The 288,358-nt window shown below is 41.1% G+C and overlaps 7 protein-coding genes across 10 annotated transcripts in view; 2 read left to right on the top strand and 5 right to left on the bottom strand.

Annotated features, from left to right (window-relative positions):
- Positions 1-92,190: 92,190 nt before the first annotated feature.
- Positions 92,191-100,440, bottom strand: TOMM20 (translocase of outer mitochondrial membrane 20). The gene is made up of 5 exons (XM_084202154.1): positions 100,224-100,440; positions 94,926-94,972; positions 94,134-94,215; positions 93,728-93,870; positions 92,191-92,599 (listed from the first exon to the last, which is right to left on the bottom strand). The coding sequence occupies exons 1-5, from the start codon at positions 100,345-100,347 to the stop codon at positions 92,555-92,557; spliced, it is 441 nt and encodes a 146-aa protein (XP_084058280.1). The 5' UTR covers positions 100,348-100,440; the 3' UTR covers positions 92,191-92,554.
- Positions 100,441-101,239: 799 nt separating this feature from the next.
- On the bottom strand, positions 101,240-107,699 carry RBM34 (RNA binding motif protein 34). Its single transcript, XM_084202863.1, has 10 exons — positions 107,500-107,699; positions 107,176-107,318; positions 105,933-106,152; positions 105,311-105,370; positions 104,708-104,751; positions 104,116-104,199; positions 103,836-103,899; positions 103,689-103,731; positions 102,355-102,473; positions 101,240-101,621 (listed from the first exon to the last, which is right to left on the bottom strand). Exons 1-10 carry the CDS (start codon positions 107,674-107,676, stop codon positions 101,310-101,312), a joined length of 1,266 nt encoding a protein of 421 aa, XP_084058989.1. The 5' UTR covers positions 107,677-107,699; the 3' UTR covers positions 101,240-101,309.
- Positions 107,700-109,953: 2,254 nt separating this feature from the next.
- On the bottom strand, positions 109,954-196,850 carry ARID4B (AT-rich interaction domain 4B). Of its 2 annotated transcripts, XM_084202085.1 has the most exons (24): positions 196,648-196,850; positions 195,472-195,533; positions 166,513-166,623; positions 161,731-161,796; positions 161,044-161,134; positions 156,881-156,960; positions 154,463-154,554; positions 151,877-152,015; positions 148,101-148,180; positions 146,723-146,796; positions 145,762-145,907; positions 142,662-142,734; positions 141,515-141,609; positions 140,305-140,402; positions 139,829-140,096; positions 138,678-138,850; positions 128,644-128,889; positions 122,223-122,307; positions 121,323-121,515; positions 118,726-119,934; positions 116,787-116,897; positions 113,882-114,097; positions 112,342-112,488; positions 109,954-111,727 (listed from the first exon to the last, which is right to left on the bottom strand). In XM_084202085.1, the coding sequence occupies exons 2-24, from the start codon at positions 195,475-195,477 to the stop codon at positions 111,597-111,599; spliced, it is 3,930 nt and encodes a 1,309-aa protein (XP_084058211.1). In that variant the 5' UTR covers positions 195,478-195,533; positions 196,648-196,850; the 3' UTR covers positions 109,954-111,596. The 2 variants fall into 2 exon arrangements, with proteins under 2 accessions (XP_084058211.1, XP_084058212.1); XM_084202086.1 differs by lacking the exon at positions 128,644-128,889.
- Positions 196,851-197,352: 502 nt separating this feature from the next.
- On the top strand, positions 197,353-219,772 carry GGPS1 (geranylgeranyl diphosphate synthase 1). 2 transcript variants are annotated; one of them, XM_084203236.1, is made up of 4 exons: positions 197,353-197,414; positions 201,826-201,918; positions 210,909-210,979; positions 214,656-219,772. In XM_084203236.1, the coding sequence occupies exons 2-4, from the start codon at positions 201,852-201,854 to the stop codon at positions 215,415-215,417; spliced, it is 900 nt and encodes a 299-aa protein (XP_084059362.1). In that variant the 5' UTR covers positions 197,353-197,414; positions 201,826-201,851; the 3' UTR covers positions 215,418-219,772. The 2 variants fall into 2 exon arrangements, with proteins under 2 accessions (XP_084059362.1, XP_084059361.1); XM_084203235.1 differs by lacking the exon at positions 197,353-197,414 and adding an exon at positions 197,610-198,095.
- A 3,085-nt stretch (positions 219,773-222,857) lies between these two features.
- TBCE (tubulin folding cofactor E) lies at positions 222,858-247,189 on the top strand. Its single transcript, XM_084203232.1, has 17 exons — positions 222,858-222,912; positions 223,121-223,253; positions 226,040-226,124; positions 233,051-233,239; positions 234,261-234,349; positions 235,016-235,115; positions 236,952-237,054; positions 241,006-241,082; positions 241,333-241,428; positions 242,044-242,108; positions 242,193-242,257; positions 242,711-242,863; positions 243,613-243,766; positions 244,228-244,296; positions 245,329-245,388; positions 246,712-246,803; positions 247,051-247,189. Exons 2-17 carry the CDS (start codon positions 223,154-223,156, stop codon positions 247,141-247,143), a joined length of 1,590 nt encoding a protein of 529 aa, XP_084059358.1. The 5' UTR covers positions 222,858-222,912; positions 223,121-223,153; the 3' UTR covers positions 247,144-247,189.
- Positions 247,190-248,357: 1,168 nt separating this feature from the next.
- On the bottom strand, positions 248,358-275,776 carry B3GALNT2 (beta-1,3-N-acetylgalactosaminyltransferase 2; the record flags this gene model as incomplete). 2 transcript variants are annotated; one of them, XM_084203233.1, is made up of 12 exons in its annotated part: positions 275,618-275,776; positions 263,680-263,827; positions 262,309-262,409; positions 261,029-261,222; positions 259,933-260,028; positions 255,397-255,507; positions 254,559-254,637; positions 253,177-253,360; positions 251,523-251,648; positions 249,325-249,484; positions 248,858-248,914; positions 248,358-248,492 (listed from the first exon to the last, which is right to left on the bottom strand). In XM_084203233.1, exons 1-12 carry the CDS (start codon positions 275,709-275,711, stop codon positions 248,358-248,360), a joined length of 1,485 nt encoding a protein of 494 aa, XP_084059359.1. In that variant the 5' UTR covers positions 275,712-275,776. The 2 variants fall into 2 exon arrangements, with proteins under 2 accessions (XP_084059359.1, XP_084059360.1); XM_084203234.1 differs by lacking the exon at positions 259,933-260,028.
- Positions 275,777-287,135: 11,359 nt separating this feature from the next.
- The window catches only part of GNG4 (G protein subunit gamma 4), a gene marked incomplete at its 3' end in the record, with an annotated part of 6,534 nt that continues 5,311 nt past the window's right edge, over positions 287,136-288,358 (bottom strand). Inside the window, exon 2 of the mRNA XM_084202562.1 lies at positions 287,136-287,264. Within this exon, the coding sequence (XP_084058688.1) occupies positions 287,136-287,264 (129 nt within the window). The remainder of the gene's footprint in view (positions 287,265-288,358) is intronic.

The following is a 288,358-nucleotide window of genomic DNA, read 5'->3' as shown; positions in this document are numbered from 1 at the left end:
TTTCTTCTCATTCCCTGCTACTGCGTTTATTTCCCTTGTGGCTCCCTTTTTTCTAGGAGTTTTCTTTTGCAAGCTTAAAGTCAGCCTTTTCCTCTTGCCTCAGTCTAGATCCACTACCTTTTTCTTAAAAAAACAAAAAATCATCTTGCCTTGGGTATTGTCTTTTTTGCAAACGACTTAACAAAACCAGTGCAGCTGCCCTGATGTTGTCTCCACACCATCTGGGAGAGCCCTGCCAGTGCTGTCTGCCCCGGCTTACAGAAATCCATCCTGGTTTGGTGGCTAAGACAGGGCCTAGGTGTGACCAGTGAGCCCTTTGGGTCACAAGGACCACGAGCTGTCAGTCCTGCCACCATTGGATCAGCTCTGCAGGGCCTGGTGTTGCTCCTTCCAAGTGGGTGTCGTTTGTTTCCTCTCTGTATCACATTTAAAGGCAGTATTCATCTTGTCATATCTTGCAGCAGTTTCTCCGTGGCACGTTGCCGAGGATGATGCTGGGATGTTTATTTCACCCTTTTGTTAAAAAGGATGACAGCTTTTTGGATGAGCTTGCTGCGGTTTATAGAAGCAGAAAGGGAAAAACAAGTTGGTCCAAGGTGGAGGAAAAGAGGTATAGGCTGAGAACATTTCTGAGGCACCTGGACTTGCACTAGGAAGGATTTGCTCCCTTGTGTGAGCACAGCTCCTGTCATCAATAGTTTTGACACCATTGCCTCCCATTTTGACAGCACTGGCTCGCTCACCAAATCACTCTGCAATCCCTGTGCACACAACCTTCTGGAAATCTGTCTTCATATCTTGATGCAAACTGACATAAATGGGCTTTTCTTCACCTTAGTTTGTTTTCTTTTAATATGATACCATTGCTCAATGGAAGTTCTGGGAATTTGGGTTCACTTGGGTGTCTTCTCTTGAAAGAGAAAAGAGGCATCCAGTGGCACTGATGAAATCTGCTCTGGAACAAAGAGAGTATTAACAGTGAAGGGCTGATATCTCCTGGCACTGCATGGGTCTAAAAGGATGCAGTAGCTTATTTACAGTGTGATGGCTCCCCCTGCTCTGAGGAAGCAATTTATGCTGCCTGAACAGGCCCCAAAATGGATGGGACCTCCCATCCTCTTCCTCCTCCTCCCCACAAGCATGAAGCTCATGTTAACCTAGTGCAACCAGCACTTGTCATCCCCACGTTTCCTGGAATGAAGGGTGTGTTGGCAACCCAACACAGACCTAATACAGCATCACTGCTGCAAGCTTACAGTCTTATCCTGCCTCTCACCCCTGTTCCTACCTTTCTGCCACCTGCCTGGTGTCAGACTGAGGGCTCCTCAAGCTGTGGGGTGAATTGCCTACTCATCCACCCTGCGGAGACTGAGCACTGCCGCACTAAGTCACACACTTCCACCTGGAACAACAAACTATTCCTGAACACAGTGTGGCTGCAGTGCTCACATCACACTCTGTGGCACATGAACCAGGGAAAAAGCAGAAAGATCCTCTGGTGATGGCAGTGTGGTTTTAAGTGAGCCCAATGGTAGCCCAGCGCTGCAGCCTGAGTTCTGCACATGGCAAAGGATGCCCTGCCCTGCTGCAGTGGTGCAGCTCCAGATCTGGGTGGTGCATGGCCTTGCAAAGACTTATGAAGTGTGCTTAGTTTCCAGTAAAATCCACACTGCCACAGTTGCAGAAAATGTAAAAATATAATTTTGATCCTGTCAAAGTGCTTAACCTTGATCTGCTTTTCAGACAGGTTTCTCAGGGGAATAGGTCAAGAAGAGGTGCCAGGGGATGTTGAGAACAGGGACATGGGAGCATGGAAAAGAGCTGAGTGACAGCAGTTATAAGGTAGATGACAACCAAAAGTTAGAGGGATACAAAGACATGGGAAGGAGCTGACAATACTAAATGGTGGAGAAAGCAATGGGGGATATGGTAGAGCAAATATATTTCAGTGGGGGTGCAGAACACCAAGGACACAAACATATAACAAAAAGGGAGTTTTAAATTTCTTAGCTCATGGAACAAAGGACTTCTGAAATCTAGGTATTTTATACACAAATGCACTGGATGAATCCAGCTACTGCCCAAAACTGCAGGAACCAGATTTATCATGTGAAGTCAGCTCTCCACTTAAAACAACTGGTCACTGCCTCTCAACAAGAGTCCAAACCAAACCCACAGATCTAAAATACCCTGAATCTTGGGAAACTGTAGTCTGCAGCTGGGGCCTCCTGTAAACAATGCAAACATCAGCATTTCAGACCAGCCAGCCAGCTGCATGAGCCAAATGAAGGCTATTTCCCAAGACATCAGACTATTTGTCTGGCAGTGGGCTACACTCTCACACAGCTCATGTGAAGCAGGGAGTGTTGCACTGTTCACCCCAGATCAGCCTACCAATACCTCAGCATAAGGAGCAGCAGCAATAAATTATTTATTCCCACCATCCCTGGAGAAGACGGGAACCAGCCACCAGCTGGTCCAGCAGCCTGAGCAGGGACGTGGACCCAGTGAGCACTGTTCAGAACTGAGCATTCACTGCTCCCACAGTTGTTAGTGTTGGTATTTGCAAGCTGGACAGTTTACAAGACTGGGGCTGCATGCACACTGTGGGAAACAGCAACAGCTTTGGAGAGCCCAAGCAAGCAGCAAGATGCAGGTGGGAGGAAATCCCATATCTTGATGGGGGTACACATGATTAGCAGTTGCCACTGACGCAGCTCTCCTTGCTGCTGAACTCATTGGCAGCGCAGGATAGGCATCGCTGATGCCCTGTGTGTCGGTCTCCCGCTGATCTCAGTAAAACCGAGAAAAAGTTCAGCTTCTTTTAACTCCCAGGGAAGCAGTGGAGAGCTGCGTGGTTTGCAATGCTCCATCAGTGGGAGGAACGCTCCAACACCCGCACCAACAGCCACACGGAGCCAGTTTCCTGGTTTCTGCAGTGCGAGGAGGGTGGAAGCGGGGATGGACCACTGCAGGCACTGGGGCGCATCACACTGGCTGCGGCAAACAGCTGCCAGCGTGCAGAGCCAGTGACACCCTGCCTCAAACCCTTCAGCCCAACTCTGCCTCTTCTGCCCGCTGCTGCCGTGCTGCCCCTGCGTCCCCAGGCAGGCCGGGATGAATTGCTCATCGCCAGGGGTGAGGCACCCGGGACAGAGAAGACGGGGAACCTGGGCCATCCTGAATGTTGTCAGCTGGGAACACAGCCTGGCGGTCAGCACACGCCTCAGCGGGATCCCTCATCGTGGAAAGGCAACCTGAGCGTTCGTGTGCCTTTACTGCCCCTTACTAAGCACTCGCCCAGCTCTTCCAAACGCAGGGAGAGGGGGTGGAGCAGCGCACTAAAGCAAATGTGGGGCTAGGACCTCTCGCTCTGCATGAGTGAATTGCATCATAACAGGACAGTCTCGGTGCTCCTTCTAAGACACCTTTCCAAGAGATCCGAGAGTGCACGGCTCCAGTTGCCCTTTTGATCCCATCCGAGAGCTATAAGCCTTGTCAGGGTTGTAGCTCCTCTGGACAAGCACACTGAATTCCTATCGTGCCTGAAAAAGGGTGGTTTGCTATCATTTTCACAAGGTGCTGACTTAGCAACAGAGCCTTTGAGCAGATTACAGCAAACTCACTGCACTCCTCAAAGACTATTTTCTTTAGTGCAGAGAGCTGTCTGCAGAGAGATATTGACAGTTCCTGTGCCTTTTCTCCTCTCTACCAGCCAATTTGCATTGTGAGAAAGATGAGATCTTAAAAACGGACAATTAGCACCCTTACTAATTACCCATACTAAGCATCTCAATTAGAGGAGTGCCCGAGGGGGCCTTAACCAAACTGGAGCTCTGCCCTGCCAAGCCTCATGTGGTGCTGTTCCTGCCCCCAGGAGCACCCGTGTGCTGCGAGGGGTTACCTGAGACATGCAGTGCTAACCTGACCCGGTTTGGCTTTCAAAAGGGAAAATTGAAGAACCATGACCATCAGCTATCACCTGGGAAGCAGAGCCAGTGTCATTGCAACTCTTCTAGGAATTTACTTTCCACGTGCTCATCAGGTTCATTTTGGGTGTGCCCTGCATGGGGCTTTGCTGCTAAATGCCTTGGGAAATTACTCTGTATTATGTAAAGGGCACTTCCCCCAGGTTTGGTCCCACTTTGCCCCAAATCTTTCCTTCTCCCTCACTGGGCAAAACTGAGATTCCTGGGTTTTGTATGGAGATGATGAAAATGAAGAGGAGATTCTCTGAGTCTGAACACATGAGCAGAGAAACAATCATCCCATTCTTCACGAGCAAAAGAACAAAAGCTAAGATAGGATGATGTCACAGCACACATCAGTGGAGGACCTACAGTTAAAGTGAATGGCATTATGGAAAACCTGGAAGCAGCATCTGAGAAAAGGGCTAGGAACCAAGCAAAGGACCAGGCTTTGGTGCAAGTGGAAAGACACTAAGTGTGTTTGAAACTAAAGAAGGTAACAAAATATTAATGAATTGGCACCAACCAGCAACAAAGAAATCCATTATTTATAGGCAAGACAAATAATTATACATGCAAGGTCAAAGAAGACATTCACACTGAAGTTTCTTAAGAGACATGGGACCAGAGAGTAATTGACTGTCTAGACACAGCCACTGCTGGAACACTGAAATCCTATGATTTGGATGAGTAGGAACAAATGGGCCATATTAGTCAAACACAGCTGGTTCATGCAGGGAACTCCAAAAGCACATCCACAGAGGAGATGGGTCTTGGTGGCACCAGGGTCCATACTGTGGACACCAGGCTGAGAAGTCCTGAAACCAAGTCCTGAAACTTTTCTGAGAGGACCAGGGAGACTCTCACATCAAAGGCTGACAACTTAAGGAAAGCTACATCTGCTGTATGGATCCACACTGATTCTCCAGTAAACTCTGCTTTATCAGATAGATTATTGGGACCATAGCATACTGTGGTCCCAAACAGCAGAGGCAGCCTTGAACATCCAAGGACACCAAAAGGAGGCAACTCCATAGCCAGGCTCTCTGGGCACAGGCCCCTTTCTCACCAGGCCCAGGAGCTCAGGAGGAGCAGAGCACATTGGATCTGGGGATCAGAGGGAGCTAGGGAAGTGCCAGAGTCCGAGGATGCATGTAGAGCTTGCATGAAGCAGCACAATCCCTCTGGCTCATCTGACAAAAGATGACACCACCGCCCTCCTTCTGAATTGGACGTATTTAGGGGCCACCAGTGCAAATATACTTAATAAGCACTCAGAAGAAAAACAGAGGCACAAGGATGGGCCACAGTCCCTTACATAGCAAAAGAGCTGCATTTGCTCCAACAAACTTCTTGCTGAGTTTGTTTAAAGCCACTTTGCTTGCCACTGCACCAGCTAGCCTGCTGCTGTCGCTGGAGGCGGTGGCACTGCACCCTGCTCTGTTCCCACCCCCACCTCAAATGGTGCAGGGTGAGGTCAGGCTTGGTGTTTGTGCCTGGAGACTCTCCCTTCCTCTTCTCACACCCTCCTGCAGGCACCCTGAGCAAACAGCAAAAATCCCTCACACTGGCCATTTTCCTCTCTGCTAAACCTAGTCTTTAAAAAGAGACACACACCCACAAATATGAGAACCCAAGTTCCCAAATTTCTGCAGGAAGATCTGATGAGTGTTTGTTTTGGTTTTCATTGTGGTATGCATGCTCTTTGTGGAACCAGAGGGCATTTTCCCACTGAGGAAAGCATTTACTTTAAAGCCAGAAGGGCCCACAGTTACAACGGCTCCCACAGTTATGAAATACTTCCACATTGGAGAGGAGAGAGAAAAAATTACACTCAAGAATGAAAATCAAGTACAGATTGACAGTTTAGGTAAAAGTCTGTTATTAATGATGCTGTACCAGTATATTACCTTCATAAGGACTGCGAGGATTTCCTTCACTTAACGCTGGTTTGAAACACTGGAGGTGATTTGCATGACATCTAAAAGTGGGTCAAAGACTCATCTCTAGTCTAAATTAGATACACAAGGACAGACCTTACAGTATTCCCTCACTGGGAACTGAGAGCTAGTGGGCAACCACACGATATTTCCAAAAACTCCAGCCCCTCTGGCAGCGCTGAATGAACTGCTCCATGAATAAAAGGCTCATGATGGCACACCCCTCCCTGTAAAAATGCGGGATAGGGAAAGGAAACCATATGGGAAAAACTACACGCTGAAAGAAAATGGATCTGAGTATACTGTGAGCACTTGTATATCACATAAAGCAATTTGTAGCTGCAAGAATGATTGCAGTTAAAGGACTCGGCACAGAGTGGATGCCATGCTGGAAATGGATGGAGAAATCAGGACTAGTGAGCTCTTGCTGTGACCCCCACTGTGAAACAGCATAGGAGATGCTGTTATGACAAGTGCAGTCTATTGGCCATCACTACCAACCTTTCACACAGCTCATTAGGGAAAGGTCACGGGTTATTTTTATTTTAATTCCCAAGGACATACTTGGTTTGCTTCACACACTTCCACACAGGATTTCAATCTACACACCCAGATCTCTCCACTCTTATAAACACAGCCATACATAGTGTGTATTCCTTCCTGCTCTTTACTTATAAAGCAAAACACAAAGCCATAAAAAGCTTTCTCAAACTCCAGCTGTGCCACTTTATGGAAGCATTTGAAAACTATTACTTTTAGTGAATACACTAAAGGTCTCTGGCATATTATCCCTGTTTTGAAGATTGATTTAGGAGGACATTCTGACCACCCAGTACATCTGGAGTGGTGCTGTGCCCCAGGGGCAGCAGCAGTGCCCATGGGATTACTTGTGGAGGACAGATCAATAGCACAGGGAGACTCAAACTGTGATTAGGAAGCCCACCAGGATGCTGAACCAGTGGACTTCATCTTCAAACCAGTCTTAGTTGACAGCTGCCCATGCAAATTCACAGAGAGTGTCCTTGGTAAGGCTTTGGTCTCTGTCTTTTTATTATTTCACCTCCTCTTTATTACACAGACCATCACTGTAATGCTTCTGTCCTGGAGGAGGTCACCCTCTTGCAATAACAGGGTATTTTAGTTGTTGTAGCCAATTCAGGATCCTGGTTTTAACATACTGTCTAACATCTGCTTCAGGATACTTTATCCCTTCTGCAGAGAGGATAAAAGGACAGCGTTGGCAAGTGACTTGTTCAAGGTGGTGCAGTAAAGCAGTGGCAGACCTGTGGTGAGGCACTGGGACATTCTGGATTCTTCCACATGGCTCATCAGGACTTTGCGTAGAAGAAAAGTTTCCTTGTTTTTCTTTTTTTTTTTTAGTTAATTCTACATGAAGAGAAGAAAGGACTTGAATAATTTAAAAAATATGAATGTCTCATTGCCTATCCCTCCCATAATGTAAGAATTATTCCTTTTATGACAAAAAAAGCCTATAGCTTGCCAAAGCAGACTCCCTAACAATTGTCCTAGCATTATAGTAAGTGGCAGCACTTTGGACCATTGCTGGAGATAAATTCACATTGTTCAGAAAGATAATGGTTGTTTGAGTCTGTTTACAATTAATTCCAGCACTGGTTTCCTCCTAGGCAACTTTCTTTCCTATTTAATGTTTGTTTAAACCTTCATTCTGTGGATGAAGTGGTTTCTTGTTAATATGATACTAATTTATTGATTTCATCACTTTTGTCATGTCTGTGTTTTTCCTTCAAAACACTTCACATGTATTGTTATAAGGAAGAAAATACATTGGTCAGGAAATTTCTGTCTGTACGTTTTCTTAATGTTCTCTGAGCTATGGCCTTAGAGGGTCACAGACAGAGATTCTTTCAGCTCAAATAATGTCCTTCTCAATCTTCCCAACCTCCACAGATAGCTAGGACAACACTAAATACCATTTGACACCACTAAACCCCAAAGACCCCATAAACAGAAACACACAGCAATGAAAAAACTCTCCCAGGTATCTCAGACCCTTCTCCAAAGGCAAAGAGACTCCTCATTTCACAGAAGGGAAGATGACGGGCAGAGGCGCTGGGCGGGAGGGCACAGCCCGAATCATGCTCGGTGAGAGCTGCAGGGTAGCACACCCTGCTGCTGCTGCTCAACACACTCATGGGGTCTTGCACTCACCCTTCTCTATGCCCAGGAAGGTCCCAGTGATATCAGGGTGTATCAAGGCCTGAAAACCAGCACAGGATGGGTGAAAGAGATCCATTGCCTAAAGAATGTTCCGTGTGTTCTGCCACTCCTACATCCAAGATGAAGCAGGAGGGAATGATTTTATGCATTAAAAGCTACAAAATAGTGGAGACCACTCCAATATTTCAAGGAGCAGAGAAATATGGCCTGTAAGGGTTTCTCTGAAGTGCAATCAGCTGCAGCACATAGCCACTTCCTGTGCACAAGTGTCCAAAATTCCTAGGATAATATTGACCTGGAGCCCAGCTGGCAAGGCAGTGAGGGGAGGCCACATCCTCGGAGAGTGTGAATCAGCAGAGCAATGCAGACTTTCACAAGCTTTGCCTCAGCTGATGCTGTGGCTGCTTGCAGAGAGGGAGGGGGGGAGGTGAAGGATGCTGCCCTGGGCAGATGCTGCATGTGGGTCCCCTGTCCACAGTGCTTCGTAACAACACCATGGGTGGGACCCCAGTGGTGCTGGGTATCTTTTGGGTGCAAGCTCCTTAAAAGTGACCCTCAAGCCCAAGTGCTGCTTTGCTCCTTTGTTATTTGTTTGGATGGGCACATTGCAGTAATGTTTATGATGTGAAGCCTGTTGAGAAGCGTGCCTCAGATGAAAGGAAACTTGTGAGCTTATGCCTTGCTAACTTTGATGTGCACAGTTCACACAGGCCTTGGTTTCCTTTTCTGTGCATTTTAACTGGTCTCCCCAGCTGTCTGGTTACACTTTCCCCTTCCCTCCAGCCTGCCTTGCAGGCAGAAGCCAGGGAGAGATTTCTCATTCCCAGTGAGCCTGGATATTTCAGATCCCACAGCAAAGACCTGGGCTAGCCCCTGTCAGCCTTTGTTTCCAGGGGAAAGAAGTGGCATTTTCCACCCCAAGAGCTTGCATTAGGGAACCTGTAAGATGAGCATAGCAATCAAAACCAGGCAGTCAAACAACTGGCCCTAAGCTTGGGCCATTGCCGTGGGACCACGACACCTTGCATGGCTTGGAGAGGAATGGGGCCATAAGAGTGGCCAAGGCCATGTGTTTATATAATGTCTGTTCCTTTAATTTGTGGATGGAAATTTGCCTGTAGAGGTATGTAAGTATGCAAGTAAGGCGTGATGGGCTCACAGTTTTCACCAACTGTTCAGACATTTAGGGCTTTTTTAAATCTATCATCTCTATCCCTTGAAGAGAGACACAAGCCTCTCTCTTCCTACTGTTTTCTATTCCACTCCTTCCCTAGGCACTCCCTCGAGGCCCTGTGTCTCAGATTTATTTCATCTATTTTTGAAGAAGAACAAGGGGCAGGTGGTGCCTGCAAAAGCTGAAAGAGGAAAGATGGACATATCTAGCACATGCCAAGAAAACAAACATGAAATCTCTGGAGCCACCCAATCCTCTGGAACACTGAGCAACTTGCCACTTTTTTCTTCTTGATGCGCTTATTTTTATGAGCTCAAAGAATAAAGTATTGGATGTTACACAGCAGCTGCCCCAGGAAATAATTCACTCATTCCATTGCTGCAGACTTCAAGGAAAAAAAAGAGCAGTGAAGTGGGGGAAAAAGCCAGTTCCTTTGCAAAATATCCAGTTTCCCAGCAGCTCTAACAGCGTAAATGAGAAGAATGTTTGGGTTTGGTGTCCCTCCAATTCTCATGGCTTCACTGAGGATTTTGGAGAATGCATTTACTCCTTTGCTAACTGCAAGAACAGATTTATCCTGCAGCCATGTGCTGAATGAGTACACAGGCCTAAAAGGAGTCTGAAAGCATAAACATTTACTTCATAAAAGAGATTCTGCAGACAGGAGGCCAGAGACAGTTGACTCTGGGTAAGCATTTGTGCTCCATTGTAAAAAAGTCCAGCAGCCAGAAGGAGACGTGAACACATTTCACAGGCTGGCCTTTGCCACAGTGGACAGTGATCCAAAGGGGCCCGGGAATAGGCTGGCTCTTGACTATCTCTTGCCTGGCTGTCTCCCACTGAAGTGCAGAGGTTCCAGCATTTCCATCTTTACTGCAGACAGGAAACCAGCCCCGGCTCCTCCTCTTGCTGTGCAGTGCTTCACCTGGACTTGTGTGGGGAAATGAAAAAATAGCTCCATAACAAGGGAAAACCCTGGAGCTTTGTGTCTCCCATCCAGATGCTGTAAGGAGATACAAGCTCATACTTTAGCCTTTCCCACAATAGGAATATCAATGAGGACTTGTCTCCTCTTTACCTGGCTGTTTATTTTCATAAAATTTGTTAAGAGAGCATAAAGTTGCTGAGATCTCCACCCTCCTGATGAATTTGATTGAAATCTGCCAAATGTTGAGAGATGTATTCAGGGACTTTCTTTCACATATGCAAAGCACGACCCCACGAGCCTTGCTGTCTTCTCAAAGCCAGGCTGCAAGTGCAAAGCCAGGCTGCAAGTGCAGCAGAAGGGAAGCACTATTCCAAGGGGAATGCTGTTGCACTGAGAGAGGTTCTCCAGCCACCCAGCAACCTGTAAGCATTCATGGAATTTTAGGAGTAACCTGCACCCCACTGGCTTTGACTGACCTGCATTCCAAAAAAGTGGCAGCACATTGTGATTTTTCATTTCAAATCCCAACACGGAGCAAAGGACCAAAGTAAGAGTTGCACACAAAATGAAACATTCTCCACACTATTTATATTTTTCCTTCAAAATGAATAGTCAGGAGGTTCAGCCCTATCTGCCAGGAAAACTGAGCACAGATGAAATTTTAAGAGGATATAGCAAATACTTCTGCAACATCCTCCCAGCCAGGAGCTTGCCCAGGATGGAGGGGTCTGAACCACAGCTGGGCAGCACACCACCAGATCACTGCACCACACAGCTCCTTAGTCAGTGATGACCCTCAAGCAGAGCATTATGCCTGCATATGAAAATAAAATTCTGAGAAAGCTTCTGGCATGTTTTTTCAAGTCATGGTATAGAATTGATGGAGTTGTACTTGTTCTACACAATTGTAATGTTTTTGGTTTTCTCTATCTAATGTCAATGCTGCTTGGCTGCTCAGACTACAGCTCCTGGCACTGAGGAAGAGAGCTTAGGAGCCCACCTACCAAGAATGCTTTTCCTCTGCTACCTGCCAGGGTCTGACTATTTGGGGGCTGGGGGCACAGAGTAGCAAGTCTTTTAACTGATCAGCAGTCTGCTTTTCCCTAAATGTGTGGATGCATTTGGTGGGCTGTTTTGAGACCTTAAGCACCAATACATTTGTATTTGTAGAGGAAAGCCCCCAGGTTTTAAGACAGTAGATTTGGTTTGGGACTTGGACCATGAGATCCTTTAAAAGACCCAGACTTTCCAGCTCCCAGGTAATGAAAAGCAGTGGCTGATCTCAAACGCTGCTCTATCTCAACAAATTCCCAAGTCATTTGAAGGACAGTCACAACCTATGCACAGGATAAGGAGCTGAAGGGCAGATGAATCATCAGGATTATCATTACTTGTATACCAAGCTTCAACCAAGCTGTTGAATCAGTGCCCTTCAGCATCACCTCTCTCCCCTTTGCCTTTTCTGAGCTCCTCAGTTTTCCATCTGGATGAAGAAAAAAGGGTGCAAATTCCGGGCTTGATGGTAGAAAAGCTGGTGCATAGCCAGATGCACATAGGAAGCAAGGGGGAAACTAATCTTCCTACATCTCTGCCCTTATCAGTGAAGATAGGCAGCACTTCTTGAGGGCATTTCAAAAGAGAAGCTTCACAGAGGTGCTCTGAACTATTCCCTGAAGGATCCTCTTTCTCTCTGCCAGGTAGCCTGAGGCTTGCCTTTGTGGAAACCTCTTTAGATCCAGTTTCTTGGGGCTGATACTGAGGTTTGCTGTCAAGCCAAGAAAATCTGCCTTCATCTGCTTCTACTCAAGCAGCCCAAGCCCGCCCCAAAGGCAATGCATAGCAGCATCCTCTGTTGTAAGGCCTAAAACCTGGATCAGCACCAATCACTTAAAGTCATAAAGAAGGATCATCCTACTTGATGAAGCAGGCCTGCAGCCCAAGGAAGTTGTGAAATCTCCATCCTTGGAGACATGCAGAATGCGCCTGAGCAAGGCCCTGAAAAACCTGATCTCCCTGTAAAGCCCTGAGCAGGAGTTTGGACAAGAGACCTCCAGAGTTTCCAGGTATTCCACAGTGCAGACTTAAGTGAGAAGCTCTAAGGAAGCAGAGCACATATGGTGCACCCTCCTCCCCATGGAGAGAGGACTAGAAGAGAACAGCACAGGACAGATAGTGGTGGTATACACACACCTAAGGAAGGCATCACTCAGCTACTGCAGAGATGTGTGCAATGTGAAACCTGCCCAAAGCAGAGCCCTTAACCAAACAGCTCGCTGCCCTCAGCACTTTCTGCAGCCTCTGTGGCTGCTTTTGAAATGAAGGCTGCTATCACAGCTAACTACTGCTTCACAAGCTGTCATGTGGCCAGCAGTGAGTCTGGGGACTTAAAATAGGCAGGAATATGCAAGACCTGAAAAGAAAACGGTCCTAGTGGGGCTGTCACTCTCCAACAGTTAACTCTGAAAATTATTAATTTCAGGATTCCCAGGTTTACAAGCGCCAGGCTTCATGGTTATTTTCAGTCACTGCCAAAATAAAATTCAGTTTCCACATGCATACATTTTCCTCATACTCTCCCCTCTACTGGCCTCATCAACATTTTTTATCAGGAAACTCATTATTTATACTCTTCTGGCAAGGACATTATATTTCATCAGTGTTGCCAGCAATGCCAATTTCCCTCCTTACAGTTCTATCTTAAACTGCTTTCATTTATCTCACCTTGTATTTCTCGGTAAACCAATAAAGCACAAATTCTAAGCCTTCTAGTTTCCCTCTTTTCCCTCCCACAATAGTCATTGATGTCTAACCACAGACGTCTGTGCTTCTTTTCAATAACTGCATGCAGTTGCCTATAAAATATGTACATGATAGCGCAGGGAAATTCCACACACGTTTTCTCCATCTGAAGATATACTGGTTCATATGTTACATTTATATTGGGTCTGGATCATGTCCTGCCATCATTCTGCAGGGAGAAATCCCAAGGCAGTCAACAGAGGCTTTTCAAGCAGATAAATGACAGAACTTGGCCCTACAAGCGGAATATTGTATGATATATTTCCTTTTCTGTTTGCCAAATTGATGTTAAGAAGGGGTTATGCACTTAGACAGTCATCATAAGTTTCAGAAATAATCAGCAGACATTTTTACTGAAACCCCAGAAAACAGAGCAATTAATCAGAATATCACTGCTTTTTTCTAAGAAGTTGCAGTTGCTTTTATTTTACTGGCATTGCATCACATAGCAGTTTTTCCACCATGGGAGCTTTGAGGTCACTATTAATTTATGGGGGAAAACCTTTTTTACTCTGGGTTTTCTGAAAATACACAAACAAGCACCACTCAGACATGACATAACTGAAGCACAGATCCAAGCCCCTCTCAGGTTCCAGTGTCCCCTGTGGTCCCCGCCAGATGTGCTGCACCCATGGAGAATGACCAGGGACGATGCAAGTACATTGGACAAGCTGTTCCATGAGGGTAGGTGAGCTGAAACAAAAGGCAGATAAGATTGACACTTCAATGTGTGCATGCTCTGTGGAGGAGCAAAGTCAAATTAACAGCCTGAGCTCCCCAACAGCAACGGCATTGAAGGGGAATATTAATGCAGTTGCCACATCTGCATCTCATTTTCCTTCAGTGTTTCCTAGTCATACTGAGCTCACCCACTGGAGAGTGACATAACAGCATGAGATGATGGGAAAGTGTCTTGAGATGTATTATGAGGAAAAAATATGCAGAATACACAAATACAGCAGGGACAGAGGGGAGTGAGCTGACCAAACCCTGCATTTTCCATTTATGAAAGATGAGCGGAGGCATTTTTAGGACATCTCCTGTCTCACACACGCCTGAAACAGCAGCATTGCCAGGCCCACTCCTTAGCCATGCTCCTCTGTTACAGTTCAGCATTGTTTCTCTGGGCTTGCTGTGGCACAGAGATCCACACATACACCTCCTGCTGAGGTGTTAAAGCACTAAAGGACACCATTAGCCCCTGTGGAGGATCCCAAAGCGGGCACTGCACACACGTCTGCACAGCACCCAGCGAGCGTCCCTGCATGGTCCCTCACCAGCACAGCACTTCTCCAGCTCCTTTGGGCATCTCCTGGAAGATATCCACATAGACAAGTTCTGTGCCTCCAGGTAGGATTGAATGGAGAGGATTGAAGGCACCTTATTCTCAGTGACTGGAGTTCAGTGCTCCTTAGATTCATGGTGATAGGTGAATTGCCTTCACTTGCTTGAGGGCATCCATGCTATCAGGCCCTAAGTCTGTGTGTGTCAAAAGTTCACAAGTGGTGACCCAATTACCTGTCTGTAGCAGTGGGGCTGTGGTATCTGGCAGGCAGATCATGCAATACCTTAGCACTTAGGTCAAGGCACTAAGCCTTCTTGAATTGCATGAGATGTATCTGGTTTCCTAGAGAAGTCACGGACAAAAAATTAACTGCAGCACTGGAGGTAATCTGGGGAGTTTTATGGATTTCTGTTGGATTTTATCACATTCAACATTGTGTCTGCTTGAGTTGCAATTAAAAGCAAAGCTGCCACTGAGTTTGATAGGGCAGGCCCATGGAAATGTGAAAAAAGCATCAAGTCTTATTTACTAGCCTACTTCCCCTCCCACTTAGAAGCACATCAAAAGAAATGCTGCTGGATCTGAGGAAATGACAAGCTTGTGGTCCCAGTGCAAGTGAAAGGGGTATTGTCTTTTCCGTCCCCAGGGGAGCACCTTAACAGCCCATCAGAGCTACCTGGCCATGCTGGGAATGAGCCCCAACAGGAACCCCAAATCCTACTCCACCTCAGCAATTCCCCTGAGCTGTGGGAAATCTCACAGTCAGATCTAATCGGGGCTTGAGCATGCTGGCATGGATCCACCTACACTGGGAAGCAGTGTTGCTTTCAGAAAGTGACACTTCACTCCATCCTCCACTACTGGCATCCTTCATCTGGCAGCTCTGGCTCCCCCCAGGAAAGAAGACCACCAAGGATTTCAAGAGCAGACACACCCAGGGCTGATTTGCAGCCTGCCTGTGTCACCAGCCTGCAAGTGCCGCTGGCACATTTGTTCAAATTGTGGCTGCAGACCTGCCTGCCCCCTGCATTTTGCCCTCAAGAAGCAAAGTGCAGCTCTCACAGGTGGGTGGGGGCCACACTCAGAAGTGGTGCCTGGGGCTGCATCTGATTGTGAGGTCAGGTACAGTTTCCACTGCAGCAGGAGTCAAAGAAGATGCCAGTGTAAAATTCAGTCTAAAATTTCTTTGTTGGTAGTTAAACAAAATTGGTAGCTCTGCAGCATGCTTTTTTTTCCTTTCATGCTTTTCTAGCTCAGTAGAGGGAGAGAGAGGTGCCACACAAAGATTATGAGTGACAGGTTGATACTATGACTAAACATCTTTGGTTTATTTTCATTATTAGACCAACTAAGCATAGCTAGCACATAATAAATCTGAGCTGCAATTAAAGGTCTGCAGCATTTTTACTAGATGGAAGTTCAAATTCCCAAACCTCATTCCTGTTCCTAGGCTTTGGTATCATTTTAGCAGTGTGACATTTTATTCTTCCCTTTTTCATCACAGATGACAGGAGCTGCACTGGAGGCAGTGATCAGATGGCTCTCCTGCCACACGGCAGCATGAACCTCAATAGCAGCAGCAGCAGCTCTGCCACATAAGGGGTCTGTAGGTTTTGATCCTGTGGCTCCAAACACAGACTTTATCCTAAGCCTGAAGGCTGGTCTAAGCTCTGTCTAGAGCTCAGAAAGTTGGTCTGTCAAATGACAAAGTACCCCTTAGCTCCCTTCCTGGTGATTTCTTCAAAGGTGCAAGAGTAGCTTTTTATAAGTTTTAAATCCTGATGCAAGGGATATTAGCCATTGTTTTCCTTCAGGGTCCCAGATTCACAACTATTAGCATTCAAAAATAAAATAAAGTTATGGCCAGATGTAAAAATACTAGCTAAAGAAGTTGCAGGTGTTCCTAGGGGAGCTACTGAAATATTTTGGCACCTTTGCTGTGTCATTAAAAACAAAATGCAATCGTCGGTTAGGGCTGCAGCGAGAGTTCAAGTGGACAGAGAAAAACAGGAAAGCATTTCACAGTGCTTGTGAGTGTGGGTTCAGCCCTGCAAAACGTTCACAAAAGCACTGGCAGGACTCCAGCTCCCAAACCCCACGCTTTGCCCTGCCTGTGGCATTTAGGTCCTTGAGCATCAGCGGGTGGCTGCAGAGAAGTCAGGATTGCAGCTTTGCTGCACGGATGGTCCCGAGCCAGCTTAAAACAGGGCTTGGCACAGCATAAGGGATCACAGCAGGCAGGTATAATAGTCTGACAAATACACTGCTGTGGGTAAACTACTTCTAACAGCTAAACTTCTTCAACCTAGCTCAACTATCTCCACAAGGCACTAGTCCACTTCAAGTTTGCTCCAATATTGACAATGGGGATATAGCCTGAAACTCAAAAAAACCAAATACTTTATAAAAATACAAATAGGGGCCCCCTCAGGCACCCTTGAAATGTTTACTCCTAAGAGCACAGCCTATGCCATTGTGTATTTTGCAGAAAATCGTAAATTGCTCTGCCTTAGGCCAGCCAGGAGGAAGCTTCATTTCAAGAGTGTATAGTTCCTGCCTCCAAATTCCTACATCTTTGTCTGCATGACTCTTTCTGGCTCATCTCTGGTTTTCCTCTTCTTTCCAGATGCTGTGGGGAAACTCGAAGGATTGCAGGATTCTGCCCTAATTCACCCTGGGGGAAAGAAACATGATACATAGCCAAGCTGGTGAGGAAGATGCAATCAAAGCAAGTGGGATGGCCCAGAGATAAGGAGGTGAGTGAATCAGTCACTGTGTGACATGGTAGCACTGGGAAAAAAAATGGGATTTACCCATTCATAAAAGCCTGCCTTGGAAAAGGAGGCAGAACCAAGAAGCAGCAACTGGTCCGGTGCACACTATCACCTTGCTGGGAAAGGGGAACTCAGGCAATGCTTTGTGAAGAAGGTCCAGGTAGCAATATACACATGAACTGTGACCACAGAAATATCTGTAGGAGCTGTCTTGTGCTACCACTCACTGGTATTCCCCAAGTTAACAGCTGGGCTGACATTAATTAGAAACATTTTTCCCCTTTTCTAATCTCTAATAGGTCATCTAATCCATGCCAACTGAATTGCAGGGTTTTTCAGAAAAACAGATTGTCAAAAGCTCTTTCGTCTACTGGAGAGGTTTGAATAATTGGACATTTCTACTGGAAAATTAATCTCTGATCTAATAGACAGCACATAGCTGAGATTTTCCTCAGTGTTCATTTCTGCCCAGACAACTGAGAACCATGCTGTATTCTCCACAAACAAAATGTCCATCCAAGAAAAAGAGGTTACTGCACTCAGTACAGTACTCAGAATCTTGATATGCCACCAACTATGCATGACAAATGCTGGAGAGGAGCAAAGCCTACAGGAAGAAAAGAGTGTGCATGCTCTGGAGAGGCAGAAGGGTCCCAGCCCACAATATTTAAACCCAGATCCAAATTTTCTCAGCATTTCTGCCTTTTTGGATGGGAGTTTGTGTCTGTGTGCATTTCTGTGAAGGAGACAAGGAGGAAGGGAGGGAGCCTTTTCTTTGTTCCCAAACAACATCTCAGCCTGTCTCAGGCTCACACACGAACATCTAACAAGGAAAGACAAACAACATCACAGCTCCACAATGCTTAAGCTTGATTGAATGACGACAATTCCACGTTAAAATAAAAAAGAACATCAGAGCTTTCCACAGCTGCATCAACATTATCTATTAAAAAAAGCATGACACTACATGAAGCTTTGGCTGTGCAAGCCAAGAACCTAAATCAGCCATGGTTTGGAACGAGGCCATTGCTGAATTCTCGTGTAAAGTGATGCTGCCATATTGCTTACTTTCCACTGAGGTTTTCCACAAATTAACAGCTGTAGCAGACTCCCAGAAAACAGCAACTCTTTCCAAGTCTTTCTTCTCTGAAAATGTTGTTTCTTCACTTTATTCTTCCCCATATGGAAGGGGAGAGGAGGGTAAAAAAAACTCACCAGCCCTATGAAACAAACCCAAAAAAACTCCAGACAGACTGTGAGAAAAATTAATCACAAAGATTGCCTGGAAAGAAAGTGTAAAATTAAACCTGTAAAATTAAACCAGTGGTGGGCCCAATTTTTCTTTTTATTATACCAGCATGGTGGGATTGAGAATCAAACCCAGGAAAAATATTTCTGGCGCAGCCCTTCTGATTTATGACCATCTCAGCCACTCTGACAAGATCAGAAAACTGCTGGATTCTTTCCAGTTGAGCACCACCAAAGGCCAAATCATTCCTATTTAGGGAAAAACAAAACTTCCCTCTGGTTCAGCGAGAATAGTGTTTGGCACCAAGCACAGAGAAAACCGCCTCGTTTCAGCTGGCTTGCTGAAGTGCAGCTGAGATGGAAAGGTGATACCAGGCTGGTGTGGGTGGCTTCAGATCATACTCTTTCCTCCTGATTGCATCTTGGACATCACCAGGTCCCACACAGGGTGATGCAGAGGGATTCATTATAAGTGACAAAAAAACCTCTTAAAGCAAAAGTTATTTGATTTCTAGCATGCACAGATGGCCGTTGACTCACTTGTGAGAAGAGTGATGGAACTAACAGTCTGGCAGAAGCACCGGGCCTCGCAGCATTAGAGAATATGGATTCACAGAGCCGGTCGACTTCTGAAGATCTGGGAGCTATGGTGTAGTAAAAGGCAATCCTTGTGCCTAGAGAAGGGGCTTTCCAGCTGGTGGGAGTCCTGGGTTTTGCCTCCTTGTGCCTACCAGCATGATGCAAAGATGCCATGGTTTCTTGGGTGAGCCCACTGACAGCAACACAGGATGCTTTTCATGAACAGTAATATAAGGCATCCAGGGCACCTGGCACTGTGGCCTTCAGAACCTCCTGACCCCAGGGTCACCTTTGTGCAGCTATGCTACAGACACTTCAAAACCTCTGCCAAAGTCCTTTTTGGGGAGGGCTGGGAGGGTGATAGCACTGTGAACTATCATGGAGAGAAGCTTAGAACCTTGTAAAACCAACTGAGATGAGCCAGGACCACTGGTTGATGCTGCTACTGACTCCTAGGTGGCTTACCCTGTGTGTCAGAGGCAGTAGCAGCCCCAAGCCCAAGGGCCATCACGGGGCTGTGCTGGCTCCTCTTCCCCATGTGCTGCTGGCATGCTCTGCTAGTCGCAGAGTCACTCATCGCAGGCAGGAAACAGCTACCACAAAGCCAAACTTCCTAATTCCAGCCAGAGCAGGATGTGATGGCTTGGGGTCAAATGGCAAACTGCACCACATGGCGACTCTCCCAAGTGCACAGCTATCTGGGAGGGACCTCATCTTGCTGCCAGTCCCCTGCCCTGAGAAGTCTTTCTTGTCCCTGTTTTGCTCAGCTTAGCATCTGAAGGCTTGCATATTATAGTGCTGATGCAGACCAAGTACAAAAGGAGCTATCAACAGCCGGTTCTCTATTCAGGGAAATCTCTCTCCAGATAAATTTTTTCCAAAGTATGAAATTAATCAGCCCTCTGGAGCACAGGATGCTGCTTCAGCTTCAAGTCCAGAAGCCTCTGCAGTCCAGGTTGCTACTGACACAGTTCCTTAGATTTTCATGTCCATCTCACACCTCTGTGATCCCACTGTATTAGCCATGTCTCATGTGATCAGCGCTCACTTCACACAACAAGCTCAAAAAATAAACATACCTATCTTATCTTTCAAGTATAGCCACTGCCGGCTAAAAACACCCCAAAACCGAAAACCAGCACAAACCTACAAGTAATGTTGGAGAACAAAGGACCTGATAATTTCTCCTGACCCAGATTTAAAAAAAAACCATTAAAATATCCATTTACTAGTGAGGGGTTCTGTCCTCAGTGCACTCCCAAGCCTCAGAGATGTTCTGTCATGCTGTTCACTAATTGTTTTCAGTGTTTGATGTGAGTATTTTTGGCAGTCAGTTTGTCATGAATTGACACTTATTTTGTCAACCTATCTTCAGCAAAACTGCACACCCTCCCTCCTCGTAGACCTGTCAGAAACATAAAGATTACTCATTGCATATTTCTAAGAAGCTCCTGAAGCCAGCACTTGGAGTTTGCATAACAACCATTGTCGACAATCCACCTACAGCAGCTTAAAAATACAGATTTGAATGGGTGAAGAGAGGCTGGGAGTTCTCAGAAGGACAAGTCAGATTCAGAATTTTATTAATAGAACTGGAGGTGTTCTCATGAAGGCAAAAAAAAACCCCCAAAACCCACTCTCTTGTTATCTTAGCTGTCATCACCAGTCACCTTTTCAAAAACAGGCAGGCGAGATGCAGAGTATTCCTGTAGATGAGCAAACAGAAAGCTGCTGCAGAAAAACATTGAGAGCAAGATGGAGAGCAGCAAGCACCACAGATCCTCTCCCAGGTCCTCCCTGGGAGGTGCTCAGTGTCCACTGGCCTTGCTGATGGGACTTAATTTATTTTCTTTTTTAGTCTAGTGCCACACATGGAGGGTTAAATGCCAAACAAAGGGAACCCACCAGAAGAACACTCACAAAGCTGTTTGTGGCATGGGCTGCAGCGCTCTCTCCAGCAAAATAAAGCAATTCTATTAATTGGAGCGCACGGTAGGCGCTCACCAAAACAGCAGATGGATTGATGCAGATCAGCAGTGGCTGTTGGTGAGGGCAGGGCACAGGACAGGGAGGACATGGGTAGCTGGCTGTGTTTCTGCCTCACTGCCACAGCAGCACCCTGGCCAGCCCTGCCTCCAGAGCTCAGCAAAGGCAGTGCGGAAACCTGGCCAGCTCCTAACCCGGGGCTTGCTCCTGGAGGATGGCAGGCTATGGCACAGCTGCCGTGCCTGAAGGGTTTCCCATGCACTTGTGCCACCTTCTCTCAGGTCTTGGAGGAAAGGAGGGACATTGGGGGTGGCCACAAGAGTGAGAGACACGGGCAGGAGAGCCCAGGGAACAACAGCGACATCGGAGGCATCATCCAGCCGTGTTAAAAACCTCAGCTCCAAAAAAAGTCAACACTCACAGTCTTTTCCAAGCCAAACCCCCAGCCTCTTAGGTTCACCATTAACAATAATCCCTGCAACTTTCTCAGCCTCGCTGTTTACACAAGCTAGAGCTTTCATACATAAAACTCTTAAATGAAAACATTAAAGAGCAGCTGGCGCCTCTTGGAAAACTCATAAAAAGTCTGTTTCCAAACAGTGTTGCTTCTATACCATAAATTTCTATATTTCTCACTCCCCTCATTCCTTATTTCTAAAGACATTTGCATGAAAACAGGAACTTTGTTTATTAAAGAGTTCATCTGCTCCTGCTGTTAATTTTCCACCTGAAGCCAGAATCCCCCGGGTATGACATCATTAGCACAGCTCTGGAAATGATCATGAAGTCACAAACAGAGGGTTAGGGCTCCTCTCTGAGAATAAACAGTGAGAAGACAGAACCTCTGTCACTGCCAAACCCCAGATCCTTATCCAGTTTTTCCTGGAGCAACATCCCATTGACTTCAGTGGGATATTGACCAAAATAAGGCTGTCAGCAATTCCTGTTTCAACCATTCCTCCCTTCCTGTTCCTGCCTCCAGGGCATGAGGGATTTGCCCTGTACAGCAGGTCTGGGTCAGGAGAAGCCCTGCCCTGGCATGATGCTGGTCTTCCCAGTACCACATCCTCCTCACATGGCTCCCTGCAGGCAGGGGCAGTCCCAGGGGGGCACCGCCTCATCCCTGTATCAGTTTCTGTGAGCGTTCCCCTTTCCAGCTGTGCACCATGACACGTCCTGCTTGCATGAAACCCATCATGTGGGGATCTCATGCAGTCCAGGAGAGCAGCTGCTGGGATGCTGGAGACCAGAAGGGAGCCCTGCTGCAGCTGCACATGGGGCTGGCTGTGGGGGACAGGGGCTGCCCCATGCACAGCCATGGACAGGAACAGCTGTCTAACAGTGCTGGAGTCTGGGGATGACTAAGGGCGACTGCAGATCAAGAATAAATACCTTTACAGGGAGACCTATAGGAGGGAGGGACATGGTTCGTGTGCAGAGGCAGAAAAAAGAAACACAGGAGCTAATATGTCTCCTTGTGTGAGGATGGGAAGACAAAGTAAGGATGTCTTTTATTAGAGCAGATCCAGCAATACTAATCAAATCTACATTTTCACCTCCTGCTCCATGAAAAGCACAAGAAAATGACCGTGAGCTTAGAGAGCTTCATTAAATCTCTTTTCACATACAAAATCTCTGACACAGTTGAAGCCCTACCCTCCCATCAGCAGGCAAGCACAGCTCGTATGCAATTGCTCAGGCCCCAAACACTGCTCGTTTTTAATCTGACACCTATGCATGCAAGTGGCGCATTTGTCATGTGATGGCTCTCTGCAGGAAGCGTGACATACTCGTGATGGGTCTGCATGAGTGCCACAGTGCTGGGTTGCTGCAGCAGCAAATAGAATCTGGCTGCACACGGCCAGCACTCTCCATCCAGCAGCCTGTGGTGAGCAGGCTGCTTGTCTCCCTGCCTCCCCACCCTGGGCCACATCAGCAGCTGGTCTGGCTGCTCAATACCGCTGTTATGGAGCAGACACCTGAGCAGAGAGGTCTGAAAATCTGCATACCTGTGAGAATGGGATGTGGCTGAATGGGACAGAGACAGTCTGGTTTGAAACAAGGTTATTAATATTGCATGGGGAAGGTGGAAGCAGAATATCAGTTTGATCAGATACAGTTCTTAAAGGATTTCTTCAGTTTATCCTTGTACTCTAAGCTTTAAAACTTTTGCATACATATTGCTGCATCTTTATTCAGTGCTGGTGCTGGGATCCTGAACAGTGTTTCAGAAATATTGGCTATTTGTTGAATATGAGCAGGTAATATTCAGTATAGCAGAGGCGAAAGAAAAAAAATATATACCTATTTACTCTTGCAAATAAAGCCTAAGTTTTTCACTCAGTGAAATCATTGTGATTTGATTGATCACCACAAAATTGCTGCATGGTGGCAGCGCTCTGTTTTCATGACCTGATTTGGGCTTGGCTGCTGGGAGACGCTGTCTGGGGGAGAGCGAGCCAACGAGCGCTCCAGATGCATGGCACTGCACGACCACCACGTGCCTCTCCTCCCTCGGCTCTGCCACCAGGTCCCACTCCCCCCAGCTCCCTCCAGAACAGCCCACAGGCAGCACAGCCTCCCATTTCCTTCAGTTTGGGCCATTGTTATAGCAAGTCCAAGTGTTTTCCTTGGCATGGGCCAGTAGTCCCATAGCACTGTACTTCCTCCACACAGAATAAGTGTTATTTAACAGCTCTGATTATTTTGGAGAGCTGTTCAGCCTCTTTTTTTGAAAAAAAGGGAGAATACATTGAAACTGATTGTATTGGCTGCTTGTGCCTATTTTTTCTGGACGGCCCTCACTCTCTTTGTATAAAATGTGGGATGCAGACCCAGGCAACTTTTCAAGAAGGCACACTGCCACTGTCATGTGTGCCTTGTTTAAAGGAGTTGTCACCTCTGTCAAGATAAGCATGCAAAAAAGGGAAACGCAGGCATACTGGGAAAAGGTGTCCAGCCCCTGCTCCTGGTCACCCCAGTACGCACCCAACTGAGTCAATAAGAATTTGGTCCAAAGCAAGTACCAACAGGAAGAGCTGATAAAGCTCCTCTGGGTGCTGTTATTTGTCCCCTTAGCACACCTCCTGATAGCATAACTCTAACCTGTCAAAGAAGGGTTGCCCTCATTTCTTGATGTGGATACAGGCAGACAAAGAGTAAATATTTCAGTGCAACAGAAAGTGTCTCTGACTCATCATATCATCATCATTTTTCTGGAAGCCACTGGCTTCATTCTCTTTCCCCAGCCCTTCCCTTAGGACAGTTTACTCCAGGACTTCTGCATTTTCTCAGAAACTCCCCAATGTTCTCTTTGAGAGTCAGCATTGTTAATTTTAAAGAGCAATCAGGAGACGAGCCCTCCCTTGCTCTGCCTTCCAACCCTTGTTTTACCATTTCCTTACTTTCAAGTCCCAGTGTAATAAATGTTCAAGGTCTTCCTCCCACCTGCTTCTCCAAGGCAGTTTTAAATTAGCCATGATTTCCTTCTCTCCTCAACTTCTCATTTTTTCCGAAGTCTGTACTATCAAATCCTAACGCCCTCCTTTCCTCTTTGTTATTTGAGGCAGCCCTGCTTCGTGCTGCTCATTCATGAGGACACTTCCACCCACTCCACTGAGCCAATATTCCCCACCTCTGCCCTGCATAAATGCTTTCATCCCCACATTAGTCTAGTTCTCACTTCCAGCAGCTGCTTTTTATTTCAGAGAGGGGGGTGTGGGTGGTTTTTTGTTGATGTTGTTGTTCCTTGTTTGTGCATTTTGCTTTGTTGGGTTTTTTTTGTTTGCGTGTGTGTGTGTTTGTGTCTGTTTTATGGGTAGCCCTTCACACTCTGCAGGGCTGCAGAGTCTTTCTGAAGTGAGTACTTTCTTGGGAGGAGGGCAGATCATGGCCACAGAAGTGAAGGTTGCTTGCTGGAAAGATCATTTGTTCTCTTGAGTATGAAAAAACCCTATTGCTGCTAACTTCAAGTGAGCCCACCCTCTGCTCTAGGCATCTTTACAGCCATGAAAATTACAATGTCATTGGTATTAACAGCATGAAATGGCAACAGCTCACTCCACTACAACTCCCTGCTCCTGCAGGGATAACTACTGAAACTTCAAATTAAATTGAGAAGCTGCCCCTCCAGCCAATGCCTCCAGCAATCTTCCCAGAGGAAAGTGGGGCCACAGGGCTTGAGTGGAGAGATAGTGAGCCTCCAGTCTGCTGGAGTCCATGGGGGAGTTAGTCCCAGACCAGCATTATTTTTTTTGCAATGAGAATGGTGAAACACTGCAATGTGTTGCCCAGAGTAGTTGTGGATGCCCCATCTCTGGAAACATTCAAGGTCAGGTTGGACTGGATTCTGCACAACCTGATCTAGTTGAAGATACCACTGCTCATATCAGAGGGTTGAACTAGATGACCCTTGAATGTCCTTTCCAACCCAAACTATTCCATGATTCTATGAAATCTGGCAAGCATCCCCCTGGGCAGAGCAGGCTGTGGCCCCAGTGCACAAGGAGAGTGACCCACGGAGAGCTGGCACCGGCCAAACAAACTCCCATCAGCTGAGTGGGAGGGCTGGTCAGCCGGGCCATGGGCACACCCCACCACAGCTCTGCCGGTGTGACACGGCAAAGCTGCCTCCAGAAAGCAGCCTGGGCTGGAACTGGGCTGGGGCTTTTCTCCTCCTGGCCTGGAGGTGGTCTCATCAGTTTGACAATGTCATCTCACCCCACTTCCCTGAACTGCTCTGCACCACCACCACCACCACAGAGGCCCGCAGATGCGTTCCGCCTCCTGCTCCCTCTCACTTCTCTGGGCTTTCATTCTCCAGACTCTTCTCAAGTTCTCATTTTATTTCTTCTGTTCCCACACAAGGATCCAGGAGCCATAAATGGATCAAGCTGTGGCAAGATCTAAAACTGTCCCATCTTTTAAAAGCCAGAAATTCCCTGCAATCTGTGAGAACTAGCCAGTTCAGCCACAGCAGTGACTTATCCAGGCCTGGGATAAAACGGTTAAACTTGCCTGGCTTCTAAAATCCCATAATACTTGTGTGCACAGAGCTGTTACACTGCAATTTACTCTAAATTGATACCTCATTTATCTGTCCATAGCTTTGGCATCTTGCTGCCCCTGCACTCCTAAATCACCCTTCTTAGACTCTCCTTATTCAATTTTCCAGCTCTCCAAGCGAACCCTTCCACTAACGGTCCCTGCATACCTCTGCATCCTCACCTTTGAAAATGCTGCCCCTGTCTCACTTTCCATGCAAACATGTTAAGGCATGGAGCTGAAATGCCATGCCAGAAAAAGCAACCCAGGTTGTTTTGGTACATGCAGTGGTCAGCATGCCCTGCTGGAGAGCCTACCAACATGTAACTAATATCCTGAGTTCTGGAGCCAGACGAGTCCTATTCATTCTATTGCCCAAACCACAGAGACAAGAACATCCAGCCTCTCCAACATCTCACAAATTCTGGGATCGACGTGGATGTGCAGAGAGGGAAAAGCAGAAAAGCCACCAAGCTGCCCAGCGATGCCAGCATTATGACCTGGGACCTTCTCATGCTTGTAGAAGCAGTCATGCCCCTTACAGTGGGGAGGCTGTGACATTTGACTGAAAGTATCTTATCCAGATGCAGTAGTTGAGACCTCCCTCTTGAACATACAGATGAGTTTGACCCACTTCTGCTGAGATAAAGAAATCAGAGGAAAGCCTGGGGAAAATGGAATCTGAACAGAGTAAAAAGAGACATTTACATACAAGAAATAGCTGTAGCACCACACACCCATTTTTTTTTTTCTGCTAGCCTGCCACACCACGTTGAAAAATCCTTCTCCTGCAGGCTTTAGTCCTGTGGTCAGGGGAGCAAAGCCACGCAGCACTGCATGTTAAATATCCCCTGATGCTCCACTGGTGACAGCACATTTCAAACCTATGAGTTTTGAAAACCCCACTCAGACACCAAGGCAACCCCTGCGTTGCTGTGCTTCTTCACAGGCACCAGAATCAGCACAGAAACCCATCTGCCCAGGGCTGGCATCTTTGATTTATTGATTTATTTTGAATATGTTGCTCCTCTTGCACATCTAACTCCCCCCTCCAAGGGCACGAGACCTTTGCACTTTTCTGATGATTTCATCCTTTGTACTCCGCTCCCACAAGCTATAGGTCAGGGATCAGATGACGGACTTGACCCAAACTGGCTGACAAAGGCTTCTCATCTGCTTGGCATGGCATTCAGAGAGATCGATTCACTGAGGTGTCAGTGCTGCATTGCATTCAGCAGCAGTTTCTAGGCATGCCATGAAAGGCACCAGCACATCAGTGGGCTTATTGACCCATTCAGTAGAAACTCCAGTGCTGAGCATCCTTCTCAGTTCCCCATAGTCTGAGGGCAAACCTTCCTCCAACCACGTGTGTTATACTGAGTATAAAGAATAAAAGTTTCAATTTTGCAGAGTTGCCTTCCCAACACTTGTCACAGGCACTCCTGAAATTCCTTCTGAATGAGAGGAATGCCACGTCTTCCCAATATCAATGGATATTTCATCATTTCTGAGGTGCAAGTTAGTGTTCAAGGAGATACTGGCCAGCGTGGAGACAGGAGCAGGTACAAGGAGAAATGTGCCACTGCTATTCTTAAAAGACAAAGCACAAGGGAAAAGCATCTTCAGATGAAGTCACCTTTCCCTCCAGGCTGTGTCATCTTCAGGCACACAGAACTTTCTTTCTAATCTTGCTCCATCTTGCCACTGAACCACATTGCCACCCTCCACAAAGTCCATCCACATCATCTGTACTTCCCTGAGCATCTGTGCTCTCTATTTCCCTTCTCAACTCCTTATGAACTCATTTAGCACTTTTGCTGGTTTGCCTTGTTAATAGTTGTCAATTCCTCTATTCTCTCTCACTTTTTTCCAGGCAGAAGGAGGGAACATGCCTTCCCAGAATTAGCAGCACTGTCCAGGAGTGTCTGATCAGTGGGCAAATGTCAATACCCTGCTGGTGTCCTTACCCCTGTGCCCTCAAACACCACCCACTGGCCTTCTTTATAAGACCACCTCACAGTGGAAGCCAGGTGCCACAACAGTAACATAAATTTTCTCAATTCCAAAAATTTGCAAAGGATTATGCTCCAGTTTTGGGTTTTTTTCATTACCTGCCTGGTGTAGTAAAATTAAAGACCCACTTATGATAGATGACAGTAGATCAACAGCGTTCAAATGGAAGTCTACAGATGTTTTTGCCAATGGTTTCTGAATAAAACAGGGACTCCAACAAGGCTATAGTTTGGCTAAGGATCAGCCGAAGATATCAGAACTTCTTGAGTGCTTTGAATGTTTTAAGGTACATCCATCACTAACTGAAGACAGAGTTTGTTCATTTCTTGAGATATATTTGAAGTAATTTGCAAAAGCAAGCATGAAAACTGAAAGCACCATGGAAATGTGCTCTGAATGGTTACACTACGCTGACTGTGGAAGGAATTCAGCACAGATGAGGGAATATATATATTATTTGTGTATATATATACACACACTCACATAAAATTCAGTATGGAGCTGGCTGGCTGGTTCCAGCTCAGTTGTGGTACCCCAAAATGCCCCATTCTGCAGCCTTCTGAAATGACAGGCTGTCTGTTATGAAAATCACTTTGAACTTTCGTATTTCTGGTCCAGAGTCTCCCTCTAGAATTCTCCTAAGTATTAACTGCTTTTGCATATGATAACTGTTTTCAAAGCCGAGTCACACATTCAGCATATCTTCACATTGTGGTTTCACTATGCAAAGTGTCTATGCTCCTCTCTTCTAGGTACTGTATTTGATGCATCCCCCTGCCTTTTTGCCTCATGGGGGGCCCTGGCAGAGCTTGCCTCCCAGCTCCAAGAGCATAACTGAACATCAGCCCACCCAACTAAACAGGCTGCTTGCATGGAGAAATGCCTCCCAGTTTGAGATGGAGCCTTGTCAGGTTACTGGATATAAAAAGCCCTACATTCATTTCTCTCGCTCACAGCCTCGCTGCTTAGTCAGCTGTTACACCGCCGCATAAAACCTTTGCTAAAAGAGCTGTGGTAGAAAATAGCTGATCAGTAAGTCTGAAGTGTCATAGCTGTCTGGGTAGGTGGAGGCACTAACAGGAAAGCAGGAAACCCAGTCTGTAAGCTTAGGGCTGGGAGAGAGGAAACCGTTTCCATTCAGTACAGAGATTGCAGGGCAGCACTGATGGGAGGGCTCAGGCCCAGCCAAAAAGCCATTTTTTTTCTCCTCTGTTTTAATAATTCCTGGTTGCTGGAACTCAGCACCCCAGGGAGGAAGCGTGGGCCAGCCTACACTGAATGCTGCTCCTTGCTCCTACCCTTGCAGCCACGGGGAGGGGAGGCAGAGGATCTATAAATGTATTTCACACAAGTGTGTGTGAAATAACCCACATAAATCACCCTGCGAGACTTTTTTAAAATGCCTGCTACCTGTAACACCAGCCACAATTAGCACACCAACTTATTTACATGTCATAAATCTGTGGCTCACAAAGACCTGTTGTACTGACTTTTCACCACAAACCTGTGAGCTTTGGTAAATTTGTTAAATCAGACTCACCCCTTTCTTATAAAGGGTTTCAAGCAGCTCACAGCAACATAAAGGTAAATCACACAAGGGCTCCTTGTCCTCCCAGACTCCGATCACAGCTCTAGCATTCACCCCTTTGCAATTCCAAATCCTGATTAGATCTGGGAATAGATCCTGCACATGGATCTAAGTGTGGGGAAAACAATGCACCAAAGATCTGGAGTTCACTAAACCCTTCAGAGCCCCCACCGACATCTCTGAGCCTGGCAGCTGTTCCAAGGCAGCTTTCAGTTTTAATCACAAATTATTCTCCTGACAGCCCACAGTAAAATTAAAGCAAGCATCACAAGACAAAGAGGCTTGACTTTGGTTTACAAATTTCACGCAGCACCCCCTTTGGGGGTTCTAGCTTGATTCCAGTAAGGGCAAACCAGCCCCCCAGAAGCAGCAGCTGGGCCCAGAGTGCCCCAAGGCAGTGGCACTGATGGGTCCTCACACGCTGTGGTATCTGACAGCGGGTCCTGCACGTGTCAGCACCTCTGGCCAGCCCCACTGGTGGGTTACACTTTGCTGTGCCCTAATACACACTGCCACGGATGTCACCGCAGGAGGTTCACTCCTTCTCCTCCTCACTGACTAAGCCCAGGAGGAAAATACATCTCTTACAAGCAGCGGGAACCAGAATCTCTCATACCAGGTGTGTGTTGTGTGAGGGAAACCAAAAGCAAGTTATGTTTGAACCTGCAGTGCCCACACAGCTTGACCAAGCCATAAAAAGGCAGCTGTGTCAATGCAGAGACACCCAGAAGTGTCCATTTGCTCCTGTGTGTGCAGGCATGTGCTCGCAGCGTGGTCTGAGCACTGCCTGGCACGTTGAACCCTCACTGCAAATTGGGGATGAGGGATTATTTTTCAGTTTCCCAATTGCAAACTAAGGATTTACCCATCCCTCCTACAGAGGTCTTGTGAGGATAAACGGAGTTATTTGAACATTTTGAAGGCTGGAAGTGCTAAGAGCCAGACGGGAGGGAGTGATCCAGAGAAGCAAGGAAGCAGAGCGTACATTCAGTGGAGGAGGCGTTCCAGCTAGCGCACAGAGAGCTCCCTTGCTCTCTGAAAAGCCACTCCAGACAACGCCTAACAGAGTGCACATATTGCAGAGCCTCATGTATTCCTCTTTCCTGGAAAAGCACAGAGCAGCCGTGGTTTCGGCTCTGCCTGGGCTCTGACCGCTCGGAGCACCACACCACCCCCAACACGTGCCCATTGGCAGAATTAGGTCCCATTTTGCTCATTCCTTTTCCTGCTCCATTCGTGGTGGCTTCCAAGGGCAGATGTTTCCACATCTCTCTTCCCCAAAATAAGGCAAAATTGTTCCTTGTCCTTCATTGGACTTACTGTACATCACAATTTATCATCTTTAGTCAGTGGAGCACCCAACCCAACTGGCACCATCCTACCAGCAGGCAAAACCCCCTAGGAAGTGCAGCAATTCATTTATGTCGCCAGCACCAAACTGCCAGTGGGGATGGTAGGAAGAAAATGATCCGTGGGGTCTCACAGCACCCACCAAACCCAACAACAGGTGGAGATGCAAATACAGGGCACCCCAGCATGGCAGGCCAGTGGCTGGGAGCAGCAAAAGGGATGGATTTTCACACCCCCATTCACTGCTGGCTGAATGATCCCCCGTCACACATGGCCACGATCTCCACACAAGCAAGAGAAGGGAAAAATCTATGTGCTGCAGCCAGAAAATACTCTGCAGTTGAAATCATGCTACCTTCTAGCTAAGGAAGGTGCTAATAACAAGAAGGATTGAATGGAAGAAGCAAAAATGGAGTGTTCTGGACACTCCAGTAAGATTTCCATCTCTTCCCTAAGCACAGCAGGGCAGAAAGGCTGCAGAGTGGACCACCAGTATATTGGCATTTTCCCCACTAATTGAAGTTTCCACTCACATAAAACTATCCAGTGCTAATACAATTGCACTTTCATTAAAATCACATCACTTCAGATCTTTATATTTTTATTGTGGCATATAAATTACACTGTCCAAACAAACAAACAAACAAAAAAAAAAAGAAGAAGAAGAAAGAAAAGCCATTATAAAATGAAATTCTGAAATTAAGTGCTCCATTCTAACCAGAGAAAAAAGAAATGTTTTGAACAAAATAATTTGGCCCGTATATTTTTCTAAACTAAACTGTATCACAACAAATGCAATCCTACAAAGACCATTTGTATTAATAAAATGGTATTTTTGCAATAAAAAAAAAATTGCTGGCAAAGCGTTCAGCTGGGTTTATTAGTGTCATTAAGAATCCTCCCACATTCTCTTATTTTTCAGCAGCTAGCAAAGAGGTACATTCAGAATTTCATTATTTGAGAATGAGGCAATAGATAAAATAAAAAATAAAGAGCAATTTGTACTCCTATAATGGCTTCCTCTCCAAAGCTTCACAGCAGTTTACAAAAAACTCCATGATTTAACCTCCTCTCTTGCAATGTAGCTATTCCTCCTTTTTATGGCTGGGAAAAATATCTCTTAAGAGAGCCTCTGTTCATTTTAAACATCTGTATTCTGAGTGCCAAGAGCATGAATTACCACAGTTTATTGTGCTCCAAATCAGTGTCCAGGATAGGTACTCAGTATTTCTAGCAAAAAAGACCACAGGCATCTCGCATCAGCTATCCCAGACTCCTGGAATCTGCTACGGAGCTGGAGTGAATTTGGGACAGCAGGAAGCTCAACCTCTGTTCCTTAGCTCTGGGCTTCTTCTCAATTTCCATGCTCCAGGGCACAAGAGGCAGAGCCTTTCACCTTGTTCTAGCCTTCTCCAAAAACACACGGGATATTTCAAATGTTTTGTTAGGCAGGAATAAGCTCTCTGCAGAAACATTGACTGACTCAATTCTCTTTTGTCCGTTTTACAGCCTCTGCATTCCTGTTGGGCGACACTTAAAGACGCGAAAGAATTCCCAGTATTTAAAAAACTTCTTGTTTTTAATGTTTTCTGGTGCCAAGACTGACAGACGTCTGTGCACGTATGGAAAAGGCAGGAAAGCAGGGCTGTTTCTGGGGAAGAAATGCTTCTTTCATTTCCTTCCTTCTTCAACATTGGTTGATATTAATTTTAAACCTGGCTGGCACTCCACAGTAAGGAGAGTGAAAGATCTTGTTATTTCATCCAAAAAAGTATCAAATAGGTGTAGCTGCAATTTTAAAGCAACCCTGCCAAGCCATAAAGTTCCCAAAAGGACGATGGCTTTCCTGGCAGCACGGGGTTTACCGTATCAGATGCAGCAGACTACCAGATCACAAAGCCTTACTGCTTCGTTCTAGCCATGATCCATATTTCATCCTGTGCTTCAGAAGAAGATGAAAGGCCCTCATAATGCATCCTAAACATTACCATATGGAAAAATCTTGCAGCATTTAAAAAGGATAAGCAAGTAGGGTCCTATAGAAACACTAGGACATTATAGCACTCATTTCTAAAACCCTAGTGGGACAATTATAATGTCTCTAATTTTCTGTGGAGGGAAAGTATATTCCTGATATATTCTGTAGGCAATGGTGATGAGATATTTTCATCACAATAAGCACAGGACAGAATGCAAAAATATCCAGATGACCAAACCTGTGAAAAATCTAATTTCTGAACTCTACAATTTTTAATGCAGGTAGGCCAGGATTCAATCTCTCCCTTAAAAATTGTATAATGACAATAACTATAAAGACTCGGAACCAGAACAAGGACCAATGAGGCTATTAATAATAGTAATAAAATGTGGCTCTGCATGAGGAAAACAGTCAAGGAATAAAAAACCTGTAATTTTAGAATATGTTATGTACTCTGTAAAATTCCCACTGCATTTGTACAATGCAGTAGCAATGAAGAAGCAAATTCCTGTCTCGGAAAAGAAGCTTCAATCCACCTTGTGTTATCAGATGCTGCCTAGGAGGTCAGGAATGCTCCAAATGGCCGATGCTTCTCCCTGGCTCTCCTTGCCCTTGGGGCACGGGCACCAGCCGGCGTCAGGACCCGCTCTCTGCCTCGCAGCCGCGGGGCAGGGACTGCCTGAGCATCCCTTGCTCCGGGAAGGACAAGGAAAGTCCATGTCTATGCCAGGCTGCGCAGGAAGAGCAAGATGAATAAAAACAGGACCTGTCTTGGAGGAGTGTGCTTGGCGTTATCTGCAGCATGATAGCTTTCCCTGGAGAAATGGTCTGCATGGGAATGGGCGACATGCAGCTGGCACAGGGTCCCTCTCCTAGGCTTCAGTGCCATGAATCCTGCCTCACTGAGCACCTCTGAGAGCCAGCAACCTTCCAGACTCCCTCCTTCCCATGTGCCTCCAGCTGCCACAGGTCTGCAGACGCACAGCTGCTTTTTGAACAAATACATCTCCTTTCCTCGTACAATATTTTCTTGGGCAACTCTGGAGAGCAAGTTGCACATTTTGGTCCTTGGTTGCACAGCTTCAATGCCCAAATCTTCCCCTCCTCAGGCAGTAAATGCAGCTATTGTTTTGCCAGTTGGTCGAGTTACTCTTTTTTTCACTGGTGTTGCTGCCAAGGTAATGCACAATGTTACACGCTTTAGAAACCAGCCCGGGTTGTGTAACGCTACCCTACCACCACCAAACAGCTTAGGACTGTGTCAGCCCAGGGAAAAAACAAGCCTGGAAGCTAGAGGAGAGAAGATTAAAGCAAAGCAGCAGCATGGTTTTTAATTGTGCCTTAGAATTTCTAATCTAGTTAATGGTCCTTCCAGCCCATCCTGTGTAAAGACACGAGCATGTGGCATGTACTGAAGGAGGATCAACACTGACACACTGACAGATGCGCTTATTGGCACAAGAGACTAGATTAGGTTTTGGACTGGATTTTTTAACTTGTTAGTTAGCCAGCAGCAACTTGCTTTTTTGGAGGGGAAGGGAGGGATCAAACAATTGCTGCAGAGGGATATTAGTTCCCTGGCACTTCATCTTCTTCCATTACAGATTCTCTGCTTAAACATGAGACAATGCTGCCATTCCTTCCCCCTGACTCACTGGCAATTCTTTATCCATCTCTGGTTTTTTGCTTTGGAGATTTTTTTGGCTGGAATTTGATCACCCCCACCTGCCCTTTTATTCTCTCTCCATATTTTTCAACATTTCTGTCTCCTTCATCACATCCCAAAGCTCTGTGAAAGCCTGTAAGTTAACCAGAAGTTCAATACATTCACCTCGATCTCATGCAATTCTGCTTGCCCTTTTGAGGAAGATGAGGAGCGAGTGCCTCGTACCGCAGGCACGCCGGCATGCGTGGCAAAGAGCGCAGCACAGAAGGTGGAAAGTGGCTGCCTGCCGAGAGGGACGCAGCTAATGTTTAACAGCACACGTATGAAAGCCAGCTCTGTTCACATTCCTCAGGAGTGCTGTCCCACGGCTTGACAGAGGGCTGTTCACACAAGAGGGCAGGAGTAATTAAAGGGAACCAAATTCTAGCTGGTGGGAGAGGTGGGAGATTGCAAAAGTCCCTGGAGCCCGGCCAGGATACGGGTTAGAGGTTAGAGGTGCCATGGGTGCTCTTGTTCTGACAGAAGAGTGCTGCCAGAGGTGTCATGCCCTCCTGACAGACTCACAGCTTCTCGGAATCTGAGCAGCAGCTGAGCAGCTGTGTACACAAACATCTCCCATCCAGGCCATGAGTTCCCAGACCAGCCCCCTTTGCCATCTTGCCATATTCCAACAACACAGGCAAGTGCAAGGGGGTAGAAGTTTGGGACAATGGTGACACTGTAACCGGACTGCACTTTTTGATAAACCTTCTGTGTTCTTTCACTCTTCCCTGCTTTCCCTTCTGCTGAGTCCTGTGTTCCATGTGCGTGGTCCCCAGCCCATGAGACCCTTGGTCCCACAGGGAGAAGGCACTGCTTGGACACCACATCAGTGCTTCAAGGGTGGTGGGAGCAGGGGCTGTGACTTTCATGCAGCACAGCAGAGGGGCTACCTGCAGAGGGGTGCTCGTGCCTGGCTGGGTCTGTGGCTCTCCTGCAGCCACCCAGCCCCAAGGCTGAGCCTCTCAGGGAAGCTTTTCATGGAGCAAAGGGTAGGGCTGGGACACCATCCCTGCTTGTGGCGGCGATGCCAGGGGACATGCTTCCAGAAGCCAGCAGCAGTCTGAGGAGCCCTTGCAAACACCTGGCTCCAAAAGAGGCACGCTGGCTGCTGAGCCTGCACCCTCCCATGGAAGGTGAATGCACTCCGCTTCCCTAGAGCAAACAAACAGAAGTACACCAGCCAACTCCCTCCTAGCCAGGTGAGGAAGAGAACAATTCACCCACCCACAGATGAGACTGCAGCACAAACAACCACATAGGAAAGAGGTGAACCACTTGAAGGGGCCAGTTAGGCAGGCAAGAACAAGGCCTGCCCTGCTTTCGCCCTCCAGAGAGTCACCAGCCCTCAGCCTGGGGGGCTTATGTGTCCCAGGAAGGAGCCAGAGTAGCTGCTGGGAGCCTCACCATTTTCTCTGAGGGCTTAAATAGCTAGCATGCCTCTAGCATGTCCACACAGAGGAGTCCTGCTGCTTCACTCGGCCAAGCTGCTCCTTCAGTGGTTTTCCAAACACAGTGTACTTACTTTTTAATTGGGTGAGCAGAAACAACTGACCCCAAAGCTAGTGAAGAGCAGGAAGGGGCTCATCAAGTTATATGGCCCCCTTGGGCTAGCATTAGCACTGCTGCACCCAGCTGTGCTCTGGCTCCATTTTCCATGGGAGGGTTCAGGGTCCCAGCTGCCCCCAGGGCACAGCAGGCATGTGATGGAAATCTGGCCTGTGCCCACGGAAACTACAGCCTCCAGTCAGGTTTGTGCTGCAGGCTGTTGCTGGCAGAACAGCGCCCTTGAGGAGTGTGCAGGGATGCAGCCATGCAGCGTGCCAAAGCAGGATGCACCTGCAGCCCTGGGAGCAGTGCAGCTCCCCAGGGAGGATCAGCAGGCATTTCTCAGTCCGAAGTCCCAAATGCCATCACATGGGTTTTGCTGAGCACGGAGGTCTGAGCAGAGAGCTGGCTGGCCCCTGGAATAGGTGGTGAATCCTCTATCCAAAACTGCAGGTGGTTGGCCCAGGGCACAAATGGCAGCAAAAGCATTGATCCTTCTGCAGTGAGAGCAGAGGGATGCCAGCTCTCCACCTGACCTGCAGTTCTGAACCGTGGGATCAGCTCCCTGTTCAGAGGCAGGACAACCTGTCCTCAGTCACAGCCCTGCTCGAATCTGTGCTCTTCAAATCCAAAACAAACAACTACGAGTTCCTGGTAGGGCTGGGGAGCAAACAGCAGGGCCATCAGTAAGAGCCAGGTGGGAGCTTCTGGCTCTAAGCCTGAGAGAACTGGGGAGGAGGAGGAGGAGAAAGCAACACAGTGATGGGAACATTGCTCTCCAGAGAAGGGGGGCAGCAGGGGTGGCAGAGAGTGCACAAGTGAGTTCATAACTGCCTGTCAGGGACCCAGCTCCACACGTAGGAGATGTTTTCTTGTGCCAGCTATAGCTCAGCACCTACAGGATCACCAGCAGGACAGCAGGGGCAGTCAGCTGCCATTTTCTCCTGGTGACCCAGGGTGTTCACCCATCAGTACACTTGCACTCACACACATGTAAAAGCCCCAGGCCATCTGCTCTTCTTCAGACTGAAGGATTGAATTATGTACTTTGAAAAGCCCTAAAATGCGGATTCCTCCCTCAGCAGGGACACAGTTCTCCAGAAATACAAAAGCATGAGTCCACTGGGGAAAAAGGATATACTGGAGAGTAAAACACTGTAACCGTCTATCAATGCCATGTGGGATGCTGCTGAAAGAATTTTGGAACAACTGTGAGACTTTTTGGATGCTCAAACACTGAATGAGTCAAAAAATCATCTGTGTCCTGCAGAGAAACATTTTAGAAAACAAAGCAATTGGCTTCTGGCAACATGATGTAACCTTGGTTTTTCCTCCCCTTATTGTAAGTGCATCTCTGGGTGTTTGCTTTTAAAGCTGTATCCATTAATAATGTGCCTCTATATTTATTTAGAGATATGTCAAACAAGGAGCGCTTATCCGTAGCTCCAGGCAACCCAACAATTTTAATACATAAACAGCTATATAAATGAGTCTCATAATCGTCCAACAAAAGCTTCAGCAACAAAGAACCCCATAAGCATACCATCTCTGCTCAGGATGCTCAAAATTCGGCATCCACTTCAGCAGCCAAGGAGAATAAATAAGCTTTCCAAGGGAACCAGTTCGGGTTATTACAGATCAAACGGAGGAACAAGTTGTTTGCCTTTCCTTACCTTAAAAAAAAAAACAACCCACAAATGGAAAAACATGGGCCAGTTTTTCAAGCAAGCTCGGCACGTTGCCTGCCTAAATTACACTTACATGCAAGTGCATGCAAATGTGTTGTTTCCCTGGTCATATGCCTGAACTGCATCCACATTTTCCTCAAATGCCTTCTGGAACGTGACAGGACACGCACGAGCAACCTCCCCAGTCCTTCAGAAACCACAGCATGGGCATGCTGGTGGGAACAGAGGAAACACCTGCATTCCTCCACAGCACAAATGCAGCCAAAATAATGATGAGTCTGAAAAAAGCCCGACCAAAGGCAAAGGTCAGGTTGCTGGGACTTGGTGGAGCGGAGGGGGCTCGGCTCGGTGCTTGGCAGGAGGGAGCCTTATGCTCTTGTGCTTTTAAATGTATTTTCCTGCAGGAGATGGGGAAAAAAGCCAAATAAAAATAAGCAAAAATTTCAGTTTCTGCTGCAGTTCTGTAGAGGGGTGACTAAACACTGCTGGCAATAGCTCAGCCCCCACCAGAGCATGCTGCTGCTGGCTGTATCCCTTCCAGAGAGATGGAGTCTGCCTGCCACTGAGACAAAGGAGGTGCACAGTGGGGCATAATATGGCACCTTTGTGCCAAAGGCAAGTAACTGTGCACCTGTGCAGTGCTAGCCACTGCTTTGGTCCAAGCCCTGCTCCAGCAAAAACCCAACCAATGCACTTACTGAAACCTTGCAGGACCTATTGTGCACATTCCCCAGCAGGAAAAACCAACAGTGATGTTTTGGCTGGCCTCGTGGGGAGGTCCTGCTTTTTCCCTGGGGAGGTGCTGCTGATTTCTCAGCTGGGCATCACTCATCACACACAGGGACTGAGGGAAGGCACCAAAGGCATCATGGAGGTTCAGCTTCCAAACTTGCTTTTCTCTTCCTGGGTGAGAGTTACATGCAAAATATATGAGAGACCCACAAGAGAGAAGGGTAAGAAAACCTTCAGTGGTTCAGCTTGGACATCAGAGGTTTTTAATCCACCTCCCTCTGATGCCCAAAGGAAAAAATAAAGTGCTTGGACTGGCCAGTTTGGTGTGAGTCCCTGTCCCTCCCTTCCTGCTCCCCCTCACTGCAGCACTAGAGGAAAAACACTTGAAAGGCTAGGGGATGGCCTCAAGGATGTCTGCTTTGCCTCCACTCATGCCACTCTTCCTTTTGTATCTTTTCTAACATGCAAAGAGGAAAAAGGCAGGACCATCTCCTGTACCCAGGTGCCTTTCTCACACACACACAGACAAGCACATTCCCATTCAAAACAAGACTGCAGTGCATTGAACTTGTCCCTGAATGTAACCCTTCTGGCTTGAACAGCCCTGCTGGCTCCTGCCTTGGGCAAGGTTTCAGTTTCCCTGTGGCTTGATGACGTGATTTGGGCAGGATTTATGAGGCTTACAAAAAAACACAATTAAATCTAAGGGGCAATGAAGGGAATTTTTTTCTTTTTTTTTTTTTCCTGCCTTTTCATTGCTTGCTTCTAGGACTAAGGCAAAAGTTGAATTGGCAGAAGTCCGCTGTGTTGGCTGGAGCCTGAATTTCTAGCCAAAGATGTTTTCTCCAAGTCTAGTTAAATTAATTTCCTTGAGTTTTTCAAACATTTCCTTTGCTCTTAGTGACTGAGAAGCCATTGACATTTCAGTTGAGGAGCAATCAAAATACAGGACCCGAAGGGCCAAAGCCATCTCTGCTGTAACTGCTGTGGCTGGCACTGCAGCTGCCAGCACTGAGGGAAACAGCTGAGGTGGGCATCCTGGAAGATAAGGCTGGTAGGGAGGAGAAGCCGTGTTGGGGCTGAAATATCCCCTCTGCTTCCAGCAGAAGAAGAGCTATCCCTTTGGGAAGAGACCCAGCCAGGTCCCTGTCTGACCCTGAAAGCTCGAAGAATGGATGTACCCAACAGAAAGAAGCAGGACCTCCACTGGAAACTACACATGCTGGAAAGGAAAAAGCCTGTGTCCCAACTTTGTGCTTCGAGTCCTGTTCAATAAATAATAACAGAGTACGCTGGAACTGTGTCAGCCATGTCATTTCAGGTGAGAAAGGCTGTAAACCCAGCTCTGTAAACCCCCGAGGAGCAGGGTGCCAGGGCAAGCAAGGATCACACACAAGGTGCTCAGCGAAGCACGTGCACACCCAGAGCCACGTGTGCCCTGGCAAATGCACTTCTCTCTCCTGCAGAAACTAAACTTCAGATCTTGTGGGCTGATTTTCTTAATCCAAAAGCAAAGGTCAAACAGAAAGTACGTGGCTTTGGTTTATTTATGGAGAACCTTAGCCATCAGACTTTGCAAAAGCATCAGCAAATTCTGCACATCCATGTTTAAGCCCCTCAGAAAGGTGTTGTGCCCTGCCCTTCCAAAGGCGTCCCTGTTCAGGTGCTGTGCTGGCGGTGTCAGGAGCCAGGAGTCTGGCACAGCACCAGCCAGCCTGGCACATCCCACAGCAGGGCCACGTCCACCGGGAGAGGGGACATGCTGAACTCAGACACAGTGCATCTTCTGAGGATGTCAGCTCTCTTGAATTATTTACTTATTTCTTATTACATTACTGAAAAGGAGAGTGAGAAAAAGAACCCTCCCAACTCGCCTGAAGAGGAAACGAATAGGGAAACGTCAAGATTTCTCATTCCTCCAAAAAGCCCCTTGGTGAGCATGGCTGCTGCAGCTGCCCCCAAGAGGCCTTGCAGCACCTCAATCCCGACAAGGAAGTACCAACAAGGCACTTAACCACACAGCCAGTTTCTTCTCTGAGCCTTCGGGTTGCCTCAGAAGTTTTTTAAACAAGACGCTTTCCTGTTTTTGAAACCTGTGCATCCGTATGGTTTGCAGGTTACTCAAATAACCTTATCACTTGGAGCAACGCTGGCATGAATTTCAAAACTGCTTACTGCAGTGCTCCCCTCCCCTCTCCACACATATCTATTTACTCATAGGGAGCCTTATTTACAGTATCTTCCTGCCAACTGCTGACACAGAAGAAAAAAAAGCCCTGGGTTACACATTAAGCTTTATCGTTGAAGTATTCATGCCAGACGGTGTCCAAACAGAGTTAACTGACTGACCTTAGCTCAGGGTAAGCCACACAAGGGGGAAATTTCTATCGCAATCTGCTTGCACGGGCAGAGCTCGTTTCGCACCACCAGCTTTTTCATCTCCTCCCCCCCTTCATCTGGGCTGAAAAGGCTTTTCAAAGAAAACACGGTTTTGTTTTCAGAAAGCCAAGTAGAGCTGGTTCCTTGTAAGTTAAGTAAAGGAGGAATTGCCAGAAGGAGACGTTTGCAGGTAAACGCTAAGGCATGGAGAGGGCAGCCTGTGCACAAATCCTGATCTAAAATCCAAACAGCCCGCGAGTCAAATTCAATTCTTCTGTCAAAACTGGGAAAATGAAGAGGACTGCCATGCAAGAATATGCTGTCCAGAGGGTCTGGAAAATCCAGAAATCAGCTTCACTATGCCTGTTTTGCACAGCAGCTTTGGAAAGATCTGCCAAACGTAACAGTTTCATTTGACAGTCATCTTTTGGCTTAACTTCTGAGCTGGCTGGTGGCCATCTCCCATTGCACAATGAATGCCTGCAAAATTAATCATAAACTCCCTGCCTGGAACTCCCAGTGCTGCTCTCCTGAAGGGTACCTGCAGTCTGCTCCAAAACCCTGAGAGTACCTCATACCCTGTGTTCATTAATGGCCCAGCCAGCGAGGGAGGACAAACCACCACAAAACAATCCATGAACTTTATTCTTCCACTCCCACTTCTGCAATCTGCTGGCCGAGTCATTTACCCCTGTGTACACTTCATGACAGCCACACCACAGCCAGGCACAAAGGCGCTTATCTCGACCTCACACTTCACATCCTTTCTTCTCACAGCTAACACTTGGCTGGTGAGGAAAGCTGTACGACCTGTCTTGGGAGAAAGAAGAAGCAAAAGCTGCTCTTAGATTAATCAGTCCTGATCCTCTCTCCAGTAAATTCTCTGCTACCAATTCGGCAGGGGTGCGGTAAGGTTCCCTTGCTGCAATACTGTCTGCATGTGTTGGTTTTGTCAGCAGGGACTCATGGGAATGCAGGCAGAGTGGGCTTCTTGTCTGTGAGAAGTGCTGGCTGGCCAGTCCTGCCACGGGAGCATGGGGCATGAGGCGTGGGTGGGACATCACTGCACTGGCTCCCTGAATAAACCACACCCCACTTCACTGCTCCCGTGTCGCCTTCTGTACAATTACTTTCACCTGCCAAGCAAGCTGCTCTGCACTGGGGAGGGAAAGCCTCTGCTCCCCACTTCCTACCCTCAGCAGGCAGTGCTAGCACTTGGGGAATGCCTTTCCCCGGAGTTCCTGTCCCACCACAGGGGTGCAGCCCTGGCTCTGACAACTGGCTTTGCGCCTCTGTTTTGCAAGAGAGGTCTCTCCCTCCCGTGTACTCACTGGGGTGCTCAGGCCCCCAGGCCCTCTGAGCACACACGGCTCTTGCCCAGATTGCACTGGGCAGCTGCTGTCACACTCCCAGACCTGGGCTTTCCAGCAAGGATGCGGCCATCAAATCCAGGGTGCCATCTTCTCTTTTCCCTGCCACTCTAATTAAATTGCTCATTCTAAAAAGTAAGTGAATTGCATTCCTGCTAAGTTAATTAGTTCCTCCTATGTAGTTTTCTTCTCCCAATACACTAAATTGAATTGAGCATACAAACACCCCGGGAAAATAACAAAAAAAAATCCAAACCCCAAGCAGGATTTAAACAGCTCCAGAAGGGAGCAAGAATGTATTCCCTAACATGTCTAATAACAAAACATAAAGGTATAAAACAAATGTGATTAAAACCAGAGGAGCAAGCAGCACACATTTTATTGCCATGTTTTCACTTTTTATTTCTTTATAACAAGGATAAAAAATAACTTGTGCAACCTCTGCCAGGAAGTGAGTGGATCTTTGAACTCTGCCATCTGGCTAGTGGAATCTGTATTTTTGTTGCCTCAGGTTACAGGTTAATCCTGCCAGTTTTTATTATTTGTAGAAGTAGTTGGCCTCTTGGAAGCTTTTATGGTCTCTGTCACAGAGAAGATTGCCGCTGAGCAAAATACACACACAAAATACCGGGGTCAGTGTGGTGAGGACATTGAGCAGGGAGGGAAAGGGGGGTTGGGGGGAAGGCAGTTCTGGCTAATCTAAAATTATCCTTTTTATTACAAGAGAAGACGTTGCAACATGTGCTGGCGAATTAGCCTCACACTGCAAGTCAGCGCAGACAGGAAGGCTGAGCCTCCCTGCTTATGGTGGAAGTCAAGCCCGAGCATGCCCAGCAGCTGGGGAGACCCATGTGATGACAACAGCATCCAGCTCCATCTGGTGATGTGCTCCCAGCCCCCCCGGGCACTTTTCCATCTAGGCTTGCAAGCAGCTGGATCAATTTACTCTAGCCTACGGTGCACTGCACAGGCACAGACTGAAGTTATTACTCATGGAAATCCCCTCTGCCTCAGTGCTTTGAACAAGGAATCAGGTAGCTTTCAACCTCCTGACAATTAATAGCCTTTGGTCGAGGGAGAACAGTGCAAAAACGCTGGAAGGGATGGGTTTCAAAACAGCTTGCTTAGTTTCTAGTAAATTAAAGGGAGTGGGCGGTTGAGGTACACAGTAATATTATCCAGCCCAGTGTGGTCTTCACTGACGTCAGCAGGACATTTTTTTCCCTTCTTTTTCCCTCTGTCTGCCTGCCTCCTGAAAAGAGACACATGGAGGCTAACGCTGTGACAGAAGCATGGCTCGCATACCCGGAGAACCTCCAGCTTTCCATCAACAAAGCCAGAGCGCAGATGCTACTATGTTGCAAATGAGCAGCACCAAAATATATGCAAGTCATTTCAGAGGAGGAAAAAAGCTGTTGGAAACAGAAATCATGAGGACTTGCAGTATGTATTTCTCTTCGTGTTGCATGATTAACTGTTCTGACTAAGACAACGCTCTTCCTGCGGCTAAGAACACATCCTCATCTCAGATTTTACTCAAAATAGCACATTTGACCGTGACCCCTCCCCACAACTGCCGTGCCCATGCCAGCTGAGCTCTGTGGTGTTTGCAACTCTGTTTTCTCAGTCTCACTGAACACATCATTTTCTCTGAGGCCCCGGTACTGTAGGCTGGAGGCATTATACAAGAGCTGCCAGGTTTGCATTGAAAATATGCCAATAAGTTCAGCAGAAAAATTCCACTATGCATTCAGCAAATGTGATTTCTGTGCACCATCATGCACTTGCAGCCTTTTCATGCACTGGTATTTGCTATGGAATAAAAGGTGGTTGGACAGTACATAAAAAGATGTACAACATTGAGATGCTGCAGGTAGGAAAAATGGACCCTAGGCTTGTAGGCATCACCTTCCAGGTGAAACATAACACTGGGCCCACATTTACTGGGTCAAAAACGTGAAACACAGAAAGTGTCCAGGCCAGGATTTTTTAAGGTTGCAAGAGACAAAGGGGACTTTTTTATAACAAAAATGTGTACTGAAGCTGCTGTGCCAGGTTCTGACTCAACAAAGACACATGCATACTGCTCAAAGTGGAAGATTTTTCCAGTAATTGAGTGGACTGAATGAGCTCATCATGACCCACTGAGCAAGTTTTCTTAGTATTCTTTTTGGGCAAGAGAACAGCTTTGATCAGTGTTTGCACTCATTTGACTTTTCCCCTGTTCCCAAACTTTTGTTCCTTTCATTAAACACCCGTTCCATTCGGCTCCTCTTGGTGAAAGGAGCAATTTTTTCCTAAGTGTAGCCACGGGACTTAAGTAAATATCACTGAAGCATTAAAAATCCAATGTATTAATGAAATTATACTGCAGGCATTGTCAAGTTGCAGGATCACCAGAGCGAGAGCAGGAGAAGAGTACTGTCCATAAAAGCCAAAAGACACGGTCGTTCCACAGAACGCGGCAGACACAGACAGGGCATCCTTGTGCAGGAGGCTGAAAGGGATGCGTGAAAGAGGAAGACCATGAATCACTGCAAACAAATTATGTGATCACCAACTGGCACATTCTTCTTGTCCTTCCATATCCTGATCTCCTGCTTTTCATGATGGTCACCCATGCAAATTGATGGCATTCTGCCTGCTGTCCTGAAGAGCATTTTTGCTGCTTGTTATTAAGGTATGAAACTTTACATGGTGTGAAGGTTGAGGTCTTGAAGGTCTTGAACCAAGTCATTTTTGGCAGGAGTAAGCTACAATTCCCTCAGGGCCACAGCTATAGACTGGGCTTTGCTGCAAACACCCCACATCTTTGTGTGCCTGCCTTCGGAGAACAAGTCAGAGATTTTTACAAGGAAATATCGCCCGTTTGCCTTTTCTGCAAGTTGCCTGCTGCGGTCCCTTTGACAACAGCGTCTTTTAGGATTTATTTGCAACTTTTGTTAGGGCATTTTGGAGAAAAAATAAAGAAGGAATTAATAGCTATCCGTAATTACAACTCAGCGTGGCAGTGCCTGTGGGTTAATGGAGCTCATATCTCCAAGTTGCCACTCCTGAGTTTTAGCCACCAACCTCTGCTCCCTTCTTCCTGCAAATGGAAAGTCCCTGTTGCTTTACACAGTAGGCAAAGACAATTACCCTCTGGACTTTGAAAGAAAAGGAACTTTGATGAATACGTGACTCGGCTGAGCAGCACTTTTCATTTAAAAGAAAACACTCTTCCATTTTCATACTCAACAGGTGCAGCCCAGGTGGTAGCCTGCTTTCTTCCAAGGTCTCACCGAAGAGTAGGAACAGCAACCCAGAGCCCTACCTACACAGCTTCAGGCTCTCTGACTGAGTATTTCAATAGTTCAGCTGTGGCCACAACAGCCTGCAGCCCAGTGTGCCTGGCCATGGCAGGTGAGGTTGAAAGGAAATCCACAGGCTTCTCCAGTTCTCTTTTTCAGTTATTTTTGGAGATGTAGTCGAGTCCAGGCCACATTGATCTCACAGCTATCTTCAGACAGCCTTTGGCCACCCTGCCGTGCGAGAGCAGAGCTTAAGCCTAGGTTTTAAGTCCCAAGCAAGGTGGCTCTGATGGTGAGAAACATAGCCCAGACTGCTCAGATTCATGGACTGAGGCTGTCAATGTACACTGGTTTTGTAGCAAAGGATTGATGGCAGCTGTCAACCTGTGTCACCCTGGCCACCAACCAGCCATGGGCTGGTCATGGGTCTGAGCCACTCATGCTGCAGGCAAGGCTGAATGTGGACCTGAAGGCGCACTTGCCTGAAGCTGGAAACAAGACCACCATGCAGAGCAATGCCCCATCAGCCCCAGACAAATGTAAGCAAAAATATTAACCATCCCATGAGATAGATCCCTGGAAAATATCTTATGTGATTGCTTCTCACTAGCCCTGGTGAAAAGCATGGAAAGAGGGCTGCACATCTCAGCTGGCAGGCAAGGCAGGCAAAGACTCCTTTACAGGGACACCTGAGAATTATTATTACCACCACTGTCCTTTACAAAGCCTTCAGAAATCTTTTCGAGATGGTATTTTTGTGACCAGACAAAGGTCAGAGTCCCTGCTATGATAAATCAGGCCTGATTCGGAGGCAGGTTCAGCTGACAGAGTCATCTGACCAGGGCAGCTGTGCACAGACCCTGAACCAGTTCCCTTCTTGTGTCTCTGTCAGGCTGGGCATGAAGCTCAGACATCTGCTAGTTCCTGAATTACAGCGTGCACGCAATAACGGACGTGCCCCGCTCGGGGAAGCTTGTGTTTATTATTTTCCAAGCTTTGCATCAACTACACACACAACCAGACCGCAGTGTCCGGTCACCAAATCTGCTGTGTGCAGCTGCATTGGCTGCTAAAATGAATGGTGACTTCGTAAGGCTGTGGCTTCCCTAGGAAAAAAAAAGAAAAAAAAACAAAACTAAAGGAAAAAATTTGCATTTCCTCTTTTCTGTCTTGCCAAATCCTTCTCTTCGAGAAACTACGCAAAGTCCCCCTAGGTAGCATCGTACTTGTAAGGAGGGCAGCAGGCCCGGCCATATCGCCCACAGCTTTGTTCATGTCCAGCAAAAATGTTTGGGGATAGTTCACAGCCACCCACTGGGGGCCGGCACACCCACGTATTCCCTGGGGTTTGGGGAGGATCGATGTCAACCCCGAGCCAGCGCAAGGACAAGTGGCCCCACAGGACTCCCCAGCACGTCCCGGGTGTCCTGCTGAGCACCACCACAATCAGCTCTTGCTATCATGCCAGCCTGGGCCCCAGTGCATTCCCTGCCCTGTTCCCAGTCTGTGCCTGCCCTCTGAGGTGCTGTTTGTGCTCCCCATGAAAAAATGCTGCCCCGCTGAGTGGCCCCGGGTCATTCCCTGTGCCGCCGCCTGCCCCAGCAGGAAACTGCAGCGGCCAGGCCCCCAGCAACCTGTGCAGAATGCTGGGACACCCCTCCAGACCCATAAGTGCCCACATTGGGGTAGGTGGCAGCTGGGGTCCCCCCACTGCCATCGTCAGTGTTCAGGGTGAGCTCCCAGCCCACAGCTGTTGTCCACAAAGGACGCTGAAATCCCCTTCCTCCATTCCCCTGCCAGCACCACTGAGCTGCACTGCTTTGACCTTTTCAGGGAAATCTGCCTGGATGTTTTGGCTCTGACCCCTGGCAGCTGCATCAGAGGGGGAGCTGAGCCCACTGTAAAGGTCAGAGAGGCACAGCCTGCCCCTCAGGGCTGCTGGGCCTGCCAACTCAGCTGTTGTCTTCCCATGACTACGGCTGCCATCGCTGCCTGGAAAGGGCATGAGCGCGATCCTGTTCTTACAGTCTGGAAATCGTAAGGCCGTGGTCTCAGATGGGCTCTCAGAAACAGGAGAGGCAGGGTGTTCTGCGCTGGCTCCCTGTCAGGGAAAACTGAGAAGGGTCCTCACAAGAAGCTGCTTTTAGGGTTGATCAGTTCTCAGAGCTACTTAGTTGAGCACTTAAAGGGCCAAGCCATGTGCTTCACATAAGGCATTTGTGTCTGCTTGAAAAAAACCGTAAAAAGCCCCTGAGGCTGAGAAATTTTAAAGACACAGCAAAAAACCCCAAAGCTTCAAGCCTGCAAGCACCTCTTCTAACCATACACAAATCGCTTCCATATTTTACAAGTTTTGAAGAGTGTGTGTATGTGCTTTGTAAAGCAGCAAGCCTGACCCTGAAGCCATCCAAAACTCATGATCAAAAACTTCTGAGTATTTGAGGTGTAGGTGACATCATTCTCCAAAGAGTTCCTTCATCTAAGAAAAAAAAAAAGGAATTTTTGAAGCAAAACAACAGAAGCTCTGAAAACTTGCTTTCTGTGCCAGGAAACATGATGCATAATGGGGATACACAGAGTCCCATCGTTACTAGTGAGAAGCAAACAGGACCTATTTTCTGTACTTATGGGACTAAAATGACCTCCAGACAAGTACCCCACCATCTATGACATTTGAGTGTTCAGAAACAAAAAACTGTCCTATGGCCTCTGTGCCTTCTGTCTACCCTCCTGCATCTCTACATCCAGTCTGGGGAGCACAGGTGGGGCATGGGGACATGGCTGAGGGGTGCTCCCACCCATATGCTTCTGTAGTGCCCTCACTGTAGTGCTCCTGCGTTTCTGCCAGCACTGTTGAATGGCTACAGATCACACATTGCTGTGTTAAAGTTTCTTGGCACCAATTTCAGGGTAGCATGACATCCCAGAAGTATGGGCTGTGGCCACTACTAAAATAGCTCAGGTTTGCTCCCTTATCCCAGCAGCAGTCCCAAGGGCTGTGACTGTGAGACCACGTCATGCAGTCCAACAGGAGCATAGTATATCTGCAGGGCAATGCACTGGGGATTAAGGATATTTCATCCATGTAGCGCACGTTTTAGAAGGGTTGCAGTAGACTAGCTGCAGTCTGGCTCTATGAACTCAACTAGGAAACAGACAGGGGGCTCCCAGAGAGCACTTTCCAGTTTAGTTTCTTCCACCAGAAACCCAGCCTATGTATTGCAAGGTGACCCCACAAGGGGGAAAGTTGTGTGGGAGTAACAAGGCTGTTGGTCCAAAAGTCATCCCCAGCCTGAGCTGAGCCAGTAATGCAGGAACTTCCAGCTCATCTGCCTGCCCTGCGCGCAGAAATGGAAGAGTCCCAGCGCCACTGCCCACCAGATGCTAAGTGATTTGTATGAGCAACCTAGGTAGACCCAGGCAACCTGACACAAAGCACAAGCACAAAGGACACTGGCTGAGAAGGTGAAGGAGAGGAGAGCTGTTTAGGAAAACAATGCTGCAGAGGAGGATGGATGCAGTTACAGCCCCTGCCTGTGTATACTGGGATCCAGCGAGACAGGACAAGGTTTTTTGGGCCATCTCATCTCCATTTCCATCCTCAGCCCACACTGTGTTCCTGCAAGCTGTGGTGAGAGAGGAAGGTGCTCCTCAGTGTCCTCGATGCACATCTGAGTGAAGGCCTGGACCTGGGGTGGAGGCTGTGGGGCAGGGGCATCCAGCTCAGCCCAGCCTCCTCCAGGAAAAGGCAGTTGGGCAGGCTGGCCTGCAGCCCAGGCAGCTTCAGAAAGGATACGAAAGCTCATCATTGTGAAAGCAGGAGGTGACAGTTCATGCTAAGGCAAGGGGCTCCAGGGTGATTTCACTGCCGGCATGAGGTACAGCCTCTGTGCTGTGTGCCACCACTCTGCAGCTCCTCAGAACTCCCCTCCAACACAGCAGCCTCAGCAAGCCCCCAGGAGCATTTTCCCTTTTTCACCAGCCAGGGCAGCTCACAGCGTGGCCAAGGACAACTCTTCTGCTTTGAGATACCTACAGGAGTTGTCATATCTTTATAGGCAAGAACAAGGACAGGAAGATAAAGGCAAACATTTGTGACAAAAAAGAGGCATCAAATCACAAAGGTGCCAGGTAGTTTGGAGTTCCATGGCCAGGCAGGGCCATCTCAAACAGCCAGATGCCCATGAAATGTTATTTCTGGGCACCACTTCAGAACTGACTTGGAGGGAAGTGTGACATTTACTGAGTCACCTCCACCACTTCCTGCAGCACCTGGCGCTTACTTCAAGGGCTCTCATTTAGATACTGAGAACTTGCTTGCTGTTCAGGCTGAAAATAACACCATTTACTTTCATTTTTTTTTCTGAAAAGCTTTGCTGAAATCATGATCTGTAATGCAACAGCCTCCAGTGTAGCCCCATGTGCAGTTCACAAGCAGGATGAAAGAGCAGCTTAAAAGCTGTCAGTCACCCGGTACTTCTCCCAGGAGGCAGTCAGCAACACATAGCTGCTTTCTCCTTGAATCCAGTAACCAGCAACAAGACTTCTGTTTTCCAAGCCACCCAAACCATGCAGCATCCTGAACACTGATGGAGGTTTTTGCCACTTCCCCTGACTGCCCCAGTAAGCTGTGGCCTCCCCAGCCTCAAACATGGGCTGCAGCGGCCGCACCATAAACAGAAATAATTTTGAAGGACAGCTCTGAATCTCTGCCTTTATGAAGAGTCATTCAGGGCTCCTGTGCCCCTGCTTGTTCCTGTCAGAGCCCTCCAGGGCTCAGGATGCACAGTCTCAAAGTGCAAGCAATTTCTGAGAAGAGGAATTGAAAAGAAAAGCTAAATCTAATTTAAAAAAAAACAAACCACAAAACCAACAACCAAACACAGACAAGTATTTCTTTAGTTTCATATCTAAATTATTTTTACACATTTCTTCTGCTTTTAAGTACTCCCCTTGCTGAGGATCTAAAACTCTGATTAATTAATTGTGTATACACATTAAGCCTCCCTGTTTTGATATCCCATTTGTTAATAAGAAGACAGATTTTCCACCGTGGTATTACAGAATTTACACAACATTTCACATTCAATCCAAAAACATTTGTGGTGTTTCTTTCAAAAGTTGAAGCTGGATGAAGAACATTTTGTCCTTATGAAGACAAAACCTTTCATTAAAGGCCATTACAATCACAAAGGATCAGCCACCTAAACCCAAGTGTCTTTGTTGGCAGCACATCCATTAAAACAACTACTCGAACAGGATATGACATGTGAATGTTTAGTCTGTGGAAAAAAAAAAAAAAAAGCAAAAAAAAAGTATCAAATGTAGAAATGTCAAGGGTGAAAGAGGAACTGGGGTTGTTTGCTGTTAGAAATGTCGCCACTTGCATCACACTGGCCTGTGAAAGCCATGCATGCAGAAGCACCATGGAAGTTCTAGGAAAGGATGAAAAACCTCCCTTTCTTGTGAAATACACTGTTTTCCCAGAGACCATTCCAATTCAGAGTCAGACAAGAGTAAATGTGCAAAGCTGTCTGAGAAGGGCTGCAAACCCATGTTGTTCTGCCCATGCATTTGGATGTCACAGCCCCTGGGACGCGCTGTACAGTGGCTCTGCAGTGCCAGGGAGTACAGTGCTCGCCCAGCAAAGAGCAAACCCACCCACTCTGCTTGCTCCCTTGCTTTGGGCAGACTCTAAGGGAATAGTTCATTTGTTTTCAGCCTCTCCTTGGTTTCTCTGGTCTGGAATATCAACCAAAAGGCACAGAAAAATGCCATGTGGGCAATAAACTCCCTATATAAAAGAATTAATATTGCTGCATTAAGCCTCCAGGGTCTGGGAGGATTCATACAGGTACACAAATGGACATTCAGCTCTGAAAAATGAGGCTGGACAGAGTAAGACAAAATTATGTTCTCTCCAGCTGGACAAATTTATAGTCTGTCAGTCTGCCACATTAAATGGAAGAGACGAAAGACCAGTTGGGACGTGCACCCAAGCTGAGATCTTCTGATCATTCCTCTTTCTTCCCTCTTTTTGCTCATATACCTGGAGACTTTGAAAACTAGGTGCAGGCTGGGGCTGGTTATGAACCAAAACAAGGAGAGGGCTGTTGTGGACATCTGTGCTTGCTTTCTTGTGGGACTTGTCAGAAAAAGAGGCAGGCTGCATTTTTACTGGAAGAGGAGATTAATCATCTAGGAGATGCAAACACAAGAGAAAAGAAATAGAGTCTGTTGAGACACTTCCAGCTACATCGTGTCCCTTGCCCAGCATGTTCCTGGCCTTGAGGGCAGGCTCAGCACCCAAATCTCTCCAGGGCTCTGAAAGAGTAGAGCTGCAGGGGAATGGCTGTGTGCCAGAGACAGGCACTGCCTGTGCCACTGCCAAAGAAGCAAGATCCTGCACACAGCCACATTCTTCATAAAATTACAGAAAATGTTAATTTATGGCAAATCCTTCCCAATTAAAGACCATAAAGCTCCACAGTTAATCAAGCTGATTAAACGAATTAAACTTGTTAAGAACAGTTTTATCAAAACATTTACATTTATGCTGAGCAGAGATTCATGTGACTTTGAGCTGCAAAGTACACAGCTGCCATGAGAAGACTGAAAAGAGGATTTGGAACATTAACCGTGTAAAAAATCAACCCTACCACTGCTTCTCCTAGCATTCATTTAAACAAAGGAGTTCCCTGCTCCATTAATTTCATAACCATGTCAAGTATCTCCTACTTTCTGGAAAGAGAGGCATTGTTTACCCACAGTGGTAGAAAACATATGGGCCCAAAGGTGGGGAATTCATCCCCCCCTTAAGAAACATCTCCAAGCCAAAGTGCTGCCAGAGGTCCTGGAAGAGCAGCACCCCTCACCCAACCCATGGTGCACACCCCTGGCACTTGTCCAGGTAAAATGACGGCCTGGGTCCGAGAGCACCTATAAAGAAACGTGTCCATAAGAGTACACAACACACACATGTCCACAGCTGTCTGAAAGATTAAAGTAACTGAGCAGGGGATTTTTTCCTTGTATATATGTCTGCTCAGCTTCAGGCCCCACAGACATGGGTCCAATAAAAGTCTTATATGTCTAACTTCTTAATTTAGGCACTCGTCTTCAGTGTCACCCATCCGAGGAGCAGTGTACTGCTGAGAGGAACTGGACATTCAACCAGCATCCTTCCTTCAGAAGAGGCCAGAGCAGGTTGGTGGTGACATCCCATTTACCTGTGCCACACCATGACCCAACAGCCCCATGTCTTCCCAGAGTCTCACTTGATGGGGCTGAGCTGGGAGCAGACAGACCTGTAATGGCTGGACACAGGCTGAGCTGGTATTGAGGGTTTTCTCTGCTTATGCAGAGAGAGAGGCACCCTCTTACAACACTCCACACCTCTTTTAGGATAAATAACATGTGGGGTTTGCTGTCTATCTGCTCACTGTAGAGCAAGTCATGCAGATATGACTTACACTGAATGCCTCGCTCCTGCACAGCTCAAACACAATAAACCATGGCCAGGAGCAGGGTATCTAACCACACAGCAGCAGACATGTCTGTCACAAATGGGTAGCCCATGTGCATGCAGAAGGCAGGTTAGTGTGCACTTCAGATCCTTCTCAAATATTTAGCCCACCTCATTGATTGGTTTTCTTTGCTGCTGCAACATGCACTACTCTCCACAGCAGGCAGTTTGAATGTAGCACTGTGTGTCTGCCAGATCTGCATCCACAATAATGTCCTGCCAACTGAGGACTTAAACAGTGAGACTGCACAATTCTAGCTAAGAAGGCAGTGAAGTGGGAAAAGCATGTTTAGAAGATCTGCAGGTTCAGCATTTTGCAGTGAGTTCTGCTAAGGCAAAGACAAACTTGGCATTGGTACTTCATCTTCTGTGCCATATGCTTTATTCATCTGAGAGTTGTTTTTTCCTGCAGGGCAGGGTGGATTGGCAGGTATGGAAAGAAATTCATTAAAATTACTTTGGTCGGTTCTTTGTGCTGGCCACCATCTCCATTTTGGTTTTTATTTCTCATGCCCAGAACAATCCTGAAACAAAGACATCCTCTCCTGGAGCACAATAAATATTCTCAAAAGGAGTGCCTGAAAGGCCATGCTCCTTGGATGAGCCTGTAAAGGCTACAAGTTGTGGCTGGAGTATTTATAAAGAGTGGTAGAAACCAAGAGACTGATAATAAAAGTAGCACATGTTAAGAACCCAAATATACTTACATTCCATGCAAGAACTGGGTATTGGCAAAGGTACCATCTGCTGATGTGCAAGCCACTTGCCTGGTTTTACAACAACAGGTTTCTCAGATGATGCTTGACCTGAGCTACCTATTCAGTTTTGCACTACTTGTCTGATAAATGGCAGCCTTTTTAGTGGAAAAACAGACATTTGATTATTTTAGGTTCAGGGATTCTGGCCAATTCCTTCCCAAAAGTGGCTGGGGTTGAATAGGCAAAGAAAATTTATGCATTTAAACTTGATGATGCTTAAACACTGCAAGTAAGAAAATAGAAATTGACAGAAGCCTAAGGGTACCAGAAATCTCCAGGAAAATGACTTTTCTGTTCAGAGAAACTGCCAGCAGCTCCTGATAGTGGCCATTACAAATGTATTTCCATGTTCTACCGTTTTAAAGTATATATTATTTTCAGTTCATTCTTGAAGTCTTGTGATGTTTCTGCACCTAATAGTTTCCAAGTCTGTCCATAGGCTGTAGCAAGTTTTTATTTATCCATATAGACAAAGCTTTGAAGGATTCAGATCACAAAAGCAGAAATCAACTAACTCATGCGCCACAGGCACACAGGGTGGGACATTTGGCTCCCATAGCTTTGGAGAAGATTCCACTTCACTGCCAGTTTGACGCAATGATACTGAGTAGCCACACAGACAAACCCTTTGCCTCTCTCCTTAAAATTGTGAGGTTAGGTACAAACCCCTTCCTATTTCCACCTCTAATGTCTACAGGAAAGAAATAGTCAAAAAAGTTTCTTAAGAAAGTTGAAAACTGCATAGACATCCTAGTAAATGCTCTTCAGGTAGTGCCTGTTTCACAGGTTGGGCTTAGGTGTCATTTACAGATTTGGTTGAAATTGAGTCCTTTCATATTCTAATCCACACTGAATATAAAAATGTAGTGTCTCCTGCACATACAAAGTGCATATTCCATTCCAAAGCTTTTACATGTCCAAACAATCAGCTCTGAAAACCTCTGCCTGAGTTTCAGCAGAATGTGTTAGTGCTGAGAATAACCAAGGGCTGGATTTCTCCAGAAGGGCCTTGCTCACCACTTTAATGCCCTTCCCTTTCCATATATCCAGACTGTCAGCCTGCCTAGATGCCAGGGAGTGCCCAGTGCGACTATTAATGGAGATGAATTGTTTCCCAAGCTGGGGGCTTATGAACCTGTAAAGCATTTCTTTCTCTTTCTGTTAAAGGATCATTTTGGATGTAGGAGGGGGAGCATGAGGAGGAACATGACAGGTTGGTTTGGTTTCTAGTTATGATCTCAACAAAAAAACGTTTCTGAAACGGGGGATTGGGAAGGAAAATATGTCCTGGTGGGACATAGGCAATGCAAGGAAACATTTGGAAAAATAATCTATACCAGTTGCTGAAAAGGCCTTAAGAAATGGAAAAGAAGAAGTATCAAACGAAATGCCAGTTTATAAAATAAGTGGGCCTCATTTGGACCTGTAGAGAGGTGAAAAACATTGTGTCATTGAGCAGAAGAGAGGTGGCTTTTCTCTGCAGTGTGCTGTTGAGTCTGAGCCGTCCTCAAAACAGATAAAGCAACTGCAGGCACTTGTGTGTCAAAGAGATGTTGGTATATTGGAAAGAATTCAACAATGAACAACAATCAAATAACTAAAGGGAAGATTAAATAACTAAATAGTACAGTTTGGATAAGTAAATCCCTAAGAGGAAGATAAAATCATTTGAAGGTATCAACAACGTCAAGGAGAGAGTGCTGTTTACAGAGCTCCAGATGAGGTGTAACAAGAAAGGAAAATACATCTTCCTGCAGGAAGGGAAAATGTAGACTGGAAGTTTGAGCTGCTAACCCCCTGCTGGTGACCTTCACAGCCCTCTCAACACCCTGCCAAAACCTCAGTTGGTGCAGAGGTTGCCGAGTGAGTCCCATGGGCCACTCACAGCCACGATGGCATCACCCTTCTGCAAAGCAAGCTGCTACACATGCCATGCGTGCTGCACACCAACAGGCTCCTGTCCCCCTGTGCTTGCACCTCCCACATGGAAAGAGAAAGCCAAAGTTTCCAAAGCCATTTTCCCATCACTAAAATACAATTTCTTCCCAGCACTTGATTCAACAGCAAAGCAAAAAGCACCTGGTAGGTGTGCAAATCAGCAAGTCCACCTCTGGGGCCTGCAAATGCCACACTACAAGCACAGGTCAGTACTTGCCTGTAGCAACTGAATAACTGGATGCGTAGCAGCAGGATTTCACACACACCCCTACATGTTTTCTGGTGGGGCCATCCACAGAGCCAGCTTCTAATTTCCCCCTGTGAGCTCTGTCTGGAGTTAAAGTTGCTTAACTCTTCCCATTAGTGATGCCTTGCTCGAGCTCAAATACACCATGCTGGATGTCTGCCTCAGGCAGACTCTTCTGGTAATTTTTAGCTAAAATAATTCAACTGTCTCCTAGAATGAGATTAGAAAGATATATGTTGGCTTGCTCTGTTCAAATCAACAGATCAAGCGTGTCTGGCTTCAGAGGCTGGTACTGATACTCAGTCAGGGAAGGGGGATGTGCCTTTGCGGGGGTCCTAAATTCCCCCCACCCGTGGTCAAGTTACAAGTTATACAAAGCCTCAATCTCTATGTGCCTCATGGGGGCTTGTTTGAGTTTGGTAGATAATTTATCTGAGGCCCCCATCTGTTTTGGTCTTGCTGCAGGCCAGGGACACAGGTGCTGCCTACCATCACCAATGCTGAGGGCTGCCGTCAGCTGTGGCCTTGAAGGTGAAGCAGGGATCCTCTCATCCTGCACAGCTGCAATTAAGCAGGACAAGGACCCTTCCCCTGGGAGCTGTCTGCCCTGGGCATCAAAAGATATAGAGTTGTTGTTGGGGAAAAAAAAAAGTATTTACATATGGATTTTAATCCTGTAGCTAAAAGCAACACTATCATGGCTTCTCTGCAGATGGGACTCAGTCAGCAAGTGTTACATCAATCATTTCTAACTGCTGAGTGCTTGACCCCACAAGCTTCCCATACTTTCAGTCTGTGTTGGGTTTGTGTAATTTCCTTGATTTACACATGGCAAACTGAAACAAAAATGCAGGAATCCCATCATGTGACATCACACTGGCTACCGCATGACTCACTGGCAGGGCTGGCTCTATTCTCAGAGGTTAATTCCATCATGCTTGAAAAAAAGCAGAATAACTGGGAATACTGATAGCCCAACAACCTCCGCTGAGGGAGCAGGCAGAAATGACTCACAGCCTGTGCCAACCACTTCCCCAGGTATTTGATGACAACAATTACTGCACAGCAGAAATCCCTGGGTTTGCTGTACGCCAGGTTCTGCAGGAGGTATGATCAGGTGAGAATACTCCCAAATCTGACCTCTTCTGCTCCTCCTGGTGCTTCCAGCCTGTCTTGTGCCTTGGTCCTGCTCCCATATCCACCTCCACATCTGACATCAGTTCTCCTCTCCAGGCAGGGGGCCCCAGCCTTTGCACTGCAGTAGGGTTCCCTCCCTCCCCCAGCCAGGTCCTAGCCCTAGTCAGCATCAGCCTTCCTGCATGTTCACCTCAATATCAGCAAAGGAGCACATCTGGGAGCACCTCCAGGCTCCGATGCACAGCACTGCAGTGACCCTGTCAGCACAGAAAAACAATGTCCAAGAGCTGCTGCACTTGCAGCACGAGGCTGCCATATCATCATCTGATTTAGCTGCCAGACTTGAACAAGTTTCCACTGAGCAAGTGTCTTCAGAGAATTTAGATTCTAACTCTTGAGAAGTTTCTGTTGAGTGGCTGATATCTGAGGCCTTCTTTTCCCTGTGGATTCTTAGTTCATCTGATTTCTTTTTTTCCCCATGAAAAACAACCAAAGGTGCATTCCTGATATTTGCCAAATTTCAAGCCTCTCCTGTAGAAGCAAAAATTTCTAGAGTTCATCAACATATCACTTCAAGAACATGTCTGAATATGAAGGAAAAAATATTGTTTCTCTCATCTCTTTCTTGTAAGGAAACAAAAACATTTTTTGCTGAAGGTTCCCAGATGCATTCAGCCTGAGACAGATACCTAGAACAGCTAAGTGGTAGATAGATAAAGTTTTCAGGGTTTTACAAGCAACTGCACACTTGGTCTTATAAGAAACATTAGACAGTTTTAAAAACAGACAGAGTCCACATCAAAGTCATCAAGTACATGTAATTTAAACTGAGCTTTTGCTGAGTCATCTTTTCAAGATGAACAGAAAATGCATGGATTTGATGGTAAATTCCCCAAATTTGTAACTGCTTTTGTACTTTCTAAGAGGACCATGGTGAAGAGACTTGTTCCCTTCCAAAGTGCCTGTGTTCGGCCACAAGCTGCCTGAGCAGAGACTGTCTGGGGTCCAAATGAGCTTGATGAGGGATTCTCCCCAGACTTCCACTGGCTCTCCAGGAGCACACTCTAGGACCTGGAGGTGTATCTTCGCATTTTCCCAGCACTCACAAACCTCCAGGGCAGGCTACTCATTCTGGGGGGCACCACGAGGAAGCAGGTGCCAAGCACATGTGTTGCATTCCTCAGTGCTTGATTGGGAGCTAGACACAGGGAGCTGCTGAGCTGGGCAGGAGAGCAAGGGCCTGGGCTTTTTGGATTTACTGTGTAAGTGTGGATTATTTAGAGCCTGGAGTAATGGGCACCCTCAGTGAAGGATGCTGCTAAACAGAGGGAAAGCTATGGGTTGTTGTCTTGGATCAGGCCAGGAAGGTCGCATCATTTTGCAATCATGTTATGGCAGAAATTAACAAAAGCCTCGGCCCATCTCCCGGTCTGTCACTGCTGAGCATTTCCATCTCTACATCATACACACACACACACAAACACACACTCTCCCTGCACAGAGCCATCCCATCAATACCCATCATGACACCCTACCCTACACCAGGCTACTCTTGCTCATGAAGCATGTGTGCAGAATGTGCAATCCTCTGCCACCTCATTTTCAAAGTACAGAGAAAGCCTACTCCCCATTTGTTTATGCAGACATGAGTAGGAGGGAGGTAGCAGGTCTGCAGACAGATGGGCTCAACCTGTCCTTCCTTCCTTCCTCTTGCCTCCCACCTTTTCCCAAGAATGCCCACTGCATGCTTGCACCTGCAGTGGTGCCACAGCACTTGCTGAAACATCTCTCCCCGTTTCAGGGATGGTTTCACTTGTGACTGACAAGCTAGTGCTGCTGTTTCACAGTGCTGCTCTTCAAGCCCCTCTTTCAGAGCCAAACCATGATTCCTCATCCTTGCAACTGGGAACCTGCTTATTTATTAATCTTTGCTGACAGAAACAGAAAGGAGTGGAGGTGGGGGACAGGAGGCAAGAGAGAAGTGTGTTTTTGTTATTGTGCTTTTGACTTTTTCCGGGCAATATAGAAAAGCTGCCCTTACATCAATGGTGTGGCCACTGCTGGGGCAGCAAGGGCATGAACAAGAGAGCCCGTGAGCCCTGCAGTGCTGCATGAGGTGTAGTGGTAACGCTCAATAAAGGGAAACCCATGCACAAGTTTTCATGTGAATAATGAAAACCCAAGCCTCCTCACTCTTCTCCACATTCCAATCCCTCCTTCTGTTTTCTCTATAATTCCATTTTCATCCCTCTCACTTCTTTGTACCACAGTTTTACAGATATTGCTCCTTTGGCGAAGAGCATCCCTGTGCTGAGAGGAGGAGTTTATAAGGCAGAGGGCTGCAACAAATGCCTCATGAAGCCCAGCCAGCAGCCCCCAGCCCCCTTCTTCCCCTCCTCAAAGTTCACACGGTTTAGTATGTAAGCTTCCTGCTGCCTGCCCAGCCAGCTCACTATTCACAGGCAAACTGCGCTCCTCCGCTTGGCTCCCGAAGAAGAATAAGTATCAAAAGCCCTGAAAGTCTTGCTGCTGAGCCAGCAGGAAACTCAAACTGCTCTGAGCATGGGAACCAAGAGAAATGCTGTGGCCAGCACAACAGGTATTGTTTGGGAGGAAATCCCAGCAGCAGACACAACTGCCTATGCACACACAGATATATATGTATATGTTTAGTGAGGGTTTGGAAAAAGGGAGGGTTGGGGAAGTGTACAAGGAGAGAAGAATAGATTAGCAGATATATCCAAGAAAGAATAAGAAAGCTGCTCAGCCAAGATAAACAGCTATATCACTAGCCAAAGAACCAACCCATTTGCCACGCATTTGAACTATATGAGACCTCAAGGTAAAGTAACAAGTCTTGGCCTTGGTCTCTTGACCTTGAGTTTTTGACAAATCTTTCTATGTCCTGGATTTTGTTCACGTCATGAGTGAGTTTATGAGGCAACTAGCATGTTTCTCCTACTTGCTGTTTTAATTTATGTCAGGGAATATTTTTTATCTGGATTCCCTTTGAGTGAAAGGAAATGAGGAGCACAGCTCCTGCACTCCAACCTCTAATGAGCATCCAGTCCCTGGGAACCAGAGCTGAGGCAGTCTGATGTAAATCCCCTGACACAGCAAGTGCTCAGCACCAAACAGCCACCTCTGTGAATCTGCTTCCTGAGGCACCACACCAGCTGCTAACCATTGGCACAGTCTATCTGCAAATACGGTAAATTTAAGTGCAAAAGGAGAAGGGAAAAGGAAAAACTTCAATTACATAACTTCTTTTTTTCAGTGAATAAAAAAAAGCGAACAAAAGCTGTGGTAAATGAGCTCACAAATGTCACATTCACAGAGATCACAATAAAAAGTTTGACAAGATTATGGTAATCTGAAAGTATTTTAATTATTATGTCTTACAGTCTTTCTTGACAGAGATGCTCCAAAGAAATAAACCTGAGAGCAACAGGCTACCCACTCAACTCAGCACCCGTTGCAATCATTCCAAGGAGAAGCAGCTGTGAAAAGCCCCCATAAGAGAACGTGTGGCCCCAAGCCTTTGGATAAACACCAAGAAGCAGTTTGGAAACCTGGCCGAAACAAGCTGATTTTCCAGAGTCTGTAACACCAGTGGACAATGTGGCTAAGAGCTTACTTCTGCTATTAGCAGCTTTCCCATAATAGGTTTTTCCTGTGCTATCTGGGAGTTCCAGGCTACTCAAGACTTCTGCAGTGCTCCTATCCCTCAAAGTCCACTGCATGGCTGAAGGAGAGAGATCTGAACTCTTACCTCCTGGGCTCCCAAATAAAAAGTCCTCTGAAAATAGAGGTATCTTAAAACTCAGCTAACTGTCTTAGTGACCCTGGTGCTGAGCAGAGATGAAGGCCTGGTGAACTAAGCAGTAGGAAAGGCAGCTGGTTGGTGCAGAGATAACCTGGGATGTCCAGAGCAGCCACATGGAGCCAAGAATGGAAAGCGTGACCAGTCCTTTGTGGTGGAAGGGACAAGATTCACATGCAGATTTTAGTCAGCATTGCAAAGCTCAGAGATTCCAACCAGCACTTCTCCCTCCTCCCTCCTCCGACCACCTGGAAGAAAACAAAGGAGTACCCTGGGGAGAAACAGCCCCTCAGCCCCTGGAGCTGTCCGGTTTCCATCCTGCAGGGTGGTGACATGATGCGGAGGCACTCACTCCTCTCCTCACCTGTCCCCACTCAGAGAGTACATTGAGGAAAGGGAATTAAACTGCAGTACATTCCTGCACAGCAGTTGGGCTGCATTGTGGATCACTCCTGCCCCAGGGAGTGTTGTATGTACACTGCACCCACAGGCACAGCTGCATGGCTTCCTCGTGCCCTTGCACATTTGTAAATTCAGTGCTGTTTGCGGGGAGCAAACGAGCAGCCCAGAGCCTGCCAGGTCTCTGCAGGATGAGCAGAGAACAGTCTGTGCCACTGCAAGTGCAAAGGTCACTGAGTCATCCATGTCCTCCCCCATGAAGCACAGGGACTGAGGGTGCAGGATAAGATAGGAAAGATAACCCACCTCCCCAGGGCTTGGGAGCAGAGGCAAAGAGGTGAAACCCTCCCAGCAGCAGTCTCTCACACACAGCCTTGGCACTGCGCCTCCCTGCCGACCAGGAGAATTGGCTGCCATTACGCAGAGCCCCATTCAGGCTCCCAGGCCCATTGAGCGCTGTGCTGGGGTGGACTGCCAGCGAGGGGGACACCCATTGACAGACTCGGTGAGCACTGCACAGACAGTCCCTGCCCGCTGGGTGCGACATCCGCCAGTGGCTTCACGGAGAAAGGCCCTGTGCGTTTGCTGGTGTTTGTTATGGGAGTCCAAAGAGGAGAATGAAACTGTAAAGCAAGACAATACTTCTAAGTTGAAGGGGAACATTTCTTCCTGCATTAATTATTTCCCATGCTATTCCTGGCAGTGACCTTCACCAGGAAGGAAAAAAAAAATCAGATTTGTTTTTATATCTTTTATCCGACTTCCTATACTAAAGCCTCTGGCTAGAATGACTCACATTTATATCAACCATCACATTATATTACGCTGTATCAGTGCTGTGACCTGTCTTGTACTCCTCAGCATTAGGGTTTGTTAGCATTGAACCTGGCAATTTGCAGCTGTATTTAAAGACTACCTGTCTCAGTGGCAGTGTCCATAATGCCTTTGTTTCATCTTTGGAAGTAATACCATGGGCGTTACATTCAAGACTGCTGGCAATTTGCCCCAGATTGAAGGGAAATTTTTCTGGTTCTGTGCAGAGAAATGTTTGCCTGTAGCAGAGAAGGCATTCTTCCCCAACCACTTATGATGAAATCACCTTTGTGCATCACTGGCCTGTTACATACCACTTCCTCTGTTAGAGATTCCTAGCATTATCTCTGCTCCCTGTGTGCAACAGAGCTGCATGCTGAAACCACAGCCCCGTGGGGGGAATGACCCTCATGATTCCTCATCAGTCATTGGCCCAGCTTCCCCTGCCCACAATTTGAAGGGTTGAGTAGAAACTCCGCTAGAGGAGTTTCAGAGACTTACTTCCCTTGCATAGAACCTCCCAGAGACATCAGGCAGTGGGCTGGTCCTTGTTCTCTCATTCCAGTCACACTTGGTTTCTTCCTCTGCTTTACAAACCCTGTGCTCACAAAGCATCACCTTTGTCATGAAAGGTGCATATGCAAGCAGGTTACCTTCCAGATGTTTCATTGTTTTTGAAAAAAAGGTGTTTAGATTGTAGCAATGGCCTATCTGCTGCCAGAACTGAAGCTGTGCCATGGCAGGAGCTTTGTGAGTGCACAGGGAGCATCCTAGCCCTCAGCTGCTTCCAGCCTAAAAGTGAAGCAGTCTAAAGGCTAAAAGAAAAAGGTCATACTAGAGGTTTTAACATAATAATATACCTGAAAATGAGTTTAATATTTATCCTACAGAATTCCAAGGAAACCCAGTGAAAATGTAACCATCCCACAGAGTCTGGACACTTTTCCCTGCCACAGAAATGCTGTTAAGAGTCCACCATTGCTGAAAAACCCCTGACCTGCAGTGTGAGGATGGAACAAATGCTGGCTGCTGGCTGTGCTGTTCCATCTCTGAGCTGCGCCTCATGGCATGTTGGCAGGGCCAGTGCAGAATGTACCAACCTCTTTTATAAACAAAACAGCACCATGAATCTTGGTGTGAAATCAACTAATTTAAGGCAAATTGCAGCAAGTGTGACAAACAGCAGGAGGTAAGGAAGGCTTAAGGGTACTTCTAAAAGTGTTTATTTCACTGACAGCCCCAGAAGAGGTCATAGTCTGGAACTGGCAGAATGTTTTCAGCAGCCATTGTTCTTTCTAGTGCAGGTCTATCTGATTTTCCGTGACACAAGATCTAACCACTGGGCTCAAGGCTGTACCACAGAATTTTAGTTAAAAAAACTGAAGAGAGAGACTTTAAATATACATATATTCAGGTCACTAAATAAATAAATAAACCTGACACATGAAAATAAATACAATTTTTCTTTAAATTTACTGTTGCTTTCATTCATTTACTGCCGTGTGGAATATATTCAATGGCTTATTGTCATCCTGAAATAATAGGTATGCATAAATATCCATTGCAAAACTCTCTTCATTTTTGTAGTGTTTGCTGAAAGAGGAGAGGAAGCACACAGGCCCTCCCAGGCAAGCTCTTATTCACAGGTACAAACCTTTTTTTCAGTGATGAATGAATCCTTTTAGAAATGCTAATATCAGCATTTATATAAGGTGGCCAATGTAAACAGTAACTGCTGGTTCATTATTCTTTTTGTATCCTTTGCCAATTTACAAATCTTCAGAGTTACTGTTGAAACAGGCACTGTTTTTTGTTGGAAAAGAGCAAAAATGTATTTAGTAACCAAAATCTACTGATGGGAATAAATGATATAACCTCAAGGAAGGGCTTTCCTGTAAACCCCAACAGTGTGAGAGAGGAGGAGAGAGAGTAACAAGATGGGGATTTTGATACTTGGATCATATCTCACTGTTTGCATTCCCCCAGGAGATTTAGTACTACTTCTGAAAGCAGCAGCCAAAAATATGCTTTGATGTATCTTTCATCTAAAGCTATCTGTATTGATAAACTATGTTCGTGCGGGTGAAGCACTGAATCAGATAGGACTTTGTTCCCACTTCTACCACAAGTTCTTGGTGTGTCCTTGGAAAAGCAAAGAGAGTTTGTGTACCTGACCCCAGACTCTCTCAAGCAAGCAGAGGAGGGACCACTTCCCCACACGGCAGCATGGAAAAAAGTTCTGTGCATCATGAGATGGACAGGTCCCACTGTACTGAGTCCTCCTGAAAGAAAAGAAAACAAATTGACACTGGTCAGATTCAGGCTGCTCTAAAATTAATCATATGATTCATTAGGAAACAAATTCTTCAGTTCAGAAATTACCAGTAACAATTTTTTCTTCTGGGATTATTGCTCACACAGATGAGCCAAATAAAGGACCATTTCAAAGGTTGTGATTAATTTCAGTGCAAAGACACTGGCGTTGCTTTGATTGCAGGGGAATGTGACTTAAATTAGGCCAGCTGACTTTGTCCAGAAGAGGACTACAGTTTCTCACATGATCTGTACCATAGCTCAACTGTGGATGTTGACCTCTCTGGCCAAAGCCACAGGGCATTCAACTCTGCCCTAGGACATTTGCCCCAATAAAGAGAAAGTAGACTGGATGGAAATGGAGTTGTCAGAAACTGTTGAGGGCAGATACAGATTCCAGAAAAAAAGCACTTCCTCAGATCACATGGGATGACCATTTCTCCTACTTGAACTCTGCTCTCCCAAGTAACTGAGCACTCCTGGATTAAGCTGGGGAGACAGGGGGATGGAAGAGCAAGAAGCAATCTTTTTTGGTAAGGGAACATGTGTAGTAAATAACAGCTGCAAAGGCTCCCTCATGTATTGAAGTCATTATGATTCAGTGTTTTCCTTCCCAAAATCAGGCTTTAATGGGAAGCAAGTTTCAACCTTTCTAAAGGAGTACTCTACAATAAGCTTGTTAAGCTTGGAAAGTACTTTGGGAGCCCCTGGGATGAAAGGCGCTCTAGGAATGAAAGCTGATATTTACGATTATTGCTTGAAAGGAACAGAGAGGAACAGTAATGTAAAATATGAATGGCTGCTGGTGCTAAAAAACATGTAATTGACTTGGTGCCAAAGAAGATAGTCCTAGCTCTCAAGCCTGGATGACAAGGATTTAAGAGATGCAAAAAGTGGAAGAGACTTCTGCAAATAACAGCAAAAGCCAACCTGATTGCAGGACAAATAGGTGTCTTGTGGGCTTTTCTTTTCTTCCTCCTAAATTGCAGGCCATATGATCTGATCTCTCTCATCCCAGCTCTGCCACCCCAAACAGATGCCTGTTAACCACAGTAAGTACTGCTGGTTTGTACTCAACAGAGGAACCTACAGATCCCTTTGGACATCAGGGGAGAAAAATATCCTTGGTAAGTGATCATATGTTATGAAGTGGCCTAAGTAGATTCATATCTTATCTCACTCAAAGGACTCAGCAGAAGCACTTCAGGCTAATGCAAATTAAACTTCTCTATTTTAGAAAGCTGTAAGAGAAGAGAATCAGGCTAACAGGCTCTGCTCCTGCAAACACCTACCTGCATACTTTCAGCTTCTAAAATGCCCGCTATTGATTTTACACCGGGCATCTGGCCCCCTAATGTGGCACTCCACAGCTCCTAGAGATGTTTCTCTATCCAGACCTGCTATTGAGACATCTTTATGTTGGTCTTCTGCTTTTCCACTTCTCCCTGAGAAGAGCTAAAAGAAAATCCATTGAGAGAAAGAATTATGAATCTTGACTACTTCAAAAACAAGCTTGAAAGTAACTCTAGCGCATAAGAAATCTTCCCTATAAAAACCCACAGGGTCTCAGGAAGTGATTTTTTTTTTAATATAGCAGAGAATAACACAGCATGTAGCACAGGCTGAATGCTAATATCATACACATTTAAATTAGATATAAGGTTATTATTTTTTTAATGAGCTACTGCAATGAATTAACAAAAAAGGCTGTGCACTCCAATTCACAGACTCCAAATCAAGACAGGATACCTTTCACAGGCGTGCATCAAGCAGATGTGGGTTAGTGGGCTAGAAGAATTGGAGTGGCTCTAGGGACAAGGATTTTGCTAATGAACACCCCACCCAGGTTAGCAGCCCTCTGTGTCTCGGAGCAAGCCTTGAAACCTCTCTGCAGGCCAGTCTCCCACATTTCAAATGTGGCTGTGCCCCACATCAGCCAGGAGAGCAGTATGATTGTGCTCTATGGGTCGCTGAAGGCTGAAGCCTTCAGCAGAAGGCAGAGCCCTGGCCTCACCTCTGGAGAAGCATCATTTCATTGAAACGACACTGACAGGGCTGCTTGGCACTGCAGCTGCAGCACTGGCACACTGGAAGGGAAGAAGGTCCCCTGGCAGCTTGTGCTGCCGGGGCTGGGCTGTAGAGCGTGCAGAATGTACCAACCTCTTTTATCAGCCCTGCATTCTCTTCCTGGCAGAGTCTAATGCTGATGGATCTGCATTGGAAATAACAGAAAGTCCTTGGCCTTTTTTTTCCCCTTTATTTCTTTTTTCCTTCCCTTTAGCTATTTAGGCCAACTCAGGCTAATCACACTCTAACTTATACTCAGTCACTGCCATGGCAACCATTTCAACATGCAGTTCATAGACTGCCTCTGAAACACACACACCTTGATGCTTCAGGAGAGGCATTAGGAGAGGAGAACTATCATCTGCTACACTGACACATTTTTCTACAGTATTACCTCTGGCAGCATGAATCTCTTCTTTTAGCTCTGAATAGCTCATCACTTGTTCTGTCCCCTTTTCCTCCCACCAAAATAGGTTCTTTAAAAACTGACACAGATTTATGGAGATGAAAAAGAAACAGTGTAGGAAGAGAAATGCATTTAGAAATTCCACTCTCTGGCATCTGAATTCACTCTTGTAAGAATCTTGAAAGCCAGTGCTGTTACTGCTGCACAGGAAATCATGAGACCGGGTTATAACATGGTGCTAATAATGCCAAGGTTGTGGGTTCAATCCTCTATATGGGCCATTCATTAATGAGTTAAACTCAATGATTCCTGTGGGTCCCTTCCAACTCAGAACTTCTGTTTTGTTCTGTTGTGCCTCAACAGAAAAAGAGAAAGCTTTGGGGCCTTGCTTTCTGGTGTTCTTGGACCCCAGGAGAGAGGCAGCAGCTCAGGAATAGGGTGGGCGCTTCTCCTTTCTCCTTTGCAAAATGGCTGCTCTTCAGAAGTGCAGCTGTCCTGCAATGTGCAAAACCAGGTCTGCCTTTGTCCAGGTATAGAGAGTAAGATTTGAACAGCAGTGAAAAAAGATCTACCTGGAACATGTAGGTGCATTTTTCCAACAGCCACCTCTGAGGATCTTGCTCAAAATCTGCTGTAATTAGGTTTGCTTTTGTCTAGTCATGATGCCTGGCACCCGGGCAGCAGTGAGGTGCTGCACAGGTGTCTGCCATGCTGCCTACAAAAGGACCATTTATTCTGCTCACACTTAACACAGTCTGCTCCCAGACAGTCAGAGGGGAGGCTCTGACTGCCAGCACCACAGGACTAAAAAGATCCTATTTCGTTTCTTTATGCAATTATAGCTGCTGTGTGGAAGAACCTGATTCTATGTCTTGAATGTTTTATGCATTTATGTGTGTAGGTTTCTAATGTGTATATATCACATGTAGCGTCATGTTGATCCTTATCAGGTGTAATTACACTATCCATTCCTTTCTTCCCATCTTCTGTGTTTTTATCATTGTCAGCTGGCCACTAGCCACAAACAACGTCTGCCCTCAACACAACCACCTACTTGACATCAATAAGAAAAATGTTTCTGCTGCTGACCAAGGGAGAAGAGAAATTCAGATGCACCCACAAGCAAACAAATATTGGCACACCTAAAGCAACCTGTGTGGAACATTTGATTTCAGTTTAAATGGTTTCAGTTTAAACTCAGCTCTCCTAGCCATAGTAGAGCACCCTCAAACACAGTTCTTCAAACTGAACTGTTTCCTAGGAACAAAATCTGAGACAAGAGGCAGGAGTCCCTAAGGCAGGCGGATATATCTCAGCCAGCAGATAAATAATATACAGCAGTCACCTTTGCCCTGTTATTTTAGTAGAGGCACATGCAGACATGCTTTATAAGAACTGCACATGTACTTTCCAGCAAGCATCATTTATGCAAACTATCTGCCACTGAAATCAAGACTCTGAGACTGCTGAAGTCAGGAAACATTGTGTGTTCAGAAAGAAACATCATGTACAGTCTATCAAATCTCTAGGACTCCTTGACTATGTATAGCATGCTTAGGGAGACCCAGATCCTCAGCTGTCCTTTTTAATCTGCAACCTGAAGTCAAGACAACGGCTAGCAAGAGGAGAATATAGGACACAGCTGACTGCTTTTAGGCCAGATACTTTAATGCTAATGCATTTCTGTAACTGTATAATAATCATGGACAAAATTACAATACATCTGTGAATGGGGAATACCATCCTCATGGCGTACCTACAACAACTCTTTGGTAAATCAAATTTCTGTAAACCATCATCCTGAATTTAAACTGTCACCACACCTCCCTTTCCCAATGTATCCTAATGCGTCAGTCTCCCTTGGCCTGTATGTAAGGATGCACTCTTACCCCCATGTGAGAGGAGGCATGGAGTGACAAAGGCTAGAAATTAAACTGGAAGTCTTTTCCTTCTGATGTCAAGCATTAGGTAACTTGCCTGACACATCTGGCAGCATCTAGAACAGAAAATCAAGCCAGTGAATCAGGGCATGAGTAGGGGAGCTCAACCATCCACCCCCAAGCTCTTGGTGTGGTCCTGGGTACAGTTTTGGCCCAGGCCAAACAGTGCTCTACCAAACTATTCCCAAACATAGTCCAGGAGTTAGCATGGCCCAGGATTGTTCCCAATAAGTAGTCTATATGTGACCAGTTGGTTTTGGAGCGCAAGAGGGTTTAAACATATGTCACACCAGGGCCAGACTGTCACCCAGCCACAGAGCAAAACACAGCTGCTGCCTGGTTTATTAGAACAGACACGGCCCATGCCACAGAAGCCTGTGCCTTGGGCTTTTGCCAGAGTCCCTGCCTTTGCTGATCAGGACACACCTCTGAGCCAGCTGTGCTGGTCCCTTCCCCCACTTTTTTCCAGGGCAGTGTCAAAATAACTTTGGCTACAGCTGCTTTAAACCATCACATCTGACACTGAAGAGTCTGAGCAGAGCAGAATTGATGCAGCCACTGCCATGTCCCAGCTGGGAGCTGAGCCTGTCCCCAGGAGCATCTCACCCTGCTACATTCCACCCTACCAAATCCCACTAGGTGAGCACCTGGGCACGCCTGACTTGTAGTCAGGGGGAAAGATGATGCCATGGTTGCTTGTTTCTCCACTGGAAGGGCTTCATTTTGACTTCACACCACAGGCAAGCAGAAAAGTTGCCTCACTGGCTGGCATCATAATGGCAGCAGCAGCAACCCAACCCCTGGCATGTGGCCTCTGCAAGGCTCCCCTGCCCCATTCCCAGCCCCAGTCCCAGCCTGATGTGTCTTCCCCCACTGCTCCAGCCAAGGAGGGCCTTGGACTTGACCAAGGGGGTGCAGCAGACCAGCCAAGGACTTTAATTGCCCAAACAGGCAATGCATGAACATAGACTGGGCTCAAACCTGGGCTAAGAATTTGCTACAGACATACTCTCAGCAAGCCTGGTGCAACCATGTAATGAAGCTGGATGTCCTGAGGCCACCAGTCCTCCCTTCCTTAGCATTGCATTCCTGGGAATATAAACCAAACCTTGCAGGGGCAGGAGAGCAGCAGCAGCAGTCAGTGATTCTGTTTTCGTTTGATAAAAATGAAAATACGAAGGTGCCTGCATAGCTGATTGCCTGCATTTTCTCTCCTGCATTTTCCAGCAGAGAAACATGACCTCTTGGGAGGTTGCATTAGCAAGCACCTCTCACTCCTCCACCCCTGCCTGGGTGGCACAATATCTCTTCACAGAACTGAGCTGAGGAAAGCTGACAGTTTACAGGCAGTGCAGAAACCTGTACTCTGCACTCTCATCTCCTTTGGAATCCAGTGTTAGGCGCTGCCTTGCTTTCCAAAGAGATGTGAAAGAGATTAGGAAGAAAGTAAAAATATGTTTTTTATATTTTCTTAAGAAACATTCAGGTCTTGTTGTGTTCCAAGGGAGGGTGCTGGCATAGGACAGAGATCAAGACTGGCCTAATTTGTATGTTCCCAGGCAGGTCAGGAGAGATTGCAGAGAAAAGCAAACATTGCAAAAACCTTTTGCAATGCAAAACTCTACAAACAATTGCAAATTGTTTGAGTTAAAGCAGAGAAATTGCTCGATTGGGTTTTGAACCCTTTTCCTCCTTCCTAATAATGAGCATTTTCTTTTTTGCAAGCATGATCCTGGAATGAGAAGTCTCATAGTTTGGGGATATGTTCACACTGGGAACATTCACGTGACCTTTCAGATCACATTCCTCCTATTTATAAGGGTATTAGTCATCCACTTAGAGAGCAGAACTAATACCATGTTTGTTAAATGACTAAATGTGTGCTATGAATAACCAGCGGAGGGTACTTAAAACCACAGTTACATCCAAGAGCACACAGAGAAGCCCTGGCCAGCTAACACTTAGATGGGACACAAATAATACTATTGCATGTAAAATACATTGGAAAAACAACTTGAAGACAGTTCATTCACAGGAAGGAAGGACTAAATTAATTGCATAGATTCTTTTCCAGAGAGAGTTCACCTAGTTATTTAGACATATAGGAGAGCTGACAAGAATGCATGACAGCTGAAGACTAAAATTTGACAAAAGTCCAGGCAGAACTAACTGTAAGATTGAGAGGGCGGATCACAACTCTGCTGGACCTTGGCCTTTACGCTACAGAAAAAACGTCAGTGCCGTTGTCGTACTGTTTGCAACTTTGTCACTGGCAAAACACGAGGTTTAGGAGCTCTGAGTAATGCCTTGTATATTGCTTAACTTAGCTTCAGGGAAAGCACAATACAAACCATGCACGTTATTAGCCCCAACACGTTTGTGAGTCTCAGCCAACATGAACAAACTTTCTGTGCCTCAGATCTTACCAGTGGCCAACAAACTGTCACAAGCAGTATCAGTTCCTGGGTCAGGAAAAAATTGTGCTTCCCAGGCTCTGAGGACTTCCCTGCTGTGCATGCAGTAGTATCAGCACTTTTGGAAGCATTTAGCAGAACGAGATAGACTAGTCAGTACACTCAGACCATTTTTGTAAAACCATATGAGTGCACGCATCTGTCAGGAGAGGATCTGGAGGAGAGGAGAGGAAGAGTGAAAGACAAAAAGGTGGGTGGAACAGGAAGAAGGGAAGTGTAGACAGCAGACTATGTGCCCCTCTATAAAGGAAACACAGAAGCAGTCTGGGCTGTGTGAGGTGCACATTTCTGACAGCAGGGAAAATAGAAATGGGAACGGCTCTGCAAAGAATTTGCGAGTTTTGAATAATGATGTGCAAATTATGGGCTGGAATGCCAAGTGTTAAAGGGCTTTGAGTTCCCACCTGCCCCTCATTTTAGCATTAAAGTCCAGTGATGTGCTTTCACACTGCAGAGGATGGTGTTGGGGGGACACTGGGATGCCTGGCTGCACTACACTTTGGCCAAACCTTCTGAGGGTGAGGTTGGGCATTACTGGAAGGAAGTGCCCAGCTGTAGACACCTGGCACATCAGGGAGCTGCCTCTGCCAGCACACCTTCCCAGTGCCAGCCTGCCCAGAGGGAGACCAGCACCACACCGCAGGCAGCTGCTGAAAGGTTCAGTGAGAAGGTGGCAGCTAAAGGTGCAAACATCACTTCCTCATTGCAGCCTCTGTGAATGGCCCTGCCTGTGCAACACAGAGGATGTTTTGAATGGCAGAGCACAGGCAGTGAATCATCATATAATCACTGCTGGTGTGTCCCAGCCACAGTGTATCATCAAGCCTTCCTTTGGGTCAAGTAACCATCTGAGTCTGACTCACCGCCACCGCACAGGTTTCTCCTGGCGCAGGCTGGCGTGGTCAGTGAACAGAGCTAATTGAATGTGCTCTCACTGTTCCAGCCGTGGCCCGGGCTGGGTGCAGCTTTCCGTGCCGACCCTGCTAGCACAGAGGGTTCCCACAGATCACATAGTCTGTTGGGCACAAAAGTCAGGTAGCTAATCGTTAACCATGTAAGTTATCCCTGTTTCCTTAAAAACTCCTCAAGGGTCAAAGGGTTAGCACTTTCATGGGCTAAAGCAATGTCAGTAGCAAGACAAGTCCTCTAAAACACAGAATAATTGAAGCTAACAGGGACCTCAGGAGGTCATCTGGTCTGACATCCTGACAAAGCCAGATTTGAATACCCTCTCCTAGTCCTCAGAGACTGAACTGCTGACATAGAGGAAGGAGAAATCCCCATATAAGCCAAGGAGCACTTGTGCTGCTGAAGCCACACCCAGACCACAGTTAAGAAATAAAAACAATGGAAAAATCCAGCAACATCAGGTAGTAGCAGAGGGCCACTGGAAAGACAGAGTAAACTGAGGGAAAGACCAGCAAAACTAGTGTAGGAGAGAGAGAAGGCATGTTGGCTTCCTTTGCTGACAAGATGCTGACAGTTTGCTGACCATGGAAAGAAGCCACCTCCTGACACCATGATGGCAAAGTAAGAGTCAAGGTGGCTGCAGCTGGAAGAGGGAGCAGAGTCCTGGCTCCACCCTGCTTGCACAGTTCTTCCTTTGCAGGCCTTGAGAGGGGTGGAGGGAAGGGGCAACCCCCATTCCTCTCTAGGCCAGATGGGAGCAGGGTTCACCAGGTCTCACCTCCACCCTGTCACTAATATCAAATAATAATAGTATTTAGCACTTCCATAATTACCTTTGCACTCTGATATCACAGACACAGCTGAATTGGAAGTCATTAAGATCATTATAATGAGCTTCAGTGGATCCTTTCAGTCAGAGGCATTATTTAGCCAGCCCTCATTTTGGTGGTTACATCTGAATAAGCACTCTGCATTGAGGTGAGGTTTGCCGATGAGACACTTTGGCTTAAAGGCAGTCTCCTACTTGCAAAGGCAGAATAAGTGTCATTATGCATCATGCTTCACCAGACTTCAAAATGCCAGGGAAGGTAAGTCAGCTTACAGCTGACTCCACCTTCAACTTGTAAGAGCTGCGAAACTCTCCCATGGACTGGCACGTGGGGAAGGTCTGCCATGACCCCCAGTTATGGAAGCTGCCATTCTGGAGGCCTTCAATGCTCAGTACAAGCAGCTACTACAACCTCTTGCTGCAGGAGTCAGTTCAGCAAGAATTGTTACTAAAGCAGAGAGGGCAGAAGGCCAGAAGCTCTGGGAGCACCTTGCACTGGGAACAGGAGCACTGTGCTGACCTAGTGAAGGGCTGGGCTTCTGTCCAGAGCTCAGGCAGGCGAGCACGTGGACATATGGCTGTTGCTTGACTGAGCATTGTTGGGACCTGTGAGCGGAGTCCAGAGCCATCTGCAGAACAGAGATCTGCTGATTCTGGGTCTACTTACAGCTTCACTGAAGATTTCTTCTTTGGCCTTTCACTAAGAAAGAATTAAGTGCCCCTTTAATTGTGGTTACTTCAGTTCCCTATTCATAAATGCAAATAAAGGCACTTATTTCTCCCATTTTTGTTCACCCTTTGTGTTTGAGCTGTGAATCCCTTGGGAATCCACAGCCCACATATCAAGGCCCTCTAGGTGTACCTGTCTTTTTAATAGCAAAAGTAATGTGCTGCTTCTGTTACTGAAGTAGGAGGAAATGTAGGCACATGGAACAAACCCTTGCAATGCTATTTCTTATGTTTAAAAAAAAAGAACAAAAAGGCAATAGAGTGTATACTTTGACCAAGAGCAAAGGTACAATCACATCAGCTGACTCAGTGTAACAGAAAGAACAGATAGAGTTGGCAATGTTTCAGCCTGCCTTCTCAGGAACATGAACATGGGAATGTGTTAAGAGTAGCATAACATATCCAGAACAGCATCTGAATGAAAGAAAAGAGTTAGTGTTGGGCAAAAGTATTATTTTCAACAGGAAGAGAGTTATGCTGGCAAAGCGTGAGCACAAACTTGTGTTTATTTCTTGGTGCTCAGTTACTGTAAACATTACAAATAAACCCAATCAAGGTGGAGAATCTAAGCCTGCACTACTGGCCCCAAATACAGCTGAAACACTCTCCTAAATTGTTTGTGACCTAGCCATTCAATCCATCCTCCAGAAGCAGGTTAAAACAGAAGACTTGGGCAAGAACCAAACAAGCTTCAGTGCAGCTTAGAAATACAGTTAAGACACAAACCTGTTTCCCTACTTCAAGACAAACTGGCTGTTACAAAAAATATTGAGGAGCAATGACACTTCCTGAGCTCTGGCTGCATCTGCAGTGGAAAGGAGTTTCCCATGCCATTTCCTTAATTAGCACAAATATGCTGACAACCTTTCCCATGCTGAAATCAAGCCATAGGTCACTAAAAAGTTGATCTATCTACGCATCCAAATTCACCACATGCTGAGCCAACATGTTGCAAAGCCATAATCAGTACCCAGATTATAACATGGCTTTGTCATGCATCCAGCTGCTGAAACAAACTTGGATGTCCCAATATGAAACCTATTTGTCCTTCAGTCAGCAAACAAGAAAAGTGCCAATATACACATTCAATGTTTTGCAGGTGCTATGATTGTGTGCTGGCATTTATTGGATCATTTTGACCATTACACGAATTTATAAATATGACCAGTTGAATTAGAGAAATAACATGATCTGAAGATCAGATTCTAAACTTCCTTAAACTGAAATAAACAGGGAATAACTCATCCAGCATCCAGTAATTTACTCTGGTTTCATCATGCAGAGATCAAGGCCACAGTTACCTCTTTACACAGCTTGATCTGAGCTTTAGTCCTTGTCAACAGCACGTGCTATAGTGCAATCATGCAGCAGTTGAACAGAAAAGACAGCATGCCAATACAGTAAATAGTGTAGTACCAGCCCTAGGGAAAAGTTTAGCAACCTCTACGACAGGTATGGTTTAAGCATGTGAACCTGAGCCTTGTTCCTCAGACAGTTTTTGCCCAGCTGGCAGAACAAACCCCAACACAATTTATGCCTGGCCAGCTCCTGGCCAGCTCACAGCCAATTCTGAATGAAAGCTGTGATGTCTAAGCTGTTTCCTCCTGGCCAAGCAGCCCATTTTCCGTGACCGGTTCAGTAAGGTTGCTGCCTGCTGTGCGGATAGGACACTGCAGCGTGCCAGTGGGACTGTGACCCCTTCTCCCACTTTTCAGTTGTCCCTAAAGTAGTGCATCCCACAGTATGCTGCACTAGGGGCTGCTGCTCTCAGAAGGCTTCTTCCAGGAATCCACCTCCATCGTTACTGGTCTATGGCGTCATTGCCCACATTTTCCCAGAATCACTTGGCACCAGTGTGGCTGGACGGCATGGCAGGTAGCCCTGCCAGCATAGCTGCTGCTTGGAAAATCTGCCCTGTGGATGTAAGCTGAGCATTTCACTGGTTACCCGCTATAACTCTTTTAGCTGGATACAAGGTCACATTTGTGAGTAACAAGAATGTCTCTTTGATGACATTGACATAAATTACCTGTACTTTCTTGCCAAATAAAAATAATAAAAAAAGAACACCAGAAAGTGATGCCCCATGAAGAACAAATTAGATCCCATTTTGTGTCCCTTCACCTGTAGAGACAGGTTTGAATGTCACTGAATTCTGAACTTGTGACTGTCACCCAGCCCAAAATGAATGAAACCAGGCTGATGGCTGAGTCTGTAACTTTCCTCTTGAGCTGTTTTCTTTCCTGAATTTTATTTTGCTATATTTATTTATTCATTTCAGTAATTGTCCTTTTCTACCACATCTTTAGACCCAAATGCACTGTCATCTGCCACAACAAATTTTCCTTAGGCACTGTCAGTAAAAGCACATCCTTCAAATTAATCATGACCCGATGGGACTCCTCCTGAGCTGGTGAGGCCAGAGGGAAAACTATGCCAAGGGCCAGAGCTGGGAGATTGCAAGCACTCACAGTGGGCCTTGGCTTCCATTTGAGATACATGCAGCTGAGCCCTCATAGGGGCAGCTGGACACTTCGTGGGGAAAGCAGACAGATGTCCCTGCCTGCTTGCAGAAGGACAAGAAACTGACAGGAAGCAAGAGTGCTTCCTACTGCTCAGACTGCACCCTGAACCCTTGTTGCTGTTAAACAACCTTAGTCTCCCAGGGAGAAGGAGAGGGATGGATTGAAAGTAACTCTGACCTTCCTGGAAGAATGGACTTACTGATGCTGTGCTGGGCTGAAATATCAAACCACTGAAATTCTAGGCCTAAAGAGTGGGAATTACCAAACCGAGACTAGCCCTATTCAATATAGCAAACTAAGTCTCACACAGCAGCTTCCTCTTCCTATTCCTTCTCTCTGAAGGACACTCTGCATATTTTAACCACATGGCAGCAGTGATCTAGATGACAATATCCAGCTGTGCGTCAGAACAAGCCAGAGGGACATAAATCAGGCAAGGTGCAGGTAGTCAACTGACTCATAAATGCTTCCCCCAAGAATCTCCATTGTACTCAACCAGTGGCAAAAATCCCCATCCACACAAAGATTGACACACCTGTGCCTCCCACTGACCTCAATATAAAATTCATATTTGGAGAACAGAAGCCCATGATCCTGGCCTCATTTACACCAGTTTCACACAGTGATGTCCTTGGGAATACCCCATCTTTGCACAAGTGTTCCCAAGACTAAACCTGTCTCACTCAGCATCTCTGAGAACCACTAATATCTAGGTTTTTCTTCACTGAAGGAAAAGAAAAACAAACAAAAGCTTGACATGGCTGGAAAGCTGCTTTTAATCTCCCCCAGTTACCACTGAAGACAGATTAAGGAGCTCACAAACAGGAGGGCAGCTTGGAGCCTGCAGATCCTTCACTGAATACATGAGCAAGCACCACACAAACCTTCCCTGCAGTCCCACAGCTGCTGGGCCCTGGCCAGGAGGCACCAAACACAAGGCAAATTTCCACAGTAATCTTTCTCTGGAGAGTTTCTGCTGCACTGCTATGGCTGAGCTGCTGGTTTAGAATGTCAAAGTCTTCCGTGCTGGAAATGAGAGCACCACTTGCAGCATATGCTTCACTTGAGTTGGCATTGGTTTCTTCCCATTTTCTAGCCTTTGCCATAATAGCCTAAAAGTTTGGGTCTATGCCTTGTTTACAAACTCAGCTCAGGACAAAAACCCCAGGTTTTAGTTTGCTGACCAAAGGCTAACAGGCCTGACCTCAGTCATTAGGTGATCAGGGGACTTAATGAAGAATTAGGAAGTGCTAAACCAGAAAATACCCAATATTGATGGCCCAAGAGGAGTCTTGCCCCTTTTCTCACCTCACAGACAGCACTGTGCCCAATGAACATACCACATCACACTACACAGAAGAAACAATTTCTGTCCCAGACATTGTAAAATACTGTACTGAGTTACAAGCTGGAGCAAGGATGTGGTGCAGAAGTCCCAGACAGCCTTGGAGGCAGGATTACTCATGTATCACAAAACTCAGATGAAGTTGTGCTACTTACATTGCTATAGGGCAAGGAGGGGGGAAGAGACATGCTTTAGCATTTCCAGAAGACTTGTTTTGGCAACTGATGACATATGGGGACAGGATTCACCAAACTTCCCTTGGCTCAAGACTAGAAAATCCTATTTCCACATATACCATTTGCTAGCCACCTAGTCAAGTGCTGTTTTAAAGCCCTAGGCCTTAAATTCTTCTTGGCTAATTCATTGTCTTGACCTCTGCCCTGTCATAGAGGCAAAGACCCTTGCTTTGGGAAACCATTTTCCATGCAAGTTGTCTGAGCTGGCTCTGCCCTTCCCCCAGAGGTCAGGTGTGTCTACAACCAGCATCTTGAATTGATGAGATCCCAAAGAAATAAGTGGCTTACCCAGGTGGAATTCAGTAGAGATAATGGAAGTAAACACCAGCTTGATATTGAGGAGTTTCTGTGCACAGTTTCATTTGTGCCTACTAGCCTACAGGTGTCCTACAAGCTCAGGATGCTTCAGCTGACTCGTTTTTTCACACCACCCTCGCCTGTTTCTAAATGCATCTCTCCTTTTGATCACATGGCAGCAGGTACTCACTTGCTTACACACACAGCAGAGTTACAAGTGACTGTGCTGAACACATGCTGCACTGGTGAGCTCTGCAATATTATCTGTGGCTATAGGGCCACCACCCCTCCCACACTGTCTCATTTTTCTCAGTGTAACCCCAGGTTTGGCCCTACTCAATCCTTGGCCACTTTACAGAGGGAAGCTTGCTCTTCCTCTCCTCCACCCCTCCGAGCTCAGCAAGCAGGAATACAGAGGAAAACTTCTGCTCATTTGCACTTGGGATGAGCAAACAGCCAGCCCACACTCTGTCCAGCAGCGTGAATGCCAGGTTATGTGAGGACATGCCAGCAGAGCCCACATACCACTGCTGGGCCATGAGCACTTCAGATATGACTCTGCTCAGGAGACTGAAATATAAACAGCAATTTCTGGGAGGAGTGGCTCCATACAAATACTCCCCCATCTTAGTCACAGGCTGAAATAAATAAATCAATAATCAAGCCATATAATCTCCCAGTTGGCAGGCTCAGAGTCATGTGACTGGAGCCAGCCCTCACCCCGAGGTGAAACATGGATCCAAAGACCGGGTCCCGGCTTTGCGGTGCTCCAATGGCACAAACGGGACAGGCAGCAGCCCCTAACTGGGAAGGTACAGACTTCACCCACCTGGCAGACAGCAGAGCCCAGCTGTGTGCCACCTGCTCCCAGCTCCATCTTGCTTACATAAGGGAAATACTGAGGGGGCGAGGACACATTTAACCCAGAAATCTGCACGTGACCAACCGGATCCAAAGAGAATCCATCCCACCCAAAACCACATCTGGGAGGCAAAACAAACAAGGGCCACTGCACAGCAGGGACCTGAAAAGGCTGGGGAACAGGCCTAAGGAAGCAGTTTTCTCTTTCCCCGTGCTCTGGTGAATGGGAATAGTTATGCAGGGAGCCAAGAGGGCACACTGGGGCAGAATCAGTCTAGACTTGCTCTGCTTCTTGTCCTCCTTCCTGCAGCATCTGCTGCTGGCCCCTGTCAGAGGTAGGATAAAGAGCCAAGCAGACCTCACATCCGGCACAGCACAGCCATTTGTGGCTGCCTTGTGAGCCTGGCCGAAGCTCCTGTGTGTGCATGAAAGATGATCCCAGCGTTAAATATATTCCTCCTCTTTGACCAAACTAGAAATGGCTCCTCAGCCTACAACATCACCAGGCTATGTTAAAACATCTAAGTATAATCAGGAATGCAGATGGAGGTCCAAGCACGGGTAAGCAACGATGAGACTACTTTAACAGGAACTATCCCAATGGGCTCTGAAAGCTACCTGAAGTGTAGCATGTTGCTAATTATATTTACTGGTGGTGGCTGGCATTTTTTTTCAAGCTGAAGATGAGTCAGAAAAAGAAAAAAAAAGTCCTTTATGTTGTGGTAGCAGAAGGATGTCTCCTGAGGGTGTATGTAATGCACTACTGTCACGGCATGACAATGGAAAAACTGACTGCTGAGCCAACCAAACCCCCATAAATACCTAATGATATCTCTCTTGGCCCAGATTTTCTACAAGTCGGAGCCTGAACTGCATACAAAATGACAATCGATATGAACGGATCTCTTTTCTCAACAGAGCCAGAATTTAAGAGCCCAGCTGAGCATTATATTCCAGTTCATACAAAGACATCCTTTTAAAGGTCTGTCACAATAACTTAAAGGTGGTGATCCAGCAGAAAAACTGCTAGGCCTCTCCTCACGATCTCCCCCACGCTCCAGCCATGAGCACAAAGAACAGCTGGCCTCAGCGAACAGACAGTGTTATTAATTACAACATGGTGACACAAACAATGAGTGCCTAGGTATGTTATTGGGCCTGCATTCATGTGGGAAAAGAACAACATTTTCTTCCTTTTTTCCTCCTTCTCCTCCTCCTGGCTTGAGTAGCTCTGCCACCTCGTGTACTGGGCTGGGGAGGCAGCCGTGCCAAGCACCTGGCCCAGTTACAGGTATGTGGTGCACAGACACAGGGAGCCCGTTGTGAGAAAACCCAGCCTTTGCAAATTTCTCTGGCCACCGTCCAGCCTCTGCACATTGGGCAAGAGACTCTCCCTGGCCGCGGTTACATCAGTCACCACCACCTCCCTCCATGTCACGGCACGGGAAGCGGCTGCCGGGGGTGTTGGGGGGGGTGGGGGGGCGGTGGAGAGAGGGAGAGAGAGTGAGAGAGGCAGTCGCTGTTTTTTGAAATAAGCTGTCCAAAACACATTACAACACCCTTGCCGGTTTCCAGTGGGTTTGCTCAGTTCCTCCCTTCCCGCGAAGACCACACAGGCTTCGCGAGGGCGTTCCGCCCTGCCGCAGAAAGGCGGTCTCTGGGGCCCACCGCTCCCGGCAGCCGCTGCGCAGCAGCGTGATTCCCCCCACTTCCTCCAGACGCTCTCCCAGTTTCCATCGAGGGCCAGAACCAAACTCAAAAGCTGATATTTAGAGAGGAAAACATAAGCATTTTCCTTCTTTTTTCTTTTTTTGTTTTTTTTCCTCCAGAGGGAGATTTTTCATGCTGCTCCAGCAGAAGGGGGGGGCAGGGCTGGAGCTCGGAGCATTTGAAGCCCCTCTCAGTTCCACTCGCCCCTCTCACCTGCCTCTCCTCTGCCCGCTCCAGTCCCTCGCACCCTGCCGGCCATGCTCCCTCTGGGCACAGAGGCTGCCCAAGGCAGCCCTGGGGATACCGGGACTCCCCGCCTTCCCAAGCCAGCAGCAGGTCACAGGGGCCCAGCCTGGGACTGCCAGCGCGGGCGGGATGGAGCACCACTGCCGGCACGGCCATCAGCCAGATCCCACCCTTGGATCTGCCAAGGGTAAATTTAGAATGATCCTCCCAGCAGTGACTGGGAATCTAGGCTTTGCAATTGCTCAGAGCAGACCCTGGACAAAGCATGGCACTTCAAAACAGTCATCTGGGGCGTGGTGTAAGCAAAATCACCCTATAAAACAGAGCAAAACTGGCAAACGTATTGCTCCTGGCATGAATGTACTTCCATATTGATTCAACACTTTAAAAGGCAGTGAATGAGAATGAGGATGTCCTTTCTTCAAACTCTCCAGCAAATTCACTTTCGCTTTTGGCAACCTGCTGTTTTCTCACCCCTCAGCTCCTTCACCCCGACCGCAGCAGCACCTTCCTCCACCGCCAAACCCTCTGTGCTGCCTCCCCCCCCCGCTGCCTCCTCTGCTCAGCCTCTTGCCTGAAGTCCTCCTAGAGGAGGAGCTGAAATTTTTGCCTGACCGCCCTGGCAAAGCAGGGAGACATTGCTGAAGTCCGCGGGGAAGCCATCACCCATGCGGGCAGCACAGCTGAGCCCCGGGCTGTGAACCTGCCCCTCAGGCCTGCCTCTCCTGGGACAGGAGCCCGCGCGGGTTTGCGAGCTGGCCAGATCGGGGGAGCTTTTCTCCAGTCAGAGGCTCTGGAAGGATTATTTGGCTGCAACATATCATATGACTTTGTTCTTAGAGTTACATTTTAACTGAGAAAGTTTAACAAGTATGACTTATGGGCTTCTAAAATTGGCAGCAGAAAAATGAGCTGAGGAAGTCATGGAAAAAAACCACAAGCGAGGCCATTCCATGTTATGCACAATTTCTGGGCTCTTTTTCCAATCTTCTGGTTTTTTTGGATGGTGGAAAATATTTTCCAGCTACACAGGCCTGGCTTCACTGAGTATGTATTTATGCCAAGTTTATAAAAAGCAGCTGCAGACATGGTTGAATGAAAGGATTACACTGCTGTCTGTCTTCCAGAAGGTGCTTCAGTTCACACCCTGTCCCATGGAGCAAGGCTCGCTTCTCAAATCTCCATGAATTTATGTAAGGAAGGGCAAAATTTGAACCACACAATACAAACAGCTATGGCTGTGCATGCCAGTGGGCACGCATATATGTACACACAGCTCTCTGGATAGCTACTAGCAGTTCCTAGCCACTGCTAACGCTGGCTTTTAGCACTTCAAGTTTACCACCATTCCTACAACCTCTCCCCACCCTACAGCTTGGTCCATCTTCCATGAATACAAAAATGGGGAGAGGGCTTTCAGGGTCGAGACCCCGGTCTCAGTGTATTTCTGCTCCCTTCTTCATGCATACCTGCTCCCCAGCTGCTCCCACTGAAATTCAGGCTTCATCAACCTCACGTATTCTCAGACTGCCAGGCTTTAAGGCTAGGAGGGATTGCTGTAATCGTGCAGCCTGATCCCCTCCACAGCACACAACACTGAATTTCAATCAGGAACCCAGGCAGCAGAGGCATAACCTTAATTTTCAGCCATGCCTTGTCACAGTCTTGGCCTGATACACTAGTCACAAGAGGAGAGTCACAAATAATTCTTCACTCTCCAAAACAGAATAGCTCCAGGGGGTGGGGGGAGGATACAAACTGAAAGCAAATGTATGTAAAAAGGTAAGGTAGGTGGTAAGCTGCAGATCATGCATTACAGATCTGCATCCTGCTGTTTTTTCAGTCGAGTATGTTAGAATAACAGTACTGAGAACGACAGTGTTACATCGGGAATATCGGTCAAGACAATATTTCCTGGCAATTGTTTGAGAAATGCTTTTCTCACAGCTAATTTCTCCCAAGAGGCTGTGTTTTCTCTGTTTTTAGAAGGAGAGTGATTAAGAAAGAAGGTTTTTAAACCTCTGCACCCTGCTGTGGGACAAAGAACTGTGGGGGAAAGAAAGGAAAAAAGAAAGAAAAGAAAAAGGCACAACAGCTGTAATGTTCTATGAAATGATTTTGTTCTGTTCTCTTGCCGAGGTGGTGGGTGCAATCATCAGTTTGGCAGAGATAAATACAGGAAAAGCAAGCCCTTTTTCAGGAGCCGCAGCTGCAGGAGTGCCACATTGCCATCTAGCGACACGGGCTCTGGAAGCCGAAGCAGCAGGGCTCCGCCGGCTCCCGAGCCTCCTGCACGGGTGCCCACCGCTGGCCAGCACACCTGGACATGGGACCCCCCTTTCCTTCTCGTGATTTACAGCCAAGTTGAAAACTGAAAAACTGCTTGGTCTATAAAAGACATGTGTAGGAAGGCAAGGCAAAAAAGGGAAAAATTCCTCCATAAAGAAGTTTAAGATGAACTTGGCTTTGCTAGGAAAAGCTGATTTTTACACTGAGGCCCAAACAGATTCTCATCTTCCTTTGCTGCTGCTACTGCTGCTGCACACAAAGCTACCACAGCTTCGTCATCTTTTGCAGTTATCACATGGATGTCTGTGGCAAAATTATGGGCTGGCAGAAACAGTGTGCACTACCTTGTCCCATGGAGACAAGTCTGAATCTAGACCTGATGCCCTGTTCCCAGTCCTCTTGGACCAAACAGCTGTGTGCCCTGATGCTATCTGCAGTGCCAACCCTGACAATTTGACTCCACTATGTACATCTGCAATGTACCTCTGCATTTGTATTCTGAAAAGAACACAAATGTTAACCTTTCAACACTTTAAAAAAAAAAAGCCCAAGTGCTAAGCCCTTTAGACAGCAAAAGGCAGGCACTCAGTCTTCAGAAGATGCCCAGCAAAGGGCAGTGTACAAGTTCTTTTGTATGATCTTCACACAGCAAGTTAAAAAGTAGTAAGAGCTTTGGTGTATGAGAATTCTGACACTCACTGAAAGCTGTTAAATTGAAAGATACTGGCTACAGCAGACTTACATTTACCCAGAAAACAAAAATACTCCCAGTGCCTAAACTCTGCCAGAAGACACCATCATTTTGGGAAGCAATGAAAGAAGCCTTGCATCAGGCATCCAAGACTGCCCACAAAGCTCTGCTTCATGGCACATGCCCTTCCCACTGAAATAAATGAGCAGTCTCACACCTTATAGGCATTGAAAGGTGATTAGCAGCAGACTGTATTGGCTCTGGGGCAAAGGATGATGTGTCTAGCTAATCATTAACTCTGTGTCTTTAGTCCCTGATTCTGGTGAAACTTCACAAGAGCACAGCTACACCGCATCTGCAGGCATGTCACAAATGGTGATATTCTTTGATATTGGCAAAAAATAATGTGATCTTCCAAGAAAAAAGGGAAATGCACTTAAGTTCCCCCAAATGAAGATAATCCAATGCTGCTCCAGAGAACTACTCTTTCAGCAGCATGTCTTCAAAAACCCAGTGATCTCTACAAATTCTTTGGTGAATACATATACTATGAGTACCTGTAAATACTTTGAATTTACAAAACCACTCCTGCATCAATTAATAACAAAGTTTGCGATGTCACCCCCTGAGACCCACATGGCCCGCAACATTATCAGGAGCTGGGCAGGCAGAATTTGAACACTTAGATTTTGAAAAAGGGAAGGCCATGAAGATTCCTGAGTCTGAGCTATTGCTGGTTCTGTCAGACTGCAATCTGTTTCTTTTTTTCTTTAAAATCAGGGTGAGATCACTGTTTTTCTTGAAAATGTGCTGCCCAAGGTAGGAGATACTTATCTTTGAAAAGATCTAAAGTCTAATGACAAATATTGTCAGGCCTGCTGAAGATCTTCAAGGGCAATGCAGCAGAGAAAACACTGCTCCCAACTGACAAGGTCCTAACACCATTCTAGAAACAACCAAAATAAGAGAGGGATTCTACAAAGGAGTCAATTTTCTTTCATTGCTTCACATTTTACGGCCAAAAGCATGGGGAGAGCAGTGCCCCAGTATCAATACATTCCATCTCAGGGGATGTGTTCCCTTTAGAAAATCAACGTAATTATGAGGACTTACTTTCATAGTTGCCCAGAGAAGCCAAGGTGCCCAAGTGGTGCTCAAGCTCCCACTAAGAACCAGACAGTCCATTGGTTCTTGAGCGTGGCAGGGCACACCAGTCTCATCTGACTTCCTGAACATATGGCTACCACATAACCTGCCAGGCACGTCCTCCTCTGCTTTCTGGAAACCAGCTCCAAATTAGAAAAAGGAGGATAGAGCCAACAGAACTGTTCTAACCACCAAGATTTGGAGGGACAAAAGCATGCTTTAGAAGGTTGCATTGTTTTTATGGATGGGGCAGCTGTCCAAAACTGGGCAACAACTTTCTCTCTGTAAAGTACCTCTCCAATTTGCAACTGTTTTATCAGGTTGTCAAGCATTCATAGTTTGCCATCTAACATCTAAGATGGACACTGACTCACTGCATTGCCTTCTAGGCTGTTTCCCTTATTTATGCCTGCTTTAATACCTATGACCCAGCTTTCCTGTTTGCATCATGGTATCACTGAATTTCAGGCATTACAGTTTGGGCTGATTACAAAGTTTTGACAGAACAGAGTTCCTTTTAAAGTTCCTATCCAACAGCAATCTAGATTTCTGAAAGATGGCTTCTTAAATTTTCAATGCAGGAGGTATTTACAAACTGTAGAACTGCCAGCAGAGCAATTAACCCAGAGCTTGACAGCTCATGTTATTGCTTTCATTTGGTGGGGGGAAGTTGTGCCTCAAATCTATTCAGTTATAGAGCCTTTAATACTTCTTTCTTTTGGTAGATTTAATTATTTATAAGCAGATCTATGGTTGGTTGAAGTCTGATTTTTCTGATTACACTAGTAACTAGCACTGATTAGCCAACTAGTCTAAAATTAATGTGATGTAGAAAAGAAGCAAGCTTCAGAGCTTCAAACAAAATTCAGATGAAACACCCACCCAATTACTACCAAAACAATCATACTATCCTAAACCTTGCCTTCTCCCTTCTTGTGTCACTGTCCCAATGTCCTGCTCTTGGACTGCTTAGGTTTCCATGAGGAAAGGACCATGATGAGTAAATTATGGGATCAGGACCGCAGGCTGTGAGTTTGCAGAAGCAGAGACTTCATCCTGACAGATTCTTCAAAGTGCCACACACATCTCTGCTGATACAGAAGTAGTAATAATTTCATGCTAAGAATTCTGCCAGTGCCAATGGCCAGTAAATAATATCCCTACAAAGAAGTAAAAAAGTGCCCTTAATTGTGTCAGACGACTTCTAACAAGCCAAGGAACCTGATGTTAAAGCTCAAACCTTTAAATGGAGAGATAAATGAAACATAAACCAAATAGCAACCCCTCATGGTTATGCAAATTCAGGTGTCATTATAGCAAACACTCTGACTAGAACTCAATAAATATGGAGGCTGTAACCTGGGGTCAGATGGGGCTTCCCTTCTTTATGTAGGCAAAAACTTTGATCTCCTCAGTGCTAGGAGCTGGCAGTCTTCCTCATGGTAACTTACAGGGCCAGGCTGTATTATAACAGGTCAATGGGTGGTGAAAGTAAATCTTCAACAAAACCAGACTGTTCCCACCAGTAATGAAATACTGCTATGAATTGATCAGGTGTGTAATATCAATTAAAAACAACAAGGGAGAGTTTCTCAAAGAACATGCTTGCTCAAGAATCCCTTTTCTTCATTTCTCCATTTAATTAGTCATTGCATTATAATTCACAAATTCATGCAATAATCATTGTCATTTTAATCATCCAAGCTAAATGTACATTCTTTCTCATTAAATAATATTAAATACAACAAGAGATGCTAACCAGCTAATGTTTCAGAGCTCCAGGGAAATGCTCTTTTACATACATGCCAAAACAGGCAAATACTGTTTTTTTACAGCAAATTTCTGTATCTTCCAGGCTATATTACAGGGTGTAACATGGCCAGAGTGACCTAAGGAAAGAGAAGCAGCATGGTTTTCACACAGTATCTTTTATTATATAGTTTTCTCTAGATGTTGTCATGTGTTGAGCAGACTGAAGAATTTCTTACTAACAAGTTGAATGTTTGGAAAAAAGCTGATTGATGCCTACAAGGGTGGAAAATTTCCATTTACTTGTATAGCATACATACACTTTACCCCCCCACAAAGAAAGACCAAGAAGCAGAGAAGAAACACTTGTGAGATGTAGGAGTAAAGATTCGGTTTTGAGCCAGGGTGCCACTACAATGGGAACAGCTGCCTCCAAGGCATGAGAGAGACAAAGTACGAGATCAGCTCACTTCATGTTAGCTGCAGGATCACAACAGGGTGAGTAGATTTTGTCAACATCAGCTGAAATTCAACCAGCATTGAAAATGCATCCTGTCACCAGCGTATAGTATCTTGCTTCTTTATTTTTTTGGTTGGCTCTCCTCACATGGCCCATCACAGGCAGAGTCCAACTCCAGGTAAAATCTCAAGATGCAAATTTCACTTCCATCCTTCCTGCAGTTAACCGTGAAAGGTGCATTCCTTTCCCTCCAGCTAGCAAAGCTCACCCAGAATAATCACAGCTGGGCAGGGGAAAACTTCTCTTGCAAGCCTGGCAATCAGATGTGGTGCATTTTGTTGCAGAGTTTAAGTTGTACAATGCAGCTGGCTTATCTATTTACCTAGTTGGTATTGAGGGATGAAGAGGGAAATCCTCCTAATCATGACATCACAACAATTTACACACACAGGATTTTAAAAAGACAAAATTAGTTATTATCAGTGGAAACACATTCCACTGCTGCTCCACTGAGCCTGTGTTATACACTGTACCAAATCTGTCTGGACAAAATGCTGCATTGCATCACCTCACCAGACAGCAAGATTCTAAAAATTAGGATTTTGCAGGGTGAGCTTGCACAAAATGTCTGTGCAAAACTGCCCTCTGCTGTTTAGATTAAGACCTGCTCAAGTAAATGATAGTGTGACCAAATCAGTTTTTAGCTATAAGGGTCCAACGTGCAAAGAGGCAGAAGCATCTGACTTCATCTGTTTTCTGCCTCCATGCACACTAGAAATTTCATATACAAAAGCCACTCACAACTGCCTTGCAGCATGGACCATCCCAAGAGATCCGCAGGCTGCAGCAACATTGTGCCAGCTGCAACACTCACTCTGTTAAGCAATTCTCCCACCATGGGTGAGCACCACCAGACATCCTCTTATTCCAAAGACGAGTCAAGAACATCTCAAGGTGCAAGGGAAATGATGAGATGGTGAGTGAGCACTGCAGGACATCCATCAGTCAACCTGCTAAAGACAGACCTGACCTGTCTGAAGCAGGAACAGGAACTGTATGCCTGGAGTCAAAAGCTTATAGCTCAGAGGCCTGTAAGAGTTAAGGATTATAAAGTTACAGGAATGACTGGAAAGCAGGGTGATAAGCTCATCAAAAGATGTCCAGTAAATATTCTTTAAAACTAGCCCCTACTGCAGGAAGAGAGAACCTGGATTTTCTTTCAAGAACACATGGAAACCATTGTACTTCAAAAAAGCTGCCCGTTATCTAGTGCCAGCATACTGGACAATTTGGTACAAAAAATAACACAGAAGGGCCAGCTGTTTTCTGCAGCTTCACCCACACATTCATACACTGGATGTAGCAAACTCTGCTCTGTGAGAACAGCATTAGACATCCACATTTTCTTTGGGAAGTTTGAGTTTGGTAAAAATGCAGTAAACAAGTACTGTTACTCAGACTAGTTCAGTTTCTGGAGCACCTCTGATGAAAGCCGGCTCAGTCCTCATGAATTAAGCACAAGTTTCAGCTCTTTGCAACAGGCTTTTGGTCAGTGCACAGAGAATACTGTCAGCTATGCTGGTCAGTGTAAACACGCTAACTAAAAACCAACCCAAAACTTGGGTACAACAGAAACCTTGAAGAATTTTTTTTTCTCTTTTCACATCAGCCCTTTTTATGTCCATACATTCAAAAACACAGAAGCATGGGTGTGCAGCACAACATGCCTTTGAAACAATCACTAAAAGCACTTAGTGACCACTTCAAAGATTCCCTTGATGTTTAACTCATGTTAACTGTAACACAACAGTCATGTAGGGCCACTGTTAAGCCTAAAGGACTTTAAACACACCATCAACAGATGTACAAATGAAACTTTAGAAAGATTCTTCTGAGTGCATAAATAGCTGGAGCTTTACTTTGATGATGGCTGGCTGGCCTCCTACACAGCAGGGCTGGGACTTCTCCATTTTTCATGTTAAGGGCAACAATAATATTGTGTCAGCCCTCAGGGAAAGGAAATTAGTGCCAGATGATTCAGTGTGTGCCTGACCACTCTGGTTTTGGATTTGATTCCATTATCTAGAAAACCTAAATGTGAGACATCAAAGGTAGTCCTGCATGATAATGAAACTAGCTGGGTGGGGTTTTTTCTATAAAAGCTGCCTAAGAAGCTTGTAACTTTGAGGACAGAAGACTTCCCAACATAAAACTAACAGACCTCCCAGTTTCTTTATAAGAAATCCTTTTCATGCTGAAAACAAGTGCCTTTTTCTTGGAGAAGCACAGAAGGGAAGATGGTTCTTTCTGGGAGAAGGACTAGTAGTTTAACTTGCAGTAAAGTAAGATTACCGATTTATTCTCCAGCAGCTGTGAGCTCCATAGCAGCAATTCCACACGTTTTTCATTTGCACAAGTGAAATAAATGTAAAGCACTATGCACAGCTAATGCAAAGGCATTACTACTGCTGATGCAGAAACATCCACCATTACCACCACGTTTCTGATGACCTGCACTTTGCTGGTGTCTGAAAGTAGTGTCTTTGCTTGAGTCTGAAACATCTGTGGACTGTGTGTGCTTAGCTACACCTCTGTCAGCCTGCTGCTCTTGGAGCAATAGCAAATTTGCATTCTAGACAATATCTTCCAAGTCTTCACAATTGTACAGTTAGCTTCACTGGGACATTTGGGGAGAAGAAAAAATTCAAGTCTTGTTAAAAGGATTCAGCATTCCACTCTATTAGTCCAAGGCACCCAAAACAGGTATCAGAGCTTACTCTAACTAGGTACTTCTGGGTTATCGGATATGAGAATAAATTTGCATTTAAGGCTACATTTAAACCTATGCTGTCTTAAATTTTGTTTGCATCTAACTTTGCAGGCTCAAGACAATGAAAAATGTTAGAGCAATATGTGTCTATGATGCTTATTACAGCAAATACCATTTATATATATAATCAGACTGTCACCAAACTTTCTATCAAAATCAGAATTGACACACAGGTTTGCTGAAACACAGTTCAAGAGAGCTTTGCTGTAAGCTAAAATGCGAATTCAAATTTTTGTCATCATTATAACAAAGAGTGTACAAAAATGCTCAGGTTTGACAGAAGGGTGCTACTTTGTCTTGTGCTATTTGGGTTTGTTTTTCAAGGCAGGATGAAAGATTTATTCACCTTAAAACAATGTTAAAACCTGAACTAAAAGATAGGTTGAGGTTACCAGCAAAACAGAAGGTAATTATGCTATCAGTTCTGTCAGCATGACCTATGAATTCCTACTTTTTACTTTTAAGGTTTAGAAGGGAAAAGAAAAACTCCTTCAAAAAGCCTCATTAAAATCAGAACCTTCTGTAATTTCACAGTATTTTTATTAAGTGCAAAATAACTTTGTCCCTGTAAAATAAATTAAAAGGAAAATAGCACGCTGGCCACTGTCCCTGAAGAATATGGTTGCTATGTTTTAATTTTACCTTATGCTACCTGAACAATTCAATCACAACGATTCAAGTACATCCAGCTGTTTAAAACATGTTTGTTGATACCAGCCACTAACTTCAGCATTTATCACATTACAGAAAATTTCAATAGCACCTCAAATCTTTGGAAATAATGTTTTCAAGTGCTTAAGGGGAAAATACCTATTCCATAGCAAACGATCTCAGCAGAATGACTCAGTAAGAGCCATTTCTATTCCCAAACCTGGGAATTGACTGCTAGGTCACCATCAACTATACACTTAACCTCTCAAAAATCCTGTGTGAGGCAATTCCTGAACCACTGAGGAGAATCTGCCTTTGAAGAAACTTGCACCAAGCTGAAATGAGACAGAGTTGGCTAGAGTGTTCCCAGTGTATCTCACTTCTACAAGATTATGCCACCTAATACCTTACTCTAGCAGTATCATTAATACTGTCAGCTGGTCTGAAAGACACCTCAAAGCATTCTCCTAAAGTTAAAAATGAGTCACTGTGCCAAAAAGATAAAGCTATGTCTTTAATTGTTTCTTCTGCTGCCTGAGTGCTGATAGCACAAACTCAGAGAATAGCAGAAACCAGTCTGTTTTGAAATTTAGAAGATCCTACCCATTAAAAACTTGCTTTCATAAGTACACTTCTCCTACTCACTTGAGCCTGCTGTATATTATTTGTCTTCTTTTCATTGGCAAAGGAAAATATTGAAATTGTACAACATCTAATTACATTAGCTTTTGCTATTTACCCATGGGATATAATTGTCTTACCTTATCAGTGTAATTTTTTCCTAAGCCAAATGCTTTTAAAAGACTGTTAACAACCATTTGCTGTGGTCTTGAAGACTACAGACTGAAAGGTCAACTGTCTCTCTTGCAACGTTTCAAGCTTTCCAAGAAACCCCAACTTCAGCACTCTTAAAATGTGCCCAGGTTCTATTCCAAACAGCTTTGTTTCAGACACCTGTATTAATAGAGCTTTCAAGTTTGCAGTAATTTTGAATTGACCACTTTACATGTTTTTGTTCCTGACAGAAATGGATTCGTCATTCTTTCTGCAGTCAGTCATCTCTTACCATTGTGATCTGTATCCCCTTCTAAGGTGATCTGTTACTGTTAAAATGACCATATATTTATTTTCTCAGGAAATTACACAAAGTTTTAAACTTAATTAAAAGTATTGGAAGACCAGCCATAACATTAAAAATAAATTTTAATGTTGTCATTTTTAGATCATTTGCTCTGACACCCAAATATTCTGAATGTTAAAGTAGTACTATAGGGACACACAAGTGCAGATAAATCTTTATTGCCATAACTTCGTTTTTTCAAAAATGAGCATTGGGTTTTTAATAGGTCGTAGTTTTATGTCTGTATATGTACAACATTACAACTGCGTATTTTAATAATAATGAAGTTAGTGATACTTTGATAACTCAACACAGTGTATTTATAAAATGAATTCTTATCAAAATACACTTTTCACTGGGATAATAAATAAAATCCTGCGAAACCCACCTACACAAAGTTAATTTTAACTCTGGTAGAACCCGATGTGGTACACAGTCCATTAACTACTATGTTTGCCCCTTTATCCCCCTACTGATGCTCATCTTCTGGGGTAAGAAAACTTTTTTCCCCCTGTTGTGGTGTGACCTCATTCAACATCATCTTCAGCCAAGCACTGTGCATTTACAATTCTCTGTAAGAAGGAGAAAAACTCATTCACAATTACATAAAATTGACAGTAGGCAACTGATTATCAAGCAATGTAATTTTACACTGAACATTAAGCAGTGTAATTACTGAACAAACTGATTAAAGTTAAAAATGGCAATCTATTTGAATAAAGTTTTGAAGTCAGTGCCACAGAAATTACAAACAGTGCAATACCTAATAAAGCCAAAGTCAGATAAACAATATTCTATCAACCTCAAGTGATGACCTCTGTGTGGTTTCCAGCACTGTTCTCTTAGGAAACATTTTTGTTCAATCATTTTCCCAACTCTTATATCTTGCATATCTGACACTTTCCAGTGTCACCACTGAGTATATGGACCTTTACCTGAAATGTAACCATGCCTGAGCTGTAAAAGGGCCAACTGATACCCAGCACTGAGTCTCTGCTTTATGTCAGGTAACACTGTTAGGGGGTCCCCTTGTACTTCCAAGAACATAAAACATATAATTTATTTCACAACAGACTCACCTGCGAGCACATTAACAACATTACCCACTCTGTACTCAGACTGAAACAGGAGAGTATTTTATACACAGAGCTACTAATGCTTTTATCATCAGGGAAACTCCCAAGCTTCCAAAATTGTCACGGGTTCTGGTGCTAGTTAACATCTTGGGTCTAAAGCTGTCCCCAGAAGCAACAGGGTAGCAAAACCAATGGATTCATTTTGATGAACTTCCATAGCATTTACACACACTTGTAGAAACATAAATTTAAAAAAACCCTCTCAAGACCCAGTGCAATTAATTACTGTTTTTCCAATCCCCCCAACTTGTATTTGGGAAACACTGGATTCACTTATAGTACCAGAGCTGTGGTCAGATGCCTCTACTTCAAGAGCTTAGCATACCCTATACACAAGAGAAGTTTTGCATTTCTATTTTATCCGAGTTGCTACTAATGTTACATGATGATTTTCATATTCACTTTTTAACATCTTAGGTGGAAAAAAAAAAGCTTCTTCTAATCTAACTGAACATATTAAAAAACCAACAGATTACAAAACCTGATACTCAAGACTGGTGCAGTGAATAAAGTAAGGATTTAAATGTTTTTCCAAACCAGACCAACAGGGAATGCTTCACATACCTGGCTTATTGTAGGGAGCTTAGTTAGAAGCATTTGAAACACTGGTGGTGGAAGAGTCTGCTGTAGAACTTGTAGTAGCTGCTGCGGCTGCCCACACACAGCAATGGCATTGGTCAAGTGATCAACACCTTTTTCATATTCACCTGTATGACAAATTACAATGTTTTGAAAGCAACCATCTTCCACACTGTAACACATAAAATATCCACTAAGAGTGAATCAATTCACATGAAGCTCTTCTCCCTCCTTGATGTACTTTCTGAACACATACAGTTAGAAACAAATAAGCAGATTTTCTTAAATGAATTTAACTCCCCAGAATTTCTTGGTGTATAAAAATCATCTTCTAACAAAGGTAGAAAAAAATTATTTTACAACTTACCCTTTGGAAAAAAAATATTATTACCTTGAGCTAGTAATTCCTCTCCAAGCTGAATCTCCTCAAGGAAAAACTTCTGAACTGCTTCAGCATCTTTCAGATCAGGCAACTATAAACACATAGTAAAAGTTAAATCAGCCCTTAAACACCAGCTAATAAAAAGTTAGCAGAAAACATTCTCAATTGAAATTAAACATGCACACAAGCCTATTGTTACACTGACACTGGCAAAAAAACAAGTGTCACCACTAAGTTAAACATACTCAGAATGTTTTTGAAAATCAGACTCAGGTCTTATAACACTACATCACAAATCTGTGGAGAGACAGCCTGAAATACCTCTACTCAGTTTATTAAGTACATCATTTAGGAGCAAATATAAATTCTAAGGTGTATCATGTTTATAACAACTGTATTTCCGAAAATTGTTTAAGAGAAATCTTTTCTTTCTGGATCCACTGGTAATAATGAAAAAGAGATAAAATACTTATTGCAAAACAACCTATCAAGTTCAGTTGTAAGTGTATCCCATCGATAATTTTAAGTCTGAAAAGTCCTTGTTCATATTACAAAGAGGGAAAACACCATCAAATCACACAGTTAATGTTGTACTTTCTTATATAACTCCTCTATCTGACACAAAAAAGAAATAACCCCACAATTATTTCTGAGCATTAAAAAAACCTAAAGACTGCATATTTGCAGGACTGTTTGTAATCCTGCAAATTTGTTTGTAAAACAAATCTTTAAGTAAATCTTAAAAATAATACAAGTGAAATATCTTTCAAAAGGGCACTGCATTATTGAACACAATATTACCTTGGAAAGTCCTGCTCTCTCTTTGGCAAGCTTCTGTTTCTTCCTTCCTGTAAGAATAAAAACATCTTTTATTTTCAATTTGCAATTAAAAAGTCCTTCAACTTATAATCTGAAACCATGAACAAATCAAAGTCCTTTTCCAAAGAAGAAACTGGTAATGGATTCCAAATATTGAGGATTGAGCAGAAGCCTGCAACCCACTCAGTACAACAGAGCATCATTTAGAGGTCTAATGAGGGCTGGCAGTAGCACCAGCCCAAAATGGCAATTCTTCTCCTGAGGGCAACAGCAAACACCAGCTGTGCAGGGCAGCACAGCACACCTCCTGAACTGCAGGCACACAGAAGCAAAGAGAATTAGAGTAATAGAGGAATTATCCACATGACTTCTAACAATAAGCCACAGAAGAATTGTCTGTAAGTCAAGCTATCTAGTTTTGAACTGCATGGTGCACCACTGAGGAAGGGGAACTTTAGCAGGCCACAGCAGATACACTCAGTGCACTTTCTAAGCTACTTTATAGCAAAGCCTTGGGAACTAGTTAATAAGTGGCAGCATCTCATCATCCCTCAGCAAGAGCAATACTAAAGCATACATTTCTGAAACCTGAGGAAAGCAAACATTTACATATGGAACAAACATTTACAGATTTAACTGCCTACCTAAAGGCAAAAAGTTGGTCCGCTACATGAAGTTGTACCACTTCAGCAAAACTAATGTAACTAAAATTAAAGTTGCTTTTAATGCAGCTAGGCAGGTATAAAGGTATCTTTAAAGTAGCAGTTCTTCATACAAGAAAGAATAATTATACTAATTATACTGCCAATTTCCTTGGAATAATCATTTATGTAAATCTTCAGTTCATCAACTGAAATAGTTACACCACTAAAACCTCTGAATACAGCCTATGGTTAAGCTGTCCTTCCACTCTTTGTCCTCAGTGTCTGCTCCAAAACTCCTATACAGGCAAAGAACAACTGTTAGACAGCACTGATTTTTCTTTTGATACAATTTTACAAGCTGGAAACACTTCAAAATATGATCAGCAGTTTTTCATGGTAATTAAAAATTTTCACTTGTCCACATGATGAAGACAGTCAGGAATACTATTCCCTAGTATAGTGATAATCTAACAGGTGGCATTTACTGACAAGTTGTGTTCTTTATAGCAAGGGAGTTCACATTCTAACTAGATGGAACACCCTTTAACCTTAATACACCATCTTAATAACACTTAGCACCTAGATTTCTACAACTAACTGACCTGTGTATGTTAATTTCTACTATACATGGAAAAACATGTTGGATAGAACTGCAGTCTACTACAATTTTATGATTTTGGAGGGTTTCAATAGCAAAAAATTTCTCTTGAAAGTTAGTGCTTCAATTAGCTCACTCCAACTTTTCAGAAGCATTAATTTGCACAAAACTTTAACTTGCACTACTAGGCAAACAAGTTTTGATAAGATATAAAACTGTAAAGATTAAATTTTTAAAATTTCATATTTGAAAGTATTTACTATCAAAACAAGCCACATTGCAGCTGTAGTGCATTCAGCAAAAACACTAAAAAAAATACAGAGAGTAACAGCTTAACATTTGTACATCATTTTGAAGAGAAAATTGTGCTTTCTTGGCATGACTATGATACCGTCTTCTTAAAATATGATAAAAGGGATCATTCACCAGGTTAAGCATTCTGAAATAAAGAACAAAACAAAAGACATGCTGGTCACTGGAACTAATGAAAGCTTTTGACCACTGATCACACAGATTTGAAATCATATACTTTAACCTGAAAATAGTGAAGGAATACAAAGAATCACCAAGATTTTAAAACTGAAAAATGATCTACCAAATCCTTCAAGCCTGACTACTACAGAACTTTGTTTTCCTCTTCTTAATACTTTTTTACAGGCTCTTTAAAAGTTCACTAGCTAAAACAATTTAAAAACCCAAGTAACTCTAAAGGATATTTATGAATTCTTCCCATACTGGTTGAGATGAAATACTAGTTTCAAAGTATCTTTGAAATAACAACCAAAAGTTACATTTGTAGTATGACAAGCAAAAAAGCAATGTCCTTGAGGGGTAAAAAACCTCAAAAACCAAATAAACAAAAAAACCCCACCCCACGCCTAAAAACCACCCTGAATTTGTTTTCCCTCAGGGGCTTCCACAAAAATGAAACACCTTCCTCTATTCTAAAGAGTTAATCACGTTTTGAAAAGGGAAAGACAATCTTTTTGATTCAGTGAATCTTTATTGCCACAGAAATGCAGTGCGTGCATCCAAAGCACAAAGCTAAACTGCAGCTGTCACAGCGCAGGTCCTCCAGGCACAGCTCTTGTACAAGGGTACAAGTTCCAAAAGAGAACCAATGGATGACCTGTCCTTCTGGCACGGGTGGCAAAGGCCCCTGAGTAGCCCCAGCAGCTTCCCAACCAGTCCCACAAAGGAGCAGAAAACCCAAAAAGCCATCTGCATTTTCAGCTCCTATCAGTGAAGTCTGCCTACTGCCTTCCTCTCACCCTGCTGTCCAGGGCAGAAGGTGCTCTTGGGCAAAATTCAGCATGGTCAGAAATTCTGGCTGTCTCTGAACAAAGACATGTGTGTCTATATTTTAAAGCAGAGCACTTCTGTTTTATTCATCCAAGAAGGCAAACAGTAAACATACCTGAACTATTTTATTAATAAAATACAGCCTAGGAAGCTCAGCACCTACAGATGTTTATAGCTTTGCTATCTTTTGGTCCCAAGACTAAATAGGGTAATGCCCCCTAAGCTAGCAACAAGACCTTAAAAAAAAAAAAAAAAACCAACAAAAAAGTCCACGCACAAAACCTACTAAGCAAGATTAAAACATGTGGAAAATCGAAGTCAGGTAGTTCCATAAGCCTTCCAGAAACTTCCAAGAAATCTCTTCCCCAGAAACTTAAATCTGGCCGCTTCATTTTTATTACAGGCCTTTGCAGTGTAAACTTTGGCCCAAACACAGCACACAGAGATGGCAAAAAAACCCAACTGGTTCTTCATTTGTCAGCATATACTTGACAAAATACAACAGGCAATCCACTGACACGTTAGGTTTCTTGTCCTTCCCAAATTCTGGTGACACTGCATCACAGAGGCTGAAAAAGCATCTTACCCTAAGAAGGTAACTGGAAAAGATGTGCTGCAAAGGTGGTTTCTCCAAGCTTTCCATCCCATACCCCCACTATTGCAAAACACATGGAGCATCTTTACATAAAGGACTGCAGCTGGCTGCTGCACTGAACCTTTCCTGGCCAAGTATTTTACAGCCCAAGCCTTCCTGTCTACCCAAGAGTAAAAATGCTGTAATACCCAGATCCCTGGCACCACTGCTGAAGCATCCATACTAAATAATCTGTTACACTACCAAAACCAACCAAAACAAATTAACCAAAGCCTTACAACTAAATGCAGACCAGTGCATCACATGCAAGGACTGCAAGTCCTACAGTATGAAGTCCCCCAAATGACAACTACCTCCTACCAAACCAAAATGCATTTGTTCTCCACTTCAAAGTTAATGTCAACTCTTAATCAAGAGCAGTTCTAAGGTTTATTCAGAACATGACTGGATAGAGGCTCAGATTATGGAAACCTGGAAGCACCAAATAATATTTGGTGCTTCTGCAAAAACCTTACATAATTTGGTGCTGCTCCTACTGCACATTTGGCATCATAAAAAAAACCCATGGCTGATTATGTTGCTAAAAATTGAGTTTGCTTGTGCAAACCAAGCACATACCAGTTAACTGCACTCAAATTTCCTAATTAATGACTTGCACTGCAGGAAAAAAAGGACTTGGAACACACACACACACAAGAGGTATGTGCCCAAAATCCCACACACAGGAGCAAGGGCTTGAAGCTGAAATATCTGACAGACATAATTTGCTGTGGAGGAAATTTTAGAAAGCGGAATTAATGCACCACTAAGTGACAACGGTGGCCAGGCAAATTCAATCCATGAAGGCAGAACCAAAGCTGTTAAACTACATTTTAATGCCATCGGGTAAATACTCATTTTTAACCAGTCTGGTTATTGACTTTTCCATCCATGAAACTGCTGATCACATCATGTTTACTTGCCAGGAAAATTTACCTTAATGATAACTTCTTATCTTCTGATTGGTTACCAAAGGAATAATATACATATTATCCTGACAGAAATAACTCAGTATAAAAAGTATCACCTTACTGCTCATGATTCATTCGTGTTCCTTCAGTACTCATGCCTACAATTGCATTTAAATCCCTCACTGATTATTAAAACGTTTAAATAAATGTTGAAGACGTGAAAAAATGAAGAGCCATGGGACAAGAGCTCTACATCTTGGATTAATCAACAGTTTTCTCTGGCATCCATTCTTATCCTGGAAGCCAATGGCAGGGCTGCCAGGAGGGTTTAGAATGCAGCTGATGAAATACCTGAGAGCTGCCACCGACCCCCGCCTCACCACAGCAGCAACTTCACTGTAAGAGATCACACTGTTTTACCTGCTTGTGTTCCAAACACAAAAAAGATTTTAAAGAGTGTCACCCCGTAAATGTGGTGGCTACAATAGCACTGCTGTGCCTTTCGGAGAGCAAGACTGGACAAGAAAAAGTGGGGGGGGGGGGGTGGTGAATTTGAACCAAGCATGTAGGGAAACCACAGGCTCCCCAACAGCCACAGCAGGCACTCCCCAATGGGATGGCCCTGTCTGGAACCATCTGAGCGGAGGCTGTAGTGAGGTGGGGTCAGTCTCTTCTGCCATGCCTGCAGTGGGAGGAGCAGAGAAAATGGCCTTAAGCTGAGGCATGGAAGATTCAGAGACAATAGAAAAAACCTCTCCCACCGTGAGGGTGGGCAGGCATTGCTGCCCAGGGAGGTGCTGGAGCCACGATCCCTGCGGGTGCTCGAGAGGGAGCTGACTGTGTGGCGCCGGGCGGGGTTGCAGTGGCAGTGCTGGGCGGATGGCTGCTCGGGTCTCGAAGGCATCTCCCAGTTTTGGCGGTTCCGTGACCCTGTGTCCCGGCCCCCGGTTTCGGTGAGGGGACGGCGAGAGGCCGCGAAGCCGCAGGGGCCGCCGGGGCCTGGGGCAGAGGGGGCGGGGGTCCCGGCCGGGCCCGGGGGCGGCGCTGCGGCGACAGCACGTGCTGCCTTCCTAAGCCCCGGCCGGGCGGGTGAGCGACGGGGAGAAACGGGGGGGATCGCGGAGGGAAGCGCGCGGCGACGGGAACGGACGGGACGGGAGGAAAGGGGAGGGGGCGCCCCGGGACACTTACGCTCCCGCAGCCGGTTCTTGAAATTGGGGTCGCTCCGCCTCTTGCGGTCGAAGTAGATGCAGTATCCGATGAAGAGCGCCCCGCAGAGCCCCGCGGCGATGGCGCTGGTCCTGCCCACCATCATGGCGCTGCCGCCGCCCCCGCGCCGCTCCCGCCGCGCGGCCCGCGCCGAGCTCCGCAGGCACCTTGGGGCGAGCGGGCACAGCGAAAGGACCCCTCCTCGCTTCCGCTCACGTCATCAGCCCGCGGCGGCACAGGGCGCCTCCCGCAGTGCCTGCGCCGAGGCCGGGGCGCATGCGCGGGCGGAGGGGCGTGGCCGAGCGTCGGCGTTTGCCCGCCTGGCGCCGTGAGGGGCCGGGGACACGGGATAGAGCCCTGGGATCATCCCGTTCAGCCTCCGACCCAACACCACCCGCTCAACTAGACCATGGCACTCAGTGCCACCTCCAGGCTTCCCTTAAACGCCTCCAGGAATGGTGACCCAACCACCGCCCTTCCCTGGGCAGCCCATCCCGATGTCTCATCACTCTTTCTGGGAAGAAATTTCTCCTGGAACAGCTCGAGGCTACGTCCTGTCATCCTGTCCCCTGCTGCCTGGGAGAAGAGACCGGCCCCCACCTGGCTCCTTCCAGGTGGCGGCAGAGTGATAAGGTCACCCCTGAGCTTCCTTCTCTCCAGGCTAAAAGTCCCCAGCTCCCCCAGCCGCTCCTCACAGGACTTGTGCTCCCAGGCCCTTCACCAGCTCCACTACCCTTCTCTGCACAACAAAAAGCCCCCCAAATCAAGGTAACGATTTCTATTTCATCACAGACCCAGTCTGAATGAGTCACATTTTTCTATAGCCATTGTGGGTAATCCTACACAACTCCAACAAAAAGAATTCAGTTAGCCTCTGCAGCAAGACCTCAGCGGGAGACAGATTCCTGGAACACAGGGATAAAATCAAGCAGCACCTCCTGCTGCCTTCTAGGAGAAGCCAAATGCCCCAGAGCAAACATCATGAAGGACAACAGCTGTATTAGCAAACAAAATTTATGACACTCTCACATATAAAAAACACTCAAATATACATCCATCTTCATAACACTAATCAGCATTTTTGCTGGATTTTTTTTTATCAAAGGACTGTTTGTTTTTCCCAGCTTTACTCCTAGGAGTAGTTTTTAGTCTTTTTGGTTTTGTGCTCTTCTTTAATGGGTTTGCTTTTTCACCAACAAAAGAATCGTTAGAGAAGCTCTTTTCTTTTTTCTTCTTCTTATCAACTCTGTTCTTGGGAGCACGAGACTGGTCTGGACCTTTCTGTTCTTTCTTCTTGTCCGTCACACGCTGCACTCGTATCTTTCTTCCCATCAGAACAGAGTTGTTGAGTTTCAGAGCAAGATGTACAGCATCTGTGTTCTACAAAACCAGACAACCACTTTAAATGCAGCTTTACTTCCAGCTGAGTGCTTTCAAACTAAGAGTTACCTGTCTTTAAAACTGATAAGCAGGATTTTACAATGCAGAGCACTCAAACCACTCTATTTAGGCAATGACACAACATCTCCGCTCGGGAACACCAGCACCCCCACACAGCCCACACACTGAGGCACAGACACTTGAAAACAGGCTATGAAACAGCTTACAATGAGACACCAAAGTCTGAGGCAGAGACAGGGAAAAATCGGGAAAAAAGGCACTGGGCTGCAGGAAATGAACTAAGGGAAAATGAGGCTGGGAGACTGGCATGAGAAAGGAAGTTGCACTGAATCAAAAGGGGAGAACTGTACACAAACCAGCTGCAGGAAAGAATTCCACTCACATTTGAACACATAAGAAATTGGAGAACATTGAAGTTGTACCAAACTAACTCATCTGTCCCTCTGTCAAGCCTTTACCTTAAAGTCACTTCTTTCACCCCAGTCTGTACAAAACATAAAATACTGTATTTTGTATCTGCTTCCACGGAACCGGTCTTCCAAACTGCTTCCACCTTACACAACAATGCTACCATTTCACTTCCTACCTACACACACAGACCTCAAAAACTGACTGAAATGAAAATAAAAATGCTCTAATGGCAGACCCCAATGCAGGTTTTGAAGAGCTCCTCGTGCCCTGGAGCACGTACCCCAGTCGGGCTCACACGCACCTCAAAGAGGACGTAGCCGAAGCCTTTCCCCAAGCCCGTGTTCCTGTCTCGCACCACTCGCACTCCCACGACGTCTCCGCAGTCATGGAAGTGCTCCCGCACGGCGTCATCGCGGATGTCTGCGGGCAACACAACGGAACAGATGCCTCTTCAGAGGGACACACAGCCTTGAAAGCCTGGCCCACATCCAGTTATTTCCCATTTACCCATTCAGGGACACAAACAATATGGAATAAGGAGAGGTAGACAAATATCAGTGGTTCAGAAAAATCCCAGCAAGCCGACAATGCAGACTTTATGAAGGGCTATTTGCTCTGACAGGTACTGCTTCTCCAGCTCTGAAGAGTACGACATAAATCACAAAGAAATAAGGCAAAGACTGAAATAGATTTTTCAAATTATTTCATTTATGCTTGGAACACAGCAGAAATTAAGAATTCAGTTTTGTATATATACAGTTTTGTAGCTCCTCCTTATGCCTGAATTTCTTTCTAAGAATTAATGCTGATGATAATGAGCTTGAGCTGGCAGTTCTTCAATCATCCATTGACTGAGCCATGAGTTTAAACTGAATGGAGGAGAAGGGATTTACAGTTTCCAACCACAGCTGCTATGCAAATTATTCTGATAATGGTTGGGTGTATGGGCCTTTCTCCATCTCATGGCTAGGCTGACAAATGTGATGTGCCATCACAAAAATGCAGATTTTATTTTTTTGTATAGGTATCCTTAATGGAATCCCCTGATGTAGACATAAACATCTCTCTGCTGAGGTTAAACCTGAACTCAACAGTACAGGTTTAACTACAGCAATGGGATCTCGACATGCTGAGAAAGGTCCAAGCTGCTGAAGTAATTTCAGAGCATAGCAAATCACAGAATCACAGAATATTCTGAGTTGAAACTGCCCCACAAGGATCATCAAATCTCACTTTTAGCCCTGCCTGGACAGAGTCACTCAGCCTGCAGTTCACAGAAGGCACCAGAAGGAGAAGCCATCATTGTCCATCACTTGGAATTGGTTCACCAACAGGTACTGGTAACCCTTGGACAGTTGAGAAAGCCATGGCCTAGGCAACTTAGTCATATTTATTTAAAAAACATGAAGCAACAACAAGAACTAAAAGTACTTGCAGTGCTGCCTACAATAAAGGAAACAATCAAGGTGCAGAACTGGACAGAAACTTAAAACCTCTTTAGGTGTTCCAATTAACATACAGAAATTACTTCCAGTGAAAGGTATTTATCCACCTAAATCCAAGAAATAAAAAGCCTCATGTCAACCATTCCATAAATGCAAATTAATGATGCATAACAATCCATTCCAGACTTACCATATGAAAGATTTCCCAAGAATACAGATCGTTTATGGTCGTGCTAAAGGAAACGAGAGACAGGACAGTAACTATTTGTTACAGAAAACAATAAAACGCCCACAACCAAACCAGAAGAGGGAATTTCTAGCCACACACGTTACTTACCGAACTGGTCTTAGATGCAGTGTCAACTCTGATGTGAAATCCACTAGCAATTTCTGTTCCATTCCTTTTGTGGTCAAAAACAAAAGGTTTTAAAAATGAAATAAGCATTACATAACTGACAATGTCACTGCATAGCAGTATTCTAAGAGTAAAGTTACTTTTAAGTTTGAACAACATTTTATTCTGATTCGAGCAAAAGAGGGGAGGTTGTTTAAATTTAGCTATAAATCGATGTGAACTACCTCTTCAACAGGGTATGAGGAACAAAACTGAGACTTACTCCTTCAGAGCCTCCTGAGCATCACGTTCTTCCTTAAAGACCACGTAAGCATTGACAGACTTTGCATTCGGGTGCACCTTATGCCTGGAACGGGAAAAGAACCCGTTACTGCTTAAATCCTGCTGATGCTGAGCAGTGCACAGACACTTCTTGCTGAACACATTCATGCCTCTGCTTGCTCTGTGCACACTAACAACTTCATTTCCCTTGCAGGTCAAGCTACCCCAGTACAGGCAAGGGAGTCCCTCTGTTGTTTAGCTGCTATATGCACCCCACATCTTGTTTAGCTCTTATATGCATCCTGAGCAAGCTTCCTCAACTCATAAACATATCTGAAGAAATTAAAGACTTTTAGCATCTTCCTCCTTCCTAAAATATAAGAAACACAACTTCAGGTAACAAATTACAAGTATACATGGCATATAATTCTTTATTACTTGTTGAGAAAACTTAATACACACAAAGGTAGTGACAAAAGACAAAGAAACACAAAATACATAAAGAAGACCTAATACAGACAAACTTTTAATTACCAACATTTAAGCATTGTTTAGGCCTTGAAAAATACACAAAATATACAAGGGGAACCTACTTGATTGCTGCTACCTTTTTGGATACAGTATCTTCGGCAGGAATCTTAAAGATAAAAAGAGCTTGAGTTAGGTGGGCCTAGTGTTAACTTATCACAAAGAGTTTTCCCTAAGACAAAGATGAATTCAAGCAGGGGCCACCCAAAGCAACACAGCCAGTACAGTGAGCAAATGACAGAAGTGGCTGGACCTAGAGATGGTCAAAAATCCCCTCAGAGTTAAAGAGCTTGCCTTGACTTCGTCTGAGATGTTTCTTGAGTTCCGAGAGAGTTATCGTCAACTATTTTAGTGAGTACCCTGATTTACAATTATGTGTCCTTGCTACTATGATTTAAAAACAGGCGAGCAATGCCTCAGCCAAACCAGCAATAACAAAGGCATTCCACTTTCAGAGAACATAAAGCTCTAATCCTGGATCAGCTGCTGCTACAGGAAAAATGCATCTGTGGTGCTCCTGGGGTAACATCTCCAAGGCTTCTTGTAATAGCAAAACCCACATACCCCAAATCACTTCTGATCTAATAAAGGTACAAGACTTACAAATGCTACTGCCCTTCAATATCAACAAATAATTTTGTTATGCAACATTAAAGGGAAAAACATACCAGAGACCGGAAGCGAATGGATTGGATTTGTCCATACTTCTTAAAGAGAGATGTCAGTACCTAAACAGATGATATTGCAAACACTCAGTACACTTTTCAACCTGGTAATGAGAATTATTTTTTAGTATTTATAAGTAATACTGCTCTTACACTGTTTTCCTTTTACTTATAGGAGGTCCCTTAATGAGCTACTAAAAATAATGCAAGCAATTTGTAACTATTTCTGTGTTTTTTGTGGTAGCTTCTTCTACAGATTGCCAGAACTGAAGTCTCTTACTATGGAAATATAAATTTAACATGTTTTATGTAACAATCTGAAGTACTGTTTGCATATAAAATTAGAAGCAGAGTAACTTTGTAAATGTCAATATTCAGTCATTTTTTCATTGACAAGGAACTGACCAATTCTACTCAAGAAAGTGTTGCTGCATCCACTGCTGCAGGAACTCCAGGTAACCAGAGATTGTCTCCAATGATTTCTGACAACAAGCACCATTTCCTACGTTCCCAAAAGCAGTTCCAATCACAAGTGTGTGTGACTTCCCAGCTGGAAATATCCCCTCAAACTGACAACTGCTGCAACTCCTTTCATTCCTTTAGCAGACAGAACCCACCCACGTACCTGAACAGTGCAGCTGACGGGCAAGTTTCCAACAAACACCGTTCTTCTGTCTGCTGCATTATCAGCCACCCTTTTTCTTTTTTGCTGTTTTGCAGTAGCACCTGTAGCTGAATTAACAACACTTTTTGTGATGGCTTGAGAAGCCTTTTTCTTTTGCTTCACTTTGCTTTGAAACAATTTTTGATCCTCCTCTTCATCTGCCTGCTCCAAAGCGTTCTCCCTGACCAGAAATGAACAGGCAGGTTACAATTGATGGGAAAAAAACAGGGGATTTGGGGTCAAAGTACTGAAGCCTCCAAGTTACTTTAACTTACATTTGAAATTATTATATTCTACTCTAAAATTTTAAACATTATTTTGTTTATTCTGCATTAAAAAATGTATCTATTCAGTAACATGAAAAACTATTTGCTGTCCCCAGAACACTGCATTCACTATTGACCAGTAGTAATACAGAAATACTTCACAATAAACAATTTGATAGCCTCTAAAATTGAAGGGGGAAAAATCATCTTTGTGTTATGATGGAACTTAGAACAGATTTAATCCTTCTCAGTATGCAGGAGACTCAGAACAAACCTCTGGAATACTGCCATGCACTAACAAGTCTCGCTCTATCCAAACCTGCTGGAAGAACATGAACAATGAGCAGGTCTGAAGGAGCCTCTGGAAGGCTACAGACACAAACAAGGCAAACAGGTTCCATGGGCCCAGGGACAGGATGAGGGGTTAGCTTTGTGCTACAATCAAGTTCCCTTTATTATCCAAAGTGAACCGTAGAGCAAGCAACATCCAGCCTGCTCTGAAACATCTCGCTTCAAGTATTTAAGAGAATAGACAGAGTCACAGAGAGATTCTGTGTCACTGCAGAGGCCCAGCAGGACATATACAGCTCTGTGCCTGGCACCTCGCTCCTGCTGAAACCACCTCTGCTGGATAAAGCCAAGACAGCTAGAGAGCATCTTCCCGAGCCAGACAGAACTAGATCCATGTGTCTTCATCTCCAACCGCTGGACCTGATGGCTCTCGTAACAGGGCATTTGCACTTCACAGACTTAGCATTTCAAAAAGCTGCACTACCTTCCTCCTTCAGGGGAAAACTACAGAAAATTTGCACAATCTTAAAAATAATCTTAAACACCAAGCTGAAGATAAGTAGTAGACGAGAACTTCATTGTTTCATCGAACTCCTATTACAATTAATGTGGATGCTTTAATTTTACTATAAAATGGTGTCACTCACCTCTGTGACAGTTTTTTCTCTGCTTCTGAACGTTCCTTTTTTCTGGCCTTCTTTGCTTTTACCGGAGGTTCTTCTATGTTGGATAAGCTCTGGTCTTCTGACACTTTCTCCCCTTCTTCTGCACGCTTCCTTTTCTTCTTTCCCTTTTAAAAAAAATGGTAAGAGAAACAGACTTCAAGGACAAAATTCCAGGAACGCCTTCAAGCTACTTCGCACACTACAACTTATTTGGAGCGCCACTGCCCGAAGCCCACCGCTGCGGGCAGCGCTGCTGCCGGCAGCCGCCCTGCTGGGCTCGCACAGCCCCGGCACTCGCTCACTCACCGCCGGCACAGCCACCAGCACCGGCGGGGCGACGGCGCGGAAGAGGCGAGCGAGGGGCGCGGCGGGCGCGGCGGCCGCCCCGAGGCTGCCCGACACCTGCCCCACCACGTAGGGCTCCTCCTGCCCCTCGGCCGCCGCCCGCTGCCGCGGCCCCGCGCCGCCCCGGCGGACGCGCATGGCGGGCACCGAGCGCGGCGGGAACGGGCTCGGCCGCGTCACTTCCGATGGGCGGGGCCGGGAGGCGCTCCCGGGCCGCCCCCGCTCCCTCCGCCGCCGCCCCCTGCAGCCGCGGGCTGGGAGCTGCTCCCGGCCACGACGGGACCGTGCCGCGCGTAGGCGCAGGGGCACCCTGGAAACATCCAGCATCAGGGCCGGATGGACACAGTCTGAAGCTGGGCCAGGGGAGGTTGAGGTTGAACATGAGGAGGAATCTCTTCGCAGAAAGGATGATTAGATAGTGGAACGGATTGCCAGGGAGTCACTATGCCTGGGTTTAAGGAAAGACTGGACATGGTCCTTAATACCATGTCTAGTTGACGTGGTGGTGTTTGGTCATAGATTGGACTTGATCTCAGAAGTCTTTTCCAAGCTAATTGATTCAGTGAGGAGAGGCTGTCTCACCTCCCTCAGAGGCTGCTTTCCCACCACCCTCAGTTCCAAGGGGAGCTGAAGCAAACCTGACAGCATTTTGGCTGTCTTGTTCCATGTTTGATGCACGTTTTGAGCTGCCACTGTAAGCAGCTCTGTTGGCACTAGCATCCAACCAAAGGCTAAACAAGCAGCCCAGCTGCTGAATAGAAGAAAAGTCTTAGTGTTGACACGTGCACCAGGTAGCACCACCCCTGCCTTGCCTGCTGGATGCCAGGAAAAATAGTGACCCTCATGGATGGGGTCAGCCCAAGAGAATACACAAATCCTTGAAAAGGGGCAGGTGGCTTTTCCAATCTGCCTTCACACAGAAGAGCAGCACTGTAGTGACACAGGAGGGGCAGAACAGGCTCAACCATCATCCAGCACATTTCAGAGACTCATGGCCACTGAAACTCATCAAAAGTGATAAAGCCTCCAGGAACTCTGACTGAGAGTTCCATCCCTGTGCCAACAGGAGAATTCCAGTGTGATGGGAACTACCCAATCATAAGTATGGACAGGTGTCAGTGGAAACTGCCAATAAGGGGAGGTGGGAGCACTGCAGAGCCTTCAAAAGAGGCGTGTTTTCCCTCAGCATACGCTCATCTCAGCTATTCCCAACGCAATCAATTGTGGGACACCCAACCTGAGTCTGTCCCTCAGCCAAGGTGTGGAGAACACAGCAGGGGGTGTCTGCCTTGCTTTGCCTTGGGGATCTTGGTCCAAGCAGGAGCTCAGGAGTACAGACTCAGCCCAGCAGGCACTGCTAGTGGCAAACTGCCTCAGCTGCAAGCACAGTGCACGTGCCAGGCAGGGAATGCACCCATGTGTAAAGCTGCGTACAGCACGTACCCTGAAAAGCAGCTCAGATTTGACCCACTGGAACATGGGATAAAACTGCCTGGCTAACAGTTTGCCAAAGCTACCTTCCTTTGTTACTTACTGGGAGACAAGTGGTTCCATGAATCTGGAGAGCACCACTTACAGACAAGCTTCACAGAAGAGGTGCAATGTAACATGTTCAGACAAATGTTTGAGTAGCCACTAAACTGCATCAGAAATATTATGAAAATTAAATAATCTCTGTATCACAGAAAATCAAAAATCCTATTTATGCAAAAACTTGTCTTACGAGCAGGGAGCTGACTAATGATCCCTGTTTTAAAAAGTTAAACAAATCCCCCCACCAGATCATAGAGTCAGTAATTGTCACATTAAAGCAAATATGCTGGCACTAAAGCTGAGAGCTGATCAAGAACTAGCAGTGAGTGAAGAGCTGAATTTGAATCTTGCTCACCCAGATGTAGTTCCCAGTTACATCCATTCCCCTTATGCCTACTGAAACGGAAAAGCAGAACTGAACTACCATGACTCTGATTCCACTAAACAGGTGAAAATATCCTCTTAGTAGCCTCACTGAAAATATTAAAATTACCCCTGTAGTCTTGGATCATCGTAATTTTTAATACAGTCAACGTTTCCAAAGCGTATTTATCATGGGTTGTTACTGTCAGTCTCATCAGTAATTTGTCACTTTGCAGGTGTAACAGTATTTTGGTTGCCTGAACTACAGCCAGTAGCTTGTTTCAACTGGCTCTGCCTAATTATGGGCCATGCTTTTGCCTTCTGCTGAAAAAGAGGATGGATTTGAATTAATCACTAAGAAGAAAATTAGGCAAATGCACATGCTCTATCTTACCTTTCTATGTCCATTACAGCACACCAAAGATCATTTGCTAAATTGATTCTGCAGCTTGATGTAACTTTCACGAACATGCTACAGTTGCTTAATTAAACTGTTAGAAACAAAATCAGGGATTCACAAACTATGGCATTTTATTTCAGAGGCCTTTGCTTACATTTGTACAATATATTACATAACTCTCCATTTTCTGCAGAACCTAATATATATTTTATAGCTTTTTTCTATAAGCTTTTCCTTCAATGTCTGTCAACAAATTTTTACAGTCCTGTACAATTCTGAATACTTTGAAACCATTTTCAATAAAATCAGTTATAACCTTAAGCGCACACTACGAAGACTGAAAATGCTTTTCTTAGAAAAGTCAAATGAAAAGGATTCTGACACTCTAGCATCTACAAACAAAATGCTTCAAATTCTTACATGTTGTATTGCCAGAAAACAAAGAAAAACATGCCAGCCCCTATTTCCCCAGGCAAAAGAAGTACACAGAACTACAATTAAAACAGTAAAACAATCTGTACAATAAAGTACTGTGTATTAACAGTGCCAGGTATTAAATAGCTTGAATGAACACTTCCGCAATATACAAATGTCTTACAAAGGTATAGAATTGACAGGAGAGAGCTTGGGATCCATTCAACATAAAATCAATACAAGTGAAAACATTTTGAAGTTGGTTTTGGAATTTGTACAAGGCATTTAAAAAATTAAACATCTACCACTCAGCTAGCTAGTTATTTTAAAAACAACTACCCTTTTGTGGCAGTGTTGGTATCAGCAACCACAAATTATAACCTCACACCTTGCTCCCTCTTGAAGTCCTCTCCTAGAAGCTCGTAATAAAATAAGCATTACAAATGAAATATTTGTTGCTTTAAGGGGAAAAGAAACATTTACAAGAAAACACAAAAATATACCTGTTATAATCCATTATGAATAAATATACACTTTAAACTGGCTGAATACAATCTTTATACATTAAGATTTAATACAGTTTGTTAGCCATTTTCTTTCTTTTTCATAATGTATTTTATCAAAATTAAAAAAAAATACTGTTTTATAGAAAAATGGCAAAGTACAGTAGTTTCATTCCAATTAACGGGTTCTTAAAACCCAGAGTAACCTACTTAAGCCTAATTCAAACCTGTAAACATTAGTCAGTCTTTTTTTTTTTTTTTTTTTCTTTTAAAAGGAATCCTCATATTTGGTTATCAGGACTGATGTCAGACATCCTACTAACTGCAGGTTTTGAATAGATGTGCTTGACGTATACAATTAAAGCCACTATAAGGTGACTTAGCAGTTAAAAAACAATTAGCTTGTACAAATGAAAATATTTTCAATATTTGTCATAAATAAATGGAAAAATATCAAATGTTCCAGCTTTAACAAAATACCAGGGAATACAGTAAGCCTTACCACATTGATTTAGATCATCCCAACAACTATATACTTATTGTCCTGTCTCTACAGGCAGTGAACAGCCTCCATTTGCCACAGTGGAAGGCCTTCGAGTCACTAGACTTACAATTCCCAGACAAGTTGGAAACAATTATTGCTTGAGGAAAAGCAGTTTGTTGTACTTTTTCTTCATAAAAGTGCACTTAAGTGCAAAGTTAGCTTGTCAAGAAACAACTTTAAATACAAAATAGTGCTTGTCTGAATTTTGTGCCACTGTGCAGTATAAAAAAAAAAAAAAAGGAAAAAAAAAGAGTGGCCCTCAGCAGCCATTAAGTGCAAAGTGCTTTGGCAAGTCCTGCTGTCACCTGCACTCAACTGACATTCCATTCTGTGATGAACTTGACATAGATGGTTCTGCTAACGTTAACATAACTGCAGCCGTAATGGAACTAGAGGAAGGTGATGAGGAGGAAGATGATGTAGTAGCAGCACCTGCACAGGAAAAGGAAAACACAGGTTATAGAGATTCATAAATCAAGCAATAAACATGTTTATTGCTTTATTCATAAATCAAGCAATAAACATGTTTTCCAGCAGCAAGCACTGGTACATACTGACTCCAGCAACCAATGCCTTGCAATGGGAAAGGAACCAGTCTCCACTGCCTGTTTGTGTAGCAAACACTCAAGTGAACTGGTCTCCCTTAAAGTCATGGAATAAATCCCTTATCTCAAGGGGAAAGCACTAACTAGGTCCACAAGCAACACTACAGTAAATTTATCTGTAATGGGAAGAAAAATTAGAAGTTATTAATACCCTTTGTTCACTGCTCAGAAAAGTTTATTTTCTGTATATTTTTTCCTGTATGAAGTGGTTATGCCTTAAGAACATTAAACAGATTGCACACCTTGGTAACGCTCTTCCCTCTCCAGAGTCACTGGGCATCTGATCCTTCTAATGGTCATAAAATACCTGCACACAGCATCTCCCAAAACCCAAACAAAACCACACTCCTGATGACACACATCTCCCAGCAAATTATTCAGTCCCTTAACATCACATGCAACTAAGCCCTCTAAACGCAGAATTTAGTTTCCAGCACTCACTTTCCCGCTCTTTTTTCTTTAAGCGCTTTCTTCTTCGGTCAATGGAAGCCACCTCAGATTTCAAGGACAGGTAATGTTTCCTGATTTCTTGTAATTTTTCTTGGAGAACTGTTATGCGCTCAGCACTAGTCAGATTTTCCAAGTCAGCTGCAAGTTAAACAATCTCTATTAATTATTGTATTGAAGCATTTCCAAACACTTCTGGATGTTAGTGAAGTGGAAGGTACTCTAACCATAGTGATGTGCTTTGAGCTAGCAGACAGCACAGCTAAGAAACAGCAGCAGCAACTGCTCTTTATCACCCCAAATCTGTTCACTTTTTATTATTCTTTAAAAGATACTGCCATACACTTTTTGGGGACTTTTTAAGGAACTGGGAGAAGAAAAAAGATGCATTCCCTTCCCCATCAGGAAGAAAAGGATAAAAAAATTAAGACAAGGGATGAAAACATCAGGGCCAAAACTAGCTTTGAGCCTGCTGCTTTCAGTCCTTGCTGGATTCCCAGACAGCAGGGAAGGTCAGCCTTGCTTGACTTGTCTTGGTACAAAACAAGCAGGTTACAACAGCAATGTGCACAGCTGTGGGGTGGTTCTGGTGGAGTCCCTGGTATATGTGCCATAAGGAAAAACCATACAGGACAACCATGCTGGACATGGCCAGCGCAGGAGCTGCCCCTCTGGCTGTTTCCAGCTGGGAGCTCTCCACAGCATGGCACACACAGTGGGTAGCACGGGCAGGAGAAACTCTTGGTTCAGTCCAAAGGAGCCACACAGGAGACACTCAATTCAAAAGCATTTAAGAATCACTTAAACTGTTGTGAGGTGCAAAATGCACTACACATCAACCTGTAATGAGGGCAGCACTAAAGGACCAAAAGTCACAACTGTATTAGGCTGTGGGAAAATGAGGAAAGCTCAAGTGTCTGATTCAGCTACAGCAGGAAATATGTCAAAGAGCACTCCATAGAGCCAACTTCTGCCGAGCAACTTTAGCATGTGGAGTGTAGCCAAGGTAAAAAGAAAGGAAGGAGCAAAAGCCCCTCACATGTGTTGCACCAGGAAAGTGTTCAATGAATCTCAACAGGGAAGTAAGTGACAATAAAGACCTTTTACATTACGTACTCCTGAAGAGCACCAAAATGTAACTTGATTGTGAAGAACTACTGGGAAAAAATACATTTAAAAGTAGACTAATGCTGACATTCAGGGCTGGGGAGGAAATTAAAAATAAAAAAAAAAAGCCAGCAAAGTCAGATTCAATTGGTAAGTTTCACTAATATGAGGGAATTGATAAGCCACTGATCTGTTTTTCAGACGGGAAGACAGATAGGGTCAGACAGGGTTAGGCAGGATTCTTTCCACACTGCTCACCCCTAGCTGGACCAGTAGCTGGACTGAAACAAACAGAGTGGAAGTTCTTAGTCCTAGAAATAGCAAACATGTGCTGGTTCAATAATGCAAAATGGATGGGGAAAAAATTACGAATCGATCACCCAAGCGTCTCAACAAGAGCTAGGTATGTTTTTGAGAAAATACTTACACATCTGAAAGCTCCACTTGTAAACTTTGGGCAAACGATTATTCTGCTCTTTGAGATCAGACTCCTTCTCTCCATTTTTACCACATTTTCCTGGAGACTGTGTTCTTGTGAGTGATTTGGTTTGGTGAGATTTCATACCAGTAGAAACCGATTTTGCTGACTGGGACTTGGACACACTTTCACCAGCAGATAGTTCATCACTGTCGCTGCTGTTTGCTGAAGAAACAAAAAGATATTGTTACAAAACAAAGCCCACACTAAAGCTTGTCACAAGCAATCTCCGTGCTGATTTTCATACAATGGGAATTTATTCGACCTAAATCCTTTACTTTAAAACAGAATCCGTCCTGGTGTGGCAGCTTGGCTTGATGCTCTTTGCATCACTGAAGCACAACCAGGTATATAATGGGGACAAAATGAACCACATCTGCCTGCTCACAGGGCTGTACTTTTTCTAAGAGTTCACAAGACTGATTATTATGGCCCATCTCCTGTTTACCTCTTTCTGATGTAAACATCAATTTCTAATGCAGTATTCAATATATAAACCTCTATCCCATTTTAGAGCTAACAGTTACAGACAGACCTTTGATTGTATTTTTAGGACACGTGCAGCAGAAATCAGAGCAAACACGGCCTTTTCTTAGCCTTATGTCACCTTTATTTTAATTTTCCTTTACTAGAATCACTATCAATAATATGAACATCTGTGACATACTCTACAAATTTCTCAGACATGATGATACAATTTTTAAATTTTGGATAAAGATCTTTTGCTGACCCATAACAGAAGAACTTTACCTCATGCTGAAAAAACTTTAAAGCAACAGGCTGAACTGAACACATGTTTTTAATCAAACCATTCAAAGGATAGTAACAAAATAACCTATCTAAAAGACAAGACTTATGAATAATGATTGAAAGGCTGAAGTTTTTTAGCATTACTAAAATACAACTGACGTGAAAGCAGGCACAAGCAACTGTCATTTAACAGAATTCTAGCAAAGCAGTGGAATAAAATGCCTAGAAAATCTGCAGAACCTCAATTGTTAGAGTTGTTTTTAAAAACACATTGAATTTATATTTATTAAGAAAAATGTATGCCTCAGTTGTACCTGCCCCACGTGATGACAAAATAAGCCCTGAACCTTTTAGCCTTTATGATCTGGTGATATACAGAGGCGAAACTCAACACCCAAGACATGTAGTATGAAAGAGCTTGGCCAGCTGCATGTTGGTATTGGTTTAATGTGGTATTAACATTCTCTGAACAGGGACAGAGATAATTCTCTCTCTCAGGTTTATTCCTGGAGAAGCAAAGAGAGGAGAAGAGAAAACTATTCTTAGGTCTTCTTGCTGTGCCTGTTGTTTTGCACATGTGGAATGTGTTAGGAAGATTGTTTACCTGAAGTGATTTGTCAATTGGATTCTGCTGAGGATTGTTTTGTTTCCTTGGCCAATCACTCAAAGCTGTGTCCTGGCTGTCCTGAGACAGTCACAGGTTTTCTTTAGTATTCTTTGTTGTATAGTATCCCTTTAATATAGTATAGTATTAATGTCATATGATATAGCTTTAATAAAGCAATTGTTCAGCATTTGAATCAATGGAGTCAGATGCCAATCATTCCCTACGTTGGGGGAACCCTGAATTCGATAGTTTAATGCAAAGGCAAGAGCTGAAGCTACCACAGAAGCAGGTTAACAGATACACAGGAATTTGGAATTTTGTCAAAAGCTTTTTTTTTTCTTGCTTTCAGCTGAATCACATTTTATCTATTAATTTTCCTTATTACATCCAGTAGTGCCTGAAGTCTAACAAAAAAAGCACACACCAAAGACTACGTGGTAGTAGCTTTGAAGTATTACATCTTGATGAAGACAGAGATTGAGAAAAAGGGGTAAATGCACCAAATCCAGGGGAATAAAGCAAGGCTTAAAATGGTGTGTCTGTTCTGCAAATTCAGTTTGTTTGGTTACTTTAATTTCTGGAGTGAGGGTAAGAATAAGGGTTATGAAAGGAGGAGACCAGTAAAATGAAATTTAAAAGGATGAAAAAATATGAAGAGGAGATCAATGACCATGAAAGACAGGTGGGGTGAAAGCAAATACTAGACTAGCAAGACTTTTTGTAAAAGTTGTTAACAGAAAGAGGGAAGGGAAGCTGGGGGAGAGATAGGAAAAAAGGCATGTCATATGCTTTTTATCCTTGCTTTAATTCCATTTTTTACAGTTATCCTCCAGGCTTCAGTCTCTAGCTGTTTCCTGGTATTTTTTTATTAACAGTGAAGCTGTAATTGATCTCATTGTCTCCCAAACTCCTGTGCATACCCTAACAAACCTAACACACCTCTGCTTTTATTAAGCTTCCCTTACCCAGTACTGTAGTTTCTATTCCAATTAGCTACTACAACTACAAAAAACTGCAAAAACTGCATTTTTTACTCTAGATGTAACAGCACAGGAAGAAAACAAGAATCTATATTCTTCTGGAACTATATCTCATATTTGCTACAGGGTAGAGATATTAACCTCCAAAAACCCATCTTGCAGAAAATAGAGAATATAATTTCCTTCAGGGCCCAGTCTCTCCTCTAAAGCAGGCAGCTATCATGATACAGAGATACCTGTCCCAATTCTGCCATGTGTGAAATACTCACTCTTCTTGGTTTTCCTGAATTACAAAATATTAAGGAGCTCTTAGAAATAGGCCCAGAAATAGTACAAGACATTTAAAAACCCTCTGGTGTTTAGGTAGAGCAGTTTCTTCATCTAAACAGTTAAGAATTCCCTGATGAGAATGTTTTGTCCTAATGCATTTTTTATTAACTGACTTCATCTCCTACAATCAGCTGAACAAATGACATGCTACTTTCACACCTTTTATTTCACACGAAGCTGTACTTACTAGTTTTACTCTTCTTTTTGCTGTTCACAGATGTTTTGTGGCTTCTTTTCTGCTTTTTTGAAGAGCTGCCTCCTCCCTGAGCATCTTTAAGTCTTTTTTGGCCTGTACAGACTACAATTGGGAAAATAAAAAAAAAATAAAGAAATCGAAATTAAATAAATGCTTCCACTCCTCCCACAAAACACTTCAAAGCTTAAGTTTGTAGACAACAATGCAACTGTTCCTGCCTATCCTTAATGCAGCTCAGTTTTCTAATTATATTGACAAGAGGAGGTGAAAGACAATGGAAGGCAGACAAAGTTTCTTTGCACAGAGTGCACATGTATGATGCTTCCAAATTACTTTCCCATATGCATCACCAGAATTTCTCTTGAACCACAAGGGTTTACTATTTTTTAATACTGTAAATTAAATAAGAATACATTTATTTTAAAAGTTATCAAGACCTACTAGGACTAAAAAAATGTTTTTAAAAGTTTGCTGTACTTGGAAGCTGTGAGAAAAAAACAAAGCCATAATCTGTAATCAGTAATTACATTGCTTGAAGGTCTTAAAAAGGATCCTAGATAATGTTAAAAGAAACTAAAAAACAACAAGAAAAGAAAGATAAACAAGGGAAAAATTCTATTGGTATTTGTGACTACCAGGGGAAAAAGAAAAGGAACATGGAAGGATTCTAGTACACCTGCTAAAAGAGTGTTTTAGAACTTCTTCAAAGTTTCACAACCCTGTGACTTACAGATTAAGAATGACCCCTTGAATAAAACAACTTAAATTAAGGAACCTAATTTTCTGAAACAGGCAACATGCTGACAAAATCAGAGAGGAACTTAAAGTTTAATGCATTTAAAAATTCTCTTTTACAATCGTGTAATTGGTCTTTCAAGTGGCAATATAAAAAACCCCAAGGAACTTAAGTTCTAAACCTACACAGCTTTAATCAGCAAAGCAATACAGGTGTATTTATTAAGAGGGATACAGTGACATCTTCCAAACTCTCTAAGGAAACACATTTTGTTGCATACTATCAGAAGATCATTTCCAACACAACACTGAAGGTAACACACCTTTAAGGGCATTTGGAAAAAAATAGCTAATTGCTAGCCAAAATTCACTGAGCTAAGAAAACCCACTTCTGTCTCAGGTTTGTATACAAAATGTATTTTCTTCCTTTGTGTCCATAATTTTTAGCCACTACAACACAGTGAAAGTAGCTGTACTTTTGATGAACTGCAAAACAGCTAGGCACTTTCAGGAAAAAGCTTTTGGATCTTGTCTTGCCAGCAGTTAAAAAGCAGGCAGCAGTACAGCGACATCATGTGCACAAGTGTTTATTATCCCCCACTCTCTAGTGGGTTCAGGAAAGGAACTTCAATCCAAAAAAATCACATATGAAAGTGAAACATAGCTGAAAAGGTCAATGCTTTTATCAGCTTGACTTGAATCTTATGAAGTTAATGTTCTGGAAATATACAAATTAGAAATGACTGCCTAAGCACCCTAGCGGTAAGAGGACTTTCTCCCCCAAAACAACCAACTTACAGAGAATCACATTTTATGCAAGAAAAGCATCTCCTGCTTCTAAGGGCAGTGCTGAAAATGCTTCCATCTTGCTACAGTAAGTGTTCCTCACACAAGCTATTACAGTTTGCTTTGGGCTTTTTTGCCATATCCAGTATAAGCTTCATTCTTTTATCCTTTGTCCCTCGGTGAAACCACCACAATTTCAAATGAAAAGCCAATAAACTTGCTGGCAGATTACATTTTACTCACGAGATGATTATGCCATTTCCACACATCTGAAATGGACAGCAGGCTACTACTTCCTGCAACAACTAACTTCCCTGCACCATAATCAAAACGGAATGAAAACACATCAGCAATGTTAGAAATAAGAGCTGGTTAGGTTGGAGACAGCTCTCTTTACCCTTTCCTTTACCTTTTTCAGCATGCTCTGGCTCTGGTTGATTACTACTACTGGAGCTGACGCTGGCATCAAAACCTGTTGGAGAAATATTTCCCTCAGACTGGAGGTCTTGCAGCTCCCCTGCCACACTGTCCACCTCTATTGTGCTATCCGTTTCACTTTTGATGCTTCGTATCTCTTCTTGATTTGGTGGCAGCGTCTCAGAGACAGTGACACTGGACTGATGTCTGCTGGACTCCGTCACAGTTACAGAGGAAGGCGACTCAGGAGTTGTCGGAGGCGTATTTAGCACTGAATTGCTGCCGCTGCTTGGAAATTCAACCTTCTTCTCACCCACTTCAGTCGGTTTTTCCTCAACAGGTTTAACATCCACACTTGCTGGCAAAGATTTTTCAAGTTCACAGTTAGGCAAAGAAATGCCTTCTTCTGCAAGAGTCTGAAGCTGCCCCTCTGCCACAGCATCCTCAGGAGCAGTGTGTGGAGGAGAAGCAGCAGCCTCAGTATCAGAGTCTGAGAACAGCTCCTTCAGCGTTTTCTTTGGCCACTGGCCTTGGATACTTGACCACACATCTTTTCGATCCTTTGCTCTGGTGTTCTGAAGTCTTTCATCAGAGTTATTTAGAAGCTTTATTCTTTTCTCTCCCACTTCAGAAAATCCAGAGTAGAAAGTACTTGTCCGTAAAGATTTCCTTTTCTCCTCCAGTCCGTTGTACTTTTTCGTTGGAGTGATTTTCAGTTTAGATTTGTCTTCCTCATCTTCATCCGAGGAGCTGTTACTGCTGTTTTCTAAACTAAGGGAGTCTTTGTTTTTGGACTTCTCATCCTTTCTATTAGGTGACATGGTCTTTAAGGACTCCTCTGCAACACAGTGTCTTCGTTTACCACGCTTCACTTGTGGTTTTGCTGTTTTGTCCACGATCTCCTTCTTTCCATCCTTTCTCTTCTTTGTGGCTTCATCTTCTCCATCAGAATCACTATCTTCAGATAACTCTTCCATCTCTTTCCGCAATCTTTCAGGAGACTTGGATACAGACTTGGGCACCACTGCATCTGTAAGAGCTTTAGTTTCTTCTGGGAGGGATGAACCGCTCTGTTCTTTTAGACGGAGTTCATTTTTATCTTGGCCGACAGCTTCAGGCTGAGATTCCTCTTTGCCATCAGCATGAACATTCAGGGCACTTTGGTCATCTTCTTGCTCACTATCATCTGAACTTTCAGAAGCTAATTAAAAATAAATCCAAACAAAACAAAAACAAAACAAGAAAGGTTTGTCTTGATTCTGATTACAAAGAATTACTGAAAAACAAAAAACAAAAAAAACACAACTAAAGGAAACTGTACAGATATGAAGACGTGCTACAGGGATCTCTAGCAGTCTCTCTCTTAAATGGTACTTCCTGAAGAGTTTAAAAACTCATGGTATAATGGCTAGATTAGAAACAAGGAAGATTCTCTGTTATACAGTTCATCTCCAGGAATTTCTGAACAGGTAGACAAAGCATAGAGTGCATAAATACATACGATACCAACTTCTGCACCCAAACCAGTAACTGAAGATGCCCTTACAGAGTTCTTATGGGTGACAAATACTACCGTTATCTGCCTTTTTTCCAAAGCTCATAACAGACATCATTTTCCCTGGAAAATCCAGAGTGTAAAGGACATAACACCAGACACATTGGATACTGTCTACACAAACCAACCAACCAATTTGATGATCAGCCTGGAAAAAAGGAAGTGAAAGCAATAAAGAAAAGCACATAGGGAAAGAAATGGACAAGAAGAATGTAGGACAACTGCAAGAAAATTCAGGGTCAGCAACAAAGAAACTCAGAGAAGAACGAAGATATATAATCCCAAAGGAATGAACAACAATCTCATCCAGTGCAAAAAGATACGGATTCAAGGAGAAACACAGGAATTGGCTCAAATATATATATATATGCAACTCCTTGATTTGTAAAGTTAATTACAGATTAATTATCACACTAATAATAGTGTCATCACTAACTGGGTTTTGTTTCTCATTTCCTAAGGAAATGAAGCATTACAGATTATGTTGATTGTTATTCTACCTACAGTTTTGGAATCCAGTGGCCAGTGTCATCCAAGTTCAAATAAGTTGGAATGATTATTAAATTCACACAGCTTCCACAGAAGTTTGCGGCAAACTACCTATACCATACATAATTTCCTTCTCTGGAAGCGTGCTCTAAACTAAGAATGAAGAGAAGCAAGTAGGTATTAAAATGCTGCTGTAAATGAGTGGGCAGGGGAACACAGTGCTAGCAACAGACATGCAGATATGAGTAATGGGTCCTATAGCTTAGGTAAATCAAAAATTAAAAATTTAGAAATTAGATAGGAAGCAAAAAGCTCTATATCAAACAAAAAAAAGGACAGCAACACAAAATGTAATGACCGTTAACACACTGAATTCACAGAAACTGCCAACACTGCTTTTGTCCAAGGGCTATTTCTGTTCTGAAGATGATGTTATAATTAGCCATACAGACTCAAGCATTTAGTTGCATCAGTTATTCTAGGTTGTCGTTTACTCCTGTTTAAAGGCCATTTACAGAATTAGAAAAAGCTTTTAAGTACAATACCTTGTAGCCCATTAATGACAGAAGTAATTTCTATTGATTTAACTGGAGCTTGTTCAGTATTTTTGGCTTCAGTGCTGTCAAGTTTGGACCCAGTCTCTGGTGATGTGCTGGTGTGAAAGGGGGGTTTTGACAAACGTCGCAATTTGCAAGGTTTAGGAGAATACTTCTCTTCCTTCTCTCTGTCAGTTTTATTCTAGGTGAAAAAAAGATACAAAAACTCTTCTCACATCTTATAATGGATTACAATGCACACATCTTATAATGGATTACAATGAAACAATGCCTACAGTTATCTTAAACATTTCGTCTGTAGAGGAAAGCTCTCCTCTTTGTTTCAAGGACTACAAACACCTTCCTACACTTCATGCCAACTTTCTACTGAAGACAGGGATGGCTTTGTCAACACTAAAACCAATGGGAAAACAAACACAACCACTGCTTGAGTAGAAATGGCACTGTAGCATGCTAGGCTCAGCAGTGGCAAAAGGAAAAGCTTCCTTGCAGCCCACTGTCCAAGAAATATGTCATCATCTAAGCTTAAATATCAGATGTGAAAGAATTAATTTTGAAAAAAATCTTGGCAATAAAATTATAGAGTCCCATGCACATGGACTAGTCCACAGATTTGCACTGCAGAATCAGAGATCTCAAATTTCACCCCTCTCAAGCTGGCTCCCAACACTGACAATAATCTGTATCTTCCTCATTTATTTCTGTACATTTAAAAGGAGAAATGCCAAACTCATGATGAAAAAGTATCCATGTTTAAAGGCTATGAAGTTGCTTTCCTTGATAAGCATTTGTAAGCCAATCAAAAGGTCAGGAAGGGAGGCAAGGATTACTTAACTATGTATCAAACTAACACATGGAGCAATGAGAGAGAAAAGGGAGAAAAACTACCTTTATTTTCTTTCGATGCTTAATTTTTGGTACATTTTTGTCAGCCGGTCTCACTATCTTGTCTGCCTTTATCCACTCATCGTACCTAAAGAGAAAAAGAAATCATACACGTTTATCATTTTAAGCAGATAATCACATCACAGTAGAAATTTAACTAAGAAAAAAGAGAATTAGCAGCCATATAAAAACAGAACTGGAATCTGAATCAAGTAATTTGTGGAATTCTCAAGTCTGTGAAGTTTCAGCTAAGGTTCAGAGGATTAGCGTCTTTTCCCACTGAGGGGTAAATGCAATACCTATTTTCCAGTCTGCACAGAACAGTAGAAATCCATGCTTGCAAGTAAAAAAACTACCTGAATGAGAAATCGTACAGCCCTCTAAAAGGTATACTTCCTATTTATACACTGTAAAACCTTAACAATAAAATAACAATACAATAAATCCTTTCAACTACATAAAATGTGAGCAGTTAATAAAAATAAACTCTTTTGATCCTGAGTGACTGCAGAGAGTTATCTAGAGTGAGTAACCCTTTGGAGTCACCAGCTTTGAGTCACTGACTTCACAGGGACAATTTTCAGTTCCCTTTTTGTTCAAGGTTTCCACTTAGTAATAGAGTGATACTAAATAAAAATATACTAAATAACACCAAGATATAAACAACAGGCATCTTGTTATTCAAGACTGGACCTGTTAAGTACAAATCCAAGACCAAAGTACATTCTTAGTAAGAATATACTGTAACTATGGTACTGTGCTTGACAGATTGTGTATTTCTGAAAAAGTCAAGGGTCATTTAAATCAATTTTTTTCCTCCTAATAACAATAAGCTGTTTTACTACTTAAACTGTAAATTCAAGAACCACATACATAAGAAACAGTTCAGTTAAAAATTAGTTGGTATTAACTTTAACCTGAATGTACATACAAACAAATTCTGATCCTCCTAGGTAAACATAAAAAAATAGAGAGGAAAAAATCAACTTTAAAAACCCCAAACTTAAAAAACTAAAAAAAACTCATACAAGATGGAGTTGAGCACAGTCACCATGCTGGCTTTCCAGCTGGGCTTACTTGATCATAATTTTGATATATGACTACTGACATAGTCCTAATTCAGCTTCTTTGCAACCACTGTCAATTATATTCACAATATTGACATGAATTAAAAATATTTAGGGAAAAAATGCAAGTTTCCAACTTGCTTTCCTACATATTATACGTTTTGATCTACACAAGGGATTTCAGAAGCTAAATACTGTATTCTACTAACTTAAATGTCACATCATAATACAGCGAAAAATGAAATAGCAGCAGTCTGAAAAACATCTTTCCAAAACAATTTTTACTGCTTTTTCACCTCCATGTGACAACAAAAACTACAAAACCTCAGAGCAGACCATGCAGACTACGATAGACCAAGACTGCCTACACTGCTGCAGACACCACTGTCATTGCACTATTACACTGTCATTACCAGGTGAAATGTCAGTAAACAGGTTTAAAACTGAAATACAATTCTACAGAGTACTTGCTCATATGGAAAAATCCCATATTCTGTGAGACTGTGGGAAACTTTTTGTGAAGCACTCTTTCTTCAAGATGAAGACATGTTTTGCACAAGGAATACCATGAAGTGCCTGCCAAATGGACTTTGTGACCCAGAGAAACGCAGGAGAATTTTATTAGATCTAAATAAATGCAGGAAAACAGCACTAGGACCTGACAAACACATGGTGAAAAGTGGGGATTCTGACAGTGTCCTTTCTGCCTCAACCACATTGCTAGAATACCAAATTTGTATTCACTCATTCTTATGCATCTCCAATACGAAATCAATCTTCCTCCTATGCAAAGTCTGTGCACAGCCCACACTGTCTGAGATTCACAGCAACTGCAGTGCCTGTTGGGGCAAGAGCTGACAGACATGGGGGCACACTGAACCAAAGCAGAGAAGTGCAGAATATGAAGAGAACACCTCTCCATACCACAGAGTCCTAAACATCATGGACTAGAAAGGGTGGTCATGCAAGCCCTCATCTCAAGGAGCACAAGTTGGAACACTAATGTGTGACAGTCACAGCTGCTGGCCAGAGCGTATCCTGCTTTACTCCTGACTGCACCCAAAACCGCACGCAGACCCAGCGAGGAGGACACAGAAATCTCCCATTTTCTCCAGGGAATCAGCTGCCCCACACTTCACACCTTTGCATCACACAGTTCCCTTCACTATTCACATATCAAATACATATGGTTTGCCTAAACCTGGGACAACTGGACCCCAGGCTCAAACAGATCCTGCAAAAAAGATATATTCCAAATCACAGCTGACAAGCTGACCCTAAATTACATTCTCCTCCCCTGCAAGACGGAGAAGCACCCTGAAAGCTGCATCTAAAATGGGGTGTGTGACTCAGACTAGAGCCTCTTTCTAGAATTGCACCTGCTAACATATGAACGCTTACTTCATCACTAATCTTACTTTGGACAGTCTGTTCACAAAACAAAATTAACCCAAAAATATTATCAAAAAAGTTCTTCAGCTCTCATTACAAGAAGCATGTACTTTCAGAGGACCTGGGTTGTTTTACTGCAGTGCTCTCTTTCACATGTACTAGCTTCGCCACCCTAAAGTGAGCAGGTAAGAGTGGGGAGGAAGGAGATAATATGGAGAGCTGCTCCTAAAAGAGGTGACACAGATGTCTTTGAAAATCAAGATGGGGGGTTTAATGAGGAATTATTATTTACTTATTTTTTTAAAAACAGGTTTCACATGAAATCCTGGAATGCTTTCATAAAGAAAATCCCCTTGCCTTACCAAAATGAAGACAAGGAAAAGCACCTTGCATCAGAGTATGTACTGATACTATTACACTCACAGGCACTACTTGCAAGATAAAATGCACCACAACATACTCTCAGAGGCTGCACAGTCGATCTTCCACAAAAGTACTAGAGGAGAAACAAGGAAGATAGCACACTTGTCCAGACTAGATTTATACTAGCAAAGGTAGCACTTTTCTCAGAAGCACAAGTAACCTCAAGGAGATAGCAAGTCTTGGCAAATTCACTGAAAAGGTCCAGTATACTATCTGTAGCTGCTAAAAAGGGAGGTTTTTGGTTTTTTTTTTTCTGTGATCAAAGAAAGGAGAAAAACTAGTCTGATACTCAAATACTGGAATATTAGATGGCGATTCTAACTTGCCTAATTTCTTTTTTTTGTTTTTTTTTTTTTATTTTATTTGTTTGTTTTTTTTAATAATCCCTTCCTTGCCCCCCAATGACATACATTACTCTCCAGGACCAGAAATTTTGCTGCACATTTCATTTCAGTGGTTGACTGCAAAGTATAAAATTTGTATATGAAATAATCTTTCAACAAACTTAGACAGAAATCAGTATTTTCACATGCAGATTTCTGAAGGAAAGGAGTGTTGAAAATAGTAAGTCTCAGCTTGAAACATTTGAAACATTCAAGAATAACTTGTCTTGTGATGTTGTACCATAATGACACACATTTTCATCAATCTAAATGTTTTTTAAATATGCACCCACTAATTACTGGGAATATAGTGCAGAAGAAAGTCACCTCAAACACGTAATGAACTGTTCTTTAACTGGGAGCTGAAGATTAAAATTACAACAGAAGGAACTGGCACCATAGGCCCCAAAGAAGTTTTAGTTACATATAAAGCAAATATGTGTGAATTACATGTAATTCAGAACATCACTGGTCTGTCAGAAGAAGTTTCTCTGTATTTCTCTGCTTTTTCTGGTAATATGTGGTAACATAAACAGGTCCCTCTAACAGGGTAGAGATTTCTACCATTCCCTCTGACTACAAGTCAGGCTCCACTGAACACTACCATTCAGAGACCTTTATCAGACACACACATCACCTGAATCTCAGAAGGTAATACAAGATCCTTTAGCACAATGCTGTACAGCTTCTGCACTTTCTATTTATTCTTTAAAACAAACAAAAAAAAAAGAGTTCCACAGTTCTTAATATCACTGTTCCGGAGCATTTAAAAAAAAAAAACCCAACTAATGAGGATGAGTATTAAGTTTACCCAACATCATTCCAAGTACCCTAAGGAATGTGTTTGTGCCCACACAAACAGTTATTCTGAATTCCAGACTGATACTGAAATTACCATGTGACAAGAACCATTAGTAGCTATTTAGGATTTCTACTTCAACTCACGAGTTTAAAGAACAGGCCATTAAATGGCACACCTGACCAAATGGGGAAACAGGAAAGTCAACTTTAAGGAACAGAAGAATGATAGAATTAAAAAAACCCTGGATGATTAGCAAATTCTAGTTCAGTACATCCCCTGTACTGTACACACAGTACTTGTCCCTGCTAAGTAATCTACAATGAATAAGGAGAGGAGGGAATTGCTTCCTACCCAGCTAAGGCAGTTGCTTTTCCAGGTTGTCACTGACTGAAAGCCAAATCAAGCTGTTACAGCCTACAAGACTAGTCTTCACAATACTAAACTGTCAAAGTGTTTGGATGCTGGCTAAAACGGAGGCTTACACACTCTTATCTGTCAAATCCATAAACTTAAGTAATTTTACATGTATGAAAAAAAATTAGCCCCATTTAGCAGAGTCCATGCACAGTCCCACAGCTAAACCTCAATCACTGATGTATTTTTCAGTGAAGAATCCTACTCCCCCCCAAACCTTTCCAGAGGGCTCTTTTGAAACACCAGGTAAAAATATAAACTCAAGTCCTGCTGCCAGAAAGATCAAACAATCAACACTCCTTACTTCTCAAATGAGTTCAAGTTAACTAAAAATGCTTTTATTGTCAAACATAATGCCTCTGACATCAATCTGCAGATTTGCTTAAAATACAGCTTTAAAAATTTAGAATCTTGATTTCTCCTTTAAGAACTGGGGTGCTGGAATCTCCAAGGTGAAGAAGACTCACTTCTGACTTCTTATTTCTTCAGATTTGAAGCAGTACTGCTCAAGTAAAATTCTGATCATCTCACCTCACAGCATGGATAACAGCATGATATTTGCTCCAAAGAAAAACAACTTCTATGCTTACACGTGAATTCCAAAACAAGAGTTTAAAAGCAAGAAACCTCTTGGAATGGTACACACAGTAGTCTTCAGGGAGTAGGATGAAAATTTCAGCAAATTGCACTCCAAGAGAGTCTTCCTCAATAAGAACTGGACCAGAATGCAAGTCACACCCCAGCTCCCACCTTGAGCAGGCTGCATCTCCCCTCATCTCTTGACTTCACAGCCCACTAAGCTCACAGACGTTGCCTGAAGACAGTTTATGTCAGATGCTATTCCTGCAGATCGTGTAGAGCAAAATTCTACAGAAGATCAGTACCAAAACTGGCACGAGTGAGATTCCTCCTCAGCAGCGCCTGCAAATCACCGAGCCTTGATGCAAAGAGGTGAATTCAAGGCAGCAAGAGAAGCACTGCACTTCTCTGTTACCTTTGCTAGCAGATCTTGCTGGAACTGAATAAATGGTATTTGTCCTGCCCTCTTGGCCAGAGGCAGGATGACAGATGAACGTTACAAGAATCTCAGATTTCCCAGAACAGGAAAAATAAGAAAAAAGTACCTCAGACTTGTCTCAGACTTGTAGGAGTTTTTTACAGACAGTAATAAAGTTTAAAAGGTAATATTTAAGGACAATGAGCAATTTTGCGGAAACTGAGGAAAGGAGCAGACATGCAAAAGCTGCTGAAAAATTTTAGTTTTCTCCACTGTTTTCAAAGTTGCTTCAAGTTTTAAATAGCAAAAAAGAGGTCCAAAATAGCAACAGAAATACTTCAACTTATTTCTATTAATGCCAGACTAAAGACAAAAAACCCCATATGCTCCTCCTTCTATTAAAGAAAGCGTAAGAAGCCACTAGGCTAAGAAGAGTCTGGCTGGGAGAGGAGGTGGGGAAGGGAGGATAGATATAAGATCAGATGAAATGCAGTTACTTGCTGTGCACTTATTTGCCACTAAGAATCTTGTTTTCCAGTTAAATACCCTGTACACCAGCAACAGGGTGCTCTTGCTGTGCTTCACTGACAAGAGTGAGCTCCCTCAGCTAAATGCACTACTCAAATCAGAGAAAATCGGCTTAAGAGAGCCAGAGGAGGAACCTGAAGAGAGTGATGTGTCACTTGCATGGGAAGATCTAAAAGTAAGATGGGGAACAAATGAAGCCTTCTTTGGACAAGTCATTTTAAGATGATTTTTAAAGTAACTAAAGCCCTGCATTTATATAGTGATAAAAAAATCTAGGTTTTATACAGTACAATGACCTTCACAGAACACCAATACTGAAAGTTTAGGACTCCAGATGTCTATTAATTTAGTTTTTAAAATTCATAAGTGTATTTGAGAAGTAATTCAAGAAGTAATCACTAACTAAAACTCAAGTTACCTCACGTTCCATCCACAGTAGTGCACCAAGTAAAGGACTTCTCCACCTTCGATGTCAGAATCTTTAATACTAGCTTCATACATTTTTTGATTTTTCCCTCTTCCATACCGCACTTGGACTTTCATGCCTGGTGGATAGCATTCAAACTCTTCTTCCTCATTGTTATTGTTGTCTTCTTCCTCCTCCTCCTCTTCCTCCTCCTCTGCTTCTTCTTCATCTTCATCTTCTTCCTTATTCGTGTCATCTCTTGAAAGGTTTAAAAAATTGTAGAGTTAATATGAGATACTTCATAAGCTTTTCAGTTCCAAACCACATATATTGATAAATATTGTGGATGCATTAGAGAGTGGGAAACAGGAGGCTCCAAATATGTGAAACTGTACTACAGCTGAGTAATATCAGCAAAATAGGATATAGCAACACACACAAAATCCAGTGACTGTAAGGTGCAAAAGTGACTAAAGAAAAAAAATCCATCAAAATCTGTATGAGTAGAAGTTGTTCAAACTCATCTTTATGATTCTTGCATGCAGTCTCTTTGTTTAAATATAATTTTCCCACTTCAAAATTAATTCTTTTCAATATAGAAAAAAATTCCTAAATTCCCTTTTTTAACCTACAAGTTTTACAAATGCTTCTTGAAACCTGCTTCTCAAAAAAATCCTTGTTTTATTACAATACATAAACTCTATCTCAACAGCTTGAAATTACTGCGTCCATAACCAGATTTTGGACAAAAAAAATCCCAACACCTTATGTGACTGTATTAGCAAATTAAACAACCTGTGCTAATTTATGACCTTGTCACTCCTTGCCAATTACACCAAAAGTATTCTTAAATATGTCAAACTTGCATTTCATTACTATATAAATACACAGGCAGGTGTTCACTGCTTTCAGAAGTAAACAAATTTTGAACACATTTTTAGATATTTTGGACCAATTTTCAGAAGCAGTAAGAACCCACAAATCTTGCTAGTTTCATTCAATGGTAGCTTACAAGCTGCTCAGTTATCTGAAAATTATCTGCAATCATCTTAAAGAGGCAGAATAGATTAAAAAAGTTAATGGGGGAAAAATCTTCTAATCTTAATTAGACTTATGAAGCAGCATTATTGGCCCCTGTACCATTCTAATCACACACTCTGCAACACAGAACAGATTTAGTTGCTGACTAAATTCACAACAACTGCAGACTGCCAATAACCAAAAAACCTGATAGATGGAAGAGGTATGTTTGGATATTTGGATAAGAGAGAACGTAAGTACTGCTCCAAGTCTGATTCACACCAGTATTTTAGTTAAGCTTACAAACAGAGAAGTCTGTATTAATAATCTAAACCTTTCCATAACATTTTCAGTAGAAAATACTCAGATAAGCCAAACTACCTTCTCTCTGTGAAAGGATGCTCCTTTGCAGAAGTAAAACTGCAGTATTACTACCTAATTAGCTGGCAAAAGGTAATTCAGAACAATATGCTAAATTCAACTGTAGTATAACCACACTGACTGAATAAAATTACTTCAGAAATTAATGCTGTCATATACATATATATATATATGCAGAGACACACTAAATATACAAATACATATATGTATATACACACATGTGCATACACACTGAGACAAAGGCTAATAAAATCCATCTTTGTCTAGTACACCAAGTCCCAGAAGACATATCTATTCAGGTATATATGGCACGGACCATACAGTAGAATTCTAGAAGGCCAATATTTTAATTTTATTTTTTATGTATATATGTATGTATATGTATAAATATACACACACATACAAAGTCTCGGCCTTCCAGGAGATATATAGACAGATAGACAGATAGATACAGAACTATATACTTTCAGAGAACTACTTTGCTACTGAAGTTAAAACCACCAGAGTTAAAAATGCAACATGAACAAACAAGCTTTGAAAGCTCACTTGCGGCAAAAATTACTTCCCAAGGAAATCAGGAAAAAAGGTGCCCAAAGATTCAGATGAAAAATCCCTGAACAGAATTCCATAGCTAACAACAAAAAGCACCAACTAATAATTTAAATTATTTTAAGTTATACTCTCTGCTGCACTAAACAAGAACTCCTAGCCAATTTCAGTACAACAGGTATTACCATACAGAAGCTAAAAAAATGGGATCAGAAGCAGAGCCACCACTGCCCCAAGAACAAGAAGAGCTTTTGATTTTCCATTACTAAGTACACTTCAAAACTGCAGTGAACCAAATTCTGCCTTTTTACTTTTTTCTCTCCAAGATCTAGGGGCACAATCCTCGAATGCTGTCTGCAAAGTAAAGTATGCCTATGCTGGAGATTCAGGACTTTCCAGACACTGGCAATTATGGCGCCAGAGGCTTTTCAAAAGCTGAACAAATCTGGAGTCTCTCCCATCTTGGTGTCCCAACATATCCTACAAAGACTCCATGAAAATACCAGAAATTGGTACCTTCTGGAAGAGATGTGTGAAACCATCATCATAAGTAACTTGGATGGTCAAGGAGATGTGAACAGCAGGCTGAACATAGGTGGAGGGCACGTCAGAAGCAATAGCAAAATGGCAGCAGAGATGGCTGCAATTAAAAAGTGTTCTAAAGAGTGACTCGGTTAGCAATCCTAAGCTTGAGGTTTTAGGAAACCAAACAGAAGCAAAGAATGGTCATCATTTTGGAGCAGAAAAATCCAACACACTCATATAGCTCCTGCAACAAAAAAGCAACAAAAAAGCCACAACACAAAACCCATGAACACATACCAACAGTTGCAAGGAAGATATTGTCTTACAATGCCAAAAACATTTCACATCTGGCAGTGCAGACAAAGGAGAAACCATGACTGCAACAAAACTGAGGTTTCTAAGAGGAAATTGTGATTGTAGGCATCCAGTATGCACAGTCATAACTTCATTAGTCCATGTATGTATGCATGAGATCATTGGATTTTCTTCAATGCTCTTTAGTCAAAATCCCGTTTGGGGGAAGGGCATGGGGAAAAGGTTAAAAAAAAAAAAAGAGAGAAAAGAAAAAAGGAACAAACCTCTTGGCAGCAGACAGTAATTGTCAACTTAAAACCAGTACCAAGCAATATCTACCACAAAGCTGCAACAATTTGATCAACCCCAGCAGCAGCTGATGAAACAAGGCAGCAGCAGATGTGCATACACAGTGTACAGGAGACACAGCAACACAAGTGTAACTCTATTCCAGAATCCCAAGTATTACCAGAAAGCTTGTCAGAACTCAAACGCATTACAAATTACAACCACAGACTAAAAAGAATACCCTCACCCCATCTCACAAGGATTGGGAACATAAACATTCAGAAGCAAGAAATGAATGAATTAAAATGCAAAACTGTTCGTTAATAAAGTAAAACCATTAAAATGTTTAGAGCATACAAATATTGCTTATCATTAGTTTCAAAGGACAAGACAACATCCTCAAAAGGCTAAAACCACACACAGTAGGTCACTCTCAGTCAATATAAAGATTTAACACCAACAAGCCAATAATTAAGTGTATTAACAACCAGACGTAGTTAATAAATGAAACACTGCTGCTCTTACAGCACTCAAGAAAATGCAGCAAATATGCAAATCTCTTTCAGCCCACATTCTCTGGCACTAAACAGGAGCTGTTACAAAGCCCAGGTGAAACCTATGAGACAGAGTGTGATTTGGAACATTATATCTGCCTCCTAGAATTCCTGTTTTGCAGCAAACCTAACCTTACTCCAGTACACTTCCCCTGATGCACCAAACTGGTACACACAGCAGGTGAGATGGCACATGCAAGATTATTTTTTCAGGGGTTATTCTAAAATTTGAGGAAGCAAGATTATTTAAATTATTTGCTTAATTAAGTCATTACAGTTAATTGAATCACTAGCAGAAATAAACTTAAGTATAATTGACTCTTCAAGTTTAGGAATTAGCTTCTATTTCTGTTTCCTGCTTATTTTTTTCCCTTTTCTCATCCTAGAGCATAATTTAACCTCTACTTCTCATAATACAGAGCTGAAAGATGTTCAGTTTCTTTTCAAATTGCCAATCACAGATGTGATAGTCACTTAAGGTGACCTTAAGTTTTAAGGCAGAGAGGCAATTGAGACCTTTACTCATGCCATGATAAGGGAATCTCATCTTTAATTACACAAAATAACACATCTCCAAAAATCACCAGTATTTGTCTTCCCTCTTGTTCTAGTTTTGGGTGGGATAGAGATTATTTCTCCTTGGTAGCACAGTGCTCTGTTTTGGATGCACCAGGGTTGGAGGAGTGAGCCAGTGGTTGCATAGTACACGACTGCCATTTGGGTTGAACCACAGCACCTCTGAAGTTACAAAGAAAATCTGAAAATAAAAGCCCCAGGGACTTCTGTCTGCACACAGAAAGTTGGAATAAATGCACTTGGGGTCCCTTGTCCCAAGGCAAGGGGAAGGCACTGCTTTGATCTGCTTGAGTGCAGTACACTACACTTCAATCATGCAAGCACGTTGGCTGTGATCAGCGTGTTCCTCTGTGGCCAGACAGGTGACAGGACCTCATTTTATCACTTCTCATCATTCAGCCACGTGTTGAAACATTCCTCAAAAGGATAAAAAGTGGTTCCAAAGTCTGACTGAAGAGTACAGCCCTTCCTGTTTTTACAGCACTGGTTCACATTCACCTTGGAAGCATCCAGGATCTGATGAGTGTTTAAAGACTCTCCCACACATGTAAGCCTTGGTGACAACCACCACGGTTAATAACCTGCACAGTGACCATTTGCTATGTAAAATATGATGGCAGAACCACTTTTCCCAAATCAGATGTCTCCCTTCCATTCAATACAAAGAGCCGGTGCATTTACACTGCCACTCTACACTTCATTATTGTGTCATCTGCAGCTTAGTGCTGTATCAAAAGCAATCATTACATGTATGTATGTATCAGTCTGGATTCTATATTAAGAAAAAACAATCAATTCGACTGTTTCTGAAAACATGATTACGCAATGAACTTCTTTCCTCATACAAAGCCAGCTGAAATACATAAATAGAACACACATCACAAATAAGAGCACTGAAATATATTCCTATAAATAAAACTACTAAGTATGTTTCTCATAAGCATTTGCCATTAGCATACATACCAACAATTTAAAATTCTGAGCATACGTTTACACCACACAAGCATTGAACATGGCACATTGTTCCCCATTTTCTCAAGTTAATCAATTCCACATAAACTTGAATCAAACTGGAGAAAGTTATCTCAAGATATAGTTCTCAACTCTTCAGAAGCTAAGAGATGTGCCTTTTATATCAAACATTCTACACTCCAAAAGATTCTAACCTTCTTGCTACCGTTTCAGATCCACCACCACAATGATGTGTCATTTCAAGAGATAAGGAACTGAAGAAAACTTTGCCTCTAACAATGCCTTTCTCCTGTATGTGAAATGGAGCTTCTGACTATTATATAAGCCCACTGTAAACTGCTTTCAGAAAATCCCTAACTGATGTTATCAGAAAATTTAACTCTTGTACAAAAAGTTTCAGCAGCAGCACAGGCATAGCAAGTAGTCCTCTTACTCCAAAGGGGCAACACCCCTTAGTAAAGTCCTTCACATGAAACAATGCCCATCTTGACTTAGTTTTCAATTACTGCTTTTATTATTCCTTGTCCCCTCCTACTGCTTACAGGAGGGGAAATGTTACTACTGCATGAAAGTGCATGTAACAGCTTTAAGATGATGATATTTCCCTTGCATGTGAATGAATGAATAGTCTTGAACAGAATTAAACCAAAGACTAAATGTTTAGCATTTTCACCTTATGACATTGTCAAGATATGACAGTTCCAGCTACCAGAAAACCATACCATAAAGACCTAAACCATCAGTATCAGACAACCAGGAGTGTTTGGGTTTCCTAAATTCCTTAAGGATATTTGTTTGTGTATTCCTTGGAAAAAAATAAAAAAAATTAAACCATTTCCAAGAACAAGAAACAAATCAATTCAAGAAGTTTCCTAAGGCCAAAGAAGGACTTGTGAAAATGAGTCTGATGAACAAGAACAAGGTAAGATCCAGCGACGGCAGCCCTTCCTGGTGTTAAGGCAGCACCTCAGCCACAAGAAAGAAAACACAAGAACAAAACCTCTTGCTATATCTATGTACTGGAATTGGGATGCTTAAAAGAATTTGGCCCGGGCACCTCAAAAATCCTAATACTACACATATATAAGTCTGCTGCCAATTTTTGTTGAGAAGCAAAAATTACCCAGATTCTCAGCATTTAAATTTTCATTTCAGTATTAAGTTCTTGATAGTGGTCTGTTCCAGGTGCCTTAGAGCAAAGTGTTAAAACCAAAACAAAACACAAAACCAACAAAAAAAAAATTCTCAATAAAAACTCCAAAACCAACATAGAAACTTGGAGTTGAATTAACTATCTGGGGGGAAAAATCTTACTAATATTGGTTACATAGCAATTAACCTACACTTCTGTTTCCAGACTGCACCTACTATGAAATTTTAAAAGATTTTCAATTTATTAGTCTGTACTAAAAAATTCACACCTTCTAAAATCCCCACCGGGCTCCTGGCCCCAATCTCCTTGGAACATATTCAATTGTCTACACTGTTCATTCTGTAGAAAAACAGTTCCGTTCCAAATTTGTTGACTTTGACTCAAGTGTTCAACAAGTTAAAACAGCTGATATTATTGGATGCTACAAAGGAAACAGCACCAACCATGCAATGCTACATTTGAAGATCATGACTTCCACAGCAAGAAGTTTGTAGGAACTTCTGAAGAAGAAGGATTTTGAACTTTCCTCTTTATTCACTGGCCAAGTATAACTACTTTTTTGGATGTTATGGAAAAGGATGATTTACAAAGTCAGCTTTGTAAAGGACCCTCTGGGACAGACACATTACTGGCTTTTTTTAAAAACTTGTTTTAATGATCACAAGTTGTACAACCTGTATCGAGCACAGGTATCTCCCACTAGTCACAGGAAAAAAAAAAAAAAAAAACAAAGGAAAAAAGCAAACAAGAGAAGCATGTACAGAATAAAGGGCAAGGTACCCTTTGAATCTCTACTCTCCGTGCTCACAGATACCCAAGCAGAGAAGAAACTGGCACTCTGGGGAAGAAAGTAAGAGAAAGTTGAGCCTTTCTTCCTCTTCATCATATTGTTAAAGTCTGTGTAGATGGAGCCGTACAATTCAAGTGGTAGCAATCTCAAAAGTTTGAGACGCATGTGATTGCACAGAGAAACAAAACAACGACCCCAGCTTCCAGCAGTATTTCCTGAGATTTGGAAGTTGGGAATTACACCCAGTCCTCCCATAAGAAAGTCAGCAAGAAGAAAGCCAAAAGTTTTTCTATCCTCATGGCTCCTTGTGTCTATAGACAAATAAGCTACATGAAGATGTCCAAAGTCCTACAGATATAAACACAAATAGAAAACTCTAGAAGTTTGCCAAATATGACATTAGATTTAATTTGTTTAGCTGTTTTGTTAGGACTGTGAAGGACAAATGGTCCATAACTTAAAAAAAATTCTAGGAAGACATTTTAAATACACCAAATAAAATTTCAGTCTGCATTTCACAATGATCTTGATTACATTTCAGGTATTAGTGTGTGTGATTAGTTTTCTACCTAAAAAATGCCTGTTTTCATTTTGCATTTCAGTACAACAAAGAACTCCAACCACAGCATTTCCACCTTTGTATAAGTTCTGCCACTTCTAATCCATGTAGTTGGGTATAGGGAAGTACAACACCTAATACAATGCCCCATAAAGTCTTTATGGCATAAAAGCTAAAAACATTGTCTAGCACTTAGGATGACAGTGACATTTTTGAAAGCTCTTTAAAGCTGACTCAAGTGCATTTTGTACTCCTTACCAATCTGAGTGGGTAGAAGGGAAAAATAGTCATGCTAACAGGGCTACTACAGAAACACTGCTTATAAATACTTACAATTACCTGCTATAAGTGTTCAATTTTTGCAATTGAAATTATCCCTTGATACACAGCATACCTTCCAGCAATGACCACATCACCACCTACACGTCTTTTTAGAGTTATGCTTTCTATTCTAAGCAACTCGTTACAATCTTCCATAAGTCATAACAGCAAAAATACTAGTTGGAAGAGTTTTCCACTGCAATGAGTAAGGAGGAACAGAGGGAAAAGAATTCACTCAACTGCTATCAGGTGAATTGGGAAAAGTTAAAAGGAAATTCTCTACAGATTTTTGTTGTTTTCATAAATAAAATAATAGGAACACTAATAACATTTTTTGATGTAATAAATAATGCAAATTGACATGAATTTGGATTAAAAACACCCCAACTTAAAAAAATAAAAATAAAGGATTACTGAAAAGCAAATGCAGCTTCTAACTTTTCATGTACCATTTACTGCTGCAGCATGGTAAGCGTGAAGCCACCATACTTTTGACGTATATGAATAAATAAAAAGTAATGTCACAAACATACATACAAATACAGAATTTAGAGAACTTTAAAAACTGCTATTCTCTGAGCATTTCAAAGTTTTCCATCTATTTAGTTCCATATTTTGAAAGCAGCATTGTAAAATCAGTCTTTAATAATTCTGAAAATCTTGCAAACCTGTTAAAGTACAACCCATCTAGTTCACATTAAAAATAGCAAATGCAACAAAGTCCAGCAATTAGTATTTCAAAAAAGAAAAGTTTACATAGGATCCAAACAAAATCACATCCATAAAGAAAAGGCTCTTCAACTGAATTCAGGTAAACTTGTTTTTTCTGTATTCTGCATTTCTGAGTTACAGAAATTGCCAATGAAATCTCACTGAAAATATTCAGGAGGACAATTCTTTTTACAAAAGGATCATTCCAGAATCCATGAAAAAAATCACAATCTAAAATAAAATAAAATAGCTACTACCAATGAATCAGAAATCAATATACTAAACCATGACATTTAGGCCACAACTTTTAATGGGCCAGAAGAATCATTAAGAGCTAATGATATTTAGATAGAAGAACAAAATAAGACAGCTGATCTACTAATCAACAAAATTGCTGGAATGAACAAAGGAATTACTGGTCAGGCAACAGATGGTATTAACTACAAAAAAAACCCAACAAAACCCAACACATCCCTGATATACAGACTGCTGTGAAAGTGTAAGGAGGTGTCATTATCTGCTTTCCCTCTTGTAACAGCTTCTCCCTTAAGCATCTGTTACTGGGTTTTATTGGAGACAAATACTGTATTAAAAGAGATCTATCTGACCTCTAAGGGGAATTGTTGAGTTCTTAACACTAGGAATCTTACTGTATGAGAGTTTTAACTGTAAGAATAAAAATTGTTAACACACTGGGGATTAATGAGGACTATATTCTGGCTGGGTTTTTTTTTTGTGTGGCTGCTGAAAAACACTTGGGAGATTTTCCTGCACTGAAACAGGAAAACCTGCCCATTCCATGAACCAAATGATTCACACACACTCACTGATTAGATGGCCCTGAGCATCCCTATTATTTCCATCTCCTACTTTCAAAACACCTGTCTGAAGGTCTGCACGAGAGACTCCTGCCAGTACCAGGCCTATTCAACAGCAAGGCTGTTAACTGAGCAATGCAAGGTACTTCCATCTTTTCCCATGTTATACACCCCTGTCCAAAAACAAAAGCTTGTGGCAAACCACAAGTTTGCCTTATACTTGTGCCAAAATGAAAATACTCCTGGCAATGACTGCAATATTTTTGTATTAAATCAAATAGAGACCTATGCTTTGTACATTCTGTTCTCACTCAGCTTACATTTAGGCCTGGAACCTATAAAACTTCAGGTGCCTTTTCCTTTAAAAATAGATCAGTGAACTTCAATGGCCTAACCACTACAAAGTTATGAACACATCGATCTCTGGAAGATACAAGCCTAATTAACAGCGCCATGTCTGATTTGAAGTTCAAATTACAAGAGTCAAATTCAAAAAACACCTATGTCTCATCTGATTAGAAACAGCATAACTTACCCTGATTTTTCTTTTTCTTCAGCATCTGCATTTACTGTAGGATTTTCCATTTCTTTGATCTTCTCCTCCTCTTTATCCTCCAATTTGATTTCATCTTCACTTTTGATTACATTTAAGTCCTTTTCTTGATCAGTCTGAGTAAACACAGAATCTGACAAATTTTTTTTGTTTCCCTAGGACAACAAAACCTTTAGTTAACTCACAAGGTGAAAACAAAGGATTTAAGAAAAGACAGACAAAACACACCGAAGTCATAAAAGCAAAACAATGCCACAGTGTGGGGCTTGTCCTAAAATTATAGCACTTCTGCTACTTTTCCTTTTGAAAGTATTAAGCTAAACCTAACAGCTTAAAGTTGCAGCCAGTGTCCTAGCTTGTTTTATCCCAATTTTATAGGCATGCAGCTCTTAGACCTGGACTGCAAAGCAATCCCAAAGACAAAGCATGTTTCCATTTGGGATGCAGAAATACCAGTACTGCTCTGTGTGGGATTCCTCCCAGAGAATACCAGCCCACATTACAGCGGGGTTGCACACTGACTTGAGGAGCCACACTGCTTCCACAGCAAACTCCGAAGTCTATACAGGGCAGCACATCAGTTTATGGCCCTGAAATTCCTCTGCTAAAGCCACTGAGTCAACAGTGGATTTTGAAAATCTATAAACATTTGTTTCTCTGGACCACTAAACTACATTAGACCATGTGTAGTAATATGGCTCAGGTCTTTGTAGAGCTTCACTGGTTTCATAGGAACACAAAAGTAACAGCAGTATTTATGAGTATTATTATGAGTATTTACAAGCGTAGCTAAATGGATAACGAAAATATCAGCAATATAGTTAGCTATGAGCATGCATTACCCAGATAAGGATAATGCTGGACACTAATTAGTCTCCATCTCACCCAGGAGGCCCTCAAATATATGAAATGGTCGACCTGTTTTCTAACAAGTCAGACATTTCGACATGACCCCCTAAAACAGGCACAAAGGGTAAATATAGCTCAAATGTCTTTCTGAATTAGGTTTACAGTGAGTTTTTGTCTTATTTGAAATCCATCATAGAAATTTCAATCTTTATATTAATTCATGGTTGTTAACACACCAACAGACTTTATAAACAAGATACAAGACAAACTTTAAAATATATTACCAGAACAGAGGGTTTATCATTTTCTTTACTTTCATTATCATTCTCAGCTGCCTTTTTTTCTTCTGGTTGTACTACTGCTACTTCTTCCTGCTTGAGCTCGTCCTTGTCCACTTTTATCTCTTTTGCATCCTGCTCTGGTTCTTCACGCATCTTCAATTCTTTTTCTTTCTCACAGTCTTTACAAGGCTTGTTCGTCACTTTCTCTGGCAATGCCATCTGAAATTCAATGTTAGCTGATGTACAATATTCTTCGAAACCATAGAGATATCTGAAAAAAAAATCAATTGTTTGTGATAAGCAAGTTTGATTAGAGAAAGAAAATCCAACTTTGAGAAGTTTAACTTGGGCAGTAGGTTTAAAGCCTTAAAAACTGCATTACAAACAAAGAGTTATGGATTTTATGTGTATTACCCCTAACACAGCATTACATCAGTTCACTGTAGTTTTAGCATAAACTACATGGCTTTATTACTTACTTTCTGTATGCGCATTTAACATTATATCCTGCAGCTGAATTTAAAACAGGGATTCCAAGATCTTGATAAACTTGCTTCCACACCGCACCACTTTCAATCTGTTAAAGACAATGAAGTCATTGTTTTTGAATTAATTCACTGACAAAAAAACTACATTGACAAAGTTTACAGCTTCAAAAAATAAATGTAAGTAATTTCCTCTGATCTATAAAATTACTATTTATCACACACACAGTATTTCACTGTAATGCAAACTGCAGTCTAATGTAATCACTTTAAGCAATTTAGCATTTCTGCAATGCAACAAGCCACAGCAGGCTTTCCTCTCCAGGTGGCAATAAAACAGAGGAAAGAAAATATAGCTATCAGAAAAATCAGTACATCATTTTTTTCTTTTTATTTTATATTTAAAGTAATTCTTAACTATCAGAGTTAGAATTTTAATTAAATTGAAAAGAAAAAAATAAGTCAAAGCATTAACAATACTCAGCACTGGTAGAACTGCACCAGCCATAGTGCCTACCAGCCTTTCATTATGTCCTTAACATGCCCTTTGGTGACAAAGATCCGTGACGTGCCCATTTCTAACCATCTGTGAAGGTAAAGCAGATGTACTGCAATACCCAAGTACCACATCCTGTCCTGCCTGTCAGAAAGGCGTCACTGCACAAACAGACCTCCTCAGCTGTCAGGCTACATTCATGGGAAGCACAAACAGAATCTGCTTGGCCATGAATTCCATGTATTTCAATTACTCCTCCCAAGACCAGTCTCACTAATCCCCATCAGCAAATTCTTCTTTACACTGCCCAGAATAAATAGAAATTAAGGGCCTCACATCAGGCCACTAAATTGGTTGTCTTTGAGATCTTACTGAGCAGCGACTCCTTTCAAGTGGAGGTAACAACTTTATCAGACAAATGTTTCTTGACGTATTACAAAAACACACATGCTGGCTGATTTTATTCAGCAATAATTAAACATGCTGAGTAGATGTGTAATTTGTTCAGCTTCTAACTAGTTCTGGCTCATGTTAAAGTGTGGTTTTTAGAGCTACAAGGTGTCTTATGCAGTCATAGTAGAAAACTTTTATACATCTAATGGTCCTGTGTTATTTATCAGTACTTCACAGAGTAATAAATTATTTCACAATAATAAACATCATCCTCAGGTTTTATGGCTCTGGAGTACTCATCATACTAATACTCACGTTATCAAATCCTCCAAGCTTGTGTACAAGTCTGAATAATTTGAAGAGATTCAAATTTCTATATCCTAATACAGGCCGTTTGTTAATAGGAGTCCCTGGGTAACAAAAACAGTTGTTAGGGTGTTTTGAAGTATTTTTTTCAGAATAACATGAAATTCACATAATATGCACTACTATTAAATACAGTGTTTTAAACTCCACCTCCTGCATCTGGTACTTTCTTTTCATGAAACTTAAACTCTACCATCTTACTGAAACTAGAGGGAAAATGGATTATGTTATTTAATGCATATATATAATGTTTTTAAGGCATATATATACATTCTTCCATATATTACTGAACATGCAGAAATGATGCAAATTTTCTTGCTAACTTTATTGTACATATTTTTGTTTCATCCAATGAAACAATTACATCTGAAAATACAATAGTCCTTTCACTGACTTAAAAAAACCCGTAATACTAACCCCAGGAGCAAACCCATAATGCTTCAAGAGCTGAAACTTCCTATGCTACTGTACTAGCAGTAGCTATCACATTGTCATCTCTTGTGAACAATTTAACTCATTTCATATGGCAATAAGAAGATACTAATTTAACCCATTATAATAGTAATTTAAATACAGATACCCTCACTCCTGCATTTTCTTGCAATATATAAAAACCTGGTAAAGATTTAACATAATGACTGGTACTGGCTTTCAAAAACATCTCAATCAATGGATAATGTTCATGCACTTAAGTTATCAGGATTCACAAAAGAAAATTAGCATAAAATAAATGCATTTTTCCATGACCTAAAATGTGTGTATGTGTCAGTATCTTAAAGTTATTAAACTGAGAATATAAATTAATATGATTGAAAGTATTAAATGTTTGATTATACACACTATAAGTACACTATAGCAAACATAGTACAATATATGCAAAACATAATAGGATAAATATTTATATATATCCATTTCTTTCTGAAAGTAGAAATCTGGTACTGCATTTTAAGAGATGAGTCAAGTGACAGACTCATCATCCAAATAGAAGGGAAGGCAGAAGGCATAAGTACAGTCTCCCTGTTTCCAAAACTGAACTGCAAAGCACGACTAGTTTACAGGCTCGATTTTTCAAAGTACAGCTAATTAAAATGCTCACCTCTGTCTTCCATGAACTTGTACAATTGCTGAAGAAAGTTTTCTCGTTCTTCAGGAAACGGCTCTATTTCCTCCTGTTTAAAGTAATGCATACAAGAGAACTGTCACCATTTTGAGTTATACTCTTTCATTAAGAAACATAAGGCAGTGATAATTTAGGTTTAAATGTTTAAGTTTGTTTTACTGTAGTCAGCAACAGGATATGGCACAGAGAGATACATGCTCTCAGTGCTATGCCACATGATACCAAGTTTTATAAACTACAGTGTTTCAAAATACATAAAACATTGACTGTAAACATACATCAAAACTGGATTTTTGACTGATCACTGAAGTATCATAAGTGATACCATAGATCAAGATGTGTTCTCAATTTCGTCCGTTTATGCAGAAAGTCTGGGAGACAGCACTATTAATGATCAAGAGATTATATCAGAAATCTCAGCTCTAGTTCTACTGCAGTTAAGTGACTCCTTGGTTCCTGGACAGACTACGTCACTTTCAGAGATGAAGTCAAAGAGCAAATGGTGCTTGCACTTTCTTAGGAGTTCTAATCCACTGCACTGGCAAACCGCAGCCAATGGCACTGCATGCGAACTGCCATGGGGCACCAGCTGAGCGCGTGCTGAGCAGGATCAATCCCAGAACTGAAATAACAATGGATATTTTGGAAGTTCAGTTCATTGCACTAATAAACCTTTGTATTAGATTTACTTAGATTAATAAACAGTGGAGTTTCATAACAAAGCACTATGGCTTACTTTCTAATACCTCATAATTTCTTTTGGAAATGGGGCTTGCCAAAACTAGTAGCAATAAGATATATTAATATTTCAAATTCTGATGACTGAGCTACTGCAAAACAATACACCAAATATGAGTTGATTCATTTTTAATACTACTCGTAGAGTTTCCAAAAAAACCCTAGTTATTCAGTAATCTAAACTAAATTATTTTTCTTAGGTGTATTTGCATTCCATGTTTATCATTTCCATTCTTTAACAGTCTCCTTGTACTAAATATTAAAGCTTCACCTACCCTGAAGCAAGGGGAAAAAACATACTGTCTTTAAAGTCATAGTAAGACAGTTGAAAAAACAACAGAAACAGAGCTAGCTGGTCACTCTGCAGTCCCTAATGTATCTGTCTATGCTACAAGTTAAAATAAAGCAGCTTCTACATAGGAAAATAAAATCCAGGAAAACAACGTGTTTTTTGCAACACAAATTCACACAGTACTAGAGCACAGCACTGGAGGAGAAGGTCTTTGACAATTCTTTTACCTACCGTCAGATTTTGGAAAGTAAAGGCCATTTTCCAGTCTCTTTCATTGGGGGTAAAAAAAACAAAGCAACTATTCTTCTCAGAAGATAAGTACAGAGGATTTGCATGCCAACTCCCATCTATATAGGATGGAAGCATGTATGTAGATATGCGATATAGAAGAGCATCTATGTATATATCTAGAGAATGGGCTGAACATATATATAGGACACACGTATCTATTTTTTAAGTCCACGATGACATCTCTAAGAGCTTGGGTTTTCTGTTCTGTTTTGTTTTGGTTTACAGGAAGTAAGACCACATGGATGGTCTGAGGGAAGCAATCATGTCCTGGGAAGCAGTAAAACAACTTCCAGGTGGATAAAGTCCCAAGAGCAGGCGCACAGGTCCTGCTTGGGAAGAGATGCTGCTTGATAACCAGGAGGTTATAGACAAAAAATAACAAGAGAAGCTGGAAAAACTGCTCAAATATGGGTGGAGAGAAGACACACATGCCACTAACCACCAAGAAAAGAAGAAAAAATAGAAGTGAAAAAAAATATTTTGCCTCTGTTTTAAAAACTTCCTAGTTCAACATATTACTGAAATCAGTTTACTGGAAAAAATATTATCACAAGAGGTGATACAGTAAATTCCAAAATATTTGTCTGAGATGAAATCTTTATGTCTAGCACATGGAACGATTAGCTCAAACAATGTCCCATGCAACTAAGAGGAGCTCAAGAGAAGGTGCTGAAAGAGTATAAGGTCAAATGCTTACAAATGCTGTAGCTAAAGGCTCTGTATTTTTCACCTAAAAGTAGTGCAGGAATGATCACTATAGAAAGATGATGTGTCATTCTACATAGATACAAACTTATCTGCATGCATCGTGTTCATGGCTGGACATGAACCTGCTGACAAAGTTCAGAAATTGCATTGAGCCCAAGGAACTATTCCTTGCTTCTCAAAATACTAAGCAGAGCACTGCTTGCCCCTTCCAAACTTTGGATCAGAGCTGGATAATCTTCTGAGAGCTTAAAGAGGAGGCAGAAAGAAATTATAAGCCTGGAGAGGTGGCAAAGTCATAACTTCACACTTTTGCAGTCTCCCAGCACATTTTAAAGAAATGAATGACTAAAAGATGAAACACTATCTTCTGGTATGCCAGAGCCACAATATCCATGGAGGATGGACTGAGAGGAGGACCCTAACAACCACTTAAAAACCAAACCAGTTCAGTTTCTTCTTCACAATTCCCCTCCTAACAGGAAATTAAGTCTGCTGCACTACTGGTACTTGCTTGAAAACTGAGAGAAGAGCTATCAAACCCTTGTGAGAGAAAAAAGTGATTATTGCAGATACAAATTTAGAGTACCAAAGGAAGGTACTGAGAGGTAAAAGGCTCAAAAGCCTCTCTTTCAGCCTCTCAGCCAGCTGTGAAATGAAGTTCTTTCCACTAATTTTTTTCTTTTCTTGTCTTGATTTTTTCTGGACAGAAGGCTGGGGGTAAAGAACAGATGATCAGAAAACCAAGCGGATGACTCCATACTTGCAGGACAAAAAAGAGAAGAAAGGTGGAAGTGGAGTGCATGTGGGCTAACACCTTGATTGAAAGTTCTGCTTCATCACACAGGGTAGCCAGGGAGACAGATTGGAGCGGAGCAGTTCTTCAGCAGATCAGGGAAAGAGCAAGTTACTAAATAATGCCTATGTTAACAGTGTTGCCTATGTTACCATGTTACATGTTCCCTAATGTTAAAAAGGCCTATTTAAGTATGTATGTCCCTGCTAATTTATATCAGCTGTGTAACTATGCCCTTTACTAACTTCACTTGCCTCTTCCTCACTGCTGTTATCCTCTTTTTCTTTTTCATCCTCTTCCTCTTCTTCAGCTTCACTGCTGGAGCTGTCTTCTTTCAATTCAGTTTTCCAGTTACTAGGAACAGTTCTGTTTTTACGGAATTCAAGTGCTTGGTCAAAAGCTGTAAAAGAACCAGCCTTTGTTAGCACTGCAGGAAGTATCAGTTTGCACAAATATTTCAATTAAAAAAACAGTAATGAGGAGTGAGGAGAAGAAGGAAAGACTGCTAACTAATAATTCCTCTCCAAATTCAAAGATCCTCAACAACCACTCCATGTTGTCCATCCTTATTTGTCTTATCCAGTCAAACTGGCCTAGTGTTCTCTGCACATCAAGGCACTCAGAGGTACTACTAGTATTTTTACCGTGTTAGTATCTACAGACACAAACAAGGATCTTCTGCAGAGGGCATTTTGAAAATTTAACTGAGGAAACCCCTATCCAGCAGGTTTACACTGCAGTTTATATATAAAAGGGAGGGCAGGGAGGTAACAATCACAAGCTAACTTTCATCAAGTTTCATGTTACAAGCTTAAAATTTCAAATGCACCCACAATTCCAGATTTTCAAAGCTCTTAAAGGCAACTTACTTACAACTATTAGGGGCACAACTGTGAGAATAATTCTATAAAGTTCTAAAGCAAAAGGAAAAATATAATGTATAGAACCAATGTATGCATGTTTGGCATGGCTACACTTAAAGCCAGTGCAGAGCGAGTGGGGTGCTGTTTGGAGGCTTTTATTTAGTTAGGTTTTGTTTGTTTGAAAAATGTTCCTCTAACTTTCTGTAAGTGTTCTCCTTCAATATATTATTCTGTAACAAAAGATCCTATATTTTAGGATCTTTAAGACATGAATTAATCTGCCACAGATTTAGTGCAATTCATGTAACTAAGCAAATACATACAATTGTTTCTCATGGGAAGTTACTTTTACCTTGTTTCAACAAAGCGTCAGGCTTTGGTGAAGTTTCACTGATTTCCCGGACATCTTTTCTTGGCACAGAAACACTGGAGAATTTAGAAAGAGTTAAAAAAAATTAAAATATTTTAAAGGTAAACTAACTATACAATACAAAGCCCCCATTAAGATCATAATGCACTTACTAAACATACATAAGAAGCATACAAAGTATATCTTGACAATCCTATAGTGTTACTCTGGTACAGTGTTAGCCAGTGAATTAAAACCAAAAGTTTTACATTAAATTGATAAAACTATATGCATTCACTGCATACTAAAGAAAGCATACTACTTCCACACACTAGTTTCTGGAATCTCCCATATATGTAATACTTTAAACCCTCACATTAATTTAACATTAATTTAGAACCCTACCTTGCTTAAATGAGTATTAGTGTAAATTGTCAATATGAAATTAAAGACTTTCAGATTGAAAGAACAAAGCACTTTCTGATTTCTACTTTGTCTACAACCAAGGAAGCAAATCTGAATTGCAGCTCTGGAGGATTGGGGGGTGGGTAAGTGCTTGTGTGCACACCTCTTCTGTGTGTTCCTTGGGTGCTGTGCACTGATGCCTGAAAAACTATCAAATGTTAAAGCAATACCCTAGACTTAGTAAGTAATTAAACCACAACAAAACTGTTAAATATTTAAATATCCTTCTTGCAAAACATTGTGTTGAACTGAACCAAGCACAATAAATAGCTGCAACTTTTGAAATAAAAACTAAAACCCAGAAAAATAATTCTATTGTTGGGAGTTTAAGAACACAAAGTTCTTTATTTTGTTGCAAATACCAGACAGTCTGGTTTTCTATATTTCTCTATCCTTTTTCCTACTTTGAGTAGCATTAGAGCTCTTTGCAAGGAGCACGATAAGATGCAGTTTCAGTCTAGACTGAGATAAACCTTAGTACCTTCAAACAAGAAAGAGGATTTCTGTGTGTGCATGTGGTGTACGTGCCGGCATGCACACACCCCCACCGACCCTTCTGTAGCTGGATAAGCTTACAGCCACATCCCTGAAAAGCACTGCTCTATTCCAACCTCAGCAGGGAAGAGTTTCAGGCCATTCTTGAAGTCACGTAATACTGCTGTGTTTGCCACAATTTTAACAATGAAATGAAAACTAAGACAGATAGATTTATGCATCCCATTACTAATAATGACAAAGTTAAAGACTAATTTCATCACCATGTAGGCTGTTAACAGTTTTTTAAACATTAGAAAAATCTTGGCAGTAACTCACTGAGCTTACTGATGTTATTAATACTTTACCCAACACATCTCATACTACATTTCACTTGAGTTATAAATTTTGTTCAATTATCAAACTCAACATTCCTACTCACAATTTGCCATCCTTGAATGAGCGAACAAGAATATTGTCTTTTTTCACCGCAATATCATCACTACAATCTGGACAAACCACCTGCAAAGATATTACAATTGCAAAGTTTAGAGAGAAAAAGCTAAAACAAGAGAGTAATAGTAAATAGCAATGCTTCTCTAAAAGCTTTTATGCTCATTTCTTGCTGGCAACCCTGAGATGAGAGCAAGTGAGATCCCCCAAAACACAGGAGTGATGACCTCCTGAAATTACTGAATACATGAGGTCATGCTCGCTCCTAGAGGGAAACCGATGGCTGCAGCCAGAAACGTTAAGAACAGTATTCTGACAAAATGTCAATCTGTCATGCCTCTACAGCTTATTCTACTCCACGTCCCAAATGGACAGAAATTTCACCAAGTGCTGCCACCTGACTTAGAGACTTCTTCTGAAAACTTCTGGAAATGGCAAAGATGTGATCACACACAGTGTCAAAACCAAAAGCTAACAGGATTTATGAAATGCAATTTTATAAGGGAAAACTTGCAAGTAATCTGCCTAAGAGAGAAGAGCACTTCAAGTACAAGTATTATGATATCTTCTTTAACTCAAGAAGTAGACTAATCAAGTCTAGTACTGAGAAAACATATTATTTGTTGCAATTTTAAAAGCTATTTAAGTTTTGTTAAACAAGGATACAAGTCACTAATCAAAAAGCATCACAAATTTAATTTTAAAAAAAGAAAAAATATTGAATTGCCAGAGATACACAACAGAAAAGCAACAATAATGGGCATAGATCCCTGAAAGTCAGGAAAAAAAGTCTGGCTGCTACAAAACCTCAAGGCAAATGACTGTAGCCCTAAGTTAGCCCAGGTAAATACCTCTTCTCTCTTATACCAACTTTGCCTTTCAGTCCTAATTTTCCACCAAATACAAAGATACTAAAGGACAAAAGTTGAGTTTCTTCCCCCTCCTTACATAGGTCGCCGCCTATGCAGCATTTTAGGAACTAAAGTCAAAAGATCCAAGTGATTTGGAAACAGACTTACATATCACAAAGCACAGGCTAAATATGGTCCTCAAGACAAATAAAACTGAACAGACCAAGTTCCAAAATTCAATGCATTCTACAGCCTACAAAAAAATTACTTTAGGAAATGACAACTTTCTAACTGGAATTACGCTTGAGATACAGCTTGCAATGTCAGGCTAAAAGACAATGATTTTCATCCTCTATTTTAAACTGACAAGTGCAAACTCCTAGCTCCTTAAAGATGGAGAAAGGCTCTTCAGGCTTTAGCAACTGTTTTTCTTGAAGCATCAAGATTTCAGTAGTCAGAAATCCATTCAGAGGTTGAAAAACAGCTTACCATAACCTCATCTACTGCCTTTACATAAAGCAAGAACACCACAGTTTTGCCTGAATCAAGGTCTCAATTTCCTTGCAAAACAAACTCCACTGGAGTCATAGGAGGATGAAAGAGATGATCCTATGTAAACTCAATTTTCTGAAAATGCTGCAGGCAGATTTCCTCACTGCACCTTTCAAAAGCCTTTAAGTACACATTAAAACTAAGCAATGCTATAAAGCTTACTGAATCACACTCTTTGACATAAGGAGCAACTGTCAGACCCTTTTACAATTCTAGTGAGTCACTGTTCTCCCCCCTTCCCCACAGAAATAACAAAAACAAGTGAGCAAACAAAAACCCCACCAACCCAGACACGTATGCAGGATTAAAACAATGCAGTCAATCCCTGAGTCCTCAGAGTAATTTTTACCAAATTTAGACTTCTACAGTTCTAAATTTGTAAGTAATAATCTATTTGGTTATAGGCGTCATCTCCAAAGTACTTGGCTTCCACTACTAATCTTAATTGTTACCTGCTGCAGAGGTTTAGACTAATCCCTGAACTTGTTTTCACATAATAAACTTGTACAATGTCCTCTGTGCTTATACACAAAGTATCTGTACATAATACCATTAATAAGAAATAATGCTGAGATACACATTCTTCCGCACATTAAACCTGAATTTTCATTACATTATTCATGAAATTACCATAATACAAAGTAAATGCAAAATTTATCAGTAATAAGATAAGATTACTTGGTTGATAAAATGGAGGTAACCTGCTTACAAGGTAAAAAAATTAAGAGGCATAGCTGTTGGAAAGGGGATTATAACAAAGAAAACCAAGCCAAACCAAAAAAGGCAGCTATTTGAGGTATAAATCTATCCTTTGGCACAGCTTTTCTGGTTAAATGCAGTATGATGTTTGTTTGCAGAGCTATAAACCTGATTACTAAAGCAGGAGTTAATCTAGGATAAGCTATTTCAGAGTTAACAAGCTTCACCCTCAAACTTTATCCCTCTACTGCTTTTCATTTGTTGCAGGAAGCTTGCCATGAAGAAGAAGCTATTCCAATCTTTCAAAGAAATCCAAAGAAACAATTGTGTATCTTTAGTATATCTTTGGAGCAGAAGCAAAAATTCAGCTCCTCTTTAGGGTCTGACCCACAGCTGTCCTGAGCAGCGCTACACGAGCCACAAGCAAGCCCAACCCCTCCCAGAGAGCATGCCATGGAAACTGGTACCTGGCATGGGTATGACCAGAAAGGCAAACCCAGCAGTGGGACATAAAACTGCTCAAGCCAGTTCCACTGACCACTTCTCTGAGTGAACTGTGAGGCAGGTAATACTGCATCCTCTTGATGACAGCTTTCAGCAAAGAAACATCTCAATTTTTCTTGTTTATCATTAAAAACTTCTCTTAAAGCTATCTGCTGTAAACATGGTATCTCCTTGCTGTACATTCTGCCCTCTCCCTTGTAAAAAACACTTCAGTTATGCTTTCTCTTCCACAAACTTCCCCAGAAGAATTCCTACTGGGAAGCTACTGGACTACATTACAAGACACAGCAGGTGACAAGCAGAAAGCTGCAATTGAGAGCTATTGCATATAGTAAAAGTAGTGAAATGTTACTGTATGGCATTGTTTCAAAACCAGAGCACAAGTCTCCCTGAAATTAGATAAATGTTAAGCTTTCATTGCCAGGGAGAAATTAATTAAATATTAAATATAAAATAAATCAAATATTAAAAATAAATTAAAAATAAAAAGGATGGTACTAGAAGGTATCACATATAGAAATATATTCATTTCCAAATCAATCAATGAGTACACATGCAATCACTAGACTAGCTGTGACATTCTTTTAGAAGTTGATTTCTTTATAAGTGTCTTTAAGCCAGAACAAAGGAAGAGAAAAAATAATGGTACCAAAAGGCTACAATGTAATTTTAAATTTATTGTCAATATTCCACTACCTACTGTAGTGGCCAAGACAAAAACATTTGATTTTATTATTCAATGTGTTTATATTGAATGTTGAAAAATCATGTCCATATAATCACTAAACTTCCCTTCTCTCTGTACATTACATTTCCTTCCTTAATATAACTCAGTAATTTGGAAAATTGATAAACAATAGCTTAGGAAAAAAGTCCTGAAATTCTAGTCCAATAGTGAACACTGAACACACTGCCGAGCTAGAATTAAGTCAACAAGCTCTGGCTGTTTGGAAAAACTAAGGTCATGTTAGCAATCCCTTTTTTTAAACAAACATATCTAGATATATTTCCTTTGACTGTTATTGTACAGTCCAATTTGAAAAAAACACATTCTAAAATTCGAACAAAAACCACCAAAATGAAAAAAACCCCACACCTCTCTCAGTGCCTAGAAAACTATAAAAGCCATACAAAATTATAATAAAGGTGAAACTCTTACCAAGGCTGGAAACCACAGAGCTTTCTTTTTATCCACACTGAAGCAGTCCACACACACAACTTTTCCTAGTAACTCATCACTTTGTTTCCTATCATCTTCATCTTCATCGCTGGAAGAGGATGAAGATTCTTCTTCAGGACTAAACAACAGAAAGAGACTTAAAACTCAACTATTCAAAACTTGCTTATTGCAATTACAGGAGATCCAAAGCAAATTATCAAAGAGACATAAATAACAGCAACTTGAATTGTCTGTTAGGTGTTTTGGCATAAAAATGAATTAAGTATTTATAATTATATTATAGTAACAATTCAAACATTACAAACTCAGAAACGCACTTTTACTAGTAATACATGTAAAACCCAAACAAAACACCCCCATGCACCCATAGGAAAGAAGAGAAATGCACTGTCAGGGTATTCAAACTGAAACCATTCTACCCTACAAAAACACTGTTCAAAAATACTCTTGCAGTTGTAGTTTTGAACGAATGTTTAGCTTAACTGTTCTGGTTTTCCCTCTTAATCTCTCTATGCTTTTACTTTTAACAACCACACAGAATGGAAAGCTATTTTGAGAGAGGACAAATCTCTGAAGAAGAAACATCAGATACAAAGATGAACAGTAAAGAGAAAGTCTGTTTATCCTTAAACAGTTCTTTAAAGAAGTGCAGTGAAGCATTTCTATGACTTTCAAACTTCACATTGAATGAAGTGTTGGAATGCAAGTAGATGGGCCAAGATGCAAATGGATTTTCATTTAAAAGGGTTCTGGCTCATTGTTTTGATTGTTCAAATACAAAGCTGCACCTGGTTTTAACCATATGAGGAGTCTAAATATACAAACTAGTCCAACTAAAATTACTTGCAACCAAAAAAAAAAATAAAACCCTCTCTTGATGCTCTCTATATATCTTTTTTTAATAGTCACTTCAAAGGTTAATCCTCAGAAAATATACAGCATCTTCAATGAGCACAACCACCACTACTTCAAAAGCTGTCTTCCATTTGTCACATAACTGCTTTTGAGTACAAAATTTAGTACTAACCAAAAACTCAGTTACCATTTGTGTAACAGAAGGCAACTGATGTACAGTTTAAGGAGAATTTCTTTTTCCCCATCTTAAATTTACATTATTTCCAGTGATGATAACTGTTTTGGTTTAGCATTGTTTTGATTTATTTTTTCCCCTCAAAATTCCCTTTTTTTTTTTTTTTTTTTTTTTTTAATAATGGTTTCTTTTAAAATATATTAGTCTTTCAGGCTGCTTTCTGGGGCTCAGCAATCTCTTGCAGGAAGAGAAAAAACTAAAAGGCTAAAGAGAAAGCCAGACCTATTTTGGAGAGACTACTTCCTAACTCAAATTGCACAGATACAGGTATAAGTGTCTTTAAACTCAGTTAATTCAGTTTTAACAACAAGATAAAGATAAGTGTGTTGCTTCTGACATAATAATATCCTGTACAACCCTGTACAATATCCTGTACAGTCAGAGACATCAAGGATGCTACAATCACATTCTCTGGGACTTTTTTCAGCTTTTTCCTTCACTACCTCACAAATTAGTAACTCAACAATTTTCTGAGTAAATTCATAGCTCCTCTACATATACTGGGCAATATTTATTTCAAGCTAGAAAGTGCAAAAACCCAAGCATGAAAACCACTACACCTAAAAACTTTAAGCAAACAAGCAAAAAAAACCCCCACATAAACCCACACATACACACAAAAACCTCACAACCCATCCACAAACAATGAAGATTAGGCACTGGACTGTGTAACACTGGTTTATCAAGACCACAGCTACCAAGAATTTTGGCAACTAAAAACTCTTGAACTCTGTTTTTATATCAGTAAGCTTTGTTGCAAACTATACTAGAAGCAGTGGGAAGAAACTGATGCACAGGAAGTTCCACCTGGATATGAGGAAGAACTTCTTTAATGTGCAGGTGTCCTGAGAGGCTGTGAAGACTCCTTCACTGGAGATGTTCAAGAACCATCTGGACACAATCCTGTGCCAGGTGCTCCGTGATGGCCCTGCCTGAGCTGGGAGGTTGGACCAGATGCCCCACTGTGGTCCCTTCCAACCTGACCCATACAGTAATTCAGTAATACTGTTCATCTATTTCTAAATTCCCTTCAGAGACCCTGTACTGAGAAACCACAGGTCTAGATGAGGATTCTGGGACCTTCCACAAAGACTTCCTATCAGCTGGACAAGGACTGCATTGTAATTATTTCAGCTTGAGTCCAATATATTTACAACACTACAGAGATGCTTGTCAATACAATTCACTGTCACATTTCCATTTGGGATGCCATCTTTTTTTTTCTTTTTTAGAAGAAAAAGCTCTTGCCTATGCCTGGTGCTATTTTAAATATTGATTACATGAAGACTTGAAATGCTTGTATGCAACAATAGACATGAACCTGAGTTTCAAACTAAGTGCTAAACAACATGTTTCATCCAGTTTCCTGTTTCTTTAATAAGAGAAGCCTGAACATACAAATAATAAAGCTCAACACACACTGAAAGCTTCAGAATTGATCACACACAGCACAGATATCAAAATATTTAACTTACATATGATTGGATCTCCTTCCCCTGTTTGTTTTCTTTCCTATAACAGGAGTCCCAAAGTGTTCAGGATTGGTGAGTGGAAGTTGATCTAATGTCTGTTGAAATGAAAAAAAACATATGCATATACATAAGAAAAAGCTGGCATAAGCCTTCTCCAAACCACCTGCTTCACTGAAGCAATTTTTGTCAACAGAGACTTTCTCATTATGAAAGAACTACAGAAGTACATCATACATGCCACACCTACATTTTAAAGAAGGAATGTGTTTTGTTTTGCAGGCTTTTTTCAACACTTTCTCTGCACATCTAAAATAATTAACTTTTGTTGAACACACACACAAACAATTCTTCCTCGAAGTCCTGTCTTTGGACCATCAAAACACAGAGGAATAAGTATCACGTATTCTGCTCCCCTGGCATATTTCATCTCTACCAGATAAATTTTCTGCCTATCCTATAATTAGACTAAATACTGAATCATCTACAAAAAAATGAACAAAGGTCCCCTTTGAAATGAAACAGCAAGATCACTCAACAGCAGCAAACATGACAACTTATTTTAATTTTTTGTTAATAATTCATCCTTTGATATGTGAGAGAGATCCTAAAACAATTTTAAAGAGGCTGCTATATTGATAATTGGGAGGATGCTAATTGATGCATTATCAGCATCAAAACAAAAAGAGAGGGAGAGAAAGAACTTTCCCTCTTCAGGAAGAATCCCTCAACAGAAGGAATTCATGGACATGCAGTATATCTTCTCTCCTTAAGCCTGCTGTCACCTGTTTAAATGATAACCATTCCTGATTTGAAGGCTCCTGGTACACAATTTTTTATACAGCCACTTATTATTGTTCTTTGAAAGAAGGCAGAAAGCCTTCCAAATTAAATATAGTCCTCTGACTTCAACTTGTTCGTCATGTATGAATTTTACAACGTGTAACATCGACAAGCATCTCAGAAGTATTCTGTCTCAGAGAGAATTGACAGAGGGACAATAGAACTGGCTTTTTAGAATCTAAAAATAAATGTATGACTACTTCTGATGTGGTGGACATCCTAAAAGATTCTACACCACACACTTGGGAAGCAGTATCAGAACAAGACAACTGTGGGGCACTGGCCTAATTACAAAAGAAATTTGAGATATAATTTTCCCCGCTGTGTAGCTGTGCAATCACAAGGTAATTATTAGAAATGTACAACATGTTTCATTCAGAGCCGATGACAGTGAATTGCAAATCAATGCCTTCTGGCAAAACATCAAAATCTTAGATGAAAAAAAAGATGATAAAAATAAGAAGTACCAGTCATCTGAATGTAAGGTTTCTTTGAATGTGACAAACAATCCGAATTACTCTCATTCAGCCAAACAGGTCACAAAGCAATATACGTAAACCAAAATTTTCAACCCATGCACTCTAAGGTAATACTCCTGAAACCATATTAAAATACTATTTATGGAACAGAAGAAAACTAATCTTCAGTTGTGCTGATCATTAATAACAAAGAATTAATTGGAGGAGTACCACAATCTTTATAGAATATCTATTGGAATCTAGATTTAGGCATCTAATTAGGCTCCCACCTTTACATATGTCTAATCCTGATTTAGGATTCTAGAAGATTCTTCACAAGAACGCAGCATGCAAACAACAAACTCAGCCGACTGCAGTAACAGCACACTTATGTAGAACAAAAAAACCCATCTTCAGCAGCTGTCCAATAAACAAACATGTTTACATAGATCTGCCCATCCGTCCAGATTGTCTTACATAACATGAAGGAATAACCCTCATTCTGAAATTCTGATTATTTGGAATGTGCTACAAATGTTTGCATACTTCAATGTGTAAATCACCTCTAAGACATGAGCCAGCTTCAAAATACTGGTAGCTGTTGACAAATAAACAAGTAACAGCAACTTATTATTGGCCATTTGAAAGAAAAGCATTTATATTTCATTAATATCACAAATTGGGTTTGACCATCAAAAATGCAGAAGAACTTTACTATGCAGAAACGTGTACATTAGGTTTTTATGTTATAAATTATATTACTTTTCATGTTAAAAGTATACTGTGATTTTTTTCATCACTAATGCAGGTAATTTTTTATACAATGCAAAGTAGTTGTGTGATTGCAGGTTTTTTGTGTGATCTACAATCTATGAATTATCAATAATATAAAAATGAAAAAGATAAAATGCTGATTTTGTTTCTTAACTTACACAGTTTGGTGAAATCTAACTGTATTTCTTGCTTTTAAAAAACAGTAAGCCAGATCCTGTGGACCACACTTTGCATAATCCCCATTTTTAGAAGCATGGATACACATAACATACTAAAAACTGAGGTAATAAAAGTATCACTTTAAAACTTTTCTAAATAAAAAGTTGCAATATAAAAACTCTTCAATTACCTCACTCTCAGCAAAATGTCTTTCTCCTTTTAAACACAGGGAAGAGCGTCTCAGAGTCTTCTCATCGCCATCATCAAATACTGCCACCAGACAAGAAGTAAGGAAAGAAAACATTTCTTTTTAACTCAGGATATTAATAAGCAATTCATTTACAGGTCAGAAAGAATGGGATATATATTCCTGTAGTCAACCCTTGGAACAGATAATGCTGCAGACCGAGTAAAGCATTTCACAGACTGATCAAATACAAATACATAAGCTGCTCTCTCACCACAGCTACTTTATACTTGCATGCCTTGAGTAATCAGTAGTTGATCAGACAATTCATGGTATCATGAAATTAAACTCAACACACTAGAATTCATAACCTATTTTTGCTAACATTCAAAAACTACTTTTTCTAACATTAACAATTTTTAAAGAATTTAATTACACAACTCCTGTGATACTCAAGTGGAAGCTCTGCTTACCATGGAGAAACATAATTGGGTATTTATAGAAAAAAAGCTGCAATTTAACATTGTATGGAAGTTCAATGTCTTTCTCTACTGACTTCATACAACTAAGCTACAGAACAACAGTGATACCGTCCTAAGAAGACGACAATAGTCAAAGTGCTGACAATCATCAAACCCAGCTCCACTGACAGAACTGTGCAGCTCCCAGTTTCTAGACTTTTTGCTATCTCTGCTATCATTAGGTCAACTGGAAACATGTTCATAATACAGTTCATTCAGCTACATCCTTTAGAATTCTGAAATGCACTGCACACATTTAAGGTGGGTTCTTCAGAACCTGATGAACCGGTCACATAAAAAGTAAGCTTTTGTCAAGTGTTCTGCAGGTACTTAGCAGATGAAAGCCTGGCGACAGATTTTAACTCTAAGGCTTTGCTTGCACTGTTCAGTGAGAGAAGAATTTATCTCTTCTCCCCTCTTGAGTAGTGATAATTATATTCTTGCTCCCACACAGCAGTGACCTCAAAGACTTTTGTGGGCACAGAAACAACCCCAAGATAACGTTAAAGTATTTCATTAAAAAAAAAAGTTTAAGCAATTTCTTAACATGTCTCTTTCACTTTTATTTAAACAACCTCTTCTGCCCATCAACAGATCAAAGTAACAGCAGAATGGCTGTTGACCATCAAGATTAAAGAGATTAATTTCTTGCTTTCCAATGGACGATGCTCTACTCTTCAATGTTTACTAACTCAAATAAAAATATACAAAAAGCAACAAGGTACATCAAAATTCTTGACTAATATTTACTTGGTATTAAACCTTTTATTTAGTTCTGTGAATTTTTCATCCCTATATAAAATTGAGTACTGTTGATGAAGAAACTTCCCCTTGTAACTACAATTCCCCAGCTTGTTTTATGGACTACAGTAATTGTTGAACACTGTTCAATTGTGATACAGTATCAGTTAGAGATGCACATCCTTCACTTCAACATTTGTTGAAAAGTATCAATTGCAAGAAATGCACACAAACCACTTAGATTGGAACTGCATCTCAAATGGTCAATGCATAATTAAGCCCCCCTTTGGTTGAGTGAATTACAAGTCAGCAGGTTCCTAATCCAGTTTGTGTTAATTAACAAAACAGTCTCTTTACATAATGAGAGATAAAAAAAAAAAAAAATCTATCCACTTCAAGAGATAAGCTGACTACAGCAGAGGTAAACCTATTCTGAGCTAGGCAGGTAGCCACAAAATGTGTCCCATGTGGTAATCTGCTGGTGGCCTCTTCCCTGCCAGAGGGAATCTTTATCTTGTTCCATAACACAAATACTTTCAGAGGAAAAGTTTGACCTCTCTGAAAGACTTATGTAGCCAGAATGGCACATATGGCTGAATGACTATGACATTCTGATTGACTGGAACATCCTGAAAATGATCTGTTGAGCAGGCATCAGAAGTGTAATCTATTTAAAATCACATATTCTGAAACTGCTCAAGAAAAGCCAGGGAGGGTGGGGAAAAAAGATACAACTTTATGCAACCAAAACCACTTTGAATTCTGTGAAAAAGCATTGTAATGACAAAAAAGTGCAGAAGGGGATAAGACTACTTTTGAACATGTATACCTCTGTAAAGCAAATAATTCTGCCATTTTCTCCCCCCCCCCCCCCCCCCCCCCAATAGTAAACACAGACTTTAAGAGACATTTATATGAATGACAAAACAGTATCTAGTTACCAGAACTTAAACACCTTGAGTTCTTTGAAGATTTCTCACAGGGCAGGCAAAACTAAAGACACTTATGTATGTATGTATGTATGTATGTGTACGTATGTATGTGTGTGTATATATATATGCCTATTAAATTTACAAGTTTTATGCATATATATGCACACACATATATATAGACACACACAGTGCTATACTAATTTTAAAAGACTATACTAGTTGGATTTTTATAAAAATTTAACTTTAGTTTTTGCTGCTCTGTGGTAGGAAAGCAGTAGCACAAAAAAAAAAAAACATGCAAGCAAGTTGATGTACAATTTCTATTCAGACAACACCTTAATACAAGACACACAGGGACATTCAAAGCAACTTTGCTCCTTCTTCAGTGTTAAAAGAGGTCATAAGCAGCCCTCAAAGGGTTATTCCTCTTCAGATACTGCTGCAATGGCTTATCTGGTCTTAAGTAACTTTTGGAAAGGTACTACTTCAGATGGATCTATGCCTTCACAAAGTTTTTCACCAAATCATAGGGATTTTATTCACAAAATCATTAACAGTGCAAATAATAGATGCTTCTCAGCAAGTGCTAGGACAACATTAGGTAACTGCTAGTTAAGATAAGTGCCAATTCTGGAACCTGGTAAATGGCAACTGTATCTTACAGAAGGACTTTCACTCAGATCTGCAAAGTCATCACTGTCAGTAAAGGTAATTCTTGCCTCATTCCAGTCACCCTCCTGACAAAGATTATTCTAATCATCCACAGCTAGAGTCAGCTCCCCACCAAAGTGCACTACCCTGCCAGCAGCTGTGCTTCTTTCACCAATTCTGCAAGGTCAACATGCTTTTGTCTGCTTTTATCTACAACACACAAGAGCTGAGACTGAAACCCATACTTCTTCCTATTTCCCAAGTTCAGGATTTTTGACAGACATCTCCTCTGACTCCAACTCCGTGACATCTACCTTCAAAATTTAATATGCATGGCTTCCTAACTTATTATTCTTGCTGAACTGCTAACCCCACGCTTTGTCAGAAACATGAACAGAGACATACAACACAGTTCTAACACCAGCTATACCATTTGCTTCTTAAAAGCCCTCATATCTGATCTGCTTCTGTATTAATTATCAAAACATTATCTATAATGTTAGTTCTTGTCTTTGTACACTAGGTTTCACCCCATCCTAACCCAGTCTCACCTATACTAATAGATTCTACTTCTCCAACAGAAAAACAGACATATTTTCTTCAACACTTATCTGTAAGGTCTTATCTAAATTTAGAGCTCTATTCCGTTCTGAAAGGACTATGACTAGGGAAAATAAAGTCTCTCTCTAATTGTTGAACATCACCTCATTAACAATAACCCATACCTCAAAATGACTACGTCTCACTAAAGTCCTTTCAAGTTCTAGTCTTCAACTTCCCATATCTACCCAGGAGAGGGCTATGTAGTTTTTCAAAAATCAATACATTTCCTGTATGTAAATTAAAAAAAACCTTCACCCTCTACTGTCTATGAAGTATGTGGTATATAATCAAACATCTGAAACATCACATTATAATAAGCTATGTGTATTTTAACAGCAGCTGTTGTAAGGGCTAAGTCTGGGAGTGGGGAAAATTAGGTGCTGCAGCTTGTGTTTTAAAAGCACTTCCTCACTCTTTTTTTAAGGGCCTGTGACGGCATACTTCTCTTCAGAATATTTTAAAAGTGTATTTAATATCTAAGGAGCAGTCACCAGTTACAGAGCAATTCACTATATCTTTATTTGGTGTCCCAATTTCAGATGATAAAGGGCACAGTTTCTCACAAAAACCTACAATAAGTTTATTTTTAAAGGTTTTTCATAGAAACTCTGAATACCTAAGCGTCTCCAAAAAATCTCTCTCACCATGCTTAGGACATGTCCAGATCACAGGCTTATTTTTAAGAAGTTTTATTCAAATACATAAATCTTTCTCTTACCTACAGTATACCAACTTGCATCTGTTAATTTGTTGATAACTGCTTCCTGGTATGTTCCATCTGGATTCTTCACTTCCACAACAGTTCCTACCTAAAATAGAGAACTCACTTAGCACTGGAGAGTTTCTAACACAGGCAATGAAATCAACACTTTTGTGTCAGCAAACAGAAATAATTTCTAGCCTATTCCATGTCAAATATAAAATGTTTTTCCAGTTTCACTTGAATAAACTTGTATCCCTCAAACTTCTTTTTTCATTTCTTTAAAATAAGCCAACTAACTGAGCTGATTATTTCCTGCCAGCAGGTGGGGAACAAGAACCAATTTGAGTGATGTCATTCTCTTGTATAAGAGCTTTCCCATCAAATCCTCCCGCCGAGTTCTCCAAAGGAATGGTGACTAAATATCAGTGCCAGCCATACTTCTTAGCTTTAAGGCAAAAAGGACAAAGAGGCTTTCACCAGCCTGTGCTGCATCCCCTTTAACTACAAAGAAAAAATCTAACATAAAGAGTATACTACCTCTAACTTTGTAGCATTGCCTTTTATGCTTTGTGATCCTATCTAGCCTGTGTAATAAGTTGAACCTTCTACACTCACCCCACACCGTATATGCACATTTATGTCAAATACTGAAAAGAAAAATGTTTTTCAAAGCATTAGCAAGATATAAACCAAGTTTATTACCTTTAAGGGACCCTTAATGTGGTCATCTTGTACTTCCACTGTTGAAGAATCGTGCCTAAAGGTTACCTAAAAAATATAATACAACTGACAATCACTTGATACAATTGAGCAGCATAAGCACAAGCAAACGTCAATAGCCCTTTTCTTACTCTCATTTTACAGTTAATCACCATAATCATCCCACTTACTGAAAGCTGTCTTTTTCATATATTATAGAAATATGAGGGGCTAATTCCTTAGTTATCAAATCTCCTAAAATATTTTTCTCTTTCCCAATAGAATCATTATCTCTAAAGGAAATATCAGGCAAGAGTATAACAAAATTGTCTAATGGTCAAAATTATATCTGCAATTCTCTCAAGTGATTTGAACGTCTCTAGTACCACAGCAAGAAAGGATAAAGTTTCAAGACTTCTGAGTACAACTTTAAAGAAACATATTTCAATTATTTGAAATCAAACCACTTTAGCACCTTTATCTTTTGCTGATAAAAGTGCATTTTTTCCCTCATGGCTGAAAGACTCACAAAAGTACGGGACACTGCTGTTGACTAAACAAAATGAACAATTCAAACAGGCTTTCAGTTAATGTCAGTCTAGCCTACACACAGAGTTATTTGGAAGAAAATGTAAAACCAGCTAACTTGTCAGTCCTCCAAAATTGGAGTTAGTAAATCCTGAAAATATATTAAATTATTTCCCCCTGTAATTCCCATGAAGATACAAAGGCTGTTGTCTTTAATCCTACACACTCTGTCCTCAGGAAAAAAAAAATAGGTCTGGAAATTTAAATGTATGATTAAGTTATCTGTACCAGATGCTACAGACGTTCACCTTTTGTTTCATTCACAATTAACTTGGTTACACTGCAAGTCATAGGATTAATTACATCTGAAGTTTTATTTCCACTCCAGTTTTAAAATTATAGGAAACTGAGAAAATTCTAGAATTACATTTTATGTGCCTACATACCTTTATTAACACACAAATGATGTTCACCAGAACAGACTCTCTTGGCATATTGATTTTGAAGTATATGATGTTTTACTGAGTATTCGAAGAAAGTAAGAATGTAACATGAGATCCAGCTGTGTAACACTAGCTCTCAACTACAGCAATCCTACATTAAAAGTCTGAACTTGTTTCACAAGCGTACCCATGAGCATGTTCATACTGTTGTTGAGAGTTTCACTGTAGCACACAGGAACAGCAAAATTTCCTTCAGAACCACATTGTCCTCTAACATCAACTCTCCTACACAGCCTACCCAGAGAGGAGATTTAAAGTCTTGCCAAGAACAGCACCTACAACGAGGACTAAGGACAGTCTATCTTGACTGATTGGAAAACAAATGCACAAAAAATGCTACACTGCCCCTTCCAGATGTTACTTCAAAGAAACAGTCATCAATCCTTCTTGTAGTCAGAACTACAGCAACACATACAGTTGTGAGAGTATGTTCTTTTTAGACCGGCACATCTCACTTGCTGATGGCAAATACTTTGTCCACCACACAGACAAAATCGTATCCTGTAACGAAAAGGCAGGCAAAGGATTTGGGCTAGGAATTAACTGAGCAAGGACTACTCTTCTGAACCTCATCCTGAGAGATACAGGTATTTAATTCTCTCTTTGGAGGAATTTATCTAGAAAGCCAAAACTCAGTTAAGATTCAAAATAATCTGAAACCAAGGGTCACTAGTGGCTTGTGCAAAATACCCAGTAAACCAGTTCTGATTTAGAGACATCTGGTTTTATTTACCATCTGTATTTATCTTAAAGGTATTTTGCAGCAAAAAGGAACTCTATCCAGAACAAGAGTCAGCCACAATGTACTCTATGAAAGGTAAACAAAGCAAATTGCTATTGTGTATTCCAGAATGGTTTGTCTTTTCAAAGACGTCTTGGGGCTTTGAGTCTTTGGGGGGAGAGTTTTGACACCAACAGTTTTTGCTTCTTGAGATATTCATATGTGCTCAAAAAATAGTGGTTATTAACATAAATATTCAAACTCCAAACTCAGTGTGACACTGCTGGCCTTTCTTGAAGAAGAGGAAAAGTGATGTCAGTAGTTACTAGTTGTGGGTTCTAATTCTCACAATACTTAGCAGTGTCTGAAACTTTCTGTCTCAGGCAAAAGATCAAGACATTCAGCACACCATCAACTTGGTTAGATTCAGCTGGAATTTCTTTTTCCTTCACTATCCTGAAAAGACAGACCTAGTAAGTCCTATTACAGCAGCAGCTTATTATCTTTAATAAAGACCTACACAGAAAACAGTTTTTTCTGAAACTTCTGTGCAGGGTGCCCAAATGCAAGTGGTGGTGGATGATTTTGCTAATTGTTTTAGGAGATGCTGCCAAAATAAACTAGCTTAAATAACTCTCTAAATAAAGCTATAATAAATCTGATAAAGTAGACACTCCTGTAACATCCAAAATCTTGCCCTTGAGTCAAATTTGTACAGCCTTCAACACATTTGAAAAGTCCAGGCAAATCTCAAGTTCTACTGATTCCCACGAGCAAGTGTGCAATGCTCTTATATGTTACTGTAGAATTCTGTACCGTGTACAGAATTTGCCAAAGACTACTAAAGTGCCAAATGCAGTACTTATTGATACTGAAATTATAAGTACATAGCACCTGCATTAAATTGAATGAAGTTTTTAAATTATGCTGTAATGGGAAAGTTGATGTGAAGGTATCTCCTCAAAATATTCTAGGAAGCAGAATTCCACAGAAGAAGAAAGCACATGAAAGGAGACACAATTAAACAAATTTTACTTGTCTGAAGATTACAATACTCCAAATCAAAAGAATTTTGTTGCAATTCTACTTTCTCAGTAGAACATTTAAGTAAACTTAAATTAACATTTAAGTTAACTTAAATTACTGCTTTACACTAAAATTGACAGTATGAAGTTAACTGACTTTCCTTCTGCTCTAGTAGTTCTAGAAGACAGAGGCATAAAATATAAACTGAGGCCAAAAGAAACCCACTCAGCAAGTGAAAAAATAATGCAGCAGATAAACTACCAAAATTCCAGACAAAGCACACCTGCTAATGAGAATCTTTGTAAGAGCTAATATTGGGGAAAATATGCACGTGCCAGGAAGAGCTAAATAGATTTTCAGAGAAAATCAGAGGGCCACTACTAAGTTTAAGAAATACACATTCTTAGTGGAGAAAAAACTAATGTAAATAGATATCGCTACAGCACTTAACCAAAAAAATCTCAACCACGTTACTCTAGAAAGCAACAACAGTACTGGGGCCAAACTGCTCTAAGCAATACAGTAACAGTGAGCACACACACAAAACTGAATCCAGAGGGCTTTGTACAAAATCTCCACAAACAATTTACAGAAAAATTCCATTTCACGTCAAGATCTTTCTGCAAACCTTGCAGTAACCAAACTTCAAGCTATAAACCCAAAAGAAAATACTTTGCACTGAATAATAAATAGCAAGTGGCTATCTAAGGAGATGGACTGAAAGTACCCCAAAGAACTGAAATGAGTTAAGATTTCACTGATCTAGGCACAACAAAATTCCTGTACTCAAATTCTGATGCTTAACAGCTCAAATAGCAACACTTAATCACTTAAAGCCAATGGTGGTGTTAAGCATAGACCAGCTGATGCTATTAAGAGTTTTGACTAATGAAATGAAAAGACCACTGATTTGCTCTTCTGGCAGATTTAAGACTAAAATCTTCTTGCTGTATTTAACATTACTATCCTGTAAGTGACAATAGACCTTCCCACCAGGGTTTATGGAGAGTGCCTGCTCACTCCCTCAGACACACTATAGGCAAAAATCAGCCACAGCATGAGGGCAGAGTCAAATAATGCACACTAGTTTAGAGTGTGCAATAGTCTTCAATAACAGGTTATCACCAATCACATTTCACCCATTTTCCACTTAAATTTACAGTAGATATAAAAAAAATATTCTGCCCCTATAACTCCTGCAGAGCAACAATCTAACTTGTATTTTCTAGGTGGTTTTGATCCTTGTTATGTAATGTTTCTATATGAGATTAAGAGGTAAAGCAAAAAAATAGTACCTCCTCCCAAATCAGTTTTTAAGGCAACATTATCCCAACAGAAATATACAGCCATTTTGCAGGGTATTGCTCACTTTATTTCTAGAAATTATACTTTATATTTTCAAGGAATGTTAAAATGTACATCTTGCAATCCCTTTGCAGAATTTTTAATTGTCCTGCATGTGGCTTATATTGATTCAGTCATTAACTAGTTATCATAAAGCTTAGGTGAGATCCCTGGCTTGTTATTCTATAAAACTCAATATGCCAAGTGGTTTTTGGAAGGCAGAAAGATTGCAGCTTATTCCTGAAGCATTCATTACCTAGCTGCCACAGCTACATGGCAGTGACCTGTACTCCTCAAGTAGAAGATACCCTATTAAAGTCTACTTTGAGTAGCCTTAGCTATTTTCTGGCAATATTGTCCCATATATAAGCCTACATTTGTCACATTTTAATCAATTACTTTAACGTCAGCCTATGGCATTGAAGGTCAAAAACCCGCAGATGACAAAGTAGTGACAGAAACAGAATATATTTATTTGTGTGGGAGTGGGGGAATCCCTTCCATCCCAGTAGTAATAAGCTTATTGTTATTTCAAAGACTGTAATATCAGCCTCCAAGGACAGGATAGCCTGAGACTAAAAATAAGTTTCACATTGCACCATTATGAACATTAATCACTTTTTTACCCCTCCTCAAAAAAATGCTTGCAGGAAAACCGCATACCTTGACTTTGACAAGCCTTTTTGCTGTCTTGATCTTGGCTTCACAGAAGGCTCCTCTATACTTTGCACTCACATCAGTGCCCACTGTGAGATAGGGAGGCTCATCAATTGCCTGGAACAGAAAGGAAAACAACTGCTTTTTAATTACTGACCACTGGCAATACAGCTACCATAGTCTCACCAATTTCTGTGGACAAAGTATTACAAAACAGCCCCATGAAACTTAAATTGACAGCAGCAGAAACAGAACACAACACTAAGCTAATACAATGAAAATCATTACAATCTCATAATATACAAATATAATCTCCTGATATAAGGTCATAAATACAATACCACAGTTATCTACAACACCACATAGGCTTCCAGCCTCTGCACCATCTGAAGATTTAGCAGGTGATCAATTCTACTGCAATGGTGAAGACCAACCAAGTGTTCTACTGTCTCCTTAAACTGCCTCAGGACCTGATTAAGTCACATTAAGACACTGATGTTTATTTCCCTCAAATATTTAAGGTTCATTTTTCATTAGTAAATAGAAAAACTCTGAGGAGATCTTGCTTTTTCACTTTTGAATAAAGTAAATGATAAAGGTGATGCTCATCAGGAGAGCAGCCCACAGGCAAGCTACAGTAGGAGACTGACAGAAACTAAACACACAATGAAGGTGAAGGGTCCAGACAAAAAACAAGGTTTTGTGACACGAAACACAGAACAGGTCACACCCAAACAGGGAAATAAGAAACAGAAGAGGTGGGAAACAAGAGAACATAGGTCAAATCAGTATACTGAGTGAGATCATGAAGGCACAGTTCTTTCAAAGGAAGTCCATCTTCTCTCACACAACCTCTCCTAACATAATCTGGGTGAGGAGATTCCCAGATAACTGAACCCCTTATGAAGTATCACTTCATAGACTCTGGGTCACAAGAGGGAAGGCAGAGGGTGACACACAAGAGGAATGAGGTTTGTTTTCAAGAGCTGCAAGCCTCCATGGAGACGCAGACAAGAGCAAAGCAAAGAGATTTAAGCCCTTATCGAAGCCAAATTGTGTTTCTGTGCCCCTACAGATTCAAACACAGCTTACAAGGGGCATCTCTGACACATCCAGATTCTCTGTGGGAAAAATATAGAGATAAATCTTCACAGGCATCAGAGACTGATACTATTTGAGACTGAGGTGCTTGCACTCAGCATCAGACAATTCCTACTAGCTGCTCCCAGTTCCAATACATCAGAAGGCATGGAAGTGTGTACTTGGATGCTTCAATGCACCATTTTTCAGACATTTAAGTTCTACAAAACTTGAAATTGAAAAACATTAGATGCTACAGGGTTAACTCCTTATTAATGATGCTTTTTACAGTGACTGTGTTCCAGCCTCTCTCTCTCTCTCTCTCACTGGCAGGCAATAGAATATATTTCTGAGTAGTATAAAATCGTTATCAATCTGCGCTTTCTAAGATCGTCAGAAGCATGAATGCACTAATGAACCCCTTGCTCTCTCTCCCTGCATGCGTGGTACGTGACTGCAGGCAGAGTAGTAGGATATACTATGCTGGTGGTAGTATATCCACGAACACCTATCCTTTCCTAATCCAGGCTTAATACCAATAAAACTCTGCTGAGATTACCAAGGAATCTGTTAAGCATGTTGGGATTCTGAAAGTCATTCCCCCCTCAGTTGCCCAACAGTACTTGCCTTTGAGGCAAGATGCCATGCTTTTCTCTTGCTGCACTTGGATGGCTGCTGAAAGAGGGACTCAGGTGGTGATAAATTTGATTTTGGTCAGCACTTGCACTGAAGTGAACCAAGAAGTGGCTGTTTCCCACAATATGAATCTGAGCAGAGGAAAGCAGCAATGCATTCTCCTGCAAAGACAGTGAAGCTCTAAAAGGGGAGCATCCCTCCTGCTCCACTGCACTCTGTAGTGAAGAAACTCATTCCCCACTACAGGGGTGATAGCATTTCATGCCAGTTCATCTTCTAAAGTTAAAAAAAATTGTAAAGTACTGAGATAACTTTAACAAGAGTGACAGACCCCAGATGGGGCCACACAGATGCACACAGCTATGATTCTACTATAAACAAAACTTAAAGAGCTGGTTTGTCAGTGTCAGTCTATACTTCCCTATACAGACAAAAGAATTATCAGAAAGACCAATCCACAATGTCAAGGTGAACTTACAGAAAAATATAGAACACTTTTTCTTCACTGCTATTGACACTAAAACAAAAAAATACATTTTGAGCACCAAGATAATCTGAAGCTCTAGTCTTTGTTTGAAAACTTATGGCAGAGAACAGGCAAGTCAACAACCAAACTTTAAGCAGGACTTTAAATTCTTATAAAGATCATAATTATCAGTATTGTGATTACTTTATCACTACTCTAACTCATTCTTAACAACTTCTTCCAGAAAAAATATTCATTCAAAAAAAAACCAACATCTGTAAGAACTTCTGTTACTAACACACAAGTTAATTTCAATCTGTAGCCTAAAATCTTTTGAAATTACTCTTATTCCTTTCATTGAAATTAGTTAATATTTACTACTCTAAAGAACTTTAAAGAATAGCAACATATGGACTATTTGATTACCAATGCAGGCATGTTTACCAGAAATATAGTATTGGAGTGGCTTTTGAGAGAAAAATTATGAAATTAATTTATTTAACTACCACTATAAATCATTATATACTCTAAAACAGTATCTGAAATCTTCAATGGATACATACTGGATTTTTTCCTGCAATTTCATTATTCCATTGAAAGACAAATTACATGGCCTTTCCCTCCACCCATATCACTTAACTGAAATTTCCAAGATACTTCCCTCATTGTGACAGTAACAGCTGAAAGTGGCAAGTTAAAATAATCAGCAAAATGTGATGCATCATAATGAATGCAAACTAAAAAATAAAAGTAATTATCAGAGTCTGGCATCAATTTAAGATAATTGACTTTGTCATTCTCACCAGCTCTGAGTCACCTGTTCTCAAGTAGGTTTTATTCAATCCCAGCAACATCAAAGAGATTAAAAATTAGTATACAGCTATTTTTACCTTTCTGTTATCCCTTCCCTGCTTTGTGCTTACGTCATTTATTAGATGCCCTTACGCTCAGACTGAATGCATCTTTGCCTATTTTATTTTGACACGTTTTATCAGGATTTGTTTTTATTCTTATTTTAGGCTTTTCAAAGCAGGTTTCCAGAAAATAAAAAACCAACCAGTATGCTAAAATACAGCTAGAATTTGAGAGTTCACTAATCTTGGAAAAGGTATTGCAAGCATACTGAAAATATCTTAACAAGAATAATTGCAATGATATTGAAAGGGAAGGCGGGGGGTGAGGGTCTACCCTATAATACAAAAAGTTCTGAGTCTTCTAAAATCCTTGAAGGCCTCTTAAAATAAAACTATACTACTCTTGTTCATTGCTGTCTCAGCCTTTATTTTATTTTAAAAGATAATGTGAATTGGCATTTACATTTTATTTGTGAACATAATCACCTACACTTTATAATTTAAAGATAAGAATCATTGTTTCAGGAGCATATCAGTAAACTTCTGTCAACAATCAGTAAACTACTTACAATCAGTTTACAACCAGTAAACTTCTGTCAAGAGCAAAACTGAAGCTATGCCCAGCACACGCTATCACTCATGTATAATGAGATCACGAACATCTTTCATTCCGAGCAGCTTCAATACACACCCCAGGATATCCTGTCACTGTTTCTATGTCTCTATATGTACTCTTTCGGAAATCTCAGAGTTTACACTGGAAGGAGAAAAGTGAAGCTGACGGCAGTATCTCGGCTTGTTCGTTTCCTTGTTTAACTACTGCCAGAAGACTGGCACTGAAGGTCTTCACGGAGACCACTGACAGAGGGTTCCCAGAGGAATCAGTATTTGGTCTGCATGAATGACCGAGGCCAGGCTACCCAAGGGGAGCCAGCCATCCGTCCGCGCACGGACACCAGGGGAGGGCTGTACCCCGCGGAAGCCCGCGGCCGAGCCAGGCGGGGGCTACGGAGAGGCTGTTTTGGAAAGAGATCGTGATGAGCCCTTCACCAGCATCCGCTGCAGAGGGTGCTGAGCGCTACCAGGGCGGTTCGAGCAGCGCCCCGAGGAGATGGGGACAGCCGGGCCCATGCTTCAGCTTTGGTAAGGCCGCCGGAGGAAGACGGCGCCCGGGTGACTTGCTCGGCTCGTTGGGGTGGGCAGGCGGGCACCAGCGATTCTCTGGGGAGCTGCCACTTTAAGGGGAGGGGCCGGCGCCGGGAAGCTGCCAGAAGTTTCTGGCTGCCCGAGCCAGCCCCGAGCGCCGCCGCCCGCCCTCGCCCTCTCCCCGAAGGCGCCCACGGCTCCGGCAGATTAAGCGCGGATTGCCGTAAACTAAATTTGTCCCCTTAAGGCGATTGTCGGGTAAATCTGCACGCAGGGCTTCCCGGGAGCCTGCCGCTGCTGCAGCCGGGCACGGAGCACCAGCAGCGCCAGCTCCCGGGATCCGGCCGGGAAAACGTGCGAGCGCTGCCCGCGGCCCTGCAGTGCAGCTCCTCCGGAGCGCCGCTGGAATGCGCCTGGCCTTGAGTTCCTAAATCATCGGCCAAATTACTGTAAAAAAAAGTTCCGGCGCTGTCTTGGGTGAGCAAGAAGGGATAAAAAGAAAAGCATTTCCTGCAGTTTTGCACTTTCCATTAGGAAATCCAAACTAATGGACAACCGCCATGCTACTACTAGCACTTAATTTTGTTTTATTAATGGGAGTAGGATGAATAGTTTCTCTGCTATCTCAATTCACAACTGCCGTGCGCGCAGAGGAGTTGCAGCACAGGCTGCCGCAGCTGAAAAGCTGGTTTACCACTTAAATAAGAAGCAGTCTCTAGGTGACCAGTCAGCAATTTCCACCAATTCAGTAGTGGAATTTTCTTTGGCAGGAAAAGCAGGCTGCTGGAAGGGTTCTGCTCCAGCCTTCGAGCTGATTATACCTGGAAGGATTGATAAATGGCTAGATGCCCACATCATAAAACATCCTGCACATCTTCTGAATTTGGATATTTACATCGGTATTAATAGTTCTGGTTTTCCATGTATGAGGGAGAAAACACACAGAGACCTCTCCCAGGTACTGTGGAATACACATTTTAACACTGCAATCTAAAATGGTAGCATCACGCTTTAACATACATTTTAAAGCTGTAAAAAAGTTGGTTTTCCAGCTTTTTTTTTACACACATATATTTTTCCATCTACGTGGGATGAAATCATCCTCACATCTCTTCTTTCAACTGTGCTGCATTACTATATTCAAATTCCTTTGTAGAGTCTGTCATGCCATACAGCAGCTGATAAAATTGCTTTACATTGGGCTTTGCCCATAAGCACATCTACTACGGTGTATGTGTGAATGTATTATTTCCATCTCCTAATCTGTATTCTTCTGCACTGTGCACAGGATGTTCCAAGTAAACCACATGAAAACAAGATTAAGTATTCAATCTAGAAACATAGCAGACGTGGTTACTCGGAAAGCCTGCAGGACTGCTTTTGGAGTAATATACAAGGAGAAAAACTTTCCCTCATTCTTTGATGTATATGAAGTCTGAAGAGCCAAGATTTCAGTTTGCATTAAACATTCAAAATTCAGCATTTATCTACTCTGCAAGACTCTTGAGTCAAGAAACTGTGTTTTCAACAAACAAAAACCACCCCAGCTATCTCACAATTAGTGAAAAGAAAGGGCTGGTTTTGAAAATTTAAGATTTGTTTAATTTCACTAACCAAGGTTCAGGGAAAGCTTGTTAAAGACTCAACACCCTCTCCCACCTGACCCCGCCTGGCATCCAAATTATTACTTGAGTTTCAAAAAGAAACATCATAAGGCTCAAAGTCTTATTTCTTTTTTCACCCACACTAAGCATGAGGAGCAGTGGCAAAACTTTTTTCCTGCCTCCTATGGTATTTTGAAGTTATTTTTCCAAGGGAAGAATTTTCTCATTGTTTGTTTGTAGTCCATAATTTAAGATGGAAACACAGTTTGCGAGTGGAATCACTACACACATATTTGACTATTCCATCTACAGTCATCCCAGTCCCATGACTTAGTAGGAAAACACACCAATAATACCCCAATAGTTCAATCCAAAACCAAGCTAAATCTTAAAGTCTTCTAATGAAGAGCAAAAATCTCAGATAGCTGGAACCTTAAATTCCCTTTGCATCCTGCAGAATTAGCAGCTACCTCAAAGTCATTCAACAGGCTTTCAGAAGCTTTTGGGGCAATGAAGGCTTGAAAAGACTCGGTTTTGAAAAACTTTTTTTTTTTTTTTAAACAAGAGTAAATTCAACATCTCCTTGACAAGTTCTGAAAAAATATTTTCATGAACACAGGTGAATAAAACACAAACACATAAGAAATTTCTTCCCCCAATACTAATGCATTTAACTTATAGATTATTACCTTACATACTTTTAAACTGCAGTAAGTTCCACCCAACAGCAGAGATCCACCTACACACTGCAGAATCAATGTTTTAATAAGCAAAATCACAGTGTAATTAGGAGTGCAAGATTTTGCTTACAGTTCAACCTGCTGTAGTTCTGAAGATGTTCAACTTTATAGTAATAGCAGACATCTTCAGGAAAAACTATTATTATAACACTTCTAATATACTCAATTTTGCAGATAATATCTTTCTAGTTGATTTCAAATACATTTCTCATGTATTTTCAAAGCAACAAAGCTAAGAAACTTCTAAAACCTTTCTACAAACCGTATCACCAAGGCACACAATTCCTCAAAGGCAAAAGAAGTATTCGAAACAAAGAAAGACTGAAGCCCAGAAAATAAAAAATTCCTTTTAAAAAAATAAATCAATTGGCCCATCATCCCCCTTCCAGAAATGAGAACACCACAACAGGAAGCAGGAGGAATTTTTCAGAAACTTGCAAACTACAAAATAGAATAAAAGGCAGTGATGTTTTCCACATGAAAAGGCTACTACATGAAAGCCTAAGAGTACGAGTGTGCTTTGAGCATATTTTCTTCTGGTTGAAAAAATCTGATTTTTACCTACTTTTTGGTTTTGTGGTTTTGTTACTCTTGTACATGTCATAGAAAGGCAGAACTATTTATGTAGATAGATAGATCGATTGATCTGTGAAGGAAAATCGTTCAATTTTATCAATATTTGCCCACAAATCATAATTGTGGCAGGAAATATCCTGACCAAACCGAGCATTTACAAGTTAAAGAAGGAGGGAAGGGAGTTCTTGTAATGAAACCTATTTCCAGTTTCAATTTAAAATCAACAGGAAGTTTCAAGTAACACCTCACCAATCTTGTAAGCAAACATTATACAGCACGTAACTGTGGCAAAATATCATCGTTTTCTATCCCCTTGACCAAGCTGGAAATTACCAGAGCTTAGTGAACTGACATCTGGAAACATTAAACCAACTTCTGACAGCTTTAGCCTTCCCTACAGGTGCAAAGCGGGTATTTGCTTTTATTTCAAATTATTCAGTTTGACCAGTCCAGTGCCAAGCTTATTTAAAGTTCTTAAAGACTTGAAAGGGTTCAAAAGCTGATTTTCCTCTCCAAATAAAAGTGAGCTGTGGAAAGGATTTACAGGTTCTAAGATCATGAAGGACAAGAGACCCAAAACAAGAAATTCAACTCAGTAATCACAAATAACACTTCTTTTATTTATTATATCTGTATTAAATGCAGAATGGATTTTCATTATCTTTACTTACCCATGTAAAGTTGAATTTTTATGGAACGAATTCATTTTTTTAACTATAAGTTGATTAATAAAATTATAAAAATATTTTAACTCTACTAAGAAAATGAGAACTAACAATTTAAATTTAAAAGTTAGTCTGTCCTAATCATTGCTAAAGAGCAGCTCAATTCTCCATCCAGAAATTTACTGAGTAGTGTAATTTCCAAACATCTTAACTGTAATTACCTCATTTCCTATTCAAAATGGCAAATCTAGAAAGGTGACTATGCTTAAAAAAATTACATCATTTGGGTTTCTTTTTTTCCCCTACCATACTGAATAAAACCCAGTGAATTCTGATTCTGTTCCTAATTTGGTCACAGACTTGGTGCACCATGATGCGGCCCAGCAGGCTTGTACCAACTTTCAAGTCTGCAGAATGGGGGTAATGTACACCTTACTCAAAGGCAAGTATTTGATGTTTCTCTATAGTACTTTCAGACCTAAGAATGGAAATCTGTATTCTTTCTATCAGTATAGCATATCACTTTATAAAATGTCTTATTTTATAAAAACACTCCAGAACTGCTGATCAAGCTCTCTAAAAATAATGCCAATTCTTTACAATTCCTTCTGTAGGTCTCTTGTTCTGTATTGCTGAAAGACTACACGAAGAAAAGATATTTTGAATGCCTACTCCTGCTGTTTATCCCCCTAAATATAAAATCTTTCTTGAAGTCAATTATTGCCATAGCTACCAGATTGCATTTTTTTTCCTGTAAGGTTCAGCTAAGTATTAAACTATTTAATATTACAGCTTAGCAGTGTAAAATGGTACATACAACTTCATTAATTTTGGCCAGACTCTTTTGTACATTTCAATCTTGAACAGTTTCTACATACATACAGATAAAAAAAGTAACAATTAATTTGAAATAAGGAACTTCTCAATGAAGACTTTTTATCACAAATATTTTAAAGACTTCTTTCACATTTCCTGTGTTTTGCACAAGAACCAAAATTCATTCTAGTATGGAGAACTGTAAGTCAAAAAAAGGAAGCAATCAGTAAAGTGTTTGTTGTTGGAGGGTAAAATAATTCAGCAAAAAAATGTTCTCAATACCTGTTTAGCACTTCAACTAAATTAAATTCAATTTATACATTGATTAACACCCTTTTGCCAACTAAAAGCTTCTGATGTTGCTTAGGAGCATTATTTAAATTATTAGGTCTGGAAAACTTGTCTCTCTTTTTTTTAAATGTGCCACAGTTCTGTCTAGAGATGCTGCTATGAAAAACTTGGAATGTTTCAAAGTACTGAAAAGAATGATATACTAATGATATGCTTGCATTCCAAATGGATTGGAACAAAGATCATTTGATAGTTTAATCAAACGGACCAGTCCAGGCTGTTCCTGAGCAACATGATGAAGTGACTATGTAAAGTCTGCAAAAACAACAATCAATGAAATCTCATGAGGAAAAAAAGCCAAACAAACCTATTTTTAAAACAATTTGATAATTCTTGGGCATTATTTCTATTTCCAGTCAAAGACAATTTAATTATTGTTTTCTTTTTAAGAAGTTAGTTGCACAGTAAATTCAGTATAACAGTATACAGAACAGGAAACTTTATGTACATGAAATGACTTGTCTGTATTCTAGGTAACTGATAATATTGACATTTTAGTTGACAGAAATATTTTTAGATAGTAAAACTAGCAAGACCAAGATCAGTGAACAGATACTAAAATCAGATAATTACCTAAGAATGCTGGGGTTTTTTTCACTGAAATTGTGGCATATTAAGATTCTGTTTATTATCATCATCAATTAAAAAAACTATTTTCTGTTGTGTAAAACTTCAGAAGCAAAGTAATGCTAAATTGAAAAACTGAACCTAAAAAAAAACCACCACCAAAACTCAAAACCAACACCCAAAAAAACCCCAACCATAAACCATGACTCCTTTTTCTGTAGATACAAAATAAAATTTCTTGCCTTGGTTTATTTCCATTGTTTGTACAACATTTTCTAAACTGGCTATGAGGAAGGAAAAGGGGGGAGGAGTTATTTTTTTTCCTAAGTCAGAAGAGAAAGGGAAAGCTGAAGGAATGACATACAATTCAAAATCCCTGAGCAGAATGAGATTTCTGAAACACCGACCCAAATCAATTCAGTAAACACAGCTACGATCTTATTTGTCTGACAGTGTTTAAATACGTACTGATAAAGTTATATTCCAAAATTCTAAGCATTAAAGATGTTATTTCATATATTTGTATGAAATCATGACTGCAGCTGATTTGTAATTTAATATAAAGTACTTTTTAGAATACCATTTTAAAACTTTCACAGAGTAACACATTAAATCACAACATTAGTCTGGTAAAAAATTAATGTGTAGCCTCTGGATTTGGTTTTTGCCATTGTTGCTAGCTAGGAGAATGATGGGGTAGTACACAAAAGTAATGCCAACCCTACACACAGCTGTCAAACAATACAAAACAAAAAACAAATACAAAACAAAGCTAAAAAAGAGAACTTTTCTTACTGAGAATCAGTCCTTCCTCAAGACACATTATTTACTAAGTTAAGCCCAACCAATCTGCACATGAAGGCTATGCACAAATCCAAGCATTCAGGAACTAAAAACTTGTGCACTGTGCTTCTGGAGACAAAAAGAATTTGCAGCAGAGAGCCAACTGCACATAAGAGTGTACCAAAAGCCGGGTAGTATAAAATGTCTAATATCACAGCAACACAGGCAACTTTAGACAAGAGAGTGGATTTTACATCTGCCATGTTCCCGCCACTGCTGCATAGTAATTTGGTGTAAAACTGTTGGCCAAGGACAAGACACTTAGAAAGAACTATGAAAATTAGTTTACGAAATATCTACAAAGAGACTGAAACAACTTCATCTAACCCGTTTATTAAATGTTAAGTTTCAATGGATGAGATTCCTGGGAAAAACAAACAAAAACTTATTAACACATAAAAGGTTATCAAGGTCATTCCTCTCAGCAGGATCATTTCAGCTGTATTATTCCTAACAGGTGTCTGTAACACCTAATCTTACATTTAGGAATGAATATCCTGCACTCTGCAGTGCTTACAGGCTTTTCTCAGCTAAACACTCCTCGCTACTGTTATTTCTTGTTTTAACAATATTGCAAATGGAGACCAGTGTACTTCTGCTTAGTAACATTAAAGAGATGCAACTCCTTGCTCCTTAGAATAATCCTATTTCTAAAAGAAAACAACAACTTATGGTGTAACTTTTACGTGAAAAAATAAGTATTTATATTTACCTACAGGCCCTTGTATTTTGAACTGTCCCTCTGGAGTTTGATTTAATTACCTCACATATTTCTCCTAGTTGGTGACTAAAATTGGCCTAGTTAATTGCAAGAGAAGCAAATACAATTTCACACAATTTTCAAGTAATACTTTAACATTCCAGTACAGCATTTGCCTTTTTGGCAGAAATATGACATTGCCTCATGTTCCATTTATTTTTTGGCTATTTTTCCGAGGACTGCCCCCTCAGGAGGCAGGGATAGCACGCAGCAGGTTCCATTTTCAAAGGCAGTGAACTACAAATGCAGCACGTACCACACCATGAAACTGGCAAGTGTTGATGGTCCCCAGCCCAGCCTGCTGGCTGTCTTCAGCCCCAGACACTAAAACCTTAGATGAGAAGGCAGCAAAGTTCTCCATTCAATGTGCTGGGAGTCTTGACTCATTGAGCAAAGCACCAGCCTCACTCCTCCAGAGGATCTGAACTACTGCAAATTCATGACATGAAGCACATTAGAGCAATGAGATGCCTGAATGAGTCAGGAGTGCTTGCAGATAGGTTCTGAGCCAACCATCCAACAGAATCTACCCTACTTTACAAAGCACTATTACCAAATTCTTTCTGTCCAGTGGACAGAGCACCCAGTGCCACATACCCACATTTGTAATACAGAGGAGGCTTTCACAGTGCCATCTCTCGCACTGAGAAGTATCACAAACACCCACAGGTTAGCTAGAGTCCTTCGCTGGATTTGGCCTAGTGTCAGACTCAAGTGCTCTTCCATTGCAAAGGAAGAAAACAATATTGCAGGGACCTTTAATCTTATAGTCTAGGGCATTAAAAATCCCATAGCTTCAGGATTAACAGAGTTTTTAGGTTAAAAAAAGGATGTTAATATGCCGTGTAACTAGTTGCTTGGAGAGATCATAAGATCAATCAAAATACTCCGCCACTTTGAACCTTTAAATCAAGTCTTACTAAATACACACTAAAAGGATGATCAAGCAGCTTTTGAGGTAGCAGTTCAAACTAAGCCTAATATGGCAATATGTATTCACACTCAAATTCTGAATCAACAAGGAACTCCCACAGCTAAAACAAACTATTTTCATAAAAGGTAGCTACAGAACATGAAGTCTTCTAAACAATTACCTGTGCTTTTCAAGATTCTGTGAATTGCTCCGTACACAAAACAGCCTATCAAAGTAATCAGAAAAATCACTCAGTCAAAGAAATACCAGCTTTACCACTTCTGATTTGTGATGATGTATGTCAAAACTCATTTTGCCACCCCCAGGCACTTGTGCGATGTCTCAGACAGACAGGAAGTATGCACATGGTTTCATCTCTGGTTGGAGCCCAACTTACCATAATACTAATTTTAAAAATACTCTGTACACAACTCCACTCAGCAACAATCTGTTCACTTCTTTAGTTTTAAAAGCTCAACTGTTGCAGTCAGTCCCCACTTCCTCTCAACAAATGATGTAGGCCAAAGCTGGCTGCCTTGCCTTGTACTTATATTCATTGCTCTGAAATCCTGCAATCTTGTGGCTATTATAGCTGTGTGGTTTTTAGCCTCAAAGACATCCATTATAATGGATTAGAATTTCATAATGCATTTTTCTTAGTGCTTACAAAAACCTAGTAACATAGCTTGTATTTAATGCAGTTTCTTACTAGATTTCTGAAATGGCAACAGTCATAATGTTTTATCTCTGCAAAGGAACAGGTGGAATAGGCCTTTTAGTTAAATTCAGGAGGGGAAGAAGAAAAATAGGGACTACTAAAAGAAAAATCTTATTTAAAGTGAGAAATGACTAACAGAGTTTCTGCTGTATTTGCAACCAAAATACGCAACTACCTGTATAAGAATCAAAATATGAATGCTTTGTGTAGAATTATGAGCTGACATGTGGCAAGAAGCAAAACAGCCTGACTGCTACAGAACTGACAGGAAACTTCTAAACATGTAAGTGCTTTAAAACCTAACTGGTGCAAAAGTATATAGTTTCTTTATGATAGAAATCTAATCAAACAGAACTGTTCTAAATGCAAATCATACTCATTTATTTGTTTTTTCCTGGTTCCTCTGAATAATCATCAGGATGGAGTTTTGATCATTATGCAAAGTAAGAAAATCAGTTTAGTAAAAAGGCTTGAACCTATTCACTCCTCTGAGAAAGCCAGGAATGCTAAGATAAATATTCTAAAATCTCTATCTGCAGAAAACAACAACAAAAAAGTAATGATCAAAAATAAATCCAATAAGATGAGCTTAAATAGTCAAAGTTGGTGATACACACTACCTACTGCCAACAGTAGTTCTTAATTTCTGAAACTAGGAAAGGTGGGGGGAGATGTGTACTGCTAGATGCTCACCACCAGCAGTTAAAACAGATGGTGTGTTCTTTCATACTTCTTTTGTGAGTTAAATTAACAACTCACAAGTGTAAAAGGGAAAAGCCTGGGCCCTTCAAACTCCAATCCAATGAACGACGATGCCTCTCCCCGTGCATCCTTCTTTTGCATTTGTTCTGATACAGATTTGATTAGGGACTAAAGTGCTTCAACTCATGAATTCACTTGTTTCTGATACTTTTGCTAAATTGCTATTCCTTCACTTTAGTACATTGTATCATTTCACTGCAAGATCACACAGCAGCATTAACAAAGTAGGAGCAGATAACTCAATGGGCAAACTGGCAGCCTGCCCCAAACGAAGAGACGAAGCAGTACTCCACAATAATTTAGAACTCAAAATTGTTGCAAAAAACCCACAGAAATTTCAAAACTTAGAAAATAATCCTCTTCTTTTCCTGTGGGTGTTTGATAGCATTTTCTATATTTACCTTTTCATTGCACACTTTAGCACTTAAATTTTTTTTTTTTCCAAATTACAAAAATTGCATGTATGGGGCCCTTAGCTGGATGGGAAAGATGACATTTACCATCCTACCTTCTTTTTCTTTAATATCTTTATAGTCAAGCTGTCTCTTCTTCAAATGATCAGAGTGTCAAACAAACAGCCTTCGGTCAAACGTCTCCAATAAAACCCTGAAGTGGCTTTAAACTGACTGAAAGCACTTCAGCACTGGAGTATATGCAAGGTCAAACACAAGTTTGTATTCAAAGTCTAATCTACTTGGATAGCACTCAAAAAACCAGTTAATGTTAAGTTTTATATCCAGCACACATTATTTGCAAACAAAGCAGATTAACTGAGCATTCTCTAGGAATGCTCTAACTTTTGATTTTTATGGAGAACTAGTAAAATACCATTACCATTAGACCACAGAACAAAACAATTTTTAATTAATCTGTGTTTGTAAAACAAGAAGTCCAGTTGTAAACTGAGAACCAATTTCAAGATTGATTTCAAAAATTTCAGAATTTACCACAAAAGAGGCATTTTACTTAATTCAATTTATAAATGGGATCAGTCCTGTCAAAAGTCACTGCTTGGTTTGACTTTCCTGAAAAATGTGATATTTAATGTAAATGGACTCCAGATAACATCAAGATGATAATACAGTGCTGAGGCAATCCTTAGAAGTCCTTCAAGGAGCAGAGATCTACAGTAGAACAAGAAAATTAACCAGAGCCGTACAGCTGAACAAGCAAGATTGCTCACAAGTCACTGCCTTGCACAGGGCAGCCCCATTAGGTTTAACAGCAATACCAGACACTTTTCTGATTCAAGGCACACTTGAATCAGAAAACCTGTTTCACATTACACCACACTGACAGAGATCAACATATGAGAAAACATTCTTTCAGTCCTCTCATGGTCTTGCATGGATTTAACCCAGGGATCCCATTACCACTGTTGGACACAGCACATGCACCTGGAAGCACAGCAGTTACAGGAATATGAATATGGAGACTTTCTCCCCCTTCACAGAGCCTGACATTTTAATTAAAAACATCACCTGAAGGAAGGGTCAATACCACTGCAAAGATCATTTCCTTAAATTACACCTCTGGCATCTAGCTTCTTCTGATAAATTCAGACTTGGTGGAGATACAGTCATCTAAGTCTCCATTTCAGACTATATTAAATTAATAGCATGTAGCACAAAGATACCTTACCTACAGAAAAAACTCCAGTTCTCTCTACCAACTTGCCTTTTGCTTTTCTCCTGGCTTTTCCAAACAGGTTGTTTTCATCTCAGACAAAGTGCAAGGCCCAAATTCACTAAGATATAAATACAAGTAACAGAACCTGAAGATGCACTTTAGAACAGGCAAACAAGGATCTCCTCTGCTTTCCAGTTACTTGCTCTGAAAAAATATCCTCAATTTCTCCACTGGCTTCAGGAGAGTTAGCATGCACAGACCAACAGTCTTGTCTTCCTTTCTAGGTCAATGCCAGCAATAACTTTTAAGACTCTCATTTTGTAAACTAGCCAAACTAAAAATACTTTTCACTTCTTTTGGGTTTTGGCAATGTTTGACTTCAACTAGATACACACTAATCCCTACACTTCTCCTTAGCTTTCAGTGTTAAAGGAATCCTCCTTTGGAACATTTTGACAGATCTTCACTCCTGGTCTAAACTAGCCATTTATTCCTCACCAGTAATCTGCTATGCTATTCTTGAGTCTCCAAGGGAAACATTACACAAGAACTAACAAAACACATCTCAATTGGATAAAACAACTAATACACCAAGAGTGCAATATTTTTGGCTTTAAAACAGTAAGCCCTTATATTTGGCTTTCCTCAAATTCCTGATGCTACAATTACACTTTTGAAACATCTAATAGAATACAATTGTCATGAAATTCAAGGCAAGCTAGCCAACAAACTGAAACTTTTAAAGAACTGTAGGTAAATTCTAGATATTAAAATATATACATACGTGTTCATGTGTATATAAAAGTGCAAACTTGACCATTATTACCTTCACTGCATAAAGTTTTGGAAGTAAAAATTACAAGTATTATAATTTACAGGTAAATCTATCCTGGTCTCTTTGATGATACAGTCTAGATGTATTTTTAGTGTCCCGATGATAATCCTTTCCTTTGTGGTTTTTTTTTTCCCCTTTTGCATTTAACAAATATTCATTTTTCTCTCCAAATTTCCTGTGAATAAGATTCTACATTCTAATAAAAAATATTTTACATTACATTAGCTAAGATACAAATAGCATACAATAACTACACGCATGCAAAGTATCAAGAGTGCTTCCGCCTCAGTCCATGCAGAGGCTGTATTTTCTAACATCTGAAACACCTGAAGTGTTACAATCTTTGAACAATCTTACAATCTTTGAACTGACAGTAAATTATACTGCAATACAAATATCTATCTCCATACTATCTTTCTTTTATGGAAATATGGAGATTCATCTTTCTATAAAGGTATTACACCTTTAAAAAAAGTAAAAAAATTCTTCAGCTTCCTCTCCCAGTAAAAAAAAAGGAAAAGGGGGGAAAAAACCTCCAGTAAAAATTTAAAGCAACCACAACTATTGCATGTGCAAAGAAAAAGGTGACTATATATACGTAGATAAATAAGATTACATAAGAGAGTTCCGTTAGCCAAAGTTTTTCAATGTTCTGAGTTCCCCCTAATATTCTAATGAAGCTATAGGTCCCTGAATAATGAACCGGACTATTAACAACAAGATTTCTTAACTCTATCTTCAAATCTCCTTAGAAACAGGCTACAGAACCCATGGCACTACATTAAAGACAATGAGAGACAAGACCCAAACAGGGTTAAAGAGAAGTGAAGTATTAGCATTACTATACGCACACTTGCACTATGTAGAAGTAGCCAAGCAGCACAAAAAACAATGAAAATTAGGTTTGGTCTGCCACTACAATAAAATAGTTAGTTAGGAGTACAGATAACCAATCTGCTGTTCTTGACTGGAAGCTAAGATTTCAGCTATAGAACCAATTATAAACACATAACCAATTATCTGGGTCTGAAAGAGAAAAAAGCCCCACATTATTTTCTGTTAAATTTCACATTTATTACCAGCATCTATTGGGCCACTGCTGTCAGGTGAAATATACACATCCTTGCAGAACACAGATGTCTTAACTAAGCTGGACACTGGTTAGCTGGGGCAGCAAAGAAATTACCACAAATCACTTACCAAGGAAAACTGCAGTAAATTATAATAATGCTCACAAGCAGACTACTTCTACTATTGAATAAACTTGATTTTCACTTAGCTAGTCCTCTTCCAGAAAAATGTAAACATTATTTTCCACAATACACTTGTCTTTCAAATGGACAGTTCTCAAACTATTAAATAAATTGTAAATCCTTCCCTCACACTCCATGTTAAAAAGAAAAAAAACCAACAACTTATTTGTATATCACACTTTCCCCAGATTAAGAGAAATAAATCCCTCTTCTGGAGTAAGGCATAAGTAACTTAGTACAATTGCATATGTGTTAAAAAAAAGTGAGGACAAAAATTTCAAGTCCACAGTTTTTATTGATCTTTTTTCATCATAAATACTATAGCATTTCTTTTATAATACTCTTCTGTAAGCTAGTTTTACAAGTATCCTAACTTGCAGGAATACAATTCCTAACTTACATAAGTTTTACAAACATAAGCACACATGCAAACTTCTATCTCAATTCATTTTTGGAGAATACTACTGGCCAAATACTTTTGCATGGTCATTAGCAAGAATATTAAAGGAAAGTAATAATTTCTCTTTCTCATTCCTCTCCCCAATAGCATTCATCTTGCAGACTAAGAGTTCAGCATTTAAGTTTGTGAAAGGAGGTTTGGGGGAAAAATGCAAAATGTAGTCAATGTGGCAACTATTCAGAACAGCGATGCAAGACTTTCCATCAGAAAATACCCATAGCCAACCAAGCCTGCAAGCATTAAAAATAAAACAGATATTAAGAAAACAGAAATACCCAGCTGAAGACAAGTTTGGAGGAGATTTGTCAAGTGCTGCATAATTATGAAGACATATTTTAGACACATGCTACACAGAAAGTGTAAGTGCCACTGTAGAAATATAGGGAGAAAGAACAATATACATGCAGTTAGTATTTAGCTAGGCTACTTTTCAGACTTCAAGGAATTAAAGAACCTAAACTACTTATTTCATACCTTTTATCCAAATTATTCACCTAGAATATTTCTGTTTCTTTGGCTACTCATTGCTGCACCTGTTTCCAAAACATCTTCAGCTGGCTTAGCCTGTGACTAATGGCAGCCATTTCCAGGGAGTGACTATTTAAAGAAAGATCCTTGCTCAGATTCCACAAAACTCTTCAACATATTAAAGAACAGAGAATAAAAATTTTGAAGTTGCATAGGTAGTGTAAGAGTCTGTTCACTGCTTTAAAGTGTGCTGAAGCTATTATGTAAAGCCCAGTTTTTTTCTTGGAAGTCTTTAAGCCTCTTATACTAAAACCTTCATTTTTTTAGCCTCTTTTCAAAAAGTAACATTTAGGATTACTCAAGTGAAAGAGAAAAAGTCTGCCTTAAGTTTTACTTGACAGTCTTTTGTATGTCAACAATTCTAATGTTACTTCCCACATGAAACCTTGTTCCATTCTTTTAAGTTGAACAAGAGGCACCTCAAGAGGTCTTCAGTTCCAAGACACAATGGAGGAGTCTCAATGCACCTCAATAAAATATCAGTGTCTCCATCAAATCACCAGGTTACAGTATCAACTTCATATGCCAATGAAATTCTAATTATGTGCTTATGATCACTGGTTTTTTCCTAAGTCTAAGAAGATAATTGAAGAGAAATTCTGAAATACTTGGCTTAAAAGATAAACCTAATCTTCCAGTACTACTGTATGCCAAATCAGCCCAATGTAATATTTATTTTCACAGAAATACTGTGCATCACCCTGCTAGAAGAGGAATACCCAGTTAAAGCATTCACACTGGCCTTACTAAGCAACTAGTGTGCCCAGGTATTGTTTGGCTGGAATGTTGTTTCAGTGGACACAAAAGCTGTTTGAAAAGAAACTGCCAGAAAAAAAAAAAGGAAAGATGGTGCAGTTCCTTTAAAACTAAGGAGTTTTCTTGTAAACACAAGTCCCATCTGCACATCACATTCAAGTATTGCAGTGATTTGGATTTTTTCCCCAAGTTCAATTCTGAGTAAACATGGTAAGGATATCCAGCTACAGCAGTAAGATAGCATAGTTCTGGAACTGTATCTGGATTTGTCTGGAATCAAGTACCTGGGAAGGAAATGTATCATTTCGTTCTGGGTTTTTGCTTGCTTGTTTTAATACATATATGTATATTCATATGAAGATCTTAAAAGCTGGTCTGTTTCCTCAAAACTCCAATTAAGTAAATACAATACACATAACCAGAGAAACTTGATGAGGCCAGCTTAAGTATCATGGATCATTTTTATTCCACATAATGAATGCTATGTTTAATATTTATTGTCAGACCATAATTAGGATTTCATTACACCATTTCAAATGTTCAAATATGCGCTGTTCCATAGGAAGTTATTCAAGTGACAAAAAGGAAGACTTCTCTATTTTAATGTAAAAAGAGTACGTACAATTCTACTGAACTAAAATCAGTGCTACTTGAGCCACAGATAAAAACATTTCACTAATTTAAAGCTGACCTACTATCACTTGAGTTGCTCTCTAGATGCTACCAATGGCACATACAACACCAGTGAAAAAGTCTGTCACAGCAGGACATACACCTATCTCTCTCATATATATTATTATTACTATCCTGTCACCAAAAGAGCATTTGCCTTACAATAGAGAATGTAACAAAAGCAGCTTATACACTTTACTTGCATCTAAAAACCTAAACCACCCTACACTAGCAAGCGTACATATAAATATGTATTTTTTAAATGTACAATGTATGAAATAGAAGATTTTTTTTAATGTTTATGTTTTTTTTAATGTTTAATGGTTTTTTTTAAATGTTTATAAATGAAATATGTTTACTTTATCAATCCAACATTTTGGCTTGGCAAAGTAAAATGAAATCAGAATATTAGCAACAGCCAAAGAGCTACTAGCAAAGAAAAACTGTATTAGTGGACAGGCATCTAATATACATAATACTTTCTGGAACTTCATGTTAAATATTGCAGGGAACACACTTGGCAGGAGCCTTCCAATTCCAAAATGGATCAAGACTAGCAGAATATATCTGAAGAATGACTTTGCAGGTTTCAACCCACGTTTCCAATACAGTATGTCACCAAGCGACAATCCTTTGTACTACTCGAATTTTAGAAATGTAAATACTGCACTAGTAATCTGTGAGTAAAGGAAAGAATCCAAGATCTAATATCTTTTAAATTGTCCAACATTGCAGGAAATTCTGCAAAGAAGACAAAGACACCACACGGTCACCTAAATCATGGCCTATGTCTAAAGGTATGTGGATTGTCATTGTAAAGCTCCAGAAGAGCACCTCAGGATGAATCTGCATTTAGAAAATGGAAATTACTCAAAGTTGAAGTATCGTCTCCATTTTTGTCCCTGTTCCAGGCAGCAAGATATTGGTACATATCAAACTCTCATTTTCAAACAGTAGTGCAGTCTTACTTTTGGTTAAGTATTTCACTATCTCCCTTGGCGCCCATCTAGCAGGGCAACCTTCTAAAAAAAACTGAAGTGGAAATATGTAAAGTTATTGCTATCTTTTCAAAAATGCATTTACATTTATGGAAGTACAAAGATTAAGAAGGATATCTATTTTATTTTTAAGTTCAGTGATGTAATTTGAAGTTACATTCATTTAATATTGCAGCAACACCTATCTTTCAATAAACAGAGCAGTAAAATAAGTTTAAAAAGTGAAAACACATTTCCCATTACAAATTCCTGAATTCTGAAATGCTGGTATAACATGTACTCATTTAAAAAAATGTCTCAATCCGTTATTATTTCTCCCAGGAAAAGAAGTTATGCCAACCTAAGTGTCACAGCATTAACAGGAAGATTAACTTAACACTCTTTCACTTAAATGCTCATAAAGGATATTGGAAAGTCTTTTCCACCATTTTAAATTAATTTAAAGTATTCTTTGAAATCTTAGAAGAATGTATTCCACATTTATTTTAAAGAAAACACGGAGTGGACTATTTTAAATGTACAAATGAGATTTAGTGCTTGCAATCTGCTGTTGAGAGGATAGCTGAAAATAGGAAAGAAAAAATTATCACAGTGGATCAGGTTGCCCTGCCACAAATTGAAATTTTTTTTTTCAAATCAGAAGAGAATGTGAAAAAAACAAATTACTCTCTACTACATTATTTATTACAGTGGAAACCTTGCATCAGATACACTTGGATCTGAATTTTACTGAAGTCAAATCCCATTTCCCAAATCCCATTTAGAAGGATTGTCTTAAATGATGAGGAATACTAAGTTAGAAGGACACATAAGAGGGAAAAGGGAAAGGATCACAGATAAAAGCTCAGCTAGAACACCAGTTCTTAGAAAGGGAGATAACATATCATCCAAATATCTGAAATGAGTTTGTGGTAATAAGCAGAAAATGTCACACACCTCTCTCTACCATCTCCAACTGGCATTAACACCCAACTGTCACAAAGTCTCCACTCGTCTACCCATAAATATACAGACCTTCTTAACATATGCAAAAAAAAAAATTGGAAGTTTTACTTCAATTCCCTTCAACTTCCTTATCAGAGTGATGTAACTTCTCCCCAAATTATCATTCCCTATTGTTTAAGTTTGGAATAAAGGTAGCACAATTGCTTACATCTTCCATCCATTGGTAGAAGTACCTATTTTCGAAATGTATTCTAGGCATATAGAAATTGTCACCTTTACAGGATAAAAAATCTAATATTTATAAATATCTTTCTACAGAAAATTATAATACCAACTGTTTCACTAATTTAAGTAGTAAGAAACATAATTGTTATTAATGGTACTCTTCAGATTCCAAATGCTGAAGAAGAACTTGAAGGAGGAGGGAAAGCAAAGCTTATACTGGCCTCAAAAAATGAGGTTTTTCATCTGATACCATCTCTTCTTTAAGACTGCTCCATTATGTTTATCATATTAAAAATTGAATTTTATTCATTCCTTTCAAGACACAGCATCAATTCAATTAAATCTTTTCACTCAAAATCTTCTGGAAATTATGGACTTCAAACCTGTAAATAAGTCTGGTGTTCTAGGTATCAAGAAAGCACAAAAAACCTTCTATGGCAATTTCACCTGTAGGGAGTTTACAAAATGTTTAGCCTAATGACTGTAAACTGCTAATTTGGCAGAGGGATGGGGAAGGATGTGTGTTCACATGCAGTTTAAACCAATCCTAATCAGTCTTTGTGCACTTCTGCTTTTGTGCCCTTTCTTCCTCTGGCAGGCATCAGTCAGTGCAGGAACAGTCTGCAAGTGAAGAGTCTATGTATCTGATTGTTTCTAATTTCAGCTTAGTTCCGTGTACTCTGGCACCACATAAATGGACTGCTAGCACGGAAGACAATGAGAATAAACAGCCAAGAGTGGAAGAAGGAGACAAGACTGCATTCTTCCTTGACCATACAATACCTTAGTTTGACAAACTACTTATGAAACAAAATCCTTTACTTCAAGTTGCTGGGGGACAAACCAACAGATTAAACAGTAAGAACAGCAAACTCCTCTGCCCAAGAACACTGTTATTCACATTTGTCCATCCTGGGTGATCTGTTCTGCAGCAAAGCTCTATAGATGTCTGCATTCACACATAGCTTAAATGACAACTGATGAATGCTGTCTCTAGTTACTGCTTAAGGAGATCTGTATAAGTCACAATCAAAGACTACTTAAACTGGGAGTTCTGGATGCCAAAAAGCCTTCTCTTTGGTGTACTGACTACCATCTTCACTCTAGAGCAAATACAGGCTCACAGACAACAGCAATGGGAGCAAGTAACTCCATGTTAACTGGAATGATGCCTTTTCCTACTGCTTTCACTCACAGTAAGGAAAATGTCTTTTTGTAGTTCAGCACAATTTTCTTCATAGTGAAGACAGGTTCAGGTACCCCCAAAATAGTACTCCACATTCAATTATTAACAGATACTCACTCAGGAAGTCACTGTCACACAAGTGGTCGCACACAGAGCAGCTGGCTCATCTCAGTCCCAATTTGCTACAGGTAGCTCAGCAACACCCTCCTCCACCCTGCTCTGACATTCTCACAACTGGCTTTCAGAGCTTGCTTACAAACACTTCTTGCTTAACAGGTCATGACTGCTTTATAGTCTGCCAAGCAAAAAAAAAAGCCCAAAAAACAATAGTGTTCTCTTTATTGAATTTCTCCTCTGGTTCAAACTAATCTTCAGAAGGAAAATAGATGTCTTGTCAAGTATTGAATATCAAAGTGGCTTGCTGTGTTTTCCTTACTTGAATTCCCTGAAATATCCCCTCATCTGGTCACCCCATGTTAACAGAAAAAAAAGAACAAAAAACCCAACTACCCAGATTTATGACTTTCCATCAAAACCTTTTAAAAAAATTACGGTAACACATATTAAATCACTAACATTTAGTTTATGCATAGGGCTAAACAATTTTTCTCAGTTCCCTGGAGGCTTCTGAAGTCTTCTAGAAGTCTTTAAAAAGCCATTGTACGCACATATCCAAGGAAGACAGCAAGCACAGTAACTGGACAACACTAAGTGCTAAGTGGAAAAGGCAAAAAGTAGTATTTTTTACCGAAGCACATCAATTAAAAAGCAAGCAGCCACAATACTTGACTTCTCTACATTTCTCAACTGTGACCTGAATCACATTTAAGGCAGAAATAGTTTGAGATCCCTGCTTTTCAGCTTTGTACATTTCAGTAAAAAACAGCTGAAGGCCTATTAAGTAGAAATGCAGAGAATCTAACTGTTGCATTTCACAACAGGTAGTGAACAGAAAGTGGGTTAACTACTTTCAAGTAAGTATGAACCGATAAATAATCGGGCATTTGGATGGCTGTGTATAACATTAGGGTTCCAAGTAAAGTTAAGCTTTAAGTTTTTCTGTAAAATTTGTTACCTTTTTCAATGAGGGCACCTCAAACTCCCTTTTATTCTTTAGCCTATTATAAAAGCATATGTTTCTAAGGAAAATGTGTGTATCTGTAGGATTTAAACAAAAAATTTGAAACCAATTTGTGACAATAGTATCATTTCCACCTTCTCAAAGTTAGCACTATTTTTTCGATTTACTCAATCAGCAAAGCATTCAGATTAAGTATTTGATAGTGACAGTAAAGCTCAATATATCAAAACCTTTGCATTTTGTTTCAAAGGGTTTTTCAACTACAACGCAGAATTTCTTTGAAAACAGATCTACAATGTGTATCACAGCATGCTTCTGCTCTGCATGTATACAATACTTGTTTTGGATTACAAAGTAAACTGAATAACCATCCCAAAGTGTTCCAGTGAAGATATGCACATTCATTATTCTGCCTACTAACGTTTTTCTTAGACAGTATGCTCATACAATAGTTATGCTGCCGTGAGAGCATTGATCCAAAAATCCTTCACCAACTTTGAAGATAATAATACAGGCAACTTAACTGTACTAATGCTCATAGTTTATTACAATTTCAGTCTTCTCAATGTAAGACAGCCTTTTTTCCACTATGTGGTCTAATTAACTTCGAGCCCTTATAAACCAATACAACCATTTAACAGCCACACACTACCCATGCAGATTTGAGTTCAAGACTTCCATGCTGTTTAGGCACTGTAAAATATACAAAGACTAGCATTTAAAAAGTGCAAATAAACAATTTCAAAATAACACAGATTATTCCAACGTGACTTGTAATTGCTTGGTGCAAGTGGTGTTTGCTTTCCTTTCTACATAATTATGCAAGCACGAGGAAGTCAGTAACTGCCTCTGATCACTTGTTCAAACTGGAACATCAGGAAAGAATTTAAGAAAATAATTTTTCACAATGTATAAACAAGTTATAGAGTAAAAACAACTTTTAAGACTTACCTGTTCTCCTGCCCCCATCCCACACTATTCTAATGGTACTCTTCCCTTAGAAATCTCCATTTCGGCTGTAATTAAAATAGTTAACCAGAAAGTGAAAGGTCACTACATTCCACAACTGGTTTCCAGCCTCCATAAGACCAATGGGATTTTCAACTGACTTGTGCTCCAAGTTGGAAATTAGTGGCTGAAAAGTTTACTAGATATTTTACTTTTGTATTCAGACATATTGGCAGAGAATATGAGCAATGGTCTGGCACACGTTAAGGGAAAGCAGCTACCAATGTGCACAAGTGATCTCTCTGGGTAGCTGGAGAGGTCACTAGGACAGACTACTGAAACAAAAATGTAAATTCAGGAAGAATTAAAACCAAAACAAAACAAAAAATCTACCATAAACCATAGGCATGGCTTTCTTAATTTGTTAGCATGGCAACTTTGAGCAAGCATCCAGGAACATCTAGGATTACCAAAGACAAGTATCAACCATGTAATGGTTTGTACTTTACAGAATGAAAAACATTAACATGCTAATAATATCAAAACATTTAAACAATAATTTCAGATCCCTTAATTCATAGAGCATTGCTCTGGCTTCTGGGACATCTTCTCTTTTGATCCCCACTCAGCAGTGAACTTTTTAACTACAGTGAGTATATTAACTTCATTCACATATTTATATATCAAACAAATGCCATGATACATATTAAAAATCTCATGAGCATTTGCAGCAGTTCTTAGTACAAATCACTGGTGAAACCAAGCTTGTGTTTATTTCTCTCTTTAAAAGCAGACACTTTGCTCTCAGGGAGTTTATTTCCTGATTCTGGAGCTAAAAAAAAAGCACTCTAAAAGAATGTTTTTACATATATTGCTACCTACTTAGTAAGTAGTCATTTGATGGCATGCAATAACTTTTTAAATGATCAAACAGATTCTACATTGTTCTGACACATACTTAATGCAAAAAGGCCTTATACAAAAGGTGCTAAATTAAACAACAAAAAAATTCACAACATGCAAGCAATCCTAGCCATTATCTAACTGTACTATCAGAGGTCAATCAACACAGGAAAAAGCCTGATTTAGTAGAACATCACAATAACAAGCATAATTCTATTAAGACTTGAACACTTCTTGTAAGATATATTTCAAAAGTCTGTTTTTAAGTGGTCTTAGCAGTCCATGGGAAGACTACTTAATAGGCTAAAGTTACTGGTTTATACTAGGGACTTTATTTCCTTGGATTAAGTTGGGTTATTACAAGGAGAGCAATTATACCAACAGCTTTGGTAATCTCTTAGCAGGCAGCATACCTCTCTTGTGTCAAAGCATTGTGAAATGCAAGAACACGAGTGACTTATACTTTTGTGTCAATGTTGGTGCTGTCCCTAAATATACCTCACTGTGTTTTACAAAGAAAGATCAACATTTTATCCATGCCACACAGGTGGGGGAGAGGAGTCAGTAAAGCTAATTGAGTTGTTCAAGTTCACATAAAAAGACAAGGTACCGACAAGGAATCCAGTTCTAAGGCTCTGTGCACCAGAATCCACAACGCTCTGCACTTGAAAGAATGACCAAGGCATAAATGAAAACAGAGGCCTCAATCATGCAGTCAGAAGCAAGTCTGCATCAGCAGACTCTAAGCAAGACTAGGTCTTAAAGCATTAAATCCTCTATATGCTGAAGCGTCCTTGAGTATCCAAAGAGTGTGCTCTTTGGATAACTTAAAAAATAAATGCACAGAAATATACAGTCATATTTAAACAGTATCTTGATCTAATATAGTCAATGTTACCTTGAAGAGATACAAACAGAAAGCTAATAATTCTCTTAAGCATTCTCCCTTACTGCTTCTTATTGGACTAGCTTGTATCCTTTAAGCTTAACTAATAAATTACAAATTTAAGCCAGACAGAAGGACTGATCCACTGTATAACTCCTATAATCTTGGCTAGGTTGTTGAATCGTAGAAATTTCTTTGGAACCACAATTCCGTTAAAAGTTTCCCTGTAATAACTAAAGCTTCAAAGTAATGACTTACAGATTAACCTCCCTTAACACTACCAGGGCACAGTAAATAAAGTACTGGAGTTATCTCAAGCATATATAAGTTTAACACTACACACACACAGAGACTGCAAAAACTACAGACTTAACACCTGAACACTCTGACAGAATTTATCCTAGCTTTAAAAATAAACATGCAATAGTAGCACAAACCTTACTGAAGACTAAGTAAGCTCTGAGGATTAAAAAAAACCCAAAAAAACGGGTCTATTAACAGGTTTTTGTATTTGTCACTTTAAATTTAATCATCTGTTATACATTCAATTCAGCCTGAAGTGAGTCTATATCACTGTTTCACAGAACACTTTGCGTTCTACTTATGATCTGACCTCCTCATGCTCCCAGCTATCTACATATTAATATGGCTCTAAAACCTCAGTATCTGAACCTAATCTCTATAGTAACTGTAAGATTTGTTTACATTGAAAAAGAATATTAGAAACATATATAAATTTAACTGTCATTTAAATAAGTGTTTTTTCCTTTGGGGGAAAAAAGCTTCCCATACTGCCTCCTATTTATCTTCCTTCCATCTCCAGTATCCCCACCAGGCAATGAACCACATTTGGAAAGCTCCCTATCATACAACTTCAACAGCCTGTTGTTGTAAATTCATAAATAGTTTACTTTTAATAAGATAGACACGTGCAGTATTTTATATCTTAGCACTTGTTAAAGAAAAATCATAGGGCAATTAAAACATGATTTTAAAAAAAACTGTCATAAAGTCACCAAAGTAAAAAAAAAACATGCTAAACCTTTAACAGCTATACAGAAAGACTTCACTGCTCAACAACTCAGATCAATCTAGAAATTAAGAGAGTCTATTTCATTCACCATTTCTAGCAGTGAATATAGTACTGGGTGCACATTTTACATAATACTTATTCACAGACAGTAGGCAAAAACTCTTGATAGTAGAAGAACCTACATACAGACTGCTCTTTTTTATTAACAAATACCAAAGAATTGATGCATCACAGGTTTGTAACAATCGTTTTTTATAAGATTTATAGTATTTTGAAATGAGATTCACTGCTGCCCAGCAGGACCGGGAGCTGAATTACATGGGGATGATGGTAACATCAACAGCAGTTTGAGCGAGACATATCAGCAAAATGGTAAAATAAAAACCTAACAAATTCAGTTGTTAAAAACTACTTTTAGGTACACAGTTCTTGGCCACATACAGAAGATATCATTCTATTCCACCAAAGCGATCTTTTTTGCTATTTAGCTTGCATAACATACCAAACATAAATAGTCTAGAAAGGTCTAAGAGAAGAAAAATTCATGACAGTGAGGTACATGAATACCACACAGCACCGAGAGGAAAAATAGAACCTGTTTTAAAATCTTTCCGCACCTTACAGCAATCATTTCACTGCGGAGAATCACTTACTTGCACCCTCCCCGATCACATCAAGATTACTCATTCAACAAAACTGCTATTGACGAATAGAAAGTAAGTAAATCTACCCTCTATTCAAGTAAACAATGTTGTAGAGCCAGCATTTCACCCACAACGTTACTTTCTCGAGCAGGGTGACTGTGCCCTGCTCCTCCATGAAGCAAGCTCAGCCCAGGCAGCCATGTCCTTATTCTCCTACAAACAATGTTTCTGAAGGAGAACAGCCCCTGCTCCGGGAACTTACAGCTTCCCCCAGCATAACGCGGTGGAGCAAAGCCCGCCCCACGATCAGCAAACAAGCCAAGGCACCGAAACACGGCAGTGGGGGCGAAGCTGCCCGCAGTCTGGATCTGCACCAGCACCGAGCCTCGCACCGGGGTCGGGACAGATGGACTGACAGATAGGACAGCATTTTTCCATGCAACCCTCCCTCCTTTCCCCTCCCAGGCACACAAGCGAGTGCTTTACCTTCATGATGAGCTCAGGCTGCGGTAAAAGCCTCGATTGTGGCTGAGCGGCCGAGGCTGGACCTGGAATTTAAAACAAAGCGCTAAGGCACCGCACCAGCCGCTCGCACCGGGCGGGGGGAGGGGAGCCAAACATCGGGTGGGGGCGCTGGGCTCCTCCCGATACTCCCCTTTTCCCTCCCCGGATCCCCCCTTCTCCTGCGGCTCACCCCTTTCCCTCTTTCCTCGGCCGCCGTTTCCCCCCCCGGCTCCCACACGCCGCGGCTTCCCCTACACTCGCTGCCACTGACGCCATTTCTGTCAGAGGAGGAGAAACTTGCCACAACAACAACCCACCCCCGGCTGCCGCGGGAGGGGGAGGCGCCCCGGCCGCCTCCCTGGGGCGCTGCGCCCCCTCCCCGGGCACCGAGCGGCAGGAGGGCACCCGCGGGGGTCCCAGCGCAAAGAACACCCCCCCTCCTCGCTTTACCCCGGGGAGAGGGAGAGAGGAGAGAAGGAAGGAGGCTCTTCCTCCATTGTACGAGGAAGAGTGCCCGTGTGCACGGCGGTGGAGCGGGGTGTCGGGAACAGTCCCCCCACCCCGACACACACACACACGCTTTTGTAGGGGCTGCGGCTCCGAGTAGCGGCGGCTCCTCCTCCCTCCGTCTCCCCCCCTAAATAAAGGAAAGCGCTGACTCCGCCGCAGGAGTTTCGGCAGCAACAGCCGCAACTCCCCGGCTCGGCGCAGCGGGTCCGGGCGGGGGGAGGGAGGGAGAGCGGGCAGGAGGCGTCGGAGGAGGGGAAGAAAAGGAAGAAGAAGAAGAAAAGAAGGGAGCGAGGACGGGGAGGGAGAAAGGGAGGGGGGCGGGGAGAAAGGGGCCCGACCTGCTCGGCGGGGACACGGAGCGTGTGTCTGTACGAGTGTGGAGGAGGGGGCTCCGTCCCTCCCGGCAGAGGGGCTGGAGGAGAAGCCGCCGGTCCCTCCCCCCGGCCCGCCACTGGGTGTTTGGGATGGGGGGGGAAGACGAAGCATCGGCGAGTCCCGCCGCAGTCTCGCTATCAGGAGAAAAACAAGCGCCCCCCTCCCTCCCTCGCCGCCGCACGCCCGGCCCCGCGCCCCCACGGGGCCCCCCGCCGCCTCCCCGCCCGCCGCCGGCGGGGCACGGGGGCTCCTTCTCCGGCTCGGCGCCCTCACCTTTGTTCCGCTGCGACCGCCCGCCCGCTACTCCCCCGGCCCGAGGCGGGGGGCACGGAAGGGAACTGGGCGAAGGCTCCTCTCAGCTCCGGGCACCCTAGGCCCCGCTCAACGCTGCTGCAGCTGCTCCGCTGGCGGCGGCCCCGCACGGCGCGCGGAGGGGCCGATCCGTCCTGCGCGGCCCCGGCGGCGGTGACTGCACGGCTCGGTCCCCCTCCCCCTCCCGCACCGATGACTGACTGACAGGCGAACGGGAACGGCCACGCCCCCTTCTCCACCTCCCCCATTGGGCCGTGTCCCGCAGGGCCCGCCTACCCTGCGGTCCCATTGGCCTTCGTGTCGGAAATACTGACATCATTCTTCTCCACTTCTATGGAAACTGAGACTCGGCGGCGAGAGTGCTTATGAGGAATGTAGTTCTTGCTCGTTGTTAGCAGCATTTCCGGCAGGCAGGGCTGCGCCACTCCGTGGACAACAACTTCCAGAGTGCACTGTGCTCAGGGGGCGGGGCACGCCGGAGAAGGCTAACGAGCAGAGGGGGCGGAGCTTGCGCTTGCGCGGGGGACGCTCGGTGGCGCATTTTCCCCCCAGGAGGGGAAGGTGGCGCCCGGCGGGGCGGAAGGAAGAAGGGGGGCGGCGCTCCGCTCTGGGTTCTGCCGCCGCCAGCGTCGCCACTCCCGGAGCGACGGCTGCTCCAGGGGCGGGGTTCCGGCTGCCGGCGGCGGCGGCGGAGGAGGAGGAGGTGGCGGCCGCAGCAGCGAGGCGAGGTCGGCTGCCCTGTTAGCTGGCTGTTTGGGGTGGGGGGGCATACTGGGGTCCGGGCGGCGGAGAGAGAGGGGGCGCCCCTCTCGGAGGGGCCGGTCCAAGCCCGACTGCGGGGGAGCGCGCCCTGCGGCCGCCCCACCCCGCCCAGGAGGGGCTTGTAGGCTGCCCGGGCCGGGGCCGTGGGAAAGGGGACCGCCGGTAGTGCTGGGCGGTGCCGGCGGTCGCCGGGGCGGGCGGAGTGACTGACAGAGCGCTCCGGGGCCGGGTCTGCGCTGGGCTGGCGGCGGGCGGCGCTTCCCGGCCCTCCCTGGTGGCTGAGCCCGACAGCGCCGATCAGAAAATGGGGGTGGACGACGGGCGGGGGGAGCGATGCGTCCTCGGCTCTCGATCTCCTAAAATGGCGCTGAAGAGCTGGGCCCGATCGTCCTGGAGTTCTGGAGGCAGCTAAGGAGGCTGCTCTTGTCGCGTTGAACTCCGAAAAAAATGAACCTTATTTCCGTCGGTTCGGCTGTGGCGGGAGTTTGGCGGCAGCAACTTCATGTTCTCTGTGAGATGTGAGTTTTAACCGCGTAACGCAGCGCTCCAGCTGCGGTCGCGGGTTTTGCCGACTCATCTTCTGTCTTCGGGTCAGGCCGCAGCTCAGAGACCTTCCCTGTCTGCGTGCTGGGACTTCGGCGGCCAAGGTATTGTCTCGGGCTTCTGTAGCATTCGTGTTCAGTTTTTCATGGAAATCCCCATTAAAATGGAACCACGATCACAGGAACAGTATGCTCACGTCGCGTTAGTGTTGGAGTGGCGCTATGGAAAGCTATTGTTTATTTAGCTGCATCTTCGGGGAAAATATGTGGTCTGCCACTACCCTTCTACCTGCGGGAAGCTTGCCCGCCCACAGCTTGAATGCGAGGTGTTGTTAGGTGTCGGCCTGGGAGGGGTTATAAACACGACTCTCCTAATTAGAATGGGAATGTGCACTAGTGTCCCAGTTGCATTTGGATTAAGACTTCTGCTAGTCTCTGTTTGAAACAGTAGATATTCACTATGTTTTCTGTAAATTCCTTTTGAAACTTTTCTTCTCACTCCTACTTACTCCCCCTATCTGAGGCTTCTTCCCCCCACTGGTTACAACGAAACCAGTGTCTCAGTGCACTAAATGCTGTGATGGAGCTGATTTGAGAACCTTCTGAATGGTTCATTTTATACTGGAGTTCTTTACTTCTTTGGTAGTTGTCTCTTATTTTCTCTGTAATTACACTATGACTGCAGCCCCTGAGATGATGATACTTTTTAAAATACCATCTGTATATTTAACCTGGACTATTTCAGACTATTACATTCCCCTTATTTGGGAGGAGGGGAAGAAGGGTCTGCAGAGTGGAATGGAATAGGGTAGCATGAGAAGCTGTTTTGCAAAGTTCCAAAGGGAAACTTTTTCTTGACATTTGGCCTAGAATTAATCATGATTAATCATCAACTTTCATTCCCTCTAGAAGGGTTCTAGACACAGATCACAGCTTCAAGTATAGCTTCAGAGTACTTCCACATTATGGAGGTCCACGTCACTATCTTCTCCTAGGGTCATGTGTGTTTTCAAACAGGTCATCAGAGATAAGCTTTGAAGCAGTCCAAAAGACAGCTGTTTAGGCTCTCTGTTGTGTGTGGCTGTTCTTTTTGCCCATGTGAAGGTATAAGAAGTAACTGGAAAATTAACTTTGTCATGCATATGAATTGAAATGCATCAAGTTTGTGTGCTGATTTAAAAGGTAAAATGGCCTTAATTGCTTTAATCCTGTGAATAAGTATAGATGTAATCAATTCTTGCACTTTCACTAACAAAAGGCTTTTGGTAGCCTTTCATTTATTGTTTAACTGCTGGCTTTTACTTTTTAGTGGGGGATGGTGACTTGAGATCTTGTGTGTAAATCACAGAAAAGTGTAACTTCCATAACAAATCAGTCAGTCATCTCAGCAGGAAACCCTTAATATCAAGCATTTCCCAAGTGTGCTGTATGTGATAATTTTGTGCAGAGAGCAATATTACACATCTGGTATCATGGTATTTTTGCTTAGAGGCTTTTGTAATGCATTTGATTTACATGTTTCTTTATCAAGGGTCCCTTTCTATGTCTAAGTTTGGGGGAGATTTTGTTCACTGTTCATGTGCCACTGGGTGGTTAAATGTGTTCCTGTCTGATGAATAATCAGACTTTTTTTTTTTTTTCCTTGGTGGGCATTTACCTAGAATTTCATTTAATGGTAGAATAGTAGTATAGAAAATTTTATATTGATTTGGGATTAGTTACTTTTGTTCATTAGATCTTTTTTGCCTTTTATTGAAAGAAAAAAGAAAGTAATAATCTCTGTACTTGTGGCAGAAGTTCTGACTAATTTTCTGCTGATATTTAGTATTTCAGGTGAACTCCTATTAGTTTTGTGCAGAAAGATGCAAATATTTAGGTTGATGCTGTACAATACGAACAAATTTCAAGTTAGTCGGAGATTCTGAATATTGGCTTACTGCCTTACAGATGAGCAAGAGACCTAATTCCCTGAGGGAAGAGGAAGATCTTTAACATTTACTTCTAAGCAAGAGCTTTTATAGGAGAGCACTTCCAATCCTAATGTCTCTTCTCAGCCTAGCTGGATAGTTATGTACTTTCAATTCTGTCACCGTCTGTGTGGCTTTTTGACAAATAATAGTCACAGGGGAGTTGTTAGGTTGATAGAATCTGGTGGAGATAGATAGAAGGATTCACTTTGTGCTTAAAACATCTGGGGGTAGACTCTGAAAATCTTTGATTTTACCTCCTCACTGAAGTCCTTTGAGACTTACTCTTTATATGTAAGGGTACAGTTTGACAGCTGCCTCTCAGTGGCAGTGCTGGTTGAAAGCACTTCAGTTACAACAACAAGCTGGCAACAAAATAAGGAGTCAAGGGTGTCAAATCTGATTTTGATTAGTGTGTGGCCTGACCGCTAGTTGTGCTGGCATATCATGGATAGGATGGAGGGGCTGTACTTCTTATCACAGCATCACTGCCAAGAAAATATGAGAAGCTTTCCCAAAAGGTGCAGCCTTATGAACGTTTTGACAACTATATTTGGTTAAACAGCCTTTCTTGCCCCTGAAGTGCCAATACATTTGATGAACACACAGATTGAAGCAAATAAAGGAGTGGATCTATACCTAAACTTGGAAAATAATTATTAACACAGATCAGTTCCCCGAGTACAGCTACAAATGCTTGTGGGTGCGGAAGGTGGGAATGGGAATAGACAGGAACTGATTGAGCTATACTCTCCCAGCTTCTTGTGCACCTGCTCCATGGCAGAGCTTAGGAAATTGAAAAGTCCTTCACTTACAGAGAGCATTATTTAGCAACAGCCAAAACAGTAGTGTGTTATCAACAGTGTTCTCACATCGAGTCCAAAGTACAGCACTGCACCAGCTGCTAGGAGGAAAATTAGCTCTATTCTAGCCAAAACTGGGACATAATTTTACATAACTATTCACTTGCTCCAGGAGGAAAGAAAAAAATCCTTTGCAGGATACTAGCAAAGTATCTGAGAAGTGATGCTGAAGTAGCATGAGACTTTATGCTACTGCTGCAGTTCCTGTCTTAAAACTCCATGAGAAGTAATGTTTTGAGTTGCTGCATCTGCAGTGCAGTAAGGAAGGCTAGATTAAATCTATCACAGAAAACAGTCTGAAGAAAATGCAGGTGGAGATGACCTAAAGTATGTGAATTGAAGCTAATTAATAGAAAATTGTTGAGCTCTGTAGGCCCGGGATCCTAAAAGGTTATTCATAAGAGTCTATTACATTTATGGTGTATGTATGTGTAGAGCTGTCTGTGTGCTTGAACAGTGGTAGGAAAATGGTATATTTCTATTTTGACTTATAACAAAAGATTGAGGAATTATATCAAAAGACTGAAGCTAGTATTCTTCTTCTTTAGGTCACCTTGCTCTGAAGTATATTCTGCTCTTAGACATTTCCACATTTGGAATGTCTAATGGATGGAGAAAGCATTTAGGGATATCTAATCAGATTAGTCGTGTGAGGTTTTGTGTGTGGGGTTTTGTATGAGTGTCTTTAAAGATTTGCAGTGAAGCTTTGAATGGTAAAGTTTTAAATACTTCATCACCTAAGCAATTTACATGCAAAAAAGTAAACAAAAGTCTGGGAGTTGGCTTAAACTTCATGATTAATTAAAGAAAATGGTATTTAGCATGTATTAGATGTGTTTCCTTGGTAAATGACGTCTGGAAACTATTTATATACTGAAGGTCTCATGCACGAAACTGGAATATTTGCACCAACTTGTAAGTCAGCTGACATTTTAGTTGTATGCATCTAGTGCTTACTTACAAATTTCTAAATTTAAATAGTGTTAATAACACTTTCTTTAACAGTGATCTACATCTTAGGAAATAAAGAAATGGATGGGATGGATGAAACATCTAAAAGAATCCTAGAGCCATACCAGTATTTGCTTCAACTACCAGGCAAGTTTCTTTGTACTGTGTTGTTTTAAGTATCAAAATTGTTTTTATGGCAACTTTTGTCTTGGGAAGTAGAAGCCAAGAAGTGTTTATATTCTTGATTTGTGGATTTAAGAATAATAAAAAGTAATACTTTTCAGTGTTTCTCTTTTGGTTGTTCTTTTCTTCCTCTTATGGAACCACCTTTTTTTTTTTTTTTTTGTGAGATTGGTACAATAGCTCTTGTGTCTGTAGTAATATTGCCACATTATTACAGTTGTAAGTAATATTGCAGTTACTCTGTTCTCCAGAGTAGCTGACTTGATGCATTTAAAAATGGATAAAGGCAAATACTGAAGACTTGATCCTGGTTTTAAACTCTGGGCTGACAATATTTTGTTCTTTAGTTGCTTGCTGTACTGAATTCAGTGGGTTGTGGGTTTTCTTTTGGTTGAGGGGGAGAGGTGTTTTTTGAGGGGTTTTTGTTTGGTTGCGGTTCTTTGGGAGATTTTTTTTTGTTGTTTTTTTCTTTTTTCTTTTTTTTTTTTTTTGTTTTTTTGGGGGGTTTTTTGTTTTTTTGTTTTTTTTTTTTTTTTTTGGTTGGTTGGTTTTGTTCTGGGTTGTTTTTGGGGGGTTTTCATTAACCTGTTCATCTCATGTAGTATATTCTCCTTGGTGCATGTAGAGACAGGTGCTCTCATGGCAAATTTCAGCTGTCCATATTCATGGCTTGTTTCACCTGTCAGAGGTTCTGCCAGTCCTTGTGTAGTATCAGGTCACTAGCAATACATTCACATGAAGTTTTCAGTCTTGCACAGTATAGCAGAATTCAGGAGGCAGTTTGAAAGCAAACTGCTCTATGGATATGCCCTTTGGAAGCCTCTTTGACTAGACAATTAGATTGCTTAGACTTTTATTTGTACACCTAAAGTGTAAGAAAGACCATACAGGCTATCAAAGTGACTAATTTTGTAAAAATAGTGGCAGTACAACTTTGTCATTGGAGCTACTGCATAAATGCCTGGTTGCCCTCTGTTCAGCTTGTTTTGCTGAAGGAGTTAAGGAAGATAGAAAATTGGGTAAATATTAAGGAAATATTTCTGATCAAAATTATATCTCACCTGGGTAGAAGACCTTCTGCCTAGACAAGTAGTATTATAAATCACAGGCAGAGTACTAAGTGGCTTTTGCACATCTGCATCGAGATCTGTATATCAGTAGGGTGGGTCCTCTGAGTCCTAATTCATTACACCTGAGTATAATGAATTTCATTATTGACCTCTACAAATATCCAGGATTTTCTTGCCAACATTAGTGATTTCATTTGACTTGGCACTTAGCACCGAGTTGAAAACTAAGAAAAGGAAAGAATTTGGCAGTTGCATGCCTTTTTAATGCCAGGAGGCTTGTTTCCCATTTCCTCATGTGTACTCCTTTTGGCTACATTGAACTGGGTGGTGGTCTTTCTAGAGAACTACCTTGAGAGTGAGTCTGTGATATTACAGAAAGCTTTCTAAGCCCTGGTCCTGAAAAAATTTGCTTTCCTCAAACATAATCTTTAAGTCTACTTTTTATTTGATTAGATTATCTCATTAACCAAGGAATGTTGCAACACCTCTGCATCTTTAGTTGCTAATTATTTTTAAAGCTATTGTAGATACCAGGAAGAAAAGCTCAGCTTCCTAGTGGGAAGTATACAACACCCAATAAGTGCCCAAAAAATCTTCTATAGGCAAAAGTGCTTGACTAATAGCTCTTCAGTTACCTTTCACTTTAAATGATGCATCTGGAATATGTTTACCCTTCTCACCTTGATTCCTGTGGCTAAATTCCTTTGTTTTGTGAGTACAACTGAAATAACTCTCTACTGGTGGCTTATGTAACACTACACTTGCTGGCAGTACAGGTGTTTTAAATCCTGTCCTGTAAATTATGCATCTAGAATATGTTTACCCTTCCCACCTTGATCCCTGTGGCTAAATTCCTTTGTTTTGTGAGTTCAACTGAAATAACTCTCTACTGGTGGCTTATGTAACACTACACTCGCTGGCAGTGTAGGTGTTTTAAATCCTGTCCTGCTAAAGTACCATAAATCTGATAGTCCACTTTACCATGTTGACTTCTTGTTTTTTTAGTGTATGTTTTAGGGAAGGTGAGAGACAAGATACACTACTGTCTATGTAGTAGTGGTGGTGGGATTCAAAAGAAAAAACTTCTCTTAAACTAGGCCGGTGAAAGTGGTGTACCTGTACTGGTACAGGTGAAGCAGTGAAGCTTGTACTGAGAAACAGGTGAAGCAGTGAGGGTTCCCAGTCATAAATAAACTGTCTGTACTGTGTTTGAAACACTGGCTTTGCCTAAGGTCAGCTATGCCAACTGCAGATCAGTGGGAGCCAGTTGCATGTGTGAATCTTTGAGTCAGTGTGAGTACCAGTGCTCAGTAAGGGTGGGAAAAATGGGCTTATAGATGCTGCTTCTACCTAGAGCGGAGCTGAAATGAGATGCCCAAGCTAATACAACAGGATCTTGTTGAAAGAGGCAGTTTCATTCTATCCTCTTAGCCTCTGGCCGTGTTCTCCTGCTGCTTAACTTGTGCCAGTTCTCAGCTGGCTAATCAAATTGTTAGGTAGTATCAATCACCTAACCTGTTAAAAACTTGCCTGGTTAATCTCTTGTTAATGAGCAGGCACAGCAACAGGAACAAGAAGCTGTTTCTCTGTTGGATCAGTTTGAGCTCTGAGGGGCTTTGCAGAAAGCTTGGCTGAGTGTCAGATATGTACACTATTGCTCTACAGTAGTCCAGTTCCTTATCTTGAAAGACTAGTTAAATTCTCCAAGCAGTTTAGTAACCTATGGTTGAATGAATGTAGATACATATCAAAGTTTGTTTGCGTAAAAAGGGGATTGTATAACTGTATTCAGATTGGTAGGAGGGAAGGGGAAAAGCCTGCTAATGTTGTCAATAGCACAAGAACACAAATTTTTATAACTGCTAAGTATTAACCACTTTGTAGAGGAAATTGATTACTCTGTTTCCCTTTGCTGAAATAAGGCTTTTAATCGTAACAGTCTCGGGGTGATACTTAAAGTAACCTTGTATATTTCTTTGACTTCAAACAGAGCTAGGATAGGGAAGCTACTAGGATTAAGGTATTTTTAGTATGGTGCTATTTTAACTGCTAGTATGGTAATTAATGTTTAGTGTGGTAATTAACGTTTATTCCTTCTTGAGCAGAAATTGTTCTTCTCCCAAGCAATATAGATTCTGAAACAGTAACTTTTCTTGTAAAATCTCATTGTAGTGGAACATTGCCATATTAGTTTTTAGCAATGTTCTGCTTAATCTAGAATTTTGTCACTTAGTATCATAAAGTGCAGGACTGACTTTGATAGATTATGTTGAGGTTCGTCTCAAAATTGTCTTAATTCACACACATGGTGAATCTTTTATTTTTAAGGGTCTGAGTCAACAGCAATAGCTGATATTTCGGCACTAAGGAGTATATGGAATTTCAGTTGTCATAAAACCGATATGGTTAATAGCTTGCTGTTGAAAGGGGCAGATTCTGATCCCATTAATGACTGCATCTTCCCATTCTTGTCCTGCTGGTCTTGGCTGCAGTCTTTCCTACTCTTGTTTAGCAAGCTAAACGGTCAACACTGGATTTGTTGTTCAGCTTTTTCTGCTGGGTTGTTGAACTTGATCAGCCTGGTGAAGGAGTTAAGCACCACAGGCCATGATCCCTACCACTGGCACAGCTACCCTTGGCACATCAGAGGCCTCTGCTTGGGCCAAGTTCCTGAGGGAGGCTGCACCTCTAGACTGTGAGCTGCAGGGATGCCTGGGGGGCACCCACTAGCTGGAATCAAGTGATGTCCCTGCTCCTAAAGCTGAGTAGTTGTGAAAAATCTATGTCACCAAGCAAAGGAATGGTGGAAGGGGGTCAGCAGGCTTGCACAGAATCATAAATAACAAAAATTACAAGATTCTACAGATTCAAGAATCTGAAACCTCCAGGTATACTTACAGGGGGGCAGAAACAGTCTCTGCATATCAGGCTGGGAGATGGATACTCCTGCAATGGTGAATGCTGGTGGCCTCTGACACCAGGAGACAGATTGGTGTTCCTTGAACAGATGTGCAGTTGCCCAATAGGTTCAGTGCACTGAAAGAAGACACATGGCTAGGAGCTCTTTATAGGCCTTTTGTAACCTAAATGATTCTATGGTTTTATACAACAAGCATCAGAACAGCACCTGGGGCAGCAGCAAGTGGTGAGACTGAGCAGATAGTGGAGAGACTGACTCCTGTAGGGAATAGAGGCTTCCACATGTGGTTTTGTTTTAGGGAGGTTTGCTGCTTCTAGATACCCCTGATAGGGATGTGAGGGAAGGACTGCCAAGGTGTGTTTCACCTTTAAAATACTTAACCTTACCGCTCTTCTACTTGAACGCTAAGGGGTATAGCAAGGGAGTGCCTGAAGCTTATCAAGCAAGACTATGTGGCCTTTGGAATGAGGGCCGAGGCCACAGGAAGCCAGGTGGGTCTTCTCTGTGATCCTCAACCCCCTTCTCACCATCAGGAGGAATAAACAGATACTGCCTGTCTACAGCTAGTTAATTTCACAGCTCATGCTGATAGCACAGCTTTGGCTCTTATGGCCTTGAGACCTCCTTTGCAGAGCAAGGACTACCAGGAGGAGATAGCATCCACCTGTCCAAGTCAGGGCAAAAGCAGAGATTATAGTAAAAGAAAATGGCTGCACACAGTCAAGTAAGGAATTAGTGAATTTGCAAACAAAGCGTATAGGCTGATTTGAACAAGACACTTAGTAATCTACAGATCAGATCTGAAGGCAAATCATCCCAGCACTTCAACAAGGAAGTACAAACAGAACTTGATAGGGTAAGCTCTTGCTTTTTCTGGGGATCTGCAGGATTGAATGTTTCTCTGACATGTCTTTATACAGATGCATACATTATTGGGAGTAAAAAGGAGGAGGTACAGTTTGGATGCAACTGTAGGGCAACAATTTTATTGTGGTATAAACACACAGCTAGAGTGCTGCAGTGGATGGATGTGGATGGCCTAGGAAGACAATCTGAGGTAGCAAGGAATGGGAGTTGCATTTTATGTGAAAGAACAGTTGAATTACATGGAGTTTTACCTTCAGTCAGATGAGCCTGTTGAGAGCTTATGGGTTAAGTTTTGAGGGTAGATCAATAGGAGTGACATTATAGTGTGTGTTTGCTACAGACCCCCTAAGAGGGAAGAAGCGGATGAGACCTTCAGACAACTGCGAAATGCTTCATATTTACAGGCGCTGATTCTTATGAGAGACTTCAGTTATCTCACAGTGTGGTAGAAGAAGCATCACAGCAGGACACAGGCAGTCCAGGAGGTTCCTGGAATGAATTGATGACCTCTTGCTAACACAGGTGACCACGGTGCTGATGTAGGAAGGCATTATGCTTGACTTCCGCTTAAAAACAAGGGAGAATTGGTTAGGACATTAAGACTGGAGGCAATCTTAGTTGCAGTGACTGCAGGATAGTGACATTCAGGTTTGTGAGAAAGGAGCAAGGCACAAATCAGGATCACAACACTGGGCTAGTTAACCCTATTTTGAGCAGAGGAGTTATGCTAGAGAATTCTGTCAATGATCCTTATCAGGCAGAAGTCGCTGCACAGGTTAAAAGGGTATGTGCCTGCTCTCTGCTTGTCTTCATGCAGCTCACTTATGCTGTTTGTAGTGTTCTTGTAGCTGCTTGGAGAGGTCTGCCTGGGGACTTTATCCATTTAGTTTTAATCCATCAGAGGATGCAGCTAAACATGCAAGTGTACAATACAAATGAGGTAGTACAAGACCTTTCTTCCTCCAGAAGGGCAATGCCCCTACCCCTGATCCTCAGCATCTCCTGCTCACCTTGTACCGATTGTGGCAGATCCACTGCATAAGCTGACTCAGTACATAAAGCTGGCAGAAAGCTAACCTAGCAAAAAGCCATGTTCTCTGCTGGGCTAATGAGTTGAATTAGCTGTAATGGGGGCTAGGTTAATAGTCCCTCTGCTCTTTCCCATGCTGTTCTAGCCCTTTCATGAGCCATCTCTGTAAGTGGGGCGCTCCCTTAAGGGCAAAATTTTTGGTTACTTGAATACAGCAAGAGTGAAGCAATACTAACCAGGAGCCTGTCCAGAATAGAGGTCTGTAGTTTTTGGGTCTGTGCCCTATCATAAGAACAAGTGTGTATATAAAGAGTAAGTTGGCTGATTTTTTCCTTTTTTTTCCTTTAGATGAGAAGCATCTCATCTGAGGAGGAGGAGGGAATGTCCTCAATACAACATCTTTAATCTAACTTGATATTTATTTGGAGGATAAAGTTTTAATGTTCTTAGCTGTAGAAGGAATTTCTCACTATTTTTCTCACCTTTTCCACCCAACATTACTAAGGAGAAAAGCTTTCCATAGTTGTTGTTTGACTTGGGTAATAATTTGGGATCTTAGGCAGATTAAACCAATGCATTTAGCAGAGCTTTGATAAAAGCTTGGTGCAGTAATGTCTATTATTATAGCTCTGTACAGTCGGTAGAGCTTCTAATTTTGGGTGTTAGACCTCTATTCTTCAATTTTACAATAGCCTGCTTAGAATAATTAACAGAGCAGTGGAATGTGACAGCGAAGAAACTGGATAATTCTGGCAGTGCTCTTTTAATGTCCTAGTGTCCCTGTATTGTTGTCTTCTCTAGTTTGGGGAGAGGAGGCATGTGGCGAGGGATGGAGTCTTGTGCATCCAGGCTTTAGAGACCAGTGTTGGAGGGGTTTGGTCTTTTGCCACCACAATATGGCTGCAGGCATAAATTGTGCATACAGAGAATTGCTGTACTATTGCATAGACCGGGTAAGATTGACTTCAGAATCAGATAAAATAGCATTTATGTAGCAATAATGTTCCTTTAGAAGACAAGCAAATCTGCATCTATAAAAGGAAAAATAAATGTCTCACTAAACAGGTAGTGTTTTTAACTTGAAAATCTAGGAAACCTTGCTAGTCAGGGTAGACAAGTCTAACAATTCAAATGCTGCCTGTACCAAGGAACTAAAGTGACTTAATCCTTTGTGCATGTTATAATCCATTTAGAGTGTGTGCTAGTAGTCAAGTTCCTCATGATGAAATAATGCTTGTTGCTGAACATCCAGCATTCTTTAAGTGTATTTTCTAGAAAACACATTCAGAAAAACAGGATAAGCTGCCTAGTATAAAAAGAAAAAGCAGGTGTTGCAGCTATAGATAAGGTACAGTTCCTTAATGTGAAATTCTTTGACTGGTTTCTGTTACGGATGTGGTGAAATACTTGTTAATCCTTAACTGGTAAGCCATACGGTTTGGCAAATATTTATAAGAGTTATTCTCAAGGAGAGACAAAACAATCCTTCCCTTCTGCAGAAAACTGTTAGCATTTAAAACTGAGCACAGACAACAAAAATGGAGAAAACAAGCCAATGGCAGTGTATGTCCAGGTAACATGCCTGTTCACATGTGGTAGAAGCAGAGGACAGAGCTCCTGGGGGGAAAAGGAACCATTTTGTTTAACTTGTCTAGTGAGAACCAGAAGATGGTGGTGACAGGAAGCAGTGGAAATCATTGAGAACTGAGACAAAAAGTGCAGACCTCTGATCTAGGGAGGAAGGTTATCACCCTTGCTGCAGAGCCCAACCCACAAAGCTGTTGCTTACCTGGTGATGACTTAATTAGGAGGGGAAAAATTCTCAGTCCAGTTTCTCCAGGGTCTATCTCTGCAAGTGGATTTACCCATACTTATTATGTTCTGTGTATGCTGGCTGCACAGTCATAGAGAAGCCTTAGGCAGAGATTCAAATGTTGACATTTCTTTGGTGCTACAGACAAGATGGAATTATCAACATGAGGACTAGTATTGCAGAATATCTCAGTTTTGTCTCAGTACATCTTGAGTCAAGTAATATGGGTTCCATGGGTGTCTATGTTGCACTTGCTTTGAAGTTTATTTAAAGCTTTTTCCAAATGCTTGTTTATGTAAGCTATATATACAAAGCTGTTTTTGTAAACCTGTCTTGCAGTTATTCCAAGGTATTGTACATGGCTGAGCTTCTCAAAGTTCACAGTAGAATTGTTTGTGTGGATAGGGGATGACTTTTTTTCATATTGAACATGACTAGATGCTGAATAGATATTTGTACATGAAAACCAGATATTTGTACATGAAAACTAAAGAAAGTAGACATCAATTATGCAGAGGCATAAGGTTAGTTTCTATTGAAATTCACTCTGTCATGTAGAAAGTATCTGAAATGAACAAAACAACTTGTTTTAACACTAAACTTGGTCATTTGATGTTTTTTTTTAATTTGTATAAAACAGGATGACTGCTGGTTCCAACAAAGTAGATTTTACCAAAGCAGACCAAATCTTATTTGTAGGTAGATTTCTTGGGTATAAGATAAATATCTAAATTCTTGGCAAGTTCTGTTCTGTTCAGATTTTTGTTTAGAGTTATTTAGTAAGTATATGCAATGTCATTTTCCTGTTTTACAAATTTACAGTAGCAAGTAAAAAATAATACTAGAGGAGAAAGACCTAAAAATTGACAGAAATAGCTATTCAACAAATACCTGTACTCTCAACTAATAATGAATCATAATTGAAACTTTTAAATCTTAAAATTAACATGCCTTGCAAGCTAGCTGATCTGGCTACCAGCATGGTCAGGATTAAATTGTGAAAACTAAATATAGTAACCTGTAAATAGGTGCTTTAAATATTCCTGTGAAGTGTTTAAAACTGAAACTGCTGCTACTTGATGTTTATTCAATGAGGAAACAAGCCATGCACTGATAAATTTTCCACTTTTGTGTTGTCACACTGATGTGTTTTTTTAATCGGGTCTCAAATCAACTGTAGTTGTTAAGACAAACTGTTGTGCCTAATTATGAACTCTATTATTTTTATAAATGCCTATAATATTTTTATTGTAGGTAAGCAAGTGAGAACCAAACTGTCACAGGCCTTTAATCACTGGCTGAATGTTCCGGAAGATAAAATACAGGTACTGGCTAATTATTTTTGAAAGGTTGTTATCTTTCTTCCAAGATCATTGGTAACAGATTATTCTCTTACATAGCATAAATTATCAGAAATCTTAAATGCACTAATTTCTGAATATGAAGTGAACTTTCAGGAAAATAACTTCAGTGCAAAGCTTTTACTGTGATGCAACACTAAAGAAATTATTTCCATGTTTTACTAGAATATTTACTTCTTTCCAAGTGTGAAGTTGTAGATAAGTAGCTATCATTGTTGCCCACGTAACATAACTCAGTTATTAACACTGAGATTTTAATAAATCACAAAACAAGCTAGACAGTTACCTTGTAGGCTTCACAAATATAATGTTTGAAAATAAAATCTTGAGATTTTGATACAAGAATATCAAAGGCAGCAATTAAATAAACTAAAAAAACCTAAAACTGAGAGGGATGTATCATATAATCTGCAGTTCTTACTTTCTAATGGGAAGGATTATCTAGGAATTCTTATTGTCATTTCTCTCAGACAATGTGTGCAAGATGCATGGCTGTGTATTTAAACACTGTGGCTTTTCAAATGAAAAGTTATCCTCCTTTTTAGGCTAGACTTTAGTTTGTTAAACTGCTAGAGTATGCAAAATATTTTCTGTCCAAGGCAATGTAAGGAATCAGTGTAATTGGTTGTGGTTTTTGACACCCAGCCGCTCCTTTGTTAATTTCATTAATTGTTGGCAGAAGTATTTTTAGCATTTGTGAAGGCGTGATTTTTAAGGTGGTTTAAAAGTGACACTTCATAGCTCTCAAGCATCAAAGTGATTTAAGTGGTTTAGGAGGCTGCATTTCATAATCTAGGAATTCTTCCATTTTTCAGCCTGTTTGTGTAACTGTCTAGAAAAATTTATTCTGTCTTTCAGCTAGACACATCTTACCCTTTGTGCTCAGACAAACATTCAAATAAAACAAATAATATAGCAACCTGTGTACTGTATGTATGGGTTTAATCTAATAGCACAGATCAGAATTCAGATTGGAAGAAGCCTCTGGAAGTTATCTAGGACAACCCTGTACTTGAAGCAGAGCTTGCTCTGTAGCTATTTAAGGCTCCTGGGAGCCCTGTTGAGTTTTGAAAATATGGTGATGGGGTTTCTGCAGCTTCCCAAGGCCTGTCTACTCATGCTGAACCCCTTTCATTATAACAAAACCTTCCATTCTATTCAACTAGTGGGTTTTTATGTTGCAATCTGACTGTTGCTTCCTGCTCTTTTGCTGGGCAATCATAACATTGTGGTCCATTTTTGTTTAGTGCTAATAGTAAACTAAACACAGTGCCTGTGTGAACAGAAGTTACCAGTTCTGTCACTTTAAACTGATGATCCAAGAACTGCTATTGAAAACTTGGACCACTTGTTTTGATTATCTTTATGAAGGAAACCAATGCTTTAATGTCTTCTTTACTACTTAAGTTGATTGTAATGGCAGGAAAAAACAAGACCTGTTGTCTGTTAGTCTTCATCATGATGCAATTATTGCTGCTTTTGTGCATTTTAGTACTAATTATAATAACTAAGGATGGTTGAAGTCTGGAGGACCACCTCTGGTCATCTTTTTGACATGATCTTCATAAGATGTCCCCTGTGTCTAACAGCCTGATTAATTTCCAGCTATTTGTATTTCCTTTATTAAAAATCTGAACTCTGGCATTTGTTCTGGGGCTTTTTTCTTATCTTAGATTATTTGTCTTTGTGTAGTTTATTTAGATTATACAGTTGAGGCTACTGTTCCTTGGTAGTTTATTTTACTGTTAACTGCCACTGTTTTACCTTTTGCCCCAACCAAGTGATCTCTTCCCCCAACACTTACTGAATTTCTAGTTCCCTTTTGGTGCTGCACTGAGACACTTCAACTTCTTGAATTAGAGAACACTGGGGTTTGTCAGGTGAACTTCTTTCTGAGAAGGCCCTGAAATGGCCTAGCAAGAGTCAAGCAAATTTTAAAGCTGCTGCCAATAAGGAGGTGGAAGAAACCTGTGTGTTGGACTGATAATGCAGCAGATACTGATAGGTGTAGGTTGTAGGAAAACATAGCATTCTACTGGTTCTTAAGCTTTCATTATGGAGACCAGTCTTTTCATTTTTCTCAGGCTATTTCCTGATGTCTTCCAAAATAATCTTTTTCTGATACCTGAACTGTTTCACATCTTTCCTTCACTTTTGAAGCACTTTTGACACTATCTTAAGTTCACAAGGTAATTTGATAGAAACACAGAGTCAGGAAACACTGTTTCCTTTAAACCTTACCAATGGAAGCTGCAAGAGGTCATGAAACTGCCAGTGATATGAAATAGGTTAGCAAGAGAAGTACTAGAGTAGGCTTATCCAATGAATTCACAGAACGCAGGGAAACGTTCCTGATGGTACTGAGAATGAGCTAATGGACAGAAAGTATATTCAAACAACTAGGTGTGTCAAGTTGCCTTCAGGAAGTACTCTCCTTTGATTTCATGAGTGTTTAAGTAGGTTGTTCTTGCAATCGTATCTTGGGAAAGGGATTAAATTCCTGGGGTTTGAGTTTTAATCTTTGGGACAATGTGCACCGAACACCAGGTGGCTTGGTGCTCAAGAAAATGCTTACAGCAAAGTCTTTATTTTGTCCTACAGCACTCACCAAATAGGACCATACTAGATATTTGCTTCCATTTTATGGTGTTCTGAGTACTTTTTAAAAGTGGTTTAGATGAATTTTGACTGAATGCAATGTTTGTAGCTAAGGAGTGTAATTGGTTCATTAGCTTTAAAATCATATCTTAATCAGATGTTATTTGCAGTGAGTCTGTACAGTGTGCAGTTTTATGTGCTTAAATTTATTTCTGTTTAAGCAGGTGCTGAATATACCTGTTGTTTGTGTGGCAGCTGTGGAATAAAAGCAGCATATAGTGTTTAGATACTTCATTTTTTGATGAGTTGTTAAGGTTCTGTTCTACTCAAATGTAGTCAGCTACAAGCCTAATGTTGTTAACAGTTTATTGCACACCTCAGGTGGTGTGTGATACTGGTCTACCTAGTAAGAAGCAGAGTCTAGGAAGCTTCTCAAAAGAAATTGTGGCTGTTGTCCTTCTGCCAAGAATTTTCCAAATGGTGTTTTAGAGGAAATAGTATGTCCTTTAAGAGCTCAGTACTGAATATAACCACACAAAGTGTGGGAAACGAAAGATAAACTCTCCACTTATGAAAACATGGTTCACAAGAGAAATGTGATAATGGATGATACCTGACACTCTCAAGAACTGACTTTGGGAGATTTCAGGTTTGTAAATCTAAACATTTCAAAACACTGTGTTTATTTTATTTTCCCCAGACATGTTTCTAATAACAGTTATTCCATGACTCCTAGCTAATGGCTTCTTTTAGAACTGTAGCAACAGTGAAGAGGAGCATGCAAGTGGAAGCACTTCAGGGACTAAGTTAACTTTGAATCTGAAAACATTACACATAAGACAATGTGATCCAGGACTTAGAGCAAACTGGATGGTGAAGAGAAGCATAAATCTGTACTAAGAGTAAAGGCAAATTGCCTCAAGAGGAACTTCAGTGATAGAGAATATAGTTCTTTAAAACATTATCCACTTTAGGTATAGTCTTGCAAAAGTCATGGTTAAATTACAGTGACAGACTTAACTCTTTTCTCTTCTTGTAACAGGTTATCATTGAAGTGACAGAGATGTTGCACAATGCAAGCCTACTTGTGGATGATATTGAAGATAACTCAAAGCTACGACGGGGCTTTCCAGTGGCACACAGTATCTATGGAATTCCATCTGTAATCAACTGTGCTAATTATGTTTATTTTCTTGGCTTAGAGAAGGTTTTAACCCTTGATCATCCAGATGCCGTTAAAGTTTTTACCCGTCAACTTCTGGAACTCCATAAAGGTCAAGGCTTGGATATTTACTGGAGGGATACTTACACCTGTCCTACAGAGGCTGAGTATAAAGCGATGGTACTGCAAAAGACAGGAGGTCTCTTCGGATTAGCTGTAGGCCTCATGCAGCTGTTCTCAAATTATAAAAAAGACTTAAAGCCACTTCTTAACACACTCGGTCTCTTCTTCCAAATAAGAGATGACTATGCCAACTTGCACTCCAAAGAATATAGCGAGAACAAGAGTTTTTGTGAAGACTTAACTGAAGGCAAGTTCTCATTCCCAACCATTCATGCAATTTGGTCAAGACCTGAAAGTACTCAGGTGCAAAACATTTTACGTCAAAGGACAGAGAACATAGATATAAAAAAATACTGTGTACATTACCTTGAAAATGTTGGTTCCTTTGAGTACACTCGGAATACATTGAAAGAGCTTGAATCTGAAGCCTATAAGCAAATTGAATCACTTGGGGGAAACCCTGAGCTTGTAGCACTAGTTCAGCAGCTGAGCAAAATGTTCAAAGAAACTGAAAATTAGGAAATTGACTTCTGGGTGGGGATTAAAACTCTTTTGAAAATGGGAGAATAATCAGATGGAGACTTGTGATAATCAGTCTTATGTAAAACTTCCTCTTGTAGCCATGTTTCAGAAATTACTGTTAAAAATAACTAGTCATTGAGTTTTGAAATACATACCTTATTATCTCTAAAGTCTTAACTGTAACTGCTTACAGTTGGTTTTGTTAAAGCAGATGTATTAGAACTAAAGCAAGTTTTGAACCTAAGTGTAATGGTCTGGACAGAATCACAGGCACTATTTCATACCTAAAACTCTCATGCCCCTAACCAGGCTATGATAGGATTTTGGTTGAAATTCTGTGTTAAATTAAATCAACCAGGTTCACATGTGCATATTATGCATTTTAAACAATGCTCTTGTAAACCAAAATTTGTATTAAAAAAAAGATACTTGCAACCATAATGCACATAAAATTGTGTGATAGAAGTTTGACTTGTGAAGATCAGGGGGATCAGTTTACTATGTCCTAGAGTGAATATCCTATTCAGCTTCTGTGGATATTTTCAGGGGAATGTGAATTATGAAAGATACTATTTCATATGCAAATAAGACGTGCTCAGTCTGAAATTGTGACTTGATAAAGATTTTGCAGTACCTTAGAGAAAAGATTTCATCACATCAACAAAGTGTAAATTTGCTGCTGATTCCAGCTCTGCAGTGAGTAATTTTGCTCACCTGGTTTTAGATTTTGAAATTGTCAAACATTCTGTAGCCAGAAACCTAAATCTATGCATTAGAGTTCATATATGTAACTGCAAATAGCAACATAATGAGCTGCTATCAGAAATGGAAAAGGATTCATACCAGGTAACTTTAGGACACCATAATTGGTGCAGGTCTCTTTAATCTCTGCTTATAATTGAGGGGCTTCTCCAAGACTTTATTCATAATTCATATTTCATTCCTGTCCTGAATTGCTGTCTGGAGGCATGTTCTGTATCTCTCCAAAGAGACAAGAGCTGTAATTTTTTTTCTTAAAACAAAGTACAGTATCTTGTTTTACAAGCTACAATACCACTTCAGTTTTGTTAATTGCTTAAATAGAGCTTTAAAATTATAGACATACCAAAATAGAACTGGGACCGAGAGCAAGATTTAGGGGTGGGGCTGTTAAGTAACAAAGTTCTCTGCTCGGATATATATATATAAAAGTATAAAAATATATATATAAATGTTAATAAAATGTAAGCAGAGATGTTTGGTTTTTTCTAGCCTGGCTGGCTTTAATCAGGTTCAGTTCACTTAGTATTCACAGGTGTATTAAGCTTTGCCTTGGGGTAGCTAGATAATGGTTTGGATCAAAGGTAGGACTGGTGCTATAAGCTGTGGTGTTAGCTCAAGCATACTCTGAAATGGACAGAGGTGCTTGGCTTCTGATGGCTAAAGGATAATTTTATGCAGGTGTTCATTTACTGCACCTTGAAAACAGGGAGAGCTGTGATCTCGGCCCACTGAGAAAACTAACTGAAGAAGGTTGCTGCAATGTCTTCCCTGGGCAGCCTTAATATCTTTCTGAAAGTGATCAAACATGACAAAATTGGGGATGACTACTTTCAGTCTGAAATATTATGTAGTTATGGATGACAGCCTGTCCCTTTTATCTGCATGCTGAGGAGAAATCTTTGTCTGATTAGACACTGAATAATAGGCTTTTCACTGAATGGACCTGGTTGCGAGGACTGAATAGCTTAAAGTTGGTGAAAGGTGTCTCTAATGTTAATGAAAGAGAATTGTAATTCTTTTTCATAACTTGCAGTGCTTAGTAAGCCTGTAAGTTTTTAATGTGTTATGTGAAAATACTGTCTGCAGCAAATTACATTTATTTTGTGCCATGTCTTGGAAGTTTCTAAGCACTGTTGCAGTTAATGTTGAATAGGGGGAAGCATTGAAAAGATTATTGTTGTCGGGAGAATCTCTTAGTCTTACTGTGAAATGTATCCTTGTGCCTGTTAGGATATCCTTGTAACTGCAACACAATGCAAAGTGCACTTAGTGCCATTTCATTTCTGTTCTGTTGCTGGATGTAAACAGTTCTGTATAATCAGACTCCCGTAATGAAGTAGCTTTTCTTACTGTTTGTATAAAGCTTTTCTACCATCTGAGATTTCTGCTATGTCATTGCTCCTTTTTTCATTCTGGCAATTCACCCCAGTATTTATTCTAATTCTATATCTTGTAGCATGTGCCTTCATTAGGAGTAGGTACATGGATGGTTTCCAGTTGCAGACCATTTAAACCACAAATGGGTAAGAAGGGAACTGTTGGCCCAGGTTACAGGAGGCCATGCATATCTGTCTTACTCTTCTGCCTTCAAGGTGTTTGATGTCAGTATTCAAAACATATGCTGAAGGCATATCTGGAAAGGCCCACAAATAGAGCATTGTTGCCCTTTACTTAGGTTAGGATAAACAGGATTGTGAGAGCTGTTCTTGATGTATTCAGGAGTCAGAAGAGGCTGGGATATTTCCCCTTCATCTGTTCAGCTGGTAGACCATCTTTAAGTACTAAATGCCAGTAGTAATGATGTTCCTTAGTCAAGGTAGATTTTATATTTGGTGCCATAAGATCAGTCTGTGCAGTTTCATTGATATCCTCCCATGTTATCACTGGTTAAGTGTTAACTTAATGTTATCACTATTAAGTGATGCTCATGAGGTTAAGCAGTGTTAAGAAAAACCCTTCTTTAAAGCAGCATGGGAGTTCTTGTGACTGCACAATTAGTTGTGTGAGTGCCCCTCTGTTGCTATGCCTCCCACAACACAGGGAGTAGGGATTTTTCCTGATATTCATAAAATATGCACTGTTGTAGAATGGCAATCCAAGTTGCAAGTGGAGATGCCCATGGGGAAACAAAGGGGATGCTGGTTTCAGTGTCAGTCCCTTTGAGCCAGAATAATTCCCCTTATCTTCCTTCCATTGCCAGCAAGTTGTACTTTGATCAGGTTATCAAAGGATTTAGTTCTTGCAGTTCATATTAAGAGAAATGCAAATACTCATCAGTCTGGAGCATTCCCCACTACCTCAGTCTGTTTTCTGATTTTGTGCTTGCTTGGATGTAAATGAGTTCCGTCATCTGTCTTGGAGTGGCCAGCCATTGGATGGGACATCTGTCTTTGCTTTTTCATAGGCTTATGTTTATACATATACCCCATCAATTATGATGAAAATTGCATCATTTCAAGACCTTCCTGAGAAGATAGCTTTCTCCTCTTCTTTTGAACTCGGGCTGTTCAGGTACCCACTCAGAACAACTTTGTATGTATCAGCCGGTTGTTGATACGAACATAGAAATGTTAATGGGAAAAAAACTCGGCTGTTCTTAGTTTCTGCTTTTTTGTAAATTTTGCTAATCTGGCTGCATGTGCTATTGAAATTTCCTATATTAATGGCTGTTTTCCTCAGTTATTGTTAAAATGCTAGCAAGGTATAAAAACGAGGGGTTTGTGAGGGGGTTCGCATTTTTCATGTAAAACTGGTTTGAACTTTAATACGCCTTTAATTGCACCAGGCTTTTATTCATGTGCAAGAGCCATATGGGCATCTGTTGCTCTTCTTTGTCCCATCTTCATTTTACATTTCAGGTTTGGTATTTACTATGCTCTTTGTATTATTTGCTCAGTACTTTCACTGTAATTCTTTCAGCTATATTTCTATTCTGCTGTTAATACCAAGCACACAATTCCACCAAACTCGATTTTGATCCTGGACAAACATACTAGTCTGGATTTACTTTTGAAATATTGAATCTTGGCTCATCATTTGCCTTCACAAAAGTAATCCAAGATTAATCCAAGATTTTCTGCAACCTCAAAATGCCTGAAACTTTTTTCTAGGAAGCTAAAGCCTGTAACATCTTATATGACCATAAATTATTTTTGTCTCATGTAGGTTGAGCTACTTTCCTTGCCCTACCTGTTTGCTTTCAAGATCTCTTTTGCTTTGGTGGTAATGCCTGTTAGGTCTTTTTATGAATGACCTTAACTCACTAGCCCTGAGGGAGAGAAGTTAATTTTTGTCCAGGTTAATGAATTATCCCACTCAGCAAGAGCCTGACGAATGCCAGAGCTTGCAGGTGGACAAAGGCCAAGGAAAGGATTTCAGAATAAGAAAACTCATTTTGGCCTCCTGAGGCTGCCTCATGTAATTTTGCCTTCTTTTACAGAATTTACTTGGCTTAGTTAGGAAAAGCTAAAGTGTGTGGTTAGTTTCTCTGAGCATCCCAAATAGACTGTGAGAGATACTTAAGTTAAAAATTATTTATTCTGACAATTATTTATGTAACTTGCATATATCATCTAAAGATTTTATTAAAGGTACAGATAAAACAGAGTATATTGTTTCATTACTTTATTTTTCTTTCTTTTAACAATTTTTCTGTTCTTGAAGTCAGGGAAACAGAATCTGCCATGTGCCTATTTGAGTTGATTGCTACCTCACATCAATGCCTTTCCTGAAAAAGTTTTATCATAGCTGAGCATCAGTGTTCAACCTTTTCTGCAGCACTTATTTTTAAATTACTTCAGAGGCACCTTGTTGAGGTGTGGCTAGAAATAATCCATGATTCATTAACTCGCTTCAAGCATATAATCTGCAAAACTTCTAATAAAGATGCAGGTTAAACCACATTAACCCTGGTAGTGTTCCTCACCTGTATAGCCTATGGAACAAGTACGTTCTCAATTAACCTACTGAAAAGGTATTTACTGATTATCTCTGTCTAGTACAGCATAGAGAACCATGGGAGATACACCAAGAACGCCTAATGTGACACTTCCAGGGAAAGCTCTACACAACCTGACATGAATTTGTGTAGACTAACTCTGGGGTGAAGGGAAATCATAGATAATTATCTGCTTTTGAGCTCCTGGAAAATGCTCTACTCATTGCTACATGAATTACATGCTCACAATTAAGCAGCTGCATCATCTCTTGCACACAGTAGGTCATTTTCACTCTCTTCATAATGCTTCAGTTGCTATTTCTAGAGCATATAGTGTGAGCTACTTAATCACTCAGTAATTACTGAAGTCTCTAGAATGGCAAATGCATACATTTTGTTTATGTATTTTGAAATACATAAAAACTTTTATTCTCTTGCGATCTCTGTTACTCTACAGAGAACTTCTGTTGACTGAGGGAGGCATAACTTTTCACTGACTGGAGTTATTAAAACCAGGCTGACACCAAGCCTGTGTGAACAGATTGGAGGGGAAAAAAGGTCTGCAAGGAAAAATCCCCAAAGTTCTTTAAAAGCAGAATTTCCTTTAATCGCAGAGTTACTATATGAAGCATGGAACTAACTCAAACAGTTTTTCTGTGGTTTTGACTGAAGAACCTATAGCAACTGCTTTCTTTTTGAGGTGGGATGGAATGTACAGGTCAAAGTAAAAGCCATACAGAGAAATCGTCATTGCTACTCACAGAAGTGTAAAAACTGTGCTCTAAACCTAATCTCTTAACTTTTGCACCAACCAGCATGGATGCTCAATAAATTCAGAAGCTAAATCCGTTTTTGCTTAAGTGTTTATAAAACGCTGAAGTTGTAGTTTGCGCTAATGAAGTGAAAATGTTAAATTGGTCTAGTTGTTTCATTGGCACATTGGGACTATCCTGTTCCTTGTCAAGCAGATCATGAGCTACGGCTATTTGTTGATTACAACACTGAAACAAGAAGTACAAAGAAATAGAACAAGCAGTAAGTTTTTCTATTCTTATTATCATTTTAGAAATAAATTTGACAAAGTGCATGTAGATTGTGAGAATGGCTGCATCACCTGTCAAACTAGGGTTAAAACAAGGGCAGCTGCGGTCAGAAAGATCACCAAAAGTATTTTCTTGTGTTCAGTGCCTTTCCTGTCAGGCAGCACACAAAGTGGAGGATGCTCTCAGCTTTGACCTTGGGAACAGTGGGGGAGTCAAAAAGGAGAGCAAGAGGCCTTACTGCTCTCACTTGTACCACTTCCATGCACCTTCAGCTACATGGCTTGAAACTGGAATAGATCATTCCAAGAGTGCCCTCTGTGGGAGATTAGTGGGCTTAGGAACCCAGATGAGACAGCAGCACCACCAAAGATGTGGAAAAAGGACTAGGGTATGTAATTTTTCCCCCAATTCTATTAGTTGGCCTGAAATAACACATTACCTATGGCAAGGGAGGACTATGAAGGCAGAGAGTTCTTTGCTTGGCTGTCCCCTTGGGGAGCAGCTGCTTTGTGCAAGCCAGTAAAGCACACCCTCAAAGCCTGTTACTTGAAGATGCAAGCTATCAGCATGCTAAAGAATATACACGTTATCCAGATTGTTTTGATTGGAATGTACTAGTGTTACCAAATACCCACACCTGATTTCTGTAGTCAGTATCACAGCCTCAGAGTAAAGAATACTAATGTGCTGCCTGCCAAAAGAACAGACAGATTTAATGTAGTGGAGCCGTAGGACATTTACTGTCATGATTGCTCCAGTCTTGGTGGTGCCAACGTTCAAATGATATTGTTTGCATTAACCTGTTAGGAGACATTGAACTATGAAATGCAAGAGATTAAAAAAGGTGAAAAACATCTATTAGGATACTTTGATTTTTATAAACGCAGTTCTTAGATCTTGCCATACCTATCTCTGTCAAACTGAAGAGCTTTTACTCAATTTCTGTTCCTCACCAACTGGTACTATAACACAGTCAGGTCTTTCATTGTTTTTGCTGTTAATCTTATGCACAGTGGACACTTCGATTTTCCTGGATCCCCCCGGGAATATTTTCCCCAACTACTGGATGTTGAACTAAATGCAGCAACAAATGTGACGGCGTACAGAGGAATACAACCGTTTGGGAGTCCGCCTGGCCCGGGGGTGCTCCGGGGGAGCTCTGCTGCTCGGCGACTCGCCCACGTTTCTCCTCAGCCGCTGCTCCTGGGAGCGCGCCCCAGCCTTGAGCTACGGACTCGGAACCGTCTCTTGCTCGATGTCGGCTCACTGGTGCCGCGGGGCTTTGCCCACCCCGCTCTGCTTTACAGCACGGCAGCACTTCCCCAGGGCATCGTTCCTCTCTCCTCACCGCCCGCCGCAAGTCTGCGGCTACTCCCAGGGAGGCGCAATTCCCGGACACGGGCGGGATACCCCGGCACCGCCCCGCGCGCCCGGCCAGCCCAATCAGAGCGCCCACCTCTCGCCCCGCGGCATGCTGGGAGGTGTAGTCCAGGACCGGCAAGCCCGCGCGGCTGGGCCGCCTCGGTGAACACCATTACCCAGAAAGCTCCACGGCGGCGACGCCCCGGGCCGATTTGCCCCTGAAGGCGGTGACTCGAGCAGGATAGAAGGCGGGGCGGGCCAATAGCGGGCCAGGGCAGGGCTGTCCCGGGGCTCGCGGCCAATCGGAGCGCTCCGAGAGCCGGGCGGGGCGGGGCGGCGGGTGCCGCGCGGCGCGGGGCGGAAGTGCGGCAGCGGAGCGGCCCCGCGGGTGCGTGAGCTGCGGCCGCGGCCTCGCGCGTGTGGGGCCGGGGCTGAGAGCGGCCCACAGGAGCCTGCTCCGGGAGCGGGGAGCGGCACGGGGTGGCGCCGGGAGGGAACCCGCCGGCGACCGGGTGGCAAGAGAGCAGCTCGAGGTAGGGGCCTTGCGAGAGCAGCGGCTTGCGCGTGTGCTAAGGGCGTATCTCCTGTGCCTGCAGGTCTGGGAGCAGCCCGGTTCCCGCGGCCCCGGGATGGCTGCTGGGCTGCCTCTCGATGCGCTGGGTCGGCGGGTCGCCTGTGGCACCGACTACGGGACGGTGCGCTATGTGGGCAGCGTGTCTCCTACTGCAGGTAAGCGCCACACAAGTAATAATCTTCACATTTTGTGGTTGTTCTCGAGGTTCTACTCATGTTCATCTTAATTTTAAAAACCCAACGCTGTGGAGTAAAACGAGCCAATTTACAACTTGATTTTTCCTCTTTATTCTTTTGTAAATATGGTGAGTTCTAATCTGTGTGAGGTTTTTGGGTGTTTTTTTAAAGTCGGAGATGTCAAAAGGAGCGTAAGAAGAACTTCACAGTCTTTTCCGTGATCTCTGTGCTGGCATAGTTAGGGAAGGTAAGAGGCAGCAGCAGCAGATCACCAGACCAGGTGCTCCTTTGATAACATATTGTGTTGGGCTTGTGCATCAAGGCTCTGAGAGTGGCAGGGGCTACAGGGGTGGTATCTGTGAGAAGCTTCCAGAAGCTTTCTCCCTGTCCCAACAGAGCTGCTGCCAGCCAGCTCCAACATGGACCTGCCACTGGCCAAGGCTGAGCCTGTCAGAAGTGGTCGTTGCACCTCGGTGAAACCGTCTTTAAGGAAAAGAAAAAGAGACACTTTGCACGAAGGTAGCTATGGCCAGAGAAGAGCTGAGTAAGAATATGTGAGAGGAACAGTTCTGCAGACACAAAGGTCCGTGAAGAAAGAGGGGGAAGAGGTGCTCCACACTCCAGAGAGGGGATTCCCCTGCGGATCTACTGAGGCAGGCTGTTTCCTGGCAGCCCATGGGGGTCAGCAGGGGTTCAGAGATCCACCTGCTGCCCATGGAGGAGGCACACACAGGTGGATGCCTGAAAGGAAGTGGTGACCCTGGGGGAAGCCCACACCAGAGCAGGCTCCTGTTAGACCGGAGAGATAAGCCCTGCCAGAGCAGCTTTCCTGGTAGGTTTTGTGTCCTTCAGTAGCGTTTTCCTGAAGGACTACAATGAACAAAGGGTTCCACACTGGAGCAGTTCCAGAGGAAGTATACTGTATCCTGTAGGGAGGAGTTATGATGGACCACTCCATGGAGGACTGTCTTCTATGGGGAGGAACCTGCACTGGAGCAGGGAGGAAGCTTCCTCTTGGAGGAGGAAGCAGCAGAAATAAGGTGTGATGAACTGACTGTAACCTCCGTTGTCCATCTCTCTCTACCTCTTGTGGGGAGGAGGGAGAGCCTAGGAAGGAGGGAGAGCTGAGTTGGAGGTATTTTTAAGATTTGTTTTGCTTCTCATTATGCTACTCTGATTTTGACCGGTAATGAATTCAATTACTTTCCCCAGGTCAAGTCTGTTTTGCCCATGACACTAATCAGTGGGTGATCTCTCCCTGTCCTAATCTCAGCTCATGAGCCTTTTGTTGTATTTTTTCTTCCCTGCTAAGCTGAGGGGGGGAGTGACAGAGTGGCTTTGGGTGGGCACCTGGTATCTAGCCTTAGTCAACCCACTATGGATGTTCAAGTTTATGGGAAGATTCCTGATGCTTGGAAGAAGATTAGCCTTGCATACAGTTCTAGAAGAGGCAGGAGGATGACCAGGAAACGTAGACTTCTTAGCCTCACCTCAGTTTTTGGAAAGATCACATAGCATGTTTTCTTGGAATCCATTTCCAAGCCTGTGATGGACAAGATGGTAGTTGGGAGTATTTGGTACTTGTAAATAAGAAGAAGTTGTGCTTGGCAAATGTAATTACTTTCTATGATGATATGACTGTGAGTGTGGATGAAGGGAGAACAAGTCAATATTCCTTGACTTCAGTAAGTCTTTGAATAATGTCTTCGAAAAGAATTTTATTTGGAAGCTGAAGAAATACAAGGTAGGTGAATGGACTGTTTAATGAGTTGAAAGCTGTCAAGTGAAAAAGTAATTAATGATTTGATATCTGGTAATGAGTACTACAAAAGTAAATGCTGGGGTATTGTTTCACATATTCCTCAGTGACTTGGGTGATGAACAGTGTTCACCCTCAAATGGCTGCTGTGATACAAGATACAATTACAATCCAGGTCAATGTTTACAAACTTTACGTTTGAACCCAAGAGATTCAAGGAGGATAAATTTCCACGTGTAGTATGGACCAGAAAGTATTAGTGACTCACAGAGTCTGTTGTAAAGGGCTTGGGAGTTAAGTTGGATACTGTTATGAATATGAGCCAGCAGTGACCCCTGTAGCAAGCAAAGATACATGTTGTACTGGTTTACCTTAGAGGGAGGTGATGAACATGGCCTGCAAGTTAAAGGAAGCTGTTATCCCTTTCTGGGTGCAGGGGTTCTTGACAAGGTTACACTTGGAGTAATGTATCTGCTGTGGAACTATTCCAGTTCAAGAGGGATGCAGGTAAACTTGAGAGGATCTCAAAGATCTCCTCTCTTGAGGAGTCTTGGAAGGCTACAATAGTGGTTAAGGGCACAGACCATACACGTGTTGTGAAGAGGTTGAGTGATCTGGGCTTGGTTAGTGTGGTGAAGAGAAGAAAAAGTGTCATCCCATGGTTTCCTGCAGCTGGTTGACAGCTGGTTACAAAGATGGCAGAGCCTAACTCTTCTTACAAGTACTAGATTATACAGTAAAGGATAATGGCCAGAGTGGGAAAACCTTTTCCATTACATTGCAGCACTGGAATATGCTCACCAGATGTGTTGCAATCTTTCTCTCCTTGGAAATTTTCAGGGTCTGGCTAAGTAACAAACTACCTGACTGACTTTTTTTTGTGCTGGTGATAATCTCCTGCTTTGAGTGAGAAGCTTAGGCTAAGTGACCTGCAGAGGTTCTTTCTAGCTGTGATTTCTATGGATATGATGCTGTCAATTTGAAAAAGTATCAACATTTTTTTCAGGAATTTGGTTGGGCGTGGAGTGGGATGATCCTCAGAGGGGAAAGCATGATGGGAGCTATGAAGGAACACAGTATTTTAAGTGCAGGTGAGTTGGTTCACAGCATTGGCATGTCATATGTGGTGGCGAGATGCTCATGGGAAAAGGCCCTTTGGCAATTTTTAGGGCAAACCCTTCTGTTATCAGTGAGCCAATATTAAAAAGATCATAATTCTGAAGTGCTCTGATTAGCTAGCCCATAGAGGCTCCTGCACTGATATTTTTCCAGTTACAGGTATTAGGGTATAGTAAATATTTAGAAAATACAAGTAATGTTTTCAGAGGTATGTTATAAAATGAGACTTTTGGATGTTATTATTATTCTTAGTAGGTTTTAGATGTCTTACTTTAGTTAGGAAGTCAATATTTCCTAGTGACTTTCATTAGGTAATTCTGAACTGAAATACTGGTCCATGTTAAGTGTCTCAAATACAGTTTATACTTAAATTTAAGCTGACTTGCATGCATCTTGTTAAGGGAAAATGATTCCTGTTAATGATTTGGGTTATATTTGTATCACTAAGGAATTGTTAAATCTATTCATTGGATTTAGTACATGGAAAACATTGTGTGGGGTTTTTAAATATATGCATGCATTACTTTTAAGTGAAAGGATTTGAGCATTTAACATATTTGAAATTGTGGAATACAGGACTCTAAGGTGGATATTAACTGCAGCAAGTCATTGATTTCTATGTCAGGACACATGCAACAGCTAAAAGTTGGTAAGTTAAATAGTAACTGGATGAGTTCATAGAAGAAAGTCATCAGTAGCTCTTACATACTACAGACTGCTAGCTCAGTAAGTTCCTGAGCATAGAAGTGGTCAAGGATGAGAGAACAAAATCGATTCTGCAGAAAAATAAGAAGAAAACACCCACCTGTGAGGACTGGATATTTTTTCCCTTGTAGCAAATAGTAATAAAACAAGGCTTGAGGATGCTAAACACACTTGATACAAGAAAAACATCAACATTGCTGGATTATTTGTTCCAGCTAAAGAATTGGAAATTATGGTGTTAGCACAGCCATGTCTTTTAAATTAATGTATTAGTGGAAGTTGCTTCCTAAATGTTTTGAATTTAATTGAAACAGTTTCCAAGTTGAAGCTAGCTAAGTTCTGCTGTAGGAGAAAAAAATAGAAATAATTGGCTGACTATTCCAAATCTCTCTGGACAGAAAAAGTAATTGAACATTTAATGAATGTTTTTTTCAGAAACTCGACTGCTTTACATTTGTGTGTATATGATATTATATATATGTGTATAGACTCTTGGGTTTTTAGCAGCCATTAGTGTGCTTCCAGAAGATGAGATCTCAGTAACCCTAATTCTTGATGTAAAAATTGATGTTTTGAGTGAAGCTCAATACCCATAACAAATGTAAATGCTGTGGTCTTTAAACATGTTGTTTTTTCAGTATCTGTTCTTAGTACTCTGCTATTTTCCAATCAGAAGAGGTCCTGCTAGATTCTAAGAGAATACATAGTTCCAGCAGTCCACTAAGACACACAGGCATAACTAACTGTGTGCAGACACATTTGTAGTTCTTCTGTTGACTATCGGGAAAATGTAGGCAGACTTAAGTAAGAAATAGTTACCTTATTTTAGCAAAAGGGTGCTGACAAACAAAACCCTCCCACAACTTAAAACACTACCTCTTTAGTACTGCTACTGATTAGGAGGGAATAATGTTTCTTTGTTGATGAATATACACATCTAAAAAAAAGCTGTATTTTTCCCCTTATCATGAGTATCCTTTGCCTACAAGCCTACTTAGCTCACTCCTTGAGTTCTGATAAGCAGAAGCAGCTGATCAAGTGGCTCATGCTGTAAACAAATGCAGTGAAAGGACATTTTGAAATTGTTTTTAAGGCAATTTTGAAAATAACTGCTAGAAAAAATACATCTTTCAGAGTGACATTTGAAAATAAGACCATAAGAGGAAAATAAAACTGATTTTGAGATTCTCATTACCAGAGAATCTTCTTTCTTTTCAAGTCCTTATTTGAAACAGTAGCTCTGCTTACAGCTCTATGTGATCTCTATAGTAGGTTTTTTGAAAATATGACCTAAGCTTTTTTGTTTCAGGGCAGTATGTTTATCTGGGTCATTATGTGGTGATAATTGAACTTCTTTAGAATATGAATACCAAAGAACAAAACAGCCATACTTCAAATTATGCTGACATAATGAGCATGTTCATCAACCCAGTATTAGCTAGAAATGGCAATGCACAATCTAGTGGTGGTTTTGTGTTCAGTTTCCCTGATAATAGGATCTTGTTTCTTCATAACTGAGGAAGCTTCTATTTTAGCTGTCAGTTGCAGTAGTGTATAATGTAATTATGTTCTGCAGTCCTTCAAGAGAAATGAGTAATCAAGCCTTAAAACAAGCCTTTAACAGTGTTAAATTCGTATACAGCTTTTGAAATGTGAGTGTGCTTTCCAACATGTTCTTGTCCCACAGAAACACGCATTTGTATGTGTGTGTTCCCCTGGGAAATGTGGGTTTCAAGTACACCTTCCTCCCCTGGCTGTCCTATACTTGTTGCATGATGATCTGCTCCATGATGATTCAAGATGATCTGCTCCGTGAAAGATCTGTTTATATTAAATTAGGGCTATTTTTTCTTCAAGGGTGACACATTCACCTCCAGGAATATCTACCTAGAGCAGAAACAAACTCTTCAAATACAGGAAAAAATATCATTTTAGTGTCCATGAAAAAAAAAAAATTATTTCCATTTTGCAAAGGCAGAAAGCATTCCTAAGATTCCTGAGAAGGTTTTAGTTAAGAAGTTTTGTTCATCAGAAACTCGTGCTCTTTGCTGCCAGTACAAATGTGTTGAAACAAGAGGTTGTCCCTAACCACTGCTCAAACATGTACTGTGCACTAGAACCCCAAGATAGCATCTAAAACTGCAGGTGTCTGTTTTTCCTTGTTTTTTGAAAGCTCAGAGTCAAGTTTCATGTCTGTTTAACTAAGGCAACCTTTCAAGAGCTTGAAGTACTTGCTCATGCTTGCAAAGCTTCTGCTGTTCAGTCAGGAATTTGATACACCATGGCACGATAGTGTTAGGTGTCATTTATAAGCACTGTTTGGTGCCATGGCCTCTTTCTAAAACTTGAAGGATTTTCTTTACTGCTGTGTGTATATTCTTCTAATAAAAGTTTTGTCTATTGAACACCTTCCCCTAGAAAGAAGAGATCTGTTCAGATCTGTGTAGAAAAGACGTGCATGGATTCAAACAGCTCCACTTTATGACACCTTATGAGCCTTGTAGTGCATTTGCTGTAGTCATGATGGTAATTGCCTGGAGCTGATCATTGCAAACAGACTGTACTGGGCAAAGAAGCCCTTTGATCCATGTTTACTGCCTAGGCTGATAAAGCTCACATCTCTCTCCGTGGCTCAGAGCTTCTGCAGTCAGACAGCTCAAGTGTGTACCTGTTATGATTTATGTACTCCTGCATTTTTCTTCAGTACTGAGAAGTGTGTGTGTGTGTGTGATATTTCCCTAGCATATGAAGAGCCATCATGTACCTGTAATGATGAGCAGTGCCATGACTTTGTTTTACATTAGCAAAGAATGATGCCAGATTTCCTCCTTATTCAGTGGAAGCTGACAGCTAATCTCAATTTTAATGAATATCCTTGAAGCACCCTGGGCATGCCAGCAGATGGGTTGTATGCTTCAGGCTACTGAATCATGAATAGGAAGTGTCCTAGAAGATGACTTCTGAGATTGGGGTCAGCCTCTCTATTTTAAAAGTCAGTAGGAAGTGTCAGTATTAACTAGAGCCAGCCACTTGCCAGAGCCCCACTTGAGCATATTCCACATTTTCTGCTTAAGGAAATTGGGCCATATCTTCTACCACTCTATTTCCACACAGTGTTTTGGTCTGGCTGCAAGACAATTTGCATACATGAGAACACAATCCCTGTTCTCAGACTTCTGAGTGTTCATCTTAAGTCAGGTTGATCAGTAATCCATAGGTTCTTCCATTTCACAATATGCATGCTGGATTACTCTTTGGACTAGGATTTATCTCTTTAATTCCCAGTTATGGAGACTGATGGCTAATAGGTGTGTTTATGCATTAGTACAGGTGCTATACATTATTTGTTTGATATGTACATGCAGCTTGTACAGTTCATATGTCCTAATGTGAAATTTAATACAGGCAGTGTGTTTTAGGGAAAATGAGTTACAGTGACCTGTCTCCTTGAATGCACAATAATTTTGCCTGAAAATAGGTTTCTATTGCAGTTTCCTTTCCTGTCTTTTGTGACAGCTCCTAAAAAAGTTGATCAAATAAATAGACTGGAACTGAAAAAGAAGCTTAGGCTTTGGAATGGATTTAAATATACATTAGTTAACTTATAATAGCATGCAGAGTAATGGGAAATGATAGCAACAGGAGAGGGAAGGCCTATGAACTTATGATCAGGACAAAAAGAGTAGGGTTTTGAGAGATAAATACATTGAAATTTTCCTATAGCTTTATATGACAGGGGACAGGGCAGCTAGGTTCCTCTGCTTTCTTTTTTTTTTTTTTTTTTCTTTTTTTTTTTCTTTTTTTTTTTCTTTTTTTTTTTTTTTCCCTAAGGATAGAACTTGTCCTGCACAGAAAATGAAGAAGGAGATGCCAGTAGAAGTGGTGACCTGACAGGACAGAAATGGGCTTAGGAATGGATATGGTGATGGAGAGACCCAAAGGTCTTGGCTATGACAGGGATAAATGGCATGACAGAAGGAATGCAGAAGTGAGGTTCTAGATTAGCTCTGGTGAGAGGGTTGAGGAGAGCAGAACTGTTGAGAGTAGAGGGATGGTGGTGACAAAATCATGGTGATAGGAAATTGGATAGTTGTTGTCAGAATAAATTTATAGCAGAACCTAGTGTGAATTACAGATAGACAGAAGTACAAGGATTTTTTTCCAGAGCCCCAGGCAGAATCCTGTACTATCTGCCGTCTATGAAGCTGTTTGACTTAATTAAATGCAGAAGTGATATATTTGGAGGCAAAGGATGTTCTAGTTCAGGTTGTAAAAAGGTAATTTACTGTTTTAAGAAGAGGTATTAGAAAAGAATCACATCATTTTTACACTTGAGAAAGTTCAATGCTTAAATCAGTCAAGTGTTTGCAAGCTATGAAGAATTTCAAAGGAATAGAGGAGATTACTTAAGAGAAGGTTACTGGATTAAAAATTTATTGAAAATGCTTATCAAACATGAAAAGTTCATACCAGATTTATATTCTTTAGGAATTTGCCTTTCTGCTTCTTTTGTAATCATTGCACTCTAAACATAGTCATTACAAAACTAGACTGAAAATACTTTGAAAGTAAATAATATTGAGTTTCTACCTAGGTCTTTCTTAAGGATATGAGAGTAGAAATGCTAATGAATGAAAACTGGCACAGGAAATTTCCAGCACTGATTTTTTAACAAAAATGTGAATACGTGGTGCCCAAACTATTTCATCTGCTTGTAATAGGTCCATGAGATTCGGGGCCTTTAGTTACTGTTTTTTTAAATGAGAATTTTGAACTTCATAGCACTGGTGGTTCATATTATGGTTTGCTAATAGCACTGGTGGTTCATATTATGGTTTGCTAATTAGACACTCGATGCTTACATGCTGTTTTGAGAAGTTTTATTTACATAAGTGATGTCTTCCTCCTGGGCACTTTCCTACCAAAGCCTGCTGTCTTCTCAGCTTGATGGCAGACAGATATTCATAGCTACCAATTTTCTTCCTGATGTTTTCTGGCTGATGCTCCTATCAGGTCCTCTGCTCTGTGACACCATTCCCATAACTTGTCTCTGCTAGTTCTTCCCTGATACTGTGTTTCCTCGCTAACTTTGCTAGAAAATGTCAAAGCAATTGCATGGTGAGACACGGGAATGCAACAAAGTTTTTTCAGTGCTCAATAAAAGCCAAGAAACTCCACTGGACTGTCTTGAACATACATTATTGGTTGGATATTTCTGTTGAATATTCAAAATTGTTTCCAAGTTGGTATCAGGGTTTTTTGAAGTTTGTGTTTGTATAAGAGTTCTGAGTGCTACAATTTGTATCTTGTGTAATTTGTTTGAATTACTAGTGAATTATGCACGTCAAATACAATGTACTATTCTGAGTATTCCTTAGGCTTTGGTAAATTTCCAAGCACATTTATTGAATGATGTTAAATGTATGCTTTAGGTAACTTTGTGTCTATCCATAGGTAGAAATTTCTTTTTCTGGAGAACCTGACTTCATAATGAGTTTGGAAGTAAGAGAGCAGTTATTTTTTGTCACAGACGTATTTTATGAAAAATCCTTTTCCCAGGATCTTTTCTCCTGAGAAGCTGGGAAGCTTCAGCTTCTCCATGTTTTGCTACTTTGGATTGTGATTTGGAGAATTGTTTACCCAGCATATGAAATTGTTTTTACTTGATGACTAATGACAGCCACCTGTGTTGAGGCTGTGAGCAGCCACAAGATTTTATTATTCATTCCATTCCTTTCTTTGCTAGCCTTCTGATGAAATCCTTTTCTTCTATTATTTTAGTCTAGTTTTAATATATCATTTTCTTTTAATATAATACATATAATAAAATAATAAATCAGCCTTCTGAAACATGGAGTCAAGATTCTCATCTCTTCCTTCATCCTGGGACCCCTGCGAACACCACCACAATTTTTAGTAATGGTACTGACACTGTAATTTTGATGTGTGAGTACATTTTGGGGAGCTGTGCTCCAGTTCTCATGGTATCTCACTATATGAACTTCAAGTACTATCAAAGATACTCTGAAAGTCTTACTGGCTCTCTGGGAACAGTAATGTTTACAATTAGCCTGTAGAATTGCCTTTTGACTGCTTTGGCTCTCAGTACTTTTGTTTAAAGCAGTAATTAATTAGTCAGTCATTGTTGAGATAACTGTTTATATTTCAGCTTTTCCTGGCTGCTCTATTCTAGGCATCCTAAAGGAGGATCGTTCATCCGGCCAAACAAAGCAAATTTTGGAGTAGATTTTCTTACTGCAGTAAAGGATCGGTACGGCTTGAATGATAAGCAGGATGTTCAGTGTGGGACAGGGAATACAGTAGTAATTGGAACAAAGACTGTGGAATTTGTTGGCATGGATTCTGTTGCAGAACAGCAAAGGCAAGTGTTATATATGAAAATCTAAGATACATTAGTACTCATTGATCAATCAAGTAGTATTTCAACTGTAAGGACTGCCCTGCATATAAAATTGTTGTGTTTAAAAGCAAGCCAGACTGCACTGTGGTGGAGACAAGAAATCTTCCAATTGTGGATTCATGATTTACAGGTTTTAAAAGTACGAACTGGGATTATGTAATGTTTGAGTGCTAACAATCCTCATTCAGGCTTCATAAAGAAGCAGATGATGATATGTGGTGAGAAATGAGAGATAAATTATCATCGTGTTGGCAGTCATCATACACATGCATGGTCTTTTTAAAATAGATGTATTTGAATGTTTTCTTAATATTGTACAGTTTTTTGTAGTCTTTGTTTAGTCATATCACAAATGATTTTGTAACCAAGAGAGGGAAGACAGAAAGTCACTGTACTGCTAGTGAAGAAGTTTTTCAATCAGTTGGTGTCATGTTCATGTTACCTGGAAGGGTAAGAAAGGAAGTAACTTAATGATCTGTCATAAATTGCAGTTCTAATGGCCTCCAGAAGAGATGTATTAGTTCAGTAGGTGGCAGTCTCCTTCTGAGCTGATATTCCACAACTATTCTCCTTTTCTCCCAGAGCATGCTAAGCAGTCAAAAATACTTCCGATAAGTGATACAAAGACTGCTCAAATAGCACTGAACCTCTTGCAAAACATGTTGCAAGAAGCCTTTTAAACTTGGAATCTCTAATTAAATTCCAATTTGTACAGCTATTTTTAATCTGTTTTACCAACTCTTTATTTCATTTGGAACTATGGTTCAACCAGACCTATTTTGTAGTAGTGATGTAAAGGCAAAAAACAGAGATATATCTCTTTTTGAGTGTGAATGACACTGCAGTGTAGTAATCTGCACATTGCTAATTCCAAAGGAGAAACGCATGAAAAGGATGGTATGGAGTTGTAAAAACCAGGCATTTATGTAACATACCTATTTCTGTTTGAAGATTACGTAACAGAATGTTCTTTCTCGTGTAGACAACTGAACAAACTGGTGGATATCTCTGTGCGTGAGTGTGCAGTGAGCCATGCTGGTCAGGAAGAGGAAATCAGCAGAACATGTGCCAGTATCCTTTTTTTGCTGTATTGCATGATGCCACAAGTCAAGTACATACTCTAGCATTCCAAGTGTTCACGTCAGTAAATGATACTTGTATCCTTTTATTAAAAAAAAAAAAAAAAAATTAGACCTGAAGTTTATGTTTAAAAGTTTAATGCAATGTTAAAAAACAGCCAGGCGCCTACAATTTTTGAGAGGAAATGCAAATTGTGTATAAAAATAGAAGTGTAGTCATAGGTTGTTACTGTGACTGCAGTTTCAGAAGGCTCCAGCAATGTTTTTTTTTTTAAATTCCCTAGAATAGATAACCGTATAGAAGTAGAACTGTGGACACCAGAGGTTTCCAATATATAACAAATAATGTGTTTAATACACTGCATGCAGTGGCAGTGTTACGAAACTACAAAGCAGTTATTTGTTAATTTTTAAGGACTTATAAGAGTTCCTGTCAGTATAGAAATTAATCCATTTGAGGATTTATGTGGTTAAGCTGTTTTATAAAACTATAAGCCATTTCCATATCAGAAATCAAAATAAAATTTGCTGTAACTGAGCAGTACCATCCCTTAGTGTAATTTATTTCTCTTTGATTCAAAATAAAACCTAATTCTAATTCTGAAAAAAGGAAGTTCAGTTTTGAGATAAGTTTATTTTTCTTAACAAGAAATTTCAGATATGAGGCATATAAACCTATCAAAAAATCTGATATCATCTTGGGAGACAGTAGTAGCTATTGCTTCTCAAGTTCAAAATCTGGAAACACTTAATGTCAGGTATAAATATTCATATTTGGGTTTCTCTTCCTTTGGGGTAGGAACAAAAACCAAGAGGCTCGGGATTCAGCTTTCTAAACGTAATTGGATACAACAAGACTCATTCTAATGGGAGCTAAGGGGTTTTTTTAAATCTTGTTTTTAAGGAACTGCATAAGTTGTGGGCTGTAGTGTGGACTATATTTTTCTGACATCTGTGATACAGATGAGGAGAAGAACTCTTAGGGTTCTTCTCCTAAAAAGAACCCTAGGAGTTCAGCTTCTGTGTAAAACTAAGTTCTGGAGAACATTTTCTTCAAAGTTTTAAGAATTGATAGGGGGTTTTTTTTGGTTGTTTTTTTAATTTTATTTTATTTTTATTCTTGATACATTCTGGCTGCTCAGGCAGATCTGCATTTAAGAACCCACTTGTGTTTAGCCAACCGTGTCTTGACACTAAACTTAATTATCCATAATGCTTTGACTAAACCTTAATTATCCCAAACCTTTGTCTATTTCTGTCCTAAAATGATGCTGATAAGAAACTGTTAAGACCATGGTGACAGATCAAGGGGAAAATTTCTTGTACAATGATGACATTGGAAAAGGAGGAGGATATTGTTAAATAAAGCTCCAATTCTATTGAAACAAGAAAATTCATATAATAATTCCAAAATAAAGAACATTTCTAGTAAACACCTATACTGTATACACTGTAATTGGCACATGCTACAATAATTTTCTGGTGTGAAGTAACACAATGGATTAAGTAGCAGCCTAAATCACCAGTTTTTTTTTTTATTTATTCTTATTGTTCTTGTGACAAAAATATATTTTTAAAATAGTTATAGGTGTTCTAATTTCTTCAGTATATAGCAGTGAAAAGCTGTTTGCAACCTTTGTGCTATTTGTAAATCTAAATTTGCCTAGAGTATATCATGAATTATTGTTATCAGCATACATGAGAATACAGATAAATTTATTTTAATTCACCTGGAATAATTTTTTCAGTTTTTCATTGTTGAGAAGCATACTCTAGACTGAAGGGTTTTCAGAAGTTATTTGTAAAAAAAATGGAAAACAAAATGAGATTGATGCTGGAAGCTGATGCTTGCAACTACAAACTGATATAGTCTGAATCAGTTTTTTATTGTTCTGACCTTCTGATTGCTTTAAAAAAGAAAGAAGGTAAATCTGTTACTGATTTTTTTTGTGCGCGGAATGTTGGAAGAAGAATAAAAGTGATTAACCATCCACCAGCTCTCTATGTGGAAATTTTACCCATAAGTATGTAACTATAAACTACATGGACAGATTTTTATGAGAATATGCAGGTAGATCAGGCCTTAGGAAAGAAATAAAAACTTCTCTTTCAGGGTGAATAATGAAAACTGATTTGAAGACTGCAGATTTGGGGAGCTTTATCTTTTCTTCTTTGTAGTGATACCTATTGAGAGGGCATTTTACGTACTTCTGTTTTGCTGGGGTCTGGATAGTCATGTAGGCTCCTCATTTTCAGTCAACACTAGGAGTTAAAGCCCAAGCTCTGGCTTTGTTTCATTTAATATTAATGAAAATCACTCTTTTCATGTTGAAAACTTAGTGAAAGAGGCCACAGAGGAATAAATATGTATTCTTGAATAAATATGCATTCTGGAAGCAGGAAAGTAAATTAGGAAAGAGTATGTTTGAATATAACTAGAAATATATTTTATTATATTTTTAAATATGTGACATCTTGGCAGTGATATTAATTTTTGGAGGGTGTAAATTTCTTTTTCTTTAATGTGTAGCTCCAAACTAATGACTTTAATAAATGTGATTATTCATTTTGCAATTACTTTTTTTTTAATGCAGTGAAAACAAAATGAGATTTCCATCTACATCAACTTTTATATCCAGTGCATTTTCAAACTTGAAGATTCTGGCCCTTAATCAAACTGAAATAACATGGACAGAGGTAATAGCCTTTCCTGTTTTTTTTTTAATTTAATATTAGGTTTCTGTGGCAAGGGAAGCACAATAAACATTTGTGCATTGTATTGTTCTACTGAAATCAAATCATCCTTAGAAAAGGTGCTGTAGTGTAACTGTGTTAGTTACATATTGACTAATGTACTTCCTACATAATGAAGGAAGTTATATTGGCATAGGAGTCTAATAAGAAACATTTTACTTCATCTACATCTGTAAATTGCCAAATCAAAAGAAAACTGTTGGAGTACAATATAGCTTCATGTCCCAGAGTTTTTTTCAAGTGAAAACCTCTTGGTTCCTGGTAGCTGTTGAAGATTTACGTGTACTTCTCTGTATGCAATAGAACAGATGCAAATAGAAAGAAAATATTTCCTTATGATGAGAAAAACTTCCTTTTGGCATCACTTTGCATCAGCAGGAGACTGATTGGTATCTTTGCCCATACTGATGGCTCTTGAACCACATGATGCCTGGTTATTGGCAGCACAGAGCAGAGGAAAAACAAAGCTCTGACTTGTTTCAGGCACTGAAACATGTGCACACTTCAATGACTCTCTCCTGGTATGATGTCTTATTAGGAATGAAGTCCTGTTGTCAGCTGTAGTTAGCAGTGGGCCTTTTTTCAGAGATGCGGCTTAGGAGATGCATGTCATGTTACTTAGAATAGCTTCCAAATTCCAAACTGTTATTTGGATATCTCAGGGTCAGATTTTATAGTACTGCATTGTAAAATTACATGACTTTTCAGATTTCAGCTGCTAGCTGCTATCCAGTAAAAGAGCATTTAAGAAAACTGGGGCTTGAATAGAAAGAAGCTTCGTCATTCTCTTGTCTTGCAGCAGGACTAGAGGAAGGTCACTGCTGTGTTTTTGTTTTGTGTCTGTTCACTGTGCTCTTAAAACTGGCCGTGGGATTTATGGCAGGACAGTTGATAATCCTGCCAAAGTAGTAGCAGCATGAATGGTGAAGGGAATGGAAGAATTAAGTGGCTACAAACACTTTAAATGTCACCTAGTGCTCATCAGAGTAAATCTGTGCATTGTGGTGTTTAAAATGTTGGCACCTGCCAGCGGCTGTCCTTCATCCCTCCATGGGGTGACTGAAAGACTGGTTGGAGCCATGGCTGCAGATTAGAGTTCTCCAGGGCTAACTCAATTGCAGTGAGAAAGTCCCAGCTTAGCCAGAGCAATTTAAAATGATGCAGCTTTTGTATTTTTTCTTTTTTTTGAAACTCTGCTTTAGCTGATGATTCGTCATTGGCCATAAAGGCACCTTCGGTTCCAAAACCTGTTTTATAAATTTGTTCCAGTTCATTCCCAGTAAGTTAGGAGACATAAGCCTGTGCTTGAAAGTGGTGTTCCAGGGCAGTCAAACAAAAAGGGGAAAATAAAGGTTTGTGCCTGACATCAGTACTCTGTGAACAAACTACTTGAAAATGTCACTGCTTAAGCTCTGAGGGGAGTTACTTGAAAATTCAACTTTCAAATAGAAAATAGTAATGAATATAATGCAAGCAAATGAGAAATACATTTAAATCGTTGATGGGGATATAAGCAAAAGTCTTAGGAGTGTTTTAATTAAAACAATTTAATGGTGAACAGCATTTCAAAATTACTTGTTGTTATATTTAAGAATATATGGCATTGGGATAGTTATAATTGGAATTTTTTTTAGTTTGTTCCTCTCTTGAAGTATCTTTCACAGGAGAGGGACATGTTTAATTGTTGTGCAGTAATACATAGCTCCACATTCACATGCCTTGAGCATCAGTTTTCAGAAAGAATTCTTTCATTAGTATATGATTTGCATATATCTAAATGCTTTTGAGATTATTAGTATATCAGTAAAAGAGCTTATTACTGTAGAATTGTTGATTGATTGTTCAAAACATAACATATAACTTTCAAGGTGGGGGGAAATGTCCTGTAAAATGACTTAAAGTTAGCAGCCATTGACTTAGAAATTGAATTCATGCATTTGAGTGTAATGAATTTGTATTTATGGCTCCAAACTATTTCTTTCTTATTCAGCATTTAAATCATTATGTTATATTTCTGATTCTGTTTTCAAACTAAGATTTTGTTTTTATAATATAATCTACTATTATACAGGATAAAAGAAAAATCTGGGTTAGAACAGAAGTGCAGGATCATGCTTCTGACACTAGCAAGTAGCAGCAGGTAGTTGGGAAAAATTCTAGGCAAAGGGTAAGCACATGGTAAGAGCTTCTTAGAAAGTAACCTGGAATTGTGTGGCTTTGTGAGCTCAAGACTACATACCTCTAATTAATATTTGCCGATATTTTTGTTTCATGATTTATCTAACTGTATGAAGTACCTATTTGAAAATTTTGCTGTGCGTATCATTTAGCATAAATTCAACCTTTTTTGGGTTCTAATATTGCTGCCTGGTAATTTCATTTAGTAAGTCCCACTGTTTTATATGAAAGTAACTGAGAACAGCTATTCTCTGTTTCATGGTTTTAATTTCTGTTTAGCTTCTTTGTGCCTTTCCCAATTATATTATTTGCCTCCTGGGATAAACAGACTAAAGATACAGGAACATCATGAACTTACATGGTGACAATTGTTTCTTGTTCTCATCTCTATTTCTTGGTTTTGAGCATCAGTGGCTCTATTCTGGGTATTTGCTACCTCCCCATCAGCTAATCACAATGAGGCCCCAGTCTTTCCTGAGGGTTAATTCACAGTGTCAGATCTGTGAACTTTTGTTTCTGAGGAAGCTATTTTAAGCAGTAGCTGGAAATTTGGCAATTTGAGTTTGAGTTTTTTGGAATCGTACTGTGACCTATCATTAAGCAATTTTCTATTCATATTGAAAAATCTTCAGATACTTCAGGTTTGTGCATTTTTTTTATTCCTTCCATCCATCCCAATGCTGGGCTGTTGTGGGGCAGTCTCTGTTACTGAACAGGTACCTCATTTCTCTTGACTATGCAGGTTTCTTGTCATGCTTCTTCATCACCAGTGGATAACAATTTTGGTCTATCTTGTTGACATGGGGAAACACTATCAGATTAAAGAGATATCTGTTCCCTGCTCTTGCTTTGGAACAGGAAAAGTGGTTATATCTGAGTTTGTGTTTGTGTGTTACAGATATGACAGAAGGTTGATTTTTCATATTTTTGGGTGTGAAACAGTTGAGTTTCAAATCAGAGGCTGCCTTTGGAGGAGTTTTACCCTTGGCATGGTGACTCTTATGAGTCAGTTATATAGACCTGCAGCTGGATGGATTCATGCTGTGTAAAGTAAAATAAAACTGTGTAAAGTAAAATAATATCTTTTATACAATTTCAGGGCATAAGATCTAAAACAAAAGTATCTTTGTTAATTTTGTAGCCCTTTTTGAATTGATTTATTTTCTTTAGAGAACTCAAAAACTTCAGGGTGTGTTGAATTCATGCAGTTCTTGGCTTTTAGTGAGTTATAGGCTGGCACAGTCCCAAGACAGAAAAGGCTTCAAGCTCTGAAAAATTAACATATTAAAAATATTCTGTCAGATGTGTTATGTGTATTAGCTACACACATAGGTTCTGGAACTTCTGCACATGTATAGAGTTCAAACAGCCAATTCCTCACCTCATCACAGGGAATACCTGGTCACTCCAACTCACTGAATGAATTAACTCAGTTTCCAAGTCACTCAAGTTTCCAGTCTCAACTGTGAGGGTGGCCACAAGCCTGGGACTTAAGAGTCCTGTGACTGCAGAACCCCTCTGATGTCATCTGTGCTGGCAGATCCAGGCACAAGAGAGCCATCTGGGAGAAAGGGAAGACTAGGAAATCTTTAATAATTGTTCCTCTGGTTTGGGGAGCCATAGCTTGTTCTGAACACATTCAGAGCAAATTTGCATGAAGTATAATTTCTGAAATATTCCCATCTTTTGTTATATTAAATAAAGTTTTGCTCTTAGGTTCTTCTTTGTGCTCAAGGATGGCCAGTACTTGAAGAGTTGTACCTTTCTTCTAATAATATTACAGTTTTGGAAAGGTAAGTAACATGAGTCAGTCAGTTGTTAGCCAGTGGTGTACCACAAAGTTACACAGCACATAAAGTTACATTCCTGTAGCATTTATATCACCACAACAATAATTGATGCAAATTTTACGTGATGTATTTCAGATCATTTATAAATGTGCACAGTTGTGTGCATGCAATTATATACTTATGAAAATAGTGTTTTCATTGGCCAATAACTATTAATATTCTGATTTTCTGTTTGTTTTTTCCAATATATCAGGCCTGATAATGTCCTGCAGACTCTGAGGTTGTTAGACCTTTCAGACAACCAGCTACTGGATGGAAATCAGCTGCATTTCATAGCACAGCTCCCCAGGTAGCTGTAAACAAATTTGCTGGAAATTCTTTGTCCTAGATATTCATCTCCATAGTCCTTGTTGGCTGAAATATGATAGTATTGATGTTGCATGAAAGATTCATGAGATCTTGAAATAGAGGCATTTTGCCCTCTTGAGGAGAGTAACTGCATTATTTAGTTGAGCTATTTTAATATAATCTTGCTTTTGTTGTATAATAACACATTCTTCAGCTGTGTGTTATTAGGTTTTCATTATACACTTATGAAATAGAAGTGATTTACCACACTTTGCTAATTTGCAGAATTATCATCTTTCCCAAACAGCAAAACAGCAGCCATGATTTTCAATAGCCACAAGCTATTTTAAAAAAATGCATTTAGAAAATCACACATTTTAAATCCAGGAGCCATTCTGAAAGCTTGAAATTGTTGCACTTACTAGCTGAAAATTTTATTCCCTGAACATGGCTGAAGTCTGGGTACTGCCTGTGAGGCTACTTTTCATTTGTCAGTGATGCTGCACCACATCAAAAGCTGCAGGTCTTTATTAAGAAAAAAAAAAATCAGGTTGTATCTGTTTGCAAATAACTTCCTGTGACACATACAGTGATCATTGTATCTATTAAATTTCAGATTAGAACAGCTAATACTTAGAAACACTGGGATATCTTCTATACACTTTCCTGATGCTGGATTTGGTATGTAAAAGAAGTAATTTATTTATAGTTTTAAAACTCTGTTTATTTGAAGTTTTCACTGTTTTCCTGTTACTCTTTTCCTAGGATGCAAAACTAAAATGTTTCCTTCACTAAAACGCCTTGCAATAAATGACAATAAAATATCACAGGTAGGTTAGATTGTGATGGTTTCACATTTTGTAAATAAATGCAACTTTGTTTAAGAGTAACTTTGCTTTCTAAAATTTTCTTTTATTTTATGTAAAATTCTGAGGTAACTATTGAACACTTTGGTCAATACAGATGCATAGTTTAAAAATGTAAAAATATTTCTTAACAGTTTAAAAACACGTTTATGTTATGGCAGCTACCATATAATTCCTGTCACAGAATTCTAATGATCTAAAGTTCTGACTAATTCCTTGTTTTGGTTTGTTTTTTAATTAAATGGAGTGCAGTTCTTTCCTTAGCTACATGAACAGGATCCAAGTACTTGGTTCGAATGATCAAAAGAATTTTTCCAGTCACGTTTGTTGTACAGGAAAGGTTAGAGTTACCAGGTATTGTTCTGAAATTAAGTTATGTTTTATATTTCCTCAAAAGACTCTTCCCTTCCATTTCAGTGGTCATCTATCAATGAGCTTGATAAACTGCCAAGTTTGCGGGCACTGCAGTGTAACAATAACCCCTTCATGGACACAGAGAAGAACCCAGAGACCCTGAAACAGCTCATTATTGCCAAGATAAGCCAGTTGGAAGTTTTGAACAACTGTGAGGTGTGTGATATTTCAACAAATTGCATGAGTCTGGCAAAAACTTTAAATCACTGCCTGAGGAATTGTTTTCAGTTTCTTTTAAGAATATTGATTGTTTGAGTGCAGGAAAAGTAAAGTGCCAACTAATCCAATCCCTTGTCATTGGGGCAGTCACAAGCTCACTACAAGACTGAGCCTTCTTTGTGAACATTGCTAACACAATGAGGACTTGGACAAGATGGATCAATGGTGTTTTTTTCCAGTGCCTGAATTGTGTTAAAGTTGCAGGACTGTTAACAAAAAACATACTCTTAAAAAAAAGAAAAAATAGAAAAAGCAACGTAGTTGGATCTGTTTCAGTGACAGCAATACCAACATTTGCCTTCCTCAGTAGAAAAATATCATAATCCACACCAAATCAATCTTTCAGCAAATGTTTATCATAAAGGAGAGCAGAAACAGCATCTGATCCATTGCTACAGAGAACATCCATCTTCATATACAGCAAAGTCTTTGATTAGATATTCATTTATGGTTCAGTGAGTACACAGAGGGCCTTTAAGACTCTTAATGGCTCTAAAATATACTGAATATATGCATCACTCAGTATTTGGAAACATGGTTTGTAAGATTCTTGGTAGCATTGGAAGATATTGAACATCAAGTAAGATGGAGTCTGTGGCATTGATTAGATTTTATTCTCTGGAAAGTTATAGAATTATATTATAAGTTATATAATTATATTGTGTGCCATTCCTGTGTCAGTACAGATCCTTCCTGCTGAAAGAAGAGGAGCAGAGCTTGATTATCGCAAAATATTTGGAAAGGACTGGCTAGAAGCGGGTGGGCATTGGAACCCAGAGAAAAACAAACCAAGTGAAGAATTTCTTGCTGCCCATCCCAGATACCCAATACTTTGTCTTAGTAAGTACAAGCAGAGTACAATGGCATTTCCTCACCTCTGGCATTGTGGCGGCACTGGTTTGGTCTGTTTTCAATTTCTCTTCCCCTTGGTGTTTTTTCCATGCGCTGCTGCGGCCTTAGGAAAGCCCATGCATTGGAAAGCCTGTGTGCCAGTGGGCTTTTGCACAGAACTGCACCCTTTGGGGCACTACTGTCTCAGGAACTCAGGCTCCTGGCCTTGGAGACCCCAGCACCTGTGTGCATCCATCCATTCAGTAGCCCTCTCAGCAGTGGGAATGTTAAGCAGCACACCCCTGTCCTGAATGCTGTAGCAGCTGGACAAGGCTCGTGTCTGCAGCACTGTGTGGTGCAGGAGCCACCACAGCCATGCCAAGGAAGTCCTGCCTGATCCTGCACCACAGTGGTCCTAGGTCTTCAGTTTTAGTCTTTGAAGGGTTCTGTATGCACTTTTCTTCCAACAGAATATGGAGCACCTGAAGAAGGAGAACTGAAGGGACAACAGCCTTTGACTCTGAAAAATCAGCTCCTGAGTAAGAGGCCAGAAATGGTCAAAATTGTTCCTTCTGCATTTAGAATATTTTATGAGCTTAGTGTCTCCTAAGTCTATATGGAGAACAAAAAGTTCCAGCTTGTAATTTTGATTTTCTGAACTGTCTCAGTGAGTTTGACTGGAGAGCTGATTCTGTGTAGTCTCTCTCATTTCCCCCCTCAACCCAAGCCAAATGATTTTCTCAACTAAGATTTAATGGAGAACAAAGGTTATTGATACTCCATTCTGACAGTGTGAATGGCTTCTTTACAGAAGACATCTCAGGCTTTAATCTCGACAGCTGCACTGTTTTCTGATACTACCTTTTTTATAGCTTCTTAACTTTAGGAAAAACAAGAAAAACATGGGTAGCTTTGGTATTTGGGCTGTCTACATATTTAACCTAGGTTACATCCTCAACTTGCAAATTCATGTAGCTGTGTTCCCCAGCTGCTAGAACTGAAACTTTTTACTCCATGGGCAAAACAGTATTTTAAGGCATTACATTCTAATGCATTTAGGTGGAAGACTAAATAGAAGAACGAGTCTTATTGGCTAGACACAACATAAACCTTTGTTTAAGGATAAGTCTTTTAATCTCTGTAAAATAATTAGGCTAATTATGTCCTATGAAAGTCTTTGTATGGTGCTTTTGAGAAGACCAAAAGCCTGTTTTAAACTGAATAAGCAATTCCCATTCTGCTGCAGGTTATTTTTTAAAAATTAAATTGAAATTAAGCATTTTTAAGTAAATACCCATTTTGACCAAAAAATCTTTAATCTTTAAGCATCAGGGAGTCACTTCTACAATAATTTACCAGATATTAATAAAAACTTAGTTATTTTCATTAATTAATTTTTCAGATAATGACTAAATGTTATCTTAACTGCTGAGATGCAGGCTACCTCCTAATTTTTGAGAGAACAGGCTGAGCTAAGGGAAACAGTTTGTAATAAAAAGAGACTAGAAAGACTATGCTTCTGCCACAGGGCTTATTGTTCTTTCACTAATGCCTCACCCTTCTTCTTTAAGCTTTGACAATTAAGTGTCCTGAGAAACCTGAACAGAAGCCAGTGGAGAAAAAACTACCAGGTAAGAAGTCTTGGCTTATGTTCAAGCAGTTGTTTCATTGCTCCTTTTCAAACAACTGTATTAAAGAATGGCAGCTGCCTCTGGCTTTGTCAGCTCCCGAAAGCTTTTCCTCTGTCATATAAAGAAATTATAAAGGCAGAAATTATTTGAAAAGTCATAATTCTTCTAGCCTTCATACTTACTTTAAGTCCAGTTCAAAGATGGAAAGATGCTCTGCTGCTGGTTTCATGTTTAATAGTCTGAGGCAATTAAAGGCCAATTAACAGGGATGAAATCTGGTGGATGTGTTAAACCAAGTAACCAGAACATGAAGTCTTAAGAGGCAACCACATAGTGTATATAAATCTAGATATTGAGGTCTAGTATCTAATCCATGAAGTCAGAAATCTAGTTCTGACCTCTATCAACTTCATCCTTTGAAGTTTTAGTGTCTGTAGTGACACTAGAATGAATAAGACCATTCTAAATAAAGCCGATGTTTTGGAAAGATGTGTCAGAATGAAGTCTGGGAGAAAATAAGAATTCAAGCTTTATTCTAAAATAAAAATCACATTTATTATCACAAGTTGCATAAAATCAGATAGATACAGCTTTTACAAAAATGTTTGATAGAAAAATATTTGTCTAAGTACAATGTGTGGTATTACAGGAGTAACTCGCTATTGCTGTGCCTTTAGATAAAGCTTCAAAAGAAGTGAAAGGTCAACCAAAATACTGAGTTTATCTATTGCAAACACAGGTATCACCTCTGGAACAAACTACATCTACTCATTCAAGATCCATTACAAAAAATACCCCTTCCTATAACTGACTTCATAACATAAACAACTCTGCTGACAATGTGTTTGGGACTAATAATTCAAGATCATTCCTAAGAATGTCACTAGTTCCACTCTGCCATTTCCTTACTTGTGCTGGGAAAGCCAATTCCTGGTAATGAAAACTGCAAGGAACAGTTGCCAGATTCAAGTAGTCAGAACCTGGCTGGTGTGTGTCCCAAAGGTCACTTAGTTTAGCATGTAGAAATACAAACTCAAAAAAGGTAAATTATGAAGCCGTTACACTTTAATTTGGTGTAAGGGGTCAAAGCGCTTAATCTGTAGTAGCACATCCTGCCCTATCCACCACAGGTGAAACCATTTTCCACTTGACAGTAGCAGACATGGTTTCAGGTACCAAAGACATTATTGCAGTGTTACAACTGAAGCAGCAATACAGCCTTTCACTGTTGCTATAAGCAAGTAAAGTGAAACACTGGTACTTTGCTACAGCTCAGTGGCAGCAGCATTTTTCTAATAACTTTTCTCTCTCTCCCCTCCACAGAGTCTATGACTATTCAGAAGGTCAAAGGACTGCTGTATCGCCTATTTAAAATTCCTGGTTCAGACCTGAAACTGTCCTACAAAAGTTCTAAAGTGAGTTAAAAACGGATATTGAACAACAAAATATTTCATGCTGCTAAAGGTCCATAGCATGTTCTAAAATACTATAAAAAGAAATTCATTTCACTTGAGGAAAGCTGTCTTCATGCTGTCATTTAGGACCTAATTTCATTCCTGTAATATGACAGATTCTCCCTGACTGCAACTGCCTGCTATTTGGTTTACATGAAGGGATTTCAGTTTAAGTCTGATTAGGTTTTTTTTTGCTTTCTCATTCTAGTTGGAAGGAAAAGAAGTTGAACTAGACAATGACTTAAAGCCTTTGCAGTTTTACTCAATAGAAAGTGGAGACTGTGTGTTAGTACGGTGGTAAGAAGGGACTCTCTTGCTGGACTGAAGAAAAAGCTGACACAAGAATTGCAGAAGAGAGACAGACACACAGACAGCCTGTGCCTGAATAGACATACAGGTGAATATGAGTTCCACACATGTGGCACCAAAGGGCTGTACAATTGTACTTTTCAGCTCCTCAACTTGATCATCAGCCTCCATGAAAACATCTGCTTGTTTGTCCTGCTGGAGAGATACTAAACAGTGCTTAAATGCTTCAATTAATAAAACTCAAGGTCACCCTTTTGCCAAGATTTTATACTGCCTGCCTCCAGCAGCAATGAGAATTTGTTTTACTGAACCGAGTACAGGGGGTTGAGTTGTGATCTCTCTGCTGACAAGATCAATGCTGCACTGAGAGGCCACTTGCTCTTTGTTTTCACCTACATCCAACAACCTTAAAGTGAACAAAACCCAGCAGTAATTTTAGAAGTATCTACCTTAGATGATTAAGGTCAAAATCTGCTAGACCTTTCTTCTACCCTACATTATAAATAAGTTCTCAGCACACTGCAAGGCATTGCTATTTATTTTACAATCTTTAGCGTGCTGTTCCTCAGTCTTATTTTACTTTCACTTGTGTAACCTCAGATTCATATCTAGTCAGAGTGAGCTCTCAGACATCCCTCCTAAATCAGGCCAGGTCTGCAGTACTTGAAGATTTGGTATAAGCAAACCTTGATTTTATTTTTACCTAAATTGACAATGAAATAAACAAACTAATCACAAATCCTAGCCCCCACTGCTGTCCCTGTCCCTGCACAGATGAGGGCAACCCCTCAGACAGCACAGAATGTGCTGCAGCAAGACTTACCAGCTGCCCTGGTGCTGAGCACAACTCTCACAGGATCCTGGAACAGCCCTATACTGAATCAAATCTGTAGCGCTTTAATTTACAAAAGACAGGCTAGTTGGCATTCTTATGTGCATTTATTAATTACAAGTAGGTCTTTGACTTTATATAAAAAGGATTTTTTTTAAATCTTGAACATTTTGGTTTTTGTCTGATCAACATCTATACTATAGAAAATGAATAGTATCAGTCCACTTGTAATTATCAAAAGGGATGTGCAAATATTGTTATACTTTAGTTGAAACCCAGCATTAAAAGGTACCTTAATATTGTTCCAGGAATTAATCCAAATGTACACTTTTCCATGATCATTATACACTACCCTGTTTTCCAAGGCAAGTCCATCATCTTTCCTCACATCTACATGGATCTCCACACAGTTCCTTTAATCTCCAGAGCTCTCCCAGCTCTTGGGGTGAGTACTGGGGGGAAGACAGCATGCCACTCTCACATGTCTTCTCACACAGCCAGAGACCATCCTGTTAAAAGAAACATTTCAGAAGGTTTTCTTATAAAGTATGTAGTCTCCAACAATCTTCACTTCCAAGAATCAGGTGTTTATCGTTTCTAGAAAAAACCATTGCACACCAAAGTCCTAAACTGATCTGCTAGATCTATTCAGAGAACTTGGGGGTAGGGATGGCATCTGCAGGGGGTTTGTGGCAGTTTTGTGGTTTTTCTTTTAAATACATCTTTAGAAGATTTTTTCCCCTCTGGATTTTAATTCAATGGTTATTTCAATTCCCTTTTAAAGAAAAAAAAACCCCAACATTTCTCCCATTTTATGCTACTTGGAACAGCAGGCATCTCTTTCTGTAAGGTCAGACAATTCCTTCACACTCACTTGATATCGCTTGGGTCCTACAGCTGCCATCCAGATGCCCATGCTCACATCTTCACCCTGAGATGAAAATAAAATACAGATATGAGCACCAAGAAAGCATAAAGCATGACTGTGACCTGGAATGAGTTGTATCATCTACCAGCAGTAAAGAATGGTAACTAGAAAAACCTATGCCAGACTATGCAGAGGTGTTAAAATAATCCTCCCACCTTTCCCATGACAATACACTGTTTTTACAAAAACAGAGTACAAAAAACAAGATTACAGCTCCAGAGGTTCTCAGTCCAAAACATCTGTGCTTTGACCTAGAACAGGCACTAAGCATAGCAACCAAAAACATGGCAAAAGCCCACACGAGCCGGAAGAACCCAACGCTAACACTTGAGCAATGTTTTTTCTGACTCACTCAGTACATGCTGTTCCCCAGACCACTTTTAACACAGAAAAACTGAACTAATTTTTATTACCTGGTACGTTTTTAATCTTTCAGAGTTGCTTGCCAGCCACTGCACAATGTCTTTGGAGATGACATAGCCAGACCCACAAGCAAAGGCTGGATATGCAGGACTTGGATACTCCAGTTCTTGCCATTTCCCAGTTCGATCAACTGCCCAATTTAGTCTGAAACTGAAGACGTGTTAGATATGAGATGTTTATAGAGAGTCCTCTGTGGAACCTATGAACCTAAAGTAATACTGAAAACAAATGATTGAGAGAAAGAAGTAGGTGATCCTAATTATAGCTCCTACTTTTATTTCTCTAGGGCACAAAGCTAAAATTTTAACTGTTGTTTGGTCTTAATCTCAGATAGTAAGAGAAGGTTTTCAAAACAGAAACCAAAGCAACATTGACAGTCGGGTCTTCAGCATCTGTGCCTTGCTGTTGGGTTTTGAACTAGGTAAGCACACACATCCTTACTTATTTTGTAACAGGCACATCTGTGTCCTGCTAATTAACCCCTTTGGTTAATCAACATGACACAAGAGCAGTGCCTGCACCAGGCATGCAGACAGCAATGTTACACATCCCATTTTCCTGTTAAAACCAGTGGCTGCTTAAAAATCAGGAAGCAGTACATACCTTCTCTAAGCTGTTTTCCAAATGAAGCTCAACAAAGGAGATGTTCAAAGGCTGCCATTGCTGAATTACAAAAGAACTCTTCCTGGCAGTGGTGTTCTCTAAGGAAGGCTTTATTCACTCCCAGAGGCCTGCAGGAAGCAGTCTCTGTCTACACAGTCTCCCCAGACGCTCCCAGCGTGGCAGAGCTCGCTGCCGCACTGTGCAGCGCTATGGACCCTGTCAAACTGCCGAGTGAGGCAGTGAAAAGCGTCCTGTTTTCCCTGTTTGGGAACAAGCTGCTCTTGCACTCCTCTGGCCTCACGAGTACTTCATGCAGTCACAGCTAAGAGACATAACTGTGTCAATGCAGCAGGGTCTCCCCCTGTTTTACAGAGGTTCAGCATTGCTGATTTCCAGTAATGAGCACAAGCAGCTGAAAGCTTCAGTGAGCTACTAAGAACTGTCACCTCAGACAACAGCCCCAAAAGAGAGGAATTACAGCTGGTTGGCAGATATGTGATCAGATTCTGCCCATTCTCAAGTGAAGCTGACATATTAAAGCACAAAGTAAATGAAAGTCTCATCAGATACCTGAAGTCACTTTAGGCTTAGTATCTTCCACTCTGTTGAATCACAGCATGAAGGGTTCAACCCCCTCCAGACTGAGAAGCATCTGCTTTGTTAATAATTTTATACTTCCATAGTTATTTCAGTGTTGTTCCCTACATGTCACACTTGCCTGACCTGAAGACTGTGACTATTAAAGAATTTACTCTCAAAGAAGTGACTCCTACAGAACTTGGAGATAATCACAAGATAACCCAACTATTTCACACACTTGACCGCACACCTTATTAAATCGCTTTATGAGTAAGCAACAGGCTGGATCAGATTTGTGATGCAAAGCAGCAAAGGCCTGTTTTTCTTCAATGAGCAGAGGGCAACAGGAAGGCGCATTGTACCATTATGCTATATTGGATTTCATACCAGAGCTGCAATGCATTCCATGGATGGAAAGGAAGATACGGGCTATTTTGATCCTCCTGGTTATTCACAAGTGTAATACAGGCTGGGAAAGTTCACTCAAAAATTTATTAATCAGATCTGCTATTTCATGCAGCAGAAGTGGGTAGCAATGCCTGAAATTCACACATGTTACAAATAAAGTACAGACCATAACAGAAATTTCATTTCTCCTTTTTACCTCACTTCCTCAAGCCCACCAGAAAAATCACAGTGACATCACAAAAAGTAGTATTTATAGTTCTGCACTATGTACTTTCCTTTTAACTTCACTGTATTGCTGGAAAATTCTTATTTATTTAAGTACCATGACAAAGATGTCTACAACACATTTTAAAACCAGGCAAGATATTCAGCAAGTTTAAATCACTGTAAAGGCATACTCTGGAAAGTTATTGTAAAGGACTGATTTCTGATTCTGAGATTCAAAGTTTAACACATACAGAAGTCCTGCTTTTTACAACTGGCTTCCTTTACAACTGGCAGAGGAGGGGAACCCACAAGAAAACAGACTTAAATCACTAAACCATTCACTAAAGAAATGATATCTATCTCTTAAAGGTAATATTAAAAAACAACTTACTTTCCCCACCAAATATTTGGCCTGTCCAATTTTTTCTGCATTATCCTGTTAAAAACAGCTTCCAAATCAATGTAACAGTCATCATCCGTCTTCAGCAACAAGTCAAAACTCGTTGATTCCACTGTCCTGTAGCCAAAAAGAAAAGTGGTGAGATGCTGAGCTGCACACCACAAACTACAGACAGCACACTCTGCAAGAGGTTTTTTGGGTTGTGGGGGGGAAGCAAGAGCTACCCTTGACTTTTAAATATTTTCTCTATCAACCAAGGCGGACTGCTTGTCGTTCAAAGGAGATGCAGCTGTATCCTATGATGATCATACAACATGAATTTACGTATGAGCGGAAGAAAACAAATTTGAAGTTTTGTTCTCCAGGACAGATGGTGGATTTACTAACAAAACCATCTTAAGCAGTATTGACCTCAGAATTATATGAATCCCTGATGCTGATGGCAGCACAGCTGTTAAAAGCCACTGGCTACACATTAGTAGCCTACTTTGAGGACGAGACAGTCAGTTCAAGGGCAATGAGAAGGTTGTAGGTGGTAAAAAACATCTGTGGAAACAACTCTGTACTTACTCTTTCTCTATAAATGCACCCTTCAAACATGAAAAACATTATCTTTACCTGTCTGGAATAGTTGAACGTGAAACACATAACCAAAAAAGCTTAAGATTCTAGGGATCATGGCTGGGTTGGATACAAACGTTTGTAAAGGTAATTTCTTGCAACAAGAAGGGTATTTTTAAAAGCCTTTTATTACTAATCTTGAAAAATTGCTGATCTCTAAGAAATTATCACAAAGGTCTAAGTCTTGACATGCAAACCTTCTTTTAGAACTGAAAGCATGGTTCAGTTTTTCAGTTGCATTCATAGCCATGGAATTCGTGACGTAAGTGCATAATCTTGCAAGCAACTAAACTGAATTTTGGATAAAGTACAACTGTCAACTGTATTTCTTACACCACAGCAGCATCAATTAACTGAAACAGTTGTCTCAGAGTAATGGAAATCACTGCAAATTTAGAGGTAGAAACTTACTGGATTAACAAGAGACAATGCATTTCACTACGAAAATTCTTCCTATCAGCCTTCTGTCCCTGCTGTACACATGCTTCCAGTCCTTCCCCTCCACTCAGCACTGGTGTGGCCACATCCGGACTACAGTGTGCAGTCTTAGACTCCTCAGTACAAGAGGGACACGGCCATACTGGGCAGAGAATCCAGCAGAGGCCCATCAAGATGATTATGGGCCTGGAGCAACAGCCACTAACTGAAACACTAAGTACACAAACTGGCCAAAAGCCATCTTTTAAAATACTAAAACTGCTAGTTTTCAGTTAGATACAAATGAGAAGAAATTACAAGGAGAAATGAAAATTTTTACACCTGGACTCTTAGAGCAGAAGCCCATTTCGCCAGCTTGTGCAGATTTGAGGCACCAAGGATCAACAGTCAAAAAACTATAGGCACTCTCATTTTACTCAGTACATGCACCCAAAATTTTGAGAGAGAAATACACCTTAATGAAGTAAATCACATAAGGCATGTATTTCATGGAACCTATCAGGTAACATAATCTGCTAGATCATCTTGCACTACAAACAGCACTATTCCTAAGAGAAAATAAGAAAATACTTTCTTTTCTACTTACCATCGGTAGAAGTTCAGCAGTTTGGAGGGAACGTTTCTGTAAGTGTCAATCACATCTACAAAAACAATGTCATCATACACACTGCTTTCTTCCTTCAATAAAGCATCTTCCTTCTCAAGGTTTTTTATGTGACTTGCAAACCTTTCTGGGCGAGTATGGAGACTTTTTAAAAGAGCATCACCTTCTGAAAGAAACAACACCCATTATTAAGCAAAGATGCATATCTACGTATTATTTCACATTTCTCTTGGATCATACAGGGCACACATTGACAAAATGAATCTGAAGAAGCATTCAAATTAATGGGGTTATGAAAATCCTGCAATTAATTTTAAAAATTTCTACAAAATTATTTAAGTTGCAGAACAACAAATATTTTTTTGTATAAGGCCTGACACTAGAAGTTTAAAGCAAAAAAGCATTCTCTTCCTCTTCAGTAATAAAAGGATTCAACTTTCTAAGGTTCCTTAATATAAAGAACAGTCTGGAACTTCACTATTTCTCTTACTGTAGAGTAAAAAGGCCACTGTCAGTTCCTCCTAAGTATATGTATCTAGCATAAAAAAATAAACACAAACAAACAATGCTATCCTAAATATAATCAAATAGGCATTGCTTTGATGTAGCACAGTTGATCCTTGCTGAAACACATCCCATAACTGCAGGTAAAAGCTAAAAATATATTGCAGATATATATTGCAGATAAGGAGGTAGTTTGTGGTACTGAAGAAAAGTTTGACAAGATGGAAGGGCTTTAGCACACACCTTAATTCGGGCTCCTACAGAGATGACAAGACAACAGGGCTGCCCAATTCTATCTGCCAGGCCTAGCTACAAAAACACAGCAATAACACTCTCAAAGTCAATGCTTATGTTGGACCAGTAAGAACACATTGACTCCAGACTATGTGGCCAAAATCTTAGAAATTGGAAAGGCTTTTTATAAAATCTCTCAACATTCTGCTGAAATAGGTGTAAAAGAGCAACAACAGGGATGGAAACTGTTTGTCCACATTGTTAAACATTGTGATACAGTACCTCTAACTGCAGCAGAACTGGAGAAAAGTGTGAAAAATATCAGGGAAAGATTTCATTGCATGATGTTTTTTAACTCTATTTTGGGTAACAAAAAACAAGAAGAGAGTCTAGATAAAAAGACAAAGGAATGCAAGTCAACTGGAGCGGCTGACAAAAGGCAAGCAAAGGAACCACGTCAGGACGTTGACTTTAAGCATAGAAGAGCCAGGAAGAAAATGTTTCTACTAAAAGAAAACCTAGGGTGACTAAGTTCATGGAGACAGCACAAATCATACTCAGAAGTGTAATTTAAATTACCTGTTTTACCATAACATCGAATGTCATGCTACGTTTTGTGGACTTACCTTGAATAGTGTAGATAAAACCACCTGCTATTCCCTCCACACCTTCTGTGAGTTCATGTGGCAGTGACCCTTCCCCTGCCTGTTAGGAACGGATTCATTGGAATTAATAGATTAATTCATCTCTCATTATTGATGTATTTTCCCTCTGATTTTAAGGTGTGAAGTTTTCTGGCAACTAAAAATGAAATTAATTTAAAGCTCTGCTGGTTCAGGCACTTGCATAATCACAGAAGCATAGAACATCCCGACTTGGAAGGGACCCACAACAATTGTTGATGTCCAGCTCCTGGTCCTGCACAGGACCACCCCAAGAATCACACCATGTGCTATGAAAGACTAAGACTAAGATTTTTAACTAAAGTTTTGTGGCATTTTTTTAAGTTTCACCCAGAACTAGCAGAACCACTGAAACTCAGGAAACTAGTTTTGAAGTTGACAGCAAAATGCAAAATTATTCTGGCTACATTACAATGACACAGGATGTTTAGGCAAGCAGCAATCTGACATGAAAAGAGACACACTGCCAAAAAGCAAATACCCAGACTTTATCCCATCAGTTGGGATTTTAGCACAGGATTTTTGACCCACATTTTGCCATCTCTGATATACTGATACTGCTTCACATTCTCACAAAAACAATGAGAGATTTACTCCCCTCAAAATAAAATGCCACTTACAAGTGTAATTTTTTTGCAAGAAGGCAAAGCAAAACTTCTCTTCTGAGACAAAAGAAGAAGCCCAACTGAACTAATGATTTACACAGGAAAATAAAGTGCTGAATTCTCAACAATTATAGGAAAAATAGAAACATTGTGGAAAGGAAGGTGAGGGGACTCACTGTAATGACTCTGAAAACACCTCCTCCATCATTCACCATCACTTTATGAAGGTTTCTTGAAACCAAGCCCTGAAGATCCTGACTCTCCCACACAATGGTACCTTCAAAACTCTGGTAAGAGAACAAAATACAGTTATGCAGGTATACAAAGACTTTAAAAAAATGGAAGTCAAACAGTTTGGGCTCATTATTTTAAAATAGTCAACTTCACACAAGATTTAGCTTGAGTGCACAACATAAATGTTTTACTTACACTTCAATAAAAATAAATTACACAAAATGAAACACATCCGTGAAATTCAGTAACACAAAATCATTCTTTTAAGACCAATCATTAAGACTATATTAAACTTTTAACAGAAGCACAGCATAAAAGACTTGGGCTTTCTAAAATCATCAAAATAGCATTTAAAGGTGACCTGAAGTGAGTTTTTAAAAATCAAATATAAAATCCTGCATTACAAAGAGAATACATTAAAACAGATTTGGAAACAAGCTCAGCTTTTATCGTTATCTGCCAAACAGAGATCAGACACTGGATCCTGACACCAGCAAAACTCAAAGAAAAATACAGCCACCTTTATTGCAGTAGAGATGTCACAAGCTACTGTAGGAGTCACAGAAGTCTTACCTCACATCTTGGCTGGTTAAGGAAGAAAAAGGTAAGTGAATAACTTCAAAATTTTCTGCTTTTAACAGTCAAATTAGGCTATGCCACTCCATGTTTTACATATATATATATGTATGTATGTATGTATATGTGTGTGTGTGTAAATTTTTGCATTTGAAAGGACTTCATCTCAACTTTAACATGAAGACCCTTGAGAACAAGCAAAGGAACAGGAGGTAAGTTGTACGAGTAAGAGTATTGGTAGAATTTTATTTTTAAAAAATTTTAAAGCAATTTCTCCCTTATGAAAAGGTAGGGTTGTTATACTCCTGACTCCTAGATGAACATATTCCATTTTGTCTCTCCCACTTTCATAGGAAACACACTGGTTGTTAGTGTGGGTGTTGGAACAGAAAAACAACTTGTTTGTACATGCATCTCTGTTGCTGTAGGAAGTCTGTTTACTTATACCAACCTCTAATCTCTTCCCCATTTTGTCTTCCTTGTACACTAGAAACCTACTCTAAAAATCCTCCAGCTACTGAAACACCTTTAAGTCTAGATTATAGTTCAGCTTACTTAATTGCTTTCCTCTAGATGTAGGTCTTAGCATCTGCAGCAGCCTCAGTGTTTAATGACAGCTGTGTGTGTACTTCAGAAGTCTCTAATCTATTATTTAAAATGCCAGATTTATAAGCTAATAATGGAGCTAGCCAGTGTTTATTCAAGCCTGACTTTCATGCTCAATACCTTCCCCCTGTTTCACAGAATCACAGAATAAGCTGAATTAGAAGGGACCCAAAAGGATCATCCTATCCAATTCCTGACCCTGCAGGACCATTCCCAAATCACACCCTCTGTCTCCAAGCATTGGCAAAACTCTTCTTGAACTCTTGGCTTGGTGCTGTGACCACTTCCCTGGGGAGCTGTTCCAGTGCCCAACCACCCTCTGGGTGAAGAACCTTTTCCTACTATCCAGCCTAAACCATCCCTGATGCAGATCCAGGCCATTTCCTGTCCACCACAGAGAAGAGCTCGATACCTGCCCCTCCTCCTCCCCTCCTGAGGAAGCTGTAACTGCAATGAGATCTCCCTTCAGTCTCCTCCAGGCTGAACAGACCAAGTGACCTCAGCTGCTCCTCAAATGCCTTCCCCTCAAGGCCCTTCACCATCTTCATTGCCCTCCTCTGGGCACTCCCTAACAGTTCAATGTCTTTCTTATATTGAAACTTCCCCCAGCACTTGAGGTGAGGCTGCCTCACAGCAGGACAATCCCCTCCCTTGCTCGGCTGAGGATGCTGTGCCAAATGCAGCATCAGGACACAGCTGGGCCTCATGGCTGCCAGGGCACTGCTGACTCATTCTCAGCTTTCTGTTGTTCATTTAATTATTTCTCAGTTATCAAAATAAATGGACCAATATTAAGACTTTTTCTAGTAGCTCAATTTCTCTTTTTGCAGTCTGTCATCTTCCATTCCAATGTTTTTTGCTGTAGGGATTGGGCTCTAATCCCACTTCAGTGCCCTCTTTATAGACACAACCTCTGGAAAGTTGTTTAGTGAACAGGAGAGTCCTCTAGGAGCAAGAGAGTCCTTTCACGCCTCAGCAAGCAGAAACATTACAATTCTCACCACTGACTATTAGTGATACTGACTTCAAATGTACCAGGAGTCTTAATCAGTTACTACCAGTGAACATCAGTGTAAGGTGTCCTAAGGCTGCAAACTATCATTACTTTCCCAGTTGAGAGACTCGTAAGCAAATTTTCTAATGACTTTAGCCCTCAGCTATCTTTACTCTAAGCCAGTTAATGAAAGCTGAGGCCTGAAAATGCTTAAAGAAAAAACATTAGTGGCACACCTGAGACTACATCATCTGTTTTTCCCCATTTAAATTCCAGCCTTGTTGCTGCCAGAGCGCAGTGGCATTTACAGTGAATACCGAACAAGCGAACTGACATAATGCAGTCCTGCCAAACTCCTTTCCTAATGTTAAACAATGCTGTGCTTTTTGTTCCTCCAACTACTCCCCATTAGTAATACAGGATATGTGCAGTACAGAGTCCTATCTTCATGCAAATGACCCACGGCTTTTTGACAAAATAAGTGCACTGCTAGGACTTGTCTGTAAGAGCACTGTTTGTTTTCGTTATCTGCTGGTGCTTCTGCTGTTCTGTGCTTTCAGTCGTTCCAAAGCTGAATGATCGATTCTGTCTCTCACAATCTGGCCTGCCAGATGCTTATTCTAATGCTGCATTTCCTTTCCTTTCCCCAAGATGAGCAGAAAGAGCAGCACTTCAGCTGCAAGATGAATGAAGCTCTTCAGTGGTACGTACAATCCATTACTTCTTCAAGGTGGAAAGACAGAGAATAAACGCTGTCTCAGACAGCATCCTATGACAATTAAACAGTTCACTAAATTTAGTGCTCTCAAACAAGCAGACAGGAACACGTGGGCATTGCCACCTCTTCTGAATCATCGTGTATGCTTCAGCATCCTGAGCATCACAGGAGACTGCGTGCTGTGCCTAAACCCTACTAATCTACGTTAGAAACATCGTGTTACCCTGTAAGCATTCAATGCATGACACACATCAGATTAAGGAAGCCCCCACAAAGAAATATATGAATACTAATATTCTCTCTCTCAAGGAAGTACTTTCCATCTGCCTCTCAGGGAAACTGCAACCATTTATAGCAAAATTACAACTGCCTGGAATTTAAGCATCTCAAAACAAAGTCTTACAGAGGAAAGGCTCACATGATAGACTACCAAATTACTAGGTAACCAATATCCTTTTAAAAAATGTAAAATAAACCCTTAATCACTTTAGTATGAAATTAGATTGCCAAAGCATATGCACACAATACTGCAAGTGGTCTGCTCACCTGAAAGGTCTCCTGCCAGCATAACAACTTGCACAGTATTCAGTAAACACTGTCTAAGATGATAAATCAATCAGTCAGCTGCAGAATCCTCTTAAAATTATTAGATTTCCAAATGCATTCATTAGTACAGAGCCAGGGGAATAAATCAGGGAATCAACGCCCAAATTGCCTCTCTTCCCTCTTCAGTCTTCTCTCGCTTCATTCTTTCATAACACAATTTCTTAATTAATAAAACAACCCAGACCTATAGACAACTTACAGGAACAGCAGCAAGAGTCCAGGAAAATGTTTAAATTAAGGGAAACTGTCTAAAATGGTAGCTGAGTATCTAGCGAGAGATCACTGGTCCAGTGGGAACAATTCCTTGTACCTGAGAGGGTCTGCTAACTAGAATTCTCCTTCTGAGCCAACCTTTATTCATTAAACCTTCACTGTAAAATCATCAGGGTACTTTCCTATGATATTCTGTTCCTCTTGTGTTTAACTCCCTTCCTTCCTATGCAGACCACAAGTAGGTTCCCTATACCAAAAACAAACAGCCCTGTCACTGCAAACATAACACACAATATCTTGATGTTATGTCCAAGACATCAGATGCAGAAACCTCTTTTCCAGCTGTTCCCTAGAAATCTGTGCCATCCTCCCCTCCCTATCTTGTGTGCTAACGTCTGATAAAGCAGAAGGGAAAAAGAAGCACCACATGTTCTGGTAAACTCTCCCACAGAATCAAGGCAGGTACAGTTTTCAATCAGAAATAGGTACATTTTCTGAAGTTGTTACTATTTGTCAAAGTAGTTTTTTATCAATTTGTATTTTCCAGGCTTATGCTTTATAACTACCTGTGATAATAAGATGCTGTTAAACAAATACTGGATTTCAGCATATCCCTACAACTATTTGCCCATTCTGGGATTCTGTGAACTAACGTTCTAGAGGTTTTCACTTGCCCTTTTTCTGCCTCAAGCAAAGGCCAGTTTTATCAGTCAGTCTGTCCAGATGACTTAAAAGAACTGCTGGCAGTTCTGATACTGCACATACCTCTGGCAAAATAAACTGCTCTACTGGCTTGTACCACAATCTGTTCACCTGCACTCCACAGCTTGGTGGACTAAAGCGAGCACTGAAGATGGCTTCCTGTGAACAACGGGAAAAAACCAAAATTTTAAAAAACCGATAACACACATTAAAAGTGCTACTGTCTTACACAGGCCATAAAAAGGCTCTTAGATAATAAAAAATTACAAAAAGATTCTTCACTGCCAAATTCCAGTCTTCAGAAAACCATTTTGAAGCTCTCTTATGATACCAACTTTTCTCCTTCACTGGAACTAAAAAGCTATTGCAGATAAAATTATCAGACATTGAACACTTAGGAATTCTACAGTTCAGGAAACATGAACTTGATTACAGTATAACTTTATTTTTATTATGGCTATTATAAACCAAACTTCTTGGAAGTTCATCATAGAAGTCATACTTACAATTCTTTCTACTGTAACACAGGCAGAAGTTTTGAAATTGGCCTATCAAGTTATTGGTTGAGATAAATGTAATCTAACAAATGCAACAATCTTGTTCCAAATTTTTTTTCCCTCCAAATCACAAAGCTATTCTATCAAGCCCATAAAAGCTTGGGACTGGGGGAAATTATCAATGAAGTCTGATTATTACCAATAAATTATAATAGTTTCTAGAAATCTTAAATGTCTTCCCAGAAGACAGACAAGAAAAAACTACAGCTGTCCTGCATCTCTGCTTGAAGACACCAAATATTTGTTTCTGCAAGCATTTTATATATTAGATAGCTTAATTTTTATTCCTTAATAACTATCAGTATTTAGAACCCCAAATACAAACAAAAAATTGTGCATTGGAATTAAATGTAAGCGCTCTTTCATAACAGCATCTAGATTAACACATAGCACTTGGGGAACTTCATCTTTCCTTCATCCAGGATGTGCCTCTGTATACATATATGAGAATTTAAAATGCAACAGAAGAAAAATATAATTCATAAACTTGTCAGTTAAGTATTTCTCTTCTTAACACACCAACACAGCATGTCACTTTCTTTAAGAACTTAATGCACAAAAAAGAGACATCATGCTTTCAAAAAATAACTAAAGCACTCTACCTCATGTTCGGCCTGGTACAGCTTTACAGTGATGTTCCTCTGGAATCCCACCCCATCAGCTTCATAAAATACCCCAAGGCTGGTAATGACAATGGGGTAAAGCACACGGAAGTTCACACTGACAATTCTGTCTTCAGACAGCACAGAAGGTATGTCCTCAGGGAGACTGAATGCTTCAATTTCCTGATTCAAAACTGAATGAAAAGGAAAGGCCAGAGGTAAGGGGAGAAAAGTTCATCGTTCCTGGATACACACAAAGCACACTGCCTACATGCAAAGCATTCTGGTTAATTAGCATGGCTCACAAGTGCACAAGGATAATCAAACACTGGAGTAAAAAAAAATACAATGGGCTGCAGATTGCAGCAAGAAAAATTTCAGTGATACAGCAATCTGCAGGCTAATAGCAATTGCAACTCAATGCCTACATATCCATGGGGCAAAGATTAGAAACACAATAAATCCACAGCAGGAAGACAAAAATGCTATTTGACTGCATGAATACCTGTATATTAGCATAATAAAATAATTATTCATGTATCAAAATGGCACCCACCTCCACTTAATTCAGCTGTCTGCTTTTTGGCATTATCGCCTACCTAAGCCCTGAGGTACCATTTATACTTGGGAACAGTGGATGTTGTCATTCAAAGAGAAAGTAACAGAAGTTACATTTCATGTTGAATCATGGCTCAGGTACCTAGCAGTCCTTACTTAACTTGTATTAAAGAGCAAGAATGAAATAAAATCCAAAAGGAGACAGGAAAAATGTACAATTTTAATTAGGAATTTCTTTATGGCATTTAATTTTTTTCCTCTATTTTACATTTCTTAATTGTTTTCTCTCTAAAACAGAACGTGAAAAACCAATCAGCCAGACTTGCTTTGAGAATTCACTTTGTCACCAGAGAAGTCCACCTGACACTCAAGACTGTCACCTTGCTACTTTCTTCACATTTGACACTATGCCAGGTCATTTTGTCTCTCTCCAACTTCATTTAACACATACATCAAGTAAAAATGTATTGTATATGGGAGAGACTGTCTGGTGGCACAAGAAAAATGCAAATCCATTAGAAGTCAATGGACTCCCCTTCACATGCCCAAAAATCTCTCCCTTTCTGGCCTGCACATGGTACTTACAGGAAGGTTATGCAACAAGTTCTAGGAGGTATTTGTTTTCAAGACTAGTTGTTGCAATGAAACTCCCCAAACTACTCTCAGGAAAGATGACTAGCTCAAGTTCAGACCACAGAATTTTTAAAAGTTAACGTCTATACCTGGGTTACTGATGTTCAGAAGTTTGCAGGAGTAGGGGTCTTCTCTGTCCTTCACTGGCACAGCACAACCATGCGCACCTATTATAAACTTCACAAGGACACTAAAATAATTTGCTTTTATTAACACCAGTTCTCTTCCCTCCTCCCTCCATCTTCAATAAACTTAATTTTATCACTGTGACCTGTCTTTCACAGGGTTAAGATTTTGAACCTCTTAAAAATCAGCAATGACAGTTGGTATGCAGAACAACATGAATCCCCTCATAGGAGCTCAATTCCAAATCCACATTAACATTTTACATTATGAGGTCACAAGAAGATTGGCAGCTAGAAATGAGATACAAGACAGCAGCACACTAAACAGAAAAAAAGACCTAAGGCAACACTGAAGGATCCCAGAGACCTGCCCCTGCTAGCCTGGGTTTGTTACTTAATTTAAGATTGTTTAAATACTATGCATTCAAACGTCAATGAAAAAAAATAGTAAGAAAAAAGACAGCATCAAAGGAGGAACATGGATTCCAGACTATCTGTTACAATTAAATATTTCAGCTTTGGGCTGTAGCAAAACAAGAGGTTCTTCTCCAGCTCCAATCATGCTTATTCCATAGTAGGAAGACATCAAGTAAGTACAAAGAGCAAGGACTCACCTTTGCCTATCCTTTCACCTAGCAGCTAATGTCCTCCCAGAACTCCATATAAACTATGAAAGGTCACAATTTTAGATGACTGAGGTGGCTATGCTGCACTCAAGGCTACATGCTGACACAAACCTGAGAACAGCAAAATGCTCTCAGTGCAAGGCAGGTACCAAGGTGTCAGGATGGTAGCATTTCTGGGGACGAACTGCAGCAGAGTTTCTCAGCAAAAACAGACCTGTCTGTACACTGTCAGGCCTATGCAAGTAATCAGAAAGGGCCACTCACACTGCAGCAGTTTAGTGCACCTGGTTCAGTAGGAAATAAACCAGAAGTTTACAGTTGAGGCTGTTTGCAAGGGCTTCTGTGGGTCTCTCACCAAATGCAATCCTGCCTGCTTTCAAAAATCCTGGATTACCAAGGATTCAAGCTGCACACCATACATTGCAACATAAAAAAGAAAAAGGCTTATACATCACTAATAAACAGTGGCAAGTAATTGCAAAAGCAAGCAGCAGCGTATAAAAAGTAGTTACAGCCCCAGGCAAGAAGTATTCTTATGTACTATTAAGCAGACTTTTAAAAAATCTATCAGAATACAAGATGCTAAAAAACAAACAAACAAATAAACTAGGAAATCTTCTAAAACAAAAATTATTAAATCAAGATATTTCAGCATTACAGTCCTGTCCCCCTGCCCCCCAGGCCCAAACTACAGAACAGTAAAGGTTACCGTTGGTTCAGGGCAGGATGTTGTTTCAGGTGCTTGAACCAAGTGCTCCTTATAACACTGCGTAGTTCATGATTGTGTCGAGCTGACAAAACACCTACAATAACATCATAATGCTTCAGCTTCCATTGAGGAAAGAAGGACAGTGGACCTAGAGGTAGAAAGTGACAAATATTTACTTTATGCACATATTACCACAAGCCTGAGTTGCAAGCAATAATTCATTCCAGCCTTCCAGTACTTAAAGGGGGCTTACAAAAAGGAGGGGAAGCAATGCAAATGGTGACAGGACAAAAGAAAAGAGCTTTAAACTCAAATAGGGGAGACTGAGATTAGATGTTGGGAAGAAATTCTTTACTCAGAGAGTGGTAAAACACTGGAAAAGGTTGCCCAGAGTTGTGGCTGACTCAATCTTGTGAATTGTTCAAGGTCAGGTAGGATGGGGCTTTGAGCAACCAGTTCTGGTGGGAGTCATCCCTGCCCATGGCAGGGGAATTGAAATAAGATGATCTTCAAGGTCCCTTCAACCCAAACCACTCTGAAATTCTGTGACTAAAGGATATCTCAAAAGCAAGAAAACTGAAACACTAAAAACAAGCAGTAGAATTACTTTTGCATTCTTGGTTCAGAATCAGAGAAACTTTTTCAATACACCAAAACCTTCACTCACATGCCCATATTCCCTCTGCTTTCTAAAGTTGCTGGGACCATCTTTCTGCCTCACAATTTCAGTGTGACATCTCAAGGACTATTGTTTCCAACCTTCTGAAGTAGAATACCACCCTCTGCCTTCACACAGGGTGTTACACAGGGGAATGCTCTGGCTTTACTCAAAGCCGGATGCCACTGCCAATACTTGTAATCCAGGATTTAGCTTGTGCTGTTTTAATTTAGAGATCATGAAACCTGAACTTGATTTCAAGCAGGATTATGACCAGATAGAGACCTGAGAAGCTCTGATTTAGAGCCTGTAAACAGTCAGGCAAGTAGCTAAAGTGAATTTGCTTCGTTTAATCTATCAGACATCCTAGAGTTAAGACAGATTTGTATTTCACTTTATCAAAGGATTGCTTCCCTCTCATCTCACTATGTTTTTCATTGGTCTGCAGATAAAGAAAACAAATGTGAGTGCACTTTAAACACTGCCTATAGCATAGACAAGACTTTTTAGAATCTAATTAAGAGACTAAAAGTACTGCCAAGTCTGTATTGTGAACTCCCACTAGAAGGAGCTGAATTATTATCCAGACTCTACCTTCTGTACCAGCATCCCCTTTCTCCACTTTGAATAGATGGGCTCTTTTACACTGCTCACTAACCTAGGACCTCACAGCATCTGCCACAAAAACTGCTGTGCCAAATACCAGCAGACATCCATCTAGCCTTCCATCCCACTGTCAGTGTTCAGCATGCAATGGAGAGCCTTAGCCTTGCTCTGTTCCATGCTAAATCAACATCAAGATTTCAGAACTTTTGTTGTTGTTCTTTAGTACTATTTCCAAAAGCCAAATAAAACTGCTCTGGAATTGATTCGCAGAACAATTCAAAAGCAGAAAAACTACAGAGTGATGTTTCCACAGGTAAATCTTTCCCATTCTATTTCACACTAAATATTTTAGTTGTAAGTATGCAAACACTGATTTTCTTTAAGAAGGTTAAGTTCCACCATTATTAAATGAAAGCAGCTACAAGATTATCAATTACTTAAGCTGAACATTAACCTATTAAGAGAAGCTTCCATCAACTTAGGCTCAGAACGACTAAAAATCCCAAGCAATAAACCATTAGTTACATTCTTCACTTTTTCACTGAAGTTACCTGTGCTACCTGTTACAACAACCATAACTGAGTTGATGGCAAGGTTTAGGAATATGATTTGTTTGCTACATAGCAGCAAATCTAGCGCCTGATATAACATCTGAAGAAACTTCTAAGTCAAACACACTGTTCAATCAAAATACCAATTTAGTTTTCCTTTATGCTGGTAAATACCATTTATTCAGAGGCTCTGCATGTCCTCATAGGTCATTACATAGCCAATAATTACTAACTCTCCAAGACAGCAAAGATACATGAGACAGACATACATTTACAAAGTATAAATACCACTACAGCAAATTCCTGCATACACATCCCTTTTTTCCCTTGTTCTCCATCCATTCTTTGATTATTCTTGAGCCTTAATTCCAAGCCTTCAAGTATAAAGTTCATAGGTCTAATATGCTTGCAGACTGTAGATGATGTACTGTTTACACAGATTTTTTTTTTAAGACATCACTTTTAATAAGAAGCAAAACCATTCAATTAAATCAAAATTAAAGAAAAATATAACTAAGGGCACAAGTGTACGGGGTGACTTGACTCAGAATAGCATAAATTAGCTTGAATGAATAAAAAAAAAAACCTAAAAATAAGCTACTCAAATCAAATATACTTTTAATTAGTTTATGTTTTAAAATGAGTGAAGCTTTTCCTTATGAAACATGCACATGGGAACAATGTTAATGTAACAGATGCTTCAGAATTAATATCCTATTGCTTTTAGAACAGCATTGCAGTGGTCTATATTCAGAAGATTGTCTGTCTTCTCTGTCCCAAGAGTTATGTAATTTTACTTTTAAAACCACTGAAAGAAAAAAAAAAGAAAGCTTAGTTTGACAAAGCATTTTTTTTCTTGTTAGTAAAGATTTCTACTTCCTATGGAAAAATTGGAATAATGCTAAGATTTCAGGAAAATAGATTCATATGTGTTTCTCTGAACTCACACTATTTCAAAAAGGGAGATAAAGTGAGAAGTACAGGGAAAAATACTAAGGCTATTATTAATTTATAAGGATAATTCCAATATGAGCATAAATATTCTCTGATGCAGCATAATTTAGGAGAAAACATTGCTGACCTCAAAGTCAATGGTGGCAATTTAGACAAGCAATCAATACTTGCCACTGAGGACCAAAGCTATTTATCTTTCATTCTATTTTTGTGCACTTTTAGGCCAAAATTTTCAGTGTCAAATTGTATTATATCATATACATCGCTCTTACCTTCAACTGCTTGTGCAAGACAACTACATCTCTACATTTTCCGATTTCAAAGACAAGAAAAAAACTTAAATTTTGTAGTTTGTTAAGGGGGTGAAAAAAAGGAAAAGAAAAAAAGCTACATATCACATTCCATCATAAACCCTAAAAGTGTTGCAGACCAAAGGCATGGAGGAGGAGAGGAAGCTTTCCAATCCAAAGGTGACACCACCACTCCCTTCCCTGCTTTTGAACTCTTACTTATTCAAAGCTGTGCCTTGGTTGCATTACTTAGCCCAAGACTTCTCAGTAGAACCTGAGCCAAACACACAAAGCCTACCTGTTAATCCACAGCAAAACCTACCAAAACATGAAAGCAAGCAGCCCTCCCTCAGCTGCTGAGGTTCATTTAATTCTCTACAGCAGCTGTCAGCAGTACTTCTGTCAGTTCTAAGTCTACTAAGTCCAGTCCGCCAGTACCTTGTGTCACATTGTTCATGGTAAGCTCCTACTGAAGCTTTCTTGGACCCTGATATTTGTAAGGACTGGCTTCCACACAATTCTCTGAGATCTGACCATACTTGTACTTTTATTGGTAACGATTTTCACCCCAGTATCAACTTCAGGAAGCTTTCACAGGATTCTCAGCCACCTATTTTCATGAAATGGGTGAAAGTGCTGGTCAACCTCCGCCTGTCAGGCTTGACTGAGAACCAGCAATGGATCAAAGTTTGGGAGAGATACAGGAAAAAGTCAACAAGTGCAAATGTAGAGTACAAAGCTGTGCCATTAGAAGACACAACTAAAGATGCAGAGGTGTGTGTCCTGCTGAGCTGGCCATGGAAAGACCACTGACAGGCAGTCTGCTGACCCTGCTCAGATTTTAACCACCTCAGCACCAATCAACAGCTCTTGGAGTTTTTCAACCCCAAACTACAAAGATGAATATGCACCTCTTCTTCCCATGAGGCTGATTCTCAATAAAATGTCAAATTAGGCTGTTAATTATATTTGCTTCATTATAAGGAGATGAAAAGAGAGATCATTTAGCTTGATTTTGTCAACAAACACAGTCTTGCTAAACATACTTCTATTGATGAGTCCCCTATCAACTACTAAATTTGCCCTTTTCAGCGAAATTTGACATGATATGCAGTCCCCAAAGTGATTAAGTCTCCACATTTCATGCAACTGGAGTGGACGAAGAAAAGACTCATTAGTGCCTGCACTAAGAAACACAGCAGTGTAGGTTTACTTGCAATATCAGGCACCAGAGCACCTCCACTGGACACAGCTAAAATAAGTGAGCTCCACAGAAGGCTGGGCTTTGTATATTCTGCTACCAATGCAGCTTTTTTTCTTTTTTTTTTTTCTTACTGAATAAATCAATGAATGGAACTAAGCAGGCCAAGCAGAAGTTATTTAGAATATTCTCAACTAATCCACTTCATAAGATAAGCAACACTCCTCCAAAATAAAAAACCCCACACATTTTTATCTCTGCCTATTCCTGTGATTTTGCAACCATATTCCTGAGGTTTAACACTTTTTTCTTCTCTGCTGCTTTGTGAAAGATCCAAACAAACATGACGGAAGGAATTAACTCAATATAAAGATTTGTATTCACAGAATGCTGACACACACAGAAAAAGAACAAACCATAGAGCAAAAGCAGGTCTCTCCCCCTATTAATCTTCTTCACTTAAAGTAATCTCTTACAGCTCATCTGCATTACATGTTTTGCTGCAAGCAGAGCTACCTGACCTCTCTGCAGTACCTACTTCACCCCAGAGCTAGAATTTGCCAAGATGTGCACCCCTGGTCTCTGCAGTACTCCATGAGGCAGGCAAGCTTTTAGACAAGATTTACAGATTCAAAGAACAAAACCTCTGCAGGCAGAGGTTTCTGTTTGCTTTACATCAACAGCATTCCTTAGAAGAAATAGGACAGCAGGGTCATTCTGAATTGCCAAGTGGCAGTAGTGACAGTGGTGGAGTGATGATACCCTAAAACACTTAAATTATATAATACTTGCACATTTCTAGACAATGGCCAAAGCATCAGTAGAAAAGTCAAAAAAACAAAGGAAAATAATTTTGCAACACAAACTGATGCCTCCTTTTTTTATTTTGTGGAGGGAAGGGGCGGGGTTGTGGCAGGGCAGGGGAAGCAGAGCACCTTTATCTGCTGAAAACTGGCCTCCAATCCCTGCTGCCATGGAACAAAAGACTGCTCCCAGGGAAGGCAACTTGATCTCTTCTGGCTGTTCCACTCAGTGGGCAATTTAGAGTGTAACTGTTGAAAACCTTAATTCAGCCAACTCTGGCAGACCTGGTCCTCTTTGCCCCCTGCTCCAGTGCCAAAATACAAAAATACAATTCCAGTGCACTCATCAGTAGTTCACGATGTCTCAAACATCTGTCTAAAGAATAACTGAAAACCCTAAAAAGACCTCAATTAATTTGGAAAATAACATCAGCTTACTTTGTGTCCCTCAAAAGTTAGGGGATTGTTTCATGTTGGGGGTGGCCTATCCATGAAAAACCATGTCATACTAAGATCTTACAGATGAAGGGTGGGGGACAACTGGCATTTGAGGCAGGGCTGCACATCTACTGCCAATGTCAAAACTGACCTGCTGAGTTTCAGTTTATGAGGCCCCCAGACTGTAAATCTTTACACAGCTACAAAAGATGAAATAACTTTGTGACCAAGCCTGCTGCTCCCTGACAGACAGGACTACCAGCTTTCACACAACATCCTTTCTTAAGAAAGTCCCATATTTTAGCAAAACTTCACCTCATAGCTTGTTCCCATATTTTGGTTCCATGAGGCCAGTGCCTGAAGAAGTACATGCTGTGCCACAGGACAACAGATGGCATACAAGCAGACTCTAGAAAATGCTGGGTTTTAATCTGTTGCATAATTGTTCACTAGTAGAAGATTGACTTTCACAAAAGCAAATGGGCCAATTTTTAGCTGCCACCCCCCCCCCCCAGAAATGTAACAGGAATAACAATTTAAAGGGCACTAGCATCAGCAAAGTAGCAGAAGATTACACAGAATGTGTGAGGCTTTCTGATTAGTCCCTGTAGCTGAAGCCCGACACTGAGTAACATCCTACTCAATAAGATTTGTGCCATCAATTAAAACACACAATTAGCAATGAATCCACCTGGAGTGCTAAAAGCAGGTCTGTCTGTTCCTTCTCAAGTTTCTGAGGTCATTTTATAATTAGCATTCATCTAAGACTTTTACAAAAAATTAACTAAGCTTCCTACTCACGAACTTTCTTTGGATAGCACTTGTTTGTAACCAGTTAGACAAGGATTTCAATTAAACCTAAAAGCATGATCCTGCACAAATCTTGTTCAGAAGTGTGAATAACAGTCTCATTAACTGATGAATAAAAAAAAAAAGCAGGAAGCCACTGAAGTCAGGACACTAAAACAAAGGCCTTTGGTCTCAGGATTGATCCTATTTTTTTTTTCCAATTACTGAGTACTGCTTACAAGAAGTGTACTCTATCTTCTGTGACACTGAGGTAAATGTGAATCCTGCACAGGGAGAGACACAACGGAGGGCCAAGAATGCAGGCAAACTACAGGCCTTTCACAAGGGGTAGTTAAAAGGAAGACTTTATTACAGAAGGTACTTCCAAGAGAGGGAGAAAAGTAGATGGAATGAGTGAAGACTGGAACACTGTTTACATTTAAAGCCATCTGACCTACAGATAATAAAACAAACTGTTTTCTAGAAATGTTTTCTATTTCTAGAACTGTTTTCTATTTTCCACTAGAAGTCAGAAGTAGCTGAAGAGCTCAACTTAAAGCAAAGGTTTAAAACAGGCACCTTTGACATCTATAGTTACATGCTGAAGACATACCTGAAGGAGGAGAAAGACCCTTTTGACTGAGAGGCTTAAGAATTAAAGGGCATAAACCAGGTGCAAGTAAGGTTGGGCTAGACATGAGAACATAATTTTAATCAGGACAACAAGCCTCTAGAACAGCCTCTTCCTACAAATGCCAGGAATCCAAGTAAACAGACAAAAAGCCACCCCAAGCCCTCACTAAATAAATGTAGGCTGCCCACCTGCCATTTTATGACAGAAACCATGAGTTGCTTAATAGAAATAGTAAGCAGAATTGATGGCTGGGATGTCTATTCCAATCTTGTGTGAGGCAATGAAGCCGAGGTAAATAATCACTAAAACAGGTTATCCACTTTTTGACAGATTTCCATTTGAATGTGCGGTGATGATTATCTGGGAGGGTAATTAAACTCCTCAAAAAACAGAACTGCTGTTCACTCTGTTTTTGACCTCTACTGGTAGCTAATTCAGCAACTGATGAGATAGCACACAACTATTGTACACAACTACACAGAAATACCAGAGAATATACAAATTACGCATTTTTATGTCACAGCTATTGTAAAACATTGCCCCATGATAAGATTTACTTTTTATTCACACTAGGGATTCCAGGTGATAGGTAGTAAAGAGCAGCTGGAGTAGTAAACAAGGAAAAAAAATTACTCAAGTGAAACAAGACTGGCTTTATCAGGCACTACCAGAGCCTCTTAAATGGCTTCAGATTCAAGAAGCCTTTAATAAATTTAATAAATTTTAAAACATTTCTTTCTCTTGCATACAAAGTCACTAATGTTCCTAAAATACTCTGAATAATAAAAAAATACAACACAGAAGACATCTGAGGTCCCTTGGCTCATCCTTCTTTCTTCTACCAAGGCAGCCATACCTACACCTTGTACACTTTGTGTGGTACTTTGAAGGCTAAGAGACAGATTCTTCCTTAAATACTATGCAAGGATTGGGCCTACAAAAAGACAACACATGTACAGTACTGAGCATTTTCCTACAGATGACATATGTTCTCATTTTAGAGGCAGCATTGTTATTCCTCTACTCAGTGTGAGTACATTACTCAACAGTAATTTTACAATAGCATTTATTTACAACTAAATAAACCCTGCACAGAAACAATTAATTTGCTCTTTCAGTATTAAAAAAACCCACTTCTTAAAAATCCTAGTATCCTAACATTATCCAATGCATCATGGCTTTACAGTAATGAACATCAACTCCAATAATAACTGCTTGAAACAGGGAAACTCTGAAGAGCAAAGCTAATTCTCTCCTTCCCCAACTTCCAAGTGGCACATTCCTCCCCTTCCTCAGGGCTGCTCTACCTCAGAGATTCCCACCAGGCCTTTCTGTAATGAGTTAGGCAGTGAAGTGTCCCTTGACTGGACCAGGAACCAGCCCCACCATGCTTAAGGTAAGGGCAACACTGACCATGGGAAGGAACCCCTGTTGCCTGACCAAGGAGGGAACGACAACAGCAGTGATCAGTCATCCCCTGACAAGCCTGGAACATTCCTTACCTGAACTGTACCCTGAGAGGAACAGACTCCATAGTTACTGGATTTTTGAAAATTCCAGCAATTACCAACCAAGACTGTGCTCAGGGTGGAAATTGATGGATGACTTAAGCCAAACATTTAAAGAACCCTAAAAGCTGGTCCTGAGTGAAGTCCTTTGGCTCTCCTGGACCACAGCAGGCTATGCAGGATGTCAGTGACTCCCTGAGCAGCACGTCTCTCGGAGATCATAGATGCTCCAGTTCGCAAAGTTCTGAGGATCAGCATCCAAAATTGATGACAGTGCCTAGGCTGAAACCGTCCATTTCTTGAGACTCAACCCTTTATCACTGAGAAATGCCAAGATATTTGAAGTGAGTGTTTCACTGAACTCCAGGGGGATTTTTAACAGGTATACTTCTATACATTGATACCCATATATCCCTGTATACAAATATATCTCTTTGTGTCAGTGTGCATGCTTGTGTGGACTGACTTAGATACTCTTCTGCCAGTATAGCATGAATGTTGCTGTCTGGGATGTGTAATGAAGTCACTGTAGCAATTATAGTAAATCCTATCACTTTGTAAATGTTAAATTAGTCCATGATTAAGTGCTGCTAAATCCTTTCAATATTGATCGTTGACCAAGTCTGAGACTAAGACTGGACCTAGCTGCACCTCAGCTTCATGAGGAGTTTAGAAAGTAAGGGGGTCCACTCTGAATCTCATGACTCAACAGGAGGGTCTCCCTTACCCTTTCTGCATCTTCAGCCTCTGTGTAAATAATTCTAAATGAATTCTGCATCAGTTCTTCCTTTCTCAGTCCGTGAGGGTTTATTCCTTCCCCCCCCAATCCTCCTCCCCATCCCACTGCAGAGGTGGAGGGCAGCAGGAAATAAGTGAGTTGGCTGCAAGGTGCTTACTTGCAAGCTCAGGTTAAATCCAGGTGGTACCTGGTTTTGCTACTACCTTTGATGGTGATTCTTTAAGCAACCTAAACCACTCATTTGTGACAAATTGGCATATTTGACTGGATGTCAAACAGAAGCACAGATTACTTAAGAAAGCAGAGAATAAGTCCAAGTTCCAAATTCTCAGAAGAATGGGGTTGTGTTAACTGGCATGATTGTACAGCTGTGAAATGGCAGCTAAAGGTGGCTGGAGCCAGATAAAGGATGGAAAAGGAATTATTTGCAAAATGCTAGGAACCTGGTTAGAAGCTGCTTATCAAGATAGCAAAAATAACAATAAAAGGGTACTATACCTAAAGGAAGAAATAAAACTCCTAAAGGCAACTGAATTAATACTGTCTTTGAAAATGGAGCAGCTGCAAAATCAGTTAAAGAAAATGAGAAAAAAAAAGTTGGAGGAAAACATCAGATTTATGTTTATGTGGGCTTTCCATCCTCCTGACATAGGTTACAAAAGTAATTGTATCCCCTGAAGAATGGCATGGGAACATATGGGATGACCCTGATGACAGCAAACTGAGGAAAGCTGATTCTTTGCTTCCCTCAGATTCCTCTGAACATGAGCCCAGACCTATCACTAAAGCAACTCCTGTTGGCCCTCAACAACTGACAAAATTCCACACAGATACAGGAGCACAAATTTCAATATTAGTGCTACAGGATGCTGAGAAGCTGGGTGTACAGCTTGGACAGCACAGAGTTAAAACCACTGCAGTGAATGGAGCAAGTGTTATTCACCAAACCACATAAGTTAATTTATGGCTCTGGGTGAGAAGCAAATGTTGTCTATTTGCTTTGCAGTGGAAGATCACAATGGAACTACTTTAGGTTTTGATATTTTGAATATCCAAGCCTGGTGTCAGGGGGTCAGCAGCGCATGGTCCTTTGGCTCAAATCTAGCCCCTAAACCTTACAGAAACCAGGGGGTACAATATGTGTCCCTGCACTCCCAATCCAAAGACTATTAAAAAAAGAAAAAAAAATAGTAACAGCAGTTTATTAACCTAGATCTCCTATAATTTCTCACTGTACTCACTTTTAGGAAAGGAAAATCACTTTACTAAATTAGTCATTAAGTGCTGCTAATTCATTTAGATGCAAACCTCTGATGAAGTTGGAGACCAAGACTGGACTTGGCTGCACCTAAGCTCCATCAGGAGTTTAAAAAGCAAGGGGATCCACCCTGAACATTGTGACTGAACCAGAGTCAACCCTTATCCTTTTGAGTCTTTAGTCTTTGTGTAAATCATTCTAAATTAATTCCAGCTGGAGTTTCCTTGGGATGCTTCATCCATGCAGTAAGCAACAGAGAGAAACTCGACATACGAGTTTCTTAAACTGCTCTTTTACAAATTTGTGTTACCCCTACTTTTGCTAATACCTTTAACAATGATTATTTAAGTGACATAAACCATTCATTCACATCAACACCAACTGAGAAACTTCTGGATCTTCTTTAGAAATGTTTGTTAGTGGAAAACACATTTACATGGGAAAGGCCATCACGAGATTCCACACTGCCACTTCTAACTCCAAATTAATGCTCTGAAGCTCCAAAACGGCACCGTGAAAGATGAACAAAATCAACCAGGCAATTCAAACGTGCATCCAGCTAGAAGTTCAACAATAAGATCTCCCTTTCTTTTATAATTCAAGTGTGACCACTGCTGATGTGATATGCAAAAGCCAGAATACAGACAGACACCTATACAACCCTGCAGCCTTCAGACTATGCAATAGTGCAATTGCTTCTGGCATATTTGCACTATTAATTGCCACTGGCAATCAGCAGATTCTTGTTTCCTCACAGCTGTGCACACCCTGCCCGGGAAACAGGCACCAGTTGCAGAGTGTGGGTCCATTAGTGAACAGGCTACCGGGTCACCAAGCAGTTCTAAGCACACCCCAAGGAAAAAAACACCATTACGTGCTCATGTACAGTATTTTCTAATATCATCAAACAGCACCTGTGGGCAGCTGACAAAAGTTTCTGTTCCAACAGATGCCCGCTTCCTCGGGCATGAAGATTTGTGGCCTGAAAACTACACCTCATTTTACAAGGAGCACAAGGTAAACCCTCAAGGATCGGATTTCACTTCTGTTGGATGATACCCGGTCCTATGAATAGCTTTTTGCAGCACAGGGGTTTTAAATCCCGCTGAGGCAAACACGGCGCAGTGCTAAGAGCTATTCCTAGGACCGGGAATGACGCGACACGAGCGGGATCGGTGGGAATTTCTTCCCCACGTGCCTCCGTGGGAGCGGGAGGGCAGCGGTGGCGCAGGAGACGCTCGGAAGCGGGAGCTGCTGGCCCACACCAGCGGCTCCGCACCCGCGGCAGCCCCGCTCCGCCACCGCGCTCGGTGCCTCTCCGCGGTACGAGACGCTCCCTCCCCGCCCGAGGAACCCGGCGGGCACAGCATGCCCCCGGGCCTCCCCTCGCCTCCCGCCCCCGTTACCTGCCCCACCAGCTCCGACCTCTCCTCGCCGGCGGAGAGAGGGTGGAGGAGCCCAGCCCGCCCGGATGCCCCAGGCATCCGCCGCCACCCGCCCCTCTCTTACCTGCCGGGTGGCTCCCGGGGCGGCTCAGCAGCAGCCAGAGGTGCAGCGCGACCCCGACCACACAGGGGCACAGCAGCACCAGCCAGTTTCGCATTGGCCGCCGCAGCCGCCGGCCCCTTCCCCTTCGCGCCGGCCTCTCCCAGCGGCGCCGGCGCGACGGCCCGGCTCGGCCACCCGCGGCTCCTCCCCGCTCGGCCGGGCCGGGCTCGGCTGCCCCGCGGCCGCCGGGAGCTGCAGTCCCGCCCCGGCCCGGGCGGGCGGCGGCGGCGCGGGCGGCGGCGGCGGCCGCCTACAGCCCCCACAATGCCGCGGGGCGCCGAGGGAGCGCGGCGGCTCCGCGCGTCTCACATGGCGGGGGCGCGTTCTCCTCACGGAGTGCGCCTCTCCGAGAGCGCCCGGCTGCCCCCGGCCGCGGGGGAAACCCTCCCCGGGTAATCGCTATTTGCTAATCCGCCGAATGCCCCTTCTCAAAAGTCGTTGCATTAGGAACAAAATAGCTTTCCAGAACAATCCTTTACTTATTCAATAAAGTGAAGAGAGCGCTTCGCCTTGGCAAAGACCTGCTTGCTGCGGCGCTCGCAAACTGTTTGTGGAGTATTTTATTCCAGCAAGTAACATGTTCTTTGGCTGAAATTCCGGGGAAGGGTGGGATGTTAGACGATCAAAGTGTCCTTAACTGCAGCTGGATCATGGCCAAGAATCCTTAAATTCGTTATGAAATGCCAATAATCCGAGCTCGGCTTCACCTGTTACCTTCAGCCACCACTCGGAGATACTGGGTGCCTGAGGACTGACTGCAGAGCTCTGGCCGGGCTAGCAGGGTTCGAATACTAACAGATGAAGGACAGCACACACAATGTTATCAGCACCTGGAGAATTTAATTGTCTCTGGTCTCTCGCACACAGGCAACAAGGAGAGGTTTGTTTCTTCAGACTGCCCTAGGATAAATCTACCTGGGAAAGTGCTGTGGACAAATAAGCAAAGGCTTCTCAGAATCAGAGATGAACAGAACGGGTCAGGTTGGAAGGGACCAAGGGTCTGCTCCAACCTCCCTGCTCAGGCACGGCCATCCTAGAGCACCAGGCACAGATTGTGTCCTGGTGGTTCTTGAACGTCTCCAGAGAGGGAGACTCCACAACCTCTTCTGAAAATGTGTTCCATTATGTAATCACATGCACAGTAAATAATTTCTTCCTCAAGTTCAGGTGAAACTTTTTCTATATAATTTTCTGCTTTTTGCCTCTTGTTAATGTATAAACTAGCTGTAAGGCCTAAATGAATGACTGCTGGTGCTAGTCTATTAGAAACACATTTAATTAGTAACAGAACCTGATCTGTATGAAGTAGAATGGAAATAAATTCATTTTTTTATACCCAAGCCATGAAAAGTGGTTGGAAAATGCCTACAGTTCTTTCAAACTGCTTAGGTAAGATTAATTTTTCATCAAGTGGAGTGAGATACTACAAGGCAAACCAATGATTTTAACCTTTATATATTAGGTTTACAAGCAAAACTAAAATGTCTTGGAAATATATCAGTTTTAGTTTGCTGCATACTTAAAACATATTTAATGTGCATCTGAGTACTCATCAGCAAATAGTAGTACTAGGGGAAGAATTTACACAAAAAATGCTATGAATGATCACTATTTACATTTGACTTGCCTTTCAGCATGTTCAGTTGCAGAAATAAAAACTGGTCCATCTATTAATATTTCTTTACATTTGGCTACATTCCTTGTACCCAATATGTTTGGTTCTCCCCCCATGCCAGGTGATCTGATGGGCATTGATCTTATAAGCATACCTGGGAGTGATTATTTTGCAGGCAAAACAGAGCACCCAATCCTTTAATATCTTATTTTCCCTATGGCATTATCTACCTCAAGGATAGGTAACTGTATTACATACAAAACAGGAGAAACTTGTTTGTCCATATTATCCAGGTTAAAAGGATGATACATATGCATTTTTGTTAGTCAGGTAGGGCAGTTTAGTTGTAGAGGATTGGCCTTTCCTATTCCATTTTTCTGTTGCACCTCTATGAGATTTTTAAAGCCAAAGATTTTACCTAAGCTTCCCAATTTTATCAAAATCTGTATGGTACTCTGTACACCTGTATGTAAATCACAATATGATCAAACCCAACCATTAACCCAATTTCCAGAAGTTCCCATAAGTAAAGAAGTTTCAATTTGCATTCTTGAGGGCTTTTATGAGAACTAGCATTTTGGCAAAGCAAGCTGATATTAGAGTATCTAAACATGGCTTCAAGGCACTGCGTTTTTAAGCATGCTTTTTAAAAATTGCCCATATAAAAATCAGATTTTTTTTCAAGATTTAAGAATCATGAATATATATACTATGAAAAGAAAAATTGATCTGGAATATAACTTATAGATAATGTTAAATTACTTTTCTGAAAAACTGAAAATTTTGAGTTTGGTTATGTTTTGATTTGGGTTATGACAACTCTATAAAAATACACCCTTTTCATTATGCTCTTTCTGAGCAGATTTACTCTTCTGACAGTACAGGCTCAAGGGTACCTCTGGCACACAAACTATAGTAGAGGCACAACTTGTTGGGCACAAGAGCTGGAGACAGAAGAGACAGAAATTTTATTGCCCAGGCTGTTTGCAAACTTAAGATGCTTCTGTTAAATTTGCAGAGTCCCTCTGGATGAACATCTCATGTCTGACACAGAGAGGACGTGATGGATACCAGAGCTGCACTCATGTACCAAAACAAGGCAGTCCATAGCATTCAGGGTATTTTTAAATGTTTGTTTGCCTAATTGTTGCCCCGAGTGGGCAGCTGGGATATTTTTAGGACAGCAGCAGCAGAACAGAAGAACAAGAATCAGTGTGGAGCTGTGTATATTTTAGCAAAGTTCATCCCCAAGGAGTTGTGTTTTATTGATCTCTGCCCGCTCCATCTGAAAGCAGAGGAAGGTCTCATGAGAAATTCCCTTTTAGGGGTTTGGGGCTTAACTTTCTCTCTAGGTAGCAGTAACACTGATATATTACTTTTCACAAAATCTTTATGCCTTAAGTTTTTTAAAGAAAAAATACTAAAAGAGATTACAAATCAGGGCATGAAGGGTTTTATTAGTTTAAAGGGTTATAAATTTGCATCCCAAGAATGTGTTTTATTCTTTTTCCAGTGTTCATAATCTAAACAGATACACTGTCCATATTGAGGATTTATCAATCCTTCCTTACCTTGCTTAAGGTCTTTACAAGGAATAAATTTTGCTTATCTTCCCAAACAGAAGAAATGTCTTACTGCTTCCTTTTTCAGCTTTCTGATCCAATGAAATGCAGATGCAGAGGAGTTCCCAGATTCCTTTAGAAATGCCTAGTGTTACTCCATCCCAGGTGCAGGATCTGACATTTCACTTGTTAAATTTCATCCCATTAATCACTACCCAGTGTTCCGGTCTATCTAGATTCTTCTTTAAAGCCTCCTACAGAGTCAACAGCACCTCCCAGTTTGGTGTTATCAGCAGATCTGTTAATGGTGTGCTTAGCTCCTGCATCCAGATCATTGATAAACATATTGAACAGAACTGGCTCTAGACACGAGCCCTGAGAAACTTCCCTGCTCACCAGCTAGATGTGTCCCCTTTCACTGCAGCCCTTTGAGCTCTGCCTGCCCTTCAGCCAGTCCTTCACCCAATACATCATGAACTTGCTCATCCCACCGTCAGGCAACTTGTCCAGAGGGGTGCTGTGAGAGACAGCACCAAAAGCCTCACTAAATTCCAGAAAAATTGCATCCACCTCCTTCCCTTCATCCAGCAGGCAGGAACCTTAGAAGCAGATCAAATTAGTTAAACAGAACTTTCCTTATGAGAACCCATATTGACTGTGTCTGATGACTGTATTATTCTTTAAAGGCTTTTCAGTAGTACACAGTATAATCTTCTTCATTTTTCCACTTAACATGTTATGAATTAACTTCCAGTTAAGGAAGTTTTGTTTTAAATGATTTGTCTGTTATTTTGTTGAGCCCTTTATTCTTTTAATTAAGGTTTTGCATCTTCTTTCCTGTTTGGAGGGGTAGCTTTACATTTTGCTGAACTAGGTCACAGTTATCCAATGTTACCAATATAGCAATAATAAATTTTACAGTCTAAGTTGACTCCTTGACATCTTCATGACAATCAAAAGTAGAAATGGACTCAAAAACGACCCATATGGCAGCAGCTAAATCTTGACAAGCACATCTCAGAGAGCAAACAGGAATGTCTTGCAGAGATGTGGAACGTCAAATATCCAATAATCAGGCAGCAACCAGCTGGTGGGGTTAGCTACTTCATGTGCAGCTAGAATACACTTATTTTTAACAAGTGGCACAAAGACTTCAGGATGCATGTACAGAAGAGCATAATGTTTGTAGAAAGTCCTACAGAGACCTACAACAGGAAAAACAGCAAATACACTTTTTAATCACACGCCTGGTAAAGAAATAAGATGTTGGGGGATTGCAAAGCAAATTTGCCACAATATTTTTTATCTTTTCATTATCTATCACTGGAAAGATAATATTCAGGCTGTATTTAATTTAAAATAATTTACATAATCTCCTGTTATTTTCCCATCATGGTGCTTACCTTACCCTAAGATAGATGTGCTGTGCTGGAGAAAGCACCAGGTGGCTGCTCCATTTGTTGCAGCAAGTGTGAGGTCAGTGAGGTAGGAGCACGAAATAGAGGTTACAAGGCTTAGGGTCATTGCTGCCTGGGAGAACTGACAAGACCAGGAAAATCACAAAGCTAAATCTTTCATGTTACTTTTCCCCCCCAGTAGTTTCTTTGTGTTTGATGTGCAAAAGGCATTCCAGTTTGTAGAGCTGAGGACTCAGAGCTGATGGCTGAGCAAGTGGGAACATTGTGCGAGATTTTGAAAGAGCTAACTCTGGAGCAGCAGGTACTCACAATCTGTCCAGGCTCAGCTTCCCACTGTAAGATGCAAATAGTTCCACCCTCACATTCCTCCAGGATACCGTGGAGATACTTTGTGAAGCAACCTATGATGAGCACCACAGAGGAGCTCATCAGGGAACAGTTCTACATGGAAAGCAGAATTTGTGAGTAAATCAGGCCTGGGGCTACACAATGAATAACAGCACCAAAATAGTACTGACTAACTGCTCATTAACTGAGCACTGCCTATACTGTGCCTTGTGGGAATTCCTGCAGTGGCGATCTGGGATAGTAGTATATACAAATGAAAGAAGCACGCGGAATATGCATAAAGACATTTCGTAAACAAGTGCTTAACTTGGCCTCTTTAATGATCTTTTAATGTACTTTTTTTCATTTATCCAGATTCTGTTTATATATTGACACCCCTGTTACAAGTATTTGTTTAGCTGGTATGGACAGAACTGTAAAGAAATGTAATCACTTTTATGGCCTTCTAATTTCTATTTCATACTGGCTTTTTGGAGTAATTTTCCAGAGTGTAAAGCAAACTCTCAATACAAAAAGAGCATGTGAAGGGTGAGAAAGAAGACATCAGAAAGGCTGTTATCTATAGCATTCTTTATGTTCTCAAAGTTTCTGTAAAGGAATTTTTTCTTGAGAATCTTAGCACCTGAAGTTTTGTCACTTGATCTTTTAAGGGTATGACTGACATGTTCATATCAGCACTGCAGATATATATATTAGGAATCTATTTATGTGTATTCTGTTCTGATGAGTAGGATAAAAGCTGGTATTCTCTCCAGGAAGGAGCCTCTCAGACAAGAATCTACCGTAGTGAACCGTTTTTGCAACAAGAAAGTTATGGATAAAAAGTCTTGTGAGCCACACTTGCCAGAGACAGATTGTTACACAGTCAATATCTTTAGAGTTACTGCTACTTGAAAGGTTTTTAAAAAGTCACAATGGTTCTTTTCTATAAAGTATGGCTTATTCCTTCCTTTTGCTGAAAATCTGTGCATGTCTATAGAGTATGCCATGAAGAGAGTGAAGGGCTCAAGGATGCCACCTAAAGCTCAAAGACACAAGAGGGTGCAGTACAGTGAGAAGCACAACAAATACATTTTGTGGAACAGGTTATCTTTCGGAACACATCCCTATGCCATGCCTAGTGTATTTTCCCTAAAATACCATTCTTAGCATAAGCAGTGGCCTAAGCTCTGTTCTGGCTGTATTATTATGCTGTAGCATATAAGAAAGTATTTGGCCCAGACTCCAGTAATTGGAGAATGGCCCCTATCCCCGAAATAAAAAACCCAACAGGCAGGAGTGAAGTTTGGGTGTGAAGGAACAGAGCAGCAGTCAGTGAGAGCTGTTGGGTGCTCTCTGGGCTGGGGACTCACTCTGGCCTAAAGCTGAGCCTTTCTGCTGTAAGCAGACACCTCACCTGCTCCAGGGAGCAAAGGGCACAACTGGTGTCTCAGCAGCACTGAGGAACAGGCATCTGAGTTAATCTGGAAAATGAGCTCCAGCTGATACACACAACGACTTCCCCAGCTTTTGAAGGCATTTTTAGCCAGACACCTGACCTATTTAGCCAAATAATGTATTTTCTTTTGTGTCTTCCTAAACTGAGCAGTCTGGAACTGAAGCATGAGGTCTAACTGCACCCCAGCAGTGCAGCACTGCCCCAGTGCCAGGTGAAGTCTTACACAATGCAGCCCACAAAAACAGGAGTGCTGACTGTTTCAGACAGTTTGTGTATTAATTCAGAATCCCCCTTTTGCTCATTACTAGTTGGTATTGGTACTTTTTCATCCCAGTCGGCTGCTTATCGCTTTATCAGTAGGTGGCAGTAATAGACAAGCCTGTGCAGTTCCTGCTTGTAATAGGAATTTGGGAAAGAAAAGACCCAATTTTAGGATAGAGCTGCTCATTTTGTTTGTTCACAAGCGTGAGTGGTGTAAATGTACTTAAAAAACTCAGAAGTACATCTTCCTCTAACAGACAGAAAAGTTGTTCTCATACCAGTTCTGGTATTTATGGCTGTACTTAATTTAATAGTGCTATAAAGCTGGATTCAATTAGATGCAAATGTACATTATTTCCCTAAAGAGTAAATGTGCAGATGCCTGTAAAATTTTATGTAACACTTATTCTGGTAAGTTTGCACACTATTTTTCACACATTACTATTTAAGTTAGTCTAGTGACTTTAAGTATTAGTTTTCAGTAAAAGAAGCTTGTATTTCCTAGGAACCACTCCTCCCACTAGTTTTCTTTAGTCTACTTGAAGAAACAAATCCATATTCTGACGCAGACCCAAAGGACAGCCGTAATTATGGCATTTTCTAGGAAAATTATGTATACAGATTTTTATCCCTATATAATGAAGAGATAGGAAAAATTGTATAATCAGGTCCTCTCAAAGAACACATATTTTTACTCCTTTGATATCAGAAACCCAGCTGAGTAAATGACTGCCTTATTGAAGTTTAGGCTTTAATATGCACCTTTATAGACTGTTGTTCCCAAAGTGTACTTTCCTTCTGTTGGAACAGATCCTGCTGTAAGTCACCACAAAAATGCCTGGTTACAACATCCTTATGAATAATTGTTTACCTTAGTGCCACTTACAGCAAAAGTTGTATTTGTTTTAACCTTTGATGTGATGTAGAATAGCTTATATTCATATTTTATCCATATTTTTCTCCTCCTTTGGCCATAATTTCATAGAGGTTAGCTTAAAAAATTTGCCTATCAGCACCAGCCAAGCTTCCTGCTACTAATTTAATACATGATATAGGAAGCAAAGAAGGGAAATTTAGTATATAATAGAGAGGAGGAAATTAGTTTTTAAGGTTGAAATGGTGGCATCTTAAATTCAAAGTAAACCAGGGAGGTTAATCTCATGGAGGCAAAAGAGCCAGTCTCACATGTGCTACTGAGACATTACAATTTACCACCAAACTATTGGGAACTCTCATTTCATCAGAGCAGCAAGAATTGTGATATGAAGAAAGGATTACTCGTAACATGTCAAAAATCCAATTCTGTTCTGAAGTTCTCACTCTATAAGATGACAGCCCCAACTCACACAGTTAAGAGAGAGCACCCATTACTTTCTGGGCCTGAACTACAAATAAACCAGCCTAATGGCATATGAGATGAAACAGAGAGAGAGCAGTACAGCATTTGGATGGCAGCAGGTCTGGTTTTGTTTTCATTAAAACTGGTAGGAATCAAATCAGACCATTTGTTGAAAATATAAACTCATTGCTTCAGCATACAAGAAACCATTCTATTAGACAAATCCGTGTTTTGGAGAGGTTTTTTTCTATCATTCTATAGTTCATGATATAATATGTATTCATTATTTGGAAAAATGTATAAAATCATTTGGAAAGTTTTGTGTAGATCTGAGGCAAGATGCTAAAGCATGAAACTCAAGTATCAATAGCGGATTATCCAAACTGCCTCAAAGGTCAAAGCAGCACAAATATAACAATGACAAAGACATCTTATTGTTTGCTGGGATTGGAGGAAAATATATTCTTTTAAATGTTGATTTGTGGATCAAGTTGGCATTAAAAAAAAAAAGTGAACCAGATGACACCATTCTCTTTCAGAAAGTCAATTTTTTGATGGTGTTCTTAAGGAAAGTAATATATTTGTATGCAGTCCAAAGCTGTTACAATTTTATTTGAAGTGCTGATCTTCCAAGTTCGCCTCACCCTCTTCCCCTTCAAATTACTCATTTGCCAATAGTATACCTTCATTCAAGGAACTGGTAAATAAGGCCCAAAGATATCAGAGAAAGATGTTCTGTTTTCCAGTAAGGAATTCTGCTTCTACAGTTTAACCTCTTCAAACACATTATAGACATTCACTAATGTAAATATGCACTTTATGGTATTCCATGTATTTCTTTTTTTATAAATTAGAAGCATGAAATCATCTTAGTAGATGCATTTTTTTTTAACCTAATGAAATTTATTAATTGATGAAAGAAACCACAAACATGAGAACCAGCTATTTAAAACATAACTCCAACACATTCACAGCTCCTTGAAGAAAGATTTTGGAGAAAAAAACAGCAGATCAAAAGAATTCCATTCTCCCCTTGTGAATAATAATTCTGAATTTTTGTAAATGCATCTCTTAGAACCAGAGACCCTCAAAAGCACTGAAATGTTTCAATGTCAGGATATCAGACACTAACCCTAATTGGAAACAGAAAGCAAGCTGTTTGCAATACTGTAATAAGCCGTGGCAATTTTGTTATTTTAGATGGGAATGTTAATGATGAGCCACAAATGCAAGTTGTTACAAAGCCTTTGAGAATAAAGCTGTATGCCCTATATTCTCCTCCCATGCTGTTCCAGTTAAAACCATACATGTGGAATGACAAATGAAAATGTTGCCATGGTGATCAGAGCAGTTACCAAATCATGTACGCTGTAGGAAGGATTCCCTAAAGAACCTTATTAAGCATTTTGTTGCTCTTTTAAAATAAATATTTTCAGAAAGCCTTTTTTAATTTTGCTGTCAATGAAATAACTACTCCGTTAGCTAAACCCTATTTCTCTATCCTCAAAATAAAAACACACCAAACATTAAGAAATATTTTTGTTAAAAGTTAGGAATGGGATTCTTAAGCTGAAAACATTGAAATGGGAACCAAGGATGAGCCTACCAAAAATAAGACCTATTCAAGACACTTGAATGTTTTTCAGCATAGGTATGTCAAGCCTGCTAAGATACTGATGTCTCCAGCTGCCCAGTTCAAAAACCAAATCTTTGAATGAAAGACACCCCAAAAGCCTATTGGTTAAAATGAACATGGTTATGTAGGGGTTTTTACAATAACATGGCATGTGAGACATGAGGTGAGTTCTGCCAGCAGCAGAAGCACCATCCAAAGCCCCCTAGCCTGTTCAGACTAGTAGTGATCACAGTCGGATGAGGCCCATTATCCAAGCCAAATAGCAAAGAAAACAAAACCTGTACAATGCAGACATCTTGTATTTCCACTGCACAAAACAGTACAACAGACATCAATGGAAATTGCTAAAAATAAGCTGGAGAAGGTACATGCACTCTGGGGGGAATGCACGTGGCTTTGTTCACCAAGCAGCCCTTTTCAGCATCTAAATTCAGCATTTAAGAATACCCCAAGGCCCTCAATTCCACAGCTAGTTTTTTGCCTTGCAGGTATTTAAGATGTTTATGGAATACAAGTTTGTGCAGAGGGAGGGAGGAAGCTTGATCTCTTATGGCTGGCTGTTCAGAGTCTCAGCTCAGACTGATGCAGTTTTCCAACAAAATTGTCTCCTGCCTTATGGGGCTGGCTGATACACTGTACATATCAGCTACTGCACTGAGACAACTGTCCTAATGCATCAGATTGAAAAAGGGCTTTCTTTTTTTTTTTTTTAAATAAGGAGAAGAAGAAGAACAACAAAAAGTCTCTAAAGTAACAGTTGCTTACATCAGGTGCCTTGTACGAGCTCAATTTTACTTCATGAAGAAGGCGGTCTTATTTCACACCTCATTCTTTTCCTCTCACTACACTTTAAAGTAGAAACAAAAAAAAACATCCCAGAACCTCCACAAATTACTTGCTGACAACTTAACTAATCTGTGGCGACAAAATGTACAAACATAGTGGCTGTCAACAGCACAGTGGTCTCGCTGCATATCCTAGAACAACATTTATTTACCATTACTCTACATCCCCATAAAGTCCTACTCTCATGGGCAAAAGCATGCAAAAGCATGGGCTGCTCAGAAAATGTAATTCCCCCTCCCTGTGCTGTTCAGGGCAGTTTTACACCTCCCACTAAAACCCTCAGGAACACTTACTGCACAGTTCAGTTTACTTTCTAAATAATTTAAATCATTATCATTCAAAATAAGATACATGCAACCACATTTTTCTGCATTTTTATTGATGCAATCCTGATGTGTAACTATACATCTTCATTCTGCTGGTAGCTACAATGGCACTTTACTAGGATTGTTTTTACTAGGATTGTTTTTACTAGGATTGTCAAGAAAAAACAGTCTTCAGAAAACATATTTATAGACACCACTTACTGTATAAGACCAATCACTCTAAACATTGTAAATCACTGGGACTTTTTCCTAAATAGTGCTACTTGAGTACTACTCTCTTTAGATAGAAATTTGTAAAGGCAATTCAATTGAATTCACCTTCCAAAGAAAATAAGAATGTTAAAACTAGCTTCAAGAATTGACATGACTCATTTAGATCCCAGAAAAATCTATTACTGGCAAAGATCTCTACAATTTGATACTGTACTTGGTATTTTCACTAAGACCAAAAGAATGTTTATGAAGTACTGAAATTAAACTTGTACATTGTTCTGAAAGATAAGCATTACCTTGAATTTTTCTTTTTTAATTTTTTTTTTAATTTTAGGGGGGTTTTTTAGCCAAAATTGAACTACCTTCCAAAAATATTGTAGTTATGGGGTAAGTGTTGACATCTGAGGAAAAAAATGCTAAAAGCATGCAACACTGATACCAAGTTTTAGCAGATGACATTTTTAATTGAAAACTGACTCAAAGGATAGTACAAAAGAGTTTCTTCTCCCTAAAGGGATTTTCAGATGCAGGTACAGGAATAATAAGGGGATCTTCTCCAATGTGTGCATCACAATATGCCAATAAATCTGCTGCAGCCTTGGATACCTAATAGAAGAGAAGAGAGAACTACTGTAACATTTAATTCTGAACCAATCTGAATTGCATAAATATTTTTCACAGAACAAATGATAACGGAAGCTATCGTAAAACAGGGAGTAGATTGCTTTATCCTTTAAATATTAGACACATCTCTCGATTTGCTCTTCCCAGGCCTAGTAATCCTTACACACATTTTATCTAACATAGTGACATAGATGGTATTGATCAATATCATCCACATTGAGCTGTTCCTCTGCATCAGAAGGAGGTCAGGAGCACATAGTCATTAAAACATTTATATGTTAACCACCCATAAGCAATAAGGATTCTCCTTGAAGTGTCTCCTTCTGTAGAGAAAGCTGCTTCAGCTCTTACTCCCACTCATTGGTTTTAAGGTTTTCCACACACACTCTCCCTACCCTCTGCTCCTCTGGTTGCAAAATAAAAAGTTTTTTAAGCACATGACCATGGGATTAAAAAGAAATAATAAATCAGGAACAAAACTTGAACCCCATGTGTCATACCTCTTATTTAACTTAAATGCTGCTCTTTTCAATGAAGCAAGACTAATGTCTTCTGCTTAGTAAATTACTGTAAGTAGTCCTTATTCACAGCATTCATTTAAATTTGAGCGCTACCTTAATATTTTTAAACATAATATTTTTATACTTCTAAAAGAAACAATTCTCAAGTCTCCAAATTCAGAAGATGGGTTTATGCTTACTGAAAAGTCTATAAAAATACAAATACATACAAAAATGTAGCAATGTGTTGAATATTTGCAATGCAAGCTATTTTGCAGTAAATGAAAAATGGAATATTAAACCTTGTAATTTTTGCAGCTTTGTGCCATAATAATATTGGTGGCAGTAGGCCATAGTGACTCAATTTTTTTCAAGAATTTAGAAAGTATATACAGGTTTTTTTTGTTCTGATGAGTCAGTAAGATATTCACAGCTATCTGTATCTCTTTGCTTTGGTGAATTATTGCATTTTCAATATTCTGATAGTTGAGAAAATGAATTCTGAAGTCTTTACAAAGAAGTCTTTTCTCTGAGCACTGTGACAGCTTGTCCCTCATCAAACACTGGAGTTAGCAT

Source organism: Fringilla coelebs, assembly GCF_963513975.1.
Source record: "Fringilla coelebs genome assembly, chromosome: 3".
Lineage (NCBI taxonomy): Eukaryota > Metazoa > Chordata > Aves > Passeriformes > Fringillidae > Fringilla > Fringilla coelebs.
This window is presented reverse-complemented; position numbering and strand designations above follow the sequence as displayed.

What these genes read in the sequence shown, in the direction of transcription:
- TOMM20 (XM_084202154.1), bottom strand. Translation starts at nt 100,347, where the DNA reads ATGATGGTGGGCAGGACCAGCGCCATCGCCGCGGGGCTCTGCGGGGCG. An exon ending in AGAGGAATTACTAGCTCAAG is followed by an intron (nt 93,871 to 94,133) that starts GTAATAATATTT and finishes TTTGTCATACAG; the next exon opens with GTGAATATGAAAAAGGTGTT. An exon ending in AGCTCCCTACAATAAGCCAG is followed by an intron (nt 92,600 to 93,727) that starts GTATGTGAAGCA and finishes TCCTTCTTACAG; the next exon opens with AGAATTGTAAATGCACAGTG.
- RBM34 (XM_084202863.1), bottom strand. Translation starts at nt 107,676, where the DNA reads ATGCGCGTCCGCCGGGGCGGCGCGGGGCCGCGGCAGCGGGCGGCGGCC. An exon ending in TGCTGGTGGCTGTGCCGGCG is followed by an intron (nt 107,319 to 107,499) that starts GTGAGTGAGCGA and finishes TTTTTTTAAAAG; the next exon opens with GGAAAGAAGAAAAGGAAGCG. An exon ending in GAGAAAAAACTGTCACAGAG is followed by an intron (nt 106,153 to 107,175) that starts GTGAGTGACACC and finishes ATTTCTGGTCAG; the next exon opens with GGAGAACGCTTTGGAGCAGG.
- ARID4B (XM_084202085.1), bottom strand. An exon ending in ATAACAGCAGTGAGGAAGAG is followed by an intron (nt 142,735 to 145,761) that starts GCAAGTGAAGTT and finishes TACTTTAAACAG; the next exon opens with GAGGAAATAGAGCCGTTTCC. An exon ending in GAAGAAAAAGAAAAATCAGG is followed by an intron (nt 128,890 to 138,677) that starts GTAAGTTATGCT and finishes AAACCTTTCAAG; the next exon opens with AGATGACACGAATAAGGAAG.
- GGPS1 (XM_084203236.1), top strand. Translation starts at nt 201,852, where the DNA reads ATGGATGGGATGGATGAAACATCTAAAAGAATCCTAGAGCCATACCAG. An exon ending in GTATTTGCTTCAACTACCAG is followed by an intron (nt 201,919 to 210,908) that starts GCAAGTTTCTTT and finishes TTTTTATTGTAG; the next exon opens with GTAAGCAAGTGAGAACCAAA. An exon ending in TTCCGGAAGATAAAATACAG is followed by an intron (nt 210,980 to 214,655) that starts GTACTGGCTAAT and finishes TTCTTGTAACAG; the next exon opens with GTTATCATTGAAGTGACAGA.
- TBCE (XM_084203232.1), top strand. Translation starts at nt 223,154, where the DNA reads ATGGCTGCTGGGCTGCCTCTCGATGCGCTGGGTCGGCGGGTCGCCTGT. An exon ending in CTTTCCTGATGCTGGATTTG is followed by an intron (nt 242,109 to 242,192) that starts GTATGTAAAAGA and finishes CTCTTTTCCTAG; the next exon opens with GATGCAAAACTAAAATGTTT. An exon ending in ATACCCAATACTTTGTCTTA is followed by an intron (nt 243,767 to 244,227) that starts GTAAGTACAAGC and finishes TTCTTCCAACAG; the next exon opens with AATATGGAGCACCTGAAGAA.